The 281,482-nt window shown below is 53.4% G+C and overlaps 7 protein-coding genes and 1 long non-coding RNA gene across 10 annotated transcripts in view; 6 read left to right on the top strand and 2 right to left on the bottom strand.

The window, feature by feature from the left end:
* Positions 1-22,811: 22,811 nt before the first annotated feature.
* On the bottom strand, positions 22,812-44,531 carry RBM28 (RNA binding motif protein 28). Its single transcript, XM_060244652.1, is given in 19 exon segments — positions 22,812-23,104; positions 23,193-23,290; positions 23,507-23,803; positions 24,410-24,485; positions 25,480-25,629; positions 27,202-27,360; positions 29,603-29,667; positions 30,302-30,437; positions 30,761-30,834; positions 31,090-31,199; positions 31,474-31,552; positions 32,030-32,196; positions 35,929-36,070; positions 36,457-36,531; positions 37,987-38,079; positions 38,500-38,575; positions 40,855-40,949; positions 41,885-42,037; positions 44,387-44,531. Coding segments are annotated over 19 exon segments (2,328 nt in total). The 5' UTR covers positions 44,526-44,531; the 3' UTR covers positions 22,812-22,960.
* Positions 44,532-99,477: 54,946 nt separating this feature from the next.
* On the top strand, positions 99,478-100,919 carry LOC132575962 (adenylate kinase 8-like). Its single transcript, XM_060244651.1, has one exon. The coding sequence runs from the start codon at positions 99,480-99,482 to the stop codon at positions 100,917-100,919; it is 1,440 nt and encodes a 479-aa protein (XP_060100634.1). The 5' UTR covers positions 99,478-99,479.
* A 6,957-nt stretch (positions 100,920-107,876) lies between these two features.
* Positions 107,877-114,185, top strand: PRRT4 (proline rich transmembrane protein 4). Its single transcript, XM_060244531.1, has 2 exons — positions 107,877-107,904; positions 112,516-114,185. Exons 1-2 carry the CDS (start codon positions 107,877-107,879, stop codon positions 114,183-114,185), a joined length of 1,698 nt encoding a protein of 565 aa, XP_060100514.1.
* Positions 114,186-119,605: 5,420 nt separating this feature from the next.
* Positions 119,606-189,539, bottom strand: IMPDH1 (inosine monophosphate dehydrogenase 1). Of its 3 annotated transcripts, none has more exons than XM_060246062.1 (16): positions 189,432-189,539; positions 163,150-163,248; positions 154,284-154,332; positions 153,090-153,191; positions 152,586-152,660; positions 150,499-150,705; positions 147,896-147,983; positions 147,504-147,703; positions 143,569-143,659; positions 140,316-140,411; positions 138,993-139,136; positions 136,772-136,916; positions 136,035-136,178; positions 135,379-135,462; positions 125,138-125,154; positions 120,309-120,431 (listed from the first exon to the last, which is right to left on the bottom strand). In XM_060246062.1, exons 2-16 carry the CDS (start codon positions 163,245-163,247, stop codon positions 120,328-120,330), a joined length of 1,644 nt encoding a protein of 547 aa, XP_060102045.1. In that variant the 5' UTR covers position 163,248; positions 189,432-189,539; the 3' UTR covers positions 120,309-120,327. The 3 variants fall into 3 exon arrangements, with proteins under 3 accessions (XP_060102046.1, XP_060102045.1, XP_060102044.1); XM_060246061.1 differs by lacking the exon at positions 189,432-189,539 and adding an exon at positions 163,457-163,508; XM_060246063.1 differs by lacking the exons at positions 125,138-125,154; positions 189,432-189,539 and adding an exon at positions 163,457-163,508 and having other exon boundaries at positions 119,606-120,431.
* Positions 163,478-188,994, top strand: LOC132575844 (basic proline-rich protein-like). The gene is made up of 3 exons (XM_060244530.1): positions 163,478-163,904; positions 170,693-170,847; positions 188,446-188,994. The coding sequence occupies exons 1-3, from the start codon at positions 163,478-163,480 to the stop codon at positions 188,992-188,994; spliced, it is 1,131 nt and encodes a 376-aa protein (XP_060100513.1).
* A 21,559-nt stretch (positions 189,540-211,098) lies between the features above and the next one.
* Positions 211,099-212,570, top strand: LOC132576687 (uncharacterized). Its single transcript, XR_009555766.1, has 2 exons — positions 211,099-211,260; positions 211,689-212,570. It is a non-coding gene; the product is annotated as an uncharacterized LOC132576687 (long non-coding RNA).
* Positions 212,571-213,404: 834 nt separating this feature from the next.
* Positions 213,405-224,688, top strand: LOC132575843 (Golgi-associated RAB2 interactor protein 1B-like). The gene is made up of 4 exons (XM_060244529.1): positions 213,405-213,671; positions 218,464-218,654; positions 223,088-223,343; positions 224,635-224,688. The coding sequence occupies exons 1-4, from the start codon at positions 213,531-213,533 to the stop codon at positions 224,686-224,688; spliced, it is 642 nt and encodes a 213-aa protein (XP_060100512.1). The 5' UTR covers positions 213,405-213,530.
* A 46,959-nt stretch (positions 224,689-271,647) lies between these two features.
* Positions 271,648-281,482, top strand: part of LOC132575964 (struthiocalcin-1-like) — a 10,363-nt gene continuing 528 nt past the window's right edge. Inside the window, exons 1-5 of the mRNA XM_060244653.1 lie at positions 271,648-271,771; positions 273,105-273,178; positions 274,918-275,012; positions 279,585-279,719; positions 280,045-280,159. Coding sequence (XP_060100636.1) covers positions 273,121-273,178; positions 274,918-275,012; positions 279,585-279,719; positions 280,045-280,159 — 403 coding nt within the window. The 5' untranslated portion in view covers positions 271,648-271,771; positions 273,105-273,120. The remainder of the gene's footprint in view (positions 271,772-273,104; positions 273,179-274,917; positions 275,013-279,584; positions 279,720-280,044; positions 280,160-281,482) is intronic.

Raw genomic sequence — 281,482 nt, 5'->3', positions numbered from 1 at the left:
GGTTCTATTTTTATCTTTTGTAAATACTCATCCATCTTTTTTTTCTTTATTTTAACACCTTTAAACAACTTGGCATAATACTTAAACTTGGCTAACTACCTCTCTTCCATCTACCACAATTTTATTAATAATTTTATTTTCTCTCTTTTTCTTCAGTTGCCAAGCTAAATATTTTCCAGGTTTATTTGCTTCCTCAAAATATTTCTGCTGCAATCTTTTCAGATTCCATTCCAATTCTTTATTAACAAATGTCTCATTTGCATTTGTAGTATTATAATTTCCCTTATAATTTTCTTTTTCCCTGGCCTTTTTCTCAACTCCCCTTCTTTTTTCTTTATTTCATTTTGAATGTCCAACAACTGTTTTCCTTTTGCTCTCTTATCTTTATTATTCAAAGTAATCAATATTCCTCTCATTACTGCTTTATAGGCATCCCAGACCATCTGAAATTCCATATCCTCTTTGTCATTCATTTGAAAGAAAACTTTAGTTTCATTTTCTAGGGATGTCACTATTTCTTTATTCTGTAGTAAATCTTCATTCAATCTCTATCTTCTCAACTTCTTAGACAATTCTGAAATCCACATTATTGGGTTATGGTCAGCCCCAATTTTAGGTAAAATTTCTATTTTCCTTGTTATAAGAACTAAATCTTTAGTGCCCCACAACATGTCAATTCTGGAAAAAGTTTTATGTCTTGCTGAAAAAAAGGTGTAGTCCCGCACTTCAGAATTAAATTTCCTCCATATATCCTCCAAATTTTCTTGATTGACCAGTTCAAAAAAAGACTTTGGCAATTTTCCTTCTTTATTATTATTTTCCCCCCAGACCTATCCAGTGTATTCTTAATTGTTCCGTTAAAGTCCCCCATTATCAAAACTTGGTCATAGGTCAGTTCATCAAATTGTTGTATAATGTCTTTTTAAAAAGCATCCTTTGCACCATTAGTTGCATATAGTCCCAATAACAACGGGTTTTTTTGCATTTAATATTATTTCTACTGCTACAAATCTTCCATCTTTATCTTTAAGCACTAATTTTGGCTCCAATTCTTTTTTAATATAAAAAATCACTCCCCTTTTCTTCTGTTCAGCCAATGAATAAAATTCTAGTTCCAATTGTTTATTCCATAAACATCTGTAATCCTTTTGTTTAATATGCACTTCTTGTAAACAAACTATATTACAATTTTGCTTTTTAATCCAATGAAACGTTGCCCTTCTTTTTTTGTGGTGAATTTAGTCCATTTACATTTCAAGACAATAATTTGTAATCCATCATGGTGCAAATTCTTTATGTTGTTCATAAAATCTACGCAGTTCCTGTGCATTTGTAATTGTGATTCTTTTCCCTTGAACTTCAAAGCTCAAACCTTCAGGTATTATCCATCTAAACCTCATTTCATTGTCCCGTAATTTTTCTGTCAGTTTTTAATATATTCTTCTATCATTTATCGCTTGCCTTGGCAACTCCTTCATAATTTTTACTCTGCTGCCTCCCACTATCAATGTCTTTTCAAAGTTTTTGTTCATGATCTTTCCCACCATTTCTTTTGTCATATATCTTATTACAACATCTCTTGGTAATTTTTTTTTTTGCATAGAGTGAGTTCACTCTATACATATAATCATACATATGATTCAGGATCTTCCTCTAAAAATTCTGCAATTATTTTTATTATATATTCTTTCAAGTCACCATCTTCCTTTTAAGGTACTCCTCTCAGACGTATCTGAGTTTCCATCACTTTGCAGTCATGGATTGTCACTTTTTCTTGTATTTTCAACAAGGTGGAGTCATGTACTTTCATTCTTCCTTCTACCTCCTGCACTTTCTTAGATGTTTCCTCTGTCTCATTTCTGAGATCTTCTATATCTTTTTAAATCTCTTCTATAATTTCTTTTTTAGATGCAGTTATCATCTCTTTCTTTTTTTTTTTTTTTTTAAAGTTTTAAAGTTTTATTACTAAAAATCAACTACAAACATAACAAAATGCTAACACACTAATAACGTGAAACATATAACATAAAAAACAACACAATACACAACACAATATACATACTACTCCCTACCACATCATCCCCTACCAACTACCAACCACCCACACTGGAGAGGGATAGGGGGGTTAAACATAAAAGCATTACACAGTTCAATGCTTCATCTATACATTATCCTGATATACTCTGTTTTTATATGTCTTATATCATATAACATATGTCATATATCATATATCAAAACCTATCATATATCATAACCTCTGTTTTTAACCCAGTCATATACAGGGTCCCATTCCTCCCGACATTTCTGCACATTACCACCTCTTAATCGGGTGGTCATCAAATCTGCTTCCGCCGTTTCAAAAAGTTTAGATATAAATTCTTCTCTGTTAGGAGTTCTGTCCTCCTTCCAGTACTTAGCATATAAGATTCTGGCAATTGTAACTATGTACAACACTAATTTCAACTTGGTCGCTGGTAAATTTTGTCTGCAAATGTTTATGAGATACAGTTCCGGAACATGCTTTACTCTCTTTCATGCCTTTCATCATTCTAGCCTCCATTGCTTTTAATTGATCCTGCATTTTCTCCAATGAAGCAGCCCTTGCACAGGTTTGCTTGTGTTCTGACATTTGAAAACACCGAAAATTTTGATCTCACCAATTTCAAATTTGATTATCAAGTTCAAAAGATTAGAGCTTGCTTTTTACAACAAGCCTAATTTTGCTGTCCTCAGAGCTTCCCAAACCAAGATATTAATTTTTAAAGTTTTTAAATCCTTCAAAATGGCGGTCGCAACTTTTTGCTTCTCTCTAAAATTTTTTTCCTTTTTTCTTTTAAAGGCTTCTAAAGTCCATTATAAACAATATGCCCAATAGTATTTATTTTCTTATCACCACCTCAATTATTTCCAACAATTTTTAATGTCCCAAACACTTTAAAAATATTATTTTAATTTTAACCTCCTTGTAATGGCCGCCGATGTTTCTCTATGGTATTATATGGTTTTATTGCTCTATATTGTAATTTTAAGGTTTTACTTGTTATTGTATGATTGTAGAATGTTGTTAGCCGCCCTGAGCCTGCCGTGGTGGGGGAGGGCGGGATATAAATGAAATAAATAAATAAATATAGTCCTAGAGTAGGCTTTTCATCTGCTACTTCCTGCTTTACTTGCCACCAAATCTTGTTTTCGCTGGTAAAGAGATCTCATGATACTTGACGTACTTTCTGTGTTGATTGTATATGCTGCAGGTCTGTGACGATGGTGCTCTTTTTTCAAAACTGCAAGTAGACCAAACAATAAATTCCTTCACACTTTTTAGCACTGTCCTTTACATTTACAAAGTCCAAATTTCACCTCTTCCTCCCTTCTTCTTCCAAGCTTTCTAGATTTCCATTTCCCACCTTCTGAATTTATTCTGATGCCAGATAGATGTTGGAAATGTAAAAAAAAAAATGAAGGTTCTTTCTACCATATGTGGTGGACTTGTGAAAGAGCAAAACAGTATTGGCAGATGATTCAACAAGAAATTTCTAGGATCTTGGGATATGAATGTAAGAAAATTGCAGAGACTTTTCGGCTGGGATTACAAATGGAAACATTTCCAAAAGATAGAACTATAATTGGTACTTGCTTTCAGCTGCTAAAACATTATATGCGCAGTTGCGGAAGCAAGAAAAAATACCAGAGAAATGGGATTGGATTGTTAAAGTTATAACATGGAGTGAAATGGACAAATTAACAAGAACTTTAAGAGACTATGATTTAGAAGTTTTTAAGATAGAGTTGAAAAAGTTCAGAAGATATGTAGAAAAAGAATGGAAAATAAAAGGACATTGGACAATTTTTGATAATGATTAAGTTTTAGAAAAAAGAAGAATATTAATTTTTGTTTTTATTAGTTAAGGGTACCTTTAAATATTAGTATTTTAAGTAAATAACACCGGCGGGGGTCAAGTAACGGAGGGAGGGATGAGTAGAAAGTAATATATGGGATAGATAAAAGAAGTTATTAATGATGCAAGAAATATAATTTGTTACCATACGTTACCAAATAAAAATTTTTAACACAGCACTGCCGATTCTGCTGTTTTTGCCATAGTATTTAGAACTTCTGATAGCTCTTGAAGTTTTTGCATTGTTGGCAGGAGCAGAGTAGCTATTTTGTCCGAGAGGGTTTGAAGAAGCTCATCTTTCATTTCCTTAAATAAGAACTGTAAGGAAGATTGGAGCGAGTCTTGTAAAGAGTCTTGCCATGATTGCAGTGTAGAAGCCTCCCCTGGAATTTCTTCTGAGTTTTCCATCGTTCCCGGCTTTGTGGCGGCCACTTTGAGTGATTTTGGGCCGTTTGAGGGCCAATTGACGTGTCCTGGTTTCGCGCTGACGGAGGAACTTGCGTTTTGCCTTCTAGTTTTTTCTGAAGGATCCCTGGTGTTGCCTGAAGGCATTCTATGTCAGCTGAGCATGCAGGTGGTGAGTTTCGACAGTTTTTGTTGATCTGGCGAGAGAAGGGCTTGGGAGCAGCAGGATCATGCACCTGCCATTTCATGCAGCTATGCTCTGCCCCCCCCCCCCCCATCTTCCAGAATGATGATTGTTTTCCAGTCAATAGAGATCTGACTCCATGGAGAGAATGATAGTTTTGGAGGACTGACTGTACCTGACTGAGACTCCTCCCCTCCCCAAATCCTCCCCCTAAGAAGAACCTCAGAAGAGCCCTGCTGGGTCAGACCAGGGAGGGTCCACCTAGTCCAGCCTCCTGTATCACACAGGGGCCAACCAGTTCCTCTGAAGGGACAACAGGGCAGAGAGGGCAAGGCCCTCATAAGAACATCAGAAGAGCCCTGCTAGATCAGCCCGGGGAGGGTCCACCTAGTCCAACCTCCTGTCTCACACAGTGGCCAGCCAGTTCTTCTGGAGGGCCAACAACAGGGCACAGAGGCTGAGGCCTTCCCCTGAAAAGAACATAAGAAGAGCCTTGCTGGATCAGACCAGGGAGGGTCCATCTAGTCCAGCCCCCTGTCTCACACAGGGGCCAACCAGTTCCTTGGAGGGCCAACAACAGGGCAGAGAGGCCGAGGCCTTCCCCTGAGAAGAACCTCAGAAGAGGCCTGCTGGGTCAGACCAGGGAGGGTCCATCTAGTCCAGCCTCCTGCCTCACACAGGGGCCAGCCAGTTCCTCTGGAGGGACAACAACACGGCAGAGAGGCCGAGGCCTTCATGAAAACATCAGAAGAGCCCTGCTGGATCAGACCAAGGAGGGTCCATCTAGTGCAGCCTCCTGTCTCACACAGGGGCCAGCCAGTTCCTCTGGAGGGCCTATAACAGGGCAGAGAGGCTGAGGCCTTCCCCTGAGAAGAACCTCAGAAGAGGCTGCTGGGTCAGACCAGGGAAGGTCCATCTAGTCCAGCCTCCTGCCTCACACAGTGGCCAGCCAGTTCCTCTGGAGGGACAACAACAGAGCAGAGAGGCCGAGGTCTTCATGAGAACATCAGAAGAGCCCTGCTGGATCAGACCAAGGAGGGTCCATCTAGTCCAGCCTCCTGTCTCACACAGTGGCCAGCCAGTTCCCCTGGAGGGCCAGCAGCAGGGCAGAGAGGCCAAGGCCTTCCCCTGAGAAGAACATCAGAAGAGTCCTGCTGGGTCAGACCAGTGAGGGTCCATCTAGTCCAGCCTCCTGACTCACACAGGGGCCAACCAGTTCCTCTGGAGGGCCTACAACACGGCAGAAAGGCTGAGGCCTTCCCCTGAGAAGAACATCAGAAAAGTCCTGCTGGGTCAGACTAGAGAGGGTCCATCTAGTCCAGCCTCCTGTCTCACACAGTGGCCAGCCAGTTCCTCTGGAGGGCCAACAACAGGGCAGAGAGGCCGAGGCCTTCCCCTGAGAAGAACATCAGAAGAGTCCTGCTGGGTCAGACCAGTGAGGGTCCATCTAGTCCAGCCTTCTGTCTCACATAGGGGCCAGCCAGTTCCTCTGGAGGGACAACAACACGGCAGAGAGGCCAAGGCCTTCCCCTGAGAAGAACATTAGAAGAGTCCTGCTGGGTCAGACCAGTGAGGGTCCATGTAGTCCAGCCTTCTGTCTCACATAGGGGCCAGCCAGTTCCTCTGGAGGGTAGAGAGGCTGAGGCCTTCCCCTGATGTTGCCTCCTGGCTCTGGGTTTCAGAGGTTTAGTGTCTCTGAATGTGGAGCTTCCCTTCAGCCACCATGGCTAGTGACTTATCCTCCATGTTTATCCCTGTTGCCATCCCTCCCCCTCCGGCAGTGAATTCCCCTTTTTCAGTCCCCAGATCTTCTGTAGTTTCCCAGTCTGGGGCTGGTAGCCCTCTCTGAAAGTAGGCTTGGGGTGGGGTTTTGAGGGGAAAGGGTGGTGGTCAGCTCCTTCTACAGTGGAAGAAAAAGCAAAACCTCCCAGTGGGCCCCATTTACTCCCGGCTGCAGGCTGTCTGGCTGCCCCACTCCTGGGTGTCTGAAAGATTGCTGAGCACACAGACCTGACTCAGAAGGGAACGTTTTGCTCCAAGTTCTACCTGATGATGGGCTTAGATCTGTGGAGATGACAGCACATTGCGAGAGCGTGCCAGCACTATGAGGTCAGGAAGAGCAGGTGGGGTCAAAGACACAGATGAGGAGAAACAGGGAGAACTTTCCCCTACATTCACTGTCTCACCCGCAGCCACGCCTGGTAACTGTACAAGCCTGCTTCCTAATACATCCGATCAGGGACTCCCCGGAGGTGCGTGAACATTTGCATGTCGTAATTTCCCAAGCAAGCCTGTCTGTCAGTCAAGTGAATTCAGGCAGCCACTGAAAATGGCCTTGGGGGGAAAGGTGAACAGAGAGCTGCACACTTTCAGAACTTTGAAAAGACAAGGGATGTTCCAGTACAGGGATGGGACACATATTACAATCTGTGAATCTGGATATCAGGCATTCCAGCAGGAAAGCCTGGAGCCTGTTGGAAAAACTACGTGCAAGCCCACCTGTGCTCCAAAGAAATCCAGAGGTAACATCAAACCAGGTAGCTGCTTAACTGGTATCACCGAGTAGAGCTACAAAGGGTCAAGATTTTGCAATCAGGGTTTAAAAAGAGCTCCAGAATTTGAAACACACCTGCCCTGAAGACTGCAGACTCTCAGGGGATTGCAGTGCTGGTGAGATTTCCAAGGCACTGAAGGGCATCAGAAGAGGAAAGGCAACAGGCTTTGGCTGCATCCACAATGAGTTCCTGATCAACAGTGGCACATTCACTAAGAAGCGGCTTGCAAAGTTTCTCACTGACATCATGAGAACAGGAAGACCCCCGGGGGAATTCAAGAAAGCAAAGACAGTTGCTGTTCGGAAACCTGGAAAACCAAAACCTCTGGTGAAAAGTTACAGACCTATTTCCCTTCTGAGCTCCTGTTAGGAACTCAAGGGGCTAATGTATTTTATTTTTATGCTTTGTTTATATTAATACTGGTTTTTACGAACCTTGAATGTGAGCGGGGGAGGGGGGGTAGGATAGAAGTCTAACAGATAAATAAATAAATAATCCTGCACACAATCAGTGATGGAATTAATGAACATGCCCCTATAGAGCAAGCAGATTTAGGCCCCATCATAATCGTATTTATTTATTTATTAGACTTATATCCTGCCCTCCCTGCCGGAGCAGGTTCTCAGCTTACCAACTTTCATTGAGGCAGGGTACCAGAAGGGTCTTTTTTGTCAGCAGTTTTTATAGATCTGGCTGGCACTCTTGGTCTACTGCACAAGTCTTCCTCCTGCTGAACATTATTTTGACTCCTCAATAACATGCTGAGCAAGAGAATGTTCCAAGTAATTATCATTCAGTCAATCAGCAAGGACAGGGCTTGGTCCTTAGAACCACAGAATCCTAGAGCTGGAAGGGACCCCCAGGATCATCTAGTCCAACCCCTGCACAATGCAGGAAACTCACAAACCCCTCCCCCTAAATTTACAGGATCCTCATTGCAGTCAGATGGCCATCTAGCCTCTGTTTCAAAACCTCCAAGGAAGGAGAGCCCACCACCTCCCGAGGAGGAAGCCTGTTCCACTGAGGAACCCCTCTAAACTCACAAACATCTCCCCCTAAATTCACAGGATCTTCATTGCTGTCAGATGGCCATCTAGCCTCTGTTGAAAAACCTCCAAGGAAGGAGAGCCCACAAACTCCCCAGGAGGAAGCCTGTTCCACTAAGGAATCGCTATAAGTCAGGAAGTTCTTCCTCATGTTGAGCCAGAAACTTTTGATTTAGAATCCTAGAATCTTAGAGTTGGAAGGGATCTCCAGGGTCATCTAGTCCAACCCCCTGCACAATGCAGGAAACTCACAAATACCTAAATTCACAGGATCCTCATTGCTGTCAGATGGCCATCTAGCCTCTGTTTAAAAACCTCCAAGGAAGGAGAACCCACCACCTCCCAAGGAGGAAGCCTGTTAGAATCATAGAAAAGTTGGACGGGATCTCCAGGGTCATCTAGTCCAACCCCCAGCACAATGCAGAAAACTCACAAACTCCTCCCCCTAAATTCACAGGATCTTCATCGCTGTCAGATGGCCATCTAGCCTCTGTTGAAAAACCTCCAAGGAAGGAGAGCCCACCACCTCCCGAGGAGGAAGCCTGTTCCACTGAGGAACCGCTCTAAACTCACAAACCCCTCCCCCTAAATTCACAGGATCCTCATTGCTGTCAGGTGGCCATCCAGCCTCTGTTTAGAAACCTCCAAGGAAGGAGAGCCCACCACCTCCCGAGGAGGAAGCCTGTTCCACTGAGGAACCCCTCTAAACTCACAAACCCCTCCCCCTAAATTCACAGGATCCTCATTGCTGTCAGGTGGCCATCCAGCCTCTGTTTAGAAACCTCCAAGGAAGGAGAGCCCACCACCTCCCGAGGAGGAAGCCTGTTCCACTGAGGAACCCCTCTAAACTCACAAATGCCTCCCCCTAAATTCACAGGATCTCCATTGCTGTCGGATGCCCATCCAGCCTCTGTTTCAAAACCTCCAAGGAAGGTATTTAAACAGGCTCCTCTAGCAAGAAAGCTGGATTCAGCCGGGCCCCTGTTCAATGACTGTGAACCAAGTCCAGCTGGGAGCTGCTGGGCCTCTCCTCAGGATTCAGCTCCTGTTTATTCCCCCTTGGCCAGTCAACCAGAGCAGGAAATCCCTGGTCCAGGAGCTCCACAGCATCATGATAACTTCTCAGGTCTCTCCAACCTCGGTTCAGTCTCTTTTCCTGCTTCTATCAATATGAACACAGAGCCTGGTCCTCAGGATCACTTGGGATCCCCATTTGTTTAACACGCCCCTCCCCCGCCTTTCTGGTAACGAAGACCAACTGGCATGAATGTTACTCTTAATCTTAGTCGGGGAAGTGTTGAGGATCCAGAGAACTTTTCCATAGGACTTTTTTTTAAAGCAGGAACACACAGGAACGCAGTTCTGGCTAGCTTGGCATCAGGGGGCATGGCCTAATGTGCAAATGAGTTCCTGCTAGGCCATTTCTACAAAAAACCCCTGTGTGGAACAATGGTGAGGTCAGGGGGTGTGGCCTAGTATGCAAATGAGTCCTGCTGGGCTTTTTCTACAAAGAAAGGCCTGTGTGGAACAATGGTGATATCAGGGGGTTTGGCTTAATGTGCAAATGAGTTCCTGCTGGGCCTTTACAAAAAAGCCCTGTATCTAAAAGTCAGCACAGCCTTGGCAATGGATGCTTAAATGTACAGAGCATGGCCCTGGAGGCAGAAGAAAGATTTCCCAGCCGCCTCAGGGGATCCCAGATTAAATAAATGCCAGAGTCCAAGACTGAACATGTTCAGTTCAAGCTGCTGTAACAGGAGAGTTGACTAGCTAGCTGCAGTAATCCCTGCCAGAAGCTGAGTGTTCACAGATTCTTCCTGTAGCTTCCTGTAACCTGGGACTCTTTGGAAAAGAATTAGGAAATGGTAATAAAATACTGAAGAGGAGCCCATGGTGCAGTGGTAAAGCTGCAGGACTGCAGTCCGAGCTCTCTGCTCATGACCTGAGTTCACTCCTGGCAGAAGCTGGGCTCAGGTAGCTGGCTCAAGGTTGACTCAGCCTTCCATCCTTCTGAGGTCAGTCAAATGAGTCCCCAGCTTGCTGGGGAGAGGGGAGTGTAGATGACTGGGGAAGGCGATGGCAAACCACCCCGTAAAAAGTCTGCCATGAAAACGTCATGATGTGACGTCGCCCAGAGTTGGAAACAACTGGTGCTTGCACAGGGGACTACTTGTAATAAAACACTGAGTGGGAAATGTCTCTGATGGTTTTGGGACTTGGTGAGTAGAAGGGAAGAAAAATGTGGAGTAAATAAGAACAGAATGCTGGAATGCATTTTTTTCTGGTGGAGTCACTTGTCACGACATCATGAGTTGTACAATTCAACACACACAACGAAGAATCTTCAAGGGGGTGGCAATTTCAACACTGACCCCTTGGCTCTCAGAATCTGGACATATGTCAGACTGACTGATCAACTGCCCATGAAAACTTTCAAGTCAAGGGCCAAAGGGAGAGCTACATTTTGGCTCCCAAAGGGGTGATTTCAGTGGATTCAAGGGCTGAGTTATCAGCTATTAGAAATACCTCGTAAATGAGGGGAAATTGGGTCAATCAAATCTGGTTTCTATCTGCTGGAGTCATGGAGTCCACCACACCCAATTTTCCAAGCAGAGGCAGAGACGGAGGGAAATGCAATTCTCGGGAAGCGGCTACTTTGACGCAGAAAGGGCTCCCTGGACCGGCTTTTGGCAGCACCAGGCATCTATGATGATGGCAGCAGGAGCAGAAGCAGGACAGAACCATGGGGAGGGGAGTCCCTCTGGGTCCTGCCTGTTTCGGGGGGGGGGGAGTGAAAGAATGAAGCGGCTTTCTGTGGAGTGTGATGACGACGACTCTGAAGACAAGACTGCAAGGTTTGCATTAAAACTGTCGCCGGGAGGGAGGCTTTGATTATAAAATTGCTGGGCTTGGCGTCCTCGTTTCCCTTTCAAGAGACAAGTCTGCACGAGGGAGAGATGAGGCGGAGGGTTTTCTCAGAGCTGCTGGCCTGAGGGGGCGAAGGCAGGCCCTGGGCTGCCATGTCTCCCCCCACCAGCAGGAGGCAGAGAGGATCCTGAGAGAGCCTCTTTCTACCCTGCCTATCTGTCTTCAATGCTATCCCTTGCACCTTTGAGACTCAGCTGCCTGTTCTTTTTGGGGAGGGAGCGAGGGGACACTAGAAAACTTGCTGTTTTTATCCAGCACTCATATTGCAAACAAAAATCACTTCTTTACAGGGGAGCAGCCAACAAAAGAAGCCCCTCAGCTGGGCTGCTATCTTCCCCCACGGCTTTGCCTGGGTATAGCTAACCCGCTGAGGCTGGCAAAGTGGAAGGGCTTCTAGCCCTCGTGAATCTCCCTTTTTTTTGGCCTCTGTGTGACACAGTGTTGGACTGGATGGGCCACTGGCCTGATCCAACATGGCTTCTCTTATGTTCTTATGTGACACGGAGTGTTGGACTGGATGGGCCATTGGCCTGATCCAACAGGGCTTCTCTTCTGTTCTTATGTCTGGGGCAGGGATGCTCTGTATTCTTGGTGCTTGAAGGGGTCAACAGTGGCAGGGCTTCTAGCCCCACTGGTGGAGCTCCTAATGGCACCTGGTTTTTTTGGCCACTGTGTGACACAGAGTGTTGGACCACTGGCCTGATCCAACACTGGATCAGGAGGGGCCATTGGCCTGATCCAACAGGGCTTCTGTTCTCTCCACTGGCTGAAGCTTCTCCCTTAGAAAGGGGGGGGGGGGGGAGGCAGAGCTTGCTTTGCCAGGCTCTCTCAATTGCACAGCAGATCTACTGAGCCAGGCCTCTCTTCCTTCTATTGGCTGAGGCTCCACCCCAGGAAGGAGCCACAGCATAGGTACTCACATGGCCTGGCCCAACCTGGAATAGCCTGGCCCAACAAGGTCTCATTTATGTCAGATCCAGCCCTCATAACAAATACGTTCGACACCCCTGGTTTAGACTTTGGGACAACTTCCCACTGACACAAATGCATGATGGTTGCTATTCCCAAGTGGTTCAAACAACATCTCCACCTCAGGCCAGGTTTCAAGACCAGCTCTGGCATCAGTCCAGGAGTTGCTACACCTCTGGCTGGCTCCCTCCGTGTCCAGCTGCTCCAAGCCCTGTGACTGCACCGTGACTCAAGCACACAAGTGCCCATCCCTTGGGAGGCTGGGCTTTAGTCACCCGGCAGCACAGCATGTTCCACTGCAGTCATCCCCCTTCCTCCCCTCCCCATTCTGCGATTCTTCCCGGTTCTGACCCGGGGGTGGGGTGGTTCCAGCACAGCACAACTTTTAAGTAACCCCACAGGGGCCGGGGTTTCCCCTCACAGCAATTTCACAGGGGAGTCACTTCCTCACTTTTTTTGGCTCCTTCGACACTATCCTCTCCTTGATATACAAAACCGCACTGCCCCCAACTGCTCCTGCCTACGGAGTTTATATCTAGGGATCACAGCCTCCTGCCGATTTTTCCCAACTAACCAGGCTTCTGAAATGCCCACCATGATATCAAAGTTGCCACTGAGCACCAAGCACCCCAGCTCCCCATCTTGGACTGGAGGAGGAGTGGGGACTCAAACCCGGTTCTCCCAGATAAGTCTGCACATTTAAGAAGAATTGCAGATTTACACCCCGCCCTTCTCTCTGAATCAGAGACTCAAGAGTGGCTTACAATCTCCTATATCTTCTCCCCCCACAACAGACACCCTGTGAGGTGGGTGGGGCTGAGAGGGCTCTCACAGCAGCTGCCCTTTCAAGGACAACCTCGGCGAGAGCTATGGCTGACCCAAGGCCATTCCAGCAACTGCAAGTGGAGGAGTGCCACAGGAGGTGGTGGCAGCCACAAGCATAGCCACCTTCAAGAGGAGGTTAGATAAAAATATGGAGCAGAGGTCCATCAGTGGCTATTAGCCACAGTGTGTGTGTGTGTGTATATAATTTGGCCGCTGTGTGACACAGAATGTTGGACTGGATGGGCCATTGGCCTGATCTAACATGGCTTCTCTTATGTTCTTATGAGTGGGGAATCAAACCCAATTCTCCCAGATAAGAGAGCTCTGGCTGACCCAAGGCCATTCCAGCAGCTGTAAGTGGAAGAGTGAGGAATCAAACCCGGTTCTCCCACATAAGAGAGCTCTGGCTGACCCAAGGCCATTTCAGCAGGTGCAAGTGGAGGGGGGAATCAGACCCGGTTCTCCCAGATAAGAGTCCGCACACTTCACCACTACACCAAACTGGCTCTCTCAATAATAAGATATTGGATTTATATCCCACCCTACATTCTGAATCTCAGAGTGGCTCACAATCTCCGTTACCTTCCTCCCCCACAACAGACACCCCGTGAGGTAGGTGGGACTGAGAGAGCTCAGACAGAAGCTGCCCTTTCAAGGATAGCTATGCGAATGCTATGGCTGACCCAAGGCCATTCCAGCAGCTGCAAGTGGAAGAGTGGGGAATCAAACCCGGTTCTCCCAGATAAGAGTCCGCGCACTTCACCACAACACCAAACTGACTCTCCAACCAGGACACTACACTGGCTCTCCGAAAGGAGTGACTGTTGCTGGGAGAGGGACTCCCTATTGGTTCTCTTGGACCTCTCGCTGCCTTCTGATACCATTAACTAGGGCATCCTTTGGGGTTAGCAGACCTTGTGCCTTGATCCCATTCATCCCTGGCTGACCAATTCCAGAAGGTGATGCTAGAAGACTGCTGCTCAGCACCACAGCATTGGTGATACGGGACCCCACGGGAATGCATCCCGGCCCCCTGCTCTTTGACATCGCCATGACACTGTTGGGACAGACCATCTAGGGCTCGGGAGTGCCCCCAAGATGCAGCCAACATCCAGCTCCATTTCTTCTGCCGATGGAAGTCCTGAACGGGCGCTTGGAGAAAATTTTGGAGCAAATAAAGGCCAATAAACTGAAACTCCATCCAGCCAAGACTGAGGTGCTGCTTGAGCGCTGCATCGGTCAGCCTGTCCTGGAAGGAGCAGGTTCTGAGCTGAGCACTGGGAGGCTCCGTTCTCTTCAGCTTCAGCTGCTATGGCTATGGGTGTCCCTCCTTTGCTTCCACATTTCTGTCACCCTCATCCTTTTGCACTGCTACGGGATGCCTTGTGGCAGCCGCAGTGCCTTCTGCATTGTGTCATCTGCCTTCAGTCTCAGGGAGAAAAGTGGAGTCTAAACAAAGCAGGTAGATCCAAGAGGGCAGCCGGGTTGGTCTGAAGCAGCTGAACAAAGCAGGAGTCCAGTTGCACCTTTAAGACCAACCAAGTTTTATTGAGAATATAAGCTTTTGCGAGAGCACACGAAAGCTTGAGTTCTCAATAAAACTTGGTTGGTCTTAAAGGTGCCACTTGACTCCTGCTTTGTATAAACAAAGTAATAAACAGCATTGCCACTTCGCACTGTTGACAGGGAAAGCCTCACCCCTGATGGCCTTTCCCACTGGGGCGGCCTGGAAGGGGGGGCTCAGGGCCTCAGCAGGGCAGGGGGGAGCCTGCCTTCTGTTCTGTGACTGGTCAGCCCACGGCCAGGCAAAAGGACGATCCCCCTCTTCAGCTGGCAGCTGTCCTTCCTCCTGCCCAGTGGTCACGATCCGGGGTGTGTGTGTGTGCGCCCATGCATTTCCCATAACTGTGGCAGGAAGACCACCAGCCAGTCAGGAAATACACCGGAGTTTATAGAATCTTTGACGGCCAATTAATGAAGAAAAAAAAATTAAAGCATTTTAATTGCTAGTAGGGTGCTAAAATAGTCTTTCCCATTTTGCTTGAGCGTTGTCAGGGATAATCTCAGCTCACATGTGTAGGATCTCATAATCACACTGGGAAGCAATGGCTTCCCCGTGGAATCATCACACGATAGAATTACAGTGGCTGACCCTTTGTCTATTAAAAACGTCACATGGAAGAGTTATTCAGGTTTCCTGAGAACAGTGTCGAAGGACATTGGGGAGATTTCTGTGGGTGCAGGGGGGTTTCCTAAGCTTCTTACAGCATTCTCAGACACTGACTTGAAATTTAATAGCTTTAAAGTTCATTTATTCAAGAATGTTTGGGAAACGTGAGGAGGTACGCTCTTCCTTGCGTGGAGCCTTTCCATATTTTTAAGGTTAACTCATCATTGTTTCTCTTTTATCATCTTGCCTAATAAAAAGAGCTATTTCTTTTTTCAGTGAGGATCATTAACTTGCTGAAAGTTTTTGTCTGGTTTGCCAGTGCAAATTTGAACACAGAATTCATTTATAAGTATTGCCCGGCTGCACACAAACGTGCCCTGTCTGCCTCCCAGACTCTCTCTGAAATCTCTGCAACTGAGGGGGCAGGGGAAAACAATCCCCAAAGGACAGGACAGGCACCCCAGGCTTTTCAGAGGAGAGACGGGAACTCCCTCATTACGAAGCAGCACCTCAAAGACCAACGTTTTCCAGGGCAGAAAGCCCTGAAAAGGTCGGCCAACCTCAAACTGTTGCTCCTCCCAGGAATCAAAAGCTGGCAAGATAGATTTTTGAATTGCTCAACCCCCCCCCCCCCCCGGCCTCCGAATGCCAGTCTATCAGAGAACAAACAGTTCACCTTTATCAATATCTCCCTGCAACGATTATCCCAGCAGAATGGCTGCCACCCCCTCAGGAGGTCCAGTACACCAGGGTCTTTCGTCAGTTTGAATTCACACATTGCCAGCCTGTTCAAGAAGATCTGGGGAGATCTGAGGGTGCAGATTGGCCATTAAGACGACAACCCACCCTCAGTCCGGTGTAGGGGTGAAGACAAGAAGGGACTCTTCTCTGGGAGAACCGGGTTTGATTCCCCACTCCTCCACTTGCACCTGCTGGAATGGCTTTGGGTCAGCCAGAGCTCTCTTATCTGGGAGAACCGGGTCTGATTCCCCACTCCTCCACTTGCAGCTGCTGGAATGTCATTGGGTCAGCCATGGCTCTCTTATCTGCGAGAACCGGGTTTGATTCCCCACTCCTCCACTTGAACCTGCTGGAATGTCATTGGGTCAGCCATGGCTCTCTTATCTGGGAGAACCGGGTTTGATTCCCCACTCCTCCACTTGCAGCTGCTGGAATGACCTTGGGTCAGCCATACATCTCTTATCTGGGAGAACCGGGTTTGATTCCCCACTCCTCCACTTGCAGCTACTGGAATGGCCTTGGGTCAGCCAGAGCTCTCTTATCTGGGAGAACCGGGTTTGATTCCCCACTCCTCCACTTGCACCTGCTGGAATGGCTTTGGGTCAGCCAGAGCTCTCTTATCTGGGAGAACCGGGTTGGATTCCCCACTCCTCCACTTGCACCTGCTGGAATGGCTTTGGGTCAGCCAGAGCTCTCTTATCTGGGAGAACCGGGTTGGATTCCCCACTCCTCCACTTGCAGCTGCTGGAATGGCCTTGGGTCAGCCAGAGCTCTCTTATCTGGGAGAACCGGGTTTCATTCCCGACACCTCCACTTGCACCTGCTGGAATGGCCTTGGGTTAGCCAGAGCTCTCTTATCTGGGAGAACCAGGTTTGATTCCCCATTCCTCCACTTGCACCTGCTAGCATGGCCATGGGTCAGCCATGGCTCTCTTATCTGGGAGAACCGGGTTTGATTCCCCACTCCCCCACTTGCAGCTGCTGGAATGGCCTTGGATCAGCCATGGCTCTTATCTGGGAGAACTGGGTTTGATTCCCCACTCCTCCACTTGCAGCTGCTGAAATGGCCTTGGGTCAGCCATGGCTCTCTTATCTGGGAGAACCGGGTTTGGTTCCCCCCTCCTCCACTTGCAGCTGCTGAAATGGCCTTGGGTCAGCCATGGCTCTCTTATCTGGGAGAACCGGGTCTGATTCCCCCCTCCTCCACTTGCAGCTGCTGGAATGGCCTTGGGTCAGCCAGAGCTCTCTTATCTGGGAGAACCGGGTCTGATTCCCCACTCCTTCACTTGCAGCTGCTGGAATGGCCTTGGGTCAGCCAGAGCTGTCTTATCTGGGAGAACCGGGTTTGATTCCCCACTCCTCCACTTGCAGCTGCTGGAATGGCCTTGGGTCAGCCATAGCTCTCTTATCTGGGAGAACCGGGTTTGATTCCCGACTCCTCCACTTGCACCTGCTGGAATGGCCTTGGGTCAGCCATGGCTCTCTTCTCTGGAGAACCGGGTTTGATTCCACACTCCTCCACTTGCACCTGCTGGAATGGCCGTGGGTCAGCCAGAGCTCTCTTTTCTGGGAGAACCGGGTTTGATTCCCTCCACTCCTTCACTTGCACCTGCTGGAATGGCCTTGGGTCAGCCAGAGCTCACTTATCCGGGAGAACCGGGTTTGATTCCCCCCACACCTCCACTTGCACCTGCTGGAATGGCCTTGGGACAGCCAGTGCTCTCTTATCTGGGAGAACCGGGTTTGATTCCCCACGCCTCCACTTGCAGCTGCTGGAATGGCTTTGGGTCAGCCTGAGCTCTGTTATCTGGGAGAACCGGGTTTGATTCTCCACTCCTCCCCCAGCAGCTGCTGGAATGGCCTTGGGTCAGCCATAGTTCTTGTAGGAGTTGTCCTTGAAAGGGCAGTTTCTGGGAAAGCCCTCTCTGCCCCACACAACTCACAGGGTGTCTGTTGTGGGGGAGGAAGGGAAAGGAGATTGTGAGCTGCTCTGGGAATCTGAGATTTGGAGTGGAGGGTGGGGTAAAAATCTTCTCCTCCTGCTTCAAATACTTTAACCCCTGGCTGTGATTCCACTCCAGGACAAGAGAAAGGGCCAGGGGCAGCTCTCTGGGCCTTTGGAAGCAGTTTGGGTGGCTGGGCGTAGAGCAGGGAGACTTGGGTGCAGACCACCCCCACACCTGTCCTATTTGTAAAGCTGGGGCAGGAAGCTGTTTTCACTTGTCGCCCGGAGGGGGGGGCAAATCCTCAGAGCAGCATCCTTGCAAGTGACAGGAAAGTCTTTGCTTTGGGGAAGAGCTCTCTCATGTGCCCGACGCAGCCCCTTGCCTGCCTGCCATGGCTCAGCACCCCTGGGGAGTCATAGAAGAGTTGAAAGGGGCCTCCAGGGTCATCTAGTCCAACCCCTGCACAATGGAGGAAACTCACAAACCCCTCCCCCTAAATTCACAGGATCTGCATTGCTGTCAGATGGCCATTTAGCCTCTGTTTAAACACCTCCAAGGAAGGAGAGCCCACCACCTCCCCAGGAGGAAGCCTGTTCCACTGAGGAACCGCTCTAAACTCACAAACCCCTCCCCCTAAATTCACAGGATCCTCATTGCTGTCTGATGGCCATCCAGCCTCTGTTGAAAAAACCTCCAAGGAAGGAGAGCCCACCACCTCCTGAGGAGGAAGCCTGTTCCACTGAGGAACCCCTCTAAACTCACAAACCCCTCCCCCTAAATTCACAGGATCTGCATTGCTGTCAGATGGCCATCTAACCTCTGTTGAAGAACCTCCAAGAAAGGAGAGCCCACCACCTCCCGAGGAGGAAGCCTGTTCCACTGAGGAACCGCTCTAAACTCACAAACCCCTCCCCCTAAATTCACAGGATCTGCATTGCTGTCAGATGGCCATCTAACCTCTGTTGAAAAACCTCCAAGGAAGGAGAGCCCACCACCTCCCGAGGAGGAAGCCTGTTCCACTGAGGAACCCCTCTAAACTCACAAACCCCTCCCCCTAAATTCACAGGATCTGCATTGCTTTCAGATGGCCATCTAGACTCTGTTGAAAAACCTCCAAGGAAGGAGAGCCCACCACCTCCCGAGGAGGAAGCCTGTTCCACTGTGGAACCGCTCTAAACTCACAAACCCCTCCCCCTAAATTCACAGGATCCTCATTGCTGTCAGATGGCCCTCTAGCCTCTGTTGAAAAACCTCCAAGGAAGGAGAGCCCACCACCTCCCGAGGAGGAAGCCTGTTCCACTGAGGAACCCCTCTAAACTCACAAACCCCTCCCCCTAAATTCACAGGATCCTCATTGCTGTCAGATGGGCATCTAACCTCTGTTGAAAAACCTCCAAGGAAGGAGAGCCCACCACCTCCCAAGGGGGAAGCCTGTTCCACTGAGGAACCGCTCTAAACTCACAAACCCCTCCCCCTAAATTCACAGGATCCTCATTGCTGTCAGATGGCCCTCTAGCCTCTGTTAAAAACCTCCAAGGAAGGAGAGCCCACCACCTCCCCAAGAGGAAGCCTGTTCCACTGAGGAACCGCTCTCACGGTCAGGAAGTTCTTAGAATCACAGAGTTGGAAGGGACCTCAAGGGTCATCTAGTCCAACCACCTGCACCATGCAAGAAACTCACAAACCCCTCCCCTTAAATTCACAGAATCCTCATTGCTGTCAGATGGCCATCTAGCCTCTGTTGAAAAACCTCCAAGGAAGGAGAGCCCACCACCTCCCGAGGAGGAAGCCTATTCCACTGAGGAACCGCTCTAAACTCACAAACCCCTCCCCTTAAATTCACAGGATCCTCATTGCTGTCAGATGGGCATCTAACCTCTGTTGAAAAACCTCCAAGGAAGGAGAGCCCACCACCTCCCAAGGGGGAAGCCTGTTCCACTGAGGAACCGCTCTAAACTCACAAACCCCTCCCCCTAAATTCACAGGATCCTCATTGCTGTCAGATGGCCCTCTAGCCTCTGTTGAAAAACCTCCAAGGAAGGAGAGCCCACCACCTCCCAAGGGGGAAGCCTGTTCCACTGAGGAACCGCTCTAAACTCACAAACCCCTCCCCCTAAATTCACAGGATCCTCATTGCTGTCAGATGGCCATCTAGCCTCTGTTGAAAAACCTCCAAGGAAGGAGGGCCCACCACCTCCCGAGGAGGAAGCCTGTTCCACTGAGGAACCACTCTAAACTCACAAACCCCTCCCCCTAAATTCACAGGATCTCCATTCCTGTCAGATGGGCATCTAACCTCTGTTGAAAAACCTCCAAGGAAGGAGAGCCCACCACCTCCCAAGGGGGAAGCCTGTTCCACTGAGGAACCGCTCTAAACTCACAAACCCCTCCCCCTAAATTCACAGGATCCTCACTGCTGTCAGATGGGGATCTAACCTCTGTTGAAAAACCTCCAAGGAAGGAGAGCCCACCACCTCCCAAGGGGGAAGCCTGTTCCACTGAGGAACCCCTCTAAACTAACAAACCCCTCCCCCTAAATTCACAGGATCCTCATTGCTGTCAGATGGGCATCTAACCTGTGTTGAAAAACCTCCAAGGAAGGAGAGCCCACCACCTCCCAAGGGGGAAGCCTGTTCCACTGAGGAACCGCTCTAAACTCACAAACCCCTCCCCCTAAATTCACAGGATCCTCATTGCTGTCAGATGGCCCTCTAGCCTCTGTTGAAAAACCTCCAAGGAAGGAGAGCCCACCACCTCCCCAGGAGGAAGCCTGTTCCACTGAGGAACCGCTCTCACGATCAGGAAGTTCTTAGAATCACAGAGTTGGAAGGGACCTCCAGAGTCATCTAGTCCAACCAACTGCACCATGCAAGAAACTCACAAACCCCTCCCCTTAAATTCACAGAATCCTCATTGCTGTCAGATGGCCATCTAGCCTCTGTTGAAAAACCTCCAAGGAAGGAGGGCCCACCACCTCCCGAGGAGGAAGCCTGTTCCACTGAGGAACCGCTCTAAACTCACAAACCCTCCCCCTAAATTCACAGGATCCTCATTGCTGTCAGATGGGCATCTAACCTCTGTTGAAAAACCTCCAAGGAAGGAGAGCCCACCACCTCCCAAGGGGGAAGCCTGTTCCACTGAGGAACCGCTCTAAACTCACAAACCCCTCCCCCTAAATTCACAGGATCCTCACTGCTGTCAGATGGGCATCTAACCTCTGTTGAAAAACCTCCAAGGAAGGAGAGCCCACCACCTCCCAAGGGGGAGCCTGTTCCACTGAGGAACCCCTCTAAACTCACAAACCCCTCCCCCTAAATTCACAGGATCCTCATTGCTGTCAGATGGGCATCTAACCTGTGTTGAAAAACCTCCAAGGAAGGAGAGCCCACCACCTCCCAAGGGGGAAGCCTGTTCCACTGAGGAACCGCTCTAAACTCACAAACCCCTCCCCCTAAATTCACAGGATCCTCATTGCTGTCAGATGGCCCTCTAGCCTCTGTTGAAAAACCTCCAAGGAAGGAGAGCCCACCACCTCCCCAAGAGGAAGCCTGTTCCACTGAGGAACCGCTCTCACGGTCAGGAAATTCTTAGAATCACAGAGTTGGAAGGGACCTCAAGGGTCATCTAGTCCAACCACCTGCACCATGCAAGAAACTCACAAACCCCTCCCCTTAAATTCACAGAATCCTCATTGCTGTCAGATGGCCATCTAGCCTCTGTTGAAAAACCTCCAAGGAAGGAGAGCCCACCACCTCCCGAGGAGGAAGCCTATTCCACTGAGGAACCGCTCTAAACTCACAAACCCCTCCCCTTAAATTCACAGGATCCTCATTGCTGTCAGATGGGCATCTAACCTCTGTTGAAAAACCTCCAAGGAAGGAGAGCCCACCACCTCCCAAGGGGGAAGCCTGTTCCACTGAGGAACCGCTCTAAACTCACAAACCCCTCCCCCTAAATTCACAGGATCCTCACTGCTGTCAGATGGGCATCTAACCTCTGTTGAAAAACCTCCAAGGAAGGAGAGCCCACCACCTCCCAAGGGGGAAGCCTGTTCCACTGAGGAACCGCTCTAAACTCACAAACCCCTCCCCCTAAATTCACAGGATCCTCACTGCTGTCAGATGGGCATCTAACCTCTGTTGAAAAACCTCCAAGGAAGGAGAGCCCACCACCTCCCCAGGAGGAAGCCTGTTCCACTGAGGAACCGCTCTCACTGTCAGGAAGTTCTTAGAATCACAGAGTTGGATGGGACCTCCAGGGTCATCTAGTCCAACCACCTGCACCATGCAAGAAACTCACAAACCCCTCCCCTTAAATTCACAGGATCCTCATTGCTGTCAGATGGCCATCTAGCCTCTGTTGAAAGACCTCCAAGAAAGCAGAGCCCCCCACCTCTCCTTTTCCACTAAGGAATTGCTCTAACAGTCAGGAAGTTCTTCCTTATGTCCCCCCGCAAGGCTTCCTGCGGCCCCAGCAGCCTGGAGAAGAGAAGTGGCAGCATTGCCGGGAGGCCAGGCTTGGGGCCTCGGGGGGGGGGGGGGGTGAGATGCCACATTGGCTGACCCCTCCTCCCCCTTCCTGACATGGAGGAGAGCAGCGGCCAGCAAAGAGCAGGCAGAACTGGGAGCTCCCTCCCGGGTGGCCTTCCACTAAGAAGCCCCCCCTCCCCCCCTACGGGCCAAGCCCGGCCAGCAAAGGGGGGATGACAAGCAGGCAACCCCTGGAGAGAGGCCAGGCTCTGAAGTCCCCCTGGCCACCTTCTGGGGAAGAGCGGGGGGGAGGGAGGCAAGTGGCCACGCTGAGCTGCTGCTCATGTCATGTGCAAAGATGCCCGGAGGCAGGGGGCAGAGGGCACTACAGCCAATGCTCAGTCGGCGCTGCCTTCTGTGGCCCCCATGGGAGAGCCAGGCTTCTGAGGAGGGCACCCCAGGAGAGTCTGACGACGATGCAGCACCCGCCTCCTGCTCACCCATTGGCCTCCCCCGCTTGGGACAGGGCTGTAGCCAGCTGCTGGGGAGAGGGAAGTGACGGCCCCTCCTTGCTGCCTGGGCACCCAAAAAGGCCTTCCTGCCCCCCAAGAGGCGTTGCCATCAGCTGCTGCAGAGCTCCGCCCTCCCCACCCAGAAAACGCCGAGGACAGCCGGCTCTAGCAAAGAGAGATCTATTGAAATACTCCAAGGCTTCTTTCCCACGGCAGGCCCCAGCCCCACAGTCTCTGCCGCTGCTGCTCCCCCCCGAGCAGTTCCAGATGGCCAGGGAGGGGAGGGGGCACCCTGCCCCCTTCTTCGGAGCCCCTCAGCTCTCAAACCACTTGGTGCTCCTCTTGGCGGGCCGCGGGCTCTTGGCGGTGCCCAGGATCTTGCGCTTGTACTGCTCCACCAGCTGCTCAAAGTGGGCCTCGGCTCGGCTGCGTCCCGCCCGCTGCTGCTTCTTGGGTGCCTGCAGTGGAAAGCAGAGCCTCAGGGGTTGCCAAGGGCTCTGCCTGCTGAGCGCGGGGGGGGGGGGGGGCAGAGAGTTGCAAACTCACCTTCTGGGGCGCCTCCCGGAGCTTCTCCTGCCTGGGGGGGTTGCTTGGAGCCGCCAGCTTCTTGGCAGTGGGCAGCTTCCTTTGCCCTTGTCCGCTTTCTGCCGGGGGGGGGAGAGAGAGAGCCCTGCTCAGCCTGCTCCAGAAGGGGGGGGAGCCAGCCGGCCAGCAGGGGCTGAAGCAGGGAGGAGGGGAGCAGGGCTGATGCCGGCCAGGAGGGGCTTCAGCAGAGGCCAGGGAGGGGGAAAGAGAGGCAGAAGGCAGGAGAGGAGAGGACTAAAGGTGGGGGGAGCAGAGAAGCAGGAAGAGCACCCTGCCCTACCTGATCTTGGGGCCGCGGTGGGAGGGAAGGGCCAGGACTTTCCGGCGCTTCTTGCCTCCGGGCAGCTCCACGTGTTCCACCTCGGCCTGAGTCTGGAATCCGGACCAGGGGGTGGAGCCTCCCGCAGGGCCTCTCTGTGGGGCTGGGGCACCCCTGCGCCTCTTGGCCGGCTTTCTGGGCGAGGCCTCGGGTGCCCCACTCCCGGGATCTGAGGCTGGTTTCTGTTCTTTGGCTGCCGGGGCCACCTTGGCAGTACCAGCCCCCGCGGAGGCCTGCGTCTGCCTCAGTTTTTTGCTGCAAAAGAGAGAAGAACGTTGGCCCCCAGGCTGGGAGGGGGGAATTGCCAAGGGGGGAGTAGAGTGGGTAAAATGGGGGCGGGGGAGGAGCCACCTCTCACCCGGAGAGGTTTTGGTCTGGAAAGGGAAGGTCCCCTGTGCAAGCACCAGTCATTTCCGACTCTGGGGTGACGCTGCTTTCACAAGGTTTTCACTGCAGACCTTTTTACAGGGTGCTTTGCCACTGCCTTCCCCGGTCATCACCCCTCCCACCCTGAGAGGTTTTGGTCTGCCAGGACAGCAACTCCCAGGCTCGGTCAGAGGTGGAAGGCCTCCCTGGGGAGAGGGAAAGGAGGTGGCCTCCAAACAGCACGTGACTTGGGCAGGGGAGGGTCTTGGAGCCCACCCCTCTACAGGCACATGGAGCAGAAGGCGGGTGGGAGGAGCCCCAGGCCCAAGGCAGGCTGAGATGGCCAGGAACCAGGATTGCAGGCTTGCATGGCCACACGTGAGACACGGAGAGCCCAGCTCAGCTCTGCTGCGACTCAGACGCTCGTCACGACTCACAAGTGAGAGGGACCTATGCTCATGCTGCCTCCCCTGAGAGGAATGCCCCCCTCTTACCAGGCTGCGCTGAACTCGCTGCTCCTTCAGCCTCAGCTTCCGTCGATCCTCCAAGGAGAACTCCACGATGGGCCTCTGGGGTGGGAACAAGGCCGGGCCTCAGAGCTCTCCTCCCGGCATGGAGGGCCCCCCTCCTCACCAACTTACGGCTCTGGCCACCCCACCAGCCAGAGGGGGCCGCTGCCGGTGAAGGCCCTGCACCCTTGGTAAGTGGGGGGCACGTGCCACAACCCCCAACCTCTCTGGGGCTCAAGGAACTGGCAGAAGGTTTGGGGGAAACCTCTTCTTGCCTCTCCCAAGCAACTAAAGCCGGGGGGCCCCACTCACCCCCAAGGAAACCCATCTCTAGGACAACCCAACCTTCAGCTCTTCATACAAAATACTGATTCACCTACAGGATTCTCTGTCCTGACACCCACTGGGATGAATGAAACACGAAAGGAGAAGAGGGCCTCTAAAGGCTGCTGGCCACAAGCCCCAAACCAAACCTCCGTACTCAGAAGCAGCACACTCCCCTCTGAGCCACAGCTGTTTGGGGCAGTAGCACCAAGAGTTTGTCTGGGAGACTTCTGGGATGCCAGAATGGCCACGACAGGAAACAGGACCCCTCTTGATGATGATAATATTGGATTTATATCCCACCCTCCACTCAGTCTCAGAGCGGCTCACAACCTCCTTTCCTTTCCTCCTCCACAACAGACACCCTGTGAGGTGGGTGGGGCTGAGAGGGCTCTCACAGCAGCTGCCATTTCAAGGACAGAGTCTCAGAACAGCCTACAATCTCCTTCCTCCCCGACAACAGACACCCTGTGAGGTGGGTGGGGCTGAGAGGGCTCTCACAGCTGCTGCCCTTTCAAGGACAGAGTCCCAGAGCGGCCTACAATCTCCTTCCCCTTCCTCCCCGACAACAGACACCCTGTGAGGTGGGTGGGGCTGAGAGGGCTCTCACAGTAGCTGCCCTTTCAAGGACAACCTCATGGAGTCTGGTTCAGAGAGGCTCACATCTCTCCTTCCTATACAAGGCAGACCCACCCTGAAGGAATTCGGGGGGGGGGGGGGTGCACCTCACCTTCTGGTCCCCAAAGAGCTGGGGGTTGTTGTTGACCCGGCGGAGGGCGGCCAGGGCGTGTTCGTGCTCCTGGTATTCCACGAAGGCGTAGCCCAGGGACTGGCCCTTTCCCTTCCCAGCAAGGGCCTTCCGGTCCCGCATCACCCGGCACTGTGGAGAAAGGGGAGAGGAGCTGAGGGAAAGGCCCAGGGAGGCAAAGGCAGGGCAGCCCCTCCTCTCTCACTAACTAGGACTTGCCCTGATCCGCGGCCAGCCTCCCTTTTTCTCTAGAGCAAGCTTAGCGATTTTGCTGCTCCGTTTTTCATCGCGGCAACCCCCCATTTGATGTGCGGCAACATAAGCCTGTTTTTTCAGGTTTACGTTGATGTGTGTCAAATCAGGGGTTGCCGTGCCGAAAAATGGCGGCGTGGAGCAGCTTGTGCGACATTGCTAGAAAAAGGGAAGCCGAATGCGGAGAAAGGTTAGTGGGAAATCAGTCTAGAACTGTCCTGCGGTAAAGGGGGTGCGAAAGCACAGGTGAAGGATAGCTCAGAACGCTCCCATCTCTAGTTCTGCCCCCCTGCGATCACACAGAAGTGCCTGCTGCCCTGGCTAGACACGTGAAGCCCCAGGAAAAATGGGGAGGGGGGGTTCCAATACAAAAACTGGAAATTTGGAGGACTACTAAAAAAAGCTCTATGAAATATTTTCTCTTTCAGAAGGAGTGAAATGCTTTAAAGACAGGGAGGCATCCTGCAGTCCCAGACAGCTCTGATACCCAAGATGCATTTCTGCACCCAGAAGGATTCTTAGGGAAGGGATGGTGGCTCAGTGGTAGAGCATCTTCTTGGTAAGCAGAAGGTCCCAGGTTCAATCCCCGGCATCTCCAACTCAAAAGGGTCCAGGCAAAGAGGCGTGAAAAACCTCAGCTTGAGACCCTGGAGAGCCGCTGCCAGTCTGAGGAGACAAGACTGACTTGGATGGACCCAGGGGGGTCTGATTCAGTGGAAGGCAGCTTCATAGGTTCATCTTCCGGAGGGGAGCACGCTGGCTTCTCAGGTGCTGCCCGCCTTTGGCTGCCCTTCTGACCTGACCGGGGGGGGGGGGGGGGAGGACCTTTTCACCCCTCCCTCAAAATGCTGAGAGAGACTGGATAAAAGGAGCAGCTGCCCTAACTTGCTGAAAGGGGCGGGATCAGAAGGCAGCAGGGCAGAAACTACACCTGAGGAAACTCTTCAAAAGTCACACTGAAAACTGAGCCCTCTAAACAGACAGTAAAAATTAAGATGTACGCGCTAAGGCGGCATAAAGTGCGGCAGTCTGCAGTTTCCTCTCAAGTATTGGGCTCATTTGCAATTTCGCTTGCAAAAAATTAAGTCATTTATAACTCTTCAACCCCACAACCCAGCATTACAAGATAAATATGCTCTAAATGATGCACTTTATATGTTGTTAAAGCAGGAAAACTTGAAAGGACGGCGTCCACTGCATCGATTTCATTTCCCCCAAAGTTTGTCCTTCAAGACAAGAGAGTGGAAAATGCTGCACAAGGAAGAGGAATTGCAGCCAAGATTCTGGCCCCCTTGGCTGCCTCACCTGCAACTCTGCCTGCAGCCAGCAGGTGTCACTGGTGGACCTCACACCAAGAGGCAGCGATTTTGGCTCTCCTTCCCCAGTGGTTGGTTCGGGAGAGGGGGCAGGAGGCTGTGGGGGGCTGGGGTCCCGTAAGGGGCAGGGGCTCACCTCCTTAATCCGCACACCGGGCGTTCCATCGAGGGCCTGCAGCATCAGCTTCCGCAGCCGGGCATCGTCGACGCTCTTGGGAAGATTGTGGACGCAGAGCCGGGTGCGAGAGACAAAGATGTTCTGATCCTTCAGCTTCTGGTGTTTCAGCTCCTCAAACTGGAAAGGGGAGACGGGAGTCACACCTGGGCAAGGCAGAGGTAAGCAGAGGAAGCGCCCCGAGGGGGGGGGGGGAGAAGGTGCTTCTCCAAAAACACCAGTCAGTGCTGAACCCGCTGCACTTAGGGGGCAGAGGAGATGCTGAAAGGGGAGGCCCCAAGGCAAAGGCCCTGCTAAGGCCCAACCTGGGTGCGGACAGCAGCTGCAGTGGGTTTGGAAGGAAATCCAAAGGGAAATTGTGCCTTTCCTCGTGAAAAGTACGTAAATAACTAAATGCACAACTGCAATGGGCCAACCCCCTCATACGAAGGACGCAGAGGGAATCCAGGTGCTCAGCATAACGTCCGTTCCTGGCAAGTGAGTAGAAATGGCTGCTGAAAACAGAACCAGGCATTGCACAGGCAGGGGGGGGGGGGTGGTGGAGCTCGAGGGCTGTTGTTCCAGTTTTTGTTTTTAACTCTTATTGTAAGCTGCCTCGAATGATGAGAAAAAGCAGGATAGAAACACTTCAATAAATATAACTTGAAGCGACTTCTGCAAGGGGAAGTCCTGCCTTGCCCATCTGGAAGCAACCCAAGGCAAGGCAAGGATGAGGCTCTCTCTCCAGGCAGGGCAAGTGAGAAACCCAGTGGCAAATGAGGGACAAGGGGCAGCCAGCAGGGGAAACTGAAACCATTTGGGGGGGGGGGGGTTACAAGTTCCCTCCTTGAAGTCATGAAAGAATTAACTGCTTGTTTATGCATCCTATGTCTTAGCTAGTTTAACTCAGAGACCTATCTGAGTTAAACTATCTGAGTTAATCCCTGCATGTATTTGCCGCCAGAGCCAGGTGACAAAATGCACAATTAGCTAGTATTGGGATGCTCCAACTGGGTAATCAATACATTGGGGGTGGGCCGGGCAGTAAGGTTTGCATTCCAGCTTATGGCCCTTGGTCTAGTCTCTTTAGGCTTTTCCTCACAGAAGGTTTAGAAGTCTCAGAGTACACCTGTAGGTTCACTCAAGACAGGATGCTTTCCCTTGTATTTGATGTCTGTTATTCTCAACTCCCACTAAACCCTCCCTTATTAATCAGTAAAGTTTCTGCTTTAAAGCAAATGCATTTGCCTCACTGTGTTTTTATCCCTGCTACGTCCGCATACTCGTGACCCGCACTCAGAGCAGGAGCTGATGGGGTCTGACCGGAGGGGACTCATCTGAAGGGGCCCATGACTCTGTGGGGTGGCAGCAATGAAGAGCAAATCCCACGCCAGGGAAGGCCCTGAAAACAAGCCAGCTGGCACCCTGGAGTCCATGGCACAACTGCAGTTTGGCATACTGCATGTCATTTGGGTCATCTGGTTCAGGGAGGGCATCCTGATGCCTTCCAGCACCCTTGCAGGGAAATCCAGGCCGGCAGATGGACACAAGGCCTCCCAGATGCTCCTTTAGCTCTTTTGGCCGGACCGTTTTTAGCCTCCACCCTGACGGTGCCTACAGGAGAACTCCAAGCCCCCCTGGGCCTGCTGCGGTGTTAGTTTTGCTGGCCCAGTCAAACAAGCACTGCAAGGAAATCCTCTTCTGAATTTCCCCTGGAGGAAACTCAGGTGTTTGGGACACTTTAGCTTGGAGGGGGGAAAACACGCCTGAGAAGGGACATGACAGACATTTACAAAGTTGTACACAGGTTGGAGAAAGTGGAAAGACATCTTCTCCCTCTCCTGAAATACTGAGTCACATCCCCCCCCCCCCCCCGAATCGATGGGCAGCAGATTCAGGAACAACAAAAAGCAGCAGCTGTGCCCTCAAAGAACACACAGCGTATGGAATTCACTCCCTCAGGATGTAGGGGCAGCCCCTCTCTAGAGCGGCCTTGGAAAGGGGAGTGGATAAATCCCTGGAGGGCAGCGGCCCATCGACGGCTACTCGCTCTCGGGACACCTTGGCCAAGGAGGAGAGGGAGAGGCCTGGCTTCTGGGTTCCTCTCCCAGCATCTGGCCAGCTACCGGGGGAGACAGAAGGGGGGACAGGAAGGCCCAGTGGTCTGATCCAGCAGGATCTCTGGGCCTTCTGAAGGGACAGCTCCCTGATCAGGGTCAAATCCTGGCTCCTCTACAGCGCAGGGGCTGCCCTCTCTTCTCCTCTCCCACACAAACAAAGAGGGCTGGATCTGGCTTGCCTTGGGGCCGGCAGCACCCCCCACCCGCGGAATCCTCTTTGCTGGCCCAGGGAAGCCGGCTGGCCTGCCGTGCCTATGACTCACCCAGGCCCTCTTGGCCAAATCGGCTGCACTCACGCCCTCCGCGGCCTTGGTGCCCGCACGGATCACTGCAGAGGAAAACAAAGACAGCGGACTGTGAGCAGGACATGGCGGCGAGAGCAGATGCTCAGCCCATCACCTTCGGAGCCCCCCCTTGCCTCCCAGTCCTCCCCAGGAGAGCCCTCCACTCCAGAGCCAAGGGAGGGAGCCTGGGCCCATCTCATCACTGGCAGCTCCTGCAGTTCGAAGGAGGCGGCTCTGGAAGCAGGGCGTGGAGGCCCCAGAGACCCCCCTGCAATGCCCAGGAAATGGTGCTGAGCTTGGCAGACCACGGGCCCAACTAGCTGCGACTGGGGCAGGGCTTTCGGTACTGTGAGGGAAGGAGTTCAACTGCGCACACAAGCGGGGGCTGCTCCAGGCTGCCTTCCTCCCCCGCTGTCAGGAGCTCCCTTTTAGCCCGGCTCTGATGCTGGAAGCAGCCTGCCTCCGTGGCCAGGAGGAGGGGAGAGGGTTCGCTTCCCTTGGGTGTGGATTAAAAACGAACCAGGCCGTCTTCCCCTGTGCTTTAGGCACGAGCAGAAGAGCAGAAAGAGAAGCACAAGGGCCTCCCCCTCCTCCCTCCCCTGCTGCCCGCAGCACCCGCCCCGCTTGCCCCGTCCTCAATGCCACGGAGGGGAGCTGGCCCCGGCCCTACCCACTCACAGCCTTCCCGCGCCAGGTAGAGGTTCCGGGTGCCGGTGGGCTTCTTCGCCTTCTTGCTGCGCAGCTGCTGGGCTTCCTCGCGGCTCACAGCCAGATCCACCCAGAGACGGCGGCCCCCCAGATGCAGCCCTGCCCCCTGCTGTGGAAAGAAAGAGCGGGAAGGCCCTGACTGGACACTGGGAAGAACCTCTCAACGGTGGAGTCAGCTCCCCCCATTCCTGGCAGCCTTGAAGCAGCAGCTGCACGAACCCTTGCTGGGGATGCGCCAGGCTGAGCTTGCATTGAGCAGGGGGGTGGGCTAGACAGCCCCTTCCAGCTCTGGCGTTCTGGACACCGTGAGTGAGGAACGCAGCAGAACAAGGCCACAGACCAGAGAGGAAAGGGGAACCCAGTCCCTGAAGGTTCTTTTTGTGTGTGTGTGTGGGGGGGACACATGACTCCCTTTCCCCCTTGCCTTACCTTGCTCTCATCCTTAGCAGCCTGGAGACATTTCTGGGCTGCCTCCTGCAACAGGAACTGGGCAAAGGCACAACCTGGGGGGGCAGGAGGGAGGCAGAGTCAGGAACCCCCCCAGAGCAAGGGGGCAGGCAGCCCAAAAGGGATCTGCCTAGGCCCCTCTGCAGGTTGTTGCAGTCCGCCCCCCCTGGCAGCTGCTGGCTACTCCGACTCAGCCGAGCAGGAGTGAGGAGGGCTCACCTGAACCCTGCCACCAGCCCCAGGCAGCTCTCCCAGAAGACCTGCCAGTGAAGCCCCAAAGGCTCAGCCACAGGCTCCTCGGCCCTCCTCACCTTTGGAGTGCTCCGTGTCCGGGTGCAGGACGATCCGCACGTACTTCAGCTCCCCAAACTGCTCCAGCAGCTCCCCCAGCTCCTCCTCTTCTGTGTCGAAGGAGAGGTTCCTGGAGGTGAGCAGAGCCCCGTCAGCCCCAGCGGCCCCACCGGCAGCCTCATCCGAAGCCCCCTAGCATTCCTGCCCCCCCAGCACCACCTGGGCCTGCTGGCTTGTCCCTCTGGAGCCCCCCAGGCTGACAGCACAACAGCCTCCCTCCCCCCCTCCCCCTGCCACCGGTCCAGCTCCACCCCAGGCAGCCGCCCCCTCTGAGTCCTGCCACGGAGCCCCAGCAGCGTCTCTCTGAGGAAGACCAAGGCAAGCCCCCGCAGCCCAACGCCCACCTGATGAAGACGGTCCTGCCCTCCGAGACGTCTGACTGGTGCTGCTGCCTCCTCTTCTGCTGGGGAGGCTCCTCAGGGTCTGGGGAGGGGGGAAGACAGAGCCCCTTGGAGGGAACTGAAGAGGCCTTCTGGGGCCTCCTCTCCAGGCAGCTGGCTGGCCAGGCACTGAACGAGGGAGCCGCTCCTCCCGCACCCACCAGGCCAGTCCGCACACCAAGGAAGTGCCAGGCAGAGATGCCCCCTTGGCCCAAGGCCAGACCGGAGCCTCCCGCTGCTGCTGCTCCTCCTCTACCAGCCTCCTCCCCCAGCAGCCCTCAGGGCGACCGACAACCTGGAAGAAGCCTCTTCAACCCAGGGCAACGAACGGGGAGGGCAACAGGGACTCTCCGCCTGCTGGGGGGACGGGGGTGGCCTCCCCTCTGCACCCTGCGGACCTGGGGGGGGGGGTTATGCCACTGGACAGGCAGGCCCTCTCTGACCCACCATAGCAACACTCCTCTGTTTCCAGGATTAATTCCAGGGTGCCCAAAGCTCCTCCAAGAACACCAAAACCAACCTCCTCCTCCATCCTCAGAGTCGTCGCCATCTTCCTCCTCTTCTCCATCGGAACTCCCTGCGGGGCCAGACTCCTCCTCCCCCTCCTCTGAGCTCTCCGCCTTGCTTCTCAGCTCCTCCCCCTCCTCCTCCGAGTTCTCTGCTGGGGAGATTCGGCATTCAAAGTACCTGCATGGGGGGGGCCGGGGGGAAGAGAGAGAGAGATAATGTGAGCTGACACCACCGCGGCCACTAGAAGCCTCTAGAAGCCACCATGGCCGCTATAAGTCCACAGGGAGCATCTCCAAAGGGCTCCAGCTCTTCATAGAACCGAAGAGTTGGAAGGAACCTCCAGTCATCTAGCCCAAGCCCCCGCACAACGCAGGAAATCCACAAGTACCTCCCGCCCACCCACACCCCCAGTGACCCCTGCGGGCTCCACGCCCAGAAGAGGGCCCAACCCCCCCCAAACCCCTCCAGGATCCCTGGCCAAACAAGCCTGGAGAAAAATTGCTGCCTGACCCCAAAGTGGTGAACAGCATTCCCTGGGGGTGTATGAAGAAAAAGAAGAGGATATTGGATTTCTCAGAATCCCTGTCTCAGAGCGGCCAGCCTACTATCTCCTTTCCCTTCCTCCCCCACAACAGACACCCTGGGAAGTGGGTGGGGCTGAGAGAGCTCTCCTAGCAGCTGCCCTTTCAAGAACAACCTCTGCCAGAGCTATGGCTGAACCAAGGCCATTTCAGCAGGTGCAAGTGGAGGAGTGGGGAATCAAACCCGGTTCTCCCAGATAAGAGAGCTCTGGCTGACCCAAGGCCATTCCAGCAGCTGCAAGGGGAGGAGGGGGGAATCAAACCCAGTTCTCCCAGATAAGAGAGCTATGGCTGACCCAAGGCCATTCCAGCAGCTGCAAGTGGAGGAGTGGGGAATCAAACCCGGTTCTCCCAGATAAGAGAGCTATGGCTGACCCAAGGCCATTCCATCAGCTGCAAGTGGAGGAGTGGGGAATCCAACCCAGTTCTCCCAGATAAGAGAGCCATGCCTGACCCAAGGCCATTCCATCAGCTGCAAGTGGAGGAGTGGGGAATCAAGCCCGGTTCTCCCAGATAAGAGAGCTCTGGCTGACCCAAGGCCATTCCAGCAGCTGCAAGTGGAGGGGTAGGGAATCAAACCCGGTTCTCCCAGATAAGAGAGCTCTGGCTGACCCAAGGCCATTCCAGCAGCTGCAAGTGGAGGAGTGGGGAATCAAATCCGGTTCTCCCAGATAAGAGCTCTGGTTCACCCAAGGCCATTTCAGCAGCTGCAAGGGGAGGAGTGGGGAATCAAACCCGGTTCTCCCAGATAAGAGAGCTCTGGCTGACCCAAGGCCATTCCAGCAGGTGCAAGTGGAGGAGGGGGAAATCAAATCCGGTTCTCCCAGATAAGAGCTCTGGCTGACCCAAGGCCATTCCAGCAGGTACAAGTGAAGGAGGGGGGAATTAAACCCGGTTCTCCCAGATAAGAGAGCTCTGGCTGACCCAAGGCCCTTCCAGCAGCTGCAAGTGGAGGAGGGGGAAATCAAACCTGGTTCTCCCAGATAAGAGAGTGCTGGCTGACCCAAGGCCATTCCAGCAGGTGCAAGTGGAGGAGTGGGGAATCAAACCCGGTTCTCCCAGATAAGAGAGCTCTGGCTGACCCAAGGCCCTTCCAACAGCTGCAAGTGGAGGAGTGGGGAATCAAACCCGGTTCTCCCAGATAAGAGAGCTCTGGCTGACCCAAGGCCCTTCCAGCAGCTGCATGTGGAGGAGGGGGAAATCAAACCTGGTTCTCCCAGATAAGAGAGCTCTGGCTGACCCAAGGCCATTCCAGCAGCTGCAAGTGGAGGAATGGGGAATCAAGCCCGGTTCTCCCAGATAAGAGAGCTCTGGCTGACCCAAGGCCATTCCAGCAGCTGCAAGTGGAGGAGAGGGGAATCAAACCCGGTTCTCCCAGATAAGAGAGCTCTGGCTGACCCAAGGCCATTCCAGCAGCTGCAAGTGGAGGAGGAGGGGGGGGAATCAAACCTGATTCTGCCAGATAAGAATGTGTACCACCACTACACCAAAGGGGCACATGAATGAAGCACTGATTCAACCCTTCTGCCCTCCTCCTCATAATCTGCCTAAGTTCACAGAGTCAGCCTTGCTGTCAGATGGCCATCTAGTCTCGGCTTAAAAACCTCCACCAAAGAAAGGAGAGCCCAGCACCTCCTGAGGAAGCCTGTTCCACTGAAGAACTGCTCTGTCAGGCAGTTCTTCCTAATGTTGAGCCAAAAACTCTTCTGATTTAGTTTCAACCCATTGTTTTCTGTTATTTCACAAAGTCAGACCAGAATCAACTCCATCCCATCCTCTCTAGGACAGCCCTTCAAGTTCCTGAAGACGGTGATCCTATCACCTCTCAGCCGCCTCTTATCCAGGCTAAACATCCCAGCTCCATCAACCTTTCCTCATAGGACTTGGTCTCCAGACCCTTCACCATCTTCATCACCCTCCTCTGGACAAGTTCCTGGTTTATAGTAAGCTTTTGTGGCAGTAATTTTGGCTTTATGGCTTAGAAGAACTGCAGATTTATACCCCGCCCTTCTCTCTGAATTAGAGACTCAGAGCGGCTTACAATCTCCTCTATCTTCTAGCCCCCCAAAACAGACACCCTGTGAGGTGGGTGGGGCTGAGAGGGCTCTCACAGCAGCTGCCCTTTCAAGGACAGCTCTGCCAGAGCTATGGCTGACCCAAGGCCATTCCAGCAGCTGCAAGTGGAGGAGTGGGGAATCAAACCCGGTTCTCCCAGATAAGAGAGCTATGGCTGACCCAAGGCCATTCCATCAGCTGCAAGTGGAGGAGTGGGGAATCCAACCCAGTTCTCCCAGATAAGAGAGCCATGCCTGACCCAAGGCCATTCCATCAGCTGCAAGTGGAGGAGCGGGGAATCAAGCCCGGTTCTCCCAGATAAGAGAGCTCTGGCTGACCCAAGGCCATTCCAGCAGCTGCAAGTGGAGGAGTGGGGAATCAAACCCGGTTCTCCCAGATAAGAGTCTGCACACTTAAACACTACACCAAACTGGCTCTCTCTAGGCCTGCATTCTATCTCTTGTAAGGAATGTAAGGTGATTATTGCAGTGAGACAACTAAGGCCTTCAAGGCCATTCTCTTATCCTCCCCTCTTTCACTCCCCTTTTCCCCCCAGCCATTTATCAACATATAGTTCTTAGGTATATTATTGTAACCGTCTATATATTGTGTGCCATGCTTTGCCTGTTCCGTTTTCTCAATGAACTGTCTAGGGAGTGCCAGGCTTCAATAAACAATTCATTTGCTTTCAATAAATAGTCTCGTTATTGAAAGACCTGGAACTTGACAATACCCTTCTTAAATGGTGGTGGTGCCCAAAACTGAACACAAGACTCCAGGTGAGGTCTTACCAGAGCAGAGTAAAGCGATACCATCACCACACGTGATCTGGACACTACACTTCTGTAGATACAGCCCCAAATTGCATTTGCCTTTTTAGCCACCGCATCACACTGTTGACTCATGTTCAGCATATGCTCTACTAAGACCCCGAGATCCTTTTCGCACAGACTACTGCTAAGACAAGCCTCCCCCATCCTATAACCATCCGTTGGATTTTTTCCTACCTAAATGCAGAAGTTTACATTCATCCCTGTTAAAATTCATTTTATTGGTCTTAACCCAGTCATGCACATTCGCAGTGCTTGCTTCAGTTTGCACAAAGGGAGAAAGCCAAACACAGCTTTGCAGACACCCCCGGCCCAAACCCAGGCACTGTTCTACCCAGGGCTCATGGCCCCACACAGCGCTGCCCTCCCCCAAAACGAACTCCAATGGGACAGCCAGAACAGCCCACCTGGGGGCCCTCCAGAGCAGGGCTCTGGCTCCTCACCTGCCCCGGCCTGCGGGCTCAGCCACCTCTGCTCTTCCTTTTTCGACTTCTTCCTCCTCTTCCTCCTCCGAGCTGCTGTTGTCATCCTTGTCGCTGACGGTGTCCTCCTGCACGGCCTTGATATTTTTTTTCTGGGGCGTCCCTTGGGGGAGAAGTCACAAGGACACATGATGGGCAAGTGGTCCCTCTGCCTCCTCCTCTAGATCCCCTGGGAAGCTCAGCCCCACCTCCTCCAGAGTCTGGGCATCCCCCACCACAGAGCAGGGGCCCGAGTCCTCTGCCCAGCTGACAGGGCCAGGAGGAAAGGCACAAAGGCGCTGTCTCTGCTCAGAACATCAACACGCAACATTACTGAATCAATGTCATGTGCACAAGATGCTGAAACAAAACAAGACTGGCTCAAACCCACCCTGGATCTGCACAGAGCACTTCCTCATGTGGCTCCCTCCAAGACCCAAGAGGCTGCCTTCTCCATTCCTGGCAGCAGGAGCCCCACCTCCCGTCCCTGCCCTCCCCAGGGCCACTCACCAGGGTGGGAGGCTGCAGCCTGCGCCGCTTGGTACTTCTCCCTGGGCACAGCCCAGTCCACGGCCACGGGGCGATCTGAAGGAGAAGAGGGACACAGTTGGCACCGGGGCAGGGGCCAGAGAGATGCTGAGCCCAGGAGCAGGGGAGAAGGGGCAGGAGGCAGGCCTTTCCTTAGCAACAGCCTCCGGAGAGGCTCAGGGTTCCTGTCCTCTTATGGAGTAAAAGTGGGTTACATGGCAGAAAGCCAAGAGTAGGAATCAATGGACAGTTCTTGCAATGGAGGGAAGCAATAAAAATGTCTACAGGAGCGCTGCTTGGTGCGCAGGTTACATTTCAAAGAACTGAACTCAGCCCCCTTATTGTTTTGAATTATCTGAATCCCCCTTTAATAGATAAATCCTGGAGAACTCTACTGCTCAACAGTTTTGCACAGACAAAGCCTTCAGAAATGTTTAGTCCAGATCCTCTGTTTGGATGTGGGAGGGAATCTCTCATTACACTATGAGGATCTGGTGCGATTTAATCTGTTCATAAGAGATCTGGAGGTGAGCTCTGTAGAGGCCAAGTTTGAAGATGGCACAAAATTATTCACGACAGCGAAAACGAGGGATGACTGGGAAAAGCTCCAAGAGGACTTCCACAAACTGGGTGAGTGGGTGACAATGCGGCAAATGAAGTTCAGTGTTGTGCATTGAGACTGAAAAGGAAACAGATCCTGGGGTTGCAGTGGAAACTGCAAGGAAAATGTCCACTCAGAGTGTGGCAGTCGTGGAAAAGGCAAACTCGATGCTGCTGGGGATTACTAGGAAAAGGACTGAAAACCCAGATGTTCAATATTATATTGTGCTTGCATACAAAATACTATGTGCAGTTCTGGTCACCATAATGCAGAACTAGGAAAAGTAGAGACAAAGGCAGCCAAGATGATTACAGGGCTGGAGCACCTTTTTCATGACAAAAAGAATCTGGGCCTTTTCCATTTAGAAAAGGAGGGTGGGAACATAACAGATTTATTAAATTACACGTGAGATTGAGAAAATAGACATAAAGGTAGAATTTGGGGGCACCCAATGAAATCCATAGGTAATTTATTCAGAACCGACACAAGGTAGTACTTTTTAACTCAAGTAACTCCTTGTTTAATCTGGTGCCATAGGATGCGGGGATGGCCATGAGCAGAGACGGCATTAAAACAGGGTGATATTCCTGGCGAACAAGTCTCTCAATGGCGACTAGCCCTGGTGAGTAAAGAGACTTTCCATCCACAGAAGCAGCAAACCTCTGAATGCCGGTGGGTGCCAGGAGGCAAGACCAGGTCCCCTCTGAGGAAGGAGCACTGGCCTGACACAACAGGGCTCCTCTGGTGTCTTTTCCTGAGGCAGCAATCCCACACTGCTGAGCTGTCGCTCTCCCAACACCACCTCACCCTTCTGCATTCTCCTGCCAGCACAAAGGAGGGGAGCGATTTGGAATCAGAGCATGGGCAGGACTTCCCAAAGCCCACCCCTCCCAGAAGCCATCTGGGCTCACCCTTAATCTCCTTCATGTTCATCCCCTTCAGAGCCTTCCCAGCTTCCAGGACGTTCTTGAACTGTACAAAGGCAAAGCCACGCATTTTCCCGTCTGCAAGAGAGAGAGAGAGAGTGAGAGAGACATCAGGGTCGTGCTCTGGATCTGCCTCAGTCGCCCCTTAGTCAGCACCCGGCCTCTCTGGACTCGTGGCCTCCAGGTGTGCGAGGGGGCTGGGTCAGAGTCTGGAAAGTGCAAAGAGAGAAGCCACCATCTCAGCAGACCAGGCGGTCTCCCTTCCCAAGCAGGAAAGGAGAGTCAGGTTCTTTCCTCCAGTCTGCCACAGAGCAGCTGCCCATGGAGGACTCCAGATCCTCACGAAAGCACTTGTGTGTCTTAAACATGCGGCACTCCTTGCCCAGACCTGAAGGGATTCCCATGTCAAGGGCAGCTTAGGTTTAGCCAAGACAACGGCCATCTTGGGACAGTGCCCCCACCCACCCAAATGAGCCTGCACCTGCTGCGTGACACTACCTGGCTTCCTGGGGAGAGAGGCTTCCAGGACAGTTCCGAACGGAGCAAAAGCTGCCTTCAGGTCCTCTTCTGTGCACTGAGGGGAGCAGAAGTCAGATCAGAAGCAGATCCCACAGCCTCAGACATCCTGTGGGAAATCTCCAAGGGTGCTCCTCTGGCTTCCTTTGGAGCTCACCAGGACCCCTCCAGAAACACCCATCACCTCTGCAGGCACCTGAGTCAAATGCAAGGAATCTCCCACCCCTGTGAGTCTACCACGCCCTGCACATCAGCGCACCAGAAACCCTCGTCTACTGAATCTACTTTGGGCCATCAAAAAGTCAGTATTGTCTACTGAGAACTGGCAGCAGCTCTGCAGGGTCTCCAGCTGAGGTCCTTCCTATCACCTACAACCAGATTCCTTCTTTTGTTTATATTATTTATAGCTTGCCATACTCCCAGGGACTCAAGGCAGAGATGCTGGGGATTGAACCTGGGACCGTCTGCATGTCAAAGAGATGCTGTACTGCTAAGCCATGGCCCCACGCATAAGAACATAAGAGAAGCCCTGTTGGATCAGGCCAGTGGCCCCTCCAGTCCAACATTCTGTGTCACAGAAGAACATAAGAGAAGCCCTGTTGGATCAGGCCAGTGGCCCCTCCAGACCAACACTCTGTGTCACATAAGAACATAAGAGAAGCCATGTTGGATCAGGCCAATGTCCCCTCCAGTCCAACACTCTGTGTCACATAAGAGAAGCTATGTTGCATCAGGCCAATGGCCCCTCCAGTCCAACACTCTGTGTCACAGAAGAACATAAGAGAAACCCTGTTGGATCAGGCCAGTGGCCCCTCCAGTCCAACACTCTGTGTCACAGAAGAACATAAGAGAAGCCATGTTGGACCAGGCCAGTGGCCCCTCCAGTCCAACACTCTGTGTCACAGAAGAACATAAGGGAAGCCATGTTGGACCAGGCCAGTGGCCCCTCCAGTCCAACACTCTGTGTCACATAAGAACATAAGAGGAGCCATGTTGGACCAGGCCAGTGGCCCCTCCAGTCCAACACTCTGTGTCACAGAAGAACATAAGAGAAGCCATGTTGGATCAGGCCAATGGCCCATCCAGTCCAACACTCTGTGTCACAGAAGAACATAAGAGAAGCCCTGTTGGATCAGGCCAATGGCCCCTCCAGTCCAACACTCTGTGTCACAGAAGAACATAAGGGAAGCCCTGTTGGATCAGGCCAATGGCCCCTCCAGTCCAACACTCTGTGTCACAGAAGAACATAAGGGAAGCCATGTTGGATCAGGCCAATGGCCCCTCCAGTCCAACACTCTGTGTCACAGAAGAACATAAGGGAAGCCATGTTGGATCAGGCCAATGGCCCCTCCAGTCCAACACTCTGTGTCACAGAAGAACATAAGGGAAGCCATGTTGGATCAGGCCAATGGCCCCTCCAGTCCAACACTCTGTGTCACATAAGAACATAAGAGAAGCCCTGTTGGATCAGGCCAGTGGCCCCTCCAGTCCAACACTCTGTGTCACGTAAGAACATAAGAGAAGCCATGTTGGATCAGGTCAGTGGCCCCTCCAGTCCAACACTCTGTGTCACAGAAGAACATAAGGGAAGCCATGTTGGATCAAGTCAATGGCTCATCCAGTCCAACACTCTGTGTCACATAAGAACATAAGAGAAGCCATGTTGGATCAGGCCAATGGCCCATCCAGCCCAACGCTCTGTGTCACATAAGAACATAAGAGAAGCCCTGTTGGATCAGGCCAATGGCCCCTCCAGTCCAACACTCTGTGTCACAGAAGAACATAAGGGAAGCCCTGTTGGATCAGGCCAATGGCCCCTCCAGTCCAACACTCTGTGTCACAGAAGAACATAAGGGAAGCCATGTTGGATCAGGCCAATGGCCCCTCCAGTCCAGCACTCTGTGTCACAGAAGAACATAAGGGAAGCCATGTTGGATCAGGCCAATGGCCCCTCCAGTCCAGCACTCTGTGTCACAGAAGAACATAAGGGAAGCCATGTTGGATCAGGCCAGTGGCCCCTCCAGTCCAGCACTCTGTGTCACAGAAGAACATAAGGGAAGCCATGTTGGATCAGGCCAATGGCCCCTCCAGTCCAGCACTCTGTGTCACAGAAGAACATAAGGGAAGCCATGTTGGATCAGGCCAATGGCCCCTCCAGTCCAACACTCTGTGTCACACAGTGGCCAGTATATGACCAATCAGTCACACAGTGGCCAATCACCCACTTCTAATAGGGCTTACAGAAAAAGAAACGGCGCAGTTCAAAGACAGAACCCCATGTCAGTCTGACACGCCCATGAGGAGGACCGCCCCCCCCCCCTCCGCTCAGGGCAATACCTTAAAGCTCAGGTTGCGAATGATCAGCCGGGCCTTTTTGGAGGCTCCTCTCGTCTTCTTTGGCTTCTGCTCTTTCGGGGGGGTCTCTGCAGCATCTGAAACCAAAGTGCTGCATCAGAAAATACAGCAGGGCCACAAGGCACACAAAAAGCACCTCTCCCAGCTGAGCAAGAGTCCAGCAGCACCGTAAAGACAAACACAATTTGAAGCAAGAAGTGAGCAGCAACACACAGAAGCTCCTCCCCTGAGGCCACAAATTTTGTTTGTCTTGAAGGCACTCCTGGACTCTTGCTCGTTTCTGCTGCTACAGACAGCCTAATAACCCGGCTGCCCATCTTGATCCCGTTATGCTTGAGACAGACTCCCAGGAAAAATCTCCAGCAGCCGGCCTGGAATGAGGGAGAACCAGGGGGAGGGCTGGAGCCGTCTCAGCTTGCAAGCACTGCTGGGAGGAGGAACCAGGTGCCCAGAGACAAAGCCAGGGCCAGATTCCATTGGTGTTTATGTAAAAAACCTAGGGGCCATTTGTTGTTTCACCAGCCCTTTCCTCCTTCCCAGGAGACCTGGGACTTTAACAGCACCTCAATGCCCAGGATAGAGCTGAAGCCACAAGGGACATCCCTCCCCTCCGACACATTCCAGACACATGTTCTGGGACAGAACCCTTCCGGTTGGAAGGACATTCCACAGCCTCCCTGGACAGTGGTTACTACCAGGTTCTCCCTGGTTACTACCAGGAAGCCATGACTGACATTTTGTCTAGTGAGCTCCCAGTCCTTCAGCGTCTCTGCTTCCTGTCCTTTCCTCATCACCATCCCAGCAGTAAAATCCACCCAAATATCTTGAAACTGCCTCAAGGAGAATCCAAGTCTGCCTCCTGGGCCGCAAGCAGCAGCCAAAATCTGGCGACACAGAGGCAGCACTGATGTTGGGTGCAGGTGGACTTCCGTATTCCCCACCTCACTGCAGACGGAGAAAGGCACAACCCTGCACCCTCCTTCCCTCCTCAGAGGCAGGCACCTCCACTCACCGCCTTTCTTCTTCTCTTTCTGCCTTGTCTTCGGCTTGGCGAGAATGGCGCTGATCTTGCGTCCTGCAAAGGTGGTGATCTCTCGGAGGGCCCTCTGAGCATCTTCAGCCAAGGAGAAGGTGACAAAGCCAAAGCCACGGCAGGACTCAGCACCTGTGGAGGGCAGCCCCAGTTAGCAGGAGATGCCGAATGAGAGATGGGAGGGGAAACATCAGCAGTGTTCCCCCTAAGCTGAGTTAGCGTGAGCAAGCCCATAGCTTTTTTAGCCTCTGGCTCACGCATTTTTGGCTTAGCTCAGGGAAAATGGCGCCAGAGCAAACTAATTCTTGCAGTAGCTCACAACTTTAATGCCAGTAGCTCACAAAGTAGAATTTTTGCTCACAAGACTCCACAGCTTAAAGGGAGCAGCAGTGAAGGGCACTAAAGGAGCAGTGGGCAACATGGCAGAGGAGGGTCAAAGCCCTCCTCCTCCGCCATGTTATGCCCTGTCCTCCCACTGAGCAAAACCAGCCCTGGAGACAGCTTCAGGAAATAGCCACAAAACAATTAAATCACCAACAGGATACAACTTTGCAGAAGAAAAATCAGCTGAAAAGAGCGGTCTGAAAACAATTTGTTACAGAGACACCAGAGAACGGAACTAAAAACAGCTGCTGGGAAGCAGAAAACACAAGACTGTTCCTGGGAAGGGAGTGCAGCGCTGCCACCGAAAAGGCCCCGCTCTGTGCAACTGGCCCTTTGAAGCCATTCAGACCAAGATGCCACACAACAGCCTGAGCTCATCTAGGCCAAGGACACCTTGCTGGGACTCCAGCCAGAGACTGCTCCTGAGCATGCTTAAGCCCCTGAAACTCCCACTCCCCAAGACAGCCCAGTGCCAAACGTGCGACAGCCGTCTGGTCGCAGTGGAGTTCAGGCAGGCTCTGCTCTGCCCAGATAGCTCAGCCAGCACAGCTATGGCTGATAGATACACTCAAGGAGGCTGACGTTCTCCTTAACACCTTCAGTTTTACTCCAGGTTGGCAGCTGAACTAGATTGGGGCTGTTTGGGCTCTTAGTACAGGGCCTACTGTAAGATCCAGGAGGATTGGCCACATCAGGGGTGTGTGGTCCAAGATGCAAAGGAATTCCTGCTACAAAAAAAGCATCTGCACAGCACTGTCACCCAACTGAATATCTCCCATATTCTGAGATCCACTCCAAATCTGGCTTGGTTCAGTGTGGGAAGATTGTAGCCAAAGTGTGTTCAGATGCCATGTGAATAGCAAAGTGTACATTTTTGAAAATCCCATCCACAATCATTGCCACAGTCCCCCACCTTTAACAAAATCAACAATTGACATATCACCAATGAGTTACCTATTACAAGCAGCCAACTTTAAAATAAGTCAATATCTGGCACTTTTTGTTGTAGACATTATGTCTACACTTTCCACCTCACACCTCTGCACCAAAAAGGGATAAAGACTTCTAAATAAAGAAATAAAAACTGAGCATTCACAAGACCTACAGCTGAAAACATCATCAGTCAACCATTCTTTCAGTTCCAAGAAAACGGATTCATGTCAGCGGGCAGGGGCTGAGGCAAGGGAAAGGCAGTGATGCTCGGCTGTGTTCTGCCTGGCCCCGGGAATGAAAGCCATGTGCAGAATCATGACCATACGGAGCCCGCCTCTGCACCAGCCAGCAATGGCGGGTGGGGGAGGAGAGGCAGGGACTGAGACGTCCCCTCCTGCTCCTAAGGTGACATTTCAATGGGTCCGCTGGAGACACTCCAATAAATGCCATTTCATTTCAGACATGGCTGCCTATCTCCAGGCAGGGCCTGGAGATCTCCCGGAATCAGGGCTAATCTCCAGACTACCAGGGCTTTTTTTTAGTTTAGTTTATTTCAATTTATATCCCACCCTTCCCCCCTGAAGTGGCTCAGGGCGGCTCACAGCACATAAAATCTAACATAAGATTATTGAATTTAAAAACATATTACACAGTTAAAACAGTAAAACGGTAAAAACAGTAAAAAACATATAACAGCGGTCTATTAAAACTACACTCAGTTTCCAACGCCAGTTAGTTATAAGCCAGCCGGAAGAGGGCTGCCTTACAGGCCCTGCGGAACTGACCAAGGCCCCGCAGGGCCCTCACCTCTTCCGGCAGCTGGTTCCACCAGAAAGGGGCCGTTACAGAGAAGGCCCTGTCCCTGGTGGATTTCAGGCTGGCCTCCTTTGGCGAGCAGATTTTGAGACCCCGATCTCAGTACTCTCTGGGGAACATGTGGGGAGAGACGGTCCCTAAGGCAGGCAGGTCCTGGGCCATATAGGGCTTTGTAGCAGGAACTCCTTTGCATATTAGGCCGCACACTGGCCCACTCTTTTGAAACTTGGAGCGTCTTTTTGGGAGAGTCGCCGGATGCGATGCTGAACATTTGGCGTCTCTCTCTCCAAATCAGCCCTCCGAGCCCCAGACGCCCCCCTTCCTGGTGCAAGCCCAGCCCTTCCTCACCGGGCTCCGTGACCGCCACCGCCCTCCGCACCGGCCCTGCCCGCCCGAACTCCCGCTCCAGGTCGGGCCCACGGGCCGAGGCAGGCAGGCCGCGCACCAGCACGGTCCGCGACGAGCCCTTCTCCTCCGCCGCTGCCATGGCGACCGACCGACCGACGGGCCCCCGCTCGGCTCTTCACGCGGCCACGGGCGCCGCCATCTTGGGTCCGCGCGCAAAAGGCCCCGGCCGGAAAAGCCGGCGGCGCTCTCGGGTTCCGCCCTCGGGAATGTCAATCAAGCGCTCGACGCCCCGCCTCTCAGCCGAGCTCCGCCCTCCCACCGGCCCGAGCAGCCCGGGCGGAGTGCGCATGCCCCGAGGCCGCCTAGGGAGAGGGCTGTAGGGGAATCCTGTCGGGCATGCGCGGTGGGTGCTCTGCACGCTCCCCGGGGCAGCTGCGATTGTCACGCCGGGCAAGACCCTCCTGGGCGGGAGGGCGGGAGAGCCGGGCTGGGCTGCAGGAAGTTTTATGGTTTCCCACGCTTAGGCAACCCAGATCAAAGTTTTTCTGAATTTGTTAATTTCACTATTCTGCTATTGGATTTTAACTTTGCACCACTTGGCATTCCAAACCCCGCCAGCTCTATGTGGCCCTGCTTACTGTGAGAAGTGCGCATGCACACGAAAGCTCGCGTTCTGAACAAAACTGAGTTGGTCTTAAAGGTGCAATCGACTCCTATTTTGTTCTACTTCTTCAGACCAACATGGCTGCCTACTTGGGTCTACCTCCCTCCCTGGTCACAGGTGACGGCGGAGGCACGCCCAGTACGTGCACAGGTCTTGTGCGTGTCGCCTTGGGCTTCAGGCGGGGCCCCAGCGCCACTTGTGAAGTGAACACTTCCTTAGCAGCAGGTGGCGGCATGCTGGGGGGGGGGGGGGGGGGCTGCAGCAGTATTCCCTCTCAGCTGAGTCAGCGTGGGCTAGCTCACAGATTCTCAGCCTCCAGTGCACACAGTTTTTGTCTTAGCTCAGGAAGGATGACTCCAGAGCCCACTAATTTCTGCACTTGCTCACGACTTCAGTGCCAGGAGCTCACAAAGCAGAAGTTTTGCTCACAAGACCCTGCAGCTGAGAAGGAACATTGCTGTAGGGGGGGCAGGGGGCATGTATCTCTATGGGCATCATGCCCCCATGTGCACAGCGCTAGGAGAAGGGGGGCAGTTTGAGGTGTCCGAGGGGCTGGGTGCCTAGCAACGAGAGAGACCCCATTTGCCCCTCTGAGTGAGGCTCCCCTGACCCCCCACCCCCTCCCTTGGACCCCTGAGGAGGAGACCCGAGCAGGGCGGGGGAGGCTGAGGTCGAGGGTGGAAGGAGGAGCTGCTGGGAGAGCTCAGGGGGCAGCTTCGGGCCAGCCACACCCTCCCAACCTCACCGGGTGCTTGATTGGTGTCAGGATCCAGGGCGGATGTGTGAGCCCCTTTGGGTCCCCACTGGCAAGAAAGGAGATGCCAGGGAGCCTCCCTCCCCTCCCACCAGAACATTCCCTCCTAACCAAGCAGTTCCAGCACTAGCAGATTTCGTGTCTTTCCACTGTGGCCCCTCCAATCCAACACTTGCAACACAGAGGCCAAAAAACCCAGGTGCCATCAGGAGGTCCACCAGTGGGGCCAGGACACTAGAAGCCTCCCACTGTGCCCCCGCCCAGGCACCAAGAATACAGAGCATCACTGCCCCAGACAGAATAACATAAGAGAAGCCATGTTGGATCAGGCCAATGGCCCATCCAGTCCAACACTCTGTCACACAGAGGCCAAAAACCTCAGGTGCCATCAGGAGGTCCACCAGTGGGGCCAGGACACTAGAAGCCCTCCCACTGTGCCCCCCCCCCCAAGCACCAAGAATACAGAGCATCACTTGCCCCAGACAGAGAGTTCCAATGATAAGCTATGGCTAATAGCCTCTGCTGAACCTCTGCTCCAGATGCTTATCCAACCCCCTCATGGAGCCCTCTATGTTTGTAGCCACCCCCACCTTCTGTGCCTGGCACACACCTGCTTCCTCTGACAAGGAGCTCTTTGCCAGGCGGGAGGCCCCCTTCTCTGCACCACCTCTGCCCAGGAGTGGCTCAAAGGACAGAGCAGACACTTAGGAGACTGCAAGGGGAGGAGATACTCCCCCCCCTCCAGCCTTTCTGTGAGCAAAACAGGCCTGCCAACTTCTAGGCCTGCCTGCTCTCCGTTATGTTGCTTTTCTACTTCTGCTGAGCTTTATTTACAGGAAGGAGCAATCCAGAAATGTGACGCAGCTGTCCTCCTGACGCCTCCTGGCTGCCTGTCTGGCAAGGCTGGTCTGAGGGTGCCCTTGAGGTCAGGGTACGTGGCAAAAAACCCCACAAACTTCGGATGGGAAAGAAATCTCCCAGAAGGCTTGTCAGATTCCTTCCCTCCTGGTGTCCAGAAGAGGGCAGCAGCAACACCGCATCACTCAGTTGCTAGGCAACTGCAGCTCTCTCCTCTCTGTGTGTGCTTGTGTGTACCTTGCCTGCACAAACACACACTAGGATGGAGATGGAGGCTCCACCGTGACTTCTGGGCCCAAAAGGAGATGCCCTTTGCTGCCCTTTGGAGTTGGACTTTTTCTGCAGCTGCTACAACAGAGTGGCTCTTGTTTTGACAGAAAAAGTGTCTCACACCTGTGCTTTCTCATTGCAGACCTGGAAGAGCCCTGCTGCACCAGACCACTGAGGGCCCATCTAGTCCAGCAGCCTCTCCCACACAGGGGCCAGCCAGGTGCTGCTGTTACTAACAAGGCTTTTGCCTAGCCTTTCTGTCCCCCCCTGGTCATCAAGGAGGCTAACAAATGATCTGTGTAGATCAGAGATCCAGGCGGGCAGTCGTGTTGGTCTGAAGCAGCAGAGCAGAGTCTGAGTCCAGACTCGAGGCACCTTGAACACCAACAGGTGTAGCACGCGATACCTTATCCCTTGAATAAAACTTTGATGGCTTCACTGGACTAAAAACCCATCTGTGAATGTGTGAAGTGGATAAAAATATGGAGCAGAGGTCCATCAGTGGCTATTAGCCACAGTGTGTGTGTGTCTGTGTATAGGCCACTGTGTGACACAGAGTGTTGGACTGGATGGGCCATCGGCCTGATCCAACATGGCTTCTCTTATGTTCTTCTGTGACACAGAGTGTTGAACTGGAGGGGCCAGTGGCCTGATCCAACATGGCTTCTCTTATGTTCTTATGTGACACAGAGTGCTGGACTGGATGGGCCACTGGCCTGATCCAACATGGCTTCTCTTATGTTCTTATGTGACACAGAGTTTTGGCCTGGATGGGCCATTGGCCTGAACCAACATGGCTTCTCTTATGTTCTTCTGTGACACAGAGTGTTGGACTGGATGGGCCACTGGCCTGATCCAACATGGCTTCTCTTATGTTCTTATGTGACACAGAGTGTTGGACTGGATGGGCCACTGGCCTGATCCAACATGGCTTCTCTTATGTTCTTATGTGACACAGAGTGTTGGACTGGATGGGCCATTGGCCTGAACCAACATGGCTTCTCTTATGTTCTTATGTGACACAGAGTGTTGGACTGGATGGGCCATTGGCCTGATCCAACAGGGCTTCTCTTATGTTCTTATGTGACACAGAGTGTTGGACTGGATGGGCCACTGGCCTCATCCAACAGGGCTTCTCTTATGTTCTTATGTGACATAGAGTGTTGGACTGGAGGGGCCATTGGCCTGATCCAACAGGGCTTCTCTTCTGTTCTTATGTGACACAGAGTGTTGGATTGGATGGGCCACTGGCCTGATCCAACATGGCTTCTCTAATGTTCTTATGTGACATAGAGTGTTGGACTGGAGGGGCCATTGGCCTGATCCAACAGGGCTTCTCTTCTGTTCTTATGTGACACAGAGTGTTGGACTGGAGTGGCCACTGGCCTGATCCAACAGGGCTTCTCTTCTGTTCTTATGTGACACAGAGTGTTGGACTGGAGTGGCCACTGGCCTGATCCAACAGGGCTTCTCTTATGTTCTTATGTGACACAGAATGTTGGACTGGAGGGGCCACTGGCCTGATCCAACATGGCTTCTCTTATGTTCTTATGAGACACAGAGTGTTGGACTGGAGGGGCCACTGGCCTGATCCAACATGGCTTCTCTTCTGTTCTTATGGGACACAGAGTGTTGGACTGGATGGGCCACTGGCCTGATCCAACAGGGTTTCTCTGATGTTCTTATGTGACACAGAGTGTTGGACTGGAGGGGCCATTGGCCTGATCCAACATGGCTTCTCTCATGTTCTTAAGTGCCGTCAGGTTGTTTCCACCTTAAGGTGACCTCCTCAAACATCCTCCCAGTAACAGACTGAGGGCCTTTGTGGCTTTCTTCCTCCAGTCAACAACTGACCAGTTAAAACATACCACTTAAAACCTTATCTCAAAAGCCAACTACAAGGCCTAAAGGCTGAGGCTAGGTGCAGCACTGACTGACCAGTGTATCTAGCATTGCGAACCCTTTTTTCCTGGACCATGTATTTTTCAAAGTCATAAAGCAACACTTGTGCTCTTGATTGTTAAAGGCCTGCCACTTTCAGTGTTCCAGAGAGTTTTTAGCCTGCCTGAAGCAATGGGGAGGGGCCAGGGAGGCTCAGTAGCTGGCTAATTTCTGTGCCCCCCCCCAGTCAGTATTTCTGGGGAGAAGAGGCAGCATTTGTTCCAGCTGAGAGACTGGGGGAAGGGTCATGCTGTTTGCACCTGAAGTCTCCATCAGGGTTGCCAAGTCCAATTCAAGAAATATTTAGGGACTTTGGGGGTGGAGCCAGGAGACATTAGGGGTGGAGCCAAGATCAAGGCTGTGACAAGCATAATTGAACTCCAAAGGGAGTTCTGGCCATCACATTTAAAGGGACGGCACACCTTTTCAATTCCTTCCTTCCATAGGAAATAATGAAGGATAGGGGCACCTTCTTTTGGAGCTCATAGAATTGAAACCCCTGATCCAATCGTTTTGAAAACTGGAGGGTATTTTGGGGAGAGGCTATACTGAAAATTTGGTGCATCTACCCCAAAAAACAGGCCCCTCCCCCCGAGCCCCAGATACCCGCAGATCAATTCTCCATGATTTTCTATGGGAATAAATCTCCATAGGGAATAATGGGGTGCCCAGCAGACATTTCCCTCCCCTCCCCCTGCTTTCTGACGACCCTGAAGCGGGGGGAGGGCCTCCAAACCGGGGGATCCCCTGCCCCCACCTGGGGATTGGCAACCCTAGTCTCCATTGGGGTGGAAGTGAGACTCCTGCTCCTACAAAGGACCTTCCCAGTCAGCCTCTGAGCCCAGATGAGAGGTGCCCCAGGAGAGACTGGGCTGTGCTCCAGAAGGCAATGCTGGGGGGGGGGGGGAGGGAGATGCTGCCAGGCTTTCTTCTTTACCCCTGCGGTAGAGTTCAGTTTGAGCAGCAGTGTTGGCAACAAACATCCCAGAATTCTCTGCCCTCCAGCTACGGTACCAATTGTCAGAACTGGAAGAACTTCAATCGAGGCCTAGGACTTTGTTACAAAAGTATAGACGTTTATTGAGAACTACAGTACTGAAGGCACAGAATAACACTGATAACGAAGTTAGCATTGGTTACATTTTTATGTGGTTGTGGCAGCAACAATAAAACGATCTTTCACACGGCTAGAGACAACTGTCTGTTTCCCAGGGTCTGTTATCAGCAAGGGAGGATGGAGTCCTGCTGAGATGTCCTGGCCGGCCGGCTTCAAAGGGCACCTGCAGATGTTGGCCAGAGGCTACCTGCCACCCTTCAGTGATCACAGTTTGTTTGAAATGCATAGCGGTCTGGTTAGTGGCCTGGCTGAGAGCACATTGAGTTAGTATCTGGTTACAATATGGAGTCAGTTAGGCTAACAGCATATAGGAGAGTTACAAGTTCTGACACCAATCAGCACCTGTCTGAATTGGCAGAGGGGCCTCCACGTGGACCCGCCTGTGTCTTCACAGTCTGCCATGACACTTCACTCTCCTGAGCTGTGTCTTCTTGGTGTGTGTGTGGGGGAAATGGACAAGATCTACAGTGGCCTGTAGTACCCATGCCTTCTCTGTGGTGGCTCCCGCCTTATGTAATGCCCTGCCAGAGCTGGTCAGGAAGGCTCCCACACTCCGGTCAGTCCAAAAACGATGTACAATGGAGTTGTTCAGCGGAGGGTTTGTATAGAAGCCACGGGGCTATGCCGTAACAGAATCCTTCAGGAAGGTGCTTTATAAAGGGGAAGGGACTACAGATTATGTCATCGTCCACATGGCAAGGGGGATGCACAGGGGCATGGGTGGGGGGATCTATGGGAGTTGGGCTAGATGACCCTGGAGGTCCCGTTGGAAGAGGGGGAGGCATTAGTGAGTTTCTTGCTTTGTACAGGGGGTTGGACTAGATGACCCTGAAAGTTCCTTCCAATTCTAGGATTTTTCAGGAGGTGAAGGGCTCTCCTTCCTTGGAGGTTTTTCAACAGAGGCTGGATGGCCATCTGGCAGCAATGAAGATCCTGTGAATTTAGGGGGAAGTGATTGTGAGTTTCTTGCATTGTACAGGGGGTTGGACTAGATGACCCTGGAGGTCCCTTCCAATTCTAGGATTCTAAGATTCTTCAGGAGGTGGTGGGCTCTCCTTCCTTGGAGGTTTTTCAACAAAGGCTGGATGGCCATCTGACAGCAATGGAGATCCTGTGAATTTAGAGGGAGGGGTTTGTGAGTTTAGAGGGGTTCCTCAGTGGAACAGGCTTCCTCCTCGGGAGGTGGTGGGCTCTCCTTCCTTGGAGGTTTTTCAACAAAGGCTGGATGGCCATTTGACAGCAATGGAGATCCTGTGAATTTAGAGGGAGGGGTTTGTGAGTTTAGAGGGGTTCCTCAGTGGAACAGGCTTCCTCCTCAGGAGGTGGTGGGCTCTCCTTCCTTGGAGGTTTTTCAATAGAGGCTGGATGGCCATCTGACAGCAATGAGGATCCTGTGAATTTAGGGGGAGGGGTTTGTGAGTTTAGAGCGGTTCCTCAGTGGAACAGGCTTCCTCCTCCGGAGGTGGTGGGCTCTCCTTCCTTGGAGGTTTTTCACCAGAGGCTAAATGGCCATCTGACAGGAATGGGGATCCTGTGAATTTAGGGGGAGGTGTTTGTGAGTTTAGAGGGGTTCTTCAGTGGAACAGGCTTCCTCCTCGGGAGCTGGTGGGCTCTCCTTCCTTGGAGGTTTTTCAACAGAGGCTAAATGGCCATCTGACAGGAATGGAGATCCTGTGAATTTAGGGGGAGGGGTTTGTGAGTTTAGAGTGGTTCCTCAGTGGAATAGGCTTCCTCCTTGGGAGGTGGTGGGCTCTCCTTCCTTGGAGGTTTTTCAATAGAGGCTGGATGGCTATCTGACAGCAATGAAGATCCTGTGAATTTAGAGGGAAGTGATTGTGAGTTTCTTGCATTGTGCAGGGGGTTAGACTAGATGACCCTGGAGGTCCCTTCCAACTCTATGATTCTATGACTCTGTTATTCTATCTCTGTGCAGAGGACATATCAGCAGTGTGGCACACATACCACCCTGTTGTTTCGGTATTCTCTACTGATGTAGCCAGTTTGGTGTAGTTGTTTAGTGCACCGACTCTAATCTGGGCGAACCAAGTTTTATTCCCTTCTCCTCCACATGCAGCTGCTGCTGTAGCCAGTCACAACTCTCAGAGCTGTCCTCTCAAGAGCAGTTTCTGTCAGAGCTCTTTCAGCCCACCTACCTCACAGGGTGTCTGTTGCAGGACGGAGGAAAGGAAAGGAGATTGGAAAGCACTCTGAGACGCAAAGTGGAGGGCAAGGTTTACACGCAGTCTCCTTTCTTCCTCTGCTGCAGTTCCATTCTCCTTCATTATATCCACAGTCTGTATTATGCCTCATATGCGCCACTCGTTCAGATTTTGGCTGCCTGAGCCTGAGACATGAGAGACCTCCTCTGATCAATGGCATTGACTAGGCCTGTGCTCTCCTTGCGACCTCTCTTTGGAGGCAACACTGTCGACTGACTTACACTGTGAAACCCACCAAGGGAGGCTATAAATACAGTAGATGCAGCAGTGAAGAAAGAAGTCTTCCAAAGGAGCATGAGGTGGAAGTTTGCTAAAACCCTAGAAGGCATTTTGTGATGCTCTTCCCTTCCCTCTCCTCCCTCCCTGGGGAGATCAGATTTATTTTCTCCCTCCCTCAGGCCGTCTGCTCCACCACAGGAATAGCAGGGCCAGTCCCCTTGTCCTGAGGTGGATCCTGGAAAGTACTGGGTTCGATGCATGAGGATGCTCATGGAAGAAGAAGAAGAATTGCAGATTTATACCATGCCCTTCTCTCTGAATCAGAGTCTCAGAGCAGCTCACAATCTCCTATAGCTTCTCCCCCCACAACAGACACCCTGTGAGGTGGGTGGGGCTGAGAGGGCTCTCACAGCAGCTGCCTTTTCAAGGACAACTCCTGCCAGAGCTCTGGCTGACCCAAGGCCATTTCAGCAGCTGCAAGTGGAGGAGTGGGGAATCAAACCCGGTTCTCCCAGATAAGAGTCTGCACACTTAGAGCTCTGGCTGACCCAAGGCCATTCCAGCAGCTGCAAGGAGAGGAGTGGGGAATGAAACCCGGTTCTCCAAGATAAGAGAGCTCTGGCTGACCCAAGGCCATTCCAGCAGCTGCAAGTGGAGGAGTGGGGAATCAAACCCGGTTCTCCCAGATAAGAGAGCTAGGCTGACCCAAGGCCATTCCAGCAGCTGCAAGTGGAGGAGTAGGGAATCAAACCCGGTGCTCCCAGATAAGAGAGCCATGGCTGACCCAAGGCCATTCCAGCAGCTGCAAGTGGAGGAGGGGGGAATCAAACCCAGTTCTCCCAGATAAGAGAGCTCTGGCTGTTCCAAGGCCATTCCAGCAGGTGCAAGTGGAGGAGGGGGGAATCAAACCCGGTTCTCCCAGATAAGAGAGCTCTGGCTGACTCAAGGCCATTCCAGCAGCTGCAAGTGGAGGAGTGGGGAATCAAAGCCGGTTCTCCCAGATAAGAGAGCTCTGGCTGACCCAAGGCCATTCCAGCAGTTGTATGTGGAGGAGGGGGGAATCCAACCCGGTTCTCCCAGATAAGAGTCAGCACGCTTAACCACTGCACCAAACTGGCTCTCAAAGAAGCACACAGCTCTTTATTTTGTGATTACAGCACTGCAAGGGTAAACTGAACTGGTAAGCAGGGCCAGGCCCTGCTTATGGACATGCAAATGACCTCACCCAAAACCCAGCACACATGACTATAGGCACAAGGGCTGGCCAGATGACTCCAGATTGGCCTCCTCCCAGAGTCCGGGTGGCTGTTCCTCTGGAGCCTCAAACTCAGCAAAGTCTCTGGCAGAACCTCCAGGCAGGTTGCAGTTGCAATACATGCAATCACCAGACCCGAAATGGTGCTTCTTTTAATCTGCTAACAAACATTTCCATGATTTTGCATACTAATTCACTGCCCGCGTTCTCTATATTTAGGACTGCTTGCCATTCCACCCTATTGTCCGACGAAGTGTGCTTCTAGCACGCAAAAGCTTCCATTCTGAATAAAAGTTTGTTGGTCTTAAAGGTGCCACTTGACTCCTGCTTTGTTCTACTGCTTCAGACCCACACGGCTGCCCGCTTGGATCCCTTGCCCAATTGTCCCCTCCCGCAGCCAGACTGCAGAGATGCTTCCTTCCCCCACTGGTGCCCCTCTCTCTCCCTGGCACAAGGGCTGCCAGCTTCTCCCTCCCTGCGCTGCCCAGGCCATGCTCCACGGGCCCCCCTGCCCTTTGCCCTCTCTTCAGTGGGGTGACCTCATTCTGGCCCCTGGCCAGCCAGCCGCCCCCCCCCCCCTTGCTTGCTTAGCAGCCCATTCATGTCCAGGCTGCCTTTGTCTCTTGGGGCCAGCCAGTCTGTTCAGCAGGAAGCCGGGCTTGGAGTTGCCCACAGGAGAGAACCTCTTTGTCTCTGCAGCCTGGCTGGGGGGGGGGGGGGCTGGCCAGCCCTGGACCCTCCCCAAAGGATCCCAGGAAAGGAAGCACAGCTTGGTGGCAAGTGCTGGCAGGGACCACCCTGCTGCTGGGCCACCTGCACAATTCACCATCCCAAGGTGTGGTGAGCAGAGTTCCCTCGAAGCTGAGTCAGTGTGAGCTGGCTCACCGTTTTTTAGCCTCTGGCTCACACATTTTTCTCTCCGCTCGGGAAAAAGGGCCCCCGAGCAAACTAATTAAGCAGCCGCTCACAACCTTCATGCCAGGAGCTCAGGAAGTAGAATTTTTGCACACAGGATTCCGCAGCTTACTGGGAATATTGGCGGTGAGGCCGCCAGGACTGGACCAGCTACACACACACCCTGCTCTGCGCTCAGATCAAGCCCCTTCTGGTTTGCGTGGGGATCTTGCTGCAACTCTGAAGAAGAAGAAGAAGAAGATCGTAGATTTATACCCCACTCTTCTCTCCAAATCAGTCTCAGAGCAGCTTACAATCTCTATCAATTTCCTCCTCCACAACAGACCCCCTATGAGGTGGGTGGAGCTGAGAGAGCTCTGACACAAGTGGCCCTTACAAGAACAACTCCTACAAGAGCTCTGGCTGACCCAAGGCCATTCCAGCAGCTGAAAGGGGGGGAATCAAACCCAGTTCTCCCAGATAAGAGAGCCATAGCTGACCCAAGGCCATCCCAGCAGCTGCAAGTGGAGGAGGGGGGAATCAAACCCGGTTCTCTCAGATATGAGAGCTATGGCTGACCCAAGGCCATTCCAGCAGCTGCAAGTGGAGGAGGGGGGAATCAAACCCGGTTCTCACAGATAAGAGAGCTCTGGCTGACCCAAGGCCATTCCAGCAGCTGCAAATGGAGGACTGAGGAATCAAACCCGGTTCTCACAGATAAGAGAGCTCTGGATGATCCAAGGCCATTCCAGCAGGTGCAAGTGGAGAGTGGGGAATCAAACCCGGTTCTCCCAGATAAGAGAGCTATGGCTGACCCATGGCCATTCCAGCAGCTGCAAGTGGAGGAGTGGGGAATCAAACCCGGTTCTCCCAGATAAGAGAGCTATGGCTGACCCAAGGCCTTTCCAGCAGCTGCAAGGGGGGGGAATCAAACCCGGTTCTTCCAGATAAGAGAGCCATGGCTGACCCAAGGCCATTCCAGCAGGTGCAAGTGGAGGAGGGTGGAATCAAACCTGGTTCTCCCAGATAAGAGCGCTTTGGCTGACCCAAGGCCATTCCAGCAGCTGCAAGTGAAGGAGTGGGGAATCAAACCCACTCCTCCACTTGCACCTGCTGGGATGGTCTTGGGTCAGCCAGAGCTCTCATAGGAGTTGTCCTTGAAAGGGTAGCTGCTGTGAGAGCTCTTTCAGCACTATCCACCACACAGGGTGGATCTGAGAGCCAGTTTGGTGTAGTGGTTACGCGTGCGGATTCTTATCTGGGAGAACCAGGTTGGGTTCCCCACTCCTCCACTTGCACCTGCTGGAATGACCTTGGGTCAGCCAGAGCTCTGGTACAGGTTTTCTTTGAAAGGGCAGCTTCTGGGAGAGCCCTCTCACCCCCACCCACTTCACAGGGTGTCTGTTGTAGGGGAAGAAGATATAGGAGATTGTAAGCTGCTCTGAGATTCCATCTGATTGAAATCTGCCTCCGTTCCTGAGGACTGGAAGGTAGCAAATGTCACCCCCATCTTTAAAAAGGGTTCCAGAGTAGATCCGGGAAATTACAGGCCAGTCAGTCTGACTTCAATGCTGGGAAAGTAGGTAGAAACCATTATCAAGGACAGAATGAGTAGGCACATTGATGAACACGGGTTATTGAGGAAGACTCAGCATGGGTTCTGTAAGGGAAGATCTTGCCTCACTAACCTGTTACATTTCTTTGAGGGGGTGAACAAGCATGTGGACAAAGGGGACCCAAGAGATGTTGTTTACCTTGACTTCCAGAAAGCTTTTGATAAAGTTCCTCATCAAAGGCTCCTTAGCAAGCTCAAGATTCATGGAGTAAAAGGATAAGTACTTTTGTGGATCAAAAACTAGCTAATTAATAGGAAGCAGAGAGTGAGTATAAATGGGCAGTCTTCGCAGTGGAGGACGGTAAGCAGTGGGGTGCCGCAGGGCTCAGTACTGTGTCCCATGCTCTTTAACTTGTTCATTAGTGATTTGGAGTTGAAAGTAAGCAGTGAAGTGACTAAGTTTGCATATGACACTAAATTGTTTAGGGTGGTAAGAACCAGAGAAGATTGTGAGGCACTCCAAAGGGATCTGCTGAGGCTGGGTGAGTGGGCGTCAACGTGGCAGATGAGGTTCAATGTGGACAAGTGCAAAGTAATGCATATTGGAGCCAAGAATCCCAGCTACAAATACAAGTTGATGGGGTGTGAACTGGCAGAGACTGACCAAGAGAGAGATCTTGGGGTCGTGGTAGATAACTCACTGGAAATGTCAAGACAGTGTGCGTTTGCAATAAAAAAGGCCAACGCCATGCTGGGAATTATTAGGAAGGGAGCTGAAAACAAATTAGCCAGTATCATAATGCCCCTGTATAAATCTATAGTGCGGTCTCATTTGGAATACTGTGTGCAGTTCTGGTCACCACACCTCAAGAAGGATATTATAGCATTGGAAAAATTCCAGAAAAGGGCAACTAGAATGATTAAAGGTTTGGAACACTTTCCCTATGAAGGAAGGTTAAAATGCTTGGGGCTCTTTAGTTTGGAGAAACATCGACTGCGGTGTGACATGAGAGAGGTTTACAAGATTATGCATGGGATGGAGAAAGTGGAAAAAGAAGTACTTTTCTCCCTTGCTCACAATACAAGAACTCCTGGGCATTCAATGAAATTGCTGAGCAGTAGGGTTAGAATGGATAAAAGGAAGTCCTTCTTCACCCAAAGGCTGATTAACATGTGGAATTCACTGCCACAGGATGTGGTGGCAGCTACAAGCATAGCCAGCTTCAAGAGGGGATTGGATAAAAATATGGAGCAGAGGTCCATCAGCGGCTATTAGCCACAGCATATTATTGGAACATAAGAGAAGCCATGTTGGATCAGGCCAACGGCGCATCCAGTCCAACACTCTGTGTCACACAGTGGCAAAAAATTTTATATATACACACACACTGTGGCTAATAGCCACTGATGGACCTGTGCTCCATATTTTTATCTAAACCCCTCTTGAAGGTGGCTATACTTGTGGCCGCCACCACCTCCTGTGGCAGTGAATTCCACATGTTAATCACCCTTTGGGTGAAGAAGTACTTCCTTTAATAAAAGTTCCTTTTATTGGAACTTTTGATATTTTTTTATTTTTTATTTTGATTGGTGCTTTTGAGATGTGGTGCTGGAGAAGACTCTTGAGAGTCCCTTGGACTGCAAGAAGATCAAATCAGTCAGTCCTAAAGGAAATCAACCCAGACTGTTCCCTGGAAGGTCAGATGGTGAAGCTGAAGCTCAAATCCTTTGGCCGCCAACATTATTGGAACTGTGTGGGGCAGTGATGCTCTATATTCTTGGTGCTTGGGTGGGGGGGCAAAGTGGAAGAGCTTCTAGCCTCACTTGTGAACCTACTTTTTTTGGCCACTGTGTAACAGAGTGTTGGACTGGATGGACCATTGGCCTGGTCCAACATGGCTTCTCATATGTTCTTATGTTCTGTCCTTGAAAGGGTAGCTTCTGGGAGAGCTCTCTCAGCCTCGCCCACCTCACAGGGTGTCTGATGTGAGGGAGGAAGGTAAAAGAGATTGTAAGCCGCTCTGAGACTCTGATTCAGAGAGTATAAATCTGCAGTCTTCTTCTTCTTCTTCTCTTCCTCCTCCTCTAGAAAACCGATCTAGTCCCCTTTTAAAAGCCACCCAAGCCCTGATTTCAACAGTTGGTACTTCCAGTGGCCCTGGCTATCAGCCAAAGGGCAAAGACCCCTCCTGCTCACACCTCTGGCCGTGCCCAACCACTCCTGGAGCGCCTGAAACAGGAAGGGGGGACGCAGGCCTTCCGCAAGAACACCCCCCTCCTCGTTCTTCCCCTGCAGAGAGCAAAGCGGGGACTCTTTCTCCTGCATGGCCAGAAGGTGGATCCTCAGCCCCCACCCCTGGGCCCTCAGCCCCCCCACCCCCCAGCTCCAAGCAGCAGGAATCAGGGTCTGCCTTCAGCGTGGAGGAGGCCAGCTGCACATTCTCTTCAGGGCAGGGCCGGCTGAAGGCTGGCAGTTGAAAAAGGATCCCAAGGCTGTGCCAGGGGGAAATGTGTCAGCCGGCTGGGCAGTCTCTGGAGGGCATGGCTCATGCTTTCAGCTGCTGCATCCCACCCCAACAGGTGCCACATGCCAGCCAGGGGTGAAGCCATGGAGGGCAGCCTGTGCAGCTCAAGGCTGAGGAGAGGAGAGGCCCCAGAGGGCTCCATCCAAAGAGGCTGGGCCTGACTCCAGATGTGGGGCTGCTCTGCTCCCCCAGTGCCCACCTCCCCTTGCCAGAGGGGCTTGCAGCTTGTGCCCAAGAGGGGACGCCCGTCACTGAGGGGGTGGCAGCTCCCCCTCCCCCGGAGCGGCCGGTCCAGCAGCAAGGCTGCCCCCGCCCCTCCCCAGGACCCCAGGGCTTGAGAGACAGGCTCCGTTGCCATGACTACAAGCCCTTGAGGGGTGGGGCGGCTGATTCCAGGGGGCTGCTCTGAAGCCATTTCTTGGAGGGGCCCTGAGTTCGAGTCTGATGGGCAAGGGGGAAAAGAGCCCCAGCCAGGGGCACCCCGCCCTCTGCCTCCAAGGGCCTGCCCTCCAACTGCAGCCCCAGGCACCTGAGCACTTCTTTCCCCGCCCCGTCCTGCGGCCTCCAAAGCTTGCCCTGCTGGCCCCACAGCCCTGTGGCATTCCGGGAGTGTCTGGGGAAGGCAGGGTGAGTTGCCAACTCCCGCGCGGAAGCTTCCTGGCGGCTGGGGGGCGGCGAAGCTGCTTGGGCCTCAGTCCTCGTCCCAAGGGGATCCCGGGCGGGAGGTTGGCAGCGGGGCGAGGAGGGCGGGGGCGGGGAGGGCTGGAGCCTGCGCGCAATTGGGGCTCCTGGCCCCCTCCCCCCCGCGCCGCTCCGGCCGCCCAGCGAGCAGGGGAGGAGCCGCCGCCGCCGCCGCTTCCCGGGCTCGAGAGGCAGCCAGCCAGCCAGCCAGCCGGGCGGGCAGCCGGAGGAGCGCCACAGCCGGAGGAGCCAGCAGGTGAGCCACCGGGGGGCGGGGGGGGGAGGGCCGCTCTTGCCCGAGGGGGGCGCGGAATCCCCGCTCTGCTGCCCGGCTTCTCTCGGGCTCTCCTCGACCCCCGGCTGGAGCTCCACACGTGCGCCGGCCGGGACCCCCCCCGTCTCTCTCTTGCCCTGGGGGCTCGGCGCCTGAGAGGGGGTCGGGCACTCTGCACATGCGCCGAGGCGCCTTCTCCCCGGGCCCTGCCTGTGGCGCTGCGGGGCTGGAGGGGGCAGCTGTGCGGGCAGGTGTGCGAGAGGCCCGCTGGGCAGAAGCAGCTAAACGGGGGCGGGGGGGGGAGGAAAGGAAGCGGCACACCGGGGGTATCTCCCGGCGGGAGCCGCATAGAGGGTTGGCGCCCCCCTCCCGCTGACTTGCCAGATGCGGCACGCCGGCTGGGAGCCCCTCCGCCCTCCCGCAGGAGGCAGTCGTTCTGGGCCCCCTGCATTCTGCCGCGGGGGGGGGGGCAGGGAGGGGTCAGCAGGAGGCCCGGGGCTTGCCCTGAGGCTCTCTCCTTCCCTGCCCTGCCCGGGGCACTCTCCCGCCGGGGGAAGGGAGACACCCTCTGCCCATGCGCCCCCGGCCCAAGCTGCCTCCCCCCCCCCCCACGACCAGAGCCCGACCTGGCTGCTCTCCGGCCTCGGCTGGCGCTTCCCGGGGGCGGGCGGGAGCTTCTGAGAGAGCCGGGGTCCTCCGCTCCAGGGAGGGAGGGAGGCTCTGGGGGGGACGGGGGGGGGGTCTAGCTCCTCTTGGGGGTGTCTGGGGACGGGGCCGCTGCCTGGTGCTCTGGGCTGCTCGCCTGCTGGTTGAGATCGGGAGCCATGAGCTATGGCGGGGGGGGGCGGGGGCTGTGCTCCCACCGCGGTCTGGAGAGCAGAGAGAGCCTGGCTGCTTCCACCCGGGCCCCTGGCGGGCCCACAGAGCCGCCCACCCCCTGCCCGGCCCACGGCTGCCCAGCCTCATTCTCCCCCTGACTCTCCTCCCTAAATAAGAGAAGCCCTGTTGGGTCAGGCCAGTGGCCCCTCCAGTCCAGCACTCTGTGTCACACAGTGGCCAAAAAACCCAGGTGCCATCAGGAGGTCCATCAGTGGGGCCAGGACACTAGAAGCCCTCCCACTGTGTCCCACCCTCAAGCACCAAAAAGATAGAGAGTCACTGCCACAGACAGAGAGTTCCAACAATACACTGTGGCTAATAGCCACTGATGGACCTCTGCTCCATATTTTTATCTAACCCCCTCTTGAAGCTGGCTATGCTTGTAGCCACCACCACCTCCTGTGGCAGTGAATTCCACATGTTAATCACCCTTTGGGGGAAGATAAAAACATGAGAAGAATGCAGCCTCCCATACACCCCCCACCACCTTCCCTCCCTTGGTGGGCCCGGAAAAGGAGGCCTAGGAGAAGGCCAACCAAGGGGTGGTCCGAATGAGGGGGGAGAGGGGCAGAGGGCTTCAGGGCCAAGGTGCATGGGGAAAGGGGTTTGGGGGGAGGGGTGTCTTTGGCCTCAACCCCTCATAGAATCCTAGAATCCTAGAGTTGGAAGGGACCTCCAGGGTCATCTAGTCCAACCCCCTGCACAATGCAGGAAACTCACAACCCCCTCCCCCTAAATTCACAGAATCCTCATTGCTGTCAGGTGGCCATCCAGCCTCTACTGAAAAACCTCCAAGGAATGAGAGCCCGCCACCTCCCGAGGAAGCCTGTTCCACTGAGGAACCACTCTAACGGTCAGGAAGTTCTTCCTAATGTTGAGCCGGAAACTCTTTTGATTTAATTTCAACCCGCTGGTTCTGGTTCTACCTTCTAGTGCCACAGAAAACAATTCCACACCCTTCTCTAGATGACAGCCCTTCAAGTACCTGAAGATGGTGATCCTATCACCTCTCAGCCGCCTCCTCTCCAGGCTAAACATCCCCAGCTCCTTCAACCTTTCCTCATAGGACTTGGTCTCCAGACCCCTCACCATCTTCGTCTCCCTCCTCTGGACCCGTTCCAGCTTGTCTATATCTTTCTTATCTATATCCTTCTTATCTATATCCTCATTCTCTCTCTCCAACAGCCAAGCTTCAGGGTACCAGAAGCAGCCCTCCTTTGGCGGAGGCAGACGGGGCCCCCATCTAGGTGCTGGTGCTGCCTGGGGGTGGGGGTGGGGTGGGGCTCCGTCTTCTCTTGCTGCAGGCCCTCCCCTCCTTGCTTGATGCTGTGGAAGAGGGCTTGGTCAGAATCTGGTTTATCCCCCCCCCCCCGCCCACAACACAGAACAAGGTTAGACTCTCTGCAGCAAATGGAAGGGGGAGGCAGTGTTGGGGGCAGCTCTGTTTGACGGGATGAGCAACAAGCCCCTTTCTGTGGGGCAGAGTGACCCAGAGCCAGTGGGAGCCCCTCTTCCCCTGAGCCCCTCCCCCCCCCCGCAATAACAGCAACAGGCAGCCCAGAGCAGACTCAAGGCCTGTCCAGGCTGACACCTCCCCCTTGCACTCAGCTTGCACACAGTGCGAGTGATGCCCACAGGCAGAGTGAAATGGCCCAGGCCTTTCTCCAGGCGACAGAGATCAGCTCCCTTGGGGAAAGCAAACACCAAAAGGGAAGAACACGAGGGGGTTACAACCAAGGAGAAAAAAGTGTCCTTTTAAGGAAAAAAATTTTTAGAAAATATTTTTGTTTGTTTTGTTGTTTTTAAAGAAATTTCAAAATTATTTACTGTATTAACAAAATCAATTTGCTTCGATACTTATGGGTGCTCTAGTGCACGCACATTTAAAGCATGAAATATACACATAAGATGAACATTTATCAACAAAAATGAAATAAAATGTAAACCAACGTCGGGTTAGAGAGTCAAACACATTAGATTCCAAGAGGACGCACTACTCATGTGTAGTAATGTTGACACGCAGACCTCTTCATGAAAAGACAAAGTCAATGCCGTATTTAATGTTGTATTCCTTTCAACAGCAAAAATGATGTGGATTCAGATGTTGAACAGAAGTATATTAGAGAACACGTTTCCTAGGTAGAAATTGCGTGTTCATCTCTAAACTCCCTCTGATCGATATACTTCAATAATCTGGAACCAATGCTCAAAAGCAATTTACATGCAGCTAGGCAATTTCTCAACTGGAGAACGCTAATACCATTCAAGAAATTGACTAAATGCATGTAAATTAAATACGGTATTGACTTTGTCTTTTCATGAAGAGGTCTGCGTGTCAACATTACTACACATGAGTAGTGCGTCCTCTTGGACTCTAATGTGTTTGACTCTCTCACCCGGCATTGGTTTACATATTTCATTTTTGTTGATAAATGTTCATCTTATGTGTATATTTCATGCTTTAAATGTGTGTGTACTAGAGTACTCATAAGTATCGAAGTAAATTGATTTTGTTAATACAGTAAATAATTTTGAAATTTCTTTATAAACAACAAAACAAAAAAATCTATTTTTTTTCTTAAAATAACACATTTTTCCCCTTGGGGAAAGTGGCAGCTTTGGAAGGTGGACTCGGGGGCAAGAGACCCCATTGAAGCCCATCTCCTCCCCAAACCACACCTTCCTCAGTTTGGCCCCCCAAATCACCAGATATCTCCCAGCCCGGAGTTGGCAGCCCTGACATCAGAGCCAATGGCCCATCCACTCCAACACTCTGCGTCACACACTGGCCAAAAACCCAGGTGCCATCAGGAGGTCCATCAGTGGGGCCAGGACACTAGAAGCCCTCCCACTGTTCCTCCCCAAGCACCAAGAATACAGAGCATCACTGCCCCAGACATAAGAACAGAAGAGAAGCCCTGTTGGATCAGGCCAATGGCCCCTCCAGTCCAACACTCTGTGTCACACAGTGGCCAAAAACCCAGGTGCCATCAGGAGGTCCACCAGTGGGGCCAGGACACTCGAAGCCCTCCCACTGTGCCCTCCCAAGCACGAAGAATACAGAACATCCCTGCCCCAGACAGAGAGTTCCAACAATACACTGTGGCGAATAGCCACTGATGGACCTCTGCTCCATATTTTTATCCAATCCCCTCTTAAAGCTGGCTATGCTTGTAGTCGCCACCACCTCCTGTGGCAGTGAATTCCATGTGTTAATCCCCCTTTGGGTGAAGAAGGACTTCCTTGTATCCATTCTAACCCGACTGCTCAGCAATTTCACTGAATGCCTACGCGTTCTTGTATTGTGAGAAAGGGAGAAAAGGACTTCTTTCTCTACTTTCTCCATCCCATGCATCATCTTGTAAACCTCTCTCATGTCACCCTGCAGGCGACATTTCTGCTCTGAACCCCAAGCTGCCTGGGAAAGAGGCAGACCCAACTGGCCAGGAGCCAACCCTTTCTGGCTCTTCTCTGCTTCCAAAGGGGGGGGGGATTTGGGGGTGCTCCAGCCACCCCTCCCTCTCTGAGGTCAGCGACAGGTCATGGCAGACTCCAGCCCAGCCCTCTTTGCATACCAGGGATGATAGCCTGGCTTATCTGACCCGAGAGAGCCCCCGGCTGGACTTCTCTCCGGATGAATCAGGAAGCTGGGGGGCTCGGGGCCAGAACAGCTGATTGGGTGAGCCCTTCTGCGGACTCACAGCCCCTCCACACTGAGGGGAACCTCAGGTTCTGAGGCTGGGTCGAACAGCTGGGCAGAAGAGCGGGCATGCAAGCTGGCACACCCTCTTCTGCCGAGGTGCAGGAACACATGGGGTGTTCCTTCTTGGAAGGATGCCTGTGTGGGGTTCACCCCCACCGCTAGCCAGAGAGTAGCCCAGGGCACACAACCGCTGTCTGGGGCAGTGATGCTCTGTATTCTGGGTGCTTGTGGGGGGGGGGCAGTGGAAGGGCTTCTGGTGTCCTGGCCCCACTGGTGCACCTCCTGATGGCACCTGAGTTTTTGGCCACAGAATGTTGGACTGGATGGGCTATTGGCCTGATCCAACAGGGCTTCTCTAATGTTCTTATGTGACACAGAGCGTTGGAATGGATGGGCCACTGGCCTGATCCAATAGGGCTTCTCTTCTGTTCTTATGTGACACAGAGCGTTGGAATGGATGGGCCACTGGCCTGATCCAACAGGGCTTCTCTTATGTTCTTATGTGACACAGAGTGTTGGACTGGAGGGGCCATTGGCCTGATCCAACAGGCCTTCTCTTATGTGACACAGAGTGTTGGACTGGAGGGGCCATTGGCCTGATCCAACAGGGCTTCTCTTATGTTCTTATGTGACACAGAGTGTTGGACTGGAGGGGCCACTGGCCTGATCCAACAGGGCTTCTCTAATGTTCTTATGTGACACAGAGTGTTGGAATGGATGGGCCACTGGCCTGATCCAACAGGGCTTCTCTTCTGTTCTTATGTGACACAGAGTGTTGGACTGGAGGGGCCATTGGCCTGATCCAACAGGCCTTCTCTTATGTGACACAGAGTGTTGGACTGGAGGGGCCATTGGCCTGATCCAACAGGGCTTCTCTTATGTTCTTATGTGACACAGAGTGTTGGACTGGAGGGGCCACTGGCCTGATCCAACAGGGCTTCTCTAATGTTCTTATGTGACATGGAGTGTTGGATTGGATGGGCCACTGGCCTGATCCAACAGGGCTTCTCTTCTGTTCTTATGTGACACAGAGTGTTGGACTAGGTGGGCCATTGGCCTGATCCAACATGGCTTCTCTTATGTTCTTACGTGACACGGAGTGTTGGACTGGATGGGCCATTGGCCTGATCCAACAGGGCTTCTCTTATGTTCTTATGTGACACAGAGTTTTGGACTGGATGGCCCATTGGCCTGATCCAACAGGGCTTCTCTTATGTTCTTATGTGACATAGAGTGTTGGACTGGAGGGGCCATTGGCCTGATCCAACAGGGCTTCTCTTATGTTCTTATGTGACACAGAGTCTTGGACTGGATGGGCCATTGGCCTGATCCAACAGGCCTTCTCTTATGTGACACAGAGTGTTGGACTGGATGGGCCACTGGCCTGATCCAACAGGGCTTCTCTTATGTTCTTATGTGACACAGAGTGTTGGACTGGATGGGTCACTGGCCTGATCCAACAGGGCTTCTCTTATGTTCTTATGTGACACAGAGTGTTGGACTAGGTGGGCCATTGGCCTGATCCAACATGGCTTCTCTTATGTTCTTACGTGATACGGAGTGTTGGATTGGATGGGCCACTGGCCTGATCCAACAGGGCTTCTCTTCTGTTCTTATGTGACACAGAGTGTTGGACTGGATGGGCCATTGGCCTGATCCAGCAGGGTTTCTCTTCTGTTCTTCTGTGACACAGAGTGTTGGGCTGGATGGGCCATTGGCCTGATCCAACATGGCTTCTCTTCTGTTCTTATGTGACACAGAGTTTTGGACTGGATGGCCTATTGGCCTGATCCAACAGGGCTTCTCTTATGTTCTTATGTGACACAGAGTGTTGGATTGGAAAGGCCATTGGCCTGATCCAACAGGGCTTCTCTTATGTTCTTATGTGACACAGAGTGTTGGACTGGATGGGCCATTGGCCTGATCCAACATGGCTTCTCTTCTGTTCTTATGTAACACAGAGTTTTGGACTGGATGGCCCATTGGCCTGATCCAACAGGGCTTCTCTTATGTTCTTATGTGACACAGAGTGTTGGACTGGAGGGGCCATTGGCCTGATCCAACAGGGCTTCTCTTATGTTCTTATGTGACACAGAGTGTTGGACTGGATGGGCCATTGGCCTGAACCAACATGGCTTCTCTTATTTTCTTATGTGACACAGAGTGTTGGACTGGATGGGCCATTGGCCTGATCCAACAGGGCTTCTCTTATGTTCTTATGTGACACAGAGTGTTGGACTGGAGGGGCCATTGGCCTGATCCAAAAGGGCTTCTCTTATGTTCTTATGTGACACAGAGTGTTGGACTGGAGGGGCCATTGGCCTGATCCAACAGGGCTTCTCTTATGTTCTTATGTGACACACAGTGTTGGACTGGATGGGCCACTGGCCTGATCCAACATGGCCTCTCTTATGTTCTTATGTGACACAGAGTGTTGGACTGGATGGGCCACTGGCCTGATCCAACAGGGCTTCTCTTATGTTCTTATGTGACACAGAGTGTTGGACTAGGTGGGCCATTGGCCTGATCCAACATGGCTTCTCTTATGTTCTTACGTGACACGGAGTGTTGGACTGGATGGGCCATTGGCCTGATCCAACAGGGCTTCTCTTATGTTCTTATGTGACACAGAGTTTTGGACTGGATGGCCCATTGGCCTGATCCAACAGGGCTTCTCTTATGTTCTTATGTGACATAGAGTGTTGGACTGGAGGGGCCATTGGCCTGATCCAACAGGGCTTCTCTTATGTTCTTATGTGACACAGAGTCTTGGACTGGATGGGCCATTGGCCTGATCCAACAGGCCTTCTCTTATGTGACACAGAGTGTTGGACTGGATGGGCCACTGGCCTGATCCAACAGGGCTTCTCTTATGTTCTTATGTGACACAGAGTGTTGGACTGGATGGGTCACTGGCCTGATCCAACAGGGCTTCTCTTATGTTCTTATGTGACACAGAGTGTTGGACTAGGTGGGCCATTGGCCTGATCCAACATGGCTTCTCTTATGTTCTTACGTGATACGGAGTGTTGGATTGGATGGGCCACTGGCCTGATCCAACAGGGCTTCTCTTCTGTTCTTATGTGACACAGAGTGTTGGACTGGATGGGCCATTGGCCTGATCCAGCAGGGTTTCTCTTCTGTTCTTCTGTGACACAGAGTGTTGGGCTGGATGGGCCATTGGCCTGATCCAACATGGCTTCTCTTCTGTTCTTATGTGACACAGAGTTTTGGACTGGATGGCCTATTGGCCTGATCCAACAGGGCTTCTCTTATGTTCTTATGTGACACAGAGTGTTGGATTGGAAAGGCCATTGGCCTGATCCAACAGGGCTTCTCTTATGTTCTTATGTGACACAGAGTGTTGGACTGGAGGGGCCATTGGCCTGATCCAAAAGGGCTTCTTTTATGTTCTTATGTGACACAGAGTGTTGGACTGGAGGGGCCATTGGCCTGATCCAACAGGGCTTCTCTAATGTTCTTATGTGACACAGAGTGTTGGACTGGATGGGCCACTGGCCTGATCCAACAGGGCTTCTCTTATGTTCTTATGTGACACAGAGTGTTGGACTGGAGGGGCCATTGACCTTATCCAACAGGGCTTCTCTTATGTTCTTATTTGACACAGAGTGTTGGACTGGATGGGCCAATGGCCTGATCCAACATGGCTTCTCTTTTGTTCTTATGTGACACAGAATGTTGGACTGGATGGGCCACTGGCCTGATCCAACATGGCTTCTCTTATGTTCTTATGTGACACTGAGTGGTGGACAGGAGGGGCCACTGGCCTGATCCAACATGGCTTCTCTTATGTTCTTATGTGACACAGAGTGTTGAACTGGATGGGCTACTGGCCTGATCCAACATGGCTTCTCTTATGTTCTTATGTGACACAGAGTGTTGGACTGGATGGGCCACTGGCCTGATCCAACATGGTGTCATGGGTGCTGGGGACCCTTCAGAGGAAGTTGAGTCTGATGAGGAAACTGTGCCCCTGCCACCTGCACCAGTGCCCCTGCCTCCTGCTGGAGAAGATCCCAGCCCCCCTGCCTCGCCCTCTCGGGTGGCTCGTGTGCGTGACCGCCTCCGGCAGGACCTCAGGGATCGGAGGAGGGCGGCACGCTCACAAGCAAGACGCTCCCTGAGCCCTGAGTTCTGAGAGGATTCTGGCCCTTCTAAGAGCAAGGATGCTTGAGTGGTAACAGGATCCTGGCTGCCTCCCTGAGCCAGCAATTAGCCCAAACGGGCAACAGCCAGCAGAGGGCTATATAGCTGTGGGCTTTGGGAGGAAGCTTTGTGGAAGCAACTAGTCATCTCCCTGACATTCTAGCATCCACTCCGGCTTGACTTTGGTTCCTGACTCCCTGACTTTGGCTTTGGACTTCTGGACTCCCTGACCTCGGCTTCTGGACCTCAGACCCGCGATACTTCTACAGTGATTCGGATTTGGCGCCTCGGACCCTCCTGCTTACTGGCTACAGACCTCGGACTGCCTCTGGACTTTGCCTGACCCGGCCCCAGCCGTGACAGATTGCTTCCACCGACAAACACCCACTCCACAGGATGGATGCTGAAGCAAGTGAAACCACAGAACTACTGGCTGCGCTCCAAGCCCAGGTACAGCAGCTAACACAGGCAGTAGTGCACTTGCAGCAACAACCTGCGGCCAGTGCTCCAGCCAAGTGCCCAGTTCCCCCACCTGACAGATTTGGGGGTGCCGTGGAAGAATTTCCTGCCTTCCTAGCAGAGTGTCGGCTGTACTTTGAACTGAGAGCACGGGACTTCCTCAATGACAAAACCAAGGTGTGTTTCGTCATCAGTCTGTTAAAGGGGCAGGCGGCCAAATGGGCCACACCCTTACTGGTCGCGTCCTCTCCCCTACTGACTGATTACCCGGGGTTTGAGGCCCACCTGTCTGCTGCTTTCTCAAACCCAGTCCAAGCAGCCACAGCCAACCGGAAGATCAGGGCACTGAAACAAGGCAACTCCTCGGTGGCTCAATATGCCACTGAATTCAAGCTCCTGACTTGGCGTGGAATGAGGCTGCCCAGATGGACCAGTTTACTGAGGGGTTGGCAGAGGAGGTCCTGGATGAACTGGCCAGGGTGGAGCAGCCACCCACGCTCCAAGAACTTATCACCCTCTGCCTCCGCATCGATGGCCGCCTGGAAAGTCGCCGCCAAGCCAAGACCAGAGGGCGCCAGCTCCCTGCGCCGTGCTACCTGGCTCCTCGCCCGTCCCCAGCTAGTACCAGCACCAAGGATGAGCCTATGCAGCTTGGAGCTGCTCGACCCCGCCTGACCCCAGAGGAAAAGACCAGATGCCGCACGCAGAATCTGTGCCTCTACTGCGGCACGGCAGGCCACTATGCCTCTGGCTGCCCTGCTAAGCATCGGATACCTGGACCTTCGCTGCCACCGCCGCCAAAAGGGCAGCCCCAGGCGTAAGTGGACCCCCCAGCCTGGGGCGACTAGCTGGGTCCTCCGAACAGCGGGCTGATACCCCAGGGCCATTCCTGCTACCAGTCAAACTCCGTCTGCCTGACGAACGCTGGCTGTTCGTGTATGCCATGCTGGACTCGGGAGCGGCCCACTGTTTTATAGATGCCGCCTTTGTGAAGCAGCACCAGATCCCTGTGCAGACAAAAGGGATTCCATCGCTGGTGGAGGCTATTGACGGGCGCCTCCTCCGTTCTGGCCCCGTCACCCAGGAGACCTGTCCCATCACCTTCCACGTCCAGCAGCACCAAGAACAGCTGCGGTTTGATGTCGCCCGCATGCCTCGCTTCCCGCTGATTCTAGGCCTTTCCTGGCTGAAGCTGCACAACCCCATCGTGGACTGGGCCCAGCAGGAACTACGTTTCCGAGACCCATGCCCCCATCTGACTCCTCCCACCACTCTAGCAGCTGGCATCCCGAGTGGTGGTCCTCAGCTCCCTCAGAAGTATGTGGACTTTGCTGATGTCTTTGAAGAGACAGGAGCTGATCAGCTTCCCCCTCACCGGCCCTACGACTGTGCCATTGATTTGGTACCTGGGGCACCACTCCCGGTGGGGCGTCTGTACCCAATGTCGGAGCCGGAGTTGGCAGCTCTGCGAGACTTCCTGGACAAGAACCTGAAACGCGGATTCATCCGACCCTCAACCTCTCCCCTATCTGCTCCAGTGCTCTTCGTGAAGAAGAAAAGTGGGGAGCTCCGGCTGTGCAATGACTACCGGGCCCTGAACAAGATCACCATCCGCGACCGGTACCCTCTACCACTGATCCCTGAACTCTTGGATCGCCTAAAGGGGGCCCAAATCTACACCAAGCTGGACCTCCGTGGAGCGTACAATTTGGTGCGCATACGGCCCGGAGACGAATGGAAGACCGCGTTTGGGACCCGATACGGGCAGTACGAGCACCTGGTAATGCCCTTCGGACTGACCAATGCCCCCGCTGTCTTCCAGAGGTTCATGAATGACATATTCCGGGACCTGCTCGACCGCTTCGCGATCATATACCTGGATGACATCCTAATTTACTCCCGCAATCCTGCCCAGCACGCCGAGCACGTCCGCCAGGTCCTGCAGCGCCTACGAGCCCATGGTCTCTACGCCAAGCTGGAGAAGTGCGACTTCGACCTGCGCTCCGTCGAGTTCCTTGGGCACATCGTGTCACCGCAGGGGATCCTCATGGACCCGAAAAAAGTAGAAGCGGTCCTGACCTGGCAGGCTCCTCAGAATCGCAAAGACCTGCAGCGGTTCCTCGGTTTTGCCAACTACTATCGGCAATTCATCCCGGCCTACGCATCCCTGACCACACCCCTGACTCAACTACTCCGCCCCAAAGAACCCTTCCACTGGTCCCCAGAGGCCGATAACGCCTTCTCCACCCTGAAGATTCGCTTTGCCACCGGGCCACTCCTGAGATACCCCGACCCCCAGCTTCCCTTTACGGTGGAAGCTGATGCCTCCAACGTGGCCCTGGGAGCAGTGCTGTCCCAGCGCGAGGAGCCGTCCCAGCCACTACAGCCCTGCGCCTATTACTCGCGGCAGCTCACTGCTGCAGAGAGGAACTATACCATCTGGGAGAGGGAGTTGCTCGCGATCAAGGCGGCGTTTGAGGTTTGGCGACATTACCTCGAAGGGGCTCGCCACCCTGTTCAAGTGCTCACCGATCACCGGAACTTGGAACACCTCCAGACCACCCGCCGTCTCAACCAGCGCCAGATCCGGTGGTCCCTATTCTTCTCTCGCTTCGACTTCCGGATCTCCTACATCCCCCATACCCAGAACCGGAAAGCAGACGCGCTCTCCCGGAAACCGGAATACGCCCCTGCCTCAACTGAGACCGCGCCCGCTGCTCCAATCCTGCCGCCCTCAGTATTTGCAGCCACCTCCACTTCACCAGCACTCGTGGAGGACATTCGGGCCAGCCAGGCCAATGATCCCTGGGTCCAGCAACACCTCCAGGCTCTCCAAGATGACCCAACAGGGGAGTTCACGACTCGAGGCGGCCTCTTGCTACACCGCGAACGCCTCTATGTGCCGCCCGGGCCCTTGCGGGCAGAAGTGCTACGCCTGACCCACGACTCGTTACCCGCTGGGCACTTTGGACAGCATAAGACCACCCACTTGCTGACAAGGGAATTCTGGTGGCCACGAGTTCGCGCTGATGTTGCCCGCTATGTCAGCTCCTGTGACGTCTGCCGACGGGCCAAAGACATCCCAGCCAAACCCTCAGGGTTGCTGCAGCCCTTGCCCACATCTTCAGGACCCTGGGATACCATCTCGATGGACTTCATCACGGAACTTCCACGCTCCAAGGGTCAGACTTGTATCTGGGTGGTCGTCGACCTATTTACCAAGATGGCCCACTTTGTTCCGTGCCCGAAACTCCCCACAGCTCAGGAGACGGCCCAGCTTTACCTGCAACACATCTTTCGTCTGCATGGACTCCCAGCCCATCTGATCTCCGATCGGGGCCCTCAGTTCTCCTCTCGGTTCTGGCAAGCCCTCCATTCCAGCCTGGGTACTCGAGTGCACCTGTCCTCGGCCTACCACCCACAGACAGATGGCCAGACAGAGCGCACCAATGCCACGCTAGAGCAATATCTCCGCTGTTACACCTGCTACCAGCAGGATGACTGGACCACTCTATTGCCCCTAGCGGAGTTTGCATACAACAACGCGGTCCATTCATCCACCCAAATGACCCCGTTTGCTGCAACCTACGGGTACCACCCTCGGTTCTTCCCAGCGATCCTACCACCCACGAATGTCCCCGCCGTCGATGCCTACCTGCAAGAACTCCGTGCCAGCCAAGACTTGCTCCGAGAGCAGCTACAGCAAGCCAAGGAGGCATATAAACGGGCTGCGGACCGAAAGAGGCAAGAAGGCCCTCCAGTGTAGCCGGGGGATCGGGTGTGGCTCTCAACTCGCTACCTGCGCCGGCCTGGTCGGTCTCACAAGCTGGATGCACGGTTCATTGGACCCTACCCCGTCGTTGAACAAATAAACCCCGTCGCCTTCAGGCTCCAGTTGCCACCCCACCTCCGCATTCACCCCGTGTTTCATCGCTCCCTCCTTGTTCCGGCTGCACCCCCTGACCCAGCTCGGACTCCTTCCCCACCGCCGCCACCACCAGTGTTGGTGGATGACGAGGAAGAATATGAGGTGCGCCAGATCCTGGACTCCCGGTACCATCGTGGAGGCCTCCAGTACCTGGTGGACTGGGAGGGATACGGCCCAGAAGACCGGTCTTGGGAGCCCGAGGACAATCTTCATGCCCCGGACTTGGTGCACCAGTTCCACAACGACCACCCCGACCTTCCAGGTCCCTCGACGGAGGGGGGCCCTGGGGGGGGGGATAGTGTCATGGGTGCTGGGGACCCTTCAGAGGAAGTTGAGTCTGATGAGGAAACTGTGCCCCTGCCACCTGCACCAGTGCCCCTGCCTCCTGCTGGAGAAGATCCCAGCCCCCCTGCCTTGCCCTCTCGGGTGGCTCGTGTGCGTGACCGCCTCCGGCAGGACCTCAGGGATCGGAGGAGGGCGGCACGCTCACAAGCAAGACGCTCCCTGAGCCCTGAGTTCTGAGAGGATTCTGGCCCTTCTAAGAGCAAGGATGCTTGAGTGGTAACAGGATCCTGGCTGCCTCCCTGAGCCAGCAATTAGCCCAAACGGGCAACAGCCAGCAGAGGGCTATATAGCTGTGGGCTTTGGGAGGAAGCTTTGTGGAAGCAACTAGTCATCTCCCTGACATTCTAGCATCCACTCCGGCTTGACTTTGGTTCCTGACTCCCTGACTTTGGCTTTGGACTTCTGGACTCCCTGACCTCGGCTTCTGGACCTCAGACCCGCGATACTTCTACAGTGATTCGGATTTGGCGCCTCGGACCCTCCTGCTTACTGGCTACAGACCTCGGACTGCCTCTGGACTTTGCCTGACCCGGCCCCAGCCGTGACACATGGCTTCTCTTATGTTCTTATGTGACACTGAGTGGTGGACTGGAGGGGCCACTGGCCTGATCCAACATGGCTTCTCGTATGTTCTTATGTGACACAGAGTGTTGAACTGGATGGGCCACTGGCCTGATCCAACATGGCTTCTCTTATGTTCTTATGTGACACAGAGTGTTGGACTGGATGGGCCAATGGCCTGATCCAACATGGCTTCTCTTATATTCTTATGTGACACAGAGTGTTGAACTGGATGGGCCACTGGCCTGATCCAACATGGCTTCTCTTATGTTCTTATGTGACACAGAGTGTTGGACTGGATGGGCCAATGGCCTGATCCAACATGGCTTCTCTTATGTTCTTATGTGACACAGAGTGTTGAACTGGATGGGCCACTGGCCTGATCCAACATGGCTTCTCTTATGTTCTTATGTGACACAGAGTGTTGGACTGGATGGGCCACTGGCCTGATCCAACATGGCTTCTCTTATGTTCTTATGTGACACAGAGTGTTGAACTGGATGGGCCACTGGCCTGATCCAACATGGCTTCTCTTATGTTCTTATGTGACACAGAGTGTTGGACTGGATGGGCCAATGGCCTGATCCAACATGGCTTCTCTTATGTTCTTCTGTGACACTGAGTGGTGGACTGGAGGGGCCACTGGCTTGATCCAACAGGGCTTCTCTTATGTCCCCCCCACCCTCATATCTTCCCCCTGGGAAGGGAGAGGGGGTGCGAGGGGCCAGGCCCACCCCTACCTCTGCAGACAACGGCCAGGTGATGGGGGTGAGGTGGAGTGAGCCTGCTGGCATCTGCTCTCCCTGCCAGCAGTCGTGGTCGCCAAGCGAGTGTGATCCAGGGCTGCAGGAGCAGCAGCAGCAGCCCTTGTGTCTCTCCAGGCTGGGCCAGGCACGTGAGGCTGCGCTGTCTTCAGCACCCTCCTGTCAGCTCAGCCGACGTCTCATCTCCACACCTGTCTGCTCGCCAGCAGCCGCAGGGGGCAAGTGGCATTGAGATGCCAGGCTGCATTGGGGCCTGTCACTTCACATTCGTCCCCTTCCGCCGGTGACTGGGATGGACATCTTGGCTGCGCTTCTGTGGCACTGTGGAGAGGGAGCTCAGCAGGAGGAAGCCCCAGGCAGGGAGAGACCAGTGGGGGGGGGGGAATGGGTGGCCCAGCACAGCAACGCTTCCCTCCACGAGTGTCCCAGCGTCCCCCCAGCCTGGCCTTTCAACTGGCTCCGGGGACAGCCAGGCCTCCTGCGGAGAAACCACACGGGGTGGCAGAGGCACGAAGGGCAAGAGGGTGGGCATGGAAGCTCCTGTGGAAGTGACTGTGGTCAAAGTGAGCCTTCTTTGGAGGCTGGGAGAGAGAGAGAGGCAGGGCGTCTGTGGCCACATGTGTGTGGGCCAAAGGAGAGGGGTGGGCTCCTGTCTTGCCAGAATCATCATCCGCCAGGGAAGGGGGACGGGTCTGATCCGACATGGCTTCTCTTATGTTCTTATGTGACACAGAATGTTGGACTGGATGGGCCACTGGCCTGATCCAACATGGCTTCTCTTATGTTCTTACGTGACACAGAGTGTTGGACTGGAGGGGCCACTGGCCTGATCCAACAGGGCTTCTCTTATGTTCTTACGTGACACAGAGTGTTGGACTGGATGGGCCACTGGCCTGATCCAACATGGCTTCTCTTATGTTCTTATGTAACACTGAGTGGTGGACTGGAGGGGCCACTGGCCTGATCCAACATGGCTTCTCTTATGTTCTTATGTGACACATAATGCTTTTTCGCACTTACCTTAAGCCGGAGCGACGTCCCTCTTCGCACTAATTGCTGCGGAGCACCTGGAAGAGCCGCAAAGTCCCGCGGCTTTTGCGGTGCAAATGTAAACTGGTTTTTGGCGGTTTACATTTGCGCCGCAAAAGCCGCGGGACTTTGCGTCTCTTCCAGGTGCTCTGCAGCAATTAGTGCGAAAACCGTGCAGACGCTGCGCGGTGAAGAGGGACGTCGCTCTGGCTTAAGGTAAGTGCGAAAACGCCCATAGTGTTGGACTGGATTGGCCATTAGCCTGATCCAACAGGGCTTCTCTTATATTCTTATGTGACACAGAGTGTTGGACTGGAGGGGCCATTGGCCTGATCCAACATGGCTTCTCTTATGTTCTTATGTGACACAGAGTGTTGGACTGGAGGGGCCATTGACCTGATCCAACAGGGCTTCTCTTATGTTCTTATGTGACACAGAGTGTTGGACTGGATGGGCCACTGGCCTGATCCAACAGGGCTTCTCTTCTGTTCTTCTGTGACACAGAGTGTTGGACTGGAGGGGCCATTCGCCTGATCCAACAGGGCTTCTCTTATGTTCTTATGTGACACAGAGTGTTGGACTGGAGGGGCCATTCGCCTGATCCAACAGGGCTTCTCTTATGTTCTTCTGTGACACAGAGTGGATGGGCCATTGGCCTGATCCAACATGGCTTCTCTTATGTTCTTATCCAATTTCCAAAAAAAGGCTTGCGTGTGTCTTGTTCTCAGAGATTAGCCAGCAGCTTGGGAGGGGAGTCTTTGGGATACTTGTGCTGCAGTGTGCAGGGACAGAAAGCTCCAGGCTTCCCCCTCCCCTCTGTCCCAAGCACACGCTGCCAAGCATGGCAGGGTGGAATCCTTGGGCAGACTAGGCAGGCTCTGATGGCAGCCCTCCAGAAGGATTCGGCTTCCAAGGCCCCCAATCCCCGAGACCACGCTGCACACCTGACCCCAGCCGAGTGCGTGAATGAGCGTCTCCTTGTCGCCACGCAATGTGAACTCGTGCATGCGCCCCAGTTGCTGCAGGAATGGCCTGCTAGGCACTTAGTGCAATGGGGAGGCTGGAGCAGAAATTGTCACCTGGCAACTCCTCTCTCCCTTCTTGTCACATTGATCCTACAGCATCTCCTTTCTGACAGAGCTGAATGTGAGGTTTGCGCCTTCCTGCAGGAATGCTCTGCACCCTCGCTGGGGAAGCCAAAGCCCTCTGTGGAGCTGAGGGCTGCCCCTCCTGCCCCGTCTGGGGGGGGGGGTCACAGCACCGGGATGGCCAATCCCCAGGTGGGGGCAGGGGATCCCCTGGTTTGGAGGCCCTCCCCCTGCTTCAGGGTCATCAGGGGGTGGGGGTGGGGAATGTCTGCTGAGCACTCTGTTATTCCCTATAGAGACCAATTCCCATAGCATATAATGGAGAATTGACCATGGGCATTTGGGGCTCTAAGGGGCTGGTTTTTGAGGTAGAGGCACCAAATTTGCATGATAGCATCCGATGCCTCTCCTCAAAACATCCTCCAAGTTTCAAAAAGATTGGACCAGGGGTTCCAATTCTGTGGGCCCCCAAAGAAGGTGCTCCTATCTTTCATTATTTCCTGTGGAAGGAAGGCATTTAAAAGGTGTGCGGTCCCTTTAAATGTGATGGCCAGAACTTCCTTTGGAGTTCAATTATGCTTGTTGCAACTTTGCTCCGGGCTTTGCCCCCAGCATCTGCTGGTTCCACCCCCAATGTCTCCTGGTACCACCCCCAATGTCTCCCAGCTCCACCCACAATGTCTCCCAGCTCCACCCCCAATGTCTCCTGGCTCCACCCCCAATGTCTCCAGGCTCCACCCCAATGTCTCCCAGCTCCACCCACAATGTCTCCCAGCTCCACCCACAATGTCTCCCAGCTCCACCCACAATGTCTCCTGGCTCCACCCCCTACAAAGCGCTGGGAGGGAAGACATTTGTCAATATTTTTGAAAAAGGAAACAGCACATTTTGGGTCCAATTTTTAAACTCTGAAAGCAGCAAACAAGCCGAGCCCCAGCTCCTTCACCGTGTAAGGTTATGCCAGCCAGAGATCACTGGGGCTATGAATGGATTCTGCAGCTTCATTTCATCTCTTTACTGTGCTTGGGGGGTGGGATACAGCAAGAGAAAGTGTTGTGTCGCATGGCGGTATCACAGATATAAAAGTTCCAATGCGTAGAGGAGAGGGCTTCTTTGCAGCAGAGTCCAAAACCTTTCAGAGCTGATGCTCTGTCTTTCTGAGGTGCCACACTTGGGGAGGCCATGCTGGTGACCCTGGGCAGCGGGATTATTAGGGAAGCTCTTGTGGGGCTTGTCTGTCACCCAGGATGCCATTTCAAATGCCAGTTTGGTGCAGATTCGATTCTCTACTCCTCCACTTGCAGCTGCTGGAGTGACCTTGGGTCAGCCACAAGTCCTCTCAAGGCTGTTCTGCTCAAGAGCAGTTCTGGGAGAGCTCTCTCAGCCCCACCTACCTCACAGGGTGCCTGTTGTGGGGAGAGGAAGGGAAAGGAGATTTGTAAGCTGCTCTGAGACTCCTTTAGCTAGCGAAGGGAGGGGCATAAATCCAATCTCTTCTTTCTTTCTTTCTTTCTTTCTTTCTTTCTTTCTTTCTTTCTTTCTTTCTTTCTTTCTTTCTTTCTTTCTTTCTTTCTTTCTTTCTTTCTTTCTTTCTTTCTTTCTTTCTTTCTTTCTTTCTTTCTTTCTTTCTTTCTTTCTTTCTTTCTTTCTTTCTTTCTTTCTTTCTTTCTTTCTGGCACAGGCAGAAGGAGATGCCCAAACATGGCAGCCCCAACGTTCATGGGAGTTGCCAGAGATCCTGGCAGAGAAGTGCAGAGTTGTGGGGTGGGTGGGAGGGGTCCCATCTGCACATCGCAGCCCATGGTGCTGGTGAGCCTCTGAGGCCAGTGGGTAGCCCTTCTGGTTTAGGCTGATCCTGCATTGTGCTGGGGGCTGGACCAGGGCCGTAGCCAGAAGGGCCCCCCAGGGGGCAGTGTCCCCTATAGACGCTGAAAGGGAAGAAACTGCAGATTCTAGGGGGGGGGCACAGCTCCCAGTGCTCCATGCTGGCTACAGCCCTGGATTGGACCAGATGGCCTTCCTGGCCCCTCCATGCTTCCGTGGTTCTCTTCTTCCTCAAGGAGCGCTTTAACATTCTGGAAATGCAGACCAGGAGAAAAGACCCTTCTGCCTTTGCCGGTCTGTCCTTTGGGGAATCAGCTGGTCAGCACAGTTGCTCTTTGCTCTCTCTTGGCATGATGGTCACTATTCTCAGCCCAGCTTGGCCAGTTTGGTGTAGTGGTTAAGCGGGCAGATTTTTGTCTGGGAGAACCGGAATTGATTCTCCACTCCTCCACTTGCAGCTGCTGGAAGGGCCTAGGGTGAGCCATAGCTCTTGCACAACTATCTTTGAAAGAGCAGCTTCTGTCAGAGCTCTCTCAGCCCCACTCATCTCACAGGGTGTCTGCTGTGGGGAGAGAAGATATAGGAGATTGTGAGCCGCTCTGAGACTCTGAGATTTGGAGTGGAGGGTGAGATATAAATCCAGTATCTTCATCTTCTTCTTCCCTCCAGGGCCGGCAAGGCTCTTTCCAGCTTCTTCCCAGTTGAAGTGATTCTTGGTGATCCTCAGGTTATCTTGCCCTAAGACTGATGGTGGCACGTGGGGGTGGGCCGGGCTTTGTTTCTGACCCTGATCGGGAGATCTCTCAGAGCAGACCCATTGGACTTATTGTGTGAAAGAGCCACACAGATCAGACCCAAAGGATGAGAGCCAGTTTGGTGTAGGGATTAAGTGCACAGACTCTTATCTGGGAGAACCGGGTTAGATTCCCCACTCCTCCACTTGCAGTTGCTGGAATGGCCTTGGGTCAGCCAGAGCTGTCTTATCTGGGAGAACCGGGTTTGATTCCCCACTCCTCCACTTGCACCTGCTAGAATGTCCTTGGGTCAGCCAGAGCTCTCTTATCTGGGAGAACCGGGTTTGATTCCCCACTCCTCCACCTGCACCTGCTGGAATGGCCTTTGGTCAGCCATAGCTCTCTTCTCTGGGAGAACCGGGTTTGATTCCCCACTCCTCCACTTGCAGCTGCTGGAATGGGCTTGGGTCAGACACAGCTCTCTTATCTGAGAGAACCGGGTTGGATTTTTCACTTCTCCACTTGAACCTGCTGGAATGGCCTTGGGTCAGCCAGAGCTCTCTTATCTGGGAGAAACGGGTTTGATTCCCCACTCCTCCACTCGCACCTGCTGGAATGGCCTTGGGTCAGCCAGAGCTCTCTTATCTGGGAGAACCGGGTTTGATTCCCCACTCCTCCACTTGCACCTGCTAGCATGGCCTTGGGTCAGCCAGAGCTCTCATAGGAGTTGTCCTTGAAAGGGCAGCTGCTGTGAGAGCTCTCTCAGCCCCACCCACCTCACAGGATGTCTGTTGTGGTGGAGGGAAGGTAGAGGAGATTGTAAGCCACTCTGAGATTCAGAGTATAGGGTGGGATATAAATCCAATATCTTCTTCTTCTCTTCTGCTTTCTGTATCATCTCCGCCCCCCCCAAACCCCTCAGCCCCACCCCACTTGGAACTGCTGTGCTACAGACTGTCAGGGCGGGTTCTCTAGGCCATGGGCAAAACCCCTTTGCCCCACCCTTCAGACCCCCTGTGAGGCTTTGTGCTCTGTTGACTGCCCAGCGTCCCTTCCTCCACTAGCCCCCAGGGTTTCATTTGGCCAGGCCATTGCAGCAAGCTGTGTGTTGAGGGAGGGGTGGCCCAGAGGAAAACAGAACACCCCCCCTCAGAGATGCTGTGGTCTGGTTGCTTTGAACTCTGGAAGCCCCGCTTGGGGGTCAGATCTCCCTAGAGACAAGATACACAGTCTCGCCCTGCTGGGCAGAGGACTTGCGCAAACATTGCTCAGGCCTTGCATGCCGAGGCCTCGGGGCTCTTGAAAGGTGCTCTGCAACCCCCTGCTCCATTCCCAGGGCCCTCCTTTCTACCCCTCCCCCCACGCTGGGGAAGCCAGAAGCCCTGACCTGCCAGACGCCTGCCCTCCGGTCGCTGGGCAGGCACTATCCCCTCTGGAGGCCCTCGACCAAAGAGCCAGCCGTCTCCTGCAATTGACAATGCAAGAAGAGAGGCTCACTGGAGAGAGAGAGAGCAGTAGTACAAAAAAGACTGTAAACAAATTTACGAATAAACTGCAATCAATATTTCATATATCAGGTTCCAGTATTACATCTAGATATACAGAAGAACACACATCAATTCTATAACCGCAATTAATTACACATGAAAAACAGTGAGCGTGATACACGATTGTTCCATCCAATCGAATCATCCACAGGGCTCACTCAAAGAGTCCCAATATGATTAAACATCATTTCATAGAGTCCTAATTGTAGAATCATAGACTCATAGAGTTGGAAGGGACCTCCAAGGTCATCTAGTCCAACCCCCTGCACAATGCAGGAAGCTCGCAAACACCTCCCCCTAAATTCACAGGATCTCCATTGCTGTCAGATGGCCATCTAGCCTCTGTTTAGAAACCTCCAAGGAAGGAGAGCCCACCACCTCCCTAGGAGGAAGCCTGTTCCACTGAGGAATTGCTCTAAACTCACAAACACCTCCCCTTAAATTCACAGGATCTTCCTTGCTGTCAGATGGCCATCTAGCCTCTGTTGAAAAACCTCCAAGGAAGGAGAGCCCACCACCTCCCTAGGAGGAAGCCTGTTCCACTGAGGAATTGCTCTAAACTCACAAAGGCCTCCCCCTAAACTCACAGGATCTCCATTGCTGTAATGAATGCTCCCTCTAAGCTGTGAAGTCTTGTGAGCAAAAATTCTACTTTGTGACTGAGCTGCTGCATAAATTAAATTTGCTCTAGGGCCATTTTTCCTGAGCTAAGACAAAAATATGTGAGCTGGAGACTAAACAATGGTGAGCTAGCTCACACTAACGCAGCTTGGAGGGAACTCTGGTCCTAATGCAACGTCTTCCAGAGTCCCATCAAAAGTGCTTCACAGTAGCAGCAGCAAGGGATAAAGTGCTAAGAAACGTGCTTTGGCCATCCGCTCTTCATGTCGTTTTTTAAGAACTTCTTAAAGCCACCACTGACGGGGCCTGTGGCTGGTGTTTTTGACTCACATCTATCTCATCTTTAGCCACACTTATTAAATAGTCACCTTGGATGAGCACATGTATCAGCTTATCAGTGCGGTGATATGCTTTGAGATATGGGTAATTAATCAGTGTGGTATCATTGATGTGTATTTGTCTGTATATCTGGATGTAATATTGGAAACTTAGATATGAAATATTGATGACAGTTTATTCGTAGATTTGTCTGAACATATGAAGCTGCCTTATACTGAATCAGACCCTTGGTCCATCAAAGTCTTCTCAGACGGGCAGCGGGTCTCCAGGGTCTCAAGCTGAGGTTTTTCACACCTATTTGCCTGGACCCTTTTTCGGAGATGCCGGGGATTGAACCTGGGACCTTCTGCTTCCCAAGCAGATGCTCTACCACTGAGCCACCGTCCCTCTCTTGCAATCGGCCTACTGTAGCGTTCCTTGAGCACCCGAGAGGTGAAAGGAGGCATGTCTCAAGAGACCCTCACAGAGCCAGAGGGCTCCTTCCAGAATCCTGGGGCAGACAAGTCTTAAGACCTCCGTGGCCCCTGCTGCATGGAAGCACCAAGGAACTTATCGCTTGCACTAATGTTGGTGAGTCTGAAATTGGCACTGCCACGGCATATCCACACGAACATCAGAAGAGCCCTGCTGGATCAGACCAAAGGCCTGTCAAGTCCAGCATCTAATTCACCCATCAGCCAACCAGCTGTCTCCAGAAAGCACCCCCCTCCCACCCTGTGTGCTCCCCCCCATCGACCGGTTGTGGCTCTGTGCTGCTGCTGACAATGAAGCGTTAACACTTCTGGCAAGTATGGAAAGTGCATTTAATAGTGGCCAGTGGTGTGGAGGGTTATTGGGAGGATAAAAAGGAGGAGAGGAGAAAGGCGTAGGGTTCCCCCTTGGGAAGAGAGGTGGGACAGAGAGGGGGTAAATGACTACACTGGACTCTGGTGTTATTTGGAGACGCAGGACGAAGATTGCCACCGCGGGTGTCTGGCCATGGGCACAAGGGCTGGGACTCCAATGCCTGGGGGGAGCAGGGGATTCTTTGGTTTGGTTGTCACTTTTGTTTCCCCTTTTCCCATCAGCTCTTCATTCATCTGTCACTTCCCCTCCGTCCTCCTGCTGCTCCCTCCACTCGCTGAGAGGGGCAGGGCTGGCGTTACGGCTGGCAGAGGGACAGCAGGGCCAGGGCCGGTGCCCCAGGAGGCCCCTGTCAGCTGAGAATCTCCCCCCCCCCCCTCTCTTCCAATGCCTCTCCTGGCACTATCCTCTTTCTGATGTAGCTGGGAAGCTGTGCCTCTGTGCAGCCTGGGAAATGTAGTCCTGGCTAGGGCACCTGACAGGTTGCTGGGACCACATTGCCAGGGCAAGGCGCCTCAGCACACAGCTGCAAGCAGAAGGGAAGAGATACTCGGCATCCATGCTGTCTGCTGGCTGGCTGGATCAGCTGTGGCCCCAGCCCACACAATACTGGCAGCCGGGTTATTGCGGGGGCGGGGGGGGGGGGAGAAAGTTCCGCCCCCACATCCTACCCTTGCCTTCCTTTCCCTCTCTGACTTTTGTGGCAAAACTCCAGAATAGCACCAAGGCATAAATGTTAGCAGTTTTCTTAGATACCAGCCTGAACAACAATGGCTTTGGGGTTTGTTGTTGCCCAAGGAATGTCTGGGGTGGCTTGAGTGGTGCTCAATGGCAGTAGCACGATTGAAGGTTGCTGCACACTGAAAAGACCAGGCTCTGCCTTCAAGACATGCTTGGAGAACCCGACTGTGGGATTATTTCCTACGAAGTCAAATCTCAATTGATAGTGTTGATGCTCTGACAGAACGTACTCAAGAAAAATTTACTGTGTTCTGGCTCCAAATTGTGGAATATCTTATCAAATATAATATTCTCCCCAAAAAACGTTTCTATCATGATATGCTCTATTTCTAATATGTTCTGGGCTCCCTTTCTCTCCTCTGGTCTGGATACAAAAACTGTAAGCTCTAATTAGTTGAGTTTGATTAACTGGATTTCTTAACAGAATATCGGGACAGTTGTTGGTACATTCCTACAGTAGAATCAGTCAATAGAATATATTTTCACTGGATGCTCTTCAGTATAATTGTACGGCTGCTCCTTGGCTCTCTGTTTTATGGATGACTCTTTCTTTTTCTTGCTTTTTTAAACATTTGTTTATTATACCCTCACTAAGGCTGCATTACAGTGTTCTTTATTGTAAACTGAAAATCTGTTAATAAAAATCTGATTAATTAAAAAAAAAAGAAGTGGCCGCGCTAAAGGGCGTTCCCCGGTAGGGTTGCCAGATCCAGGGTGAGGCCTCCTGGAGATCTGGGGATGGAAAGGACAAGGCCCTCAGCAGGGGACGATGTCACAGAATCCCGCCCTCCAAAGCAGCCATCTTCTGGTCTCCGGAGTCTGGAGTTGAGCTGTAATTCCAGGGGGTCCCCAGGCCCCACCTGGAGGGTGGCATCCCTCTTTCCTGGCAAAAGCCCAGGACTTTATTGGCAGCAGCAGACCTCTTGAAAGTCCTCCCTCAGAATGGGGCTTTTGGGGCGAGTCCCCACTAGGTGGTTTTATTTCTTTTTTATGCTTCACCTGAGCCCCATCTTTCTTCCCAGCGGAGGGCCCAAGCCCCTCGCATTGGTCTGCTGCCCCCCCCCCCCGGCCCGGCTGCTGTTTGTATAATATAGTGCAGGGGAGGCCAAGGGTGGCTCTCCAGGTATTTTTGCCTACAACTCCCATCAGCCCCAGCCAGCATGGCCAATGACTGGGGCTGATGGGAGCTGTAGGCAAAAAACATCTGGAGAGCTACCCTTGGCCTCCCCTGCTCTAGTGTGTTCCATGCAATGAAGAAGAAGAAGAAGATGATGAAGATGTTGGATTTATATCCCGCCCTCCACTCCGAAGAGTCTCAGAGCGGCTCACAATCTCCTTTCCCTTCCTCCCCCACAACAAACACGCTGTGAGGTGGGTGGGGCTGAAGAGGGCTCTCACAGCAGCTGCCCTTTCAAGGACAACCTCTGCCAGAGCTACAGCTGACACAAGGCCATTCCAGCAGGTGCAAGTGGAGGAGTGGGGAATCCAACTCGGTTCTCCCAGATAAGAGAGCTCTGGCTGACCCAAGGCCATTCCAGCAGCTGCAAGTGGAGGAGGGGGGAATCAAACCCGGTTCTCCCAGATAAGAGAGCTATGGCTGACCCAAGGCCATTCCAGCAGCTGCAAGTGGAGGAGGGGGGAATCAAAGCCGGTTCTCCCAGATAAGAGAGCTCTGGCTGACTCAAGGCCATTCCAGCAGGTGCAAGTGGAGGAGTGGGGAATCAAACCCGGTTCTCCCAGATAAGAGTCCGCACACTTAACCACTACACCGCACACTTAACCACTACACCAAACTTGCTCTCCAATGAGGAGGCGAGATGGTAGTGAACAGAGCTCTTTATTCAATACAGCGTCATATAGGGCTGAACTCAAAGACTAACTCCTGGGCCAACATTCCAGGGTCCTGCGCTAGCGTCCTATTGGTCCATTCAAACCAGCGGGGGTCAGGAGAGATTTGGATCCTGCTGCTCGGTCCTACAGAGGTGGGAGGCTGGCTGGCATCTTTTGTGGGAGGGGGACTTGGGTTTTTCAAATACTTGAAGAAGAAGAAAAAGATATTGGATTTATAACCTGCCCTTCACTCTGAGTCCCAGATTCTCAGAGCGGCTCACAAGCTCGTTTACCTTCCTCCCTCACAACAGACACCCTGTGAGGTGGGTGGGGCTGAGAGAGCTCTTACGGCAGCTGCCCTTTCAAGGACAACTCCTGCAATAGCTCTGGCTGACCCAAAGCCATTCCAGCAAGTGCAAGTGGAGGAGTGAGGAATCAAGCCTGGTTCTCCCAGACAGAGTCCTTGCACTTCACCACTACACCAAAATTGGTTTCAATTTGTAATGTTTCAATGATTCTGCCTAAGCTGTTTGAGCCAAGAGGGCATGTGGGGGTCTCAGTCTTTTAACTCAGGCAGCCCACGAGAGATGCTTTCCTGGCCCTCTGGGGACAGACCCCCTGGGTGTCTCAGGGCAGAACCTTCTGTGCTCACCTGCTCCCGGGAGACCCCACCAACAGCCCTCCAGTCTTTTTTCTAGTCCATGACTTCTCCCACCTCTTCTAGAACAGTAGAGGTGCCAAGAAGATTCAACCCCCCCCCCCCAACTTCACCCACCCACCACTTGCAGTCCTGCACAAGACGCGGGGGAGGGGGGAGCAATTCTCAGACAGTGGAGAGCCAGGATCCTCCTTTCTGACTGAGCTGTGGGGGGGGGGGGCTGGAATGCCTTACATCAAACTAGACTGCTGGGGCTCCAAATAGACCAGCCCCTCTGCCCCCCCCCCCAAAAAAAGATCCCAGATGCTTCTGTTGTCAGAGGAAAAGCTTTCTGCACCTACTCGTGGGCTTCCCTTCTTTGGGTGGGAAGGGCCATCCCGTCGCAGCTGACAAGAGATAAACAGAGGTGTTTTGCCCTTATCTGCCTCTGCACAGCAGCCCGGGACTTCCTTGGTGGTCTGTCTCCCATCCAAAGACTCATCAGGGTTCAGCCCTACTGAGCTGGCAAGATCAGGTTAGCTGGGGCCATCTTGGTGAGGGCACAGATCAACAGAGGGGGTTTCCCATTGCCTGCCTCTGCGTAACAATCGTTGTTTTCTTTGTTGTCCTTGGTGGTCTCCCATCCAAATGCTGACCAGGGGTGACCCTGCTTAGCTCCTGAGAATGGGCTGGCCTGGGCCCTCCAGCCAGGGCAGGGGTCATAGAATCACAGAGTTGGAAGGGACCTCCAGGGTCATCTAGTCCAACCCCCTGCACAGTGTTGGAAACTCACAAACTCCTCCCCCTAAATTCACAGGATCCTCATTGCTGTCAGGTGGCCATCTAGCCTCTGTTTCAAAACCTCCTCTCCTCCCTCTCACCTCCAGCTCCTTTGGCTGGTCAAAGAGGCTCCAGGGCCGGGGTGGGGGGTGGGGCTGTGCTCTTGGGCTTCACACCATCCCCCAGGAAAAGCCTTCTGGGGGGACCTGTTCCTTCTCCTTTGTCTTCCTCTCACCCTCTTCCTCTTGCCTCCCCAGGTGCTCCCCGATTGCAGCTGCCGGACCGATGTGGGTTTTCCTTCTCGTCCTCCTGGGCCTGCCCTCTCTGGGGTCCGGGACGCCCCTCACTGTGCTCCATCTCCCGGCTGTGCCCAGGAATGGCTCCAACTTTGAGCTCCGGAGGGCCAGCACCTCGCCAGCCCCACTGGTGACCCCCACAGCCCTGCCCCCCCACAGCGAAGCCCCCGCTCTGTCCCTCAACCTGGGGCTCAACTTCAAGATCAAGGTGCGGAGTCAGGGCAAGGCCCCGGCGGGCGAGGGGGGGCTGAGGGGGGCCACCGCACACCCCGGGCTGCCCCTCCCCCCCTCCCAGGCCCCCCCTGGCAGTCGCTTCTGGCCAGAGGCCCTGGGGGGGTCTGGCTGGTTGGGCCCCGGCCTAGCCGAGGAGCAGCCTTCTGGCCCAGGGGGGTGGGCTGAGCCCCACCGCCTGGCCTCCAGCCCCACCCCCCAGCTGCCCCTGGCCCTCTGGCCCAGCCTTGCCGGGAAGGGACTGGCAGCGCCCCCTGCAGGGGACGACAGCCCAGAGTTGGAGTTCAAGATCGACATCGACCTGACGGCTGGCATGGGCAAGGAAGCCGGACTGGCACCCAACGGCACCACCAGTCCTGGCTGGCAACTCCCTCTCCTGCCCGGCCTCCGGGTCGGCATCTCCCAGATTGCCAGCAAACTGCGGGAGACTCCCGGTGAGTGTTTCTGACATATATTTTATTAGAGTTTTAAGAAATAGGACAAAGAAATACAAAAAGGGGAAAGGGAAATAACGTTATTTCGATATAAACTCTGCATCATTCATTTACAAATGTTTCTCATAGTCTATAAAGGTTTTACATTCTTTACCTTATAACTAATCGTTTGCTAGTATAAGCATTAAGATTTGAGGAACGTACAAGTATGGGCCATATAGAAATCAAATTTGTGCCTTCAGCCATTCATAAAAAGGTTTCCAAGGGTTTTCTTCATCTCGTGTTCGTCTGCCCTTAAGACGAAGTGCCAGGGCGTCTGCTTCAGCTGTCTCGAGTGTTTTATCCACCAAGTCCTGCTTCTTCAGAGTTTCATGATGTTTCCAGTTTTGTGCTATCAAAAGTCTTGCTGCAGTAATAATACGTCTCATCAAGTGCTTCTTCTATCTCGAAAGATCCATCAGTAGAATGTTCAGTAAAAAAAAGTTCTGGTTTAAAGTGTATATGAATTTCCAATATCTTTTGTAACATATCATGTAATCCAATACTTTTTCATCACCCCACATGTCCACCACACATGATAAAATGTGCCAACATGGGAAATACATTTCCAGCACTTGTTAGGTACTGTAGAATACATTTTAGACAGTTTATCAGGCGTTATATACCATCTATAAAACATTTTATAAATATTTTCTTTAAAGATAATAGCTCTGGTAAGTTTTATATGTGATTTCCACAATGTTTCCCACACCCCTATTTCAATATTATGGCCCAAATTTTGTGCCCACTTTATCATGGTATCTTTCACTTCTTCATCTTGTAGCTTCATTTGAAGAAGCATTGAATAAATTCTCTTTATTAGATGTTGGTGTGGACCCAAAATAATTTTATCAAAACCTTGTTGATCAGTAATAAATCCAAATCCTGTTACTTTGTCTCTAGCATATCTTTACTCTAGTTGAAGCCTGGTCCACCAGTTGAGAGTAACATTGTAGGTCAATAACCCTTCTTGTGTTTTCAGTTCGTCATTAGTCTTTAACCGTTCTTCATATGTAAGTATCATATTTGATGACAATAGTGTTGGTTGAATAAAAGTTGGTGAGACCCACTTAGGGACCTTGGTGTAAATTTTTGGTTTAACCAGGACCACACCTGACTAAGAGACTTTCTAATTAAATGAGTGTTGAAACATTTTTGAGTATCTGTTTTCTGGTACTACAGGTACAAATGCCATTCCTTAACAAGATCATGACCCTCTAATGTTAACAATCTCCTATTTTTTAATAGTATCCAGTCTGTCACCCATGTTAGTGCACAGGCTTTATAGTATAATTGCCAGTCAGGAAGGGCAAATCCTGCCCTTTCTTTGGAGTCCTGAAGCGTTTTTAACTTGATTCTTAGTTTTTTATTCTGCCAAATAAAACTAATAGTTAGTTTATTTAGCTCTTGAAAGAACACCTTTGGTAACACTATAGGAATAGTTTGGAAAAGAAAAAGCATCCTTGGCAGTACGTTCATTTTAATTGTTGCTATTCTTCCCATCAACAAAATACTTGTCTTTCCATGTTTCCAAATCTTTTTTTATTTCCTTAATTAGTTTTCCATAGTTCTCTTTATATAAGGTACTTACTTTATTAGTAAGTTGAATTCCCAAATATTTGACATCCTTTTCATATGCAAATCCTGATTCTTGTTGAAAGCTCTTAATTTGATCAATGGTCATATTTTTTGATAGAAAGTTTGTTTTCTGGTAATTAATCTTCATACCTGCCACTTCTCCAAATTGCTTAAGATTCGACACCAGATGTTTAACGGAGTCAGCTGGTTGTTCTAAGACGAAGACCATATAATCTGCAAATGCTCTCAATTTAAAATGTTCACCTCTAAATGAAAGTCCCTTAATATTAGAGTCTTCTCTGATATGATTGTTCAGTGTTTCCAGCATAAGAATAAATAGTAAAGGGGACAAAGGACAGCCTTGTCTTGTACCTTTCTGAATCTCAATAGAATTAGTTAAATCTCCATTTATTCCAACTTTTGCTTTTTGCTGGGAATAGATAGCTTGAATATTCTTAAGGAAATCAGTTCCACAGTTCATAAACTCTAATTGTTGCAGCATAAACTGCCAATTAGTATTATCAAAGTCCTTCTCCGCATTTAAGAAAATTAATGCCATTTGTTTATCAGGGTGGGCATCATAGTACTCCAAGATGTTGCATATAACTCTCACATTATCGCTCAGATGTCTTTTGGGAAGGAAACCTGCTTGATCTGGATGGATAATTTCCACAAATACCCTCTTAAGGCGTTGAGCTACTATAAATGCAAAAATCTTATAGTCCATGTTTAACAAAGAAATTGGTTTGTAATTTTTAATCTCTTTTAAGTCGTTTGCCTCTTTAGGAATCAGCAAAATGCAGGCTTCTTGCCGGGAAGGTGGCATCTTACCTTCATCTCCTATTTTGTCTAACAGCAGCTTGTAGGGGAGAGTTAAACAATCTTCAAAAGTTTTGTAATATTCTGCTGGCAGACAATCAGGACCCGGTGCTTTACCATCTTTTTGTAATCTTATAGCCTCCACCAATTCATTCATTGTTATAGGATCATTCAAAAATTTTTGCTGTTCTTTAGAAGGGTTGAGGACAGTGTTGAACCAGGTATTCTTTCACAGCTTCCTTGTCTACTTTTACGCCTTTGTAAAAATGTTTGTAAAAATTCCCTATTATCTTTGCCATTTCCTTGTTTGTGAATCTTTCTATGTTATCGCTTCCTCTGAGGGATAGGATAGTTCTTTTCGCCTGCTCTTTTTTCAGTTTGTACGCCAACCATCTACCTGGTTTGTTAGCATTTTCAAAATAATTCTGTTTAGCAAACTTCAATTTTTTTGTACTTCGTCCATCAGTAAGAGATTAAGTTGATGTTGCAGGAATTTAATAGTTAGCAGTTCTGTTCTAACTGATTCTTGTTTAAGTTCTTTTTCTACTTTGCTCGATTTCAGATTTAAATCTTGAATTCAGTTTATTCTCTCTTTCTTACGTTTAGCTGCAAACCTAATAGCTAGTCCTCTAAAAAAAGCTTTACTTATATCCCAGACTGTTTGAATGGCTACTTCATGATCTATATTTTGTTTAAAGAAGAAGTCGAATTCTTTTTTTGTTTCCGGTACAAAGTCTTTGTCCTTCAACAGCTTTGTATTTAAATTCCATCTTCCTCTCCTTCTTACATCATTTAAGTTGATAGTTAAGGTGCTATGATCTGATCTTACTCATGGGTGAATATCCGCCTGGTCAAAGTCTTTCATCAAACCTGTTGACAGCCAACACATATTGATTCTAGACCAGGACATGTCTGTGGGAAAAATAAGTATAATCTCTTGATGAAGGAAATCTTGTTCTGGTGAGTGTTTCTGCAAGGGGGGGACAGAGATGGGGCATGTGGGGGGAGGTCAGGATGGGAATTCCAGCAGGGATGGTCTTTGCAAATGTGGGGTCTTGGGCAGAAATCCAGGGTGGGGCCCCGGAGTCTCACGACCTCCCTACTGCTGGCTGCCTTGGCTGAAGCCAAATGAGGGATGGCCCTTTGTTTGAGCGAGGTGGGGGGGAGACCCTGCTCCGGACAGAAGCTGCTGCCCCGGGACTGGGACAGACCTGCTGCCCTTTTGTTCTGGCCGCCTTCTCTCTCACAGAACTCAGTGACAGAAACCACATTACAACAATGTACATAAAACAACAATTATAAAGCCACATAAAGTAGGGGTGGCCAACGGTATCTCTCCAGATGTTCTTTGCCTACAACTCCCATCAGCTCCAGCCAGCATGGCCAATGGCTGTGGCTGATGGGAGTTGTAGGCAAAAAACATTTGGAGAGCTACCCTTGGCCACCCCTGACATAAAGGATCACAATTTATATTTAAAAACTCCACAGGATTAAATCAGTCAAATGCAACAACCCTAAATAAAATTTTCTTCAGCAACAGGAATGAGGGAGACTGATGTGCCTCCCTGGGGAGGTTGTTCCACAATTGTGGGGCTGCCACCAAAAAGGCCCTGCCTCATGGAGGCACCTAATGAGCTTCTTTGAGTGGTGGGGCAGGCAGGGGGACTTCTCCCTGTGATCTTAATTCCCAGGCAGGAATGTGGAGGAGTTCTCCAAGCCTGCATGGCTTTAAGGGACAAAAATGACTCCTTGAATTGGGCTTGGGAGAAGATCGGTAGCCAGTGTAATTGCTGTAGTTTCGGGGGCCATAAATTAATGCGCCTGGTAGCAGTCTAGCCACTGTAGAAAAAGAGGGGGCTCCCTGAGTTTAAGCAAAGCTATAATAGAAGAAACATCAGGGTGAAACAATAAACACTGTACTATCAATCCTGGCTTTATGTGGATGAACTTATGCTTTATCCCAACCCCTCATTGAAACGATAGTGGACTGAGAGTGCATGACTGTGAAGTGGGATAATTTGTTTGATAAAGTGCCTGTGTGCACTCTGGATGAAATAATCCATTACAGACTAATGCTTTGGTATATGAGTCACATGCAGACTCTTGACCTTTAAAAAAGTGCCTGCATGCCCTCTAAAAGTGGCTATGTGCACTTTGATTTATTCTACTGCAGACTATTTGGATTCATTTAAGTGCAGACTGTTTGGGAAAAGAGGTTATGCTAAAGTGCCTGCGTGCACTCCTGTGTATTTTATTACAGTCTGTTCAAAGGTAGAGGCTTTGAAATGTGCACACTTCTGTTTCTCATTATAGACTGTTTAGAAGTAGAGGCTACTTAGAAGCAGAGACCACTGGCTTTTCTCATCACCCCATTATTTTCTTGTAATAAATGTTTTGATAGTAGTGTTTATTGGTTCACCCTGATGTTTCTTCTATTATAGCAGTCTAGACACAGCATTCTGTACTAGCAACAGCTTCTGAACATTCTTCAAGGGCAGCCCCAACAACAGTGCATAGCAGTAGTCCAGTCTAGGTGTCACTGAGGCTAGATCTGACTGAGCCCGGAACAGAGGCAGAAGGAGAGCTGCCCTCTTGCTTTGGGGCTCCCAAAGGCTGACGTCAGGTGGGAGACCTTCCCTGAAGCCCTTTCCATCCCCCTGTTCTCTTCTCAGGCCTCTTAGGATCCAGGATTCCTCCAGTGACCTGGGAGCCACCGGACGGGAATGCCACGGAGAGCACCTGGGAGCTGCCGGGGGACTCCTCCCTGATCCCTGAGGGTGCCTTGGAGCCAGGTGAGCTGCCCAGAGGAGCCTCTCCTTCTGTTTTTTTTTTGCGGGGGGGGGGGAGATCTTGCCTGTCCTTTGCAGCAGCAGGAGGAAGGAGAGAGGCTGAGCCCCCGGCGGGGTGGGTGGGTGGGCTAGGCCCCTCTCAGCGGGTCAGGCAGCAGTCAGGAATAATAATAATAATAATAATAATAATAATAATAATAATAATAATAATAATAATAATAATAATAATAATAATAATAATAATAATAATAATAATATTTTATTTATATCCCGCCCTCCCTGCTGCAGCAGGCTCAGGGCGGCTCACAACATATAATAGATACATGATTACTATAGAAAACATTACATCAATACAATATATAATTCATAAAGGTTGCTATTTAAAACCATTGTAATTAAAACCATCAAAGTTAAAAACTAACATTTACAGGTGCTATGTTCTAGATGTTCTCTGAATGTGGCTGGCTGGACTGCTGTGCAAGCTGGGGGTGTATTTGGGGGTGGGGGGGGTTCTGCTTTCCCAAGCCTCTGCCCCTTTGGCCTGAGTTGTGGAAGGGCCCACCCCAACGGTGCCACAAAGGGGAAACTGAGGCCCAGCACAGGGCAGCAGGAAGAGGGGCACCAACATTCCTGATGGGGTGGGACTGGGGGAGGCTCCCCTGACTTGCAGGGGTCTTGGGGCTTCCTTCTTGGAGCCTAGCAAGGGGTGCAATCCGTGTGCTTGGGGTGGGGGAGGTTCTTGAGGGTGCCTTTGGCCCATTTGTCTGAGGGGGGGCTCACCAAAGCTTCCCCCACCTAGAGATGTAAAATTTCCGGAAATTCTGAAGCTTGGGAAAAAATGGAAATTTTTGGAAAAATTGAAAAAAAAACCCGCTACATTAGCACTTCTTTTTTCTTTTTCAGATTGAAAGTCATTCTTTTTCTTTAGGAACATAAAATATGTCTATGGACAATTTTACTTGGCATGAAATTATCACAACTAGCATATTAAAAATACAGTGTATCCAAACAATTATTGCAAACAGAATTTACTTTTAAAATAATATTTGTTTGTCATTGTAACAAATGGAGCAACACTCTCCTGAACTGTTTACTAGTTTATGTGGAACAGACAACAACAAAAAAACCCTCCACAAAGCAATTTTTAAAAATCCAGAAGTAACAATTATTCATATTTCCTCTCCGCAGTATTAAATAAAAATAAAAAACTCATTCTCATAAAAAGAATTGAAGAGGGGGAAGTGTATAGAAGGGAGTGCAGGACTAAGTTTCCACGAATGGGCATGAACTAGGACTTGCTCGTCCTCCATGCACAGAAATTAGAATAATCTGATACCAGACATATTTTTTAGAAATGATTTGGAAAATATTTGAATACCTTGTCTTAAAATATTTTATTCATCCTGTAAAAATAAAACATTCCATAATCAATTTCTTTTCTTTTTTTTACAATTTTTCCAATTTTTTTTTGGGGGGGGGGAAGGCTTCAGGAAAAAAACGGGAGCAAAACCGGTTTTTCCCCCCAAATTTTTCCATTTTTTTTCTGGGCTTTCACATCTCTACCCCCACCCCTCCATGTCTCAACCAAGCAGCCACTGGGAATCTCCTGTCCAGGGGTGGAATTCTAGCAGGAGCTCCTTTGCATATTAGGCCACACCCCCTGATGTAGCCAATCCTCCGGGAGCATCCAGTAGACCCTGCAAGAAGAGCCCTGTAAGCTCTTGGAGGACTGGCTAAATCAGGGGTGTGTGGCCTAATATGCAAAGGAGCTCCTGCTAGAACTCCACCTCTGCTCTTGTCATTTGGGGGGGGGGCGGGGTGCCTCCTGCCAAGTAATTCTGTGTTCCTTCCCCCCACCCCAGCATAAAGTACAAGACTCTCACATCGGTTAACTCTAAGAAAGTTTATATTTTAATATTTTTAGTCTCTATAAATGCATAATATTCCTGAACCAGATGCCCTTTAGCAACTTCTGGGCAGGAGGGTTGCCAGTCTCCAGGGTGGGCCTGGAGATTCCCTGGAAGTACAGCTGATCCCCAGCTGATTGAGAGCAACTCCCCTGGAGAAGATGGCTGCCTTGGAGGGTGGGTCCCAGGGGAGCTGGAAGGGACCTCCAGAGTCATCTAGTCCAACCCCCTGCACAGTACAGGAAACTCACAAATAAAAAGGTAAAGCTGTGCAAGCACCAGTCGTTTTCGACTCTGGGGTGACGTTGCTTTCACATTTTCATGGCAGACTTTTTTTTTACGGGGTGATTTGCCATTGCCTTCCCCAGTCATCTACACTTTCCCCCCAGCAAGCTGGGGACTCAGTTCACTGACCTCAGAAGGATGGAAGGCTGAGTCAACCTGGAGCCAGCTACCTGAACCCAGCTTCTGCTGGGATTGAACTCAAGTCGTGACTGGGGAAGGCAATGGCAAACCACCCCGTAAAAAAGTCTGCCGTGAAAACGTTGTGAAAGCAACGTCACCCCAGAGTCGAAAACTCACAAATACCTCCCCTAAATTCGCAGGATCTTCATTGCTGTCAGATGGCCATCTAGACTCTGTTTAAAAACCTCCAAGGAAGGAGAGCCCACCACCTCCCGAGGAAGAAGCCTGTTCCACTGAGGAACCCCTCTAACAGTCAGGAAGTTCTTCCTAATGTTGTACCAGAAACTCTTTTGATTTAATTTCAACCCACTAGTTCTGGTCCTACCTTCTGGGGCCACAGAAAACAATTCCACACCCTCCTCTAGATGACAGCCCTTCAAGGACTTGAAGATGGTGATCCTATCACCTCTCAACTGCCTCCTCTCCAGGCTAAACATGCCCAGCTCCTTCAGCCTTTCCTCATAGGACTTGGTCTCCTCCATAGGATTCACCATCTTCGTCGCCCTCCTCTGGACCTGTTCCAGCTGGTCTAGATCCTTCTTAAAATGTGGTGCCCAAAACTTAACACAAGACTCCAGGTGAGATCTTACCAGAGCAGAGTAAAGCGATACCATCACATCACGTGATCTGGACACTACACTTCTGTTGATACAGCCCAAAATTGCATTTGCCTTTTTAGCCGCCGCATCACACTGTTGACTCAGAAGCTACTGGTAGAGAAGGTGCTCCTGGCCACTAGGACAGCCAGGCCCTCATCCTCTTGACCAGTCCTGAAAAAGCCAACATCTCCATCTAGGACAACTGGACTCGGTCCCTTAGCCTTCCCAGCTGGCATCACCTCTGTCTTGTCTGAACTCAGCTTCCATTTGTTCTGCCTTGGCTACCTGACCAGTGCAGTTTCTGCAAAGCGAAGTTCTGCCTCATCACTAACCTTTAGGTATCAGGTTTTGCCCAGAATCCGTCACAAGACTTCTTGAGTCAATGCAGGGGAGCTTTTAATGAAGAATCAGGTAGCAGACTCTTGTAGCACCTGCAAGCAAGACTACGTGTCTTGCCAGACTGACAAAAAGTGAAAGGTACAGTCCAAATATAGGTTACAGTTTAACGGCTCATCATTTCTCCCACCTAAAAGCCTCCTGCTCAAAAGTCTTTGAATTAGTTTCCGGACCCTGGTGTTGCTTTTCTCCAAGGTCGCATTCCAGCTTTGTAGACATCTTCCGTTGGTGACCTCTCTTCTGTTACCAGGGAGACAAGATTAGGCCCTGGCTGTCCACCGTGATTGACACTCTACTGTGGCCTCATTTGTTAACAACACTATTCTACCTAAATCCCTAAAAGAATATAGATGCAGGTTAGTAAATATTGATATTATAATACATAGATTAATACAGGCATGAATACATATGTATAAATACATATATGAACACACAAAACAATCAGTCTTCCCTCTAAGCTGAGTTAGTGTGAGCTCATTCACAGCTTTTTAGCCTCCGGCTCACACATTTTTGTCCTCGCTCAGGAAAAATGGCCCCAGAGCACACTAATGGACGCAGCAGCTCACAGCTTTAATGCCAGGAACTCACAAAGCAGAATTTTTGCTCACAAGACTCCACAACTTAGATGGAATATTGAAAACAATATATAAATGGATATGTGAATATGTTTTAGATAATTGACCACTCATCGGCAATGATTATACTATTAGGAAAATCAACAAACTGTTTCTGGACCACAAAATTTAAAAGAAATCCTTTTTAGGGACTTGTTCTTGACATTTGGGGTTGTTTCAGAAAGTGAACGAGCTGGTGGGTGAGGGTGATGGGGGGGGGGCGGGAATCTGAACTTTCACAGGCTTCTGACAAGGCAACTCCCCAATGACTCTTGAGAACACTTAGCAGTCCAAGCATAAAAGGAATCCGGCCTCATCAGTCTTCTGCAGTTCTTTGGAAAGTGAACCAATCTGCTGATAACAGGCCTGGTTGACATCACCTCTCCAAAGATGCCCGAATAAACTCCAAAGTCATGGGATACGAGGGCGGGTTCTTTTGTGGATTAAAAAATGGCTAAATGAGAGGAAGCAAATGGCAAAATGTATGGGCAGTTCTCCCAATGTAGGGAAGTATGCAGCGGGGTCCCAAAAGGATCGGTATTGGGGCTGGTGTTATTTCATTTGTTCATAAACGATCCGGAATTTAGGGTGAGCAGCCAAGTTTGCAGGTGACAAAGAATTCTGCACATTGATGAAAATCAAGCTGCAGCCTTTGGAGCATCAAAATCAGAGTCTCTTTGGTGCGCCTGGACTCAGATCGTGCTCTGGTACTGCAGACCAAGCCAGGTGCCCACCTGAAATTATTTCTACGTTTAAAGGCAGTCAGTGCCAAGAAGAAAAGGCCTTTGTCTCTGTGACTGGTTTGCTGGCCCTCTACGGATACCGGTTGAGCAATGCATGAGACAGGATGCTGGACTAGAAGACCTTCGCTGGTCTGATCCTGCTAGGCTCTTCTGATGTTCTTCTAGGGGAAGGCCTCAGCCTCTCTGCTCTGTTGCTTGCCCTCCAGAGGAACTGGTTGGCCACTGTGTGAGACAGGAGGCTGGACTAGATGGACCCTCCCTGGTCTGACCCAGCAGGGCTCTTCTGATGTTCTTCTAGGGGAAGGCTTCAGCCTCTCTGCTCTGTTGCTTGCCCTCCAGAGGAACTGGTTGGCCACTGTGTGAGACAGGAGGTTGGACTAGATGGACCCTCCCTGGTCTGACCCAGCAGGGCTCTTCTGATGTTCTTCTCGGGGAAGGCCTCAGCCTCCATGCCCTGTTGCTTGCCCTCCAGAGGAACTGGTTGTCCACTGTGTGAGACAGGAGGCTGGACTAGATGGACCCTCCCTGGTCTGACCCAGCAGGGCTCTTCTGAGGTTCTTCTCAGGGGAAAGCCTCAGCCTCTGTGCCGTGTTGAAGAAGAAGTCTGAAGGGTGTCCAGACTGTCTCAAACTGAAGGATGTCTAGGCTGCCTGAGCTACATGGGACTCCCCTTGCTGTTCAGGCCTTCCATGGTGGTGTCAGGTGTCCAGCTTCCTCTTGAGCGTCTTCATCTGACAAGGAGGAGGAGGAGGCGGTCTGCACAACACACAGGAAGGCTGTACTTGAAGCTGCCTTCATCTGAACCAGACCCTCTGGGTCCACCAAGGTCAGCCTTGTCTAGGCTTGCCAATCCCCAGTTCCCAGCGGGAGTTCTTCCGCTTTCCCAGGCTCCTTCCCGCCCCCAGTCACCTGGTCGGTGGGTGGGAAGCCCCGCCCCCAAAGCCACCATGTGATTTTTTTCCCCACCGCAGGCTCCAGCCTCCAATTGGAAAGGCTTCCTCTTGGGATGGTGTGTCTGTGTTGCTGTGAAGAAGTTGGCAGCAACTCATGAGTAGAGAGGCCAATCCCCTGCTTCAGACTCGCCAGAAACGGGGGGCGAGGCCGGGGGGAGGGAAACGTCTGCTGAGCATTTCATTATTTTCTATGTGGAGATCAATTCTCATAGGGTATAATGGGAAATTGATCTGGAGGTTGCGGAGGCTCTGGGGGAGCTGTTGTTTGAGGTAGAGGCACCAAATTTTCAGTATAGCATCTAGTGCCTCTCCCCAAAGTACCTGCCAAGTTTCAAAACAATTGGACCAGGGGGTCCAATTCTATGAGCCCCAAAAGAAGGTGCCCCTATCCTTCATTATTTCCTGTAGAAGGAAGACATTTAAAAAGGTGTGCAGTCCCTTTAAATGTGATGGCCAGAACTCTCTTGGAGTTCAATTATGCTTGTCACACCCTTGTTCCTGGCTCCGCCCCAATGTCTCCTGGCTCCACCCCCAAAGTCCCCAGATATTTCTTGAATTGGACTTGGCAACCCTCGCCTTGTCTCCTCAGAGTGGCAGTGTCTCTCCTGGACCTCAGGCAGAGGTCTTTCCCCCTCACCTCCTGCCTGGTCCTTTTTAACTGGAGATTCTGGGGATTGAACCTGGGACTTCCTGCAGGCCAAGCTGAGGTTCTTCCACTGAGCCACAGTCCCTCTCTTGCACGGTGGCCCGTGGCCCTGTGTGAAACAATGGTGATGTTAGGAGTGTGTGGTCTAATATACAGATGAGTTCCTGCTGGGCCTTTTCTCCCCAAAAAGCCCTGTGTGAAACAATGGCAATGTTAGGAGTGCGTGGTCTAATATGCACATGAGGTCCTGCTGGGCTTTTTCTCCCCAAAAAAGCCCTGGTTAGCAGAATTTGGGAGCCAAATTGTTCAGCTGTCAGCCACCTCTGCTGGGGCCTTCAGCATTCTGCTAATGGACTGACCATTCTATGATAAGAGGTTAGAGCTCTGGATGAGGCTAGTGGTGTGTGTGTGTGTGTGTGTGTGCATTGATTCCGCAAGCTGCTTCCAAGGACTGTGACATCACCATGAGCTGCTCGGGAACCTTGGAATGTGAGTTCCAGTTCAGGGTCTGGCTCCGGCGGGCAGAGGGTTAGGGAGAGATGGATGCCACCAACAAGCCCCACCAGATCCCTCCGGAGATGGCGCTGTATGCCGAGAAGCACCGGATCTTTGAGCTCATGCAGAGCCTCATGGAAGCTCTCCTCATCTACCGCCCTGAGGACCCCGTGGACTTCATGATTGGGCACCTGCGGAAGAACAATGCCGACGTGCCCAGGGTCTTTGTGGTGGGGCCCCCGGCTTCCGGCAAGACCACCATCTCCCGCTGGATCTGCAAGCACCTGAGCGCCACCTACGTTTGCCCCCAGGATCTCGTCCACAACCAGAAGCTCAAGAAGTCCCAGGAGGTGCTCTCCTGCCTGGCCCAGCAGGAGGCGATCCCGGATGAGCTGTGGGTCTCCCTCCTGGAGGAGCGCCTGTCTGACGAGGAGTGCATGAGCCTGGGCTGGGTGGTGGACGGCTTCCCCGAGACGAGGGACCAGGCCCTGCAGCTGCAGGAGAAGGGCATCGCCCCACGACACGTCATTGTGCTCCATGCGCCAGACACCGTCCTGGTGGAAAGGAACCTGGGCAAGCTCCTGGACCCCTTCACGAAGGAAGTCTACCACTCTACTTTCGACTGGCCAGTCGACTTCATGGTGCAGAGGCGCCTGGTGGTCCCGGAAGGCATCTCGGAGCAAGTCACCGCCAGTCGGCTTCTGGAGAGTCACCGCAACATCCCCGGCGTCATCCAGGCTTACGCAAAGAACCACAAGGCCATCAATGCTGACCAGCCCTGCGTGGACGTCTTTGCCCAGGCCCTGAGCTTTGTGCAGAGCCGCCCGGCCTCCAAGGCCCCCTTTCTGCCCCGCGTCCTTCTCCTGGGCCCGCCCGGCAGCGGCAAGCACCTCCAGGCGGCTCTGCTGGCCCAGAAATATGGGCTGGTCAACCTCCGCCTGGGGGACCTGCTGCGGGAGAAGGTGGTCGAGCGCACCCCGCTGAGCGAGCTCATCAAGCCCTTCTTCAACAGCAGCTACCCGGTGAGTGACAACATCGTCCTGAGTGTGCTGAAGGAGCGGCTGAACCGGCAGGACTGCCTGAGCTGCGGCTGGGTGCTCCATGGCTTCCCCCGCGACGTCGACCAGGCCTCCCTCATGAAGCACACCGGCTTCGAGCCCAACCGGGTCTTCTTCCTCAACTTGCCCACGGAGGTGGCCCTGCAGCGCCTCTGCCAGTGGGCCACAGACCCGGTCGCGGGGGAGAGGTACCACAGCATCTTCAAGCCACCCATCAACGCCGAGGTGAACCAGCGCCTCCGCCAGAACCCAAAGAACCGGCCCGAGAAGGTGGAGGTGAAGGCAGACTATTACCACCAGCAAGCGAGGGAGCTGGAGGACTTCTACGAAGACGGCATCGCCCTCAACGCTGACCAAGACCCCTACACCATCTTTGAGCACATCGAGAGCTACCTGGTCAAGCCCTTGCCAGTCACCAGGCGGTGAGCCTGCCTGGGCCCCGCAAGCTGGTCCTGCTGCGTGATCAGAGGACGCCCGGAAGGAAGGAGCGTGGGGAGGGTGTGTGTGGGGGGGGGTGCAGAGCTTTTGCAGAGTTGAGAGAATAATAAAAGGCTGGGTTTCCACCTGGGGTCTGCTGCTGCCTTCCTTCTTTCCTTCCATCACTAGGGATTCCTGTCCAGGGGCTAACTCCCCCCCCCACCAAGAGATCGCATTCCGGCCCCAAGGCTGCCTCAAAGTGGTTCTCCCTACTGGAGAAGCCCAAGTACCGCAGAACTAGAGAAGCCATGTTGGATCAGGCCAGTGATCCATCCAGTCCAACACTCTGTGCCCCCCTCTCGGCTTGGCTTCGCGAACGAAGATTTAAGAAGGGTGCAATAGTCCACGTTTGCTGCAGGCTCGCTGGTGGCTGACAAGACCAATGTGGGACAGGCAGGTCCGGCCACAGCGGCTGCAGGGACTGTGCACTGTGCAGCGGCCACAGTGCCACACAGTGGCCAAACCCCCCCCAGGTGCCTTCAGGAGGTCCATCAGTGGGGCCAGGACACTAGCAGCCCTCCCACTGTTGCCCCCCCGCAAGCACCAAGAATACAGAGCCTCACTGCCCCAGACATAAGAACATAAGAGAAGCCATGTTGGATCAGGCCAACGGCCCATCCAGTGCAACACTGTGTCACATAAGAACATAAGAGAAGCCATGATGGATCGGGCCAGTGGCCCATCCAGTCCAACACTCTGTGTCACATAAGAGAAGCCATGTTGGATCAGGCCAACGGCCCATCCAATGCAACACTCTGTGTCACATAAGAACATAAGAGAAGCCCTGTTGGGTCAGGCCAGTGGCCCATCCAGTCCAACACTCTGTGTCACATAAGAGAAGCCCTGTTGGATCAGGCCAATGGCCCATCCAGTCCAACTCTCTGTATCATATAAGAACATAAGAGAAGCCATGTTGGATCAGGCCAACGGCCCATCCAGTCCAATACTCTGCGTCACACAGTGGCCAAAACAACCCCAGGTGCCATCAGTGGGGCCATGACACCATAAGCCCTCCCACTGTTGCCCCTCCCAAGCACCAAGAATACAGAGCATCGCTTGCCCCAGACAGAGTTCCAACAATACGCTGTGGCTAAGAGCCACTGATGGACCTCTGCTCCATATGTTGATCCAATCCCCTCTTGAAGCTGGCTATGCTTGCAGCTACTACTACCTCCTGTGGCAGTGAATTCCATCTATGCACTGAGCGTGAAAGCTGGAAGGGATCTTGAAGGAGATTTTTAAATCCTTGGAGATTTTTCAACAGAGGCTAGATGGCCCATCTGACAGTAATGAGGATCCTGTGAATTTAGGGGGAGGTATTTGTGAGTTTCTTGCATTGTGCAGGGGGTTGGACTAGAGGTCCCTTCTAAAGACAGGTTGCTTACCTGTAACTGTAGATCTTCGAGTGGTCATCTGTGCAGTCACACTTGTGGGATACTGCGCCTGCGCGGGTCCCCGATCGGTATCTGTAAGAAAGCCCGGGAAAGATTTCCGCGGACGGCGCCACTGGGCATGCGCCAGCGCCCCACTGCGCACGCCCAACGGCGCCACCGCGGCAATCCCACCAGTTCCTTCTTGACCGCTGAAAGCCCCTAAGGAAGGGAGACCGTCAGCAGTGGGGAAGGAGGGTGGGTAGTGTGACTGCACAGATGACCACTCGAAGATCTACAGTTACAGGTAAGCAACCTGTCTATCTTCTTCGTGGTCTCTGTGCATCACACTTGTGGGAGATTAGCAAGCAAGGCATACCTGGAGGTGGGAAGACGGTCAACCGGAGATGACAGATTGTAGCACCGCCGTCCCCAACCGGGTTCTCTGCTGAGCATGCACGTCCAACGCATAGTGCTTCATGAAAGCATGCGGGGAAGACCAGGTAGCAGCTTTGCAGACATCAGCCAAAGACACGCCCTTCAGGAACGCCACCGATGTCGCCATCGCTCGTGTGGAGTGGCCACGCACGGGACCAGGCAGTGGCCTCTTTGCTAGGAGGTAGCAGAGCTTGATGGTCTCGGTCAACCACTTCGAGAATCTCTGTGAAGAAATCCTGTCGCCCAGTCTGGGCGCAGTGTATGAAACGAATAACTGCTGGTCCCTGCGAAAGGACTTGGATCGGCTTAGGTAAAAAAGCAGGGCACGCCTAACGTCCAGGGAGTGCAGCCTCCGCTCCTCGTCCGAGGAGGGGTTCGGGAAGAAGGCGGGTAGCCACACTTCCAGATTGAGGTGGAATTGGGAGGGCACCTTAGGGAGGAAGTTGATATCAGGGGCCAGGGAGACGCCAGACTCTCTAAAGGCTAGGTAGGGGTAGTCACAACGCATCGCCGTGAGTTCCCCTACACGGCGCATGGAGGTGATGGCCACTAAGAAAGCAGTCTTCCAGGACAGAAGCTGCAGGGAACATGAGGCCATGGGTTCGAAGGGACGCCTGGTTAGTCTATCTAGGACTAGCGACAGGTCCCACGGAGAGGTGGGGAGCTTGGATGGTGGATGCAGCCTGAATAGTCCCTTCATGAACTTCTTGGACTGGGGGTGGGCGAAGACAGAGTACCCGCCCACAGGTTCGTGAAAAGCAGAAATGGCTGCCAGGTAGACCTTAATGGAGGAAAACACTAAGCCTGCGTCTACTAGGGACAGCAGAAAGTCAAAGACTGCCGGCAGGCCTGCCTCCCTAGGTGCGACTGGCCGATCAGCCATGAAGTCCGAGAACCTCTTCCACTTCCTGTCATAGGATGCTCTGGTGGAGGGCTTCCTACTGTTTAACAGGACCTCCTGGACCCTGCCCGAGAACTCTAAGGATCTATGTGCCACGCTGTCAGTTTCAGGTGTGGCACGTTGTGGTGTAGCACCAGCCCCCGTTGGGACGACAGGAGGTCTGGTTCCGCTGGGAAGTGGTAGAAGTTCCCCCCCGACAGGGTCAGTAGGGAGGCGAACCAGTTTTGGCGGGGCCACCAAGGTGTCACCAGTATGCAGCGTGGCTTCTCCCCCGCTAACTTGTTTATTACCCTGGTCAGCAGAGGGAGGGGAGGGAACAGATAGAGGAAACGGCCCTCCCACGGGATGAGGAGCCCGTCCCCCAGGGATGCGGGGTCCGCACCCCCTCTGGAGCAGAACATGGGGCACTTCTTGTTGTCTGCCGTGGCAAAGGCATCCAGCTGTGGGTATCCCCAGAGCTGGAAGACTGGCTGTAGGAATCGCCACTGAAGTTCCCACTCGTGTGGGGAGGCTCCCCCCCTGCTCAAGGAGTCCGCTTGAATGTTGAGGACCCCTGGAAGGTGTGCGGCCTTCACGAAGACGTCGTGCTGGATGCATTCCGTCCACAAGTCTATCGCCAAAGCACAGAGGCGGCGGGACACTGTCCCACCCTGCCTGTTGATGTACGCCAGAGCGGTGGTGTTGTCTGTGAGTAGTGCCACCGTCCTCCCTATCAGCTTTGGGCGGAAGGAACGAAGGGCAAAGTGAACCGCTAGCAGTTCTAGGTAGTTTATATGGTGCACTGCCAGCTTGGGAGGCCACGGGCCCCCCACACACAGGCCTTCCATGTGGGCGCCCCAGCCCCACTGGGAGGCATCCGTGGTGATGGTCACTGAGGGCGGTGGGAGGTGGAAAGGAGCTCCCTGGCAGATATTGTCTCTGGACTCCCACCACTGGAGCGATTGGAGCGTCGTAGGAGGAATAGTGAACCTCTTTCGAGGTGAGTCTTTGTCGGGGCGAAACTGACGAAGAAACCATAGCTGTAAGTCTCTCATCCTCAGTTTCGCGTAAAGAAGCACGCTTGTCGTTGCCGCCATCAGCCCCAGCATCCGCTGAAGCTGCTTTGCTGTGCCCCAGCCCTGGCTCCGGAGCAGCTGCACTGAATTGGTGATGTCCTCTGCCCTCTGGGCGGGGAGAAATGCTCGATGGAGGTTTGTGTCCAGCACCGCCCCTATGAACTGCACTGTCCTTGATGGAGTGAGCTTTGATTTTTCCCGATTGACCTGCAGACCCAGGGCATCGAGGAGTTGCAGTGTGGTTGCGATGTGGGTGGATAGACTTTCCCTTGAATTGGCTACCAGGAGCCAGTCGTCTATGTATGGGAAGACTATCACCCCCTGCAGCCGCAGGTAGGCGGCCACGACACTCATCATCTTTGTGAACACCCTGGGTGCCGTGGAGAGCCCGAAGGGTAGTGCTGTGAACTGGAAGTGTTGTGGGCCTATGGCAAACCTGAGGAACCTTCTGAACTCCGGGTGGATGCTGATGTGAAAGTAAGCGTCCTTTAGGTCTAGGGTGGCCATCCAATCCCCTTGGTTGATGAGGGGCAAGATGGACTGCAGTGTGGACATTCTGAATTTTCGATACAGGATGAACTTGTTCAGGCTCCGGAGGTCCATGATGGGTCTTAGTCCCCCATCCCTCTTTGGGACTAGGAAGTAGCGGGAATAGAACCCACCTGTTCTGTCCTCCGAAGGTATTTCCTCTATGGCTTGTTTCTGTAGGAGGGTATCCACCTCCGCCAGCAGAGGTGGGGATGGGGGGGTGGTGATCACCACTGACCGGGTTGGGATTTGAGCAAAGTCTATTTTGTAGCCCTCTTGAATGATGGAAAGGACCCACCTGTCTGAGGAGACCAGCTCCCAGGCAGGCAGGAAAGGGCGCAGACGGGTAGTGGGCTGGGTGGTGGCAACGAAGCGTGGTGCAGGAAAGTCAAAGCCCCTGCTTGGGGGGGCGGGTGCCCTTGGGCTTGCCTGATGGCTGGGCAGTGTAGCGGCCTCTGTTGTTCCCCGAGTAAGCCTGCTTGTCGGGCTGTGGAGGGCGTGGTCGCCACTGTTGGTCCGAGGATGGCTTATGTGAGGTTTTTCTCGACCAGGACCTGCTCCACTGTCGGGCTCTGGGTTGTCTGGGAAGTGGCTGCACCCCAAGGCTCCTGGAGATCTTGAGGTTCTTGTCCAGTTCCTGCAGTGCGTTATCAGTGGTGGAACTAAAGAGTCCGTCCCCTTCGAATGGCAGATCTTCGATGAGCGCCCTGGTGTCTTGTTGTAGGGCGGTCGATCTCAGCCAGGAGTGCCTGCGGATGGAAACGGCCGACATGATTGCCGAGGCCGAGACGTCCACTAGATGCTTGGCCGCCGTTAGTTGTTGCTTTGCGACCTTCTGGCCCTCGTGCAGCAGTGCCTTGGCAGTGGTCTTCTTGTCATCCGGTAGGAAAGACAGGAGGGGTGACAGTTGCTCCCACAAGGCGTATTGGTACCTGGCCATACAAGCCGTATAGTTCGATACCTTGGCACCGAGGGACCCCGCCGAATAGATCTTCCTCCCCATGGCATCGAGTTTCTTCCCCTCCTTGTCGGGGGGGGGGGTAGAGTGCACCTTGCGTGACCTGGAGGAGGAGGAGACGATGGCCGAGTTTGGTTTAGGGTGTGTGAACAAAAATTCTGCCCCCGCCTCCTGGACCTTGTACATGTGGTCCAGTTTCCTTGAGGACACCGGTGCCGAAGACGGTTTCTTCCACGGGTCCTTGAGCGCTTGGAGCATGACTTTGGTCATAGGGAGAGAGACGGCTGGAGACGTGTCCCGCTGGACGATGTCAAAAACGCTATCATCCACTGTTGGCTTGGGTTGAGAGATGGGCAGGGAGATGGCCGCTGCCATTCTCTTGACCATTTCCGCATAGGAACGTAGGTCCTCAGAGGGCGAGACCGGGAGATCTTCCGACGTGTTGGGATCCGGTGAGGGCTCCCAGGATCTCTCCTCGTCACTCTCCGACCCCGACGGCGAGGACTCTCCTCGGCCCGAGCGCTCCGATAGGCGCGGTGATGGCTCCCTTCGCGGCGACCGCGTCGGTGTCGGTGTTCGGCGCGGGGGCTCCGTCGGTGTGACTCGTTTGTCGTGGGGAATCGGGGCCGATCCCTGAGGTTGCTTGGACCGGTGCGATGTCCTGGAGAACGAGGATAGCTCAGATCGATGCTCCCAGTCCGGGTGGTCGAGTGGCTGGTGCCAGTGATACTGGGGGCAGCAGGAGTACGTCGATTGCCACCGATGGTGATCCCAGTGCGGCATCGTTGGGTAATGGCGTGGCTCGGCTGGAGGCTCCCTTGGTCTCACTCGCTTGGGGGCCGCAGGCGTTGTCACGTCGACCGGTGGTAGTGACTCGACGTCCAATGCCGAATCGAAACTCCGCCGGCGAGATGCCACCGATGGAGACCGACAGGTTAGGTCGATCTCCGCGTCGTGTGTTGAGGTCTGTAGCCGACGGTCGCTGGGCCCAGGCGTCGGTGAGTTGCGATGCCGATGCGCGCTAGCCCGTGGAGTTGGGGGACTGCGCGGTCGATGGCCGCTAGCCCTTGGCGTTGGAGGGCTGCGTTGCCTTCTCGCGCTAACCCCTGGAGTGGCGGGGGTGCGGAGAGGAGAGGGAGGAACCTTTTTCAGTGGTTCGGTGCCGCTCAGAGCCGACACGTCGGGGGAAGGCAGAGGAGAGCGTGGTCGTTTTCGCTTCTCCTTGCTCTTCGCCTTCTTGGAGGATTCACGTCCCGGATCCTCTCTTCGTTTCTTCTGAGGCCGCTCGACCGACTCGTCGGGGGCCCGTTTTGCCGACTGTTGCTCCTTCTGTGGGGCATCGACCTGGGCCGCGTCGGCCGATGGGGCCTTCGGAGTTTGGGCGGTAGCCATTTTCGGTACCGATGCCGAGGACGACGCCGATTGAATCGGAGGACGAAGTGCCGAGGCCGTTAGCGCGGCCGAGAGTCTAGCCGCCCTGTTCTTTCTGGTCTGCTTCGAAAAGCGGAGGCAGTGCGGGCAGGCTTCCACGCTGTGTCCCTCGCCGAGGCAGAGCAGACACAGAGAATGGCCGTCGGGGGGGGCGATTTTCTTCCCGCAGGCCTGGCACCTCTTAAAGAACCCCCAACGGCTGTCCATAGACAGCGGTCACTGGGGATGAGCTCTCAGAGTCCTCTGAGAGGAGGTAAGAAGAAAACTAGGGGCGAGAGGGGGGGGAAGTCCCGGAGGACAAAACGACCCCGCCGCGGCCCGCACCCAAACAACAACGCACTTTTTTTTTTTTTTTTTTACTAACTAACTACAGAACTAACTAACTACTACACTACAGAAAACAATAAACAGGCTAATATTTACAGGAGGCTCAGGGAAAAAGGGTAGAAAAAAACCCAAAGCTCACCGACCGGGAACACGAGGAAAAACGAAGCTCTTCGCGCAGCGGTCAGAAAGGAACTGGTGGGATTGCCGCGGTGGCGCCGTTGGGCGTGCGCAGTGGGGCGCTGGCGCATGCCCAGTGGCGCCGTCCGCGGAAATCTTTCCCGGGCTTTCTTACAGATACCGATCGGGGACCCGCGCAGGCGCAGTATCCCACAAGTGTGATGCACAGAGACCATGAAGAAGATCTCTATGATTCTATGACCTGACCAGAGGCACACCGGCCTTGGTCCTGCAGACTCTCTAGTCCCGAAGGCTCATGCCACTGAGGGATTCATCTGCCATGAATGTGTCTAATTCCCCCCTTAAGTGGCCATCATCACTGTGTCACATGGCAGTGAGTTCCACAGGCTACTGACAAATGTGTGCAGAAGAGCTTCTTTTTTTCTCCCTCTGGACCATCACCCAGTTTGGAGGATCCTCCGGGAGCCCACATCCCCTGGGGCTCTCTCCATCTGGTGGAATCCTGAGTAGATGGATTGAGAAGGGCTTAGCCCCGCTTAGGGTTATGCCAATGGTGTCCTCTGCGTGCTCAGCCACATCGCCGCCCACTCTCCGATTCCAGATACTTCATGAACAAAATAAATAGCATCAGTCCCAATGCTTATCCACTGCTTACTCCCCCCACGACACAGAATCAGAGAATCATAGAGTTGGAAGGGACCTCCATCCAATTGCAGAGCAACAAATCCTCAGTCCTCAAAATAGAGAAACTTCTCAATTCATTAATCCAAAACTTGGGTTCACTCCCTAAGTTTTGGATTTGTAAACTGAGAAGTTTTTCTGTTTTAAGGGCTGAGAATCTGTCGCTCCACAATTGGACAACATTTTGTATTTACTAAATTGTGAGAATTTATTTCCAATGTACTGACATTGTGCTTTCTTTGGAGCCCAGTTGCTGTTTTCTGGTTAACCCTTACTGTGCTGCCACTTTAATTGTCAACCTTTCCCTGTCTGCAGCTTCTTTAGGGGAAGGTGAGAGCCAGTTTGGTGTAGTAGTTAAGTGCGCGGACTCTTATCTGGGAGAACCGGGTTTGATTCCCCACTCCCCCACTTGCACCTGCTGGAATGGCCTTGGGGCAGCCATAGCTCTGGCAGAGGTTGTCCTTGAAAGGGCAGCTGCTGGGTGAGCCCTCTCCAGCCCCACCCACCTCACAGGGTGTCTGTTGTGGGGGAGGAAGGGAAAGGAGATTGTGAGCCGCTCTGAGACTCTTCGGAGTGGAGGGAGGGATATAAATCCAATATCTTCATCTACCTCGCAGGGTGTCTGTTGTGGGGGAGGAAGGGAAAGGAGATTGTGAGCTGCTCTGAGACTCTTCGGAGTGGAAGGCGGGATATAAATCCAATATCTTCATCTACCTCGCAGGGTGTCTGTTGTGGGGGAGGAAGGGAAAGAAGATTGTGAGCCGCTCTGAGACTCTTTGGAGTGGAGGGCGGGATATAAACCCAATATTTTCATCTTCACTTTCTCATTCCAGCTACTCAGCAATCCGGTAGCAAAATGCTGTCTACCTGGTTAGATCCAGCCTAAGGTCTCCTAATGCCCCGCTAGGGTTGCCAACTCCACCTTGGGAAGTTCCTGGAGATTTGGGGGCGCAGCCCAAGGGATGCTGGGTTTGGGGAATCTCAGCAGGGGGCGCAGTGCCTTTGGCTGGAGAGCAGTGGGGATTCGGGGGGATCTCTAGGCCCCACCAGAAGACGGGTGGCCCTAAATGGCCCAGCCGGAAGAGGCAGGAGAGAACGAGGCAGTCAGAGTGGCGCGCCGTGCCTGGTCTGCTCTGTGTGTGTGTGTGGGGGGGGGGGAGTCTGACCCTTTGCCGACCTTGACCCCATTCGAGTTGGGGATCGTTATCCATGATCAGTTGAAGCAAAATGGGAAGGGGACACTCCTCGCCAGACTGATTTGCCGCAGGAATCCAGATGGAGGCGCATCAGTTCAGTTGCCTTGGCAACAGTTCAGGCATCCTCCCCTCCCCTCCTCAACCAATGAGGGGTCGTTGCTGGAGCACCAGCCAGTTCCGCTCAGTTCTGCTCACCAGCTGCAAGCAGGAAAGGCGGCTTTTGACAGGCTGCTTTGGTTTTTTGCAAGCAGAAAGTCTAGTCTAGAGAAATGGCCAGCATTGCTTGCATGAATGCCTGCTCTCCCACAGCCCCATGGGAGTCCCCGCTCCCCCCTTCCCCCAATGGACTGGCCCTCTCTGCGGAATACTCAGCTGCCCATCGCTCCCCCCACGGTCAGTGAGGTCACTGATTGCAAACAGCTGGAAAAACCCCAACCCCCTGAGAGCCAGATTGGTGTAGTGGTGAAGTGCACAGACTCTTATCTGGAAGAACTGGGTTTGATTCCCCACTCCTCCACCTGCACCTACTGGAATGGCCTTGGGTCAGCCGTGGCTCTCGTATCTGGGAAAACTCGGTTTGATTCCCCACTCCTCCACTTGCAGCTGCTGGAATGGCCTTGGGTCAGCCAGAGCTCTCTTATCTGGGAGAACCGGCTTTGATTCTCCGCTTCTCCACCTGCAGCTGCTGGAATGGCCTTGGGTCAGCCAGAGCTCTCTTATCTGGGAGAACCGGGTTTGATTCCCCCCTCCTTCACTTGCACCTGATGGAATGGCCTTGGGTCAGCCAGAGCTCTCTTATCTGGGAGAACCGGGTTTCATTCCCCCCTCCTCCACTTGCACCTGCTGGAATGGCCTTGGGTCAGCCAGAGGTCTCTTATCTGGGAGAACTGGGTTTGATTCACCTCTCCTTCACTTCCAGCTGCTGGAATGGCCTTGGGTCAGCCAGAGGTCTCTTTTCTGGGAGAACTGGGTTTGATTCCCCCCTCCTCCACTTGCAGCTGCTGGAATGGCCTTGGGTCAGCCAGAGCTCTCTTATCTGGGAGAACCAGGTTTGATTTCCCACTCCTCCACTTGCACCTGCTGGAATGGCCTTGGGTCAGTCATGGCTCTGTTATCTGGGAGAACTGGGTTTGATTTCCCCCCTCCTAAACTTGCAGCTGCTGGAATGGCCTTGGGTCAGCCAGAGATCTCTTATCTGGGAGAACCGGGTTTGATTCCCCCCTCCTTCACTTGCAGCTGCTGGAATGGCCTTGGGTCAGCCAGAGCTCTCTTATCTGGGAGAACCGGGTTTGATTCCCCACTCCTCCACTTGCACCTGCTGGAATGGCCTTGGGTCAGCCATGGCTCTGTTATCTGGGAGAACTGGGTTTGGTTCCCCCCTCCTCCACTTGCAGCTGCTGGAATGGCCTTAGGTTAGCCAGAGCTCCCTTATCTGGTAAAATCGGGTTTGATTCCCCACTCCTCTACTTGCACCTGCTGGAATGGCCTTGGGTCAGCCAGAGCTCTCTTATCTAGCAGAACTGGATTTGATTCCCCACTCCTCCGCTTGCAGCTGCTGGAATGGCCTTGGGTCAGCCATAGTCGTTAAGTGTGCGGACTCTTATCTTGGAGAACCGGGGTTGATTCCCCCATCCTTCACTTGCACCTGCTGGAATGGCCTTGGGTCAGCCAGAGCTCTCTTATCTGGGAGCTTCCTATAAAACATCAGGAAAGGTACTTGGGATAAAGGAAAGCAAAGTTAGCTTTTTAGCGTGGCTGTCTCCCTCTTATCTGCTGCGTGGCGACTTTGCAAGTCTTTCTTGGCTGGCTTCTTGTTCTCCGAGAACTTTGAGACAGGCGGACAGGCGAAGAAATCTCCTTGCATAGGAGATCCAAGGAGTTTCACACGAAGGCGCCAACTGACCAAAGCGCCTTTACATTTTCCCCTGGGCTTCAAAGAGGCAGAACCTAATTGGGTTTTTAAGCTGCAATAGCTCTTTTAGGTAAACAACAACAGCTACCTCTATAGTGTCTGAAATGTAATTAACTTGAATTCCAACACGAGGTCTTCCCCATCCCCTCCTGCCTGGTCCTGATCACTGGAGATGCTGGCAGGGACCGAACCCGGGACCTTCTGCACGCCCCGGCAGATATTCTGTCGCAGAGCCGAGGCCCCTCCCCCAAGGGAGCTGCCTTCCGCTGCATGAACCTCGCGGTCGGTTAAGGTCAGCCTGGCGGCGGCTCTCAAATGTCCCAGGCAGAAAAGGGTCTTCCCCACGATCACCTGGTGCCTTCTGCACTGGACGTCTCAGTGCCGCCTGGGGGCATGCAAATGCATCGTGTAAAAAAAACAAACCCCAGAAGGAGGCAAATGGGGTGACTTTTCCAGAAAGGAGACTGGAGCAGGTTCTTGGAATGAGCTCCCCAAAGGCGCATCGCAAAGGGGAGGGGGCGGCGGGGGGGGGGGGAGAGCCAGGAGCGGTGCAGGCCGGACGGAGCTAACGGAAGGTTTCCTCCCCCCCTCCCCTCTTGTCTCCCTGCAGGCCCGGAGTCCAGCAGCCCGGCAGCCTCGCCCGGCAGCGGGGGTGCCTTCGTGGCCCTGCCCGGCTGCCCGCCCGACCGCCCCGAGGAGGAGTGCGCCTCCCCGCTGCCTGCGCCCGGCGCCCCCGGCCTCTCCTCGCTGCTCGTGCCCGGCCTGCCCCTCCCGGTGCCGCTGCAGGCGGACTGGCACGGCGCGCGGGCGGCCTGGGGCCCGGCCTGGGAAGCGCACGTCTACGGGGCCGGCGCCCTCTTCGCGCTGCAAGCCCTCCTCGCCCTGCTGGGCCTCGCCGCCCTGCCCTGCCGCTGCCCGCCCGACGGCCGCCTCTTGGCGCCGCTGCAGCTCCTGCTGGCCGGGGCCGGCGCGGCGAGGGCCCTGCCGCTGCTTGTGCTGGGCGAGGAGGTCTGCGGGCGCCCGGGCCCTTGGCCCCCCCTGGCCGCGTGGCTGCTCCACGAACTGCCGCTGCCCTGCCTGACGTCGGCGCTGGCCCTGGCCTGGCTCCTGCTGCTGCCGCGCCGCCCTCCCGCCGCCTGGCTGGCCGCTCTGCTGCCCGCCTTGCACTTCGCCGCCGCCGCGGGCGCCGTCCTGGCCGCCCAGCGGCTCCCCCAACTCGCCCCCTTCCTGCTACTGGCCGCGCGGGGCCTCTTCGCCCTCCTGGCCGCCCCCCTCGCCGCCGCCCTCCTGGCCCGGGCCTCCTGCTGCTGCCGCTGCCCCCGCCGGGCCAAGGGCGCCACCGCCACCTGCCCTCCCCGCCCGGCCGCCCGCTGGCGCCGCGCCGCCGCCCTCCCCGCAGCCCTCGCCGGCCTCCTGAGCGCCGCGCTGCACGGCTACGGCCTCCTGCACGCCTTGGGCTACGGCCTGCGCGCCCCGCTCCTCGGGCCCTGGGCCTGGTGGGCGCTGCAGCTGGCCGGGCGGCTGGGCGAGGCGGGCGTGGGCCTCCCCCTGGCCGCCGTGGGCCTCCCCCTCCCCGCCGCGCCCTCCTCCTCCTCCTGCCGCTGCTGCGCCGAGCGGGTGGCCGCCAAGGCCCAGCAGAGCCTGCCCCGCCACTGCCCCTGGGCCCTGGCACAAGCCCCCGACGGCAAGCCCCCCCCCGGCGAGGAGGCCCGCGGCCCCGCCCACCACCTGCCCCTCGGCGCCCTCCGCGCCCCCTCCCTCCTCGACGCCGACCCCACCGCCGACTTCCGGCCGCCCTCGCCCATCGACTTGCGGCGCAGCATAGACGAGGCGCTCTGCAGCTGCGAGGGCCTCTTCCTCGCCGACGCCCCGACGGGGCCCCCCTCCTCGGCCGCCAGCACCCTCTCGCTACGCCTCGCCCCCGCGCCCTCCGACGACGACGGGGACAGCCCCCTCTGCCGCGCCGCCTCCTGCGTCCAGCTGCTGCCCTCCGTGCCCACCGCCCCCGCCTCGCCCCAGCCCTGCGCCGCCAGCAGCGGCTCCACCGACGCCTCCTCCCTGGCGCTCACCCCCAGCCCCACCCGGGCCCGCTCCCCGCCGCCCCCCGGCCGGCAGTACTGGGCCCGGCCCCCCGCCTCCCTGGAGTCTCTGGCCTCGCTCGGGGGGCGGCAGCGCGGCGGCGGCGGGGGGACAGAGGCCGCGCTCCTGCAGCAGGAGTTCCTCGACGTCTGCCGCCAGATCGACGCGCTCAGTCTCGCCAGCGACACCATCGACTTGTAGCCCGGCGGCTCTGCGAGGCGGGGGACGCGATCCCGGTGGGGCGCCTAGAGGGCCTCTCCTCGCAGCCCTATAGGGCAGCTACCCCCCAAACTGCAACAGGGTCTTGGGGGGGAGGGGTGTGTGGCTTTTTTTGTCCTGCCCCAGCGGCACCACTGTGGCCATGCACCAAGGACTCCCCGCCTCCCCCCGCCCCTCCAGCAGAGTGGCTCCCGCAACCCCCATCCCGCTGGGGAGAGGGGGTCTTCATGCTGCCCCATACCTCCCCCCCCATTCCCCTCCTGGACTTCTCCGCCTCGGGACTTGCGTGTCTCTCCCTTCCTGCCCCCGGACTGCCCGAAGGAGAATTTCCCTTGGTGTCGTGGAATGGACTGCAAACGCGGGGGGGGGGGGAGGGAGGGGGCGTGTGTGCGTGTGTGTCCTCCCCCCCCCCAGCCGCGCCAAGCCCCGGGGGGGGCAAGGCGAGGTGCAGAGTTTTAACCCTTAACTTATCAATAAAGAGACTTTTCCGTAGCGCCCGTTGTGGCCTCCCTCCGGCGGGGGGTGGGGGTGGGGGGTGCTCTGGGACGCGCCTCTTTGCCTTCCGCGGGGGGCTCCCGGGTGGGGCGCGTCAACTTCGCCGGGGAGGGATGGAAGCGAGCAAGCGCGAGAACCTTTGGCCTGGGCGCCCCCAACCCTCCAGCGCTGCCGGAGCTGCAGGCCAGGTGCCGGCCACACCCGGCCTGGGGGGTCGCTGACGCAGAGGACAGGTGGGCAGTCCTTGAGCGGCCTCCCTCCCCAGGGTAGCGGGGGGGTGGGAGGGCCCTGGGGGCCAGCCACGCCCTCTCCTCCGCCCCCCCCGGTCGCCAGCCAAAGCGGGGAGTCCAGCCGGGCCTCTCTGAGCCCACGGTCAATTCTGGAGCGGAGCTTTGGCCGGGCGGCGGCGGCGGGACTCCGGCTGCTTCCTGTTGCTTCGGGCCGGCAGGGCTGTGGTGCGGGGCCAATGGGAGGGATGGAAGCCGCTGTGGGCGAAAGGTGGGGAGGGGAGGCTGTAAAGGGGGAGGGCCGGAGGAGGGGAAGCCCCGCCCAGCAGCGCATCTGCTGGAAGGGGCTCTCCCGGGACGCCGGCCCCGAGGGCTCCGCGGTGCAGCCAGCCCGCGCCCGCACTGGGTCCCGGAAAGAGGAGGCCGCCTGCCTGGCCAGCCCCGGCCAGCCCCCACCCGCCGCGGCCTCCCTCCCTCCCTTCTGCCCCTGCCCGGTGCGCTGCGGGCAACGACGGTGCTGCTGGGCTGGCAACTGGGCGCGGAGCGGGCGCAGCAGGTGAGCCCGGGCGGGGCAGGGCGGGGGGCCTCTCCAGCAGTCCCGGGCTGGCCCGCTGCCCCCGCCGCACGCCCTGGCGGAGATGCCCTCCACAGCCCAGCCTGCCACTGGCTCCACTCGCCTTCCGCTCCAGCTGGAGCAAGCAGAGGGGGAGGGGGGCGATCCGAGGGGAGGGGAGCAGGGCAGAGGGTGTGTGTGTGTGTGTGGGGGGTCTCTGGAGGGCGGGAGGAAGCCGGGAGGAGGCTCTCGCATCTTCAAGCGACTGTCTGGGGAACGGGAGCAGATTGAGGGGAGGGGGAACTCCGGAGGAAGCCCACCTGGGGGCAAAAGAGGGGACGGGCCTCTGCCACCCCGGGCTCCTCGAGAACTCAGCAGCCCACTGGCGACCCACCGCCAAGATGCCAGCCAGGGGGCGAAGGTCACGCCCAGGGGACCGAACGATCTGCAGGGGGGCGGGGGCGGGGCAGAAACTCCTCTCTTGTGCTCTCGGGCTGCCCGTCCGCCTTGAGTCTCAGCCGGAAAGGGAGCGGGCAAGAAACCAAATCAATATAGACTCGATTGGCACACCGAGGCCGAGCCAAACCGGCAGAGGGGAAAGCAGCACAGCGGCTGCAAGCAAAGGCCTGCCCCCCTCCACCACTTGAAAGCGAAGCCCTGTGGCCAAAACCCCCACCCCACCCCACCCCGGTGTCACCAGGAAGTCCACCAGCAGGGCCGGAGCTCTAGAAAGCCTCCCGTTATTGCCCTGCACGCGTCCAGAAGACAGAGCCTGTAGCCACTGAAGGACCTCTGCTGCAGGTGTGGATCCCGCCCCCTCTTGAAGCTGCCTATGGTCAGAGCTGCCTGTAGCAGCGAATCCCACGTGTGAAGCACCCAAGAAGGACCTCCTTTGACCTGTTCTAAACTTTGTTGTTGTTCAGCCGCCCAGTCGAGTCCGACTCTTTGCGACCCCCTGGACCAAGTCAGGCCAGGCCCTCCCGTCTTCCACCATCCTCCGAAGTCTGCTCAAATTTGTGTTTGTGACATCAGGAATGCTGTCCAGCCATCTTATCTTCCGCCGTCCCCTTCTGCTTTTGCCTTGTCTTTCCCAGCATCAGGGTCTTCTCCAGCGAGTGCTCCCTTCTCATTGGGTGGCCAAAGGATTGGAGCTTCACCTGCCGCTCATTCATTTCATGGAGTGCCCACAAGTTTTGTTTTAATTATGTGCATGAGCAGGTGAGTGTCCCCCTGGAAGTCAGGGCAGCTGCTGGTGCCTGAGCCCTACTGGGGGCCTGGAGCGGATTCAGAGAGGTGCCCGAGTAAAGCCTGCCTGTTCCTCTGGTATTCCCAGGAGGTCTCCCAGCCAGGTACTTTGCCAGTCAGCCCTGCTTGGCTTGCCTGGGCTGGGCTATAGTCCACACGCTGTCCTCTTGTGAGGAAGGGAGGGAAGTCCTGCTTCCTTTAGCTTCTCCATCCCGTGCATGATTTTGTAAGCCTCTCTCATGTCACCCCGCAGTCATCGTTTCTCCAAGCTAAAGAGCCCCAAACGGTTTAACCTTTCTTCCTAGGGAAAGTGTTCCAAACCTTTAATCATTCCAGTTGCCCTTTTTGCACTTTTCCCAATGCTATAATATCCTTTTTGAGGTGCGGTGACCAGAATTGCACACAGTATTCCAAATGAGACCGCACCATCGATTTATACAGGGGCATTATGATATTGATTTATTTTCAATTCCCTTCCTTCCTAATGAGTCCGCTTGCAGAGAGGGCGGGATATAAGCTTAATGTAATAAATAAATAATTCCCAGCATGGCATTGGCCTTTTTTATTGCAATCGCACACTGTCTTGACATTTTCAGTGAGTTATCTACCACGACCCCAAGATCTCTCTCTTGGTCAGTCTCTGGCAGTTCACACCCCATCAACTTGTATTTGTAGCTGGGATTCTTGGCCCCAGTGTGCATTACTTTGCACTTGGCCACATTGAACCGCATCTGCCACGTTGACGCCCACTCACCCAGCCTCAACAGATCCCCTTGGAGTTCCTCACAATCCTCTCTGGTTCTCACCACTCTGAACAATTTAGTGTCATCTGTAAACTTGGCCGCTTCACTGCTTACTCCCAACTCCAAATCATTAATGAACAAGTTAAAGAGCATGGGACCCAGTACTGAACCCTGCATCACCCCACTGCTTACCACCCTCCATTCCGAAAATTGCCCATTTATACTCACTCTCTGCTTCCTATTAATTAGCCAGTTTTTGATCCACAAGAGGACCTGTCCTACTTAGGAACCTTTGATGAGGAACTTTATCCAAAGCTTTCTGGAAGTCAAGGTAAACAACATCTATTGGGTCCCCTTTGTCCACCCCCTCAAAGAACAGGTTAGTGAGACAAGATCTTCTCTTACAGAACCCTTGCTGAGTCTTCAATAGCTTTTGTCCATCGATGTGCCTACTAAATTCTCTCCAATAATGGTTTCCAGCAGGGCCTTTTTTGTAGTAAAAGCCCAGCAGAAACTCATTGGCATAGGTCAGGAGTGGCCAACGGTAGCTCTCCAGTTGTTTTTGGCCTACAACTCCCATCAGCCCCAGCCATTGGTCATGCTGGATGAGGCTGATGGGAGTTGTAGGCAAAAAAACATCTGGAGAGCTACCGTTGGCCACCCCTGGCATAGGTCATACTGGCAGACATCACCATTGTTTCACACAGGGCTTTTTTGTAGAAAAAGCCCAGCAGGAACCTATTCGCATATTAGGCCATACCTCCTGACACCAAGCCAGGTGAAACTGTGTCCTTGCTAAAAGAGAAAGCCCTTGTTTCCTCCAACTTTCCCAGTATTGAAGTCAGGCTGATTGGTCTGTAATTTCCTGGATCTCCTCTGGAACTTTTTAAAGATGGGGGTGACATTAGCTACCTTCCAGTCCTCAGGAACCTAAGCAGATTTTAATGAAAGATTACATATTTTTGTCAGGAGACCCACAAGTTCACCTTTGAGTTCTTTCAGAACTCTTGGATGTATGCCATCTGGGTCTGACTTATCAGTTTTTAAATTGTCTATCAGTTGCAGGACCTCCTCTCTCGTTACCTCAATCTGACTCAGGTCTTTCAACACCCCTCCCGAAATCAACGGTTCTGGTGCGGGCAAATACTTCTCATCATCCACAGTGAAGATGGAAGCAAAAAAGGCATTCAGCTTCTCACCCATTTCCCTATCCTCCTTCAGTAATCCTTTTACCCCTTGGTCATCCAAGGGCTCCACTGCATCTCTGCCCCGTTTCCTGCTTCTAATGTATTTGAAGAATTTTTTGTTAATCTTTGTTTTTTGCAATGTGCTCCTCATAGTCCTTTTTTGCCTGCCTGATCACAGACTTGCGTTTTATTTGCCACAGCCTGTGTTCCCTTTTATTAACCTCACTTGTACTAGCTTTCCACTGTTTAAAGGAATTGTTCTTACCTTTTACAGCTTCCTTTACTTTGTTTGTAACCCTGCAGGCCTTTTTCTATATCTATTTGTGCCTTTCCTGACTTGTGGTATATATATTTTATCTGCGCTTCTAGGATTGTAGTTTTAAATAGTTTCCAAGCTTCCCCAAGGGGTTTCATCCTATTTGCCTCTCTTTTCAGTTTCCTCTTCACAGTTCTCAGAAAGTTGAAAGAGTATTCAGGAAGCGGGGACCCCTAGCCCCTCCTCTTGTGCTGATGTCCCCTCCCCACCCAAAACAAAAGGACAGTGATCTTGGTGTGCTGCAGGGAGGGGCTTTGGAAGCCAATGCCCTTCCCCAGCATAGAGGAAGTGCCCTGGCAGCTGAAGAGGGCAACTGAGGAGGCCGAGTTTGGGCCAGAAGAAAGGAGCAAGTGGTCCACCAGGGCCCCCACTTCATGGTTCTTCCTTGCCTCCAATTTTAATCAAGAACATGATTCAGGGGGAGGGGGCTGCAGCTTCCAGCTCTGCTCCTGGCACTGTTGGGAGCTCACTTTGGCCTTTGCCCTGCCCCATTTCTGCCATCCCAGGATGGAAGATGGAGGGTGCCCTTGCCTCCTGGTGCTGGCAGGGAGAGGGGGTCACAGTGCTTTTTTTGGGGGGGGGGGCTGCCCTGACCCTTAGCCAGCAGCAACAGAAGGGGATCTACTCCAAGCCAGGTAGAGATGCTCTGGATCTTTATTCTGTAATAATAATACACAGGGACACGACATTGGATCCCGTCATGCGCAGAAAGTGCAGCCCTGGAGGCGGGGGCGGGAGGGAGATGCTGACCCGACACCAGAAAAACACGGCACAGCCCTGGCAGTTTGCAGCAAGAGTTTGGGCTCCCCCCCCCCCAAATCCCAAATGGCGTGTGTGTGTGTGTGTGTGTGGCAGCTGCTGCTGGAGGGCAGGAATGGTGTCCAGAAGGAGTCTGACTTGGGGGGCGGGGAACCACCCAGCATCCAAGGCTGCTTTGCCAGGGGAAGGAGAGACCCCCCCCCCCATTGCAGCAGCCCAGCACCAGAAGCCAAGAGCCCAGCTGATTTGGAGGCCCCCCCGCCCCCCTCTCTCACATTGCTAGGAAGTGAAAAGGGAGCCCCCCCAATCCACCACAGGATCCAGCCCTCTTCCACGCCCACCCAGGGGGCCTCAGGAGAGGCGTGAGGGCTGGGGGGGGGCTAGGATGATGAGCCCACCTGGCTGCCCCCCTCCCCAAGGGAAAGCAGGGGGGCTGGGTTCACACTACGCCTCCCCAACCCCCCCCCCAGACACCCAGGCAAGGTCCGAGTGGGTGGTGTCCGTGAGAGAGAGCGAGGGGGGCCACGCCGTAGTGCAAGTCTGTTCTCACAGCAGGGCCCAGCCGGACCTCCACGCTGGGGCGGGGGGGGGCAGGGAGCTCAGCTGCGGGGGCAACCGGCAGCGGCGAGAGGGGCAGGGACGTTGGGCGTAGCTCGCTGGCTGCTGCTCCGGGGGGCCTCTTCAGTACAGCCGCTTCTCATATCTGGGGAGGGGGAGAAGGAGAGAGAGGAGAGCAGGGTCAGAGCAGGGGGCGAGTTCAAGCCAGCCCCTCCAGCGAACTCCCTGGCAAACGTCCATCCTTCTCTCCAGCCCCTGAGCCAGGCTGGCTCTGCTCCTGGCACTGTGGGGAGCTCCCTTTGGCCTTTGCCCTGCCCCATTTCTGCCATTAAACCCAGGCTTCCAAAATGGCCGCTGGAGATCTCTCGGCCCGCTGGCCCCACATTCCACACCAGGGAAGCTAAACCTGCCTTCAGCAAGACCTCCCTTTGCTAATCCCCGGTCCCCTCCCCGGCCTTAAACACTGGCAAAGGCTAATTCCCCCCCCAGGTCCTGTCTTGGAGGAGAACTCTGGCATTGGGGCAGCTCTGGACCCAGAAAGCATGGCCCCGCCCTCCCTGTGGCCTTCTCTGGGCCAGAACAGGAACCAGAGAACCAGCAGCAGGCCAAGAGCAATCCCTCAGTCCCACCCTCAGAAGGAAAAGAAGCCAAGGAGGGTGTTGGGCAGCCAGGACCCTGGAGCCCCCTCCCCTGCTCCCGCACTTCTCATCCCCCTTCCCCTCCCGTCTACTGCCCTCGCCAGGGTAGAAGGGCTGAGGAGATCTGCACCTAGAGCTACAAGTGCTCCCGTCCCACCCAGCTCCTGTACACCCACCTGGGTTCTTTGGGCCAAAGGCCCCAGTGCCACCATCTCCTCCCCCCAGAAACAGAGTCCGTGCTAGAAGGACACAGAGACGCCTCCGCTCCCCCCTCCCCCCCCCCCACAGAGGCTCATGCCAGAGAGTTCCAGTGGCCCCAAACAGGCTCCCTCTGGACCGAGAAGCCCCGGTTACGAAACGGAGTCTTATCAATACAAACACAAATGCGGAAATCCCATGCTGAGAAGTAGAAGGTTCCATTTCCACAGCCAATCCCAGATTTCTTCGTGGGGCTTTGGCAGCTATGGGTATTGTAGGGAGAGACAACTTTGCCACCAAAATCATAAAATCCACCCTCAGATTCTTACTTCCTCACACAGAGTGCGATTAAAATGGGGACGCCACTGCCAAAGGATGCCTCGATGGCCAGAATCAAGGAGGAAGAGATCTCTCAGGGGCCACTAGCCAGGGTGACTGGGGGGGACCTCCACATTCAGAGGCAGTCAACAGCAAGGGAAGGCCTCGGCCTCTCTCTGCCCTGTTGCTGGCCCTCCAGAGGAACTGGGTGGCCCCTGTGTGAGGCAGGAGGCTGGACTACATGGACCCTCACTGGTCTGATCCAGCAGGGCTCTTCTGATGTCCTTCTCAGGGGAAGGCCTCGGCCTCTCTGGCCTGTTGCTGGCCCTCCAGAGGAACTGGGTGGCCCCTGTGTGAGGCAGGAGGCTGGACTACATGGACCCTCACTGGTCTGACCCAGCAGGGCTCTTCTGATCTTCGCAGGGAAAGGCCTCAGCCTCTCTGGCCTGTTGCTGGCCCTCCAGAGGAACTGGGTGGCCACTGTGTGAGGCAGGAGGCTGGGCTACATGGACCCTCACTGGTCTGATCCAGCAGGGCTCTTCTGATGTCCTTCTCAGGGGAAGGCCTCGGCCTCTCTGCCCTGTTGCTGGCCCTCCAGAGGAACTGGCTGGCCAGTGTGTGAGACAGGAGGCTGGACTAGAGGGACCCTTCCTGGTCTGACCCAGCAGGGCTCTTATGAAGTTCTTCTCAGGGGAAGGCCTCGGCCTCTCTGCCCTGTTGTTGGCCCTCCAGAGGAACTGGCTGGCCACTGTGTGAGACAGAAGGCTGGACTAGATGGACCCTCCCTGGTCTGACCCAGCAGGGCTCTTCTGATGTTCATCTCAGGGGAAGGCCTCGGCCTCTCTGCCCTGTTGTTGGCCCTCCAGAGGAACTGGCTGGCCACTGTGTGAGACAGAAGGCTGGACTAGAGGGACCCTCCCTGGTCTGACCCAGCAGGGCTCTTCTGATGTTCTTATGAAGGCCTTGGCCTCTCTGCCCTGTTGTTGGCCCTCCAGAGGAACTGGCTGGCTCCTGTGTGAGACAGGAGGCTGGACTAGATGGACCCTCCCTGGTCTGACCCAGCAGGGCTCTTCTGATGTTGTTCTCAGGGGAAGGCCTCGGCCTCTCTGCCCTGTTGCTGGCCCTCCAGAGGAACTGCCTGGCCCCTGTGTGAGACAGGAGGCTGGACTAGATGGACCCTCCCTGGTCTGACCCAGCAGGGCTCTTCTGATGTTCTTCTCAGGGGAAGGCCTCGGCCTCTCTGCCCTGTTGCTGGCCCTGCAGAGGAACTGGGTGGCCACTGTGTGAGACAGGAGGTTGGACTAGATGGACTCTCACTGGTCTGACCCAGCAGGGCTCTTCTGATCTTCGCAGGGAAAGGCCTCAGCCTCTCTGCCCTGTTGCTGGCCCTGCAGAGGAACTGGGTGGCCACTGTGTGAGACAGGAGGCTGGACTCTCCCTGGTCTGACCCAGCAGGGTTCTTCTGATGTTCTTCTCAGGGGAAGGCCTCGGCCTCTCTGCCCTGTTGTTGGCCCTGCAGAGGAACTGGCTGGCCTCTGAGTGAGACAGAAGGTTGAACTAGATGGACCCTCACTGGTCTGACCCAGCAGGGCTCTTCTCATGTTCTTAGGAAGGCCTCGCCCTCTCTGCCCTGTTGTTGGCCCTCCAGAGGAACTGGGTGGCCAGTGTGTGAGACAGGAGGCTGGACTAGATGGACCCTCCCTGGTCTGACCCAGCAGGGCTCTTCTGAAGTTCTTCTCAGGGGAAGGCCTCGGCCTCTCTGCCCTGTTGTTGGCCCTCCAGAGGAACTGGCTGGCCAGTGTGTGAGACAGGAGGCTGGACTAGATGGACTCTCCCTGGTCTGATCCAGCAGGGCTCTTCTGATGTTCTGATGAAGGCGTTGGCCTCTTTGCCCTGTTGTTGGCCCTGCAGAGGAACTGGCTGGCCAGTGTGTGAGACAGGAGGCTGGACTAGAGGGATCTCCCTGGTCTGATCCAGCAGGGCTCTTCTGATGTTCATCTCAGGGGAAGGCCTCGGCCTCTCTGCCCTGTTGTTGGCCCTCCAGAGGAACTGGCTGGCCAGTGTGTGAGACAGGAGGCTGGACTAGATGGACTCTCCCTGGTCTGATCCAGCAGGGCTCTTCTGATGTTCTGATGAAGGCCTTGGCCTCTCTGCCCTGTTGTTGGCCCTCCAGAGGAACTGGCTGGCCAGTGTGTGAGACAGGAGGCTGGACTAGAGGGATCTCCCTGGTCTGATCCAGCAGGGCTCTTCTGATGTTCATCTCAGGGGAAGGCCTCGGCCTCTCTGCCTGTTGTTGGCCCTCCAGAGGAACTGGCTGGCCACTGTGTGAGACAGGAGGCTGGACTAGATGGACCCTCCCTGGTCTGACCCAGCAGGGCTCTTCTGAGGTTCTTATGAAGGCCTCGGCCTCTCTGCCCTGTTGTCGGCCCTCCAGAGGAACTGGCTGGCTCCTGTATGAGACAGGAGGCTGGACTAGATGGACTCTCACTGGTCTGACCCAGCAGGGCTCTTCTGATGTTCTTCTCAGGGGAAGTCCTCAGCCTCTCTGCCCTGTTGTTGGCCCTCCAGAGAAACTGGCTGGCCTCTGTGTGAGACAGGATGCTGGACTAGATGGACCCTCCCTGGTCTGATCCAGCAGGGCTCTTCTGATGTTCTTCTCAGGGGAAGGCCTCGGCCTCTCTGCCATGCTGTTGGCTCTCCAGAGGAACTCTGCTGGACGGGACAGACTGGGGTTGTTTCAGCAGGTCTGTTACATTCTTACCAGAAGCCATCTGGCTTCAACTCTGGTTATAGGGCTGTAGAGTCAAAGTGGGTGGGCAACACACTGCAGCAGGGCTCACAGCAAAGATGCCAGCCTGTTGTGGGGCACTCCTACCCTCCTCCACAGACCAGAGGGACCGTGGCTCAGTGGAAGAGGCTCTGCTTGCCATGAGAAGGTGCTGTGGAAGACCCTTTCCTGCCTGAGACCCTGGGCAGCCGCTTCCCGTCTGACCTTGATGGACCGGGGAGGGGTCTGGTTCAGGGCGAGGCTGCTTTCTGTGTGTGCTTGGACATCCAACCCAGGGTCCTTAAAGGCGGGGGGGAGGGGGGGAGATATCTCTTCCGCTGTTGTGGCAGCTGAGTAGGATGAGACTTCCAGCCTACCCCCACAAAGCTTTGGAATCACTTTTCCCCAGCTAAACTTCAAAAAATTGGGGGTGGTGGTGGAGAAAGAGTTCCATCATTGGTGGGTTTGATGGGGGAAAGCCCCTCCCCCACAAGTTGCCACCCACTACCCCTTTCTTATCTCTGGAAATGCAGGATTGGGACCTTGGAAGGGTGGGTCAGCCTAGCAGGAAGGGGGGCTGTTGGAGGAAGCAGCCAGACCCCTGTGGGTTCCACCCTGGGGTGGTCTGAGAAACCCAGCTTCAGAGAACACTCAGGTGTGATCTTCCCTGCTCCTGATCCACACGTGGCTCACTGCAGATCCAGGGTGGAAATCTGGGAAGACGGGGGCAAGAAGAGCTTGCAAAAGCAGGGTGGGGGGGCAGAGGAGAAGCGTGGGTGGGGGGAGCTACACTGCACCCAGTCCACAGTCCCAGCTGTCATCCTAAAGTGAGGGGAAAGTGTCCAAAGGGAAGAATGCAGCAGCTGCCCCCCTACAACACAAGCAAGTGTGGAGCGGGGCGGGACAGATCCGTGGGTTCCAGTTACTTACATGGCAGAAATGTAAAGCTACAGGAGAGCCGCGGCGTGGGCAAGAGAAAGAGAGAAGGTTACAAGGTCAGCACCAGCCTGTCAGCAAGGCACGTGGCACCCCCCTGCCTCCAGCAACGCTTCCACCTGCAAGCCAAGCCCCCCATCACCACACAGAGAGGAAGAGAGGCCTCAAGGGGCCCTGGCTCCCCCCCAAAAAAGCGGCCAGGGAGGGGCCCTTCCAGCTAAACTACCAGCAAAGCTCACAACTCTACCTGCTAGCAAAGCTCCCTCCCCCCCGGAACAAAAAAAGCAGTCACTGACCCCTGCCCAACACAGAAGAAACCCACCAAGCTGCCCTCCCCACGGTGACTCCATTGCAAGCTCTACATGGAGCAACTTCTCTAAGAAGCCCCCCTCCCGCAATGCCCAGGTGGGAAACAAGAAATAACACTCTTTGTGCAGTGAACTTATGTTTATGCACATTCATTTACATACATTCATAATACATTTTTCAGACAATTCACACAACGATTTCTTCACATTAATAGTCCCAATTCTGATATAGTTCATACAAATAAAAAAAATAACCCAATCCTGGATGCTTGAAATAAATGGTACCAGTCCTTGTCGAATCGATGATTTCCAGATGCAGGTAATAACCGTGTAACTACTGTATAACGATATTCTTATGAACTCTATCAGAATTGGGACTATTAATGTGAAGAAATCGTTGTGTGAATTGTCTGAAAAATGTATTATGAATGTATGTAAATGAATGTGCATAAGCAAAAGTTCACTGCACACAGAGTGTTATTTCTTGTTTCCTGTTATCTGCCGCTGTGGTTTCCTGTGTGTGTTTAAATCCCCAGGTGGGGGCAGGGGATCCCCTGGTTTGGAGGCCCCCCCTCGCTTCAGGGTCATCAGAAAGCGGATGGGAGGGGGGGATGTCTGCTGGGCACTCCATTATTCCCTATGGAGACCAATTCCAATAGATATAAATGGAGAATTGATCCGAGGGTATCTGGGATTATGGGGGGGGGCCCTGTTTTCTGAGGTAGAGGCACCAAATTAGCAGCATAGCATCCAGTGCCTCTCCCCAAAACACCCTCCAAATTCCAAAAAGGTTGGATCAGGGGGTCTAATTCTAAGAACCCCCAGAGAAGGTGGCCCTATCCTTCATGATTTCCAATGGAGGGAAGGCATTTAAAAGGTGTGCGGTCCCTTTAAATGTGATGGCCAGAACTCCCTTTGGAGTTCACTGATGCTTGTCCCACCCTTGCTCCTGGCTCCACCCCCAAAGTCTCCTGGCTCCACCCCCAAAGTCCCCAGATCTTTCTTGAATTGGACCTGGTAACCCTATTTGTGCTCACCACCACCCCAGGTGAGGTCAGGGAGGTCCCCAGGTGAAAAGCTGCCAAGTGGGGTCCTTGAGGGGCTGCAAAGACCTGAGGCTCCAGGCAGCAACTCTAAGGTCCCCAAAAGGGAACCCCCCCGCCCCCTCAGCAACTGGAGGGGGCGGGGTCACCGCCTGGCTTTGATCGTGCCCCAACTGTCCTTTCTTCACCCTCACCTTCACTTCCACAAACTGGGTTTTTGGAAACAGCACAGCACAGGCCCGTGGCCTACATAGGAAGAAGAAGCAACTTTGCAACTGCCTCCTGCCCCCACCAGTGCCGTGGGGTCTATTTCCCTGCTGACCCACCAGTAGGCTTTCTGGAGGCCGAAAGAATGGAAACCAGTCACTCGTTCAGTGTGAAGTATCACTACCAAGGCTTATTTGGGTAGGAAAAGCTCAGCAGGGGCTCATTTGCATATTAGGCCACACCCCCTGGCATCACCATGGTTGCACACAGGGGTTTTTTTTGTAGAAAACCCCCCAGCAGGGAGTCATTTGATTACTAGGCCACACCCCCTGATGCCAAGCCAGCTGGAATTACGTTCCTGTGCCTTCCAGCTCAAAAAAAGCTCTGCCACTAACCAAGCCCCCTCCCCCAGCACACATTTGAGGCACCTGAATAACCATAGAGTCACAGTTGGAAGGACCTCTAGGGTCGTCTAGTCCAACCCCCTGCACCATGCAGGAAACGCACAAACACCTCCCCCTAAATTCACAGGATCTCCATTGCTGTCACATGGCCATCTAGCCTCTGTTCAAAAACCTCCAAGGAAGGAGAGCCCACCACCTCCCGAGGAGGAAGCCTGTTCCACTGAGGAACCCCTCTAAACTCACAAACCCCTCCCCCTAAATTCACAGGATCCTCATTGCTGTCAGATGGCCACCTAGCCTCTGTTCAAAAACCTCCAAGGAAGGAGAGCCCACCACCTCCCCAGGAGGAAGCCTGTTCCACTGAGGAACCGCTCTAAACTCACAAACACCTCCCCCTAAATTCACAGGATTCTCATTGCTGTCAGGTGGCCATCCAGCCTCTGTTGAAAAACCTCCAAGGAAGGAGAACCCACCACCTCCCAACGAGGAAGCCTGTTCCACCGAGGAACCGCTCTAAACTTACAAACCCCTCCCCCTAAATCCACAGGATCCTCATTGCAGTCAGATGGCCCTCTAGCCTCTGTTGAAAAACCTCCAAGGAAGGAGAGCCCACCACCTCCCCAGTTGGAAGCCTGTTCCACTGAGGAACTGCTCTAAACTCACAAACGCCTCCCCCTAAATTCACAGGATCCTCATTGCTGTCAGATGGCCCTCTAGCCTCTGTTGAAAAACCTCCAAGGAAGGAGAGCCCACCACCTCCCCAGGAGGAAGCCTGTTCCACTGAGCAACCGCTCTAAACTCACAAACACCTTCCCCTAAATTCACAGGATCTTCATTGCTGTCAGATGGCCATCTAGCCTATGTTTAAAAACCTCCAAGGAAGGAGAGCCCACCACCTCTCGAGGAGGAAGCCTGTTCCACTGAGGAACCGTTCTCACTGTCAGGAAATTCTTAGAATCATAGAATCACAGAGTTGGAAGGGATCTCTAGGGTGTCTAGTCCAACCTCCTACACCATGCAGGAAATGCACCCCCCCCCCTAAATTCACAGGATCCTCATTGCTGTCAGGAGGCCATCAGGCCTCTGTTTAAAAACCTCCAAGGAGAGCCCACCACTCCTTAGGAGGAAACCTGTTCCACTGAGGAATTTCTCTAACGGTCAGGAAGTTCTTCCATATGTTGAGCTGGAAACTCTTTTGATTTAGAATCCTATAGTTGGAAGGGACCTCCAGGGTCATCTAGTCCATCCCCCGCACAATGCAGGAAACTCACAAACACCTCCCCCCAAATTCACAGGATCTTCACCGCTGTCAGATGGCCATCTAGCCTCTGTTTCAAAACCTCCAAGGAAAGAGAGCCCACCACCTCCTGAGGAAGCCTGTTCCACTGAGGAATCGCTCTAACGGTCAGGAAGTTCTTCCTAATGTTGAGCCGGAAACTCTTTGGATTTAATTTAACTGGCGAGCCAGTTCGGTGTAGTGGTGAAGTGTGCGGACTCTTATCTGGGAGAACCGGGTTCGATTCCCCACTCCTCCACTTGCACCTGCTGGCATGGCCTTGGGTCAGCCATAGCTCTCGCAGAGGTTGTCCTTGAAAGGGCAGCTGCTGTGAGAGCCCTCTCTAGCCCCACCCACCTCACAGGGTGTTTGTTGTGGGGGAGGAAGGTAAAGGAGATTGTGAGCCACTCTGAGACTCTTTGGAGTAGAGGGCGGGATATAAATCCAATATCTTTATCTTTAATTTCAACCCACTGGTTCTGGTCCTACCTTCCAAAGCCATAGAAAACAATTCCACACCATCCTCTATAGGACAGCCCTTCAAGTACCTTCAATCAATTTGGAGGCAACCAGGCAGGAACGCTTTACAAGGGAAAGTGGTGGATTTGTCCCCTGATGCTGGAGAGAGGAGAGTCCCCCTATGTCCTTCCAAGCTAGCAACTTAAAATCCTATCGCCCACCCCCTCCCCAGCTCAGTCACCAGCCCCTCCCACTCAAGAGGGTGAGGAGAGACCCAGCAGAGAGCGTCCCCCCCCACTGGACTCCTTAGCCGGCTGCTTTCTGCTCCCCACTCAGAGGAAATAAATAAACAGATCATCCACCAAGTTCAGTAGAAAAGAAGATCAGGCACTTTCTTACTTTCTATATAATTGACTCTGTGTAAGAGACTCTGGAATCCAAGTTGTGATATATGTGATTGGTGATGTGTCTATGATACGGAGTTCTTGCCTGGCTCACTGGAGCCTGTAGGACCGATCTTGGGGACTCCGGAACGATGGAGAGTAGTATCCAAATTCCTCCTGCCCTGCTCCAATCACGGACCCCCTGCTGGTTTGAATAGACCAATACATGCTAGCATGGGAACCCTGAGTGTATATCTAGTTGGCCCCGTTTTCAGTCTTGACGAGCATCCCTATATGATGCTGTATCTAATAAAAGAGCTGTGTTCCGTACCACCTCGCCTCATCATTTCGTGGAACACACTATATTATACAACTCATCTTTGACAAGGTGTGGGGGGCTGAGAAAGGGAGGAAAAAACTCCCAACCTGAACGGGGTCCATAGAGGTGACTGCGCTGCTATTTAAGACTTCCCCCATAGAAGAAAAAAAGAGAGCCCCGTGGCGCAGAGTGGTAAAGCTGCAGTCCTGCAGCCGGAGCCCTCTGCTCACAACCTGAGTTCAATCCCAGCGGAAGCTGGTTCAGGTAGCTGGCTCGAGGTTGACTTAGCCTTCCATCCTTCCGAGGTTGGTCAAATGAGTACCCAGCTTGCTGGGAGGAAAGTGGAGATGACCGGGGAAGGTAATGGCAAACCACCTCGTAAAAAGTCTGCTGTGAAAACGTGAAAGCAACGTCACCCCAGAGTCAGAAACGATTGGTGTTTGCACAGGGGACCTTTCCTTTTAAGAGCCCTGTGGCGCAGAGTGTTAAAGCTGCAGTTCTGCAGTCCTAAGCTCTGCTCATGGCTTGAGTTCGATCCCCAGTGGAAGCTGGGTTTTCAGGTAGCCGGCTCAGGGCTGACTCAGCCTTCCATCCTTCCGAGGTCAGTCAAAGGAGTACCCAGTTTGCTGGGGGGAAAGTGTAGAGGACTGGGGAAGGCAATGGCAAACCACCCTGTAAAAAGTCTGCTGTGAAAACGTTGTGAAAGCAAAGCCACCCCAGAGTCGAAAAAAACCCGACTGGTGCTTGCACAGGGGACTACCTTGACCTTTTACCATATAAGAAAAGCCATTTCAGTGGCCCGCCACACCTCCCCCCCCTTGATAAATGCTGCATCTGCTGTGGGGAGTGGCACAACCCCCAAACCCAGGCTGACCCTTTTTGCAGGCTTCTCACCCCACCAGAAGAAAAAGCCTGCTTATTCGGATAGGGCTGAGGTGGGGTGGGGAGTGCGGGGCAGAGAATCCCAAAGGCACCTGCTACTGAGCCAGCAAAAATCCACGCCTGGGTGGGGGCGGGGGGAAGCAGCTCTGTCAGAAAGGGGAGAAGAGCCTCTGCACATCTTGCCCCCCCCCCAGGAGATTCACGAGCCAGGAACAACCGCTGGAATCCACGCCAGCCTCGCCACTGCTGTGCCAGGCCCATGTGAGGCCTTCTTGCACACATCCTGGAGAAACAGTCCCCCCCTCCAGCTGAGTCTCCCTGCGGACGCTGCCCCCTTGTGCGAAAGGGGTGGGCAACTGTGCAGGCACCAACGTGGCTGTGGGTTGCCGCCTTCTCCTCTCTTTTGCCAGACGCTTTCCTTGGCATGACGGGCACTGCAGAGGCAAGTGGATGGAAATATACTCACCCCAAAAGTAGGGGTGGAGCCTCACTGAAGTAGGGGCTTTATTTGGCTAAAATGTACTGGACTGTTCTTTTTTAAGTTGGCCTTCGGGGGGGATGGCTGCATTCCCTTCCTGAGCACAAATCTGGCATTCCAGAGCAGTCGATGCCACCAGGCACAGGGGCCTGTCTCATTTGCACGAAGTCATGTCCGGGACCAGCAGGAAGGAGTGGGGGAAACGGAGATTTCCCAATCAAGCCCACCAAGGCAGGCCACACAACCAGCTCTGGGCCATCTTTAGTGCTGCAAAAAACATGCACAAGAGAAGGCAAGAAGCAGAGAAAAACCCAAGAGACCCTCAGGGGTCTACAGAGCTCCGCTGAAACGACGGGGAACCTTCCTTTGCCTGTCCCCTGGCCTAGCTGGGTGCTTTGCTCCTGCACGGTCCCGCCCCTCTCTGGGTTACCCGCCACATTATGAAGAGAAGCTGTCCTCATCCGGCTTCCACTCAGATGAGCCCCCCTGCTGGGGGACCCTTTGCTGCCTCCCCCTCTCCCGCCTCAGATCAGGCTGCCTGTCAAGTGCTTCTAGAAAGTGGGTGGGGCTGGGTGGCTTTTAAGAACATAAGAGAAGCCATGTTGGATCAGGCCAACGGCCCATCCAGTCCAACACCCTGTGTCACACAGTGGCAAAAAATTTTATATACACACATACACTGTGGCTAATAGCTCCATATTTTTATCTAAACCCCGCTTGAAGGTGGCTATGCTTGTGGCCGCCACCACCTCCTGTGGCAGTGAATTCCACATGTTAATCACCCTTTGGGTGAAGAAGTACTTCCTTTGATCCATTTTAGCCTGTCTGCTCAGCAATTTCATCGAATGCCCATGAGTTCTTGTATTGTGAGAAAGGGAGAAAAGTACTTCTTTCTCTACTTTCTCCATCCCATGCATTATCTTGTAAACCTCTATCATGTCACCCTGCAGTCGACGTTTCTCCAAGCTAAAGAGTCCCAAGCGTTTCAACCTTTCTTCATAGGGAAAGTGCTCCAGCCCTTTAATCATTCTAGTTGCCCTTCTCTGGACTTTCTCCAATGCTATAATATCCTTTTTGAGGTGCGGCGACCAGAACTGCACACAGTACTCCAAATGAGACCACACCATCGATTAATACAGGGGCATTATGATACTGGCTGATTTGTTTTCAATTCCCTTCCTAATAATTCCCAGCATGGCGTTGGCCTTTTTTATTGCAGTCGCACACTGTCTTGACATTTTCAGTGAGTTATCTACCATGACCCCAAGATCTCTCTCTTGGTCAGTCTCTGCCAGTTCACACCGCATCAACTTGTATTTGTAGCTGGGATTCTTGGCCCCAATGTGCATTACTTTGCACTTGGCCACACTGAACCGCATCTGCCACGTTGACGCCCACTCACCCAGCCTCAACAGATCCCTTTGGAGTTCCTCACAATCCTCTCTGGTTCTCACCACCCTGAACAATTTAGTGTCATCCGCAAACTTGGCCACTACACTGCTCACTCCCAACTCTAAATTATTTATGAACAAGTTAAAGAGCATGGGACCCAGTACCGAGCCCTGCGGCACCCCACTGCTTACCGTCCTCCACTGCGAAGACTGCCCATTTATACTCACTTTCTGCTTCCTATTACTCAGCCAGTTTTTGATGCACAAGAGGACCTGTCCTTTTACTCCATGACTCTCAAGCTTTCTAAGGAGCCTTTGATGAGGAACTTTATCAAAAGCTTTCTGGAAGTCAAGGTAAACAACATCTCTTGGGTCTCCTTTGTCCACATGTTTGTTCACCCCCTCAAAGAAATGTAACAGGTTAGTGAGGCAAGATCTTCCCTTGCAGAACCCATGCTGAGTCTTCCTCAATAACCCGTGTTCATCAATGTGCCTACTCATTCTGTCCTTGATAATGATTTCTACCAACTTTCCCGGTATTGAAGTCAGACTGACTGGCCTGTAATTTCCCGGATCTCCTCTGGAACCCTTTTTAAAGATGGGGGTGACATTTGCTACCTTCCAGTCCTCAGGAACGGAGGCAGATTTCAATGAAAGATTACAGATTTTTGTTAGAAGATCCACAAGTTCAACTTTGAGTTCTTTCAGAACTCTCGGATGTATGCCATCTGGACCCGGTGACTTATTCGTTTTTAATTTGTCTATCAGTTGTAGGACCTCCTCTTTTGTCACCTCAATCTGACTCAGGTCTTTCAACACCCCTTCCAAAATTAGTGGTTCTGGGGCAGGCAAAAAGTTCTCATCTTCCACAGTGAAGACGGAGGCAAAAAATGCATTCAGCTTCTCAGCCATTTCCCTATCCTCCTTCAGTAATCCTTTTACCCCATGGTCATCCAAGGGCCCCACTGCCTCCCTGGCTGGTTTCCTACTTCTAATATATTTGAATAAAGTTTTATTGTTGTTCTTTATGTTTTTTGCAATATGCTCCTCATAGTCCCTTTTTGCCTGCCTGATCACAGTCTTGCATTTGATTTGCCACAGCCTGTGTTCCCTTTTACTAATCTCACTTGGACTGGTTTTCCACCGCTTAAAGGAGTCCTTCTTACCTTTTACAGCTTCCATTACTTTGTTTGTTAACCACGCAGGCCTTTTCTTATGCCTGTTTGTGCCTTTCCTAACTTGTGGTATGTTTTATCCGGCAGGGCTGCTAACTGGGCACATTAAAAGGCATCCTGTTAAACGCAGCTTCTGCCAGAAATGCAGAAGAGGGGCTAGGAAATATCAGCTCACAACCTGACATTTCATAGTTGTCAGGGTGTCCATTATGTGGTCATGCCCACCACTAGGTGCCAGAATTCCACAGGCGCCCACAAGCTCAAAAACGCTGGGGAGCCCCCGCCCAGGAAAAGTCTTTTGGGGTCATCTTTAATTAATAGCACCCAAAGAGTGCTTGTGAATGGTTCCTCATCCTCTTGGAGAGGAGTGACAAGTCGAGGGCCTCAGGGATCTGTCCTGGGATTTGTTTTGTTCAACATCTTTGTAAACTATTTGGATGAAGGAATAGAGCAGGAGTGGCCAACGGTAGCTCTCCAGATGTTTTTTCCTACAACTCCCATCAGCCCCAGCCATTGGCCATGCTGGCTGGGGCTGATGGGAGTTGTAGGCAAAAAAACATCTGGAGAGCTGCCCTTGGCCACCCCTGGAATAAAGGGGATGCTTATTTAATTTGTAGATGATACAAAATTGGGAAGGGTTGCAGACACAGAAGAAGACAGAAACAGGATGACCTTGACAGGCTGGAAAACTGGGCGAAAACCAATAAAATGAATTTCTACAGGGATAAATGTAAAGTTCTGCATTTAGGTAGGAAAAATCCAATGCAGGGTTATAGGATGGGGGAGACTTGTCTTAGCAGTAGTATGTGCGAAAAGGATCTAGGCACAGGTAAGTCAGGCTGGGGGAGGGAGATGTGTTTTTACCATAATCAGCTTTTAAAATTATGTTTCAAAACACTGTTACTTGCCCACTAGTCCTAAGCACCACTCTCTCTCTCACACTCTCACGCAAACACACACACTCTCTCACACCCACACTCTTTCTCTCTCTCCTAAACTTGAGCTGGGTCCGGCCCTGCCACCCTGCCCTTGCAAACAAAGGAAAGGTCCTTCCTGCCCCCTTTCAGCACCGTCAAGGGACAAAGCCCATCCAGGATCCCGTTAGCCTTCCCACCTCCGCAAATCCTTGCAGGACAGACCCCGCCCCCCCTTTTCCAGAAGAGCAGAGGCCTCTGGGAAGAGCCAGGCCAGCAGACGCTGACGGCCACTTCTGGCTGCTGCGATGGCAGAACTGAGAAGTCCCCCGCCTGCCTGCCTGCCAAGAGCACTGACGGGAAGAGAGCTAGTGCCAGACTCAAGCAGAGGGGCGGGCCCACAGAACCCCATCGGAAGCCGGGGCAAGAACAAGAAAGAGCAGAGCAAGACGGCCGCCCTCACCAGTGTCTCTCAGGCAGGGGAGCAACATTGGTGTATCCTTTGCCTTCGGGCAGATGGCAAGGCTGTTTGGCTGGCAGAAAGGGCAGGCCCACCTAGGGCGGGTGTCTCAGTCCAAGCCCAGAGGAGGTGTGGGGGGCATGGACACAGCAGCCGGGCTACAAAGCACTGCCAGCCTTTGAGGGGCCGGCACAGCTCCCCCCCCCCACCAACGCCCTAGGAGAGCTTGCAGAGAATTCCTGCAACCCCTCCCCCCTTCACCCAAAATGTATCTCCTGGGGGTCTGTTGGGGGGCAGGAGCCAGGAAAGAGGCCAGAGATTGGCTGAAAGAATCCAGATGCAGAGAAGGCCCCAAAGGAGCTCAGACCGCAGAGCCACTGCCCCCCAGACGCCAGCAGAGAGGCAAGAGGGAGGCCCACAACCCCCTCCCCACACACACAGGGCAGCTCCAGCCTCTGGGGAGGAGCTCCAGCCAGCCGGACTGTGGGAGGAGAGGGAGGAAGACTCAGGCTGGCAGCCGCAATGGGGACACTTACGAGTGGAGACCGTGGACGCCTCCCTCGATCTGGGCCGACATCGTCCGCTTCTCAAACTTCAGTTCTCCGGAGTACATCATGGACCTGGCAAGAGAACACCACAGGGGAGATCGCTCCGCTGCCCCCCTCCCCCACTGCCGCCCCCCCAGCCCCCTTGCTCTCTTCAGCCGCTCCAGGAGCAGATGGGTGTGGGACGGAAGCCTAATACAACTTTTAAAGGAGTGGGGTGGTCAAGTGCCTCTCAACGACCGCTCCCCGTGAGAGCCCAGAGTGAAACTTCCATTTCCCAAGGCAGTCTACCCCCTCTGAATGCTAGAGAACGGCTGCCTCCCCTGGGGGCTGGAGCAGAGAGACCACTTTTGCCAACCCACAGTAGAAAAGGGCACAGCACAGTGCCCCTCGCCATCCAGAGGTCATGGGGCTGTGCTTTTGGGGGCACCTACATTTTTATTCACTCCTCCCTAAGAAGAGACGTTACCGCAAAACACACCCAGGGCCTCAGTGCCAGGCCAGAGAAAGCCAGAGGGATGAAAATGCTGGGTGCCAACTCATGGGATGGGGGGAGACACGACGGGCCACACCAGCAAGCCCCCCCCCCACAGCCCCTCTAAAGCCGGCCACGGGGCACACCAATCGCTTGGGAGGGGCTTCCTCACCGCAGAACAGAGAGGCTTTTTGCTCCGATGTCCTGGCAGCCGTGCTGGATGCCCGCTATTAGGTAGGGCACGAACTTCTGGATGGACCCCTTGTCCTGGATGGAGCCCGAGACGCCCTGCGCCACCTTCACTTTGTCCCCCTCGCTGTGGGGCAGGGAGAGACGTCGCAGAATCAAGCACCAGGCGACAGGAGCCCCACCCCACCGAAGCCCCTCCTGGAGTAGAGCTGGCCAGCCCTTCAAACACACCAAAACCTCCCCACCACCTGCGGGCAGAGGGGGGCTCGGAATCCCCCTGGTGCCAACTGGGCAGGCCTTCTGGACAGACGCTGCAGCTAAGCAAGTGCCCAACCTGCCCAGCTGCGAAGCAGACTTCCGGGAGAGGAGGCGAAGAGAGGGGAGGGGATTCCTGCCCCAACCACCCCAGTAAGCCCCGCCCCCACTGACTGGGGGCCTGCTCCTCCACCTTCCCAACATGAGCGAGAGAGCGCTGAATTCAGCCCCGCTGGTTGTCCTCATGGCTAGCCCCAGGCCCTGCCCTCTTTGGGGGCTTTGGACAAGCAGCCTGCAGAAAGGAGGGGCCCTGTGCTTCCGGAAACCACCTGGAAGGAGCTTCAGGCGGGTTCTGCTGCAGGGGGAGACCCACACATGCCCTGCACCCAGCTTCGTGAGGGGCCTGCCCCAACCGCTGATTGCCTGTGCTTCTCCCTCCAACCTCCTCCGCCTAAGGGCACGCACCTGAAATAGCGCTTCTGGCTGCTGCTGTTCTTCTCCATGGCATCCAGGGACCCCATCCCTCGGTACTTCTTCAGCCGCACCCCGTCTGAAAAGAAGTATTCCCCCGGAGCCTCCGTTGTGGCCGCCAGCAAAGAGCCCATCATTACTAGCAGGGAAGGAAGAAGAGGCTTTCAGGGGCAGGGTCACGCCAAGTGGCTGTCTCACCCTCTGCAACTCGGGCTTGGGTCCTCCAGGGGCTTCCTACCCCACCCCCCAGCCCTCCTCTACATCCCTCCCCCTCTGCCCTGCATTATGTGTGTGTGTGTGTGGGGGTGGCAAGGAGGGACAGGGCCTGCTCGGTGGCTGCCCCTCCCCTGCTGAGGCAAAGCCCTTCCTTTTACTTGCATTTGGTGCCCCTGGACCTAGTTAAAAAAATTTCTGCTGGGTTTCTTTTAGCTGATGGTGGTTGGATAGGTTCTGCAGCTTTTGGCTCTGCCTTTGGTTTTCTTTCAAATTTAAGAGCCCCCTGAGAGTTTCATTGCGATTGCAGCTTGTTTTGTCTCTGTTGTACATTACTTATCGCTGGCTGCGCCCTTTTATGTTTGTAGGAATTGACGGACTGTGTTTTATGCCTTGACCCACCCTCAAGCACACAGGTGGAAGAAAATTAAAAACATCTAATAAAACATCTAATTAAAAGAATTTATTCAATGCTTCTTCAAATGAAGTTACAAGATGAGGAAGTGAAAGACACCATGATAAGATGGCCGCAGAATCTGGGTTACAATATTGAAATAGGGGTGTGGGAAACATTGTGGAAGTCACATATAAAACTTACTAGAGCCATTACTTTTAAGAAAAATATTTATAAAATGTTCTACGGATGGTATATATAACACCTGATGAACTAAAATGTACTCTACTGTCTCTAACAAGTGTTGGAAATATATTTCTCCTGTGGGCACGTTTTATCACATGTGGTGGTCTTGTGAGGTGATGAAAAAGTATTGGATGATGGTGCATGAGATGTCACAAAAGATACTGAAAACTCATCTTGTGTTTTAAACCAGAACTTTTTTTACTGAACATTCTACCGATGGATCTTTCGAGACAGAAAAAGCACTTGATGAGACATATTATTACTGCAGCGAGACATTTGATAGCACAAAACTGGAAACATCATGAAACTACGAAGAAGCAGGACTTGGTGGATAAAACACTCGAGACAGCTGAAGCAGACGCCCTGGCACTTGGTCTTAAGGGCAGATGAACACGAGATTAAAAGAACTCTTGGAAACCTTTTTATGAACGGCTGAAGGAACAAATTTGATTTCTGTATGGCTTGTGGCACATACTTGTAAGTTTCTCAATTCTGATATCTTAATGTTTAGCAAACTATTAGTTATAACTTAAAGACTGTAAACCTTTATAGACTATGAGTAACATCTGTAAGCTAACGATGCAGAGTTTATGTTGACATAATGCTATTTCCCTTTCTCTCCCCACTTTGTACTTCCTTACCTTGTTTCCTTAAAAAATTCCAATAAAATATATATAACAAAAACAAATCAGAAGAACAAATATACGAAGAAGTGTGCACGCATACGCATATTTAATGCACTGAATTAAACTTGTTGATCTAGACTCCCATTTTGTTCTGCTGCTTCAGACCAACACAGAATATGGACATATGAAGCTGCCTTCTACTGAATCAGACCCTCGGTCCATCCAAGTCAGTATTGTCTACTCAGACTGGCAGTGGCTCTCCAGGGTCTCAAGCTAAGGTTTTTCACGCCTCTTTGTCTGGACCCTTTTGAGTTGGAGATGCCGGGGATTGAACCTGGGACCTTCTGCTTACCAAGCAGAGGCTCTACCACTGAGCCACCCTCCCTCCCCAAACCACCTAAATAGGAAGGCAGCAACCTCTGGCAATCCCCCCCCCCACCACCTTAGGCTGCCTCCCTACAAGAGTGCCAGATGTTTTTTTTGGGGAAAGAAGGGCCCCAGCCACGAGCAGCAGATGCAAAATGCTGAAAGTTTGATTTATTCTGCAAAGAACACACCAAATATATAATCAAGGAACCTCAAAAGGGCTGTAGGAAAATAGGCTTGCAGCTTGTCAAAAGGAAATTGGCGCTGATAAAGAATATTTCAGTCTGTGAATCTGAACCTGAGTCTCTCTGGCGTGCCCCCCCCCCCCCCAGGGACTGCAGCTTCCCGCATACTGACAAGCTATGCTCACCTGTGGACGCCCCGAGCGACAGTGCCTTCACCACATGCCCCACAGTCTGGATGCCACCATCCGCGATCACGGGCACGCCGAACCTGCGGGCGTACTCGGCGACTTTGTAGACAGCTGTGCCTTGAGGCCGGCCACACGCCATCACTGCAGCGCAGAGCGAGAAAGAGAAGGGGCAGCCTGGAGTCAGGCGCAATCCCACCCCCGTCTCTGACGCTTTGCGCGAGCCACCTCCGTGGACATCTCCCCCCCCCCAAGCTGGAAGGGCTAGCATAGCTGGGAGAGCAGAGATCAAAGAGGAAGAGGGGGTGTCCCTGACCAGAACTGCTGCTCTCTGGGTAGGAATGGGAAAGCATCCAAACAACACAGGTCTCTGCAGCAGGCTTTTCAAAACGTTTGCTCACTGTTAGGAGAAGCAAAGGGTTTGCTGGCCCCCAGGAGGGGTCAGTTCACTCGGCTGCACAGAAACAGCAGCTCTGCAGGCCGAAGAGCAAATGGACATATGAAGCTGCCTTGTACTGAATCGGACCCCCTCAGTCCATCAAAGTCAGTATTGTCTACTCAGACTGGAAGCAGCTCTCCAAGGTCTCAGGCTAAGGTTATTCACGCCTACTTGCCTGGACCGTTTTGAGTTGGAGATGCCGGGGATTGAACCTGGGACCTTATGCTTACCAAGCAGAGGCTCTACCACTGAGCCACCGTCCCTCCCCTTTAGTGGCTCTCCAGGGTCTCCAGCTGAGGCTTTTCACCCCTTTTTGCCTGGACCCTTTTGAGTTGGAGATGCTGGGGATTGAACCTGGGACCTTCTGCTTACCAAGCAGGTGCTGTACCATCCCTCCCCAAATGCTGCCCTAACCCTTGAATGCTTTCACCCATCACAGAGGGGCATCCGTGTCAGCTCACTTTTACGCACCAGGGTTTCAAGCTGCATTGGAAAGACGCTTACTGAGAATGCAGAACGTGAGTATTTCAAATCATTTCCATACCCTGATGCAACCTGCCTTCCAAGACACAGAAAGGCAGCCATGGTCTTCTCCCGCCCAACTGGAGCCGCAGGACAGTCTCACTCTGGGATTTGCAGAGCTGCACCCACACAGAAGGTGGTGCCTGCCACTCCCTGGCCCAGACTGCTGGGCATTCTCCCTCCCCCGCTGGGGATGGCTTTCCCTCAGACCAGCAGGACCAAAGGAGCACCAGAGCAGTTCTGTTTCTCTTGCTCAGCCATAGGAAGATGCAGGCAGCACAAACACACAGCCCCACCCCAACACACATGGTGAAAACCAGCCCCAGCCCCACTCCTGGCCTCCACAGCCCCCCGGGACTAACCTTCCTGGGTGATGCAGATGGAGCCGCAGCCCATGCCCACCCGCAAGGCATCCACCCCAGCGTCTATGAGGTTCTTCGCCTGGGCGGCTGTCACAACTGTGCATCCAATAGGAGAGAAAGCAGAAGGGCCTATGAAATACCTGGCCTCTGGGCTCGCTCCAGGCTGAGTGCAAACGCTGCAGAGGCTGGGAGGGGGAAGGGCGGCCATCTCCCCAGCACAGCAACTGAGACCTTGGTGGTGATGATGAAGGACCTTGAGGACCACCCCCATCCTGCCCCTCCCCAGAATTCTGCTACTGCGCCACAAAGACCAGGCCTCGGCCCACCGCCCCGGATTAGGTGTGGAAGACACAGGCCACTGCCCAGAAACAAAAGACGCGTGCAAAAGGCAAGCGGCTGGATGCGTTCCCTCTTTGCGTGTGCAGCTCCTGCGTTCAGAAAGAAGGAACCAGAGGGTGGATCCTTCAGACACAGCTTTGGGCTGAGAAGAAAAACCTTGAGCCATATGGGCCTTTTCAACCATCCATAGTCATGCTGCTAACAGGCTGCTGCCCTAGAGGGCCAGTGGGTCAGGGTCCAGCAATGCGTGGTCAATGGCGGTGGGTGCTATCCCTGGTCATTCTCCTCCAGCATTCTTTGTAATCTCAGGGGCTTACTCGCAAGCAAAAATGCACTTTGCAGCCCTCCCTCTATCAACACCAGCTACATCAAACACCCTCTTAATTGAGCCCAGAACCTGCTCTTTGCCGTGCAAGCAAAATCCTGCAGGTGGATGGCTTTCACTCCCTCCCAGCCCCTGATTTCTGCATTCTCTGCAAGGGGGGGGGCTCTCTGTGGCTCCAGGGACACCGTACCTTCCGCTGCCCAGGGTGTGCAGAAGGAGAGCAAGGCACTTTCCTCCACCCGGAGTCATCTCAAAGCTGCTCCAATGGCGTTTCCCTTCCTCTCCCTACAACAGGCACCCTGTGAGGCTGAGAGAGTTCTGAGAGATCCCCAGCAGGCTTCATACAGAGGAGGAGTGCGGAAGAAGACGACTGCAGATTTATACCCCGCCCTTCTCTCTGAATCAGAGTCTCAGAGAGGCTCACAACCTCCTTTATCTTCCTCCCTTCACAACAGAAACCCTGTGAGGTGGGTGGGGCTGAGAGAGCTCTCCCAGAAGCTGCCCTTTCCAGGATAACCTCTGTCAGAGCTACAGCTGACCCAAGGCCATTCCAGCAGCTACAAGTAGAGGAGTGGAGAATCAAACCCAGTTCTCCCAGAGAAGAGAGCTCTGGCTGACCCAAGGCCATTCCAGCAGCTGCAAGTGGAGGAGTGGGGAATCAAACCCGGTTCTCCCAGATAAGAGAGCTCTGGCTGACCCAAGGCCATTCCAGCAGCTGCGAGTGGAGGAGTGGGGAATCAATCCCGGTTCTCCCAGATAAACGAGCTCTGGCTGACCCAAGGCCATTCCAGCAGCTGCGAGTGGAGGAGTGGGGAATCAAACCCAGTTCTCCCAGAAAAGAGAGCTCCGGCTGACCCAAGGCCATTCCAGCAGCTGCAAGTGGAGGAGGGGGGAATCAAACCCAGTCCTCCCAGATAAGAGAGCTATGGCTGACCCAAGGCCATTCCAGCAGCTGCGAGTGGAGGAGTGGGGAATCAAACCCAGTTCTCCCAGATAAGAGAGCTCTGGCTGACCCAAGGCCATTCCAGCAGCTGCAAGTGGAGGAGGGGGGAATCAAACCCAGTCCTCCCAGATAAGAGAGCTATGGCTGACCCAAGGCCATTCCAGCAGCTGCGAGTGGAGGAGGGGGGAATCAAACCCAGTCCTCCCAGATAAGAGAGCTCTGGCTGACCCAAGGCCATTCCAGCAGCTGCAGGTGGAGGAGTGGGGAATCAAACCCAGTTCTCCCAGATAAGAGAGCTCTGGCTGACCCAAGGCCATTCCAGCAGCTGCAGGTGGAGGAGTGGGGAATCAAACCCAGTTCTCCCAGATAAGAGAGCTCTGGCTGACCCAAGGCCATTCCAGCAGCTGCAGGTGAGGAGTGGGGAATCAAACCCGGTTCTCCCAGATAAGAGAGCTCTGGCTGACTCAAGGCCATTCCAGCAGGTGCAAGTGGAGGAGGGGGGAATCAAACCCGGTTCTCCCAGATAAGAGAGCTCTGGCTGACCCAAGGCCATTCCAGCAGCTGCAGGTGGAGGAGTGGGGAATCAAACCCAGTTCTCCCAGATAAGAGAGCTCTGGCTGACTCAAGGCCATTCCAGCAGGTGCAAGTGGAGGAGTGGGGAATCAAACCCGGTTCTCCCAGAGAAGAGAGCTCTGGCTGACCCAAGGCCATTCTAGCAGCTGCAGGTGGAGGAGTGGGGAATCAAACCCGGTTCTCCCAGATAAGAGAGCTCTGGCTGACCCAAGGCCATTCCAGCAGCTGCAGGTGGAGGAGTGGGGAATCAAACCCGGTTCTCCCAGATAAGAGAGCTCTGGCTGACTCAAGGCCATTCCAGCAGGTGCAAGTGGAGGAGGGGGGAATCAGGCCATTCCAGCAGGTGCAAGTGGAGGAGGGGGGAATCAAACCCGGTTCTCCCAGATAAGAGAGCTCTGGCTGACCCAAGGCCATTCCAGCAGCTGCAGGTGGAGGAGTGGGGAATCAAACCCAGTTCTCCCAGATAAGAGAGCTCTGGCTGACTCAAGGCCATTCCAGCAGGTGCAAGTGGAGGAGTGGGGAATCAAACCCGGTTCTCCCAGAGAAGAGAGCTCTGGCTGACCCAAGGCCATTCTAGCAGCTGCAGGTGGAGGAGTGGGGAATCAAACCCGGTTCTCCCAGATAAGAGAGCCATGGCTGACCCAAGGCCATTCCAGCAAGTAGGAGTCCACGCACTTCGCCACGACACAAGACTGGCTCTCCACATTAGAGTCCCTTGTGCTGAAGCCCGACACCCTGGTGACTTGTCTCCAGGACATTCCTGGACTCCCTATGGCATCAACCCAGCAGGTGCAGAAGTGCCACCTGGACGACCTTCTGCAATGGGCATGGCTGTTTGCATCGAACTCCCCACCAGCCTGGCAGAATGGCCCAGACAGATCTGGCTGCTGTCCTCAAGCGCTGACTCCAGAGCCGAGCGAGACCCCCCTGGAGGGGGGCGGGGGGAGCACAGTTGCCAACAGGCCCCCAGCAAAGCGCCCTGCCTCCCAGCTCCCCCTGGCAGAAGGCCCCTTGGCGGAGGGACTGGGCTGCCACGGACCCCGCCCCACCCCCCACGACCCCCCAATGCTCACCATTGCCACCAATGACCTGCAGCTCCGGGTACTTGTGCTTGATGTAGTGGATCATGTTGATCTGGTAGACCGAGTTTCCCTGAGAGGAGTCCTGGGGCGGGGGAAGGAGGAGGAGGAAGCAGAAGAGACCGACCCATGAGAGCAGAAGAGGAGGGGGGGAGCAGGCCTTTCAAGGCTCTCAGAGAAGACAGGGCTCAGGAGGGTGAGCCTGGCCACCCGCTCAGCTTTGCGGGGATTCTTGGAGCAAGACAAAAGCAGCCCCAAATCAGCACTCTCTCTCTGGCTCTTTCCAGGGCAGTTCTGGGTTCCTGCAGCCAAACCAGCACAGGCCCTGGGCCACACGGAAGAGCCAATTTGGTGTCGTGGTTAAGTGTGCGGACTCTTATCTGGGAGAACCGGGTTTGATTCCCCACTCCTCCACTTGCAGCTGCTGGGATGGCCTTGGGTCAGCCAGAGCTCTCTTATCTCGGAGAACCAGGTTTGATTCCCCACTCCTCCACTTGCACCTGCTGGAATGGCCTTGGGTCAGCCAGAGCTCTCTTATCTCGGAGAACCAGGTTTGATTCCCCACTCCTCCACTTGCAGCTGCTGGAATGGCCTTGGGTCAGCCATGGCTCTCTTATCTGGGAGAACCGGGTTTGATTCCCCACTCCTCCACTTGCAGCTGCTGGAATGGCCTTGGGTCAGCCAGAGCTCTCTTATCTGGGAGAACTGGGTTTGATTCCCCACTCCTCCACTCACACCTGTTGGGATGGCCGTGGATCAGCCAGAGCTCTCTTATCTGGGAGAACCGGGTTTGATTCCCCACTCCTCCACTTGCACCTGCTGGAATGGCCTTGGGTCAGCCAGAGCTCTCTTAACTGGGAGAACTGGGTTTGATTCCCCACTCCTCCACTTGCACCTGCTGGAATGGCCTTGGGTCAGCCAGAGCTATCTTATATGGGAGAACCGGGTTGGATTCCCCACTCCTCCACTTGCAGCTGCTGGAATGGCCTTGGGTCAGCCATAGCTCTCTTATCTGGGAGAATCGGGTTTGATTCCCCGCTCCTCCCCTTGCAGCTGCTGGAATGGCCTTGGGTCAGCCATAGCTCTCTTATCTGGGAGAACCGGGTTTGATTCCCCACTCCTCCACCTGCACCTGCTGGAATGGCCTTGGGTCAGCCATAGCTCTCTTATATGAGAGAAACGGGATGGATTCCCCCCTCCTCCACTTGCAGCTGCTGGAATGGCCTTGGGTCAGCCAGAGCTCTCTTATCTGGGACAACCGGGTTTGATTCCCCACTCCTCCACTTGCAGCTGCTGGAATGGCCTTGGGTCAGCCAGAGCTCTCTTATCAGGAAGAACCAGGTTTGATTCCCCACTCCTCCACTTGCAGCTGCTGGAATGGCCTTAGGTCAGCCAGAGCTCTCTTATCTGGGAGAACTGGGTTTGATTCCCCCCTCCACTTGCAGCTGCTGGGATGGCCTTGGGTCAGCCAGAGCTCTCTTATCTGGGAGAACCGGGTTTGATTCCCCACTCCTCCACTTGCACCTGCTAGAATGGCCTTGGGTCAGCCAGAGCTCTTATCTGGGAGAACCGGGTTTGATTCCCCACTCCTCCACTTGCAGCTGCTGGAATGGCCTGGGGTCAGCCAGAGCTCTTGCAGGAGTTGTCTTTGAAAGGACATCTTCTATTAGAGCTTTCTCAGCCCCACCTACCTCGCAGGGTGTCTGTTGTGAGAGGAGAAGATATAGGAGATTGTAAGCCGCTTTGAGTGGATGGTGGGATATAAATTCAATATCATCTTGTAAAGGAGGGAAACCCCCCCCACCTCTGGGCACATTTGGAACTTTCACATGGCATGCATGTGGGGAGGAGGGGGGGTGAAGCAGCAAAATGGCCAGTACCATCAAACGATGGCCGCAGATTAACTTTAGTAACTCAGTGAAAATACTCGTGCTCGGGTAGTGGCTGCCGACAAAGCAACGTTTTGAAAAATCTGCACAGCCCATCAAATCTCCAATACCAATTAGAAGCCGTGCTGAGCAAAAGACTCCCCCCCAGCCCCACTCACTTCCAGAAAAGACATGAGGTGGGAGCCAGAAAAGGGGCCAGCGGGGGCCAGGGGGTCTACATGCAGCGGGTGGGGCATCCTAGATGAAACCATTTCCTTCCCCACCATGTGCAATTTTCAAGAAATGCCTGAAACAGGCAAAGAAACACTTGGAGACAGGAAGGCGGGGGAGGCGGGATTTCCAATCTTGGGAGCTTCTGTGCTCTTTACCCCCCCCCCCCCCTCACCCTCCTCCAGTGGTTTTGCTCTTCTATGCAAGTCAAACGGACATTAGTCAGAGATGCTCCAGGCTGATCCTGCATTGAGCAGGGAGTTAACATAAGAACAGAAGAGAAGCCATGTTGGATCAGGCCAATGGCCCCTCCAGCCCAACACTCTGTGTCACAGAAGAACTTAAGAGAAGAAGAAGACACTGGATTTATATTTCGCCCTCCACTCAAGAGTCTTAGAGCGGCTCACAATCTCATTTATCTCCCTCCCCCACAACAGACACCCTGTGAGGTGGATGGGGCTGAGAGGACTCTCACAGCAGCTGCCCTTTTAAGGACAACCTCTGCCAGAGTTATGGCTGACCCAAGGCCATTCCAGCAGGTGCAAGTGGAGGAGTGGGGAATCAAACCTGGTTCTCCCAGATAAGAGTCCGCACACTTAACCACTACACCAAGCCATGTTGGGTCAGGCCAATGGCCCATCGAGTCCAACACTCTGTGTCACATAAGAACCTAAGAGAAGCCATGTTAGATCAGGCCAATGGCCCATCCAGTCCATCACTCTGTGGCACAGAAGAACATAAGAGAAGCCATGTTAGATCAGGCCAATGGCCCATCCAGTCCAACACTGGGTCACAGAAGAACATAAGAGAAGCCATGTTGGATCAGGCCAGTGGTCCATCCAGTTCAACACTCTGTGTCACATAAGAACCTAAGAGAAGCCATGTTGGATCAGGCCAGTGGCCCATCCAGTTCAACACTGTGTCACATAAGAACATAAGAGAAGCCATGTTGGATCAGGCCAATGGCCCATCCAGTCCAGCACTCTGTGTCACAGAAGAACATAAGAGAAGCCCTGTTGGATCAGGCCAGTGGCCCCTCCAGTCCAACACTCTGTGTCACATAAGAACATAAGAGAAGTCATGTTGGATCAGGCCAATGGCCCATCCAGTCCAACACTCTGTGTCACATAAGAACATAAGAGAAGCCATGCTGGATCAGGCCAATGGCCCCTCCAGTCCAACACTCTGTGTCACATAAGAACATAAGAGAAGTCATGTTGAATCAGGCCAATGGCCCCTCCAGTCCAACACTCTGTGTCACATAAGAACATAAGAGAAGTCATGTTGGATCAGGCCAATGGCCCCTCCAGTCCAACACTCTGCACCACACAGTGGCCAAAAAACCCAGGTGCCATCAGGAGGACCATCAACAGAGGCAGGACACTAGAAGCCCTCCCACTGTGCCCCCCCAAGCACCAAGAGTACAGAGCATCACTGCCCCAGACAGAGAGTTCCAACAACACGCTGTGGCTAATAGCTCTGCTTCAGATGTTGATCCAATCCCCTCTTGAAGCTGGACTAGATGGCCTCTAGGGCCCCTCCAACCCTATTCATTCTATGAAATGATATTTTGGGAAGTGGGACAAATATATTTAAAATATATGCGTACGAAGCAAGTTGCACAAAGATGCAGACCCTGGAGAATGAGAAGCTGACTAAGATGGCTTTATGTCGATGACCCCTGCAGGTCTTCAGCTGCCTGCAAGCGTCACAGCCTCTGCCCCCAGTTGCTCCCGCCTCGCCCCCCAGTGCCTCAGGAAGCCCCCAGCCCCACGCAGGGCCCCCCGAGAAAGGCCAGCCCAGCCTCCCCCAGGCCCTCTGGGGACCCACCAGCACGACCACGTCCACACCCGCCTGCATGAGGAGGTCGAGGCGATACTTGTCGTCCTCGCGAGTGCCGATGGCCGCCCCGCAGAGCAGCTGCTTGCGCGAGTCCTTGGAGGCCAGCGGGTAGTCCCGGTTCTTCTTCAGGTCCGTGCGGGCGATGATGGCCACCAACTCATCCACGTCATTCACGATGGGGAGCTTCCCTGAGGAGGGAGAGAAGGGAGGGGCCAGTGGGGGGCAGAACGTGTGGGCAAGAGAGTGACCCTCCCTGCCACAGAACCAGGGCGATGTCCCCCTCCCCAGGGCCCTGGCGCTTGGGGGTCGACCACACACCTCCCCAGCCAAGCCCTGGAACCGACTCGGAGCCCCTTCTGACCTCCCCACCCCAACGGTACCTTTCTTGCTCCGCTGCAGAATCTCATTGGCCTCCTTTAAGGTGACGCCCGCTGGAGCCACCACAAGGTCGTTGCGCCTGGTCATGACCTGCACGGGAAGCCAGGAAGGGGGGGCGGGAGGACACCAGTAGCAACTTAATTAGCTTGATTTTTAGATTTATATTCCACCCTTTCCCGCAAGCAGCCTCAGGGCGGCTTACAACAGAAATTTAATACAATTAAAAATACATATTTAGAAGATTGGATTTATACCCCGCCCTGCACTCCAAAGAGTCTCAGAGCGGCTCACAATCTCCTTTACCTTCCTCCCCCACAACAGACACCCTGTGAGGTAGATGAAGATATTGGATTTATATCCTGCCCTCTACTCCGAAGAGTCTCAGAGCGGCTCACAATCTCCTTTCCCTTCCTCCCCCACAACAGACACCCTGTGAGGCAGAAGAAGATATTGGATTTATATCCCACCCTCCACTCCAAAGAGTCTCAGAGCGGCTCACAATCTCCTTTACCTTCCTGCCCCACAACAGACACCCTGTGAGGTAGATGAAGATACTGGATTTATATCCCGCCCTCCACTCCAAAGAGTCTCAGAGCGGCTCACAATCTCCTTTCCCTTCCTCCCCTACAACAGACACCCTGTGAGGTAGATGAAGATACTGGATTTATATCCCGCCCTCCACTCCGAAGAGTCTCAGAGCGGCTCCCAATCTCCTTTCCCTTCCTCCCCTACAACAGACACCCTGTGAGGTAGATGAAGATACTGGATTTATATCCCGCCCTCCACTCCGAAGAGTCTCAGAGCGGCTCACAATCTCCTTTACCTTCCTCCCCCACAACAGACACCCTGTGAGGTGGGTGGGGCTGAGAGGGCTCTCACAGCAGCTGCCCTTTCAAGGACAGACTCTCAGAGCAGCCTACAATCTCCTTTCCCTTCCTCCCCCACAACAGACACCCTGTAAGGTGGGTGGGGCTAAGAGGGCTCTCACAGCAGCTGCCCTTTCAAGGACAACCTCTGCCAGAGCTATGGGTGACCCAAGGCCATTCCAGCAGGTGTAAGTGGAGGTGTGGTGAATCAAACCCGATTCTCCCAGATAAGAGAGCCATGGCTGACCCAAGGCCATTCCAGCAGGTGCAAGTGGAGGAGGGGGGAATCAAACCCGGTTCTCACAGATAAGAGAGCTATGGCTGACCCAAGGCCATGCCAGCAAGTGCAAGTGGAGGAGGGGGGAATCAAACCCGGTTCTCCCAGATAAGAGAGCCATGGCTGACCCAAGGACATGCTAGCAGGTGCAAGTGGAGGAGTGGGGAATCAAACCCGGTTCTCCCAGATAAGCGTCCGCACACTTAACCACTACACCAAACTGCCTCTCCAGACCACCTCCCCCCACAGACCATTTACCAGACCACCTGCCTCCACATTTGCCCCAAAGATCACTAAGATCTAGCTCACAACACCCACTGACTGTATCTGGTCCGAAGACATCCGACTTTCCTCGACCGGGGCCAGGGCCTTTTCGGCCTTGGCCCCAGCCTGGTGGAATCAGCTCCCTGTAGAAATCCAGGCCCTCACTGCATGACTATTTTTTCGCAGGGCCTGCAAAACGGAGCTGTTCCACCAGGCCTTTGCTTGAGGCAGTGAGTGTCCGGCCCCATCACCCGGCCTCTGTGCTAAGACACTATCTCTGCTGCATTACAGCTGTTTATTAAGCACAAACGTTAGCATGTGCAAATGTACTAACTATGCCACCATCTACAATTTGGTTTATAACTTGTGCGTTGCTTGATCTACTGCTACTTTTATTTGTTTTAACTGTATAATTTAAATTGTTAATTTAAAATGACGTTATCCACCCTGAGTCCACTCTTGGGAAAGGGTGGAATACAAATTGACTAAATAAAAAAAATATAAATCATCATAAGAACATACAACATAAAAGTCTGAGGGCAGTGCAACATAACAACTGGCTTAAGAAGGCAGGGCCACGCAGCAGTGTACAGGCAAACATCTGGAAGCATAACATAGTCACAGTGATGGTAAAAAGATTGGGGAGGTTAGCTGGTAACAAGAGGATCAATTAAAAGCTTGGGGGAAAACTCTGATAAGTCCCGCAGGGCCCGGATAAGTCCCGCAGGAAAACTTTGATAAGTCCCGCAGGGCCCGGATCTCTAGCGGAGCTCATTCCACCAGGAAGGGGCCCACACCGAGAAGGCCTTGGCGCTCATTGAAGCCAACTGGAAAGCCTCAGGACCAATGACCAGAAGAAGATGTTGCACAGATGTTGATCAGAATCCAGGGGGGCTCAGATGGGGAGAGGCGGCCCCGGCTGTATAGGCTCTCTATAGGATGCTGCCTGCACTTGGAGTTTATTTATTTATTTGATTTTTAGCCCACCCTTCCCGTAGAACAGGTTACACCACACACAGCCCCCTCCCACCGCCTGCCCCGCCCCCCCCCCCTGGTGCACAGCCCCACTAGCCCCCCCTCCCCAGTTGCTCTTCCAGGGAAGGAGGGCTTGTCTAGGAGATGCTGCAGGGCTGAGAAGGGGAATTTTTGCCCTGGGGAAAGGCGTTTCCTCCCTCCCCCGGAGGCTCCCATCGCCTACCTCGCTGAGGGGGGTGCCGTAGTCCTTCTCAGAAAGGAAATCAATGTCTCGCGAGGTGACGATGCCCACCAGCTTGCTGCCCATCTTGCCCGTCTCTGTGACCGGGATGCCCGAGAAGCCGTGCCGGATCTTGGCCTCGAAGACGTCGCCCACTGTGTGGGTGGGGCTGAGCACCACCGGGTCCGTGATGAAGCCCTGCTCAAATTTCTGCAGGGAGGGGGGAGAGGCCAGGAATTGCTCAAGCTCTCCTCTGCCTTCTCCACAGGGCACAATCCTGTCCCACGCACAGACCCCACCCCCCCACCGCAGCACCAGGAACACAGAGCATCACTGCGCCAGACAGAATGTTCCATCTAGACCAGGAGTGTCAAACTCAGGTACTATGAGGGCCAGACCTGACATAAATGAGACCATGTCGGGCCGGGCCATGTGGGTACCTCTTTAAGATTAGGTAGTAGAGATATAAACTTTAGAAGGGACGCAGACAAACACAATGAAAAGATTTTTTGCAAAAAACTTAAAACATTAGCATTCATTGGTCTTAAAGGTGCTTTCTTTGTATTTCTCCCATGGGATCCAGGGAACTGGGCAAAGGAAGCTCTGGCTCTTTCCTTCCTTCCCCAAGGGACCAGGGGGGGAGCCTCAGCCAATAGAAGGCTTGGCTCATTAGCTGTGCTATGCAATTGTGATAGCCTGACAAAGCAAGCTCTTCCTTCCCCTCTTTCCTCCCAAAGGGAGGAGCCTCAGCCAGTGAAGAAAACAGAGGTTTTGCCCTGTAGCTCCTGTGCAATTGAGCAAGCTTTGCAAAACAAGCTGTTACAAAGAAGGAAGCAAGAGAGAGGGAGAAGGACACAGATGAGTCACTTGCTTGGGGGCCTGATAGGAGCCCTCTGAGGGTCTGATTCAGCCCCTGGGCCAGATATTTGACACCCCTGATCTAGACCTTGCAGCTAATAGCCACTGAGGGACCCCTGCTCTAGATGTTTATCCAGTCTCCTGTTGGAGCTGTCTATGCTTCTTGTAGCTGCCACCACCTCCTGTGGTACTGATTTCCATGGATTAATGATGCTTTGGGTGAAGAACTACTTCCTTTTTTCCTGTTCTAACCTGGCTGCTCAGCAATTTCACTGAATGCCCACAAGTTCTCATATTGTGAGAAAGGGAGAAAAGGACTTCTCTCTCACCTTCTCCCTCTCATGCATAATTTGTAAATCTCTATCATGTCACCCCCTCAGTTGTCTTTCTCCACAGTAAAAAGCCGTAACCTCTTCATAGGGAAAGTGTTCCATCCCCTTAATCATTTTAGTCTCCCTTTTATTCTCTTTTCTTCTATAATATCTTTTTTAAGGTGCAGTGACCAGAATTGCGCACAGTACTCCAAATAAGGCCACACCATCAATTTATACAGGGGCATTATGATACTGGCTGATTTGTTTCCAGTTCCCTTCCTAATAATTCCCAGCATGGCACTGGCCTTTTTAAATTGCAGTCGTACACTGGGTTGATTTTTTTTTGTTTGCATTTTTATGACCGACCCCTTCTGAGAGCATGGGCGATATTCAGTGAGGTGGCTAAATCAAGCCTAACCCTGCCTCCCAACTGCTAGTATTCCTTGGAGGTCTCCCATCCCAGCACAAGCCAGGGTTGATCCTGCTTTGCGTTCAAGATCTGATGAGATCGGGCTTGCCTGGCTATAATCCAGGTCGGCACGGGGTCAGCATTTTCAGTGAGTTACCCACCTCAACTCCAAGATCTCTCTCCTAGTTGGGTACCGCCAGTTCTGACCCCACTAACATGGATTTATTGTTAGGATTTTTGGCTCCAGCGTGCATGGCTTTGCACTTGCCCATGTTGAACCTCATTTGCCCTGTCGACGCCCACTCACCCAGCCATGTGCGAGGCCAGGGAGAGAGGACGGCCAGTCCCCACCCCCATCCCCACACAGACCTCTCCACAGTCCCGCAGCCCATGACGCCTGTAGGGACACAGCACTTCTCTTCCAGCTCAAGGGAAATGACCCTCCACGGCAAGAGGGCCCCACATCCCACGACTCCAGCCAGCCGTGGACGTACACAAAAGGCACCCACCTTGACCTTGCGCACCTCGTTGGCCTGGAATTCCGGGGTGCAGTTGTGATGGACGATCCCAATCCCGCCCATCAGCTGCAGGAGAAAAGCACAGAGGAAACCTTGAAGCTGCAGGGACCAGGAGAGAGCCCCACCCAGGCCCAGACTGTGACACGGGGCGGGGCGGGGCATCACTTCCCGCCCCCCAGAGCTTAGAGGACCACAGGCAGACAGCAACCAAGTACCAAGGGAAACACCTCCAGGGGGTCAGCGGCCCCTCAGACCTGGGGAAAGGCCAGAGAAACCCTTCTGCTTTCAGGCCAGGAGAACAAGCTTCAGCCACCCACCCTCTGGGATCTATGCTGTCAGTCCAGTCCTTTTTTGGGGGGAGAAGGGGACACTTCCTGCCCCCATGGGCCCGAAAGTCACCTCTGACTCCTCCTCCCAAGGGAGGAGCAGGAGAGCAGCAGGAGACCAGGCAGATTTCATGCACGCCCCCCTCCCCCCAACCCTAAAGCCACTCACCGCCATGGCGATGGCCATGTCGGATTCGGTGACGGTGTCCATAGGGGAGGAAATGAGTGGGGTCTTCAGGGTGATTTTGCGGGTCAGCGCTGAGGTCAAGTCCTGCAAAGAAGAGAGGGGGTGTTGGGGGAGGAGGTACTTGCAAATTTCCTGCATTGTGCAGAGGGTTGGACTAGAACACAGGAGAACACGTATGAACATATGAAGCTGCCTTCTACTGAATCAGACCCTCGGTCCATCAAAGTCAGTATTGTCTTCTCAGACTGGCAGCGGCTCTCCAGGGTCTCAAGCTGAGGTTTTTCACACCTATTTGCCTGGACCCTTTTCTGGAGATGCCAGGGATTGAACCTGGGACCTTCTGCTTCCCGAGCAGATGCTCTACCACTGAGCCACTGTCCCTCCCCTAATAACAGAACATATGAAGCTGCCTTATACTGAATCAGACCGTCGGTCCATCAAAGTCAGTATTGTATTCTCAGACCGGCAGCGGCTCTCCAGGGTCTCAAGCTGAGGTTTTTCACACCTATTTGCCTGGACCCATTTTAGTTGGAGATGCCGGGGATTGAACCTGGGACCTTCTGCTTCCCAAGCAGATGCTCTACCACTGAGCCACCGTCCCTTCTCTGCTCTCCAGGGTCTCAAGCTGAGGTTTTTCACACCTATTTGCCTGGACCCTTTTTAGTTGGAGATGCCGGGGATTGAACCTGGGACTTTCTGCTTGCCAAGCAGATGCTCTACCACTGAGTCACTGTCCCTCCCAAAGTTTGGGTGGCCAAACTTGCTTAATGTAAGAGCCACGTAGAATAAATGTCAGATGTTTGAGAGCCTCAAGACATGAGGGAGGGAGGAAAATTGATGCGAGGAGGGAGGACGAGTTGGAAAGAAAGCAACTTTAACTCTAAACGCCTTCTCCAAGCCAGCCAATGGTGTGGTGGAGGCTTTGATGTTTGTTGTAGGGGAGGAAGGGAAAGGAGATTGTGAGCCGCTCTGAGACTCTTGAGTGGAGGGCGGGATATAAATCTAATGTCGTCATCGTCTTCTTCTTCGAGAGCCACACAATATGTGTGAAAGAGCCACACTTTGGCCATTCCTGGACTAGAAGATGCCGGAGATCTCTTATAACTCTACGATTCAAATGACGTACAGATAAGATGCCACAGTTCAGCACAGGCAGCTGAGCACATTCGAACTCACCACCTCATCTGCTGTGAAGTCGATGAAGCCTGGGAGAATCAAGAAGTCACTGTGGAAAGAGAAAAGAGCAGCCGTCAGCCCCACTTTCCAGCCATAGGGGCAGGAGGGCTTGCAGGGGGAGCCAGGGATAGGCCCACTAAGAGCTCTGCAGAGGGAAGCTCTGCTTCTAAGTCTTCCTCTGCTGGAGGGGAAAAAAGAATGCTGAAGCCTCAAGCACAAGGCCTGTGCAGGGAAGGTGGGCAGTGGGCAGCAGATTCAAGGCCAGGAGACCCTTGGAGACCAAGAAGACTCTCGCGGAACGTCATCTCCACAGTCAAAGCTCCCCTGACTTTCAAGAGAGCCAGACTCTTATCTGGGAGAACCGGGTTTGATTCCCCCTCCTCCACCTGCAGCTGCTGGAATGGCCTTGGGTCAGCCAGAGCTCTCTTATCTGGGAGAACCGGGTTTGATTCCCCCCTCCTCCACCTGCAGCTGCTGGAATGGCCTTGGGTGAGCCAGAGCTCTCTTATCTGGGAGAACCGGGTTTGATTCCCCCCTCCGCCACCTGCAGCTGCTGGAATGGCCTTGGGTGAGCCAGAGCTCTGTTATCTGGGAGAACCGGGTTTGATTCCGCCCTCCTCCACCTGCAGCTGCTGGAATGGCCTTGGGTGAGCCAGAGCTCTCTTATCTGGGAGAGCCGGGTTTGATTCCGCCCTCCTCCACCTGCAGCTGCTGGAATGGCCTTGGGTCAGCCAGAGCTCTCTTATCTGGGAGAACCGGGTTTGATTCCCCCCTCCTCCACTTGCACCTGCTGGAATGGCCTTGGGTCAGCCAGAGCTCTCTTATCTGGGAGAACCAGGTTTGATTCCCCACTCCTCCACTTGCAGCTGCTGGAATGGCCTTGGGTCAGCCAGAGCTCTCTTATCTGGGAGAACCGGGTTTGATTCCCCCCTCCTCCACTTGCAGCTGCTGGAATGGCCTTGGGTGAGCCAGAGCTCTGTTATCTGGGAGAACCGGGTTTGATTCCCCCCTCCTCCACCTGCAGCTGCTGGAATGGCCTTGGGTCAGCCAGAGCTCTCTTATCTGGGAGAACCGGGTTTGATTCCCCCCTCCTCCACCTGCAGCTGCTGGAATGGCCTTGGGTGAGCCAGAGCTCTCTTATCTGGGAGAACCGGGTTTGATTCCCCCCTCCGCCACCTGCAGCTGCTGGAATGGCCTTGGGTGAGCCAGAGCTCTGTTATCTGGGAGAACCGGGTTTGATTCCGCCCTCCTCCACCTGCAGCTGCTGGAATGGCCTTGGGTGAGCCAGAGCTCTGTTATCTGGGAGAACCGGGTTTGATTCCGCCCTCCTCCACCTGCAGCTGCTGGAATGGCCTTGGGTCAGCCAGAGCTCTCTTATCTGGGAGAACCGGGTTTGATTCCCCCCTCCTCCACTTGCACCTGCTGGAATGGCCTTGGGTCAGCCAGAGCTCTCTTATCTGGGAGAACCGGGTTTGATTCCCCACTCCTCCACTTGCAGCTGCTGGAATGGCCTTGGGTCAGCCATAGCACTCTTATCTGGGAGAACCGGGTTGGATTCCCCACTCCATAAGTAGACAATAGAAATATCCATAAGTAGACAATAGAAAAATCTATTGTCCATCCCTGGACCAAAAGTAGCCAGGTTGCGTACGACACGAGCCAGGGCCTTCTCGGTGGCAGCACCAGAACTCTGGAACGCTCTCCGGGAGGCCATAAGGGCCCTGCGGGATTTGTCTACATTCCGCAGGGCCTGTAAGACCGAAATGTTCCAACAGGCCTTCGACATTTAACTGAGAGGGAGCTGCCACTGGACATCATATAGAGCACCATGCAGAGCACCGATGGTCACCATCAAACTTTCAGAACCGCTATACTGTACTGTATTAATGCAGCACCATGAAATGTTTTAAATAATTTAAATATGTAATTATGTTTTATATGTTTTATTGGTTTTTAATGGAAGTAATGTGATGTTGTGAGCTGCCCTGAGACCGCTTGCGGAGAGGGCGGAATAGAAGCTTAACGTAATAAATAAACAATAATAAACCCGGTTCTTCCAGATAAGAGTCCGCGCACTGAACCAGTACACCAAACTGGCTCTCAGAGAACACTGACTCAAAAGTTTACACCCCAAGAATGTTGCTGGCCTCACAGATGCAGGTGGACTCTTCTAATACAAATCAACGTAAAGTCCCTGGCCTCAGCCTGTCCCCAGTACTAATCCTTTACTTTCCTCCACTGCAACGGTTCATTTCCCCACTCCCTGATTTCTGCCAACTTCTAATCCATAAACAGACCTGTTCTTTTATCCTCAGCTGCTCAAGAGCTTTTGGAGAGGGACCCAGTCAAAAGCCTTTGGGAAATCCAAGCACGAAACGTCCCTCTGCCAGATCTCCCTTGCCCACATGCCCGTTGTTTCCCTGGGCATGGAAACCCCGCTGATTCCTCCGGGACAGGGGGGGGGCTGCACCCCTAGATGCTTATTCGTTCGCTCATCAAGGAGAGTCCCCCCCCCCCCCCCGCATTTACAAGGAGCAGACTTTGGGCCAGCTAATCTACACATTCCTCTTAGCCGCCCTGAGTCCGTTTTGGAATGGGTGGGATAGAGATCCAGGCAGCCCAAGCAGGCCTCGCTCACCTGGGGCTCTCTTGAGCTGCCCCCTTCCTAGTCAAAAGGCCAGCCAGCCACCCGCCACTCAAAATCACATAAGAACTGGAGAAAGGGTGGGGTGGGCTTCTCCAGGGGTTAATGAGGGCTGCTCGGGGCATGGCAAAGCCCCTGGGGGCTGGCTGGCTGCCCGCTGTCCTCATCCAGGGATTGTTATGCAGCTGCACCTCCTATTCAATGGACAAGGTAGGTGGGGAGGAGGGGGAACCCTCAGAGAGGTTCAGGAGCTGTGCTCCTGTGAGCTCCTGCTGAATCTGAGGCCTGGGTGTTACACTTGCTGTTACACAGGAGTAGCAGTGAGAAATCAGCAGGTGCCTGAGCTGCAGGGCCTGGAGAGGGGCAGAAGAGCACTCCGGCACCCAGTCTGGCCTCCAGGCCCTCCCCATCGAACGTCGGTGGCCTCCATAAAATAAAACGGACTGCCACAGAAACAGCATAAGCAGCTTATTTCAAAAGGCGATGCACGCGGCAGACGGGCCTTTTCTGCGGAGCCAGGCTGTTCCCATCAGAGCTGCCTAGTGGTCCCCTGGAGGGCCAATCTTGCCCAAAGGCATTTCTGGTGGTTGGTAAGGTTGCCAAACTCCAGGTAGGGGCTGGAGACTCCCAGACTACATGTCACTTATTTATTCATTCCATCTCCTGGAGGGAGGGGCAGAAGGGCCTTATACCCTGCCGGTCTCTCCCCTCCCTCAACCTTGCCCTCCCCGATGTCACTCTCAAATCTCCAGGGGTTTCCCAAACCAGAACTGGCAACCCAGGGCCAGTCAAGGCAGGCTGTTAATGGGATCCACACACCCTTGCCCGCCCTTGATAGTCTGCTAAAGCATGTGCAGAAAACTCAGGGCAGCAACTGCATTAGGCCTCACATAGGGGCCAACCAGTTCCTCTGGAGGGCCAACAAGAGGGCAGAGAGGCCGAGGCCTTCCCCTGAAAAGAACCTCAGAAGAGCCCCGCTGGGTCCATCCAGTCCAGTCTCCTGTCTCACACAGTGGCCAGCCAGTTCCTCTGGAGAGCCAACAAAACGGCAGAGAGGCCGAGGCCTTCCCCTGAGAAGAACATCAGAAGAGCCCTGCTGGGTCAGACCAGGGAGGGTCCATCTAGTCCAGCCTCCTGCCTCACACAGGGGCCAGCCAGTTCCTCTGGAGGGCCAAGAACAGGGCAGAGAGGCCAAGGCCTTCGTAAGAACCTCAGAAGAGCCCTGCTGGGTCAGACCAGGGAGGGTCCCTCTAGTCCAGCCTCCTGCCTCACACAGGGGCCAGTCAGGTCCTCTGGAGGGCCAAAAACAGGGCAGAGAGGTCAAGGCCTTCATAAGAACCTCAGAAGAGCCCTGCTGGGTCAGACCAGGGAGGGTCCCTCTAGTCCAGCCTCCTTCCTCACACAGGGGCCAGCCAGTTCCTCTGGAGGGCCAACAAAACCGCAGAGAGGCCGAGGCTTTCCCCTGAGAAGAACATCAGAAGAGCCCAGCTGGGTCAGACCAGGGAGGGTCCATCTAGTCCAGCATCCTGTCTCACACAGGGGCCAACCAGTTCCTCTGGAAGGCCAACAACAGAGCAGAGAGGCTGAGGCCTTCATAAGAACCTCAGAAGAGCCCTACTAGGTCAGACCAGTGAGGGTCCACCTAGTTCAGCCTCCTGCCTCACACAGGGGTCAACCAGTTCCTCCAGAGGGCCAACAACAGGGCAGAGAGGCTGAGGCCTTCCCCTGAGAAGAACATCAGAAGAGCCCTGCTGGGTCAGACCAGTGAGGGTCCACCTAGTTCAGCCTCCTGCCTCACACAGGGGTCAACCAGTTCCTCCAGAGGGCCAACAACAGGGCAGAGAGGCTGAGGCCTTCCCCTGAGAAGAACATCAGAAGAGCCCTGCTGGGTCAGACCAGTGAGGGTCCACCTAGTTCAGCCTCCTGCCTCACACAGGGGTCAACCAGTTCCTCCAGAGGGCCAACAACAGGGCAGAGAGGCTGAGGCCTTCCCCTGAGAAGAACATCAGAAGAGCCCTGCTGGGTCAGACCAGGGAGGGTCCACCTAGTTCAGCCTCCTGACTCACACAGGGGTCAACCAGTTCCTCTGGAGGGCCAACAACAGGGCAGAGAGGCTGAGGCCTTCATAAGACCATCAGAAGAGCCCTGCTGGGTCAGACCAGGGAGTGTCCATCTAGGAAGTTCTGAGACATTTTCAGGTGAGAAAAATCTTGTCTTAGAAAGCATTTCTCTCATTCTAAAAAAGAATATATTTTCATAGGAGTTCCTCCCTTCCCCATTTACCTTTGGGGAAAAAAGTCCAGGGGGGGCGGAGCTTCACCTCTCTTAGGTGCCACACAGCCAGCTTTGATATGCACCTGGCTGTATTTTGGGGCTTGCAGCTGTCTGAATGCTGCCCCCCCCCCCAGGAGAGAGTGTGGCCCAGAAGCAGGCTCTGTGCTTGGGCTGCGAAGGTCTCAGGTTCAGTCCCCAGCAGCATCTCCAGTTTAAAGAATCAGGCAGCAGGTCATGTGACACTTACCACTGGCACCCATTTCAGAGCCCCCCCCCCTTCCCCTCCCATCTGCCACTAAACATACTAGTTTCTGAGCAGACCTCCCCCGCTTCTCTGCAGGGGTGCACATAAGGGGTGCGCAGCCCAGGCTACCCAAACCAAAAACATACCCCAAAACACCACATTGATATTTCTTAGGTATATTTGAGCATCCCAAATGTATCTGGATTTTTTGGGGAGAACCAGGAAAAACTCCTGGCTCTATTACAGAAGTCACAGCAAACTGCTCATCTGTTTCTGGACTTCCTTCTGCAGTCCCTTTAAACGGGCTGTTTAAAGAGACTATCGATAAAGGGCCCAAAAACAGCCAAGAGGGGGACTTTTCCTACCGGCTCAGCTGGGGCTCTTCTGGCCTGTTTGACTGGACTGCTGAAGAGAGGTCCAGTCGACACTAAAATCAGAGAATCAGAGAGACATAGGGTTGGATTCTCTGATTCTAGTGTAGAATGCCAGTTTGGAAACAGGGCTAAACCAGGATTAAAGGTCCAGTGCACAACTGGTCTAGAACTTGAGGGCAACCAATATGAAAATATGAACATATGAAGCTGCCTTATACTGAATCAGACCCCCCGGGGTCCATCAAAGCCAGTCTTGTCTACTCAGACTGGCAGCAGCTCTCCAAGGTCTCAAGCTGAGCTTTTTCACGATTATTTGCCTGGACCTTTTTTTAGTTGGAAATGCCAGGGATTGAACCTGGGACCTTCTGCTTACCAAGCAGATGCTCTACCACTGAGGCACTGTCCCTCCCCAAAGAGCTGTAAACATATGAACATATATGAAGCTGCCTTCTACTGAATCAGACCACCCTGGGTCCAACCAAGTCAGTCTTGTCTACTCCAGGGTCTCCAGCTGAGGTTTTTCACACCTCTTTGCCTGGACCCTTTTGAGTTGGAGATGCCGGGGATTGAACCTGGGACCTCCTGCTTACCAAGCAGATGCTCTACCACTGAGCCACAGCCCCATTCATGGCTCTCCAGCTGATTAGGGATTGCATCAAGCAGATGCTCTACCACTGAGCCACTGTCCCTCCCCTAATAAATCTGCCTTATACTGAATCAGACCCTCTTTGGTCCATCCAAGTCAGTCTTAGATGGACCAAAGAGGGTCTGAATCAGTATAAATCTTGTCTACTCAGACTGGCAGCAACTCTCCAGGGTCTCAGGCTGAGGTTTTTCACATCTACTTGCCTGGACCCTTTTTAGTTGGAGATGCCGGGGATTGAACCTGGGACCTCCTGCTTACCAAGCAGATGCTCTACCACTGAGCCATCCTCCCTCCCCTAATAATAGAACATATGAAGCTGCCTTCTACTGAATCAGACCCCCCTGGGTCCATCATGTCTCCTCAGCCTGGCAGCAGCTCTTCAGAGTCTCAAGCTGAGGTTTTTAATGCCTCTTTGCCCGGACCCTTTTGAGTTGGAGATGCCGGGGATTGAACCTGGGACCTCCTGCTTACCAAGCAGATGCTCCTCCACTGAGCCACCGTCCCAGCAGATTCAGAACAGACAAAAGGATTTTTTTTTTTACACAGCAAGAGATTAAAATGTGGAATTTGCTGCCAAATGTGCAGTGACAGCCACAAGCAGAGCTGGGTTTAAAGGGGGATTAGACAGATCCAGGGGGGAGAGGTCTCTCAGTGGCTCCGTGTCAGGGTGACTGAGGAGAACCTCCATGTTCAGAGGCAGGTAACCTTTAAATCCCAGTGCCAGGAAGCAACATGTGTTCGATTAGATGGACCACTGGTCCAATGCAGCAGAGCTCTTCCTATGTTCTTATGGTTTCAGTACTAGGCCCCAAATATTATCCTATAGGGAAAAGCTACTGTATAAATTGCTGGCAGTGAACGGAGAGAACACGTACAACCTAGAACACGCTTTGAAAGGATTTCCAAGAGCAGCCGCAAGAAGGCAGGGCCTCTGGACCTGGAATTCTCACTGGGTTTATTCTTACAACAGATGTCCTCTTAAAGGCCTGGCAAGCGCATAGCCCGCCTGTCTCCAAACACCCCAAACACATCGCTGAGTCAGAATGTCCGTGCAGGTTTGCCCAGACCCATCGCTGAAGGCAAAGCCCCCCACAAGAGCAATCAAGGTCATTTCAGAAAGCAGAGCTCAGCACCTCACTCAGCACTGGTGGAATTCACCGGAGACCACCCGGCACTGGTGCTCTTCACGCACTTGGACCCCATGTTTCCTTTAGTATTTGAAAAACATCTGAAACTCTAAGCTCCAAAAACAGGACACAAGGCAGTTCAACTGAATAAGACAAACTAACAACACCTTTCTAAAAAAAAATACGCACACTTGAACATACTGACATTATATACACTGAGAAGAACTTTGCATATACTCTGTTTGGCACCTGAAAGGGGCAGGATCCTTTTAGATGGAGATGCCGGGGACTGAACCTGAGACCCTTCTGCAGGCCAAGCGGATGCTCCACCGCTGAGCCACCGTCCCCCCCACCCAACACACCTGAAGCCGCCTTCTACTGAATCAGACCCTCAATGCATCAAAGTCAGAATTGCCTACTCAGCCGCTCTCCAGGGTCTCAGGCAGAGAGAGATCTTTCCTGTCGCATCCCATCCTACTCGATACCTTCAACTGGCGATGCTGGGGATTGAGCCTGGGACCTCCTGCGTGGCAGGCAGATGCTCTGCCACTGAGCCACAGCCCTTCCCCAACAGCACCCACATCCACAAAGCCGCCTTTTAGCAAGCCCAGACAGCTCAGCTCAGCACCACCGCTCTGCCTAGCAGCAATTCCTGAGGGCATCTGGGAGAGAAAGGCCTTCCAGAGAGGGGCTTCCAGCCAGAGATGCACCAAGGGGTGAGCCTGGGGCTCCCCCCCCCCCCAGCAGTGGCCCCTTCCCAGCATTTCAACAGCAGCTCCAGAGTCCGGCCCTTTCACCACCACACTGGCTATCAGACGCTCTGGGCTGCCACGCAAACAAGGGCCTGGGAGAGGCAGTGTGGGACCCCCCAAGCTCCCCCCGCCCCCAGTTGCTGCATCAGGAGCCTCTTGGGTCTGCCAGGCCTGCTAAGACTTGGGACGGGGCTGGGGCAGAAAACAGCTGCTGCAGCCGAGTCAGGCCTGGTGCATCCAGTTCCCCGGCTGCGGGGCTGTGCAGGGGCGCAGAAAGGCCACGTGGGCAGAACAAACAGTAGAAAAGAGCGCAAGAGGAAAGGCTCAGAGCCCAGGGAATTCCTTTGCCCATTAGGCCACACCCCCCCTGAGGTAGCCAATCCTCCTGGAGCTTACAGGACGCCCTGCATGAAGAACCCTGCAAGCTCCTGGGGGATTGGCGACATCAGGGGTGTGCGACCTAATGGGCAGAGGAGTCCCTGCGCCAGCACAGGAGCCTCACACCTTGCACCCCGGAGGGAGAGAGCCCTCTCTGTTTTCCTGCCTCCCTTCCCACGTGGAACCACCCGGGATGGCCCAGCAGGCGGCGGGAGGAGAAGCGCGCTCCTGGGAACTCCCTGCCACCGGATGGCGGGGCAGAAAGCGGCTAAGGAGGCAATCTCAGGGCAGGCCTGCGTTGGGGCGCACACACGGGGGGCGCCGCCTGCCCCTCCAACCCCGCTGCAGCCAGAGAGGAGAAGCCGCCGCCCCGCCGCGCCTCTCTGTCGCCCCCCTCCCCAACCCCCCCGGGGCCGGCGCGGCTTACTTGTAGGTGAGGCCGTCGGCGATGGCGAAGAGCTGCTGGGCCGTCAGGCCGTCCTCGGGCACGTAGCCGGTGCCGCCGCTGATCAGGTAGTCCGCCATGCTGCAAGCGGGGAAAGCAGAGGAGAGAGCCCCGCTCAGCACCCGCAGGCAGCCAGGCAGGCCCGCAGCCCGACCGACAGCCCACCCGGGCGCCCGCCCGCCCGCCCGCCTTGCAGCCAGCCGCCTCCGCCGCCCGGCTCCTCCTCCTCCTCCTCCCCGCTGGGCTGGGCGCTCCTCCGGCCCTTCCCGCCCGCCCCGGTTCGGCCTACCTGAGCGGCTCCCCCTCGCCCATGGCGCCGGCGGCACCGCACCGCCCGGCCCGGCCCAGGCTCCCTGCCTCGCGCGCCCTGCTGGACGCCTCCTGCCTCCCGCGCCACGCAGCCGAAGGGGGTCGAGCAGCGCAGCCTCCGCGCCTCCCTCCCCTCTGCTCTGCTCTGCTCTCCCTGCAGCAGGCCCGGGAAGGGCGGTCTCTGCGTGCTGCCGCCGCCAGGCGCGCCCCCGAGCGCCCCGCCGCCGCCTCGCAGCAGGAGCAGCAGGAGGGCCGCGCTTGGGCCGCTTCCAGCCGGGGAGGAGGACGGCCGGCCGGCCGCGGCAGCCCCGCTCTGCTGACTCCGAGGCGCGGCGAGGACGGGAGCTGCCCCAGGGGGCCACTGGCTTCCCCCGCCCCGCCAGCCAGCCAAAGGCCCAGGCGCCTTGCAAGAGGCCCGCCGCCACCCGGCAGGACGCAGCAAGCAGCTGCAAGCGCCTCCCCCCCCTCCCCTCCCCTGCCGGGATGCGGCCGCTCTGGCCCGCCGAGCGGAAACCCCCCCCCCCTCCTCCTGAGCAGGTCTCTTCGGTCCCTCACTTGCCAGATCTGGGGAATCCCCCCCCCCCGCCATGCACAGAGACAAAAGGAAAGGAGAGGTCCCCTGTGCAAGCACCAGTCGCTTCCCACTCTGGGGTGACGCTGCTTTCACGTTTTCACGGCAGACTTTTGACGGGGTGGTTTGCCATTGCCTTCCCCAGTCATCCACACTTCCCCCCCAGCAAGCTGGGGACTTCTTTTACCGACCTCGGAAGGATGGAAGGCAGAGTCAACCTCGAGCCGGCTACCTGAAAACCCAGCTTCCACCGGGATTGAACTCAGGTCCTGAGCAGAAGTACTGCTGAAGTACTGCTGCTTTAGCACTCTGCGCCACGGGGGCAAAACCAGATGGCAAACGACAGCAGTGGCCCCCTCTCTCCCACCTCTTTTCCTCCAAAGCTGCAAGCCGCCCCCCCCCCCCCCGTAACAAAATCACCCTGCCCAGCATTTGAGCCACACACCTCTGCTCCCCCCCCCCAAGCCAAAGACAGCAATATCCCCATTTCACTGAGCCACAGGTTGAGGGTGGGGGCTTCAGGCAGAGCTTCCAAAACCCCCATGCGGAAAACAAGGCCGGCCAGCTTCAAGAGGGGATTGGGAAAACGTGTGGAGCAGAGGTCCAGCAGGGGATCTTACTCACAGCATATTGTTGGAACTCTCTGTCTGGGGCAAGTGAAGCTCTGTATTCTAGGTGCTTGTGGGGGCAACAAGGCGAGAGCTTCTCCTGTCCTGACCCTACTGGTGAACCTCCTGATGGCACCTGGGTTTTTTGGCCACTGTGTGACACAGAGTGTTGGACTGGATGGGCCACTGGCCTGATCCAACATGGCTTCTCTTATGTTCTTATGTGACACAGAGTGTTGGACTGGATGGGCCACTGGCCTGATCCAACAGGGCTTCTCAGATGTTCTTCTGTGACACAGTGTTGGACTGGATGGGCCACTGGCCTGATCCAACATGGCTTCTCTTATGTTCTTATGTGACACAGAGTGTTGGACTGGATGGGCCACTGGCCTGATCCAACAGGGCTTCTCAGATGTTCTTCTGTGACACAGAGTGTTGGACTGGATGGGCCACTGGCCTGATCCAACATGGCTTCTCTTATGTTCTTATGTGACACAGAGTGTTGGACTGGATGGTCCACTGGCCTGATCCAACAGGGCTTCTCTTATGTTCTTATGTGACACAGAGTGTTGGACTGGATGGGCCATTGACCTGATCCAACAGGGCTTCTCTTATGTTCTTATGTGACACAGAGTGTTGGACTGGAGGGGCCACTGGCCTGATCCAACATGGCTTCTCTTATATTCTTCTGTGACACAGAGTGTTGGACTGGAGGGGCCACTGGCCTGATCCAACAGGGCTTCTCTTATGTTCTTCTGTGACACAGAGTGTTGGACTGGAGGGGCCACTGGCCTGATCCAACAGGGCTTCTCTTATGTTCTTCTGTGACACAGAGTGTTGGACTGGAGGGGCCACTGGCCTGATCAAACAGGGCTTCTCTTATGTTCTTATGTGACACAGAGTGTTGGACTGGATGGGCCACTGGCCTGATCCAACAGGGCTTCTCTTATGTTCTTATGTGACACAGAGTGTTGGACTGGAGGGGCCACTGGCCTGATCCAACAGGGCTTCTCTTATGTTCTTCTGTGACACAGAGTGTTGGACTGGAGGGGCCACTGGCCTGATCCAACAGGGCTTCTCTTATGTTCTTATGTGACACAGAGTGTTGGACTGGATGGGCCACTGGCCTGATCCAACAGGGCTTCTCTTATGTTCTTATGTGACACAGAGTGTTGGACTGGAGGGGCCACTGGCCTGATCCAACAGGGCTTCTCTTATGTTCTTATGTGACACAGAGTGTTGGACTGGAGGGGCCACTGGCCTGATCCAACAGGGCTTCTCTTATGTTCTTATGTGACACAGAGTGTTGGACTGGAGGGGCCACTGGCCTGATCCAACAGGGCTTCTCTTATATTCTTATGTGACACAGAGTGTTGGACTGGATGGGCCACTGGCCTGATTCAACAGGGCTTCTCTTATGTTCTTATGTGACACAGAGTGTTGGACTGGAGGGGCCACTGGCCTGATTCAACAGGGCTTCTCTTATGTTCTTATGTGACACAGAGTGTTGGACTGGAGGGGCCACTGGCCTGATCCAACAGGGCTTCTCTTATGTTCTTATGTGACACAGAGTGTTGGACTGGAGGGGCCACTGGCCTGATTCAACAGGGCTTCTCTTATGTTCTTATGTGACACAGAGTGTTGGACTGGAGGGGCCACTGGCCTGATTCAACAGGGCTTCTCTTTTGTCCTTATGTGACACAAAGTGTTGGACTGGATGGCCCTTTGGCCTGATCCAACAGGGCTTCTCTTATGTTCTTATGTGACACAGAGTGTTGGACTGGAGGGGCCACTGGCCTGATCCAACACGGCTTCTCTTGTGTTCTTATGTGACACAGAGTGTTGGACTGGAGGGGCCACTGGCCTGATCCAACAGGGCTTCTCTTATGTTCTTATGTGACACAAAGTGTTGGACTGGATGGGCCTTTGGCCTGATCCAACAGGGCTTCTCTTATGTTCTTATGTGACACAGAGTGTTGGACTGGATGGGCCTTTGGCCTGATCTAATATGGCTTCTCTTATGTTCTTATGTGTCACAGAGTGTTGGACTGGAGGGGCCACTGGCCTGATCCAACATGGCTTCTCTTATGTTCTTCTGTGACACAGAGTGTTGGACTGGATGGGCCACTGGCCTGATCCAACATGGCTTCTCTTCTGTTCTTATGTGACACAGAGAGTTGGACTGGAGGGGCCACTGGCCTGATTCAACATGGCTTCTCTTGTGTTCTTAAGGTGGGGCTTCTGGGTGGCAAGTCAATGTCCCAAAGTCTCCAGGAAAGACAAGTAGAGCTGGCTGCCCCCCAGGCAGCGGAGAGGATGAGACTGCGCACTTTTGGCTGGCAGAGCAGCAAGAGTTAGAGGAGCCACCGGCAGCACAGAAGACTTTCAAAGACATCAAGGCCAGGAATTCAGGCTGAGTCCTGGACAAGAAGAACCCGCAGATTTCCTGCCTCTGACTGATTTCTGGAGGAAAAGGCTTCCCAGAAACTGGCAAAGGCAGCTGGCATCCAGGCAGGAGAGCTGGCAGGGCGGAGGTTTCCCCCAGGCTCTAGGGCAGACTGATTGCCTGGGAGACATTCAGGAAAGGTCAGCAGAAGGTAATTGGCTCACCTGGCTGCTTGAAAGTAATTAGATTTTGCACTCAGAAAGACCTGCCTGTTTTACTGGAATTGCCTTGAGGGGGCAAGATGGGCACCCTCTGGCAATGGGTCACCAGGCAGACGCCTCATCAGGGAATTGGTCTCCCCCTGAAGGTTTTGGCCACTCATTAGCACAGCCTGAGGAGGGCCTTGGCCTCACCTGCTCCAAAGCAGGGCACTGCTCAGAGACAAATTTAGGCAGGGTGGAATCAGGGCACACAGCACACTTCCAGGTAGGAAGGGGGTCCTTAGTAACTCCCCCCCCCCCACACCCATCACTAAAGATGAAATAGATATGGGACTATTTTTTTCTCTAATGCAGTCCTACGAGGACATGCATTGTCCGTTCATACACACTAAGCACACTTTCCATGCACTTTGCAGCTGGTCTTTACAGTGAAATGGCAAAATCTACTTGCAAACAGTTGCTGAAGTGGATTGAAACTGCGTTATTTAGCATGTGTGAAAGCACTCATAGTACAACAATAATGTAATTTTTACCCTAATTGTCTTGATTCACTATGTACAGCAGACAGTTTCAGAGGGGCAGCCATGTTGGCCTATAGGAGAAGAGCCAGATTCGACTCCAGGAGTTCCTCAGAGACCAACGAGATTCTGGTGTGAGTGTGTGAACTTTTGATAGTTGATGATCCAATCATTAGATACCAACAAAGGGAGTGGAAAGTAGTCACTATAGTGCCATAGTTATTCCAGCATAGCTCTTTTGTTAGTGAAAACCCAACTGAAAACACACGTGGCTAGCCCCAACTATATACACAGAAACTCCACCCAAAACACACCTCCAGCAATAAACAACCCAATAGAAAAACAGACTCTTGGAACCATCGTTTGCATGGGCTTCATACAAATGGATATTACCTGATTGGCTGGCTCAGCAAGGGCAGCCACTCTGAGGGTAGCCACAAGGACTCTATCAAACAATGAGCATTCAAATAGATATTACCTGACTGGCTGGCTCAGCAAGGGTAGCCACAAGGACTCTTATCAAACAATGGGCTTCATTCAAATGGATATTACCTGACTGGCTGGCTCAGCAAGGGCGGCCACTCTGAGGGTAGCCACAAGGACTCCATCAAACAATGGGCTTCATGCAAATAGATAGTACCTGATTGGCTGGCTCAGCAAGGGCAGCCACTGAGGGTAGCCACAAGGACTCCATCAAACAATGGGCTTCATGCAAATGGATATTACCTGACTGGCTGGCTCAACAAGAGCAGCCACTCTGAGGGTAGCCGCAAGGACTCTCTCAAACAAAGAGTCCCAGTACACTACAGGGAGCTTTGATTCTTGAAAGCTAATCCCACTTAGATTGTGTTTAAGGTGCTAATCAACTTGAATCTGGCTGTTCTTACACCAGAGTTACACCAGGAGATACATTTTTCAGTCAACTATTGAGGCCTGCTGATGGCTAGATGGATTGATCTTTCTGTTCCCCCTTCCATTCTCCCTCCCTCCCCCCTGTTTCTTCACCCTGACCTGAACGGCCCAGCCTAGCCTAATCTCGCCAGATCTCGGAAGCTAAGCAGGGTTGGCCCTTGCCAGTAGTGGGATGATAGCCCTCCAAGGAATACCAGGGCTGTGACACAGAGGCAGGCAATAGCAAACCACCTCGGAGTGCCTCTTGCCTTGAAAATCCCATGTGGGGTCAGTGGCAACTTGATGGGGCCCTTCCTACCACCATCCTGTTTCTTCACAGACAATAGGATCAAGGGAAGGACCCCTTGGCAAAAACAAAGACAGCTAACTCTGTGTGGCTCCCAAGCCAAGCAGGACGGACTGAACTTCACAGCCTGTGCTGCTTCATGATGCTAGCTGGAAGGGTGGGGCGGGAGGGGGCTCGAATCCTGCTGCCTTCCTGGAGTTTACACCCCTGGCCCTGAGTGCCGCAGAGATGGCACCAAACTGTCTGAAGCCGAAAGCGGACAGTCTCACAAATTTATTATTGGATCCAAGCGGGCAGCCGTGTTGGTCTGAAGCAGTTGAACAAAGCAGGACTCAAGCGGCACCTTTAAGACCAACCCATTTTTATTTCGAACGTAAGCTTTTGTGTGCTCTTCAGCACACTTCATCAGACGAGGAATCCAGCAGTGAGCAAAGCCACACATAGCTGAGCAGAGCCACACAAAGCTGGTAGGCAGTGGCCCAGAATGCAACATGGTACAACGACAGAAAAGTAAAATTAACAAATTGAGCAAACCTTTGATTTTTGCATGCTCATACTACTCCGATCAAAGGTTTGCTCAATTTGTTAATTTTACTATTCTGTCATTGTACCATGTTGCATTCTGGGCCACTGCCTACCAGCTATGTGTGGCTTTGCTCACTGCTGGATTCCTCGTCTGATGAAGTGGGCTTAAGAGCACACAAAAGCTTACGTTCGAAATAAAAATGGGTTGGTCTTAAAGGTGCAACTTGACTCCTGCTTTGTTCAAATTTATTATTGTTTAGCACCCCCTCCTGGTGGGGGGCCTTGCGGGACCTCACTCGGTTCTGCAAGGCCTGCGAGACCAGACTCTTCCAGCTTGCTTTCAGCTGACCCTTGAGACTTATAACAGCAGGAGGAATCCAGGAAATATTGACGCCAGGGAAACCGGATAGTACCAAATGTTATTAGCGCCAACTGTTTTTAAATTCTTTTATTAACTGACTGATTTTATTACTAATGTGAGATTAGATTTTGTTGCTATTGTTATTTGACCAATGTTGTAAGCCGCCCTGAGCCTGCCCTGGCAGGGGGAGGGGTATAAATTTAATAAACTGAACTAAACTAAACTATTACGTTAGATTTATATCCTGCCCATTCTACAAAGACTCCAGGTGACTAACTACATAAATGACCGCCATGCTGACTTAAGGGCCCAGCGGAGAATTCGCCCTCTTTCCACACCGCCCATCCTGGTTTGGGGCTGAGCACAGATGCTGGTGTGATTTGGCTGCCTGAACCCTTGTGCCCTCTGGGCAACTCTCAGCACCATCCCCCCATGCCAATCTCAGGCCTGGAACTTCTGATGGACTTTTTGGACCAGGGGGCCTGAGGGGATCCCAAGGTGGAAAAGAAGCCTGGAATTGCTCCTCCAGACAGGAACTAAAATGGGCGCCCACACTCTTTCTGGAAGAGGGCCTCCATACTGAATGTGAAAGAGAACAGTGGCAGCACAATATATGAAATACAAAAATACAAAATATTGTGCACAAACAAACACTCTTGACTGGTGTATACATTCTGTGTCGCTTACAGACTACATAAAGGCCAAACGTATTCCAAGAGGTTTGCGTATTCAGAAACCTCCTGCTATGTTTAGTGAAGATGTGGCCTTTAAAAACAGGTGGATAGCGATACAATAAATGCTCCCTAGACCTTATGGTTCTAATTCTAGAGAAATCTTTGGAGGAGGGTAAGAAAGTGAAAGAGGAAATACTAACACTGAAGGAATCCTTAAAGAGCAAGGTTTCTAATAATACGTGGGAGCTGTACATGAAAGAGTTAGAAGGGAAAGTTAAGGCTTTTGAGAAGAAATTAAGAGAAGTTAAAGTGAGAAAATTTGCAAGGGACCAGAAGGATTATAGTGAGTCGAAGGTTTATAACTGGTGGCAAACTAATACTACTCTAAAGAAAAAAGTTTCTTGGGCAGACCAGGCAGGACGTTTCTCTGATTTAGAATCAGAGGCTGATGATTCTACCTATACTTCTGGAGAGGAGGATGATACTGATCGTTATAGACCATACAGGAACACAAGAAGCAGAAGGCTAGAATTTGTCCTTCAGAAGTCAACAAACAACGGAGGGACTCCTGTGGATCTTTATTATTGAGTCTTTGTACTCATTTTGGAAAACTCAGTGACTGTGTGGGGTCCTCCTTGGAATATTGTTTTGAGACTGTTGTTTTCTATTTATACTGTATGAATGTATGCCCACTGTTGTAGGCTGTTCATTTCATTATAATAGAACTTTGTATACACCAGTCAAGAGTGTTTGTTTGTGCACAATATTTTGTATTTTTGTATTCCATACTGAATGTGGGCTGCTGCCAAATTCACCTGCGTTTGGCAGGGGATGGTTTTTTGGGGGGTTGGTGCTTGGCCCATCCATGCATACAATTCCCTTCACCCTGGCTGGGCGCAAGTTCCAAGAGATACGCGGGGAATCACTGTCTCTTTCCTAAGGCACCTGGCAGGGTACCGCTTCCTCACTGTCCCCTTCTCTCTGATCTGGCTGACTGTCTCTGGGCCTTGAAACCACCCTGGCAGCCCTCTTTTGACACATGCCTTAGCCAAGGAATCAAAGTTTCCCAGGCTTCTGTCTGGATGCACCTGTTGCGCTTCCTGCCCTGGTTCTGCACCAGTTACACAACAGCCTGAGAACCAGAGCTGGAGAGCAGGTGTGTGGCTGCAAGCAAGGAAGTCAGAACACCTGTCTCTCCCCCCCCCCCACACCTGCCACACACACAGAGTACAGAGCTTTGAGACGCAGAGATGCTCTGCTGTGATCCATACACCCCACCTGTGGGTCATTGTGCCCCTCTCTTGCCCCCTTCTGGAGGTGGCCTGCTGGTCACTGAAGTTCAGTGGGGAAAGCGGCAATGCTGCCCCCCCTCCCCCAATCTCTGGGATAGGAAAAACCTCCCTTGCTTCTTGTCTTTCTCAGGGCTGCCAAGAGCCACGAGGGGCCACTGGGCAGCAATTCTGGGCATGACTGGGATGCGACCCCAAATAAAACAAATCCGTTGGCTTACTATTACTATGCATGCATCTAGATTGAATCACAAAATAACCCACATGTCCATCTGACTGTCCATTTATGGAAGGCATAACTCATCAGAAAATAAAACTAGGAATCTCAAAATTGGCCACCAGCTTCAGGGTGATCATGGAAGTTCCAGGGCCAAAAATGAAAGGGATCGAAAGGCCCAAATTACCTCCAGACAGCAAGCACCTTTCCCCCCTCCCCTAGCTATCTGCAATGGCATTGGAAGTTCTATTCCCACCCCCACATGTAACTGCTAAGTCAAACATTCTATTACTATGCATTTGAAGGCAAGGGCAAACCACCCTGAAAAAAGTCTGCTGTGAAAACGTGAAAGCAACGTCACCCCAAAGTTGGAAATGACTGGTGTGTGCACAGGGGGGGAAAGACTGTGGGGGGAGCATCATTTTACTACTTTGATAGACCTTGGGGAAATATTAACTTCTCCATTCTGTTCATGCTATTAACAAAGGTTATACTAGCATTAAATACATTTGAAGTCGTCCACCGGGATGGAAGAGGAGGAGCTGTGACCAAGACAGAAAAATGGGGGGGGGGGGGGTGGGTTTAGAAGTGGGGATAGATAGAGGAATGCAGATCATGGGGGGCGGGGAGCAAAAGGAATGAAAAAGTGAGGAAAAGACAACGAAGTTTTAAAAAAATTGCTCCCACTTACTAAGAGGGCTGTCCCTTTTGCAAGATCTGGCGGCACAAACAAAAACTATGGAGCTGGGGGGAACGAAAAGAAGTGGGAAATGATTGACTGGCTGATGATGAAGAAGAACACTGAACACCGAAATACTGAATCTGAAATCGAACTTGAATCGAGTGTAGCTTTAAGACCGCTGTATGATTTTAATGTTTATGTATATAATAATTGTTTAGATTTTTAACTATGAATTATGAAATGTTAATTTTAATGCTTAATTTTATATTTTATGTTAGTTTTACATGTTGTAAGCCGCCCTGAGCCACCTAGTGGGAAGGGCGGGATATAAATCTTAGATAAATAAATAAAATAAATAAAATAAAAGAAGAAGAAGATGATATTATTGGATTTATATCCCGCCCTGTACTCTGAATCCCAGAGTCTCCTCTATCTTTCCCACACAGTCTCCTCTATCTTTCCCACACACACCCAACAGACACCCTGTGAGGCGGTTGGGGCTGAGAGAGCTCTTACAGCAGCTGCCCTTTCAGGGACAACAACTTCAGGAGCTATGGCCTTGACTGTCATTTGCCCTGCCTGGTCTTGCCTGTCCCCACTGCTGGCTTGGCTGGCAGGCTGAGGAGGGTCTGGTAAGCCATCCATTTCCCTCAGCCTCCTAATAAACTTTGCAGAAGGGCCTAGCAGGCAGGATTAGAAAGACCTGCGCTCTATTGGGGCTGCAGTGCAGACCTACATTTCAACTTTAAAAAAACAACCAGAAGTGAATGTTTTCCCTGACTGGCTTCAGGGGCCCATCAGCCAATTTTTGGCCCAGGGATTTGGCCCTCCCCCTGCTGCAGCCCTGCTCTTTGGTCAGAGGGCTCTTAAGACAAAGAGGTCCAGAGCTGATCTATACGAACATCTGAAATTGCCTTCTACTGAATCAGACCCCGCTGGGTCCATCCAAGTCAGTCTTGTCTACTCAGACTGGCAGCAGCTCTCCATGGTCTCCAGCTGAGGTTTTTCACGCCTCTTTGCCTGGACCCTTTTGAGTTGGAGATGCCAGGGACTGAACCTGGGACCTTCTGCTTACCAAGCAGATGCTCTGCCACTGAGCCACACAGCCCTTTCCCATGAAGCTGCCTTGTACTGTATCAGACCCCCCTTGGTCCATCCAAAGTCTTGTCTACTCAGACTGGCAGCAGCTCTCCAGGGTCTCAAGCTGAGGTTTTTCACACCTCTTTGCCTGGACCCTTTTGAGTTGGAGATGCAGGGGATTGAACCTGGCACCTTCTGCTGCCTCTGAGCCACTGTCCCTCCCTGTCATTTCACGGTGCCAAAAAAGGCAGCCCTGGCAGCTGGCAGAGAAGGTGGCAATGGAGGGGTGGGGAGACTGCTGAAACAGCCTTGCTGTAAAAACCTCTCACTACCTGCAGTTCTAGACCACTGCAGTTTTCATAGAGGACAGAACAAGGCAACCCCCAGTTGGATCACTGCGAACTCATCCGACTCTGTGCCTCCACACCCCAAGGACCACTTTTGGGTTGGGTTCTCCGGGGGGGGGGTCAGGTCAAGCTCTCGTGCCCTCCTGGCCCAGTGACGGCAGGTGCTGCATCTTCCTTCTGCAACCCAGTTGCTGTGAGCAGCTGCAAGAAGGCCGCAGGGCTCCCAAAGGCCCGGAACAACCAGAACAGGTTTAATGACTCCCCAGGAGAGGGAACCAGCAAAACAGCCCCAGTGGCTGCCTTTGTTTTTCTGTGGGGGGTGGGGGGGAGAGGGAGAGAATGAAATTGCCGTGACCGCACCTGGGGCAGGTGGATCCGCAGAGTTCTTTTGCATCCCGCTCAGGGGTGGGGGGAGGGGGGCCAGAGGCTACTAGTAGGGTTGCCAATCCCCAGGTGAGGGCAGGAGATCTCCTGGTTTGGAGGCCCTCCCCCCGCTGCAGGGTCATCACAAGGTGGGAGGGGGGAAGGGAATGTCTGCTGGGCATGCTATTATTCCCTATGGAGACCCATTCCCATAGGGTATAATGGAGAATTGATCCGTGGGTATCGGGCTCTGTGGAGGATGGGTTTTTTTTAGGTAGAGGCACCAAATTCTCAGTATAGCATCCAGCACCTTTCACCAAAATACCCTCCAAGTTTCAAAGAGTTTGCACCAGGGGGGCCAATTCTATGAGCCCCCAAAGAAGGTGCCCCTATCTTTCATTATTTCCAATTGAGGGAAGGCATTTAAAAGGTGTGTGGACCCTTAGTGTAGGGGCCAGTTTGGTGTAGCAGTTAAGTTTGCAGACTCTTATCTGGGAGAATCAGGTTTGATTCCCCATTCCTCCACTTGCAGCTGCAGGAATGGCCTTGGGTCAGCCATAGCTCTCTTATCTGGGAGAATCAGGTTTGATTCCCCATTCCTCCACTTGCACCTGCTGGAATGGCCTTGGGTCAGCCATGGCTCTCTTATCTGGGAGAACCAGGTTTGATTCCCCACTCCTCCACTTGCAGCTGCTGGAATGGCCTTGGGTCAGCCAGAGCTCTCTTATCTGGGAGAACCGGGTTTGATTCCCCACTCCTCCACTTGCAGCTGCTGGAATGGCCTTGGCTCAGCCAGAGCTCTGTTATCTGGGAGAACTGGGTTGGATTCCCCACTCCTGCACTTGCAGCTGCTGGAATGGCCTTGGCTCAGCCAGAGCTCTGTTATCTGGGAGAACCGGGTTGGATTCCCCACTCCTCCACTTGCAGCTGCTGGAATGGCCTTGGGTCAGCCATGGCTCTCTTATCTGGGAGAATCAGGTTTGATTCCCCACTCCTCCACTTGCTCCTGCTGGAATGGCCTTGGATCAGCCACAGCTCTTGCAGGAGTTGTCCTTGAAAGGGCAGCTGCTGTGAGAGCCCTTTCACCTCACAGGGTTGTTGTGGGGGGAGAAGACATAGGAGATTGAAAGCAGCTCTGAGTCTCTGATTCAGGGAGAAGGGCGGGGTATAAATCTGCAATTCTTCTTCTTCTTAAATGTGATGGCCAGAACTCCCTTTGGAGTTCAATTCTGCTTGTGACACCCTTGCTTCTGGCTGCACCCCCAAAGTCTCCTGGCTCCACCCCCAAAGTCCCCAGACATTTCTAGAATCGGACTTGGCAACCCTGGCTACTAGCTGCAGCAGTTGGGGTGGGGTGGGGGGTGAAGAAATGCAGTTGCCTGAGACCATCTGCTGCCCAGCCAAGGAAAGGAAAGGAAAGGAAAGGCTGGGCCAGGCCAGGGGCAACGAAGGCAGAGCAGACTGGCTACATCTGGGTTGAAAGTGATCAGGAAGTGCCGGGGGAAAGTGGCGAGGCGGCAGCACTCTTGTGCACTGCTCGTCGCTCTCTTCCCCCACACTGCCCTGCATGATGATGTCCCTGGGGAGGGAGCAGCACAGGGGACTGCCGAGAGTTCCTGCTGCAAAAAACCTCCTGCATGCAAGTCTTTTTGAGTGCAAAATCTAATTGCCACCAAACAGCTCCGCTTCAAGCGAACCAGTGCTCCTGTATTTTCAGGTCAGGGTATCACTGACTCTACCTGAGAAGTCATCTTTTACTTGATTGTCTGAGATGCATTTGGAGATTCGTACTGAGTATAGTCCGTATAGTCAAAGCGACGGTATTCCCAGTAGTCATGTATGGCTGCGAGAGCTGGACCATACAGAAGGCCGAGCGCAGAAGAATAGATGCTTTCGAGCTGTGGTGCTGGAGAAGACTCCTGAGAGTCCCTTGGACTGCAAGAAGATCCAACCGGTCAGTCCTAAGGGAAATCAACCCAGACTGTTCCCTGGAAGGTCAGATGCTGAAGCTGAAGCTCAAATACTTTGCCCACCAAATGAGAAGGGAGCAGTCATTGGAGAAGCCCCTGATGCTGGGAAAGACAGAAGGCCAAAGAAGAAGGGGAGGGCAAAAGATGAGATGGCTGGACAGCATTACGGATGTCACTAACACGAATTTGAGCAGACTTCGGAGGGTGGTGGAAGACAGGAGGGCCTGGTGTGACTTGGTCCAGGGGGTCGCAAAGAGTCGGACTCGACTGTATGACTGAACAACAACAAACTGTGTATCAGTCTGTGAGTGGAGGAGTTGTTGGGAGTGCTGCTCTAAGATTGGGGAGCCCAGAGTTCAAATGTCCACTTAGCTACAAGTAGCTTGGGCCAGCCACACCTCAGCCTCAGCTTTCAGGAAAAGGGACGGAGGAGTATTCCTTTCATAGCAAATGACATGGTTACTCTGATTGTCTCTGTGAAGGAGTTCAGGAGAGGTTTTTCCTCTCCTCTAACAAAGTCCTCTTTCTTTGCCAGGCTTGCCCAATCGCACAGGTGCCCCAGAGCAAAACCTCTATTTTCTCCATTGGCTGAAGCTCCTCCCTTTGAGTAGACGTGAGATGCCACCATGCTCCCCCCCCCCCTGACATTTGCCAGACATGTGTCTGAAGTGGCTCAAAGTCCAAAGTGAAGAAGTCTGAAAGGAAAATGAGTCCCCAGCTTGCTGGGGGGAAAGTGTAGGTGACTGGGGAAGGCAATGGCAAACCACCCTGTAAAAAGTCTGCCGTGAAAACGTGAAAGCAACGTCACCCCAGAGTCAGAAAGCACTGGGGTTTGCAAAGGGGACCTTTCCTTTTCCTTGGGGACCAGCAGGCTTTGAATTCAGCAGGAGCTCACAGAAGCACAGGTCCCCCTCAGCCCTTTCCCCCCCTCCTCCTCCCCACCTCGTCCATTGAATAGGAGGTGCAGCTGCATAATAATGTCTGCATGAGCTCCACCACCTATTTTTCTACCAAAACAGCCCCTGGGGACCAGGGCCACTTCCCACAGGCAAGCAGCAGAACGGAACATCTGGGCAGATTCCAAAGCGCTCCCTTTGATCGCTCCCCCAGGACTCCTTCAGAGGGCTCAGGCGCCTTGTTCCATGGTGACCTCCTCTGGCCTGCTACTGGGGCCAGCCTGCCTTGCCAGTCTGCTTGCCCCCCCCCAACAGATCTTCTTCAGTGGCCAGAACTTGGCCCAACCCCCCTGCCTGGCAGCCCACAGATTCAGCACTGATTGGCCAAGGCACCTGAAGGGGCTGCTGTGGAAATGGGTGACAGGGGCACACACACACCCCTTGGGGAATGGGCAGCCTGAGGAGGTCTGGAAGGCCCTGGTAGTTCTGGCCTGCTACAACACGCACAAAGCAAACTTGCTCAGGAGAGCATTTCCATAAATGGGACAGGGCTGTAGCATAAGATGCTTTTATAACAGGATCGCAGATGGTTCCACTGTTTAGTGTATGCATGATCTTGCTCTTGCCACATTCTTTTCTACTTTATAGTGCCATATTTGCAAGGTTTATCACCCATATGTGTTTTTAATTGTCTGCATATTGCATTCTATTACAAACAGTATTCCATTATTCAAAAGAGAGGGAAAGGAGAGAAAATAGAGAAAAGAGAGAGGGTGAGAAAAAAGACAATGAGATATTCATAAAAATGCAAAGGTTGCAAGTTCTTACAGAGGATGTGTACTCCTGCCTGGTGAGAATGGGTTCAGCATATGTAATGAGATAAGAAAGCAATATCCCTGTTAAGTCCTGGATGTATGTTTGTTCCAAGTTTTGTAATAACTTGTAATTTAGCTATTTCCCTTTGTGCTCTGTTCCTGAAGTTCCTTTGCAATAAAACAGCTACTTTGAGGTCACTCATTGTATGTAGTCCACATACACCCAGACAACATGGAATGCTGTTTGTAATAGAATGTAATATATAGAAATAGATTTTTTCAGACCCAGCACCTCTAAGAACAACATATCGGTATGGTATTTAGAGCAACATATAGTGATTGTCATCTCCACACTTGAGGGGAGGAAGAGGGGCATCATAAAATAAACTTTCCCACAATTAGAAAATATTCTCTTACACACTTATCTCCTATTTTGACATATTTATTGCTTCAACTGTTGTTTCCCCTGAATTGGATCCATAGAGCTGTTGACGTTGCACACTTGGCTTGTTGTCCCTCCTTTGTCTTAGAATGTTTACATCATGTTATATGCTAATTCATTCCCCCCCCAGGTCTGCCTATAAATCCAGATGCTTTTCTCCCATTTCATTGTATCTGAAGAAGTGTGTAAGTTACACACATCTGCCTCCCCTCAAGCATGAAGGTGACAATCACTATATGTTGTTCTTGTAACACACGAAAGCTCTTATATTGAATAAAACTTTGTTGGTCTTAAAGGTGCAGCTGGACTCTTGCTTCGTTCTACAGTGAGAGCTACTCAGCAGTGGAATCTGCTATGGAGGGAGGTGGTGAGCTCCCCCTCACTGAAGCAGCAGCTGGACAAACCCTTGTCAGGCATGCTCTAGGCCAGGGGTGTTCAAATTTGCTTAATGTAAGAGCACATAGAATAAACATCAGGTATTTGAGAGCCACAAGACATGAATGCAGCTGGACTTGCTCTGGCCCACCAGGTTCCAAGATGCTGACCACACCCCCATCTGATTCACTGTGCAATTATGTATTACTGCATGTACAGAGAGGGGGGAGAGAGAGCATCAGGCAAGAATAAAAGCAGCCTTGAGCTGCTGGCACAACATCTTATTTATTTCAATTTCTAATTGATCTTTGAAAGTAATAAAGTGAACTACTCGATCGCAAAGCATGGAGGCACACCATCCACCAGGCTGTCTCTTCCTTTGAGAACACACGCATAGCTGGTCTTGAGGACAAAAGGAGATTGAGGAAGAATCGCACTGCTACAGCACCAACCCCAAATCAGACTTTTCCCTGCAGCCGCTGTGGCCGGACCTGCCTGTCCCACATTGGTCTTGTCAGCCACCAGCGAGCCTGCAGCAAACGTGGACTATTGCACCCTTCTTAAATCTTCGTTCGCGAAGCCAAGCCGAGAGAGAGAGAGAGAGAGAGAGGTAACTAGAATTATTTGTTTCCTGATTTTTTTCTTGAAAGTGATATATATGATATATTGAAAGTGATATATATGAAGAAAGTACTTCTTCACGCAAAGGGTGATTAACACATGGAATTCACTGCCACAGGAGGTGGTGGCGGTTACAAGCATAGCCAGCTTTAAGCCAGTTTGGAGAGCCAGTTTGGTGTAGTGGTTAAGTGTGCGGACTCTTATCTGGGAGAACCGGGTTTGATTCCCCACTCCTCCACTTGCACCTGCTGGAATGGCCTTGGGTCAGCCATAGTTATCACAGAGGTTGTCCTTGAAAGGGCAGCTGATGTGAGAGCCCTCTCCAGCCCCACCCACCTCACAGGGTGTTTGTTGTGGGGGAGGAAGGTAAAGGAGATTGTGAGCCGCTCTGAGACTCTTCGGAGTGGAGGGCGGGATATAAATCCAATATCTTCTTCTTCATCTTAAGAAGGGATTAGATAAAAATATGGAGCAGAGGTCCATCAGTGGCTATTAGTCACAGTATATATGTATGTGTGTGTGTATGTATGTATGTATGTATGTATGTATATGTGCATGTATACACACACACACACACATATATTGGCCACTGTGTGACACAGAGTATTGGACTGGATGGGCCATTGGCCTGATTCAACATGGCTTCTCTTATGTTCTTATAGCTCCCTCAATTGGAAACAAATGAAAAATAGAGAGAAAGAGGAAGGAAGGAAGGAAGGAAGGAAGGAAGGAAGGAAGGAAGGAAGGAAGGAAGGAAGGAAGGAAGGAAGGAAGGAAGGAAGGAAGGAAGGAAGGAAGGAAGGAACTTTAACTGTAAATGCATTCTTCAAGGTGCTGGCTGGCTTGATTTGGAGAAGGGATTTAAAGAGACAAATGCTGGCTGACAGTGTGATGGGGGCTTCAAGAGACGCACAATAAGTGTGAAAGGGCCACATGCGGCTCCCGAGCTGTAGTTTGGCCCCCCCTGCTGTAGGAAGATCCTGCATTGAGCAGGGGGTTGGACTAGATGATCTGTATGGCCCCTTCCAGCTCTGGGCTTGCAGCATTCTATGCTCTGCATTCCGTCTGCCTACGGTCTCTGTGCTGAAGCATAATGGGTAGTGAAAGGGGGGGGGCATCAGGGGAGAAACTGGAAGGAAATACTGCCGGAGTGTTACTGTTGTAAACATGTTTGTATTTTGAGCAAAGAATAATATCATTTATTGGCTTTGCCCATGTCCTTGATAACGTGTACAGTTCCTGGCAGTATGGCATTCATGGCCCAGCCAGACAAAGCGAAGTTTATGTCAGATGGGGCCCCCGTAACCAGTGAGTGCTGCTCTAGGGAGCCTTTGGGGCTGCCCAGGGAAGGTGCTGAGACACCTGGACGGTGTCACCTGCCAGGCCGGTGTCCCTCGCTGACCCTTCTGTTGTTGCTGCCGCTGCATATCAGAGTCTGACTGTTCTCCAGCTTTAGGTTTTATGGGCTGACAGAATGGAGTGTTGATTGAATTTTGAACTCATGCGTTGCATTGGGGAGCTGAGAGAAGCAGAGAGGAAATCCTCCCCACCCAGGGAAAAGGGCTGAGGCCAGGATGCCCCGGTGGGCTGGGGCCCTTTCGCTGATACTTCCTGAACCAGAACTCCTCCTCCCAAATTCTGATCTGTTTCTGACCAGGGCTGGCACAGACACTCCATGAAATTGCTGAGCAGTCGGGTTAGAATGGATAAAAGGAAGTCCTTCTTCACCCAAAGGGGGATTAACACGTGGAATTCACTGCCGCAGGAGATGGCGGCGGCTGCACAGCTTCAGGAGGGGATTGGATAAGCATACGGAGCAGAGATCCATCAGTGGCTCTTAGCCACAGTGTATTGCTGGAATACTCAGTCTGGGGCAGGGATGCTCTGTATTCTTGGTGCTTGGGGGGGGGGGATAGTGGGAGGGCTTCTAGTATGCTGGCCCCACTGGTGGACCTCCCGATGGCCCCTGAGTTTTGCCTATTGTGTGACACAGAGTGTTGGACTGGATGGATCATTGACCTCATCCAAGATGGCTTCTCTTATGTTCTTATAGAATCATAGAGTTGGAAGGGACCTCCAGGGTCATCTAGTCCAACCTCCTGCACAATGCAGGAAACTCACAAACCCCTCCCCCTAAATTCACAGGATCCTCATTGCTGTCAGCTGGCCATCTAGCCTCTGTTGAAAAACCTCCAAGGAAGGAGAGCCCACCACCTCCCCAGGAGGGAGCCTGTTCCACTGAGGAATCGCTCTAACGGTCAGGAAGTTCTTCCTCATGTTGAGCCGGAAACTCTTTTGATTTAATTTCAACCCAATGTCTGGGGCAGTGATGCTTTGTCTTCTTTGTGCTTGGGGGGGACAGTGGGAGGGCTTCTGGTGTCCTGGCCCCACTGATGGACCTCCTGATGGCACCTGGGTTTTTTGGCCACTGTATGACACAGCGCGTTGGACTGGAGGGGCCATTGGCCTGATCCAAAAGGGCTTCTCTTATGTTCTTTCATCATAGAATCATAGTGTTGGAAGGGACCTCTAGGGTCATCTAGTCCAACCCCCTGCACAATGCAGGAAACTCACAAACCCCTCCCCCTAAATTCACAGGATCCTCATTGCTGTCAGATGGCCATCTAGCTTCTGTTGAAAAACCTCCAAAAAAGGAGAGTCCACCACCTCCCGAGGAGGAAGCCTGTTCCACTGAGGAATTGCTCTAACGGTCAGGAAGTTCTTCCTAATGTTGAGTCGGAAACTCTTTTGATTCAATTTCAACCCATTGGTTCTGGTCCTACCTTCCGGGGCCACAGGAAACAATTCCACACCATCCTCTGTATGACAGCCCTTCAAGGACTTGAAGATGGTGATCCTATCCCCTCTCAGCTGCCTCCTCTCCAGGCTAAACATTCCCAGCTCCTTTAACCTTTCCTCACAGGACTTGGACTCCAGACCCCTCACTGTCTTTGCTGCCCTCCTCTGGACCCGTTCCAGCTTGTCTATGTCCTTCTTAAAATGTGGTGCCCAAAACTGAACACAAGGCTCCAGGTGAGTATTCATGTCACACCTGGAGCAAGGCAGAGTGGTCTCACCTCAGCTCTCTTCTGTCTCAGAATAACTGGCAGGGGTGAGCCCACCCACCCCTCTCCAAGCAGCCCCACGGCAGGAGGTTTTGAGGGAGGGGCTGAGCCCTGTTGCGAGTGTGCTGGCAGCCCCACCCCTGCGCTGGCCAAGCGGGATCAGCCCCGTCTCCAGGAGAGCCCAATTAGCAGGGACTGGCGGAGCTTAGCGGTCCCACGTCACCGCTGCTGTATATCCGGCTGGTGCAGCAGAAATAGCCCAGCGAGACTAGGCAGCTTTGGTGACCCAGGAGGTGTGCTAAGCAGGGACTTGCTCCGCACACGCAGCCCTTCCTTCTGCAGGGGGGGGTGGGTGGCGTGAGAAGGGCAGCCTCTGGAAAGACACACCGTTGCAAAAAGGCAGAGCCCAGCAACACCTGCCAGGCCAAGTGAATTGGAGGCCGCAGGGGAACAGCTTCCCTCAGTCACTGCTCAGGTACCTCTGAAGAAGCGACAGCAGCCACTTGGTGGGCGTGGGGAAGCTCCTGCCCCATCACAAATTTGGTTCGTCTTGCAGTTGCTCCTGGACTCTGGCTCTTTTCTGGTGCTGCAGACAGACTCACTTGCCACCAGGGCTTCTTTTGTAGCAGGAGCTCCTTTGCCTATTAGGTCACACCCCCTTGATGTAGCCAATCCTGAAGCTGACAGCAGGCCCTGCACTAAGAGCCCTCTAAGCTCTTGGAGGATTGCCTACATCAGGGGGGTGTGGCCTAATAGGCAAAGGCGCTCCTGCTACAGAAGAAGCCCTGCGTGCAACCTAGGCAGGACCACACTGCTGCTATGGGCAGGGGGTGGGTGGGTGGGCTGGTGTGATGACCTGGGGAGGGGGAGGGAAAATTCAGGGGGTAATTGGTTTTCTTGTTCTTTTTTCCCCCTGAAGATTTCCCTCCCACCAAACTGGGGAAATTGGGAGTCTACTGGGCAAAAAAGTCCTGTGATTCCCCTTCTTTCTTCCCTCTCTCTCCTTCATTTTCTCTTCACCACAGGAACCCCTGCAGGGCTGGGTGTGTGTACCTGGCTCCAGTTCCCCCAGAGAGCTTCCCTCATGCAAGTGGGGATTCGAACCTGGCTCTCCCAGATCCCCACCTGACACTTTAAGCACTGCACCAACATGCAAGGTTTTACTCAAAATATGTAGATTATCTTGCAAAAAAAATTATTAACGATACAGTGGTAGACAATGAAAATCCCTATGTATAGGGGAGACAACGCACAACATTTCCAAGGTTTTAAAAATTTAAATATAACTCTCAGCAACAGTTAATATGTTATAATATGGCTCAATAAAAAATGGTAAAGGTAGTCCCCTGTGCAAGCCTCAGTCATTTCTGACTCTGGAGTGACGGCGCATCATGATCTTTTCATGGCAGACTTTTTACAGGGTGGTTTGCCTTTGCCTTCCCCAGTCCTCTACACTTCCCCCACAGTAGCTGGGGACTCATTTTACTGACCTCGGAAGGATGGAAGGCTGAGTCAACCTGGAGCCAGCTACCTGAACCAGCTTCCGCCGGGATCGAACTCAGGTCATGAGCAGAGAGTTCAGACTGCAGTACTGCAGCTTTGCCATTCTGCGCCACGGGGCTGCTCATATGGCTCAATGGGAACATATTATTAAAGAGTTCAGTGTTTTTGATATTATAAATTATAAATATTCGCCATATATGCTGGTAGGTCTACAATACTCTTTCTATTGTTTACCGCAGAATTTGTTTTCTCTGCCTTTGTCTTCTATTTTTTCCTACCTCTCAGATGGCAGAAATGTAAGATCCACATCCTAGCCTGGAATCCTTCAGTTTGCAACTTGCATTGGATGCACTTGCGATTGGGGGGGTGGGGAGATATTCATACTTGAATTCCATATATACATATTAAATAGTACCATGTTATAAGCTAAAATAATTTGATGCATTTTATGTTTGGTGTAGTGGTTAAGACTCTTATCTGGGAGAACCGGGTTTGATTCCCCACTCCTCCACTTGCACCTGCTAGCATGGACTTGGGTCAGCCAGAGCTCTGGAAGAGGTTGTCCTTGAAAGGGCAGCTGCTGTGAGAGCCCTCTCAGCCCCACCCACCTCACAGGGGGGGTCTGTTGTGGGGGGGAAGGGAAAGGAGATTGTAGGCCACTCTGAGACTCTGTCCTTGAAAACGCAGCTTCTGGGAGAGCCCTCTAAGCCCCACCCACCTCACAGGGTGTCTGTTGTGGCGGTGGGGGGGGGGGGAGATAAAGGAGATTGTGAGCTGCTCTGAGACTCTTCGGAGTGGAGGGCAGGATATAAATCCAATATCTTCTTCTTCTAAAAACGGTGGATTAGACAGGGAAGTAAGTATTGCATTTATTTCTATTCTCCCCCAAATTTCCATTCCTTCCCAAAGGGGGTGGGTGGGTTCCAGTGGCTTCCAGATTCCCCATGGTTTCCCCTCTCTACTCTGTCCATGTGCAGCTCTTGAAACTGTTCTCTTTCCTTACGCATGCATGTTCCTGATTTCTTTGTGCATTGCACTATCTGGACTTGCTCACGTTGTACATCTGACTTATTTGGAAACTGCATCTTGTAAATCTGGTACTTTGAAAGGGACATTCAAACTCTGGAGGTTCCTGGGATGTGCTCAGCAATGAAGCAGAGACTCTGAAACCACATCCACAGTGAGGCTTTTCTCTGCCTTGTGGGAAAACTTCTCCACAAGAACACCTCCCCCCTTACTGGTCTTTTCCCAGGGTTCCTCCTCCCCCAAGCTCTTTCTGCAAACTGCTTCAGTCAATCTTTTTCATTTTTTTTTTTGGAGGAGGGACACCATCCAAGTGCATTCTGACACCATCTGAAAGAAATTGTGTGCATTTTCACATCATGGCCCCACTCACATTGGGGCCGTTTCCATGGGCTTGGGCCCTCTTGGGCGGCCTTTCCCCACCAGCTGTTTTCTAACATGCCGCCAAAGGGCTTAAAGATGGTCATTGTTACCGCACTATAATGATCTATCACAGCATAGCGATTTCCATGTAACATTTTGGTTCCTCTGAATTCCTATTTTTCTAAAATGAAGTCTCTAGCCTAGTCCTTTTGGTTGTGACAATAAAAGGGAGAAAGTGCTGACTGATTTTGTTTCAATTGCTTGGAAAGGAAAAGGGTCTGCAGAAGGGATAGAAAGAAACTCGGTGTTGATACTAACACACTCCAGTGACCTCCAACCTGTCTCAGATTATACAACCATTCCTTCCTGGGTACAGAGAAAATGGGGTGGGGGGGAAGGATAGAGGTTTACAAGATTATGCATGGTATGGAGAAAGTAGAGAAAGAAGGAAGTCCTTCTTCACCCAAAGGGTGATTAACATGTGGAATTCACTGCCACAGGAGGTGGTGGTGGCTACAAGCATGGCCAGCTTCAAGAGGGGATTGGATAAAAATATGGAGCACAGGTCCATCAGTGGCTGTTAGCCACAGCATATTATTGGAACTGTCTGGGGCAGTGATGTTCTGTATTCTTATGTTTGGTGGAGGGCACAGTGGAAGGGCTTCTAGCCTCACTGGTGGACTTCCTGATTGCACTTGGGTTGGGGTTTTTTTGGCCACAGTGTGACACAGAGTGTTGGTCTGGATGGGCCATTGGCCTGGTCCAACATGGCTTCTCTTCTGTTCTTATGTGACACAGAGTGTTGGACTGGATGGGCCATTGGCCTGATCCAACAGAGCTTCTCTTATGTTCTTATGTGACACAGAGTGTTGGACTGGATGCGCCATTGGCCTGATGCAACATGGCTTCTCTTCTGTTCTTATGTGACACAGAGTGTTGGACTGGATGGGCCATTGGCCTGATCCAACATGGCTTCTCTTATGTTCCTATGTGACACAGAGTGTTGGACTGGATGTGCCATTGGCCTGATCCAACATGGCTTCCCTTATGTTCTTATGTGACACAGAGTGTTGGACTGGATGGGCCATTGGCCTGATCCAACAGGGCTTCTCTTATGTGACACAGAGTGTTGGAGTGGATGGGCCATTGGCCTGATCCAACATGGCTTCTCTTCTAAAGGAAGCCTTTTTGGATCAGGCCAATGGCCCATCCAGTCCAACACTCTGTGTCACATAAGAACATAAGAGAAGCCCTGTTGGATCAGGCCAATGGCCCCTCCAGTCCAACACTCTGTGTCACACAAGAACTGAAGAGAAGCCATGTTGCATCAGGCCAGTGGCCCATCCAGTCCAACACTCTGTGTCACATAAGAACAGAAGAGAAGCCATGTTGGACCACACACACAGTGTGGCTAATAGCCCCTGATGGACCTCTGCTCCATATTTTTATCCAATCCCCTCTTGAAGCTGGCTATTCTTGTAGACTCCACCACGTCCTGTGTCTGTGAATTCCACGTGTTAATCCCCCTTTGGGTGAAGAAGGCCTTCCTTTTATCCTTTCTGACTCGACTGCTCAGCAATTTCATGGAGTGCTCAGGAGGACTCGATTTCCGAGGCGCCCCCGGGTGTGCTCCTGCGTTGAGCCTCAGCAGGGCGGATTGGGCCCGGGCGTGACCCGGATGAGAGGGCCCCTTCCTCCCTCCCTCCCTCTCTGCCTGCAGCTGCTCTGCCCGTCGGGGGAGCGGCTGCCAAAATCATATTAAGCTTTTAAAAGGCCTTACGTAAGAGCTCAGTCACTTAGCCAGCGGAGGCGGCTCACCAGCCTTTGCCCGCCGGCACGCTCTAGCCAGGCCAGCAGCCCCCTCGGCAGCATCCCCCGTTCCAGCTGAGCCTCAGCCTCGCCGGGGGAGCCAGCTTGGTGGGGCGGAGCCAGGTTCGAATCCCGCCTCTGCCACGGAAGGCGGCTGGGTGACCTCGGGCCCGTCCCGCCCCTCCGTCTCCCCTGCCTCGCAGGCTTGCGGGGAGGAGGAACTGGAGGAGAGGAGAAAAGGCTGCCGGTTGCCCACACCCGGGTCCCCGCGGCCGCGTGGGGAGGAAGGTGGGGGAGAAACACACCCACGACCCAGCCCTCCATCTCCTGGCGGTGTCCCAGCCCGGCCCTGCAGCCCCGCCCCCCAGCCAGGCCGCCTCCTCCTCCAGAAGAAGAACCTCGGAGAGGCCTGCTGCGGCTGCCCCCTCCCCACCATCACCCCCGCCGGCGAGATCTCGTCCCTGCCGGCAGCTAACGGAGGGGGGCCAAGGGCAGCCCCGTCGTCTCTGCTAGTCAGAGGGGAAAGTCCCTTCTTGCCTCTGCCCGGGGGGGGGGGGCTGTGCCCTGAAGAAAGCAAGGGGCCCCCGCCTGCGCCCCCACTGGGCCCAAGGGACCCCCCTTCTGCCCGCCCCCGCCTGCTTTGGGAAATTGAGCCCTCGGCTCCCTCGAGTAACCGACTGTGGGTGTCTCTCCCCCCCCCCCCACGCCCTCCCGGGTGGCTTCTCCTCACACAGCTGGGGCGGGGGGGGGCGGGTTGTGTGTGGCTTTTCTGGCCCCAGCCAAGGTTCTGGGCAGGAGGCATTTGTGAAGGGGAGGGATTGGTGAATTCCCTGCACTGTGCAGGGGGTGGACTAGATGACCCTGGGGGGTGCCTTCCAACTCTAGGATTCCAGAGCTGAGCAGCTGGGGCTGTGCCAGGCGGCCGCCGCCTCCCCTCCCCTCCCTCTCCAGGCGGCTGACGAGAGCGACAACAGGAGGCTCCAAAGCGCAGCCCCAGAAGCGCATCTTCCCGCCCCCAGCCTTCCCTTTCCTTCCCGCCCCCTTTAGCAAACCCAGAAGAAGAGTCCCAACCGGCCAAGGAGCCCGCCCAGGCAGCCCCCAGGACGCCGCCCCCACCCCGCTCCTGAGACCTCCCGCAGCAGCCCCGGCGAGGGGGGAGAAGGAAACCTGAGGCAGGCCTGTCCCGCCCGCTCCCGCTCCCACCCCCGGCCTCTGCTCTCGTCCGCCCGGCCTGCCTGCCAAGGCGGCGGCGCACCTGGCCCAGCCCTGCCCTGCCCAGTGCCCGCGGGACCTGCTCGCCTCTCCCCTGCCTGCGCCAGCCTCCCCCGGGAGGAGAAGCTGCGATGGAAACTGCCGAGCAGGCAGAAGCCGCTCCGAGCGCCTCCTGGCAACTGGGCTGGCCCCCCCTCGGCCAGAGACCCCTCCCCCGGGAAGCCCGCCCGGCCTCCCCGACCTTGCGGCCCCTGCTGCTGCGCCTGGCCAGGGGGGCTCCAAGCCTCCCCCCCCCCGCAGTGCAGAGCGCACAGCCCTCCACGGGAGCGGCCCCAGCGGCGCCAGAGAACGGCCCTCTCTCTAAACCACTTGCGAGTCTTCTGATGCATCCGAAAGAGATTCTAAATAGGTTTTTTCATTGGGGGGGAAAAGAGAGCAGCGACCTGCAGAGAGAGAGAACCGCCCCCGCCTGGCCAGTTGGGGCCCCCCCAGCCGTGAAGAGGGCGGAGAGGCGGCTCCTGAGATGCGGGGACTGGGGGGCGCGGAGTGGATGGATCCCTTCGGCCCCTGCTCTCTCTCAGGCCCGGCAGTGCCCTTCTGGGGTCCGGGGCGCTCCCCTGGGCTGCTGCTGGGGGCCGGCCGGGGAAGCTGCGGGACCCGCGGGCAGATTGGAGCGCGGACTTGGCCAGGCCAGCAGCCGGGGTTTCCTGGAGCGCGCAGCCTGCGGCCGGGCAGGTGGTCCGAGCCGACAACCTCCGGCGGGGTGGGTGGGGGGGGGGCGGGGAGCAGAAGGACCCTTGCCTGGGACGGACCCGCCTCACCTCTCGGCCTCGAAGCCGGCCTGCAGGAGCCGCGCGTTGTACCGCTGAGCCGCCGTCTCGTGGCCCGGGTGGGTGGAGGAGGCGCAGCCGTTGGGGGGCCCGCCGAGGCGCAGCCGCGTCCGGGGCTCTCGCAGCGGCCCCACGATCCGGCTGTAGTCGTAGGTCGCTCCGCAGCCCGGCCCCACCGGCCCGTCCGCGTCCATCGCCCGGCCCGGCCTGGAGGGGAGGCGAAGCGAAGCGAAGACAGGGGCGCGCCTGGACGGGGCGCACGCGGAGCCGGGAATCCGGCGGCGGACTCGGGGCAGGCCGGCCGGCCTCTGGGAGGAGGCGGCGACTCCGGCCCGCTGCAGTCGGTGGGGATTTGCAGGTCCCTCCTTCGCCTCCTCCTGCTGGCGCTTGGCACACCCGGCCCGCCCGGGCTCCACCCCGCCGCCCCACCCGCAGCCGCCGCCGCCGCCGCGCAGAGGGCAGCCGCGCTCCTACCCGCCTGCCGTCCTCCTGCCTCCACTCTCTGGGACCCAGACCCCCCCCCCCGCGCTTGGGGGCAGGAGAACCGCTCCCCCCCTCCAACTAGGCGTTCTGCGCCAAGGGTAGACGCTCTCCCGACACGGAGGTTCCTTCGGTTCTCCTGGCTGACTGATCGCGCCTTTGTCCGGTTCCCCGCCCCCCCTTTTTTCCACAAGTTTTATTAAGTTTTACAGGGGAAATTGGGGAATTGGGGAAAGGATCCGGGGTAGGGCACAGAAAAGAAAAGAGTAGACGACAGTTATCGCTACCTTTAAAAAGACAACGAGAAAAGTATAATTCATTACACCTGCAAGTATTCAAAATTAGTACATCGATATTACCTTTAAATTCTACAAGTCTTTTATGACCTTTTGATATTATTATGAAATCTGAAATCTCTTGGTAAATGAGCTTGTATCGAAGACCAGAATCTGAACTCTTTTTCCCCTCTTCCCTTTTTTCTTTCGTTGGTTGTTCTGTGTAGATTAAAGATACACGGATTTGGTTTTGTATGATTATAGACATGATAGACAAGAATCTGGAACTTGCCATTAAATCGTTTGTGAAACGGTCCCCCTTTGCAGACACCACCCTCCTACCCCTGCCCTCCGGAGTCCCACCAGGTAGGGGAAAGAGGAGGAAGGCGAATAAGGATACTTCCTCTGCACATGTGCAGAGAGCTCTTTCTCCTTCTGCCAAAGACTCAGCAGGGCTTCCAAGGACGGCCCTGTGCAGAACTAACGGGCAGACGGAGAGTGTGTCTCGGCGCACGTGGCCAGCGCGCTTCCCTCCTGGTCCCGGGGAGGCGGCCTTGCAAAGTCCCGGAAGGGGGGCTGAAGGCTGGGGAGAGGCGGGGGGGGGGGGGCCTGCAGCAGCCCTTTCCCCAGCCTGCTCCCCTCCCTTGCGGAATGTCCCCTCCTCTGCCAGCAGAAGAGAGCCGGAGTGAGTCCCGCCGGGAGGCGCCCCTGAGAGATGAACCGGGGTGGGATTCCCCGGAGCCGCCAGTTGCCGTGCGAGTCTCCCGAGGGGGGGGGGGGGCTCTTCTCTCCGACTGCAGGCAGATCCACGGGCCGGCCGGCCACCTCCCCTCTGGCTCCTGAGGAGAACTGGGCGGGGGTCGTCTCCACCTGGCAGGGCCCTGCGGGGCGGCCGCTCCTCGCCCCGAGCTCGGAGGGCTGAGCCCTCCGGAGAAGCTTCTGCGGGGAGACTTGGGGGGGGGCAGCGACGCCCACCCCTCCCTGCAGCCAGGAGTTGCCCCCTGCCTGGAGAGGCGCCACAGGAGCGGGGGGGGCCGTGGTCCCTGGGGTGTTTCTTGCCCTGGCCCCAAGGAGCCTCCCCGCCCCCCCCCCCGCGAGGCCAGACCCTGGAAGGGGGCCATGCCTGGCTCTGCCCCATCATGGGACGGGTGTGAGGCCCCGCGCGTCCCCTCCCTAGATTCGCTCGCCCGGTGCTTGCCGCGGGGGGAGGGAGGGAGGGGTCCCGCTGGCTGCTCCTGCCACTCGCACGGGGCCCACCCCCACCTCCGCCTCTTGGTTCCCACCCCACCCCCAGCGACCTCCCGCTGGGTCAAAGAGCAGCTGGGGCCGGTCCGGTCCCGGCTCCCCTCCCCGTCTGGGTCACAGCGCGCCTCTGTCCGGGCAAAGAGAGCAAAACACGCTCCCTCCCCCTCGCCCCCCCCCTCCGCAGCGGAGGGCCAAGCCGAGCCTCGTGCGTGGCCGAGCCAAGGGACTCCTGCGCCCACCTGGGGGAGGGAAGACCCCGCCACGGATCCGTCCCCCCCCCCCCGCAACAACGTGGATCGAGCTGCCTCTCCCAGCGCCCCTGCCTCTCCCAGCCCTGCTCTAAAAAAGCAGGGAAGAAATGGCGAGGTGTGGGGGTGGGGTGGGGTGGCTGGAGCGCTGGCCTGGGGGTGCAGTTAGCCCTGGGGATGTGCCCCAGGAGACTGGCAAACTTACATCCAGCCCAAACCCTTTCATTTTATAGCTACAGATTCTGGGAGTTGGTGATCCCCAGAAACCTTCAGAAATGTCCTGGGCTGGGTATCTTGCTGATGCTTTTCACACACACCCCCTTTCTATATGTAACAGCTGAGGAAATTCTGTTTCCCTGTATCTGAGGAAGGAGCAGGCATGCACAAGGAAGCTATGCCCACAATAACACTTCGGTGGTCTTCGTGGTCCCCTGGACTCAACCGTGGTTCTGCTGCTTCAGACCAACACAGCTGCCCCAGAATTGGTTCCAGGCCTTGTATGTGGGAAGGAAAAGGAAGCCGAAAGGGACGCTGTGGGGAAGGGAGAGTTGGGAGTAGGTTTGTATATTTTTGTGCTGTGCAGTTTGTAATTATACTATTGAAAGTTCATTGCTTACTGTGTGTTTTGATATTGTCGAGAGGTGTCTGTTTGATATTATATACTATTGCAAGGTACATTATTAGTGAAAACTGCAATGTACTATTTACTGGGGGTTTCCTTTGCTTGAGCTTCTGCAAGCCCTGGCCGGCTTCTCTCCCTCTTCAGGCAGGCCCGAGACCTCCTCCTCCTCCTCCTCCTCACAGAAGAGCTCCCCCCACCATTTGGGGAGGGAAGGTGGTTCAGTGGTAGAGCTTCTGCTTGGTAAGCAGAAGGTCCCAGGTTCAATCCCCGGCATCTCCAACTCAAAAGGGTCCAGGCAAGTAGGCGTGAAGAACCTCAGCTTGAGACCCTGGAGAGCCATGAATGGGGTTGTGGCTCAGTGGTAGAGCATCTGCTTGGTAAGCAAAGGTCCCAGGTTCAATCCCCGGCATCTCCAACTCAAAAGGGTTCAGGCAAGTAGGTGTGAAAAACCTCAGCTGGAGACCCTGGAGAGCAGGGGAGGGATGGTGGCTCAGTGGTAGAGCATCTGCTTGGTAAGCAGAAGGTCCCAGGTTCAATCCCCGGCATCTCCAACTCAAAAGGGTTCAGGCAAGTAGGTGTGAAAAACCTCAGATTGAGACCCTGGAGAGCCGCTGCCAGTCTGAGGAGACAATACTGACTTGGATGGACCCCGGGGGGGGGTCTGATTCAGTACAAAGCAGCTTCATGGGGAGGGATGGTGGCTCAGTGGTAGAGCATCTGCTTGGTAAGCAGAAGGTCCAGGTTCAATCCCCGGCATCTCCAACTCAAAAGGGTCCAAGCAAGTAGGTGTGAAAAACCTCAGCTGGAGACCCTGGAGAGCAGGGGAGGGATGGTGGCTCAGTGGTAGAGCATCTGCTTGGTAAGCAGAAGGTCCCAGGTTCAATCCCCGGCATCTCCAACTCAAAAGGGTCCAGGCAAAGCATCTCCAACTCAAAAGGGTCCAGGCAAAGAGGCGTGAAAATCCTCAGCTGGAGACCCTGGAGAGCGGCTGCCAGTCTGAGTAGACAAGACTGACTTGGATGGACCAAGGGTCTGATTCAGTAGGAGGCAGCTTCATATGTTCATGGAGGGAGGGTAGCTCAGTGGTAGAGCATCTGCTTGGTAAGCGGAAGTTCCCAGGTTCAGTCTCTGGCATCGGCAACTCAGAAGGGTCCAGGCAAAGAGGCATGAAAAACTTCAGCTTGAGACCCTGGAGAGCGGCTGCCAGTCTGAGTAGACAAGATTGACTTGGATGGACCCAGGGGGGTCTGATGCAGTAGAAGGCAGCTTCATAGGCTCATATGTTCATACCTCCCTGAGCAGGGGCAGGTTCAGAGCCAGGATGTTAGAAGTTGAAGGGCATTTTAAAAAGCCAGGGGGGACTTAGCGGCCACTGCTGCTGTGACTCAGGGTGCCCAAGCCAGGATGCTGGAGCTTCCCACCCCCCACCCCCGCTTGAGGAGCCACAGGGGCAAAAGCTGAGAGGCTGGGGGTTGCTCCCTTCCTCCTTCAGTGGGCCCTTTAGATGGCTGCTCCTGGGGACCCCTCCCATGCAATTGAAATTGGAGGGGAGGGGGTTGTCCCCAGCCTCTCAGCTTTCACCCCCACAGCGGTGGCAGGGGCACCCCACAGGAAGTCAGGGGGCAGGGCCTCCACAGCCCCCCTGTGGCTACAGGGGCCTCCTGCAAGCAAGACCACCTTCCAGCTTCTGCCCCCCTCGGGGGGGGGCTCTGCTTAGCTGTGGCTCCTCCTGCCTGCGTTGTCCAGAACCATCCGCAGAAGGAAGAGCCACGATGGCCAGCCGGGCACACCAGGAGGAGAGGCTGCAGCCTGGGCTGGCTGAGCTTCTCTGGGTCAAAGGTGCTGTCCCTCCTTTCCTGACACGTGGAGTTCCCCACTGCTTGCCAGATGACCCATGGCTGGGAAAGGGCCAGTAAATATTTGCCCACCGACCTTGTCAAAACTATCGGGGCAGAAGGCAAGCCAAAAGGCTTCACAACACCACAAGAGTCACGTCTGGCATGTCTTTTCTTATTCTATTAAATGCCCCAAAGATTCAGGGCCAGTGCAGGGTGGGGGGAGGGAGAAGAAGAAGAAGAAGAAACTGGATTTATATCCCACCCTTCACTACCTGAAGGAGTTTCAGAGCGGCCTACAATCTCCTTTCCCTTTCCTTCCCCACAACAGGCAGGTGGGACTCAGAGAGAACTGCTCAGAGAGAACTGCTCTAGCCCAAGGTCACTCCAACAGCTGCATGTGGAGGAGGAGTGAGGAATCAAACCCAGTCCTTACACTTTAACCATTGCACCAAGCTGGTTCTCAGAAAAGATGCACAAGACATTCTGCGCTGAACAGGAATCTCACACAAAAGGCAGGTCCCAGAAACTCCACCTTCCCCCTGAGGGCAGGGCCACAAACCAGCTAGACAGTGGGGTGGGGGGGCTGCCTGCCCCACAGGAACACGCAGGAAGCTGCCTTTGGCTGAACCAGTGTGCTGGCTCCATCCCAGCCAGGCCTGTCCGCTTGGACTGGCAGCCGTCCTCCAGAGAAAGGGCCCCTCCTGCCTGAGCTCTGGGGACTGAACACGGGGCCTTCTGCATGCCAAGCAGGTGCTCCCCCACTGAGCTTCTCCCCATAAACATGGACACAGAGCCAGACCCCCCTGGGCCCATCCAAGTCAGCTTCGTCTACTCAGACTGGCAGTGGCTTTCCAGGGGCTCAGGCAGAAAAGGGTCTTCCCCATCTCACCTCCTGTCTCCTGGTCCTTCCAACTGGCTGAGGACAGAACCTGGGGCCTTCTGCCTGCCACGCAGGTGCTCCACCACTGAGCCTCTCCCCATAAACATGGACACAGGACTGAACCAGACCCCGCCTGGGCCCATCCGAGTCAGCCTGGTCTACTCAGACCGGCAGTGGCTCTCCAGGGGTTCCGGCAGAGAGGTCTCCCCCATCCCCTCCTGCCTGGTCCTTTCCACTGCAGCTGCTACTGCTGCTGGGACTTTCAGCCTGCCAAGGAGAGGCTGTGCCACGGAGCCTCAGCCCCGCACGTTCCAGATTCCTGGCTGCCTACTCCAGCAAGAGGCTGGGCGCTTGGAGCTGCAAGAGGGAAGAGAGGAGATCTCCCCACAGTGGGCTGCTGGGCCTCCAACATCCTCGTAAGATAAGATAAGATCATTTATTTATTTATAAGGGTCCTAGACCAGCAAACAATTCATAAGAGCCCAATTCATTACCAATAAAAGGTGATATAAATATACAATAATTATTATACAATACTAAAATATACCACCTAAAATGTACGTAAAATACGAATACAGAGTTTAAGACACCGACACTGAAGATGTAAAATTAGTGTTTTTAAAAAAAGGGATAAACTAAAAACACTGCCTAGACCTCTTTGTTTCTTCCCTTAATAAATAAATGGGTTATTCACTGCCTAAGCTAGCATTTAAAGCGATAGAATCATACAAAATTAAAACTGATTGACCATAAAAATCATGCATAAAATACTGCTATAGAACTACAAATATAACAAAACATGGCAGTTACAGCCAATAGATTGGCAAAGGTGTTTAGCCATTTCCTGACTAAACTATCAGAGTTTTCGAACAAAGCAGGAGTCGAGTCGCACATTTAAGACCAACCAATTTTTATTTAGAACGTAAGAGCACACGAAAGCTGACGTTCTAAATAAAACTTGGCTTGTCTTAAAGGTGACCCTTGACTCCTGCTTTGTTCGACTGCTTCAGACCAACCCGGCTGCCCGCCTGGATCTATTTCAGTTTTCCTTATTCTTGTGGCAAGCCAGCCACATTTTGCTAATTTGTATTTAACCTCAGGGTTCCTATCGCTAAGAAGATTCTTAAGGAGTTGCAGTTTTTGACCATGGAAAATGGAAGTGGGCTTCTGGTTTCCTCAGAAGCCCCCAAAGCCCAGGCCAGAACCAGGCTGTGTGGACTGACCCACGTCTTGCTCTGCCAGCACCTACCTCCCTCCCTCCCTCCCGCATGCTGCTTCTGGGCTTATTAGTTCTAAGCAGATTACGACAACATAGGAAAAGCTGGACCCCGCTGGAAGGGCTGCAAAAATCTATCACAGGTGCTGCATAACATTTCACAGCTCAAAGAGCAGCAGAGGCCCTCTTGTTATCTTCTAACAAAAAGGTAACATCTCCCATCTGATTTGTATTTTGGAGCAAAGGAAGAATCCAAAGATCTCCAGGCTCAGGAAAATGATTGCATGCAAAGGCCATGTGACACAGGGTGCCGATTCTGCCGGCACTCCTCTAGCAGAGGGTGGCCTCTTAAGGTACCTTGCAAAAGTCTAGAGAGGAAGGCATTAGTTGTTGTTCATTCACACAGTTGAGTCTGGCTCTTTGCGACCCCCTGGACCAAGTCACGCCAGGCCCTCTCGTCTTCCACCATCCTCTGAAGTCTACTCAAATTCGTGTTAGTTACAATTGTAACGCTGTCCAGCCATCTTATCGTTTGCCGTCCCCTTCTTCTTTTGCCTTCTGTCTTTCCCAGCATCAGGGTCTTCTCCAGTGAGTGCTCCCTTCTCCTTGGGTGGCCAAAGGATTTGAGCTTCAGCAGCATCTGACCTTCCAGGGAACAGTCTGGGTTGATTTCCCTTAGGACTGACTGATTGGATCTTCTTGCAGTTCAAGAGTCTTCTCCAGCACTACAGCTCGAAAGCATCTATTCTTCTGCACTCGGCCTTCCTTATGGTCTAGCTCTCACAGCCATACATGGGGGGCATTCAGGCAGTCAGACCTGAGCAGTAAATCTTGGTAGTGTTCACTGACCTGTGCAGAGGATGTGAGTTCTTTGCCCTCAGGCGAGTGCTGTTGGGAAGTTGTGAAATTTTGGAAAGATCCCAACTATGGTTGCCAGCCTCCAGGTGAGGCCTGGAGATCTCCCATTTTGATCTTCAGCCGGCAGAGATCAGCTCCCCTGGAGAAAAGTACAACCAAGAGAGATTCACGGTATGCAAAATACAACGCAAAACATAAAACCATGAATTTAAATAACTATTGTACTTTATATTGATTTCAAAATAGAATTCTAAGGAAACTATTACAGCATCCAGTCAAGACTATATAAAGTGCAATGTGTGTGCAGTTCTTCCCACATAGAGCCGTTAGAGTGGTTCCTCAGTGGAACAGGCTTCCTCTTCGGGAGGTGGTGGGCTCGCCTTCCTTGGAGGGTTTTAAGCAGAGGCTAGGTGGCCATCTGACAGCAAGGAGGATCCTGTGAATTTAGGGGGAGGGGTTTGTGAGTTTAGAGGGGTTCCTCAGTGGAACAGGCTTCCTCCTGGGGAGGTGGTGGGCTCTCCTTCCTTGGAGGTTTTTCAACAGAGGCTAGACGGCCATCTGACAGCAATGAGGATCCTGTGAATTTAGGGGGAGGGGTTTGTGAGTTTAGAGGGGTTCCTCAGTGGAACAGGCTTCCTCCTCGGGAGGTGGTGGGCTCTCCTTCCTTGGAGGTTTTTCAACAGAGGCTAGACGGCCATCTGACAGCAATGAGGATCCTGTGAATTTAGGGGGAGGGGTTTGTGAGTTTAGAGGGGTTCCTCAGTGGAACAGGCTTCCTCCCTGGGAGGTGGTGGGCTCTCCTTCCTTGGAGGTTTTTAAACAGAGGCTAGATGGCCATCTGACAGCAATGAGGATCCTGTGAATTTAGGGGGAGGGGTTTGTGAGTTTAGAGCGGTTCCTCAGTGGAACAGGCTTCCTTGGGAGGTGGTGGGCTCTCCTTCCTCGGAGGTTTTTCAACAGAGGCTAGATGTCCACCTGACAGCAATGAGGATCCTGTGAATTTAGGGGGAGGTGTTTGTGAGTTTCCTGCATTGTGCAGGGGGTTGGACTAGATGACCCTGGAGATCCCTTCCAGCTCTAGGATTCTATGAATACAATAAATGGCCATCCTTTAAATACATTCCAAATTCCAAACTCTTGCTCAGTAGGTACAGAAAGTGCTCGTGCTACTGATCCTCTGAAGTTCCAATAAAGTTCTTCCAACTAAGTCCTGTTGCTTTCAATTTATTCCTGTATTTGAATCCGACAAAGACGGAGGTTCTCTATCTGAGCCAGGCTGGTCCAAGGGGACAGGTCTAGCTGCCGGCTCTAGACTGATAACGGCCACTGATACTGGCCCCTAAGGTCAAGAGCTTGGGCTTGCTCCTTGAGTCCTCCCTTACAATGGAGGTCCAGGTAGCAGCCACTATTAGATCCACCTTTTTTCATCTTCGGCGGGTGCGGCAGCTGGCTCCTTTTCTGGAGCACAATGACTTAGCAATGGTGATCCATGCTACAGGCACCTCAAGAATAGATCACTGTAATGTTCCCTACATGGGGCTACCCTTGACGCTGACTCAGAAACTACAGTTAGTGCAGAATGCTGCGGCACGGTTGTTAATGAGGCTCCCCCAGTGGGAGCACATTTGGCCAGTGCTGAAACAGCTGCACTGGCTACCTATTGTGTTCCGAGTCCATTTCAAGGTGTTGGTATTGACCTTTAAAGCCCTTTATGGTCAGGGACCTGTTTATCTTTCCCCATATATCCCCAGAGAGCACTGCGTTCAGGGACAAAAAAACCGGCTGTCCACCCCTGGACCAAAGGAGGCCAGGTTGCGTTTGACACGAGCCAGGGCCTTCTCGGTGGCAGCACCAGAGTTATGGAATGCTCTCCCGGAGGCCATAAGGGCCCTGTGGGACCTTCCTACATTCCGCAGGGCCTGTAAGACCGAATTGTTTCGACAGGCCTTCGATGCTTAAACGGAGAGAGAGCTGCCACCCGACATCAGCTAGAGCTCCCGGTGACCAACCGCCTGAAAAGCAGAACCGCCAACATAGTAATGGCATAGCAGCGTGGAATAGTTTTTAAATTTTAATTGTATTAATGTTTTATAGATTTTATTGACTTATTGTTTTAAACCGTGTTGTTTAAACGACTGTTGTAAGCCCCCTGAGTCTGCTTGCGGAGAGGGTGGAAGAACAGTCTAATGTAAATAAATAAATATTTTCTTAAAAAAAAGGTTTCCCCCAATGGAACGGACATTTCCGAGGGATACTGTTGACTTGTGGGGTATTTCCCAACTGATTCTTCCTCAGAGAGGCATAATTGCAGTCCATATCCCTCAGCAGTACACACAGCAAGATTTCAAGCCCTTTCTGTACCTCCTCATATGAAGATGTTGGAATTTGGAAAGTATTTAAAGTGCATTACTCACATTCACAGCTTGATGGTTTTGGCCATGCCCCTGGAGAAAATGGCTGCTTGGAAGGGTGGGCTCTAGGGCATTGTACCCTGCTGAAGCCCCTCCCCAAACCCCGCCCTCTGCTGGGCACAGGCGGTCTCAGCACTGGCCCTCTGCCAGGGGGGCTGCGATGTCAGAGACAGATGGTGCAAATTCTCCCCCACCAGCAAGCCTGAATACAGCTCAGTGGGTGAGCTGCACTCTGCACATGCTCTCGGGGCACTTGATGGCTCTCAGGGCTCTGCCCAGCCCCTGCCTCCAGCTGAGCCTTCGGCCGCCCTCGCCCCTTCCCAGCTGCCTGCCTCAGGAGAGAGCACGGCCGGCCCGGAGCTCTCAGGGGAAGCAGCTGCCTCAGCCACCCTTCTGGGCCAGCAGGATTAGAGGGACAGAGAGAGGCCAGCCAGCCTCCCCAGGCAAAGTGGGCTAGGAGCCCAAGCCTCTTAGCAGCAATCTGGGCTCAGCGGCCCCTTGGAGGCCAAGGACACTCGCAGGGATTATGGGCTGGTGCCTGGCCACAGAGGGCAGAGATGGGCGGCTTGGTTTGCCCCCCTGCCAAGATTTGCCACCTGGGCAGCCAGAGGCAGAGCCAGGAAATGTGGGGGGCAGCTCCCCCCCTCCCCAGGGGCCACCTGAGGTGCAGCAGTGAGGAAGAAAGGGCCATTGGGGAGTGTGGCCTGGTGGCCCCTTCCTTCGTGGAGAGAAACGCAACGCCTGGGTTGCAGAGAGGCTGAAGAACCAGCCTGCTTGGGATGCTGTGAGCCTGGGACTCGGGGGAGGAAAGACACTGCATAGCTGTGGGGTTGGGGGGCTCCATTTGGTGTGGGCAGCTTGCTGGAGAGTTCTCTTGGGGTGGCACTGCTTTGGCCAACGTCCTCCAGACCCGTCCTTGGGGGAGACTGCCGATGCTGGCCAGACCTGGCCCTGAGATGGCGGCTTCAGGTAGGGGGGAGCCGATGATGGGCCCAGGGCTGTGTCTGGATTGGGCCCAGGGTCTCAGAGCCCCCCTCCCCCCGCAAACAGAAGCAGAGCCGGGGCTATTTTTGAGCAGGAAGGCACAGGAATGCAGTTCCTGCTGGCTTAGCATCAGGCTGTGGCCTAAGATGCAAATGAGTTCCTGCTGGACTTTCCCACAAAAAAGCCCTGCGTGAAACAATGGTGTCACCAGGGGGTGTGGCCTAAGATGCAAATGAGTTCCTGCTGGACTTTCTCTACCAACAAAGCCCTGTGGGAAACAATAGTGACATCAGGGGGTGTGGCCTAAGATGCAAATGAGTTCCTGCTGGACTTTTTTGTAGAAAAAGCAGGACCACCCTGGTCTTTGGGTGATGCTGCCCTCCAGTGGACACAAGTGGTATTGTGACTTTGAAACCCAACTTGCTCAAGAACAGAAATTAGGAATTGGAAGACCAACAAAAAACGGCTGCAATTTAAGCAAGCCAAATAAATAGGCATTGAACTAAAACGCTGGGAGACTGTCGAGATTCCCCGTGTGGGCTGTGGCCCCCTCCTCACGGCAAGACACGTCTGTCTCCAGTCCAGCCCAGGCCGCAGAGGGAGGAGGGGCTGAAAGGGGCAGCAGCAGCCATCTCTCCCCCATCCCCTGCCTTTGTGGCAAGCCAGGCAGGGCCTCCTGAAAGACTAACAAAATACACACAAAGAGAAGCAGAGATGTCTGCCAATTCCAGCCTGGGAAATCCCTGGAGATTACTGGGGGGCGGTTCCTGGGAGAGGGAGGATTTGAGATGGGGAGGGAGCTCAGCCGGGTGGTGGGACGGTGGCTCAGTGGTAGAGCATCTGCTTGGGAAGCAGAAGGTCCCAGGTTCAATCCCTGGCATCTCCAAAAAAGGGTCCAGGCAAATAGGTGTGAAAAACCTCAGCTTGAGACCCTGGAGAGCCGCTGCCAGTCTGAGAAGACAATGCTGACTTTGATGGACCAAAGGTCTGATGCAGTAGAAGGCAGCTTCATATGTCCATATGTGGTGTTGCCATGGAGTCTGCCCCCCCCCCCCCCAACTCCAAAAGTGCCATTTTCTCCAAGGCAACTGACGCAATCCCGGGATAACTCCAGGCCCCAGGAGAACATCAGCAGAGCTCTTCTGCCCCTAACCTGGATAGCCCAGCAGGTCAGAGAGCCCAGTCATCTCGTCGGATCTCAGAATCTCAGCAGGACCAACTCTGGCAACTCCTTGGACGGGAGACCTCCTCGGAATGCCAGCAGTCGGGAAGCAGAGACAGACTTCATTCAGCCACCTCCCTGAATATCCTCCTGGCAAGCTTCAGTGGCAGAGCAGGGACTTGAACCCGGATCTCTCAGATCCTAGCAGGACTCTGTGAACACGGCAGCATCTCATGCTGGTCCTACCACAGCAGCAGTCAGGGCCGGATTACCAATTAGGCCAAGTGGGCCCCCATGCCTTTAAGGGCCCCGAGCAGCCTTTCCCCCCAGTTTCCCCCTGCTTGCAGCCCCCCCAGCCTGCACGCGCAGCCAGCCACCGAGCCCCTCTTGGCTTGACTTGCCTCGTGCGGCTGCTGCTGGTGTCGTCGCCAAATTTGCCTCTCTCTGCCTCTCCCCCACAGCTTTGTCAAAGGGGCTTTTGAGAAGGGGCCTGCAGGCTGCAGTGGGGGCGGGGGCAGGTGCTCTGACTCTGAGATCATTTGCAAAGGGCCCCATGAGATTCTGACTGCCCCCTAGGGGCCTCCACAGGGTTTTATCTGGCGCTGGTGGCAGTGGAGAGACAAGGGACTTGCGAGGAAAAGGGTTGCAGTGAGCAGAAGAAGAAGAATTGCAGATTTATACCCCGCCCTTCTCTCTGAATCAGAGACTCAGAGCGGCTTACAATCTCTAATGTCTTCTCCTCCCACAACAGACACCCTGTGAGGTGGGTGGGGCTGAAAGGGCTCTCACAGCAGCTGCCCTTTCAAGGACAACCTCTGCCAAAGCTCTGGCTGACCCAAGGCCATTCCAGCAGCTGCAAGTGGAGGAGGGGGGAATCAAACCCGGTTCTCCCAGATAAGAGAGCTCTGGCTGACCCAAGACCATTCCAGCAGGTGCAAGTGGAGGAGAGGGGAATCAAGCCTGGTTCTCCCAGATAAGAGAGCTCTGGCTGACCCAAGGCCATTCCAGCAGCTGCAAGTGGAGGAGTGGGGAATCAAACCCTGTTCTCCCAGATAAGAGAGCTATGGCTGACCCAAGACCATTCCAGCAGCTGCAACTGGAGGAGGGGGGAACCAAACCCGGTTCTCCCAGATAAGAGAGCTCTGGCTGACCCAAGGCCATTCCAGCAGCTGCAAGTGGAGGAGTGGGGAACCAAACCCGGTTCTCCCAGATAAGAGAGCTATGGCTGACCCAAGGCCATTCCAGCAGCTGCAACTGGAGGAGGGGGGAACCAAACCCGGTTCTCCCAGATAAGAGTCCGCGCACTTAACCACTACACCAAACTGGCTCTCTCTTGCAGGCTGCAACCACGCTGCGCTAAAAAAGGGAGAGGTGGTCGCAGGGATCCCACCCTGTCTTCCTTGCCAAGCCCTGTGTGAAGAATATCAGGCCAAGCAAAAGAGGAAAAATGCCGGGGGATGGGGGCGCCTTTCTTACTGGTAGCTTTGGCACTGGATTGTCTTTGCCTGGGTTTGGTCAGTAAACTCACTCCAATCTGTATTTTTTAAAAAACAAAAAAATTTTTTACTAAAGAGAAAAAGACAAATGATACATAAGGAGCGGGAAAAGGTGTACAGTTCAGCAAGAAATGCAAACGAAGCCAAAAACCTCGCTGGCTTCACTACTTCCTCACAGTGTTCCTATCAGGCTCAGACTCCTCAGTGGGCGCTCCGGATTACCCCTCTCTGGCAGCAGAACGGCAAGAGGGAAGTTGAAGAGAGGAGCAGTTCTTGTGGCCTCTCTTGCTGCAGACTCTCCAACCTGCTAAGCATTCCATATGCTTGTACGAGCCATTAACCGTCTGACAGATTGGAATCATAGAGCTGGAAAGGACCCCCAGGGTCATCCAGTCCAACCCGCTGCACAATGCAGGATACTCACAAACCCCTCCCCCTAAATTCACAGGATCCACATTGCTGTCAGATGGCCCTCTAGCCTCTGTTCAAAAACCTCCAAGGAAGGAGAGCCCACCACCTCCCAAGGAGGAAGCCTGTTCCACTGAGGAACCGCTCTAAATTCACAAACCCCTCCCCCTAAACTCACAGGATCCTCATTGCTGTCAGATGGCCATCTAGCCTCTGTAGAAAAATCTCCAAGGAAGGAGAGCCCACCACCTCCCAAGGAAGCCTGTTCCACTGAGGAACCGCTCTAAACTCACAAACCCCTCCCCCTAAATTCACAGGATCCTCATTGCTGTCAGATGGCCATCTAGCCTCTGTAGAAAAACCTCCAAGGAAGGAGAGCCCACCACCTCCCAAGGAGGAAGCCTGTTCCACTGAGGAACCGCTCTAAACCCACAAACCCCTCCCCCTAAATTCACAGGATCCTCATTGCTGTCAGATGGCCATCTAGCCTCTGTTGAAAAACCTCCAAGGAAGGAGAGCCCACCACCTCCTGAGGAAGCCTGTTTCACTGAGGAACCCCTCTAAACTCACAAACCCCTCCCCTAAATTCACAGGATCCTCATTGCTGTCAGATGGCCACCTAGCCTCTGTTCAGAAACCTCCAAGGAAGGAGAGCCCACCACCTCCCGAGGAGGAAGCCTGTTCCACTGAGGAACCCCTCTAAACTCACAAACCCCTCCCCCTAAATTCACAGGATCTTCATCACTGTCAGATGGCCATCTAGCCTCTGTTTAAAAACCTCCAAGGAAGGAGAGCCCACCACCTCCTGAGAAGGAAGCCTGTTCCACTGAGGAACTGCTCTAAACTCACAAACCCCTCCCCCTAAATTCACAGGATCCTCATTGCTGTCAGATGGCCATCTAGCCTCTGTTCAAAAACCTCCAAGGAAGGAGAGCCCACCACCTCCCCAGGAGGAAGCCTGTTCCACTGAGGAACTGCTCTAAACTCACAAACCCCTCCCCCTAAATTCACAGGATCCTCATTGCTGTCAGATGGCCATCTAGCCTCTGTTCAAAAACCTCCAAGGAAGGAGAGCCCACCACCTCCCGAGGAGGAAGCATGTTCCACTGAGGAACTGCTCTAAACTCACAAACCCCTCCCCCTAAATTCACAGGATCCTCATTGCTGTCAGATGGCCATCTACCCTCTGTTGAAAAACCTCCAAGGAAGGAGAGCCCACCACCTCCTGAGGAGGAACCCTGTTCCACTGAGGAACCGCTCTAAACTCACAAACCCCTCCCCCTAAATTCACAGGATCCTCATTGCTGTCAGATGGCCATCTAGCCTCTGTTCAAAAACCTCCAAGGAAGGAGAGCCCACCACCTCCCCAGGAGGAAGCATGTTCCACTGAGGAAGCGCTCTAAACTCACAAACCCCTCCCCCTAAATTCACAGGATCCTCATTGCTGTCAGATGGCCATCTAGCCTCTGTTGAAAAACCTCCAAGGAAGGAGAGCCCACCACCTCCCCAGGAGGAAGACTGTTCCACTGAGGAACTGCTCTAAACTCACAAACCCCTTCCCCTAAATTCACAGGATCCTCATTGCTGTCAGATGGCCATCCAGCCTCTGTTGAAAAATCTCCAAGGAAGGAGAGCCCACCACCTCCCCAGGAGGAAGCCTGTTCCACTGAGGAAGCGCTCTAAACTCACAAACCCCTCCCCCTAAATTCACAGGACCTTCAGTGCTGTCAGGTGGCCATCCAGCCTCTGTTTAGAAACCTCCAAGGAAGGAGAGCCCACCACCTCCCCAGGAGGAAGCCTGTTCCACTGAGGAAGCACTCTAAACTCACAAACCCCTCCCCCTAAATTCAAAGGATCCTCATTGCTGTCAGATGGCCATCCAGCCTCTGTTGAAAAACCTCCAAGGAAGGAGAGCCCACCACCTCCTGAGGAGGAAGCCTGTTCCACTGAGGAACCGCTCTAAACTCACAAACCCCTTCCCCTAAATTCACAGGATCCTCATTGCTGTCAGATGGCCCAATACCCTCTGTTGAAAAACCTCCAAGGAAGGAGAGCCCACCACCTCCCCAGGAGGAAGCCTGTTCCACTGAGGAAGCGCTCTAAACTCACAAACCCCTCCCCCTAAATTCACAGGACCTTCATTGCTGTCAGGTGGCCATCCAGCCTCTGTTTAGAAACCTCCAAGGAAGGAGAGCCCACCACCTCCCCAGGAGGAAGCCTGTTCCACTGAGGAAGCGCTCTAAACTCACAAACCCCTCCCCCTAAATTCACAGGACCTTCATTGCTGTCAGGTGGCCATCCAGCCTCTGTTTAGAAACCTCCAAGGAAGGAGAGCCCACCACCTCCCCAGGAGGAAGCCTGTTCCACTGAGGAACCCCTCTAAACTCACAAACCCCTCCCCCTAAATTCACAGGACCTTCATTGCTGTCAGGTGGCCATCCAGCCTCTGTTTAGAAACCTCCAAGGAAGGAGAGCCCACCACCTCCCCAGGAGGAAGCCTGTTCCACTGAGGAAGCGCTCTAAACTCACAAACCCCTCCCCCTAAATTCACAGGACCTTCATTGCTGTCAGGTGGCCATCCAGCCTCTGTTTAGAAACCTCCAAGGAAGGAGAGCCCACCACCTCCCCAGGAGGAAGCCTGTTCCACTGAGGAAGCACTCTAAACTCACAAACCCCTCCCCCTAAATTCACAGGATACTCATTGCTGTCAGATGGCCATCTAGCCTCTGTTGAAAAACCTCCCAGGAAGGAGAGCCCACCACCTCCGGAGGAGGAAGCCTGCTCCACTGAGGAACCGCTCTAAACTCACAAACCCCTCCCCCTAAATTCACAGGATCCTCATTGCTGTCAGATGGCCATCCAGCCTCTGTTGAAAAACCTCCAAGGAAGGAGAGCCCACCACCTCCCGAGGAGGAAGCCTGTTCCACTGAGGAACCCCTCTAAACTCACAAACCCCTCCCCCTAAATTCACAGGATCCTCATTGCTGTCAGATGGCCCTCTACCCTCTGTTGAAAAACCTCCAAGGAAGGAGAGCCCACCACCTCCCCAGGAGGAAGCCTGTTCCACTGAGGAACTGCTCTAAACTCACAAACCCCTCCCCCTAAATTCACAGGATCCTCATTGCTGTCAGATGGCCATCTAGCCTCTGTTCAAAAACCTCCAAGGAAGGAGAGCCCACCACCTCCCCAGGAGGAAGCCTGTTCCACTGAGGAAGCGCTCTAAACTCACAAACCCCTCCCCCTAAATTCACAGGACCTTCAGTGCTGTCAGGTGGCCATCCAGCCTCTGTTTAGAAACCTCCAAGGAAGGAGAGCCCACCACCTCCCCAGGAGGAAGCCTGTTCCACTGAGGAAGCACTCTAAACTCACAAACCCCTCCCCCTAAATTCACAGGATCCTCATTGCTGTCAGATGGCCATCCAGCCTCTGTTGAAAAACCTCCAAGGAAGGAGAGCCCACCACCTCCCAAGGAGGAAGCCTGTTCCACTGAGGAACCGCTCTAAACTCACAAACCCCTCCCCCTAAATTCACAGGACCTTCATTGCTGTCAGGTGGCCATCCAGCCTCTGTTTAGAAACCTCCAAGGAAGGAGAGCCCACCACCTCCCCAGGAGGAAGCCTGTTCCACTGAGGAAGCGCTCTAAACTCACAAACCCCTCCCCCTAAATTCACAGGACCTTCATTGCTGTCAGGTGGCCATCCAGCCTCTGTTTAGAAACCTCCAAGGAAGGAGAGCCCACCACCTCCCCAGGAGGAAGCCTGTTCCACTGAGGAAGCACTCTAAACTCACAAACCCCTCCCCCTAAATTCACAGGATACTCATTGCTGTCAGATGGCCATCTAGCCTCTGTTGAAAAACCTCCCAGGAAGGAGAGCCCACCACCTCCCGAGGAGGAAGCCTGCTCCACTGAGGAACCGCTCTAAACTCACAAACCCCTCCCCCTAAATTCACAGGATCCTCATTGCTGTCAGATGGCCATCCAGCCTCTGTTGAAAAACCTCCAAGGAAGGAGAGCCCACCACCTCCCGAGGAGGAAGCCTGTTCCACTGAGGAACCCCTCTAAACTCACAAACCCCTCCCCCTAAATTCACAGGATCCTCATTGCTGTCAGATGGCCCTCTACCCTCTGTTGAAAAACCTCCAAGGAAGGAGAGCCCACCACCTCCCGAGGAGGAAGCCTGTTCCACTGAGGAACCCCTCTAAACTCACAAACACCTCCCCCTAAATTCACAGGATCCTCATTGCTGTCAGATGGCCATCCAGCCTCTGTTGAAAAACCTCCAAGGAAGGAGAGCCCACCACCTCCCAAGGAGGAAGCCTGTTCCATTGAGGAATTGCTCTAACAGTCAGAAAGTTCTTCCTAATGTTGAGCCGGGAACTCTTTTGATTTAATTTCATAGAATCATAGAGTTGGAAGAGACCTTCAGGGTCATCTAGTCCAACCCCCTGTACAATGCAGGATAATCACAAATACCTCCCCCTAAATTCACAGGATCTTCATTGCTGTCAGATGGCCATCTAGCCTCTGTTGAAAAACCTCCAAGGAAGGAGAGCCCACCACCTCCCCAGGAGGAAGCCTGTTCCACTGAGGAATCGCTTTAACAGTCAGGAAGTTCTTCCTAATGTTGTGCCGGGAACTCTTTTGATTCAATTTCAACCCATTGGTTCTGGTTCTACCTTCTGGGGCCACAGAAAACAATTCCACACCCTCCTCTATAGGACAGCCCTTCAAATACTTGAAGATGGTGAGTCATAATATCACCTCTCAGCCACCTCCTCTCCAGGCTAAACAGACCCAGCTCCTTCAACTTTTCCTTGTAGGACTTGGTCTCCAGACCCCTCCCCATTTTTGTTTAGGAAGATGTTTCACCAATTAGGAGGCTGTTACTAGGGTGGCTCCATAGATTGTGAGCTGTCAGACCCTTCAGACCGGCTGCCAAACACTTTAGCTGACAGTTCCCAGGTGATGTTAGTTACTGGCGTTAATGACAGTTCCCAGGTGCTGCCCATCACTTCCTTGGCCCAGCCTCGACCCCATGTCTGACCTGGGGGGTGGGGAATGACTTGTACAAGCAAGAGGGTTAACACTTAGGGAGAAGCTTTCTTAAAGGAGAGTGGTTTCTGAGCCCCCTGTTTCTTGGCAACTCTGGCCTCATGCGGGATGCAGACAGAAGCGGAGGGAGTCCAGCCCAGGCCACCACCGGTGCTTGTGCAAAAGAGGGGCACTTGCTTGAGCTGCAGACATCGTGGGCAGCCGTCCCTCTTCCCCTATTCAAGCAGCCTCATCAGTGGTCCTGCCCTGGTTGGCAAGGCTTGTCTTAGAAATATTTGCCTTTGGAATCAGCCAGAGTGCCTCGTCTAAAACAATTACGTGAAAACTTGGACTTAATCATGTAATTAATTAATTGGACCCACGAAATATACAGGGTGGACAGAAAACCACTCTGATGGCATAGTTTGGTACATGCCTTCGCTATCTGGGGTTCACTGAGGGAGAAGTCATCTAGAATCCTCGTGTGGACGAGGACTTCAGACCAGACTTCTCATGGACTTGATGGTCTCCATTGAAGAAACAATGTGTGACCTTATAAATGGACTTTGTGAATTAATTTCTTTGTTTATTGGACTTTATGTACTCTTGCCTGTTGCTTTATTGCTCCATGTTGAGGCAATAGTATTGTGTAAAAATACAATAAGATTTTGTCATCATTGACACTTTTGAAAATTGTTCTTTATTTGTGTGCTACTGCAGCTAAAAGTGTGTTAGTTTTATTTTGGCAAAAGAAACAGCCAGCTGGCCTGTGCCAGCTCTGGCTGCCAGGGCCAAAGGGCTTTCTTGGGCTCAGAAAATACAAGCGAGGCCTCAAAGGGTGGAGTGGCCTGGCACAGGTGAGGGGGGGGGCTGATTCAGTGTAAGGCAGCTGCCTGTATTTCAAGAGATTTGGGTAGGGTTGCCAAGTCCAATTCAAGAAATATCTGGGGACTTTGGGGTGGAGCCAGGAGACTTTGGGGGTGCAGCCAGGAGCAAGGGTGTGACAAGCATCATTGAACTCCAAAGGGAGTTTTGGCCATCACATAGAAAGGGACCGCACACCTTTTAAATGCCTTCTCTTCATTGGGAATAATGAAGCATAGGGGCACCTTCTTTTGGGAGCTCATAGCATTGGACCCCCTGGTCCAATACTTTTGAAACTTGGACGGTGTTTTTGGGAGAGGCACTGGATGCTATGCTACAAATTTGGTGCCTCTGCCTCAAAAAACAGCCCCCCCCAAAGCCCCAGATACCTGCGGATCAATTCTCCATTATATCCTAAGGGAACAGGTCTCCATAGGGAATAATGGAGCACCCAGCAAACATCCCCCCACTTTCTGATGACCCTGAAGCGGGGGGGGGGAGGGCCTCCAAACCAGGGGTCCCCTGCCCCCACCTGGGGATTGGCAACCCTAGATTGGTCTGCCAGGGCTCCTTCCCCCAATTCGGGGCTGGTGGTGGTCAGAGAAGGGCTGCCTGGCAGATCACGGAGCAGGGAGGGCCCTGGAGAGGGATTGGTGGGACGGAAGGGGCAGGCAAAGCACGTGGGCTTCGCTCCCTGGGAGCAAGGGGGCACTACTGGCTTTGGGGGGAGGGCTCCAGAAGGAACGAGCCTCCTTTGCAGCAGGGAGGTCAAGCCCAGCTCAGCCCAGCCCAAGGGCTTCGGTGCAAAGAAGTAAAGGTCAAGATAGTCGCCTGTGCAAGCACCAGTCACTTCCCACTCTGGGGTGGGGTTGCATTACAACATTTTCTTGGCAGACTTTTGAATGTTGCCCCTGCCTTCCCCAGTCATCTCCACCACCCCCCCCCAGCAAGCTGCGGACTCCTTTGACCGACCTCGGAAGGCTGGAAGGCTGGGTCAACCTCGGGCTGGCTACCTGAACCCAGCTTCCGCCGGGATCGAACTCAGGTCATGAGCAGAGCTTGGAGTGCAAGCGAATGGCTGAGTGGTTTCTGGGCCAGTTGCGGTGGGCAAGGCCATCCTGGCTTCTGTTGCCACCAATGCACAGCTGCCCCCCATTGGATGCCCATGGGGGGGAGGGGAGCACACTGGGGCTGCCTCCCTTGCAGGGCACATTGCTGGGCAGGGGTTGCCAGCTCCGGAGACTTTGGGGGCGGAGGGGCCTCAGCATGATGCAATGCAAGAGAGTCCACCCTTAAAGGCAGCCATTTTCTCCAGGGGAGCTGATCCCTGCCACCTGGAGATCTCCAGGTCCCACCTGGAGGCTGGCAACCCTATCACTGGAGAGTGGGAAGGCTCCTGGCGGGGTCTGAGCACTTCTGGGCCAGCAGCTGCCCCCCCCCCATCGCCCAGCACGCTCCTCCTCCTGCCCCCCCCCTCGGGGATCCCGCTGCTGTCGAAGGCGCGCGCGCGAGAGAGACCCCCGCCTTTCCTTTCCGCCAAGCGCGTCCCGGGCTCAGGGGAGGGGCTTGCCCGAGGTGGCCCCGCCCCTCGCCCCCCAGAGCCGTTGAGGGCGGGGCTATAAAAGTAGGCGGGGCGGTCGCTTGGGGAGTGAGAGGAGAGGGCGTCGGTGATTCAAGGTCTTTGGGGCATCTGCCGCTGCCTGCCGGGGGAGGGGCTCGGCGTCTTCGGCCCGTGGAGCGCCCCAGCAGCGGAGGGGGGATTTGAACTCGGCACTTCCAGTCTCTTGGTCTTCCTGCCGGGGTGGGTGGATGTGTGAAGCGCCTTTGGGGCTTTTTTCTTTTTCTCCCGTCTGAGCAAAGGTTCTCCCAGGGAGGCCGGGGGCTGGCCCTACGACCTGGGGCTCTGGAGCTGCCACTGCCTGTGGAGGGGGGGGGGCGAAGCTTGTGTCTGAGCATGCACAGAGTGCGCCTTCTCCCCTGCCAGGCGCTGCCTTGAAGGGCTCGGGAAGAGGCTCTCCTATCCCCAGCTTCCAGGTAGGGCCTAGAGCTCTCCCGGACTTACACAGAAGCCCCTCCTGCCCCCAAACCCTGCCTTCTTCTTGAAGCCTCTCCCGGAATTTTCCAGCCTGAGTTGGCAACCCCTTGTAACTCTGCCCTGGGACCCTTCCTCCCTGGCTCTCCCACCCAAGAGGGCCTGTCTCAGAGGCTCCTCTGTTTTCTCCTTCTCAGGAGCAGCTGCACCTGCCAATGGAGGCTCCCGCTGGCGAAAGGCGCAGGATGTGGGCCCGTGTCTCAAGGCAGGTGGTGAAGCTCTACGCCCTGGGCCTGCTGCTCTCCCTTCTCTCCGCCCTCTTTGGGCTCATGGACTTCCTTGGGGAGTGGGTGTCCCGCCCACGCCTGGCGCCCCCCCTCCCTGGCCGGCGGGAGCAGCCCGAAGGGGGCCCGCTGGTGGACGCCCCCCGGCACCACCTTGGCCGCAGGGGAGGCCGGACAGCAGCCTTGAATGGCCGGCCAAGGCTTTGAGGGGCTGGCTGCGACCTGCTCCTCTGTGTGGGTGGGTGTGTCCTGGGGGGTGGGGGGTGTTCTGAACTGGGAGGGGGTCCACATCTGTGCTGTGCTCCAAGCCATGCCCGCCTTGCAAGAATGTCTCCAGTCTGCTGCCAGCCGTGAAGGAAACTGAGGCCCACTCGGAGGACTTGAGGCCGCCCCCTTGCGTCACAGGGCACTTCTCTGCCTCCTCCGGACGACTGGCCAGGCTTCCATCTGCAGTGGACGGTCCTCCCTATAAGCAGGCCCGCCAGGACTCTGCCCCAGCTCTTGGTGCCAGCCTCAGGGCTGCCCGTCCCTTGAGGGCTTTCCAGCAGGACAGGCTGGGCATCAGCAGAAGGAAGGCGTGGTGGGGGGCGGAGGCAAGTTGGGCCTCCAGACTGTTAGGCCGCCTTTCTGTGGGTCTCTGTCTGGGGCAGGGCAGGGCACAAGGACTGCGTTTCATACGCTCTTCTCTCTGTTGGCTTCCTAAGGAAGAAAGTGGCCCCTCCCCCCATTCCCCCAGCAACGTCTGCAGTGTCCTTGGTGCTATTGAAATAAATGCTTGTTGTTTTCTTTTTAAAAGGAGCTCTCGATTTGCTTGGCGGGTGGGAGGGGGAGCGCTGGGTTGGGAGAGTGGGGCCCGGCCTTGACTGCAACTTGGTCTCGGGTCTGGGCACCCCTTGATGCCCAAAAAGGTGGTGTTGTGCGGAGACTGCCGCTCTCCCCCCTCCATTCTGCCTGCCTTTGTGGCTCGAGTAGCTGGGCACGTTGGCCCTGGTTAATCCTGGGGGGTGGGAGGGAAGACCCCCACAAGGGGAAACCACGCCCTGAAAGCCCCTGGGGAGGGGGGAGTTGCCTGCTGCCAGCTGCAGCGTGACCACTCTTGGCCACAGCCCCAGACAGCCCCGCCCTCTCCTGCTGCTCCTTTGGGGCAGGGAAGGAGGCCGGGAGAAGCGGCGGAAAGGGGGAGGAAGGCAGCAGCAGTCTGGGGAGGGGGGGAGGGAGGGGGAGGAGACGGGGAGAAGCGACTTGGGGAGGGAGAGGAAGGAATTTTTTAAAAGCAAAAAGTGGGCCTAATTTGGTGTCCCTCCAGAACAGCGCCCTAGGCAAGCGCCTAGTTTGTCTAGTGGGAGAGCTGGCCCTGTTCTTTGACCACAGCCAACCAGGCCAGCTTCTTCTTTCATTCGGAAGGCTTTTTGTCCAAGACCTCTGCCTAATCCCCGCCCCCCTCAGCTGCCTTCCAGCTTTTGGAACCAGGCAGCTGCTCCTTTCCCTTTGCCTCCCCAGCCCTGCCGCTGCGGGTTGCCATCTCCACGGAGAAGTGGGCAGGCAGTGTGATGTCACAGTCCCAGCCGGGAAGCCCCGCCCCCTTGGCCAGGCCACTGTGATGCAGGCCCCCCCCCCAAGCTTCCCCGCCGGTCCCTTTGGATCAGCCCTTGCTGGCCGGCCAGCTCAGCCGGAGAGGACCAGGGCTGGAGCCTTGCCTTCCGTGGAGGGCCGTGAGGCATGCTTCCCTCTTGACTTCCGCTCCCAGGCGCCCCCATGGCCACTGGGCCCTTGGCCTGCACCCCAGCGGCTGGCCAGAGATCGGCCTGGGAGGAAGGGCGACTCCACCAGCTGCTGCATTCCCCTGATTACAACCTTTTCCCCAACTCGGCTGTCTTCGAGAGCGACTTTGTGCAGGTATCTCCCTTCTGGGACTGCAGAGCAGACTTTCCAGATGCACTCACCTGTGGGGGAGAACACAAGAGGTATTCAGGACATCCAAAAGAGCGGCAGGTTCTCTGGCAGCCAGTGCCCAGTTCAGATTGTGACTCTGGCATGTGAAGAAAGGGCACTTCAGCCTCCCCTTCCCATTATCCGAACCTGAAAGAGAGCCAGTTTGGTGTAGTGGTGAAGTGTGTGGACTCTTACCTGGGAGAACCGGGTTTGACTACCTCCTCCTCCACTTGCAGCTGCTGGAATGGCCTTGGGTCAGCCAGAGCTCTCTTATCTGGGAGAACCGAGTTTGATTCCCCACTCCTCCACTTGCAGCTGCTGGAATGGCCTTGGGTCAGGCAGAGCTCTCTTATCTGGGAGAACCGGGTTTGATTCCCCATTCCTCTGCTTGCAGCTGCTGGAATGGCCTTGGGTCAGCCAGAGCTCTCTTATCTGGGAGAACCGGGTTTGATTCCCCACTCCTCCACTTGCAGCTGCTGGAATGGCCTTGGGTGAGCCATAGCTCTCTTATCTGGGAGAACCGGGTTTGATTCCCCACTCCTCCACTTGCAGCTGCTGGAATGGCCTTGGGTCAGCCATGGCTCTCTTATCTGGGAGAACGGGGTTTGATTCCCCACTCCTCCACTTGCACCTGCTGGAATGGCCTTCTGTCAGCCATAGCTCTGCGGAGGTTGTCTTTGAAATGGCAGCTTCTGGGAGAGCTCTCTCAGCCCCACCCACCTCACAGGGTGTCTGCTGTAGGGGGAGAAGATATAGGAGATTGTAAGCTGCTCTGAGTCTCAGATTCAGCGAGAAGGGCGGGGTATAAATCTGCACCTCTTCCTTTTTTGGGGGAGCCTATACATTCCCCACTGGGTCAAATAACACCACACCAGGGCCTCAACTGGTTGGGGAGATGGTTGAAGGAAGAAGGCAGAGGCCCCCTGCCCTACACGTGCTGCAGGTAGGATCCCGGTTGGGCCCCACATCGAGTGACAGAGGTTTTGCAGCAGCCTTGCTGTGGCTAATGCAGAAGGTTGGGAGGGTCCTGGGTCCAGCCCCTGTCGGGTGAATCTGCTCTCCCTGTCAAGCTGATGGGCAGGTGGTTGGGGGGGAAGACAAGGCTAGTGGTGGCAGAAGTTAACCAAGAATAACTTTGCATAGCCTGCCTAGGTAGAGCTCCCGTTATTTGATGATGATATTGGATTTATATCCCACCCTAGACACAGAATCTCAGAGCCTCAGAGAGACTCACAATCTCCTTTACCTTCCCTCCCCCTACAACAGATACCCTGTGAGGTGAGTGGGGCTGAGAGAGCTCTGACAGAAACTGCCCTTTCAAGGAAAACTGCAAGAGCTATGACTGACCCAAGGCCATTCCAGCAGCTGCAAGTGGAGAGCGGGGAATCAAACCTGGTTCTCCCAGATAAGAGCTCTGGTTGACCCAAGGCCATTCCAGTAGGTGCAAGTGGAGGAGTGGGGAATCAAACTCGGTTCGCCCAGATAAGAGAGCTCTGGCTGACCCAAGGCCATTCCAGCAGCTGCAAGTGGAGGAGGGGGGAATCCAACCCGGTTCTCCCAAATAAGAGAACTATGGCTGACCCAAGGCCATTCCAGCAGGTGCAGGTGGAGGAGTGAGGAATCACACTCGGTTCTCCCAGATAAGAGTCTGCACACTTCATCACTACACCAAACGGACTATTTCTAATTCATACCTAACATCAGAAAGAGCCCTGCTGGATCAGAGCAGTGGTCTATCTGGAGAGCCAACAGCAGGGCATAAGAGACCGAGGCCTTTCCCCGGTATTGCCTCCTGGCTCTGGGATTCAGGGCTTGACTGCCTCTGAACATGGAGGTTCTCTTTAGTCACCATGGCTGGGAGTCACTGATGGAGGGTTATCCTCCATGAATCTCTCGAAGGGCTTTTTAAAACCCTCTAGGCCAGTGGCCATCACTGCGTCCTCTAGCAATGAACTTCGCATTTTTATCACTCTCTAGGTAAAGAAGTATTTTCTCTTGCCTATCCTGAATCTACCACCCACCAGCTTCTCTAGATGCCCCTGGATTTCCCTCCAGTCTTGCCGCCCTGTGCAGTTTTCTTAAAAACCCTCTCTCACATGCCCCTCCCCCCAGCCGTCTCTCTTTTTGAACAGCAAAGTCCCCGACTCTTCAGCCCCAGCGCCTGAATCCTCTTGTCTGCTATCTTCCAGACTTCTTCCAGGCTGCATCCCCTGTGCCTGTTCTGCAGGTGCTGGATATTCTTAGAGAAAAATATTATTTAGCAGAGTTAGAAATTAGCAGCGCAGCAAAGAATATGCAGAGAACATGTGTGTGTTTAAAAGAATAGGATTGCCTTACTTAGAACTACAAAGGAGGGGTAAAACTGGGAAGAAAATAACAGACACTCACTTCCTACATCTTTACAGTTCGGGAACAAACGTAGCTCTGTGCCCATCCTTGGCAGAGAGGGCGGCCACTCTAGAATAGGTACCAGTGGGCTACATGGACAACCTTGGCATTTGAGGGAGGGGGTCTTTCTCCAGCCGAACGGCCCCGTGGCACAGAGTGGGAAAGCAGCAGTACTGTGGTCTGAACTCTCTGCTCATGACCTGAGTTCGATCCCAGCGGAAGCTGGTGCAGGTAGCCAGCCCAAGGCTGACTCAGCCTTCCATCCTTCCAAGGTCGGTCAAATGAGTCCCCAGCTTGCTGGGGGGGAAGTGTAGATGACCGGGGAAGGCAATGGCAAACCACCCCGTCAAAAGTCTGCCGTGAAAATGTTGTGAAAGCAGCGTCACCCCAGAGTCGGAAACGACTGGTGTTTGCACAGGGGACCTTTCCTTTCCTTTCCTTTCTCCAGCCACCCATAACTCACTGCACACCAGAGGCTTCTTGGCCTTCATTCCTACTTTCCCAAGTGCTTCATAAGAACATCAGAAGAGCCCTTCTGGATCAGACCAGTGAGGGTCCATTTAGTCATAGAATCACAGAGTTGGAAGGGAGCTCCAGGGTCATCTAGTCCAACCCCCTGCACAATGCAGGAAACTCACAATGGCTTCTCTTCTCCAAACTTAGGCAAAGGGAGGAAGAGAAACCATGAAATGCAGAAGAGCCAATGCATTGATTTCCAATCACGGCACTTAATTGCAGGTCCTTTCACTTTCTCTTTAGCTAACAGAGAGGCTGCAGTGAACACATGTGACTTTCTGTTGACTAACAAAAACAAGGTTAACTCTCTAATTACTGCAGTGTTGCAAACTCGCTAATCCCCAACAGCAGGGCTCTGCATTCTCAGTGCCCAGTTATGCCACTCAAATGGGAAGGGCAGGGGCTGCCCTCCGGGCTCCCCTCGCACAGCAGACCGGCTGCTTCCCCTCTCAGCTCTGCCCCTTCTCCCCATCTCCCTTTCCAATCCATGGATGCAGAGAGCAAGCTGAGAATGGCTCAAGGACTGAGTTCAATCCCCGGTGGAAGCTGGTTCAGGTAGCCGGCTCCAGGTTGACTCAGCCTTCCATCGTTCCGAGGTCAGTAAAAGGAGTCCCCAGCTTGCCAGGGGGGGGGGGGGTGGTGGAAGTGTAGATGACTGGGGAAGGCAATGGCAAGGAACAGGAAAGGTCCCCTGTGCAAGCACCAGTCGTTTCCCACTCTGGGGTGATGCTGCTTTCACGTTTTCACGGTAGACTTTTTAACAGGGTGGTTTGCCATTGCCTTCCCCAGTCATCTACACTTTCCTACCCAGTAAGCTGGGGACTCCTTTTACCGACCTTGGAAAGATGGAAGTCTGAGTCAACCCTGAGCCGGCTACCTGAAAACCCAGCTTCCACCAGCGATCAAACTCAGGTCGTGAGCAGAGCTTAGGACTGCAGGACTGCAGCTTTAACACTCTGTGCCATGGGGCTCTTAAAAGGAAAGGTCCTCTGTGCAAGCACCAGTCGTTTCCCACTCTGGGGTGACGCTGCTTTCAAGTTTTCACGGCAGACTTTTTAACAGGGTAGTTTGCCATTGCCTTCCCCCGTCATCTACACTCCCCCCCCCCCGCAAGCTGGAGACTCATTTGACTGACCTCGGAAGGCTGGAAGGCTGAGTCAACCTCGAGCCGGCTACCTGAACCAGCTTCCACTGGGATCGGACTCAGGTCATAAGCAGAGCTCAGGACTGCAGTGCTGCAGCTCTAACCCTCTGCGCCACAGGGCTCTGAGGCAATGGCAAACCACCGCGTGAAAAGTCTGCTGTGAAAACGTCATGAAAGCAATGTCACCCCAGAGTCGGAAACGACTGGTGCTTGCACAGGGGACTGCCTTTACCTTAGGAGCCCTGTGGCACAGAGTGGTAAAGCTGCAGTTCTGCAGTCCTAAGCTCTGCTCACGACCTGAGTTTGATCCTGGTGGAAGCTGGGTTCAGGTAGCCGGCTCTAGGTCGACTCAGCCTTCCATCTTTCCGAAGTCGGTAAAATGAGTAGAAGAAGAAGATGAGTCCCCAGCTTGCTGTGGCAGGAGGGGGAAGTGTAGATGACTGGGGAAGGCAATGGCAAACCACCCCGTAAAAAGTCTGCCGTGAAAACGTCGTGAAAGCAACGTCACCCCAGAGTGGGAAACGACTGGTGCTTGCACGGGGGACTACTTTTACCATTAGACCAGCCAAAGGGAGCACAGGATGGTCTCCATGGTGGGGGGAGCCCTGACGCCAGCGAGGGTGGGGGGCAAGCTGCTGCCCCAAAGACCAGCCCCTCCCTGCTGGGAAGTATTAATTTCCGGGGGGGGGGGATCGTCCTTTTCCACAGGTCACAAAGAAGGGGAAATGGGTGGACTTCACAAATATGCCCTCCGTAGTCTCCGTGGGGGTGACCTCCTCTGACCCCTGCCTCCCCCTCCCCAATGTGCTGCTGATGGCCCGGCGGAAGACGCTCGACAAAGGCTTTGCGGCCGGGGACAGCCAGACCCCCACGGAGCAGCCCACCATGGAGCTGAGCAGGTGAGACGGGGAGGGGGCATCCTCTGGGAGAGGTCTCTGGGACAGATACAGGGGTGCAGCCATGTCCCTTGAAGCAGCCTCCCACTCTGGGGTGCTCTTCCGTGGGGACTGCTTGGGTTGGGCTGCTCTGGTTAGGGTTGCCAATCCCCAGGTGGGGGCAGGGGATCCCCCAGTTTGGAGTCCCTCCCCCCGCTTCAGGGTCATTGGAAAGCAGGGGGAGGGGAGGGAAATGTCTGCTGGGAACTCTATTATTCCCTATGGAGATTTATTCCCATAGAAAATCATGGCGAATTGATCTGCGGGTATCTGGGGCTCTGGGGGGGGGCTGTTTTTTTGGGGTAGAGGCACCAAATTTTCAGTATAGCATCTAGTGCCTCTCCCCAAAATACCCCCCAAGTTTCAAAAAGATTGGACCAGGGGGTCCAATTCTATGAGCCCCGAAAGAAGGTGCCCCTATCTTTCATTATTTCCTATGAAAGGAAGGAATTGGAAGTGTGCTGTCCCTTTAAATGTGATGGCCAGAACTCCCTTTGGAGTTCAATTATGCTTGTCACAGCCTTGATCTTGGCCCCACCCCCAAAGTCTCCTGGCTCCACCCCCAAAGTCCCCAGATATTTCTTGAATTGGACTTGGCAACCCTAGCTCTGGTGGGGAATTCAGCGGCTGCGGCGGTTGGTGTAAAACGCTGCCCCCCCCCCTTCTGTGCCTCTGGCCAAGAAACCCTGAAAGGCCTGGCCCCAGAGCAGGCCTGCAGCAGCCCTCTCTTCAAGAGGCAGCAGTGTGGCAGGTCAGGAGAGGACGGATGCACAAAAAGGTCTTCTTGGTGGCTGCCCCAAGGAGCTTGTCCCTGCAGAGACTGACCTGTGGTTCCAGCGGCTGCCACAGCCAGGCTCCCTGCTGTGACCAAGGGCTCCCTCTGCTGGCACTGGAGGTCTTTGCAGCCTCACCATCATCCTGGGACTGATGAGGCCAGTGGGCATCTCTGTGAGCCCCTGGGGTGCAGTGGGCAACCTCTTTCTCCAGCCACCCACAACTCACTGCACACCGGAGGCTTCTTGGCCTTCACTCCTGCTCTCCCAAGTGCTCCATAAGAACGTCAGAAGAGCCCTGCTGGGTCCGACCAGGGAGGGGCCATCCAGTCCAGCCTCCTGCCTCACACAGTGGCCAGCCAATTCCTCTGGAGGGCCAACAACAGGGCAGAGAGGCCAAGGCCTTCATAAGAACATCAGAAGAGCCCTGCTGGGTCAAACCAGTGAGGGTCTATCTAGTCCAGCCTCCTGTCTCACACAGTGGCCAGCCAGTTCCTCTGGAGGGCCGACAACAGGGCAGAGAGGCCAAGGCCTTCATAAGAACATCAGAAGAGCCCTGCTGGGTCAGACCAGGGAGGGTCCATCTAGTCCAGCCTCCTGTCTCACACAGTGGCCAGCCAGTTCCTCTGGAGGGCCAACAACAGGGCAGAGAGGCCGAGGCCTTCATAAGAACATCAGAAGAGCCCTGCTGGGTCAGACCAGGGAGGGTCTATCTAGTCCGGTCTCCTGTCTCACACAGTGGCCAGCCAGTTCCTCTGGAGGGCCAACAACAGAACAGAGAGGCTGAGGCCTTCATAAGAACATCAGACGAGCCCTGCTGGGTCCGACCAGTGAGGGTCTATCTAGTCCAGCCTCCAGTCTCACACATTGACCAGTCAGTTCCTCTGGAGGGCCAACAACAGGGCAGAGAGGCCGAGGCCTTCATAAGAACATCAGAAGAGCCCTGCTGGGTCAAACCAGTGAGGGTCCATCTAGTCCAGCCTCCTGTCTCACACAGTGGCCAGCCAGCTCCTCTGGAGGGCCAACAACAGAACAGAGAGGCTGAGGCCTTCATAAGAACATCAGACGAGCCCTGCTGGGTCCGACCAGTGAGGGTCTATCTAGTCCAGCCTCCAGTCTCACACATTGAGCAGTCAGTTCCTCTGGAGGGCCAACAACAGGGCAGAGAGGCCGAGGCCTTCATAAGAACATCAGAAGAGCCCTGCTGGGTCTGACCAGGGAGGGTCCATCTAGTCTAGCCTCTTGTCTCACACATTGACCAGTCAGTTCCTCTGGAGGGCCAACAACAGGGCAGAGAGGCTGAGTCCTTCATAAGAACATCAGAAGAGCCCTGCTGGGTCAGACCAGGGAGGGTCTATCTAGTCCAGTCTCCTGTCTCACACAGTGGCCAGCCAGTTCCTCTGGAGGGCCAACAACAGGGCATAGAGGCCAAGGCCTTCATAAGAACATCAGAAGAGCCCTGCTGGGTCAGACCAGGGAGGGTCCATCTAGTCCAGCCTCCTGTCTCACACAGTGGCCAGCCAGTTCCTCTGGAGGGCCAACAACAGGGCAGAGAGGCCGAGGCCTTCATAAGAACATCAGAAGAGCCCTGCTGGGTCAGACCAGGGAGGGTCTATCTAGTCCAGTCTCCTGTCTCACACAGTGGCCAGCCAGTTCCTCTGGAGGGCCAACAACAGGGCATAGAGGCCAAGGCCTTCATAAGAACATCAGAAGAGCCCTGCTGGGTCAGACCAGGGAGGGTCTATCTAGTCCGGTCTCCTGTCTCACACAGTGGCCAGCCAGTTCCTCTGGAGGGCCAACAACAGAACAGAGAGGCTGAGGCCTTCATAAGAACATCAGACGAGCCCTGCTGGGTCCGACCAGTGAGGGTCTATCTAGTCCAGCCTCCAGTCTCACACATTGACCAGTCAGTTCCTCTGGAGGGCCAACAACAGGGCAGAGAGGCCGAGGCCTTCATAAGAACATCAGAAGAGCCCTGCTGGGTCAAACCAGTGAGGGTCCATCTAGTCCAGCCTCCTGTCTCACACAGTGGCCAGCCAGCTCCTCTGGAGGGCCAACAACAGAACAGAGAGGCTGAGGCCTTCATAAGAACATCAGACGAGCCCTGCTGGGTCCGACCAGTGAGGGTCTATCTAGTCCAGCCTCCAGTCTCACACATTGAGCAGTCAGTTCCTCTGGAGGGCCAACAACAGGGCAGAGAGGCCGAGGCCTTCATAAGAACATCAGAAGAGCCCTGCTGGGTCTGACCAGGGAGGGTCCATCTAGTCTAGCCTCTTGTCTCACACATTGACCAGTCAGTTCCTCTGGAGGGCCAACAACAGGGCAGAGAGGCTGAGTCCTTCATAAGAACATCAGAAGAGCCCTGCTGGGTCAGACCAGGGAGGGTCTATCTAGTCCAGTCTCCTGTCTCACACAGTGGCCAGCCAGTTCCTCTGGAGGGCCAACAACAGGGCATAGAGGCCAAGGCCTTCATAAGAACATCAGAAGAGCCCTGCTGGGTCAAACCAGTGAGGGTCCATCTAGTCCAGCCTCCTGTCTCACACAGTGGCCAGCCAGTTCCTCTGGAGGGCCAACAACAGGGCAGAGAGGCCGAGGCCTTCATAAGAACATCAGAAGAGCCCTGCTGGGTCAGACCAGGGAGGGTCTATCTAGTCCAGTCTCCTGTCTCACACAGTGGCCAGCCAGTTCCTCTGGAGGGCCAACAACAGGGCATAGAGGCCAAGGCCTTCATAAGAACATCAGAAGAGCCCTGCTGGGTCAAACCAGTGAGGGTCCATCTAGTCCAGCCTCCTGTCTCACACAGTGGCCAGCCAGTTCCTCTGGAGGGCCAACAACAGGGCAGAGAGGCCGAGGCCTTCATAAGAACATCAGAAGAGCCCTGCTGGGTCAGACCAGGGAGGGTCCATCTAGCCCAGCCTCCTGTCTCACACAGTGGCCAGCCAGTTCCTCTGGAGGGCCAACAACAGGGCAGAGAGGCCGAGGCCTTCCCCAATGTTACCTCCTGGGTCTGGGATGCAGAGGCTGAGGGCCTCTGAATGTGAAGCCTTCCTTTAGAAACCAGGGCTAGCAGTCCTCCCCTCCATCTGTTGCTCTCCTTTTAAAAGTGTTCCAAGATATCCCGGGTGGTTTTCCTTCTCTCTGGGCAGGAGACCAGGCCCCTGTGCAAAGGGCGTTCTTTTCAGTTACCAACCAGTGCTCTTCCAGCAGACAAACAGATGTGGCCAACTTCTCTGTCGCCTTTCACCCATTTTGTGTTTGGCCGATGAGATCTGGACTGGGGGCCCTCCAGTTAGAGGGTGCAGTGTTCTTCTGTACAGCCCCTGGCATGTCTGCGAGGTGAACTGTGGCAGCAGCAAGAGGCCTTGGGGTGCTGCTGAGGAGAAAGCCTACCCATCACCCCCTCATGTACCTGTCGGACCACGTCAGGAATGGCTGCCAGGAGCACACACAGACTCCACCCCCCCCCCGGTGGCTTTCCTGTTGGGTGTCCCCAAGAATGGCGAGAGAGCCTGGGTCTGGGCTGCCTCCCGGATGGGCTGCGGGGCTGAGACCCCGGGCGCAAGGGATCATGGGCCCTTCTCCTGCTCCACCAGACTCCTGACCCCCCACCTTGTTTTGCCCCAGGCTGCTCCCCCTCCGCTACGTCCGGCTGTCCGTCCACCGCTCTGCCCAGCGGATCCTGCGCCTCCAAACGGTGACCCGGAAAGTGTACTACCTGCAGCTGCACCGGGATTACCCCAAGGCCGTCTTTCGGCTGTGGAGCCACTTGGCCGACATCCTGAAGAGGGGCCTCTCCACCACCCCCAAGGACCCCGCCCTCCACATCGCGCACAGCCTGGTGCCCAGCGGCAGCAGCCCCTCCGGCAGCTCCTCCGGTGAGGTAGGCACACTCTGCCACCCCTGCCCCCTTCTCTCGCCAAGCCGGGCGGCTCTACAGGGACTGGAGGGCATTTCTATGCAGGATGACATTTCGCATTGAAGGAGGCAGCCCCTCCGAAGGGCCGAGGCTGACTAGAGCTCTCCTGCAATGGCCAAGGAAAGCAGGCAGCCACGGAATGCTCAGGCTCGTCTACTGGTGCGAGTGAAAGTGAAAGGTCAGAGAGCTCTTAAGGGGAGGCCCTGCCCTGGAGCCTGATCTCCTCAGATCTTGGAAGCCAAGCAGGGCAGCATTTGGAAGGGAGAGAATCCAGAAAGCCCAAGGTTATTAGGCAAAGGAAGGCAATGGCAAGCCACTGCCCTAAATTGAGAGCCAGTTTGGTGTAGTGGTGAAGTGCGTGGACTCTTATCTGGGAGAACCGGGTTTGATTCCCCACTCCTCCACTTGCAGCTGCTGGAATGGCCTTGGGTCAGCCAGAGCTCTCTTATCTGGGAGAACCGGGTTTGATTCCCCACTCCTCCACTTGCACCTGCTGGAATGGCCTTGGGTCAGCCAGAGCTCTCTTATCTGGGAGAACAGGGTTTGATTCCCCACTCCTCCACTTGCACCTGCTAGCATGGCCTTGGGTCAGCCATAGCTCTGGCAGAAGCTGTCCTTGATAGGGCAGCTTTTGTGAGAACTCTCTCAGCCTCACCCACCTCACAGGATGTCTGTTGTGGGGGGGGGGGGAAGGGAAAGGAGATTGTGAGCTGCTCTTAGACTCTGCCCTTGAAAGGGCAGCTGCTGTGAGAGCCCTCTCAGCCCCACCCACCTCACAGGGTGTCTGTTGTGGGGGAGGAAGAGAAAAGAAAATTGTGAGCTGCTCTGAGACTCTGTCCTTGAAAGGGCAGCTGCTGTGAGAGCCCTCTCAGCCCCACCCACCTCACATGGTGTCTGTTGTGGGGGAGGGAGATAAAGGAGATTGTGAGCCGCTCTGAGACTCCAATGTCGTCTTCTAAATTGGCTGCAATTCCCACCACCACCACCCCCCCCGGGAAAAGGAGGAATGTAGTGGGCAGGTGTGGCGTCAGGGGTTCTCACGGTCCAGGCTGAACCCCCCCCCCCAAAGTGACATCATCGGGGGGCGCAAAGCTCGACCGCTTGGCCCGCCCCGTGCCCGGCCCTCTCGTGCTTCAGAGGGAGTTGGCAAGACCTCTTCTCAGTTCCCTCTGAAGCGGGCCAGGCAGGGAGGCAGCGGGCGCACCCAGAGCCAGGCTCTGGCACACTCACTGCTATGCCCCCCTGACTTCACCAGGGCTTCCGGAGCCTCGGGAAGCCTCGGCAAAGTCAGGAAGGCAGCGGGACGTGAGGAGAGGGGGCACCCCTAGGCCAGGTGGCACCCTAGAGGGCGGCCTACTTGGCCTACTCCCCACGCTCCGCCCTGGTAGTGGGCAAGGGAAGGGCCTCAAAGCGGGGAGAGCTCTAGTAGGACATACTGGTCAAGGGAAAGCAGGACAGGCTGTCCAGAGGGTGATGGCCAATGGAGCAGGGAAGAGGCACCCTGCGGGGAGGGCAAACACCGGAGAAGAAGGCAGGGGCTTGCTGGCTGGGGGATCTGGACTCTACACTGTTGGTGGAAGGGGGCAGGGCTGAACAGGCAAAGATGCTGGCGGAGAGTCAAGGGGGCAAAAGGGGGGGCAGGTGCTGCTTAGCCAGGAAAAGCTCACAGGACCCTGGCATGGGCTGGATCCAGCTGAGAGGGCTCTGAGCCTTCATTCTGGAGAAACAGGCAGGGACACCATTGATGCCCCCAGTCAAGCAGGGACCTAGAAGCAGCTGGTGGCAAGGGGTGCCCTGTGAGGGCTGCCAGGGAGCCCCCTTTCTCTGTTGCATTGGCCAAGGCCTGGAGAGCCGCTTCCCACTTCTGCAGGGCGGTGGCTCAGTGGCAGAGCATCTGCTTGGGAAGCAGGAGGTCCCAGGTTCAATCCCCGGCGTCTCCAACTCAAAAGGGTCCAGGCAAAGAGGCGTGAAAAACCTCAGCTTGAGACCTGGAGAGCCACTGCCAGGCTGAGGAGACAAGACTGACTTGGATGGACCAAGGAGGGGGGTCTGATTCAGTAGAAGGCAGCTTCATAGGTTCATATGAACAATGGATCTCCCAAAACCTTTAGGGCAGGGAGGGTGGCTCAGGGGTAGAGCATCTGCTTGGTAAGCAGAAGGTCCCAGGTTCAATCCCCGGCGTCTCCAACTCAAAAGGGTCCAGGCAAAGAGGCGTGAAAAACCTCAGCTGGAGACCTGGAGAGCTGCTGCCAGTCTGAGGAGATAAGACTGACTTTGATGGACTGAGGGGGGTCTGATTCAGTAGAAGGCAGCTTCATATGTTCATATATATGGGGAGGGACGGTGGCTCAGTGAAGGAGCATCTGCTTGGGAAGCAGAAGGTCCCAGGTTCAATCCCCAGCATTTCCAACTAAAAAGGGTCCAGGCAAGTAGGCGTGAAAATCTTCAGCTTGAGACCCTGGAGAGCCGCTGCCAGTCTGAGTAGACAAGACTGACTTGGATGGACCCAGGGGGTCTGATTCAGTAGAAGGCAGCTTCATATGTCCAGGGCGAGGGGAGTACTGGGGGGTGGATTGTGGGTGGGGGGTTGCTCAACAAGGCCAGGGTCATCACACCATCTCCTTGGGGGGCCGCATGGCACAGAGGACAGCTGCCTAGCGGGGTCTTTCAGTGCTCTCTCTCTCTCCTGTCAGCCATTCTCGGACGCAGCAAACAAGCAGTGGCGGAAGGCGCCTTCGGGAGACTCCTCACAGCAGCAACCCCTCTCCAGCAAGGCAGCCAGCAGGGGCGGGAGGAGGGAGAGCTGGCCCGGCCCCAAGAGGTGAGTTGTTCCTTCCTCCCGGCGGGGCCTGGGCTTCTCCTCCCCGGAGGAGGGCAGAGATCAGCTCCCCTGGACAGCTTTCAGGGCAAACCCTGGGAGGAGACCCACGCCCAGTCTAGGAGAACTCCCCCCCCCCCAGCTTTTCCCTCTGCAGGCTGCTCCACCAAATCTCCTGGAATCCTCCCAGCCAGAGTTGGCAAGCCCCAAGCCTGCCTGGGCCCTGAATGGAGCAGGGAACAAGCCAGCCTCAAAAACATATAGATAACAGATGATAGAAATGTTTATAAATATAGACACCAAGCATATGAAGTGAAATTAATTGTGAAATAGACAACGTTCACACTTGAGAAGAGCAGTCCAAGTCGTGGCAAAGGGATGTTCTTCTAGGGAGTCCGATGCTCCAGGACGTCTTCCCGAATTTTAAAGGAAACCATCCAGTGCAGCAAGAAATGCAACAGGGCCATACTTGATCCCGTTTCACTAACAAGCTTCTATGAGCTTTGGAAAACCATCATACATTTTACAACAGAGCCAGCTTCAAAGATCTTAGCAACAACAGGTGTATGCCTAGTTCCCTGCTCCATTTTTCCACGAGTCTCTGTTGGGCCCTGAATGGGGCAGCCCCTGTTCAGCACATAGCCGGGCTTTTTCCCCCAGTGGCAGGGTTGCCAGCCTCCAGGCATGGCCTGGAGATCTCCTGAGATCCTGACAGGTCTCCAGACGGCAGAGTCCCCCTTTCCCTGGGAGGAAGTGACTGCTTTGAAGAGCTCCCTTCCCGCCAAAAAGCCCATCCTCCCAGATCACACTCCTAAATACTCAGGGATTTCCCATCCTGGAGCTGGCAACCCCAGCGTGGCTGAGGACCCCTCTCCCCAAGAGCTGCTGCCAGTCAGAAGGGGGGGTGGGGTCCTGCCTAACTGAGATCTCCACAGGGCAGGGGGCAATCCTCTTTCTCTGCTCCTCAAGTAAAGGAGGAAAAGGGAAGGCTCCAGTAGAAGCGACGGTTAGGATTACAACCACTGGTAATGGGAGAAATGTCTCCTACCCTGTTAAGAAGCCCACAGCAATTAGGGGGTAGGAAAGCTGTTTCCTTTAGCTAAGTGGCAGCAGAGACTTCAAAATGATCTACACAGATAGGACCGGCTAAGAGGGCAACTTTATCTGCAATCGTACTACTTGTATAAGTGAGTTCTGTGCAGGGACTCACACTGGGCAAAGCAGGCATTCGGCTAGGGCACCAGCCCTGGAGGGTGCTGAATTGGGCGCCCTCGTGTGGCTTGCAGAGGTCTTTGCTGCTCTCACACTGGCTTTCTCACGCTTGCACTGCCTTCCCTGCTCTCGCGCCAGCTTTCTCGCTCTCCCGCCTCCCTCCCCGCTCTCGCACTGGCTTTCTCGCTCTCGCACCTCTTTTCCCGCTCTCCTGCTGCCTTCCCCACTTCCACCTCTCCTCCCTCCCTCGCTGTGTGGGCAGAGGAGGGCAGCAAGGGGAAGCGGGTGGCAAGGGGAAGTGTGTGCCCTGGTTCTGTGCTCAGCCTTATGCCAGCACACCAGATGGAAACTTTCAGCCAGTGAATGAACTTGTATTAAAAAAGACACAGTTCTTTTTATTAGTCAAGATAATGAAGAACAGAGACGAGAACGAATTAACTCCAGAGTTGCTGAAGGGTTAGAGTAGAGGCCAACAGTAGTACTTTCAGGGGAGAAGCCTCCAAGAGTCCCGTCTCCCTTCCTCAGAAACACATGCAAGGAAGATCAGATCACCTAACATCTCTCAAACACAGTGGAATATATGAGCATGAAAGCAGAGCAAATTTTGCTATCTCAGGATGCTTTAAATCCAGGTGGGCGGCCGCGTTGGCCTGAAACAACGGAACAAAGCTGGGTGGGCACCTTTAAGACCAACAAAGTTTAATTCTGGGTAGAAGCTATCATATGAATAGAAACGTCATTGGTCTAAAAGGTGCCACAGGACTCAACCATTGCTCAGAACGCTTTGGAAGCCCAACACACACACACCCAAACCTCACTGCCCTTGGGACAGTCCTTTCACAGAAGCCTGATCAACTCAGCGTGATGCTTTTTACAGATAAGGTGACAGCCACTAACTCCAGATAAATCATCATAAGAACCTAAGAGAAGCCCTGTTGGATCAGGCCAATGGCCCATCCAGCCCAACACTCTGTGTCCCATAAGAACATAAGAGAAGCCCTGTTGGATCAGGCCAGTGGCCCCTCCAGTCCAACACTCTGTGTCCCATAAGAACATAAGAGAAGCCCTGTTGGATCAGGCCAATGGCCCCTCCAGTCCAACACTCTGTGTCCCATAAGAACCTAAGAGAAGCCCTGTTGGATCAGGCCAATGGCCCATCCAACCCAACACTCTGTGTCCCATAAGAACAGAAGAGAAGCCCTGTTGGATCAGGCCAGTGGCCCCTCCAGTCCAACACTCTGTGTCCCATAAGAACATAAGAGAAGCCCTGTTGGATCAGGCCAATGGCCCCTCCAGTCCAACACTCTGTGTCCCATAAGAACATAAGAGAAGCCCTGTTGGATCAGGCCAACGGCCCATCCAGTCCACCACTCTGTGTCACATAAGAACAGAAGAGAAGCCCTGTTGGATCAGGCCAATGGCCCCTCCAGTCCAACACGCTGTGTCACATAAGAACATAAGAGAAGCCAGGTTGGATCAGGCCAATGGCCCATCCAGCCCAACGCTCTGTGTCACAGAAGAACATAAGAGAAGCCATGTTGTATCAGGACAATGGCCCATCCAGTCCAACACTCTGTGTCACAGAAGAACATAAGAGAAGCCAGGTTGGATCAGGCCAATGGCCCATCCAGCCCAACGCTCTGCTTCACATAAGAACATAAGAGAAGCCAGGTTGGATCAGGCCAATGGCCCATCCAGTCCAACACTCTGTGTCACATAAGAATATAAGAGAAGCCATGTTGTATCAGGCCAATGGCCCATCTAGTCCAACACTCTGTGTCACATAAGAACAGAAGAGAAGCCATGTTGGATCAGGCCAATGGCCCATCCAGCCCAACACTCTGTGTCACAGAAGAATATAAGAGAAGCCATGTTGGATCAGGCCAATGGCCCATCCAGTTCAACACTCTGTGTCATAAAGTGACCAAAAAACCCAGGTGTCATCAAGAGGTCCATCAGTGGGGCCAGGACACTAGAAGCCCTTCCACTGACCTCCTCAAGCACCAAGAATACAGAGCATCACTCCCCAGACATAAGAACAGAAGAGAAGCCTTGTTGGATCAGGCCAATGGCCCCTCCATTCCAACACTCTGTGTCACACAGTAGCAAAAAAACCCAGGTGCCATCAGGAGGTCCATCAGTGGGGCCAGGACACCAGAGGCCCTCCCACTGTGCCCCTCGCCAAGCACCAAGAATACAGAGCATCACTCCCCAGACAGAGTTCCAACGATATTCTGTAGCTAATAGCCACAGCATATTGGGATGATGCTGTAGACAAGTGACTGACTTTATGAGATCATTTGCAGGTGTGTTGAGATGTATCCAATAATGCTCAGGTGCTCAAGCAAGATCAAAAGGGCTGCATTTAGCACTTTACTAGTAATTAAAAAGCAATGACTCAACTTTTTGCTTCAGCTACAATGATTGTCTGTCAAAGATAAACGATATCCCGTACTTTTCCTGACTGGCTAATGAACTTTCTACAAGCCCTGTGGTGCAGAGTGGTAAAGCTGCAGTACTGTAGTCGGAGCCCTCTGCTCATGACCTGAGTTCGATCCCAGCAGAAGCTGGTTCAGGTAGCCGGCTCAAGGTTGACTCTGCCTTCCATCCTTCTGAGGTCAGTAAAAGGAGTCCCCAGCTTGCTGTGGGGAAAGTGTAGATGACTGGGGAAGGCAATGGCAAACCACCCCGTAAAAAGTCTGCTGTGAAAACGTGAAAGCAATGTCACCCCAGAGTCGGAAACGACTGGTGCTTGTACAGGGGACTACCTTGACCTTTTTAGTGAACTTTCTACAAAGGTCATGAAAAGTACATAAGATCTCAAACGTTTTAGCCTGTAAATCATAACACATCTAATGTTGAGAGTAGCTCAGAGAAAAACGAGAGGCTGACCAGTGGAATCTGTGAGGGATGGAATGGATGATCCCCTGGTGTCCCAAAATAATTCCAGAAACTGGATGGTTTGGAGAGAGAAAGTGAGTGGCTGTGCTGTTTGGTTGGAGCTACCCCATTCCACCCAGCACATCAGAAGGAGCCCTCCTGCCTTAGCAAAGCAAGAGGCAATTGCTAGTAAGGCCTTTTAACCCCTTTGACCCTGAGGACCAGTTTGGTGTAGACTGCAATCCAGGAGAACCAGGTTTGATTCCCCACTCCTCCACCTACACCTGCTGGAGTAACCTTGGGTCAGTCATGACTCTGCCAGAGCTATTGTCTCAAGAGCAGTTCCTTGAGAGCTCTCTCAGCCCCACCTACCTCACAGGCAATGGTCTCTCTAAGCTGCGGAGTCTTGTGAGCAAAAATTCTACTTTGTGAGCTCCTTCCTGGCATGAAAGTGGGGAGCTGCTGCATCCATTAGTTCCCTCTGGGGCCATTTTTCCTGAGCGGAGACAAAAATGTGTGAGCTGGAAGCTAAAAAGCAGTGAGCTAGCTCACACCAGCTTCTCGCAGGGTGTGTGTTGTGGGGAGAGGAAGGGAAGGAGATTGGAAGCTGCTCTGAGACTCCTTCTCCTCTGACCCACAAGGGACCTCTTTGGACCATCCAGAGCTCCCTATTGGCTTTATAGTTCCAAGGGGAGGGGCCTTAATTGCCTTCTTCTCGTTTCCCTCTGTGTAGCTTCAAGGCACAGCTATTTAGATGGCTACAGCCAAGTCCCCCATACTCCCCAAAGCAGGCGCTCCCTGGGGAATAGGACCTTTTGGAACTCATTAAAATTTACTTCCAAGTAAACATAATTTGTTGTAGGCTGGATCTCTGTGGGCCTCCACAGTGCCAAGGAGCCAGGGATCTTGCCCTCTGAAGAACCTCTTTTTTGTTCCTTTAAAAACGGGAAAGCAAAACCAACAAGGAACCACAGTTTAAAGTTGTTGGTAATGGAAAACAGTGTAGCACAATAATACTAATCAATAAGGAACAACTGTGACAACAATTGCTGTATCCAACCTCTGGTGTATTATTGTGGGAGAGCCAGAGAGCCAGTTTGGTGTCGTGGTTAAGTGTGTGGACTCTTATCTGGGAGAACCGGGTTTGATTCCTCACTCCTCCACTTGCAGCTGCTGGAATGGCCTTGGGTCCGCCAGAGCTCTCTTACCTGGGAGAACCGGGTTTGATTCCCCACTCCTCCACTTGCACCTGCTGGAATGGCCTTGGGTCAGCCAGAGATCACTTATCTGGGAGAACTGGGTTTGATTCCCCCCTCCTCCACTAGCACCTGCTGGAATGGCCTTGGGTCAGCCATAGCTCTCTTATCTGGGAGAACCAGGTTTGATTCCCCACTCCTCCACTAGCAGGTGCTGGAATGGCCTTGGGTCAGCCAGAGCTCTCTTAACTGGGAGAACCGGGTTTGATTCCCCACTCCTCTACTTGCAGCTGCTAGGATGGCCTTGGGTCAGCCATAGCTCTCTTATCTGGGAGAACCAGGTTTGATTCCCCACTCCTCCACTTGCAGCTGCTGGAATGACCTTGGGTCAGCCAGAGCTCTCTTATCTGGGAGAACCGGGTTTGATTCCCCACTCCTCCACTTTCAGCTGCTGGGATGGCCTTGGGTCAGCCAGAGCTCTCTTATCTGGGAGAACCGGGTTTGATTCCCCACTCCTCCACTTGCAGCTGCTGGAATGACCTTGGGTCAGCCAGAGCTCTCTTATCTGGGAGAACTGGGTTTGATTCCCCACTCCTCCACTTGCAGCTGCTGGAATGACCTTGGGTCACCCAGAGCTCTCTTATCTGGGAGAACTGGGTTTGATTCCCCACTCCTCCACTTGCAGCTGCTGGGATGGCCTTGGGTCAGCCAGAGCTCTCTTATTTGGGAGAACCAGGTTTGATTCCGCACTTCTCCACTTGCAGCTGCTGGAATGGCCTTGGGTCAGCCATAGCTCTTGCAGCAGTTGTCCTTGAAAGGGCAGCTTCTGGGAGAGCTCTCTCAGCTCCACCCAGCTCACAGGGTGTCTGTTGTGAGGGGAAAAGATAAAGGAGATTGTAATCCGCTTTGAGTCTCTGATTCAGAGAGAATGGTGGGGTATAAATCTGCAATTCTTCTTTCTTCTTATAATAAAGAAAACAAATGTAGCTGACAAATAGGCCCTGTCCATAAATAATATCCATAAACCATATCAGAGCACTGTCCAAGTTCTATTCCAAAATTATCCAATGAACGCTGCAGCTCAGGACCAGTTTCAGTGAAGATGCCTTCTTCAGCTTTTAGACTCCACCTGCAGCCATTACAGTCACGGCCCTCTGTTGGCTTTTGAAGCTCCAGTCTATGTTCATTCAAGCAGACTTAGAGCAAACTCTTTGCAGCTGGAATTGCATCTCCCTCAAGAAGACTGCTGTGCCACTCGAAAGCCAGAATATGGTACTGGTGGTAATTCCCAAGAAAGATACCATTTTACTTGTCATTTCTGAGTGTCCTTGAAAAGATGCACGGAGCATCCTGAGTTCAGGGAGCAGGCAGCGTTCCTCAATTGTGGCGTGCTCCTCCCTCTGCAGGGTGTCCTTCCAGCAGCTTCCGGCAAAACACAGAGCGGCAGATGCCCGGAGAGGAGACGTTTCTGCTGTCCACAGGAGCATCCAAGGTAAGGAGTTTCCCTCCCAGGAGCAGACTTGGGGGGGGGGGTGCTCTGGGGCCAGAGGCTGGTTTTGCCTGCAGAAGAGCTAAGGTTGCCAGGTCCCCTGGTCCAGGCGGGCGTTCTCTTGCCTGGGAAGTTCCCAACCCACCAGCCCACGCTGGGCCAGTAGGGGGAACCTACCTGACATCACCTGTGAGTGGATGCTCTAGGCGTTTTTGAGAAAACTATGGTTTTCCTGGATGCTCTGGCGTTTGGGAGGGAAAACTCTATGGTACCTATCTGGGAGAACCAGGTTTGATTCCCCACTCCTCCACTTGCACCTGCCATAGGTACCATAGAGTTTTCCCCTCCCAAAATGCTAAAGCGTCCAGGGAAACCATAGAGTTTTCCTGGAAATGCCTAGAGTGGCCAGCATGCGACGTTGCCGGTGCAATGACGTCACTCATGGAGGCTGGGGGGGTGGGACTTGGCCTGCAGTTTTTCTGGGCCCCAGAACAAGGGGGCGGGGTGGGGCAGGGCTCCTTTCCCAGTGGGAAGCCTTCAAGCAGGTCAGGCTGGCCTGGAGGGGACCAGGGTCTTGCTCCGTGTAAAGCAAGGTGTCTCCTCCCCCTCACTGTCATGGAAGAGGCAATGAAGGTGTGGCCATCACTGTTGCTAGGGTGACCCATTTAGTTTTGGTTCTCTTCTTCACAGGTGTGCTATAGCACTGTAATGACTCCATCAAAGTTAAATAGGTCAGTGGCAGTAAGCAGTCATAATGCTATAGCAAATACCTGCCAAGTCCTCCGTGGCTTGGGGTGGTCTTTTCCCCATATGCCCCAGCCTGGGAATGCGTACCACTGGGAGGGGGAGGCCCTCCTGATGCCCCATCAACCAGACGCTCATCTGGTGAGCACACAAGAGGGAGCCTTTTCGGTGGCAGCCCCACCGCAATTACGGGACAGCCTCTCCAGGGAGATGTGCCTGGCCCCTCCCTTGCTGTCTTGAGGAGGCAGCTGAAGACGGCTTTGTTGAGGACTGCGTTTGGTCACCCTCCCCAGCAGTCCTGGGCGGTGGTCTTAAATTATGGCGTTATGTTTTTTTAATGCATTTTATTTGAAGTGTTTCATCTGCGTTGTAAGCTGCTTTGAGCCCCATAAGGAAGAAAAGCGGGTAATAAATATTTTAAAAAAAGAAGCAAAACGCTTGTTTTTAAAGAAGTCTTCCGGTCATGTGGCTGGGGAGGAGGGGGGGGGAGATGCTGCAAAACGGTGCTGACACGGACAGGGAAATGCTTCTGCCCCCTGCTGCCGGACCCCTGAATTTGGGGAGGCCTTTTTTCCCAGGTGATCAGAGGAAAGCAGGTTTAGGACGGAGGTCCAGGAAAGAGTGACAAGCCGGCAACAGGACCAAGGTGAAGTGACAGTGTGGGGCATCTCCAGTGGGAAGCAGAGCACCTTTGGGTGGGTGGAAGCGGCTTGAAGCGATCCCAGCATAAATGGTGAGATGGCAGCAGAGGGCTGGGCCAGACGCCACCCTGGAAGGCTCCTCTTTTGTGCTTCCAGAGCAGGAGCTGTGACCGGACTGTGAGGCATGAAAAGAAAGAGGTGCCTTAACATGTGGAACTCACTGCCACAGGAGGTGATGGCAACTGCAAGCAGAGACAGCTTTAAGAGGGGACTGGATAAATATATGGAACAGAGGTCCATCAGTGGCTATTAGCCATAGCATTTTATTGGAACTGTCTGGGGCAGTGATGCTCTGTATTCTTGGTGCTTGGGGGGGGGCAAAGTGGAAGGGCTTCTAGACCCACTTGTAAACCTTCTGATGGCACTTGGGGGCGGTTTTTAGCCACTGTGTGACACAGAGTGTTGGACTGGATGGGCGATTGGCCTGATCCAACAGGGCTTCTCTTATGTTCTTACGCCTTAAAGCACTTTGAAAGGCAAGGAAACTTGGATTCCAGCAGAAGGTTTTGTGCAGCAGAGCTTGCTGCTGCTGCATCCACTTTGCCCTCATTTCTGCGGGGGTTCACTGAAGAAGGGGCCGTGCAAGCAGCCGCAGGGATCAAACGCAGCTCCCTTTTCAGTGGCCCTTCCGGAAGGCAGCAGGGACTGGTTCACTGGGGGTGATCCCAAGAGTGTGTCCACCCCAGCAGTCTAGACCCACCTTCACTCTGTCACCTTGTTCCACAGGCCTGCTCCGCAACGCGTCTCCGCTTCCGGTGTGCACCCGGTGCGAAAGGCGTCTGCCACGATGCAGCGGGGAGCCCCAGTCCGCCGGGCAGCCTGTGGGTGTCGGCCGGCTCCAGCAACAAGAGCCAAAGTCCTGGCTGCAGCCACTGAGCCGGCTCTGGCGTGGCTCCTGGGACGCTGCTGGGAGGAAGTAGCCCCCTTCGTCCTCACCTCTCAGGCCGGGTGCCCAAGCCTCAGGCTGTGCCAAGCCCGGAGAAGAAGGCACAAAAGACTACAGTGAAAAATGCAAAGAGGAATAAATCCGTCCTGCTGGACATGAGCCTTGGGCTCCGGCGGGTGGGTCCAATGCCACCTCTGGGGGAGAGTCGCATTCTTCTGCCCTTCCCCTCCTCGGCCGGAGGTGCCTGGGGCAGAGGGGCGGCTGGCAGCGGAGGGCGGGGCTCTCCTATTTTCCCTCCTGTTGTCTCAGGCTGGGCAGTGGTAGTGCAGCCTCCTTCCCTCAGTGCCCGTGGCACTGGTAAGCCGGGAAAGGAAGGAAAGAAGAAGGGAGGGAGGGAACCAGGCTGGCGTCCTGCCTTCCAGAAGAATCATGGCCATCCAGCATCTGGGTGAATAAGGAGATGTTTAAAAAAAAAGAATACACAAAAGTGATCTAATTAAAAGATCCGTGAAATATAAATTATTTTGATTTTAAAGATTGCTTGTTCTTTCTGGGAAAGCTTGGGGGTGGGTGGGGTCCAAGGTAACCAGGCAGCAGCTTTTCTCCAGGCCAGTTTTGCAGAGTTGAGCAGGTGGCAAGGAGGGGTGTGTGTGAATTTCCTGCAGTGCAGGGGGTTGGACTGGATGACCCTGGAGGTCCCTTCCAGCTCTATGATTCTAGGGACTGTGTGAGTCTGAGAACAGCCAGTGCCCCCCTGGCCCTTTCTGGGTACGTACGTGCGTGCGTAGTGGTGGTGGGGACGTGCCAGAGACCCTGCTTAGAGTTTCCAAGATCGGAGGAGACTGGGCATATCCTGAGAAGAGAATGAAGATTCAGCAATGAGGATCCTGTGAATTTAGGGGGAGGTGTTTGTGAGCTTCCTGCATTGTGCAGGGGGTTGGACTAGATGGCCCCAGAGGTCCCTTCCAACTCTAGGATTCTAGAATTCTAAGCCCTCCCTCCTGGCTTGCTTGCTTGCTTCCTTCCTTCCTTCCTTCCTTCCTGACAGAACTTCCTGATAATGAGAACAGTTCCTTCAGTGGAATAGGCTTCCTCCTCGGGAGGTGGTGGGCTCTCCTGCCATGGAGGTTTTTCAACAGAGGCTAGATGGCCATCTGACAGCAATGAGGATCCTGTGTATTTAGGGGGAGGTGTTTGTGAGTTTAGAGGGGTTCCTCAGTGGAACAGGCTTCCTCCTGGGGAGGTGGTGGGCTCTCCTTCCTTGGAGGTTTCTAAACAGAGGCTAGATGGCCATCTGACAGCAATGCAGCTCCTGTGAATTTAAGGGGAGGTGTTTGTGAGTTTTCTGAATTGTTCAGTGGGTTGGACTAGATGACCCTGGAGGTCCCTTCCAGCTCTAGGATTCTCTGTCTGGGCTATCCAGGGCAGGACAATGGTGCCCCTGGCCTCTTGCTCTTTCCTCTGGCTCCAGACAGACCACCCATCTTGCTGAAATGACTCCTGAGAGGGCTTTGCCGTCATTGCACAAAGACATCTAACCGGATAATAAAAGTGCTTTGCAGAGTGCAGCCCCCCTCCCCCCGCCCAGTCCTGGGAGAGCCATGGTGGAGAAGGAAGGGCCAGCAAGAGTCAAGAGGGGGGACTTCCTCTGTGTCGGCTGCAGCCCTGGTCTGCTTTTGCTCTCTGCTGGGTGGGCCTCCTCGGGACGGGATTCTCCCCAGCCTCCTTTCCTTCCAGTCACCACAGGGTGGCAGTCCCGAACTCTCCCGGAGGCAAGTGAGCCTCTGAGCCCAGGCGGGCTCCAGCCAGAAGGGGAAAGGAGGGCATCCCACTCTCACCCTCCTCATCCTGCTGCCCCTCCGGAGTCTCCCCAGCAAGGAAGCATCAGGGGGTCTGGAGGACTTGTGACAGGCACACTTCTTTCCCTTCGAAGCCCCACCCCAAGGAGGGTCTCCGTTTCCCTGGACAACTGGCCCGTTTCCTTCAGCCAGAGTCCACCCCTCTGCCCCTGGCCTGAGAGCCCAAAAGAGATGCTGCTGCCAGGAGTTGCCAACCTCCAGGCAAGGGAAAGAGAAAACAAGCCTGAAGGCATCCGCGAAAAACCAGCCTCAGTTATGAAAATATAAAGTTTATCCAAGCACAGCCAGGTGCAAAACATCACCCTGAAACCCAAAGTCCTTTCAATTCATAAGAGAAGTTCATAGTCTTTACGGTGGAGATTCGGGAAAGAAGTTGGCAAAGCCGTGAATGGAGAGTCCGACGCTCCAGAGGTTTCTTTCGACACGTGCCGGTGGAGGGACAATTGGCAGCCCAGCACGAGAACGCAACAGGGAGGCGCGTATTGCCCTGTTTCGCCGAAGGCTTTTACAAGCTGCAAAATACATTCACAATTTCACAAGAGGCACCAGGCTCAAACACTGCAGAGTACAAAGGGCAACACCACACGATGATATGCTGGGGAGCTCCTGGAAGTCCAACTGGCCACCACCAGGCTACAGAGATCTGTTCCCCTGGGAGAAACGGCTGCTTTGGAGGGGGGTGCACTCCATGGCCCTGAGCTCCCTCCCACCCCCAAGCGTCACCTCCAACTTCCAGGAATTCTCCAGCCTGGAGCTGGCAACCAAGCCTCACAGCAGGGGCTTGCAATTGTTCTGAGCAAGACTGCCTGAGGTTGCAGACAGGCCCTCCTTGGTCTTCTGCGGGGCTGCTGGGGGGAGAGATGCCAGAAGCAGCTGGCCTCCTCTTGTCTCGAGTGAAAGAGGGGCACCAAAGCCAAATCTGGGGCCGAAGAAAGCAAAATGGGCCTGCCCGTCCAGACAGAGGCTAGTGGGGGGGGGGTGTTGGTGCTTGGAAGGAGGAACACGGCCTTGTCCCCTTTCCAGTTTGGTGTAGTGGTTAAGTGCGGGGACTCTTTCCCTTCCCTGGAGGTTGGCAACTCTGTCATATGGACAGCCCATCTCTTTTGGGCTCTCAGGCCAGGGGCAGAGGGCTGGACACTGGCTGAAGGAAACGGGCCAGTTGTCCAGGGAAACGGAGACCATCCTTGGTGTGGGGCTTTGAAGGTTAAGAAGTGTGCCTGTCACAAGTCCTCCAGACCCCCTGATTCCCCCCTCCTCCACCTGCAGCTGCTGGAATGCCCTTGGGTCAGCCATAGCTCTTATCTGGGAGAACCGTGTTTGATGCCCCCCTCCTCCACTTGCAGCTGCTGGAATGGCCTTGGGTCAGCCATAGCTCTCTTATCTGGGAGAACCGGGTTTGATTCCCCACTCCTCCACTTGCACCTGCTGGAATGGCCTTGGGTCAGCCAGAGCTCTCTTATCTGGGAGAACCGGGTTTGATTCCCCACTCCTCCACTTGCAGCTGCTGGGATGGCCTTGGGTCAGCCATATCTCTCTTATCTGGGAGAACCAGGTTTGATTCCCCACTCCTCCACTTGCAGCTGCTGGAATGGCCTTGGGTCAACCATAGCTCTCTTATCTGGGAGAACCGGGTTTGATTCCCCCCTCCTCCACTTGCACCTGCTGGAATGGCCTTGGGTCAGCCAGAGCTCTCTTATCTGGGAGAACCGGGTTTGATTCCCCACTCCTCTTGCAGCTGCTGGAATGGCCTTGGGTCAGCCAGAGCTCTCTTATCTGGGAGAACCGGGTTTGATTTCCCACTCCTCCACTTGCAGCTGCTGGAATGGCCTTGGGTCAGCCAGAGCTCTTATCTGGGAGAACTGGGTTTGATTCCCCACTCCTCCACTTGCACCTGCTGGAATGGCCTTGGGTCAGCCAGAGCTCTCTTATCTGGGAGAACCGGGTTTGATTCCCCACTCCTCCACTTGCAGCTGCTGGAATGGCTTTGGGTCAGCCAGAGCTCTCTTATCTGGGAGAACCAGGTTTGATTCCCCCGTCCTCCACTTGCACTTTGAGCCAGTCTGGTGTCATGATGAAGTGCATGGACTCTAATCTGGCAGAACCGGGTTCGATTCCCCACTCCTCTTCCACATGCAACTGCTGGAGTGACCTTAGCCATAACTCTCTCAGAGCTGTTCTGCTCAGGAGCAGTTTCTGTCAGAGCTCTTTCAGCCCCACCGCCTCCCAGGGTGTCTGTTGTAGGGAGAGGAAGGGAAAGGAGATTGTAAACGGCTCTGAGGCTTCAGTCCACATGGGCAGCCGTGTCGGTTTGAAGCAATAGAACAACGTTGGAGTCCAGTAGCATGATTAAGACACAAAAACTTACTTTCTCAATAAAACTTTGTTGGTCTTAAAGGGTGGGGTATAAATCCAATCTCCCTCCTCCTCCACTGTGGCTAGTGCCACCCATGGCCAGCCCCGGCAAACTAGGTGATAGTGTAGGGCATTGGTCTTCTGGGGGCGCCAAACCGGGCAGTCACCATTTGACTCAGTGACATCCTCAGTTGGGGGAAGTGCCTAGGGAACTAGACAGTCTAGGTTGCCACCGTGGCCACCATAAGCACTGGCACACTCTGTGTGCTGTGCAGGGCCGGAGCGAGGGTTTTTGGTGCCCACTAGCACCCCCCCTCCCCCCGAAATTAAAAACCCCCAGAATTGTAGAAGGTGCCTGGGGCAGGACCTTCACATGACCATTTCTGCTTGATTCTTTTAGTTGGAGGTGCCATGGACAAGACCTTGTGCATGTGAGAAAAATGCTCTACCACTGAGCTGCGGCTCCCACCCCAGGGCTCTGTTCCGTTAGAGCAGGGAGGACGAGTGGCAGCAGACAACTTCAACAGAAGTCAATTTTTAGAAACTATCACTGGCTCTTCTTCAGCTTTTCCTGGGTCTGTAACAGGCCTGGCGAACACAAAACCGTCCCCTGGAGAAGGGAGGCTCCAAGGAGCATGCACACCGCGTGGGGAGGGGCACCCCCTCGACCAGTTGGTGCCCTAGATGGCCACTTACTTGGCCTGCTCCCACGCACCGGTCATGGTTCTGTGCTTGCTGGGCCACCCCCGGGCCCCCTTCCTTTCCTGCTGTCTGCTCAGAGCTGGCGGTGGAGTTCCAACTCAGACTCGGAATGCCGTCCCCATGGCTGGACCCCTGGCCTGCCCTCTCAGGCGGAAGGTTTGAGCTGCAGGACAGTGGCTGAGGAGGGCTCATGCATGCAGTGGCCAGCCCTCCCGTGCAGAGGAGTGAGTTGTTGTGGCCACAAGCAGGCCAAAACTGTTTGGTGTGGAGCCTGGTGGAGGACTCAGATGGCAAGGGAAGAGGCTGGGAGAGGAAGGTGGTGGGGGAAGAACCCAGTGGAGAAGGAGGAAGTGACCCCGTTGCCTGTTTCCTGCTTTCCTGTTGCCCCTCCCTCCTTCTTGCCCTCCTTGGTGGGGTTGGAGAAGCGAGATTTCTTCCTCCAAAAGCAAAAGATTGATGTTTGAGTTCCTTCTCAAGGCATTTTTCACAAACTAAGCTGCTACCTTTTCCATCAGCTCTTGACAATTTGCCTTTAAAAGAAGCTCCCTTTTATTTCCACCTTGTAAAAAGAGGTTCTCCCTGCTTTCTGCAGCTCAGCACAGCTACCGTAGTTTCTGGGGGAACCGGGTTCGATTCCCAACTCCTCCAGTGGTAGCTGCTGGAATGGTTTTGTGTCAGCCATAGATCTCACAAAGTCCTTGCAAGATCAGCTTCTGGGAGAGCCTTCTCAGCCCCACACACCTCAAAGGTTGTTTTGTGGGGAGAGGGGGGAGGAAGAAAAGTAAAGGAGATTGTAAAGCCAGTTTGGTGTCCTGGTGAAGTGCACGGACTCTCATCTGGGGGAACTGGGTTCGATTCCCCACTCCTCCACTGGCAGCTGCTGGAATGGCCTTGGGTCAGCCAGAGCTCTGGCAGAGGTTGTCCTTGAAAGGGCAGCTGCTGGGAGAGCTCTTTCAACCCCACCCACCTCACATGGTATCTGTTGTCGGTAGGGTTGCCAAGTCCGAATCAAGAACTATCTGGGGACTTTGGGGGTGCAGCCAGGAGACATTGGGGGTGGAGCAAGGAGAAAGGGTGTGGCAAACATGATTGGACTCCAAAAGGAGTTCCGGCTATCACATTTAAAGGGACCACACACCTTTCAAATGCCTTCCCTCCATTTGGAAATAATGAAGGATAGGGGCACCTTCTTTGGGGGCTCATAGAATTGGACCCCCTGGTTCAATCTTTTTGAAACTTGGAGGGTGTTTTAAGGAGAGGGACTAGATGCTGAGAATTCCTCTACCGCAAAAAACAGCCCCCCTAGAGCCCCAGGTACCCATGGATAATTCTCCATTATACCCTATGGGAATCAGTCTCTATAGGGAATAATGGAGTGCCCAGCAGAAATTTCCCTCCTCCCCCCCCCTGCTTTCTGCTGAGCCTGAAGTGAAGGTAGAATCTCTAAACTAAGGGATCCCCTGCCCCCACCTGGGGATTGGCAACCCTAGTTGTGGAGGAGGAAGATAAAGGAGATTGTGAGCTGCTCTGAGACTGAGATTCAGGGTGGAGGCCAGCTGATAAATTTAAAAAAAAGATATACATCCAATATCTAATCAATCCAGTATAAAAACTATAGTAGCAATCCTAATCATTACTTGGACTGTTTAACATATAAGTTCCAAGGTGAAATTATATCTAAACGAGCTAATTAAAACCTTCAAATTAACTAAATAGTTCAAAGCATCTTATCACCATTTCAAGGCAATTTTTCCTGTTGTAGTCCCCACTGGCCTCTTCCTTTCTTCCTGAGCTCGCCTGTTTCTGCCTCTTCATCTGCTTCCAGAGAGATAAGCTGGAGGAGTTTTGCTCCTGAGGCTTCATCCCACGCTGATGATAAAGCTCAAGTCTTCCAGTGGATGTCCATCTATAGCGAATGTTCAGACTATGAAGAGATGACACCGTCTCTTTAAGAGATCTTCTCCTCTGTAATGCTTCAGCCGGGATATCTGGGAAGACTAACTTCTCCAATTCCTGCAGCTGCAGATGTCCCTTTTTTCTTGCCAAGTGCAATATTTTATCTTTAATATTAAACTGAACAATTCTATCCCTTGGGTTCCTCCGTTTGAGGTTGTTGTTGAACCCAACCCGGAAGGCTGAATCAATTAGCTGAGAAGATTCACTTCCCAGCTGAGGTAGGGATGTTAACTATTTGTTTAAAAAGGTGAGTAAACTTTCAGGAAGAAGAAGAATGCTGCAGATTTATACCCCACCCTTCTCTCTGAATCAGAGACTCAGAGCAGCTCACAATCTCCTATCTTCTCCCCCTACAACAGGCATCCTGTGAGGTGGGTGGGGCTGAGAGAACTCTGACAGAAGCTGCTCTTTCAAGGACATCTCTGTGAGAGCTATGGCTGACCCGAGGCCATTCCAGCAGGTGCAAGTGGAGGAGGAATGGGGAATCAAGCCCGGTTCTCCCAGATAAGAGTCCACACACTTAACCACCATACCAAACTGGAGTAATATCCTTTTCTGGCAGCCCATGAAATTTCAGGTTTCCAGAACGTAATTGGGTCTCTCAACCTGAATTAACCTATCCTGATGTTGCTGGGCTGTCTCTTTTAAAGTTATAATTTCCTCTGAATTGTGCTTTACAGTCTCCTTGGCTATCTCAGCATTAGAGGCTATTGTTTCCATTCTTGATTTGATTTCTTGTAATTGGTTGTTTACAGAGGCAAACATAGAAGCAAGAGTATCAGTGAGATGCTTAATGGCATCATGGAAAGTTTTCTTCCAGACACGGGGCCTTGTTCCAAGGAGTCCTCGGTGTAATCCCACTCCCGGCTGCTTTATCTTTCAACTTGGTTGAAAATAAGAGTGCACTGACCTGAAATTTCCCTTTTTGCTTATCTGTTTCTTCTTCTTTGCTTTTGAGCTCTCCTTGGAACCCAAAGTCATATTTTCAATAGTATATTTGCTTATGTTCAGGGAGAGGGAGTAGAGCTCAAGCCTTACGTTGCCACCATCTTCCCCTGCCTCATGTAGTTTGATATAGTGGTTAAGTGCATGGACTGTTAATTGGGAGAATTCCCCACTTTTCCACTTGCAGCTGCTGGAATGGCCTTGGGTCAGCCAGAGCTCTGGCAGAGTTGTCCTTGAAAGGGCAGTTTCTGTCAGAGCCCTCTCAGCCCCACCCACCTCACAGGGTGACTGTTGTAGGGGAAGAAGATAAAGAAGATTGTGACCGCTGGAGGACAGGATATAAATCCAAAATCATCATCATCAATCAAGTGTTGTAGCAATGCTGGATTAAACCCTATGGAGGCCCCTAGGCAGTCAAAATGTCGGGGGGCCCCTTGCAAATTATCTCAGAGTTGGAGTGCCCACTCCACCGCCTGTGACCCCCACTGCAGCCTGCAGGAAAGGAAAGGAAAGGTCCCCTGTGCAAGCACCAGTCATTTCCGACTCTGGGGTGACGTTGCTTTCACAATGTTTTCACGGCAGACTTTTTACGGGGTGGTTTGCCATTGCCTTCACCAGCCTTCTACACTTTTCCCCCAGCAAGCTTGGTACTCATTTGACCGACCTCGGAAGGATGGAAGGCTGAGTCAACCTCGAGCCAGCTACCTGAAAACCCAGCTTCCGCCGGGGATTGAACTCAGGTCGTGAGCAGAGCTTAGGACTGCAGTACTGCAGCTTTAACACTTTGCTCTATGGGGCTCTGCAGCCTGCAGGCCCCTTCTCCAAAGCCCCTTTGACAAAGCTGTGGGGGAGAGGCAGAGAGACGCAAACTTGGCGACAACACCAGCAGCAGCCGCAGCAGGCAAATTGGGCAAAGTGCGGCTCAGTTGCTGGCTGGGGGGGCTGCAAGCAGGGCAAAAACGGGTGGGGGCGGGGAGATGGCCCAGGGCCCCTAAAGGCATGGGGGCCCATTGGCAAGTGCCTATTTGCCTAATTCTTAATCCGGCCCTGGTTGTTAGCATCTCTCCCAGGCTGCTGCATACTGTCTTGGCTCCATGGAGAACGCCTTGTAGACTGAGTAGCTTAGTTATAGTATTGCATTGTCTGCATTGTCTACAGCAGGGGTTCCTGAAGCAGTTTGGGCCTGTGGGGGTTGAGGGGGCACAAGTAGGTAGCCTCCCCTGGGATGCCAAAAACTCTGGCTCCGGCCCTGCATGCCCACCCAAACACACCACCGTTCTTAGCCAAGCTGGAGGAGTTTGGTTTGGGCAGGAACCGGCCTTGTACTTGAGCTGTTCTGTGGAGAACACACCCTCACCAGAATGGTGACATCTTTCCCTCAAGGGAGAGGGGGCAGGTCACAAAATTGCCTCAACGACCAATCAGAGGGAAGAGGTCCTCCAACTAGGAGAAGAAAGGACAAAGGAGGGCCTCGACATAGAAGCAAGCAAGCAGCCACGGGGTAGACGTTTCCTTACTGAAAATATTTGTGAGCGGCCTTTCTTCCTTATGGAGCTCAAGCTGGCTTGCAATATTAAAAGCAACACATAAAGTAGGCTACATAAAAGCATAAACCCCACATTTAAAATCACAACTTAGGGCTGCTTGAATTAACCACAGTCCTCCTGAATAAGACCATCTTCAGCTGCCTCCCTAATGGTCGCCTCGAGGTAGGACTATTGTAATGCCCTCTACTTGGGGCTGCCCCTGTGTCCAACCTGGAAACTGCAGCTGGTGCAGAACGTGGCAGCCAGGCTGCTATTGGGGCTTCCCAGGTGGGAGCACATACAGCCGGGACTGCGGGGACTGCACTGGCTGCCAGTAGTATACTGCAGGGGTGGCCAACAGTAGCTCTCCAGATGTTTTTGCCTACAACTCCCATCAGCCCCAGTCATTGGCCATGCTTGCTGGGGCTGATGGGAGTTGTAGACAAAAAACATCTGGAGAGATACCCTTGGCCACCCCTGGTATACTGGATTCGGTACAAGGTGCTGGTTATTACCTTTAAAGGCCTGTATGGCCGAGGACCTTCCTACCTTAGGGACCGTCTCTCCCCACATGTTCCCCAGAGGGTACTTCGATCTGGTTCTCAAAATCTTTTGGTGATTCCCTGGCCGAAGGAGGCCAAATTAAAGACCACCAGAGACAGGGCCTTCTCGATCGCAGCACCCCACTGGTGGAACCAACTATCAGAGGAAGTGAGGGCCTTGCGGAATCTTAAGACTGCTCTCTTCCAGATGGCTTTCAGTTTACATTGAGCCTGTATCGTAGGGAAGCTGAGGAAATACCGTCGCCACTAAAAACGTATAAGATCAAACAGATTAGCACCGAATTACTCTGCTTGTTTTAACTACTGAATGTGTAATTTATAATATGTATTGATTTTAACTGGTTGTTTTTATATTTTTATATTGGGAGCTGCCCTGAGCCTGCTTTGGCGGGGAGGGTGGGATAGAAATCAAAACAAACAAACAAATAAATAAGAGCGGAAGTGAGGGGGCCAGGTGCACCTCTCTGGGGAGGCTGCTCCATGATTTGGGGGCTGCCACTGAAAAGGCCACGTCTCATGGCCCCACCAGACAAGCGCCTTTGATTGACAGGACGTTCAAGGGAACCTCTCCCTGCAGTGTTAATTCCCAGGCAGGAACAGTTTGGAAGAAGACAGTTCTTCCGATATTCTGGTCCCTGACTTTAACATTAGTTATGCAGTTGATAGACAGATAGATGGATCACAATCAAAAGCATATCCACCACCTATCCATCTATCTGCCTTTCTATCTAACACAATCAAAAGCATATCATTTTTTCCATGTTCCCTAAGATTAGCTAACAAATACTTCTGTCTCGTGAAGGACTAATCAGAGCAATAAAACCATAAACGTATACTTCAAAACTATCGCGTGAGGAAATGACCCCTCTTTCCCCAATATTATAGTCACAGACATGGTTGCCAGGGCGCCTGGAGAAGTGAGCCTGCACCCGTCTGGCCAGAGAGTGCACGCAAAACCATCCAGGAACGATATGGGACTCATGTGTACCAACAGCATAAGTGTATAAGTGTTCTAAACAGGCACAGAGTGCTTGCCGACACGCACGGATGTTTCCTCGCTACTGCGTGGAGTCCGCCATGGTGAGGAGGAGGCTGCGCCGCCACGGAGCTGTCCAGGCGACCGGTGTTGAAGCGCTAAGCATGGAAGCCACTGTGTTTCGCTAACACCACTTGTAGCCATCTTCCTGCCTGGTTGGGCTTCATTCCTTCCTAGTGGGAACCTCACGTACACACCTTGAGTCATTCCTAGCCCGCAAGCAACCCATCCGTTTTATGAATGGATTAATAGCTCGACTGTTGATCCTGATTGCTCAGTAATATCCTGAACAGCAGCTCTGATCTAGGAGCTGATGAGAAAAGAGGAAGGATTTCTCCTGTCACATCCAAGCCTTTTGTCTACACCGGGGATACCTAGGTCCATATCTGATTCCCTATTGTCACATTCCCAGATAATCCCATCTTATCCCAAGCACCCAGCCATCTCCATATTGATATCACCGGAGCCGCCCCAGGCCCTGTCGCAACCTGGAAGTTTCCAGGATGCCCAGGATGAAGGTTAAGTTCATTGGCTAAAGCATACACCCAATCAGGTGTCACCAAAGACTCACCATTGGTCCAGCCGATGTCCAGCCTTCTTGGTCATCAGCAGAACCTCCCATCTCCCCTCCCAGTCACCTCCCATCCCCTCGGGACGTAGGTGACTCTTTATAACCTGTGGACTAGCTACCCACAGGTGTGTTCTCTATTCAGCAACCCCCATATCCCGCTGTATAGATACATCCCCGATTCCTGATCAGTTTCGGGTCCTCCCCCATCCCCTCATTCATCGCCATCGGAGTCTTCCTTGGAGTCTGCGAGAGGTAGTATCACCCTGTATGTTTATCCTTATATGTACCCCTATCAATCTATCTATATTTCTTTAGACCTGTGTGAATGTGTGATTGTTTTGTACTTTTACCTTGTATGAAAGAACTATTATTCTAAATAAATTACAATTGGTTTTTATTAAATTAGAGTCCATTTTATTGAGCATTCACTCTCTGAATGGTTGAGCCTGGTATACATTGGTAAAAAGATTCCTATTTAAGCCAGGTGTCCATCAAACTAATTCCCCAACCTCGTTTTGAGGGCATTTTGGCTTACAATCGTCTTGTACCATAATAAGCAATAGATATTATTCTCCAAAAGACAACAAACATAGCATAAAGGCAGATTCTAATCTCTATTGCAACAACTGGAGGTGGGGGAAGGACATTTCCTGTAACCTCCCAGGTAAGGTTCATCAACTATGCTGGGCTTGTCCCTAGATAAAGGGATGCAGAGTTAATAAGCTTCAGGTGTTCACTTTGAGAACAGAAACCAATCAAAAGGGACAAGTATATCCTGTTAGTAAGTTGAAAAGAGTACAATAAACAAGAATCCTTAGCATTTTGAAAAGCTGACAAATCTAATATATCATTGAATGGATGAGGAAATGTCTTGAGAATCTAAATTCAATCCGGTCCTCGCCTTAGGAGAGTCTGCTCCATAAGCACAAATTTGCAAAAGCCACCCCTTGTATTTCCTCTAACGGCAACAAAATCAGCAGCCTTGAAGGAGTGTGCGAACTAGGCTGAAAATGTTCAGTTAAAGGTTACCTCTATGGATTTTATTGTTATTTTCTGATATTCTCATTCTTAAATGTCTACTATAAAGGTGTCAAATTCATTTGTACAAGGGACAGATCTGACATAAACGTCACTTTGTTGGAGCGAGCCATGCGTGCGATAAAATGTAACATGAAGTACCAGAGATATGGATTAGATGCGGTATAAAAAAAGGGTAGTAGGTGTGGAGATCTATCAGTGTTGGTAACGAGACAGGAAACCTAGATCTCAGTTCCGCAGGGCCTGTAAAACTGAACTGTCTCGACAGGCCTTTAACGTCTAAACCAGGAGGGAACTGCCACTCCACAATGTAAAAGAGCTACGATTACTCTATGATCACTATCAGGAAAGAAGCGCCCGCCTATACCAAAGTTGTACAGCACCGTGGAATGTTTTAATTGTAATTGTATTTTATTGGTTTTAGCTGTAAATATAAACACGTGAACTGACCGTTAGCTGCCCTGAGTCCGCTTGCGGAGAGGGGAGGAAAGAAATTTAAAGTAATAAATAATAATAAATAAATCAGTTCTGTCTGGGAGGATGCAAAGAATAAGTGGGAATAAGCCTGAAGAAGCGAGTGGTGACTCACGAAAGCACATATCCTACCACCAATATTGTTAGCCTTTAAGGGTAACTTACTCTTTCTACCACTATTAGAAACCACAACATTCAAAAACCAGTAGTGCAGGGGTGGCCAACGGTTGCTCTCCAGATGTTTTTTGCCTACAACTCCCATCAGCTCCAGTCATTGGCCATGCTGGCTGGGGCTGATGGGAGTTGTAGGCAAAAAACATCTGGAGAGCTAGCGCTGGCCACCTCTGCAGTAGGGGAATGCTTTAAGCCTTCAGTTGCTGCACTATTGGTAGCAGTGCTCTTATGAAGGATTTTAAAAGGGAGACGAGAAAGAGAGACTGCTGAATTGCAACGGATCATGAAGCTCGAGACCCCGCAGTCTGGGAAATCAGCTGCAATCTTGGGAGATCTCCAGCCCTCACCTGGAGGGCAACCGGAACCATCTCTGTCCCAGGACCTGGACGAAAACCAGATTGAGGTGAGTTAAGCACGGAAGCATCATCAGAAAACTCTGAAGCTGCACTGCCGCAGCCCTTTCAATAATCTTGCCTAAAAATGGCAAGTTAGACACCGGCTGGTAATTAGCCAATTCAGCCGGGTCCAGAGATGGCTTTTTAAAAAGGGGGCGAACCACTGCCTCTTTAAAAAGGTGTGCGGTCCCTTTAAACATTGTGGCCAGAACTCCCTTTGGAGGTCAATGATGCTTGTCACACCCTTGCTCCTGGCTCCACCCCCAAAGCCCCCAGATATTTCTTGAATCGGACTTGGCAACCCTGTTTAATGTTTATGTTTAATTCGGTTTATACCCCGCCCTCCCTGCCGAGGCGGACTCAGGGCAGCTGCTGGGCGGCCCCCCCATGGGGATCGGAGTGAGGCGGTGGCACCTCTGTCATCCACCTGGCGGGCTGCTGGGCAGGTAAAAGCAGCCATGGGGCTGCCGTGCCCCACTATGAGGCTGTTTCTGGAGGCAGTTGGGATCGAGGCTGTGGGAGAGGAGAGATATGATGAGGCAAATGAAAGGACAAAGGAGGAAGAGAAGGATAAGCAAATGAGGAAGAGCCCAGGTGAACAAACTTCCCAGGGATTCTGTAGAAAGACATCATCAAGACACTGATAAAGGGGCAATACCCCCGCAGCTGCCGGCTGTGCCTTTCCAGGATGCTGCAGGAAGGATGCTCCAGGATGTGGCCAGGTGTGCTTCACAATGGCTGATTGACGAAGGCTCCTTCCCAGGCAGCTCCAAGGGTTTGTGTAGCCCAGCGAACGGCAGCTCTCCCTTGCCCACCCTGCAGCTAGTCTCCAAGTTCTGTGTCTCCCCTGAATCTTTATCCATCACGTAGTTGCCTTCTCTGGCCCAATCAGTGAGCTTTGCCAGGAGGGTGAAGGAATTCAAAATGCAACAGGCTAGGCTGACGGGAGAGGTCTCTGAAACCGGAGATCCAAAACCTTCTTAGCCTCTGGGCACCTTTGCACTTGTGATACAGTGTAGCGGGCGCAGTTGTAAAATGGCAGCCCCAAGAGTTGGGGCCAGCCGCAAAATGTCAGGGAGTGAGGTGGTATATAACTCAAATAGTAACTCTTCGGCCTTTTATATATATAGAGAGAGAGAAAGCCCAGCGGGAGTTCATTCGTATGTTAGGCCTCGCCTGGGAGCAAGTGGCTGCCACATGTGGTTCATCCCCCACAACAAACATGAGGTGGGTGGGGCTGAGAGAGCTCTGACAGAAGCTGCCCTTTCAAGGACAGCTCTGCGAGAGCTACGGCTGACCCAAGGCCATTCCAGCAGCTGCAAGTGGAAGAAGAAAAAGAAGAAGATGATGATGAAGAAGATGATTATATCGGATTTATATCCAACCCTATACTTTGAATCTCAGAGTCTCAGAGCAGCTTACAATCTCCTTTTACCTTCCCCCTCCCCAACAGACACCCTGTGAGGTAGGTGGGGCTGAGAGACCTCTGACAGAAGCTGCCCTTTCAAGGACAACTCTGGGAGAGCTCTGGCTGACCCAAGACCATTCTAGCAGCTGCAAGTGGAGGAGTGGGGAATCAAACCCAGTTCTTCCAGATAAGTTACACCTGCTTCTCCATAGCTGCCATGTCTGTGTTGGAAAATACCTGAAGAATTTGGGGGTGGGGCCAGGAGAGGGTGGGGTTTGAGAAGGGGAGGGGCCTCTGCAGGGTGCAATGCCCTAGACTCCACCCTTCCAAGCAGCCATTTTCTCCAGGGGAGCTGATCTCTGCCAGCTGGAGATCCGTTGTAAAAGCAGGAGATCTCCAGGCTCCACTTGGAGGCTGGCAACCCCATGACTCCACCCACACCCTCCTTGACCAGAGTGGGTCATCTAGACCCAAGCTCGGCATCCCCTTCCGGAAAGACTAGGCTCTGTGCGGTTGTGGCCAAATGTCAGGTAGCCAGAGAGAAAGTTCTAGAGGTCGTCGCTAATGCAGCACACCCTGAATTATAGGCTTGCCAGCCTCCAGGGGACAACTGGAGATCTCCGGGGATTACAACTGATCTCCAGGCAACAGAGATGAGTTTACCTGGAGAAAATGGCTGCTTTGGAAGGTGGATTCTATTGTACCCCATTGAAGTTATTTTCCTCCCAAAACCCCTCCTGCCTTAGGCTGCCTCAGATCCAGCAGAAGCTCACAGGAGAGCAGCTCCTGAACCTCTCTGAGGGTTCCCCCTCCTCCTCCCCACCTACCTACCTTGTCCCTTGAATAGGAGGTGCAACTGCATAACAATCCCTGGATGAGGAGAGCGGGCAGCCAGCCAGCCCCCAGCAGCCCTCATTAACCCCTGGAGAAGCCCATGCCACCCTTTCTCCACTTCTTCTGTGATTTTGGGCGGTGGGTGGCTGGCTGTCCTTTTGACTAGGGGGAGGGCAGTCCAAGAGAGCCCCAGGTGAGCGAGGCCTGCTTGGGCTACTGGATCTCTAGCCAGCCCAAGCAGGCCTTGCTCGCCCGGGGCTCTCTTTTCTTGCATTGGGTTGATTTGGCTGGGGGGGGGGGGATGGCAGCATGTGCTAATGAGTTATGCTAATGACTCCACCACCTATTTTTCTACAAAACGATCTCTGCTTAGGCTCTTCCCCCAAAATCTCCAGGGATGTCCTAACCCAGAGCTGGCAACCTTACACTGAAGGCACTCACAGCATAGAGGATTTACCTTTCAGGCAGGGCCAGGGGAGGCCACAATGCCCTTGGGAGGAGGCGGGAGATCTGAGGGTTTGGCCTTTCCACACCCTCTCTGAATCACCAGCCCTTGGGGCAGAGTAGAGGGGCCTGTCTTCTTCTCAGGAGGAAGAGCCTCATCAGAGGGTCAACCCTGTGGATGACTCCGCAACCCGCCAGGCTCCCTTTTGCACAAACAAGGAGCAAGTGCTGAGTCAACAGGAGGTGGTTCACCTCTGGAAGTGCTTCTGGGGTCTGCAGCTGGGGCCCAGATGTGGGGTGGGAAACAGGCAAGGGGCCTCAAGATCCAAGGAGAGATGGCAAGGCCATCAGGGCCATGACTAGGATCTAGGGTTGCCAGTCCCCAGGTGGGGGCAGGGGATCCCCCGGTTTGGAGGCCCCTCCCCCCGCTTCAGGGTCATCAGAAAGCAGGGTGGGGGGAGGGAAATGTGTAGGGTATAATGGAGAATTGATCCGCGGGTTGTTAGGGAATTCTGTTTGAAATTCTGTTTCTTTGTCTCAAACAGTGCGATGGATCACTGGATCAAATAATCATTGAGAGGCATTTAACATGAAAAAGCAAACACATATTTATTACTACAGGGAAAGGGTACTGGGAGGTGAAAATAAGAAACACTAAAGAACTACATCTTTACACTAGAAGATCATGTGCTTAATGGAAGACCACTTCCTCCTTTTTGACCTCTCTGCCTGAACAAAGGAAGTCACCTGACTAACTGACCAAACAGAAAAAAGAGGTTTTCCCACTTCTAGACCTTGATTGACAGCAGTCAGTATCTTCTTCCCAGGTCATGCAGACAACAGGGAATCAGGCACAGTGTTAACCCTATAATGACTGGAACTTTAGAACATTGCAAAGGACATACAAAACAGATACATATTTCCAACACCCCTTCTCAATGCCTAATGCGCAAGTCATTATACATTCAATAGTCATTACTCATTATTCACTGTAACAATCACATCAACTAGATTCATCATTTCACATAAACATTCAAATCTAGCACAAGGTAATGGCTTTGTAAGTATATCAGCTACAATAGCTTCTGTACAACAATATTCTATTTTAATCAGCCCCTTCTGGTGTAGATCTTTCACTAGCTCACGTTTAATACCAATAGATCTACTTTTGGCTGTTCTACTTTCCCCTTTACATATAGCAATACATGCTTGGTTATCTTCAAACCAAGAAGGTCCCAGGTTCAATCCCTGGCATCTCCAACTAAAAAGGGTCCAGGCAAATAGGTGTGAAAAACCTCAGCTTGAGACCCTGGAGAGCCACTGCCAGTCTGAGTAGACAAGACTGACTTTGATGGACCAAGGGTCTGATTCAGTATAAGGCAGCTTCATATGTTCATATGTTCAAACATTGCAATAGGTACAGGTTCTTTTATCTTGAAGTCTTTCAGCAGATGAAAAATCCATTCAAGTTCACTGCAGGCACTGGCTGCTGACATCTTTACACTAGAAGATCATGTGCTTAATGGAAGACCACTTCCTCCTCCTTTTTGACCTCTCTGCCTGAACAGCTTCTGCCGTAGATTGTGTCACTATAGTCTGTTTTCTGCTAGTCCATTCTACAAGTCCATTTCCATAGAAGAGCACTGGTTGATCTGTAATTGCACGATTCTTCTGCATAGTTGGCATCCATGTATCCAACTAGTCTGGGATTCTCAGAAGGTTCAATGATCAGTCTTAAGTCCATAGTCCCTTTTAAGTAACTGGCAGGTTTCTTTACTGCATTCCAATCATGGTGATTAGGTGAACTTACTTTTCTGCTCAGTATTCCAACAGCAGCTGTTATATCAGGTCTGGTAGTTTTACTCAGGTACAGGAGTTTTCCTATAGCTTCTCTGTACTCTCCAATGTCTTTGAATGGTTGACCACTCTGAGCTTTCAGGTATGCAGGTTCAAGAGGTATTTTAGATTCTTTACAGTCTCTCATGCCAAGAGATTCTATAAAGTCCATAATCTTTCATCTTTGGCACAGTTGAAAGGTTCCATCCTCAAGTCTCTCAATCTGTATTCCTAGATAGTGCTTAATATCTTCAAGTCTTTTGACTTCAACCTCTTTGTTCAGCTTTTCAACAATGTCTTTAATGTCCTCTTTGTTCTTGCAGCTCACGACCAAATCATCAACGTAAACCAGAATGTATTGATATTCTCCATCTTTGAGTCTAGTGTACATGCAGGGCTCAGCTTTCCCTTGCTCAAATCCTTGTTGCTGTAGTAGTCCAGTTATTTTGTCATACCAGCTTTTTGCGGCTTGTTTCAAACCATACATTCCTTTGTTGCATTTGAAAACGCAGTTCTCTTTGCCAGGGACTTGAAAACCTTCCGGTATTTCCATATAGATTTCCTCTGATAGCTCACCATTAAGAAACGCTGTCTACGAGCATCTTTCTAGATGATGCGGCACTCAGTAGCGTTTTAAGTGTAGCACTATTGGTAACTGGTGCAAAAGTCTCTGAATAATCAGTTCCAAATCCTTGTGCATAACCTTTGGCTACTAGCCTTGCTTTGTACAAGTCTATAGTTCCATCATCTTTGTACTTTATTTTGTAGACCCATTTGCATCCAACAGGCTTTCTTCCTGCAGGTAGCTTTGTAAGAGTCCATACATCTTTTTCATAAATGGATAGTATCTCTTGTTCCATTGCTTGAATCCATTTCTCCTTTTCTTCATTAGGTAAATCACACACTTGTTTCCAGCTCTTGGGTTCCTCTTTAGGTTTCACAGTCTCTATAGATCTCACAGTGTCACAGTATCCATATTTCTGTGGTGGTTGCCCTTTTGTGCTCCTTTCTGATCGTCTTAAAATAAGTGGAGGTTCTGTCGCTCCCTGCGGTGCAGTCCCCATTTCCCCTTCTGGTTCAGTAGAGTCTTCAGAAGGTAGACCTGCCGGTTCACCGGTGGTCACTACAGGTAACCAGGTACACCAATCTTCAGAAGCATCATCATTAACCTCAGGATCAGATTCAGGTACACAGGGTGCTCTAGCCAAATTACTGTCATCCACAAACACAACATTACAATGTTTGGTCTTATTCAGCTTTGGATCATAGACTCTGTAACCTTTTCCCACTGAGGGATATCCTACTATGAATCCTTTCTCAGTCCTTGCATCAAGCTTCCCTCTATTTTCTCTAGGAACATATGCATAGGCTTTTGCTCCAAAAGTTTTGATATGCTTAAGTCCTGGCTTCTTGCCAAACCAAGCCTGGAACAGAGTAATTCCTGTTACTTTTGAAGGTATTCTATTGTGGATATACACTGCTGTATTTACTGCTTCAGCCCACAGCCCTTTAGGTAATCCAGAATGCATGAGCATTGCTCTGGTCATTTGCTGTAACACACAATTAAGTCTCTCTGCACTCCCATTCTGCTGTGGAGTGTATGGGACAGTCACTTTGTGTTCAATCCCTTCTGCTGTCAGAAATTTCTTGAACTCATTGTTGCAATATTCACCACCTCCATCTGTCAGCAAGCTTTGAGGTGCACACCCAAATCTGTTTTTAACCATGGCAACATATTCTTTAAATTTATCAAGAGTCTCATCTTTTGATTTGAGCATATAGATAGTGCTATATTTTGTCTTTGCCTCTGAATACTGAGCAAAATTTATTTCTCCCAATCGAAGCTTTTATAGGCCCAACAACATCACTGAATATTGTCTCCAAAAACCTTTCATTATCCACACTGCTTTTTCCACTGAAGCGAGGTGCGGTTCCTTTTGCTCTCAGACAAACATCACATCTTTCCTTGGATTTATCACAATGCACAACATCAAGTCCACAATCCTTTAGCAACTTCTCAACACTCTGCACGCTTCTGTGTGCTAACTTTACATGCCAAGCATAAACACATCTCCTATAGAATCATAGAGTTGGAAGGGACCTCTAAGATCATCTAGTCCAACCCCCTTCACAATGCAGGAAACTCACAAACTCCTCCCCCTAAATTCACAGGATCTTCATTGCTGTCAGATGGCCATCTAGCCCCTGTTTCAAAACCGCCAAGGAAGGAGAGCCCACCATCTCCCAAGGACGAAGCCTGTTTCCACTGAGGAATCGCTCTAACAATCAGGAAGTTCTTCCTAATGTTGAGCCGGAAACTCTTTTGATTTAATTTCAACCCATTGGTTCTGGTCCTACCTTCCAGGGCCAAAGAAAACAATTCCACACCCTCCTCTATATGACAGCCCTTCAAGTACTTGAAGATGGTGATCCTATCACCTCTCAGCTGCCTCCTCTCCAGGCTAAACATCCCCAATTCCTTCAGCCTTTCCTCATAGGACTTGGTTTCCAGACCCCTCACCATCTTCATCACCCTCTTCTGGACCCATTCCAGCTTGTCTATATCCTTCTTAAAATGTGGTGCCCAAAACTGAACACAATACTCCAGATGAGGTCTTAACCAGAGCGAAGTAAAGCGATACCATCACATCACGTGATCTGGACACTAGACTTCTGTTGATACAGCCCCAAATTGCATTTGCCTTTTTAGCCACCGCATCACACTGTTGACTCACGTTCAGCGTATGATCCACTAAGACCCCTAGATCCTTTTCCCACATACTACTGCTAAGACAAGTCTCCCCCATCCTATAACCATCCATTGGATTTTTCCTACCTAAATGCAGAATTTTACATTTATCCCTGTTGAAATTCATTTTATTGGTTTTCGCCCAGTTTTCCAGCCTGTCAAGATCATCCTGAATCCTGTTTCTGTCTTCTTCTGTGCTTGCAACCCCTCCCAATTTAGTATCACCTGCAAATTTAATAAGCATTCCCTCTATTCCTCCATCCAAATCATTTATAAAGATGTTGAACCAAACAGCTGTGACTTGAGCACCAGAATCTCTGCCCCACCCATACCTAAACAGCAGGGAGAGGGTCCCAAGACTGGAGACCTGGGTGCAAAGTCGTTCATGTGTGCTCAAAAAGGTCAGAACTATCATCTCTAGCTTTGTTTTGCAGAAGAGAGCTGCTTTTGTGGTCTACTGTTAAAGCTGTCAGCAGTGTGGCTGCAAAGCCGCACCCGTATTGGAATGCATATATAAGATACGGTAAGTTTGTCAGCATTTGAACCACTTGTTTGCCTTGCTTGGTTCCACTTTCTTGCAATCAACATTTGGCTTCAAGTCCCCTTTGTGTGTTTTATTGGCCTGGAACACACAAAGAACTCCCTTTGTGGACAACAGATCTCCTGGCAACAGGTGGGACACAATTCCAGCCACTGTAAGCAGAAGGTCCCAGGTTCAATCCCTGGCATCTCCAACACAAAAGAAACCAGGCAAGTAGGCATGAAAAATCTCAACTTGAGACCCTGGAGAGCCACTGCCAGTCTGTGTAGACAATACTGACTTGATGGACACAGAAGGGTCTGATTCAGGATAAGGCAGCTTCATATGTTCACAATAGTCTGTTTTGAATAGTTTTCAGGGTTAGGCGTGTGGGTAATTCCAGGTATAAGCCCTTGTTAAGCCAACTGAAGGTCGGGGGAAGAGGCAGAGACTGATTTCATACTGGGTTTGTTCTGGGTGAAGAGCCCTTTTGCTCCCGGCACTTCTCTCCGTTTTTGCACAAGATGCCGCAGAGCTGTGAGTTGGCACACCGCTTTCCCATGGCAAGCAAGATCCTCCTACGAGCGGTTTCTGCTTGCTTGCGGGAAAGCGGCACACCAACTCACAGCTCCACGGCAGCTTGTGTAAAAACTGAAAGGAGCACCAGGGGCAAAAGGGCTTCTACCTGGAACAAGCCCTAGTGCGAAATCTGCCAGTGGCGCCGAGTTGACACATCGTGACTTGGGGGACATCAAAGGGCAGTCCCCTGATCTCACTGGGTTGTATGGTAAAAAACTGGGCTAGGATCACCCAGGATTCAGAGGAGGCCCCAGTGGAAAAGCTCGTTCATTATGACACTACCCAATGGCCATTTTACTCCTTAGACAATGGAGAAAGGGGGCAGGGCCAGGGAGCTTTTGATTGGAGATTTGTTGAATTTATATTCAAGGGAAGAAAATGTGAGGAACGTGATTATGTGAGGTTTTGGATGTACGCTGTGACCACCCCCTGGATGATAGAAAAGTGTGGTCCTCTGTCAAAAATAATGATTCAAATGTTGATTAAAAATGCACATGAAATGCCTATAATGGTCTCCTCTTGGGTCAAAGGGAAAAGGGGAGGGGAAGCAATGAAACAGAGAAGTCCATCCAAAAGGTGTGGAGGGGGAGGAACAACCTAGATCCCCTAGGTGGTTTATGTGGGGCTGCTACATCAAGACTGTACCCCAGATTGCCTCCCACAGATGATCCACGGCTGCCAAGGCTGGTCCCATGGGGATAGTTAGAGATCTCACCTTTTGAACTGGCCCATTGGCATCCCATGCTTTTGAGCTGTGGTGCTGGAGAAGACTCTTGAGAGTCCCTTAGACTGCAAGAAGATCCAATCAGTCAGTCCTAAGGGAAATCAACCCAGACTGTTCCCTGGAAGGTCAGATGCTGAAGCTGAAGCTCAAATCCTTTGGCCACCAAATGGGAAGGGAGCACTCCCTGGAGAAGACCCTGATGCTGGGAAAGACAAGGCAAAAGAAGAAGGGAACGGCAAAAGAGGAGATGGCTGGACAGCGTTACTGATGTAACAAACACGAATTTGAGCAGACTTCAGAGGATGGTGGAAGACAGGAGGGCCTGGCGTGACTTGGTCCAGGGGTTGCAAAGAGTTGGACTCGACTGTGCGACTGAACAACAACAAAATGGGCATCCCAGTCCCAGAATGAAACCTGAAGGGGGGGGGGGTGACATTGGATGTTGGAGATGCTATGATAGAAGAATACGTCATCACCTTGCGGTCTTCTCTGTCTTCTCTCCACAGATTTGCTATTGCCCAGCAGCCTTTGCCACTCGATGTGCCCATTCTCTCAAGCATGCGGTTTCAATTACGAATCAGGTTTGATACAAAACTACATTTATTGATAGACTGATACTTTCTGTGTAACAGATTCTTGAGAGTGATGCTGCAAATGCATTGATACAATACTTTTAAGGCTTACTTCAAAAGGATTCCAAAAGGTGGGGGCGAGGGATAGCTCTCACACATAAACTATCATAAATGTCTACATTCCCAAAGTGTTATCAGGACTCTGTCCTTGCTTTCCCCAGATGTGCCACACTCCCTAACAGGAATGTATGGGAAGGTACTGGTTACTCTTTCTCAAGTTAGTTTCGTTTCTCTCTACTTCTAATTCGCAAGCAATAAAGCAAGAAGGGGGAGGGGGAAAGAATAACAGAGTTAATAGACCTTGGTCCTCCATGACATTTCACAGGCCAGCTTTATGGAGGACCCTAAAACAATCAATAACCAGTGGAATTCTACCATGCTTGACACATTCATCCTTTCCAGACTGGACTGGGTCTCCATCAAGGTGTGGAAACACGAGCCTCTTCAGCCAGAGTGGAAGCGTCCAGCCCAGGACAAGCTGACACCCCCCATCGTGGTCAAGGTCAAGGGCCAATCCAACTGGACCTGTCACATCAGAGTGAAGAAGGGGGCCTGAGTGGAAGACCCATCCTTGGCCAGCCCAACTGAAGTAGAGGACATGAGGGCAGCCAGCACTGCGAGCCCCCTAACCACTGGGGAGAGGTGACGCAAGAGCCCTGAAGCAGACGCAACCTAGCAGGCAGAAGAGATTCCCGTTCAGAAAACAAGTTCGGGACTAGAACAGCAGCAGCTGTTCTGCCAGTCCTTTGGTCCATGGCCAATGGCTGGGGCTGATGGGAGTTGTAGGCAAAAACATCTGGAGAGCTACCGTTGGCCACCCCTGTAGTAGAGGGATGGGCACATTACTGAGAAAGGTTTCCAGAAGCTAAGAATTAAAGAGAAGGGCACACCTGCCCCATAACTTGGTTTAAGAGCCCACAAGATTTCAATCTCCCGGGGACCTGGTTCTTCCAAATTGTCTCCAGTTGGGGCTGTAAAGGGAGATATTGTTTGTTAAATGGACAGTGGGAGACGGTCAATACTTAGCTCATCCCCACGGCTGTATGAAATCTGGCTGTCCCCTTTTACGTGGCACCAGAAACAGTGGATCTCGTCTAAGGTATAACTAAACCACCCAGCTAGGAGACAAGGATTACAGGTATGGGGCAGTAGCCCACCTAAAACACCGCCATGCTGACCTGACCATCACCACTGAAACCACTGGGACCCTGGTGAACATCATAGGGGCTGATATCCGGAGTCTGACCCAATTATGCCCACCTCAGGGTTCTGGTTTCTCACAGCAGGAGGGGCATTCTCTAATTACCATGAGGGAAACACAAATGTGGCCCGAGGGTTTGTCCTGCCCTTGTCCCACCCATGCCTCTCAGCTGGACCCACCAGGTTTAGGAAGGGGAGTTCTGGACTGAATTCTGCAGACTTGGGGGCCCTCTGCAGTCCCCTGATCATTCTGTATCAACTTGGGCCCAATCCACAGTGGTGGGATTTCTCTCACAAGGAGGAGCAGGAACCCTGAAAGCAGACAGCTGTGCTCAACAGCTGGGATGTGCTCTGACCGTCGTAGGTAGCAAGACTATTTGAGCTGCACTAGCAAAGCTCGCTGGAGAATTTGTTCGGGATGTATTCCCAGCAATATCACCCTGCCTTAGACTATGTGTTGGCCAAGTGAGGGGGAGTTTGTGGTATTATCAAAGGGACATGTGTGATGTGATGGGTGTCCTCAACCCTCATAGTCTCCCATGAGATTGGAGTGATGTAGAATAAGCATTTTGACATCCAGCTTCACAAGTCAGGTGCACCATTTTTAAGTTTTAAATTTACAAATCGTTTATGTGTGTCTCTGCTTTTAAAATCATAAGGTACTGTTATTGTTGTGTTATGATTGTGAGCCACCCAGAGTCCATGTGTGGAGTGGGCGGCATACAAATTTAAGGTAAATAAAAATAAATAATAAATATTTTTAGTAATTACAGTGTACATGATGTATTGTACATATTACTGGCAGTCTACAGTAGCTACTAAATGTAAATCCAGATTGCATTTTCTCCAGGGGAGCTGGTATCTCTGCCAGCTGGAGATCAGTTGTAAAAGCGGGAGATCTCCAGGCCCCTCTGGAGGCTGGCAAACCTATGTAAATTTTAGTTTCGTTACAGTAATGATACTGGAACTTCTAATATATTTTCAAGCTACTAAAAGGTCATTAAACATTTTTAACATATTGCCTAATGCTTAAGGGGGCCCACTTGCCATCGGGCAAGCAGATACACTGGCGAGTTCGCCACTGGGTGCAGGGAAAAGGTTAACTGACCGAATACCAAGAGGGATAAAGCAAATGTTTATCTACATCCTAATTTGGGGGCTTTCACTAAGGTTGGCCTGTGGACTTTTCCAAGGTCTCCGTAGCGAGGAATGTCGGTAAAGGTGGACCCACAGCTACACAATACTATGTGGCTTTGCAGATGCAAAACAGTGCGAGGGTTGCAGTAGGATCTTCACCCTGCCCTCGGTTACCTAGGGACGATACAGTGGACAGACGTTATCAGAAGGTAGGATATGGCACAATCTTCAGGCCCTTGAAGGATCTGGGAAGTGCCAAAGGGCAGACTTGTCGGAAGCCTGACCCAGTAACCCGAGCCCCAGAACCTCTGCCCCACCAATGCCCTAAACAGCAAGTAGATGTCCTAAGAGTGGAAACCTAGGTGCAAAGTTGTTCCCGTAGGCTTTAAAAGGTCAGATCTATCATGTCTAGCTTTGTTTTGCAGAAAAGAACTGTTTCTGTGGTCTAGAGCAAAGCTGCACCCATATTAGAAAGAATATATAAGAGATTTTAAGTGCGTCGCAATTTGATCCACTTGTTTGCTTTGCTTGGTTCCGCTTTATTGCAATAAATGCTTGGCTTCAACTTCAAGTCCTCTTTGTCTGTTCTGTTGACCCAGAGCACACAAAGAACCCCCTTTGTAGGCAACCGAAGAGTCTGGTGCCAACTTCCCCATATCTTTCTTCGGTTATTTACACCTGTTTTCCGGGACTCTCCAAAACCACCTAACAGCTGCAGAGAATTCCTTGGAGGAAAAATTAAAAAGTAAAAAGGACCCAAACAGGCTTAGATCAACACTTGGGGGGGGGGGGGGCTCCTGCCTCCCACCCTCTGCAGTCTTTTTGGTGTGAAAACTGCCCTGGTGGAGTTAGTTTGCTGAAAATGTTCCCTGCCACTTTGGGCATAAGAACATAAGAGAAGCCATGTTGAATCGGGCCAGTGGACCATCCAGTCCAACACTCTGTGTCACATAAGAACATAAGAGAAGCCATGTTGGATCAGGCCAATGGCCCATCCATTCCAACACTCTGTGTCACATAAGAACATAAGAGAAGCTATGTTGTATCAGGCCAATGGCCCATCCATTCCAATACTCTGTGTCACATAAGAACATAAGAGAAGCCCTGTTGGATCAGGCCAATGGACCCCCCAGTCCAACTCTCTGTGTCACATAAGAACATAAGAGAAGCCATGTTGGATCAGGCCAATGGCCCATCCAGTCCAATACTCTGTGTCACATAAGAACATAAGAGAAGCCATGTTGGATCAGGCCAATGGCCCATCCAGTCCAACACTGTCACATAAGAACATAAGAGAAGCCCTGTTCGATCAGGCCAATGGCCCCTCCAGTCCAACACTCTGTGTCACATAAGAGAAGCCATGTTGGATCAGGCCAATGCTCCATCCAGTAAAATACTATGTGTCACATAAGAACATAAGAGAAGCCATGTTGGATCAGGCCAATGGCCCATCCAGTCCAACACTGTCACATAAGAACATAAGAGAAGCCATGTTGGATCAGGCCAACGGCCCCTCCAGTCCAACACTCTGGGTCACAGAAGAACATAAGAGAAGCCATGTTGGATCAGGCCAATGGCCTATCCAGTCCAACACTCTGTGTCACATAAGAACATAAGAGAAGCCCAGTTGGATCAGGCCAATGGCCCCTCCAGTCCAACACTCTGTGTCACAGAAGAACATAAGAGAAGCCATGTTGGATCAGGCCAATGGCCCATCCAGTCCAACCCTGTCACATAAGAACATAAGGGAAGAAATGTTGGAGCAGGCCAATGGCCCCTCCAGTCCAACACTCTGTGTCACATAAGAACATAAGAGAAGCCCTGTTGGATCAGGCCAATGGCCCCTCCAGTCCAACACTCTGTGTCACATAAGAACAGAAGAGAAGCCCTGTTGGATCAGGCCAGTGGCCCCTCCAGTCCAACACTCTGTGTCACAGAAGAATATAAGAGAAGCCATGTTGGATCAGGGCAATGGCCTATCCAGTTAAACACTCTGTGTCACATAAGAACATAAGAGAAGCCCTGTTGGATCAGGCCAATGGCCCCTCCAGTCCAACACTCTGTGTCACATAAGAACATAAGAGAAGCCCTGTTGGATCAGGCCAACGGCCCCTCCAGTCCAACACTCTGCATCATATAAGAGAAGCCATGTTGGATCAGGCCAATGCCCCATCCAGTAAAATACTATGTGTCACATAAGAACATAAGAGAAGCCATGTTGGATCAGGCCAATGGCCCATCCAGTCCAACACTGTCACATAAGAACATAAGAGAAGCCATGTTGGATCAGGCCAACGGCCCCTCCAGTCCAACACTCTGTGTCACAGAAGAACATAAGAGAAGCCATGTTGGATCAGGCCAATGGCCTATCCAGTCCAACACTCTGTGTCACATAAGAACATAAGAGAAGCCCAGTTGGATCAGGCCAACGGCCCCTCCAGTCCAACACTCTGTGTCACAGAAGAACATAAGAGAAGCCCAGTTGGATCAGGCCAATGGCCCCTCCAGTCCAACACTCTGTGTCACAGAAGAACATAAGAGAAGCCATGTTGGATCAGGCCAATGGCCCATCCAGTCCAACACTGTCACATAAGAACATAAGGGAAGCAATGTTGGAGCAGGCCAATGGCCCCTCCAGTCCAACACTCTGTGTCACATAAGAACATAAGAGAAGCCCTGTTGGATCAGGCCAATGGCCCCTCCAGTCCAACACTCTGTGTCACATAAGAACAGAAGAGAAGCCCTGTTGGATCAGGCCAATGGCCCCTCCAGTCCAACACTCTGTGTCACATAAGAACAGAAGAGAAGCCCTGTTGGATCAGGCCAGTGGCCCCTCCAGCCCAACACTCTGTGTCACAGAAGAATATAAGAGAAGCCATGTTGGATCAGGGCAATGGCCTATCCAGTTAAACACTCTGTGTCACATAAGAACATAAGAGAAGCCCTGTTGGATCAGGCCAATGGCCCCTCCAGTCCAACACTCTGTGTCACATAAGAACAGAAGAGAAGCCCTGTTGGATCAGGCCAACGGCCCCTCCAGTCCAACACTCTGTGTCACATAAGAACAGAAGAGAAGCCCTGTTGGATCAGGCCAATGGCCCCTCCAGTCCAACACTCTGTGTCACATAAGAACATAAGAGAAGCCCAGTTGGATCAGGCCAATGGCCCCTCCAGTCCAACACTCTGTGTCACAGAAGAACATAAGAGAAGCCATGTTGGATCAGGCCAATGGCCCATCCAGTCCAACCCTGTCACATAAGAACATAAGGGAAGAAATGTTGGAGCAGGCCAATGGCCCCTCCAGTCCAACACTCTGTGTCACATAAGAACATAAGAGAAGCCCTGTTGGATCAGGCCAATGGCCCCTCCAGTCCAACACTCTGTGTCACATAAGAACAGAAGAGAAGCCCTGTTGGATCAGGCCAGTGGCCCCTCCAGTCCAACACTCTGTGTCACAGAAGAATATAAGAGAAGCCATGTTGGATCAGGGCAATGGCCTATCCAGTTAAACACTCTGTGTCACATAAGAACATAAGAGAAGCCCTGTTGGATCAGGCCAATGGCCCCTCCAGTCCAACACTCTGTGTCACATAAGAACATAAGAGAAGCCCTGTTGGATCAGGCCAACGGCCCCTCCAGTCCAACACTCTGCATCATATAAGAGAAGCCATGTTGGATCAGGCCAATGCCCCATCCAGTAAAATACTATGTGTCACATAAGAACATAAGAGAAGCCATGTTGGATCAGGCCAATGGCCCATCCAGTCCAACACTGTCACATAAGAACATAAGAGAAGCCATGTTGGATCAGGCCAACGGCCCCTCCAGTCCAACACTCTGTGTCACAGAAGAACATAAGAGAAGCCATGTTGGATCAGGCCAATGGCCTATCCAGTCCAACACTCTGTGTCACATAAGAACATAAGAGAAGCCCAGTTGGATCAGGCCAACGGCCCCTCCAGTCCAACACTCTGTGTCACAGAAGAACATAAGAGAAGCCCAGTTGGATCAGGCCAATGGCCCCTCCAGTCCAACACTCTGTGTCACAGAAGAACATAAGAGAAGCCATGTTGGATCAGGCCAATGGCCCATCCAGTCCAACACTGTCACATAAGAACATAAGGGAAGCAATGTTGGAGCAGGCCAATGGCCCCTCCAGTCCAACACTCTGTGTCACATAAGAACATAAGAGAAGCCCTGTTGGATCAGGCCAATGGCCCCTCCAGTCCAACACTCTGTGTCACATAAGAACAGAAGAGAAGCCCTGTTGGATCAGGCCAATGGCCCCTCCAGTCCAACACTCTGTGTCACATAAGAACAGAAGAGAAGCCCTGTTGGATCAGGCCAGTGGCCCCTCCAGCCCAACACTCTGTGTCACAGAAGAATATAAGAGAAGCCATGTTGGATCAGGGCAATAGCCTATCCAGTTAAACACTCTGTGTCACATAAGAACATAAGAGAAGCCCTGTTGGATCAGGCCAATGGCCCCTCCAGTCCAACACTCTGTGTCACATAAGAACAGAAGAGAAGCCCTGTTGGATCAGGCCAACGGCCCCTCCAGTCCAACACTCTGTGTCACATAAGAACAGAAGAGAAGCCCTGTTGGATCAGGCCAATGGCCCCTCCAGTCCAACACTCTGTGTCACAGAAGAACATAAGAGAAGCCATGTTGGATCAGGCCAATGGCCCATCCAGTCCAACACTCTGTATCACATAAGAACATAAGAGAAGCCCTGTTGGATCAGGCCAGTGGCCCCTCCAGTCCAACACTCTGTGTCACATAAGAACATAAGAGAAGCCCTGTTGGATCAGGCCAATGGCCCCTCCAGTCCAACACTCTGTGTCACATAAGAACATAAGAGAAGCCCTGTTGGATCAGGCCAATTGCCCATCCAGTCCAACACCCTGCGTCACATAAGAACATAAGAGAAGCCCTGTTGGATCAGGCCAATGGCTCATCCAGTCCAACACTCTGTGTCACAGAAGAACATAAAAGAAGCCATGTTGGATCAGGCCAATGGCCCCTCCAGTCCAACACTCTGTGTCACATAAGAACATAAGAGAAGCCCTGTTGGATCAGGCCAATGGCCCCTCCAGTCCAACACGCTGTGTCACATAAGAACCTAAGAGAAGCCATGTTGGATCAGGCCAGTGGCCCATCCAGTCCAACACTCTGTGTCACATAAGAACACAAAAGAAGCCATGTTGGATCAGGCCAGTGGCCCACCCCGTCCAACACTCTGTGTCACAGAAGAACATAAGAGAAGCCATGCTGGATCAGGCCAATGGCCCCTCCAGTCCAACACTCTGTGTCACATAAGAACCTAAGAGAAGCCATGTTGGATCAGGCCAGTGGCCCCTCCAGTCCAACACTCTGTGTCACACAGTGGCCAAAAAACCAGGTGCCATCAGGAGGTACCTCACTGGGGCCAGGACAATAGAAGTCCTCCTACTGTTGCCCCCCCCCCTCAAACACCAAGAAGACAGAGCATCACTGCCCCAGACACATAAGAACATAAGAGAAGCCATGTTGGATCAGGCCAGTGGCCCATCCAGTCCAGCACTCTGTGTCACATAAGAACATAAGAGAAGCCATGTTGGATCAGGCCACTGGCCCCTCCAGTCCAACACTCTGTGTCACACAGTGGCCAAAGAATCAGGTGCCATCAGGAGGTCCATCACTGGGGCCAGGACACTAGAAGTCCTCCTACTGGTGCCCCCCCTCAAGCACCAAGAAGACAGAGCATCACTGTCCCAGACACATAAGAACATAAGAGAAGCCATGTTGGATCAGGCCAGTGGCCCCTCCAGTCCAACACTCTGTGTCACACAGTGGCCAAAAATCCAGGTGCCATCAGGAGGTCTATCACTGGGGCCAGGACACTAGAAGTCCTCCTACTGGTGCCCCCCCTCAAGCACCAAGAAGACAGAGCATCACTGCCCCAGACACATAAGAACATAAGAGAAGCCATGTTGGATCAGGCCAATGGCCCATCCAGTCCAGCACTCTGTGTCACATAAGAACACAAGAGAAGCCATGTTGGATCAGGCCAATGACCCCTCCAGTCCAACACTGTGTCACACAGTGGCCAAAAAGCCAGGTGCCATCAGGAGGTCCATCAGTGGGGCCAGGACACTAGAAGCTCCCCCAAGCACCCAGAATACAGAGCATCACTGCCGCAGACAGAAAGTTCCAACAATACCCTATGGCTAATATCCACTGATGGACCTCTGCTCCAGATGTTGATCCAACCCCTCTTGAAGCTGTCTATGCTTGTAGCCGCCGCCACCTCATGTGGCTGTGAATTCCACATGTTTATCACCTTTGGGTGAAGAAGTAATTCCTTTTATCCATTCTAACCCGACTGCTCAGTATTGTAATGAAGTGCTCACAAGCTCTTGTATTGTGAGAAAGGGAGAAAAGTACTTCTTTCTCTACCTTCTCCCTCCCATGCATAATCTTGTAAACCTCTATCGTGTCACCCCGCAGTCAACGTTTCTCCAAGCTACAGAGCCCCAAGCGTTTTAACCTTTCTTCATAGGGAAAGTGTTCCAAGCCTGTAATCATTTTAGTTGCCTTTTTCTGTACTTTTCCCAATGTCTTTTTTGAGGTGTGGTGACCAGAATTGTATCCAGTATTCCAAATGAGACCACACCATCGATTATGATACTGGCTGATTTGTTTTCAGCCTCCAGTCATTGCCTCCAAATCTCCAGGAACACCCCAACCCAGAGTTGGCAACTCTCCCCTCCCCTCTGAGTCCCAGGCTGTTCCCTGGGGCTGCCCCCTAGTTCTGGGTCCAGAGGTCTGCTGCCTGTGCAGAGGCTCCCTTCAATCACCCTGGCTCAGAGGTCCAGAAGCCCTCTCAAGGGGCTTTCCAGGCAAGCAAGAAGCAGAGGTGGTGGGCTGTGGCCCTGGGGGGCTGACTTCCCCTGCTTAGCTTCCCAGTTTGGATGAGATCCTCACTGCTGCCTCCCCCCCCCGCCCGTGGTCAGCAGCCCCCACTCATCATCTTGGTTGCACCCACTGTATTTCTCCACAGGGCTTTTTTTTGAGCAGGTATGCACAGGAACGCAGGTCCACCTGGCTTGGTGGCAGGGGGTGTGGCCTAATATGTAAATAAGTGCCTACTGGGCTTTCTCTATCAAACAAGAGCCCTGTGTCTTCCAGTTCCGCTTGCTGCGATGCAGGGGCCAGGACTTCACATACGGTCCTCCAAACGAGGTCGCGCTGTTGATCTTGGCAGAGGCCTGAGAATATTGGCCATTTTCTGGATCAACATGAGGAAGAACTTCCTGACCGTTAGAGCGATTCCTCAGTGGAATAGGCTTCCTCCTGAGGAGGTGGTGGGCTCTCCTTCCTGGGAGGTTTTGAAACAGAGGCTAGATGGCCATCTGACAGCAATGGAGATCCTGCGAATTTAAGGGGAGGGGATTGTGAGTTTTGAGTGGTTCCTCAGTGGAACAGGCTTCCTCCTGGGGAGGTGGTGGGCTCTCCTTCCTTGGAGGTTTTGAAATAGAGGCTGGATGGGCATCCGACAGCAATGAGGATCCTGTGAATTTAGGGGGAGGGGTTTGTGAGTTTAGAGCGGTTCCTCAGTGGAACAGGCGTTCTCCTCGGGAGGTGGTGGGCTCTCCTTCCTTGGAAACAGAGGCTGGATGGCCACCTGACAGCAATGAGGATCCTGTGAATTTAGGGGGAGGGGTTTGTGCATTTAGAGCGGTTCCTCAGTGGAACAGGCGTCCTCCTCGGGAGGTGGTGGGCTCTCCTTCCTTGGAGGGTTTTCAACAGAGGCTGGAAGGCCATCTGACAGCAATGGAGATCCTGTGAATTTAGGGGGAGGGGTTTGTGAGTTTAGAGCGGTTCCTCAGTGGAACAGGCTTCCTCCTGGGGAATTGGTGGGCTCTCCTTCCTTGGAGGTTTTGAAACAGAGGCTGGATGGGCATCCGACAGCAATGAGGATCCTGTGAATTTACGGGGAGGGGTTTGTGAGTTTAGAGGGGTTCCTCAGTGGAACATGCGTCCTTCTGGGGAGGTGGTGGGCTCTCCTTCCTTGGAGGGTTTTCAACAGAGGCTGGATGGCCATCTGACAGCAATGAGGATCCTGTAGATTTAGGGGGAGGGGTCTGTGAGTTTAGAGCGGTTCCTCAGTGGAATAGGCTTCCTCCTGGGGAGGTGGTGGGCTCTCCTTCCGTGGAGGTTTTTAAACAGAGGCCATCTGGCCATCTGAAAGCAATGAAGATCCTGTGAATTTAGGGGGAGGGGTTTGCGAGTTTCCTGCATTGTGCAGGGGGTTGGACTAGATGACCCTGGAGGTCCCTTCCAACTCTATGATTCTTCAGGAGGTGGTGGGCTCTCCTTCCTTGGAGGCAGAGGCTAGATGGCCAGCTCTAGGATCCTATGGTTCTATTTTCAGTCCCTTTCCTAATAATTCTCACTGTGGCATTTGCCTTTTTTGCCACTGCAGCACTCTCAGTTCAGAAGTGGGTCAAAGACTGACTGGGAGATTATTTTCTGCACTCAGTTTCCAAAAATCCAGGACTTGTTTCCAGGTGATTATAGTGGCTGCGTGGTGCAGAGTGGTAAAGCAGCAGTGCTGCAGTACTGTGATCTGAACTCTCTGCTCACGACCTGAGTTCTATCCCAGCGAAAGCTGGTTCAAGTAGCTGGCCCGAGGTTGACTCAGCCTTCCATCCTTCCGAGGTCGGTAAAAGGAGTCCCCAGCTTGCTGCGGGGGAAGTGTAGATGACTGGGGAAGGCCAGGGCAAACCACCCTGTAAAAAGTCTGCCATGAAAACGTGAAAGCAGCGTCACCCCAGAGTCGGGAACAACTGGTGCTTCCACAGGGGACCTTTCCTTTCCTTCCCTTCCAGGTGGTTCCATTTCCCCCTCCAAAGAAAGCATTTGCTGGCTGAATGAACCCCCCCTCCTGAAACCTGCTCACATCTTTATGGGTGGGGGCTGCTTAGGGTCTGGTTGCTGGGGCTGCCCCATCCACTGCAGGGTGGCCTCGGATAAAGCGCTCTTGGGATTTTCCGTTGGCCTTCACTGATATGCCAGATGAAGGATGAGAATATTTGTTACCAGGACTTACAAAAGGGCACCTTTTCCAGCCAGTGCCTAGCAGGCAGGAGGGAGGGAGTCCTGCCTGGGCTGTTCTTCCCCTCAGAATGACAGATGCCCATCTGTTGATTAACAATTAGGCCAAGGAGGCACTGGCCTATGGGCCCCAGGCTTTTAGGGACCCCGGGCTGGCTTCTTCCCACCCACCCCCAGTTTCCCCCCTGCTTGCAACCCTCCCAGCCTGCACACACTGCCAGCAACTGAGCCGCTCTTTGCCCCACCTGCCTGATGCGGCTGCTGCTGGTGTCGCCTCCAAGTCTGCCCCTCCATCACCAAGAGAGCCAGTCTGGTGTAGTGGTGAAGTGTGCGGACTTTTATCTGGGAGAACCGGGTTTGATTCCCCACTCCTCCACTTGCACCTGCTGGAATGGCCTTGGGTCAGCCAGAGCTCTCTTATCTGGGAGAACCAGGTTTGATTCCCCACTCCTCCACTTGCAGCTGCTGGAATGGCCTTGGGTCAGCCAGAGCTCTCTTATCTGGGAGAACCGGGCTGGATTCCCCACTCCTCCACTTGCAGCTGCTGGAATGGCCGTGGGTCAGCCAGAGCTCTCTTATCTGGGAGAACCGGGTTTGATTCCCCACTCCTCCACCTGCAGCTGCTGGAATGGCCTTGAGTCAGCCATAACTCTCTTATCTGGGAGAACCAGGTTTGATTCCCCACTCCTCCACTTGCAGCTGCTGGAATGGCCTTGGGTCAGCCAGAGCTCTCTTATCTGGGAGAACCTGGTTTGATTCCCCACTCCTCCACTTGCAGCTGCTGGAATGGCCTTGGGTCAGCCATAGCTCTGGCAGAGATTGTCCTTGAAAGGGCAACTTCCGTGAGAGCTCTCTCAGCCCCACCCACCTCAGAGGGTGTCTGTTGTGAGGGGAGAAGATATAGGCAAGTGTGAGCTGCTCAGAGTCTCTGATTCAGAAAGAAGGGCGGGGTATAAATCTGCAATTCTTCTTCTTCTGCGTCTGTCCGAGGGGCTTTTGGGAAGGGGCCTGCAGGCTGCAGCAGGGGCTGCGGGAGGGGGGGGGGGGGCGAGGGAGGCTCTCAGACTCTGAGATAATTTGCGAGGGGACCCCCGAGATTTTGACCGCCTCCTCGGGGCCTCCACAGGGTTGAATCTGGCCCTGTTGCAAGGCACCCTTCCACCTCCTGTTTAATCTGTTTCCTTTCTGTCTGTTTCTCCTTGAGACCTTCCCCTTGCAGGAATGAGGCGATAAGGGCCGCTCCTCCTCGCATTCCTTCCCTGGACGGTGGGTCCTCCCCCCCCCCCCCCCCAGCATCTTTGATCCTATCAGCAGCCCGGGAAAGAGTTGCGGCAGCCCCTGCTGGGAAGCAGCGCCCTGAATCTCTTGGCCCCAGCAGCGTTTTGCAGGCACCTTCAGTCTTTCGCTGCTCAGGGCGGCTGCCCCTTAGAAGCCAGTGGGCAGGGAGCCCGTGGGCGGGGGGGGGGGTGCTCTGCCCTTGATCCCGCGCCTAGGAGGGCAGCCCGGGCCAGACAGACCCCCCAGCTGGGAGGCGGGGCGGCGGCTGCCTGCTGGCCTCACTTTGCCTACCCCCCAGCCCAGCCGGCCCGCCTCCTCCTCCTGGCCAGGCCTCGCCCCGGGCGGCCGCTCTATAAAGACCCCGGGACTGGCTGGCCTCTGGCACGGCCTCCCCGGGACCTCCCTCGCTCCGGACCAGCCAGCCAGCCCGACAGGTAAGTCTCACCTGCCGCGCCTCCCTCCCTCCCGAGATGCGCAGTCTTCGCTCCCTCCCCTCTCCACGACGGGCCCCCCAAAGCTCGTGCTGCCATGGGCGGCCCCCCCACTCCCTGGGGACCCCTTTCCCAGAGGAGCAGCCGCAGGGTGGGTCTGTCCAGCTCTCCCGGGTCGCTTAGAATCCTAGAGTTGGAAGGGACCTCTAGAGCACGGGTGGCCAACGGTAGCTCTCCAGATGTTTTTGCCTACAACTCCCGTCAGCCCCAGGCATTAGCCATTTTCCTAGCACCATGTCACAAAATAAAAGAAAGCTTTCAAAACTGTCTAATTACTTTGACCCTCAGGCCAATCGTAGAGAGCTAAAAAAGCAGCCCCGTGGTGCAGAGTGGTAAAGCTGCCCACGACCTGAGTTCGATCCCTGGCGGAAGCTGGGTTTTCAGGTAGCTGGCTCGAGGTTGACACAGCCTTCCATCCTTCCGAGGTCGGGCAAAGGAGTACCCATCTTGCTGGGGGGAAAGCGTAGATGACTGGGGAAGGCAATGGCAAACCACCCTGTAAAAAGTCTGCCGTGAAAACATTGTGAAAGCAGCGTCACCCCAGAATCGGAAACGACTGGTGCTTGCACGGGGGACTACCTTGACCTAGGAGCCCCGTGGCGCAGAATGGCAAAGCTGCAGTACTGCAGCCGGAGCCCTCTGCTCACGACCTGAGTTCGATCCTGGCGGAAGCTGGATTCAGGTAGCCGGCTCTAGGTTGACTCCGCCTTCCATCCTTCCGAGGTCAGTCAAATGAGTCCCCAGCTTGCTGTGGGGGGGAGCGTAGATGACTGGGGAAGGCAGTGGCAAACCACCCTGTAAAAGGTCTGCCGTGAAAACGCTGTGAAAGCGACGTCACCCCAGAGTCGGAAACTGCCTTGACCTTTCTAAAAAAGGTTCAGAGTTCCTCAGGCACTCTCTTCTGGGACAGTCCAGTCAAACCCACCAGGGTTCCAACAACTGACCCTCAGGTCACCCCAGCTCCTGGCCTCAGCCAGCAGCCAGAAGACTGAGAGGAGGAGGAGGGAAAACCTCCGCTTTGACTAGTCCACCAGCCTCTAAGTGCCTTGCAGCCGGTGGCCCCGCCCTGGGGTTTGCAACAGCTGGTGAGAAATCCTGCAGAACTTAGTCACATAAAACTTACCCCTGGCACCCTGTAGGGCCTGCCCCGGGAGCCTCCCTTGCACAAGAGCCAGGATGGGCAGGGCTGAGTGGGGCGAGCAAACCTGGATTTGACTGCTGCCCTCCTCCTCCTAAGGACAGCCAGGAGCTCTTCCTTCTTTCCTTCCTCCTCCAGGTGAAGAACCAGGAAGATGGTCCCACCTGCCTACTTCAGCCTGGGCCTCCTCGTCTGCCTGGCGATTGTGACCAGTGAGTACCCCAATCTGGAGACCCGACTCTCTTCCCCATCCCTCCCCTCCCCTCCAGCCCTGTAGCCAGAAATTTGGGGGAGAGCAGCAGTGGCAAAAACAGGGCCATGGGGAGAGTGGGAGAGACAGGGAAGAGCCTAGGGAGAGGAGCAGCGGTGAAAAGGGGGGCATGGGGAGAGTGGGAGAGGCAGTGAAGAGCCTGGGGAGAGGGGCAGCGGTGAAAAGGGGGCCGTGGGGAGAGTGGGAGAGGCAGGGAAGAGCGGCAGCTGGCAAAAGGGGGCCGTGGGGAGAGTGGGAGAGGCAGGGAAGAGCCCGGAGAGAGGGGCAGCGGTGAAAAGGGGGCTGTGGGGAGAGTGGGAGAGACAGGGAAGAGCCTGGGGAGAGGGGCAGCGGTGAAAAGGGGGCTGCGGGGAGAGCAGGGGAGGCAGGAATGAGGTGGGAAGAGCCTGAGGAGAGCAGCAGTGGTGAAAAGGGGGCTGTGGGGAGAGTGGGAGAGACAGGGAAGAGCCTGGGGAGAGGGGCAGCGGTGAAAAGGGGGCTGTGGGGAGAGTGGGAGAGGCAGGGAAGAGCCCGGGGAGAGCAGCAGCAGTGAAAAAGGGACTGCGGGGAGAGCAGGGGAGGCAGGAATGAGGTGGGAAGAGCCTGAGGAGAGCAGCAGCGGTGAAAAGGGGGCTGTGGGGAGAGTGGGAGAGACAGGGAAGAGCCTGGGGAGAGGGGCAGCGGTGAAAAGGGGGCTGTGGGGAGAGTGGGAGAGACAGGGAAGAGCCCGGAGAGAGGGGCAGCGGTGAAAAGGGGGCTGTGGGGAGAGTGGGAGAGGCAGGGAAGAGCCCGGGGAGAGCAGCAGCAGTAAAAAGGGACTGCGGGGAGAGCAGGGGAGGCAGGAATGAGGTGGGAAGAGCCTGAGGAGAGCAGCAGTGGTGAAAACGGGGGCTGTGGGGAGAGTGGAAGAGACAGGGAAGAGCCTGGGGAGAGGGGCAGCGGTGAAAAGGGGGCTGTGGGGAGAGTGGGAGAGACAGGGAAGAGCCCGGGGAGAGGGGCAGCGGTGAAAAGGGGGCTGTGGGGAGAGTGGGAGAGACAGGGAAGAGCCCGGAGAGAGGGGCAGCGGTGAAAAGGGGGCTGTGGGGAGAGTGGGAGAGGCAGGGAAGAGCCCGGGGAGAGCAGCAGCAGTGAAAAAGGGACTGCGGGGAGAGCAGGGGAGGCAGGAATGAGGTGGGAAGAGCCTGAGGAGAGCAGCAGTGGTGAAAACGGGGGCTGTGGGGAGAGTGGGAGAGACAGGGAAGAGCCTGGGGAGAGGGGCAGCGGTGAAAAGGGGGCTGTGGGGAGAGTGGGAGAGACAGGGAAGAGCCTGGGGAGAGGGGCAGCGGTGAAAAGGGGGCTGTGGGGAGAGTGGGAGAGGCAGGGAAGAACCTGGAGAGAGCGGCAGCGGTGAAAAGGAGGCTGTGGGGAGAGCAGGGGAAGCAGGAAAAGGGTGGGAAGAGCCCAGGGAGAGCAGTGGCATGAAAATGGGGGAATGAGTGGCGAGGAAAGGAGGGGTCATGCAGGAGGAAGGGGGCCTGGGTGGAGGGGCTGTGGCGAAGGGCCTGCTTCCCTCTCTCCTTGGGCTTCCTACACAGAAGGGAGCATCTGGAGGGCTCTCTCCCGAGGGAGAGGATGGGTGTGAGCGTGGCCAGCCCCTCCTGCCCTTTACCTGCACGTGCCAGTAGAGGCTTTCCCTCTCACCCCCCCCTTCTATCCACGCAGGCGGCCAGGCGGCCGAATGCCCCCGGGGCTGGCTCTCCTACAACGGCCACTGCTATGGCTACTTCCACCAGGAGCTGACCTGGAGTCGGGCACAGGTGAGGGGCGGCGGGCAGAGTCCTGGGCAGTGGGCCGGGGGCATTCCACTCTGGGTTGGGGAATCCCTGGCGATTTGGGGGTGGAGTCTGGGCAGGGCGGAGTTTGGAAAGGGGAGGGAACCCCGTGGGGATGGGGTGCTCAGGACCCCTCGCCGCCTCCTGCAGGGGAACAGGCTTCTGTCGTCTGGGGAACCGTTCTAATTCCAGGAGAACTCCTGGCCTCCCCTGGAGCTTGGCAACCACAGGATAGCACTGGAAGGCTTAAGAAGCAAAAATGCTCTGCCAGCCCTGCTTGACCGGAAGCCAGGGCCGGCCCCACCATTAGGCAAACTAGGCAGTTGCCTAGAGCGCTGGCTTTCCTGGGGCACCACATATGACTCTGTGAAGTTATCATCAGTGCGGGGAGGGGGGACACCCTGCCAGAAGCCACAGGGAAGCTGCTACTGGGCTCCCCACATAAGCACCCCCTCCTTGGCTGCGGCCTCCCTGCCTGCCCCTCAGGATGTGGGGAAGTGGGGGGCAGTTGCCTGAGATTCCCAGAATCCTCCCTGTAGCTGTTTGCAGAAGGGAGCTGGACCAGGCTCCCAAATCAAGGGGAATTGCCAACCTCCACGTGGTGCCTTGAGATCTCCTGCTATGGCAGTTGATCACCAGACCACGGAGACGAGTTCTCTGGCACAAAGGACTGCTTGGGAGGGGGGGCCCGGTGCCATTATAATCCACTGAGCCCCCCCCCCTTCCCCAAACCTCGCCCTCCACGGGGTTCACACCTAAAGCTTCAGGAATTTCTCAAGCCAGAGTTGGAACCTCATACAGTCTACACTGTACTCTTGCTACGTTCGAAGCTTGTACAGCTGAGTCTGCAATTTGAATCCTGCCTTTATCTAGCTCAGGGGTGTCAAACTTCTGGACTGGGGCCGAATCAGGCCCTCGGAGGGCTCCTATCAGGCCCCTGAGCAACTGGCTGTGATCTGCTTCCTTCTCCCTCTCCCTTGCTTCCTTCTACACCACAACTTGCTTTGCTAGGCTTGCTCCATCGCACAGGAGCCCCAGAGCAAAACCTCTATTTTCTCAATTGGCTGAGGCTCCTCCCTTGGGAAGGAAGAGCTTGCTATCACAATTGCACAGCAGAGCTACTGAGCAAAGCCTCTCTTCCTTCTGTTGGCTGAGGCTCCTCCCCCTCTTGGTCCCCTGAGAAAGGCAGGAAAGAGCTTCCAGTTTCCAAGATCCCTTGGGAGAGATGCAAAGAAAGCACCTTTAAAACCAATGAGTTTTGAGCATGTTTTAAGGGTTTTTTTAAAAATCTTTAATTGTGTTTTTCTGTGTCTTTTATAAAGTTTATATTTCTGCTATCTAATCTTAAATAGGTACACACACAGCCCAGCCCAACAAGGTCTCATTTATGTCAGATCTGGCTCTCATAACAAATGAGTTTGATACCCCTGATTTGGGTATTCATCCCTAATTTCATATAGGAGGTGTTTGCTCTTTCTTTACCAGCAGGGGCATGCGGTAGAAAAGATGGTCCAATTTTGCACTAGAGCTTTAATCCTTGTTTAGCTCTGTCTCCAAACTGACTTTCTACACCAAAACCATAGAATTATAGAGTCATAAAGTTGGTTTCTCTGATTCTATTATTCTAGTGTAGAAAGCCAGTTTGGAGACAGAGTTAAACCAGGATTAAAGCGCTAGAGCAGGGGTGGCCAACGGTAGCTGTCCAGATGTTTTTTGCCTACAACTTCCATCAGCCCCAGCCAGCATGGCCAATGGCTGGGGCTGATGGGAGTTGTAGGCAAAAAACATCTGGACAGCTACCGTTGGCCACCCCAGCTCTAGTGCCTCTATCTCAAAAAACAGGGGAGGGGGCTTTTGGGAGCTGCTGCTTTCTCAGGCATTCACTGTAACTTCTGAAAAGGCGACTGGTCCCAACCTCAAAGCTTGAGAAGTTCTGGATGCCCCACCTAGGGCTGCCCAATAGAGATAAAGCACCTTGCAGCATAAGCGGTCAAACTGGTAGAGTCTGCTGTGGGTGGGCAGCCTGGCGGAAACAAGAACCAGTTTGGTGTCGTGGTGAAATGTGCAGACTCTTAGCTGGGAGAACCGGGTTTGATTCCCCACTCCTCCACTTGCAGCTGCTGGAATGGCCTTGGGTCAGCCAGAGCTCTCTTATCTGGGAGAACCGGGTTTGATTCCCCGCTCCTCCACTTGCAGCTGCTGGAATGGCCTTGGGTCAGCCAGAGCTCTCTTATCTGGGAGAACCGGGTTTGATTCCCCACTCCTCCACTTGCAGCTGCTGGAATGGCCTTGGGTCAGCCAGAGCTCTCTTATCTGGGAAAACCGGGTTTGATTCCCCACTCCTCCACTTGCAGCTGCTGGAATGGCCTTGGGTCAGCCAGAGCTCTCTTATCTGGGAGAACCGGGTTTGATTCCCCACTCCTCCACTTGCAGCTGCTGGAATGGCCTTGGGTCAGCCAGAGCTCTCTTATCTGGGAAAACCGGGTTTGATTCCCCACTCCTCCACTTGCAGCTGCTGGAATGGCCTTGGGTCAGCCAGAGCTCTCTTATCTGGGAAAACCGGGTTTGATTCCCCACTCCTCCACTTGCAGCTGCTGGAATGGCCTTGGGTCAGCCAGAGCTCTCTTATCTGGGAAAACCGGGTTTGATTCCCCACTCCTCCACTTGCAGCTGCTGGAATGGCCTTGGGTCAGCCAGAGCTCTCTTATCTGGGAAAACCGGGTTTGATTCCCCACTCCTCCACTTGCAGCTGCTGGAATGGCCTTGGGTCAGCCAGAGCTCTCTTATCTGGGAGAACTGGGTTTGATTCCCCACTCCTCCACTTGTAGCTGCTGGAATGGCCTTGGGTCAGCCAGCCCCCCCCCCCCCCCCCTCACCCCCCCCCCCCCCTGGTCCCCCCCCGACCTCCCCCCCCCCTTCTCCACTTGCAGCTGCTGGAATGGCCTTGGGTCAACCAGAGCTCTCTTATCTGGAGAACCAGCTTTGATTCCCCACTCCTCACTTGCAGCGGCTGAATGGCCCTTAGATCAACCAGAGCTCTCTTATCTGGAAGAACCCGGGTCTGATTCCCCATTCTTCCACTTGCAGCTGCTGGAATGGCCTTGGGTCAACCAGAGCTCTCTTATCTGGAAGAACCGGGTTTGATTCCCCACTTCTCCACTAGCACCTGCTGGAATGGCCTTGGGTCAGCCAGAGCTCTCTTATCTGGAAGAACCGGGTTTGATTCCCCACTCCTCCACTTGCAGCTGCCGGAATGTCCTTGGGTCAGCCAGAGCTCTCTTATCTGGAAGAACCGGGTCTGATTCCCCATTCCTCCACTTGCAGCTGCTGGAATGGCCTTGGGTCAGCCAGAGCTCTCTTATCTGGGAGAACTGGGTTTGATTCCCCACTCCTCCACTTGCAGCTGCTGGAATGGCCTTGGGTCAGCCAGAGCTCTCTTATCTGGGAGAACCAGGTTTGATTCCCCCCTCCTCCACTTGCAGCTGCTGGAATGGCCTCGGGTCAGCCAGAGCTCTCTTATCTGGGAGAACCGGGTTTGATTCCCCACTCATCCACCTGCAGCTGCTGGAATGGCCTTGGGTCAGCCAGAGCTCTCTTATCTGGGAGAATCGGGTTTGATTCCCCGCTCCTCCACTTGGAGTTGCTGGAATGGCCTTGGGTCAGCCAGAGCTCTCACAGAGTTGTCCTTCAAAGTGTCAAGCATCGGTATTTCGAATAAACAAGCTATTGTTTAAATCAAAGACTCATTTTATTGATAATCCCATACTTGTCCAAGGTAAGATACCTTGGAAGTAATACAGTTTGAAACATAGCATGCCATCTTAAAGGCTACATCAAAGGGACAGTTCAGATAGTTTCAAAACATAACATACAGATGTGAAATGCTTAAAAGTTCAAAGTGTGCTATCTGCTAACTATTGGGTTCATGAACATATGAAGCTGCCTTATACTGAATCAGACCCTCAGTCCATCAAAGTCAGTGTTGTCTCCTCAGACTGGCAGCAGCTCTCCAGGGTCTCAAGCTGAGGTTTTTCACACCTTTTTGCCTGGACCCTTTTTTTTTGGAGATGCCAGGGATTGAACCTGGGACCTTCTGCTTCCCAAGCAGATGCTCTACCACTGAGCCACCGTCCCTCCCCTAACATCCCTCAGTTCCCACACATTCCTAGTTTGCAGTTATGTATGTGAATACGAGGGAGGTGCTTTCTACTTTGCATTAGAAGATTCCTGGCACCTACTGCATCCTTGAGGATCCGCAGAAGGGGGAACTTTGGAAAAGAATCTTTATACAGACAGAGAAGAGAAAAGAAAGAAGGGAGGGGGGAGCATAGATTGTAAATTGAACTTCAGAAATATCATGCTTGTCACAAAGGGCAGTTTCTGTCAGAGCTCTCTCAGCCCCAACCCCCTCACAGAGTGTCTATTGTGGCAGTGGTGGGGAAGGGAAAGGAGATTGTGAGCCACTCTGAGATTCGGAGCGGAGGGCAGGATAGAAATCCAGTATCTTCTTCATCTTCTTCTTTTCTGCTCTTTCTTTTCTCTCCCTCTCCTCCCCAGGCTTCCTGTCAACGCTACAAGGCTGACCTGGCCACCATTCTGGACGCTGACGAACACCGTGCCATCGCAGACTACCTGCACCGAGTCCAATGGGATGACGAGGATGTGTGGATTGGGCTCTCTGTCGCTGGCAGGGTGAGTGTGGGCCCCTTCCTGGCTCCAGATGCTGCTTGGCCCCCTGTAGATGTGGCGTGCGTGGCGGTGCCGCACAAGCAAGCAGCAGAGAACAGCACAAGAGACCCACCAGGGAAGAGCCAAGGGGCTCCCTCCCTCCCTCCCCTTTCCTGCCAGGGCCAAAATCTCTCTTCCTCTCTGCTGTGAGAGCTCTCTCAGTCCCACCCACCTCACAGGGTGTCTGTTGTGGGGGAGGAAGGGAAAGGAGGTTGTGAGCCGCTCTGAGACTTTTGAGTGGAGGGCGGGATATAAATCCAATGTCTTCTTTGTCTTCTTTCCTCTGCAGAACCAGGAGTGGCTTTGGCCTGACGGCAGCAACACAGGCTACACCGCCTGGAAAAGGTTCAAGCCCCCTCCTTTTGTGAAAAACGAGCCCTGTGCCCTTCTGGATGAGGACTCTGGTGAGAGGGGAGGGGAGGGGCTGGCAGACAGGCAGCCTGGGCAGGTTTGCTACACTGTGGAACTCACTGCCACTGGATCAGGAGAGGGCGGCTCACACCAATAACATGACCAGACAAGCCCCCCCCCCTTTAATTGCCTTGTACTGTTCACAGCTGCCCTGAGCCTGCCTCGGTGGGGAGGGTGGGATAGAAATCGAATAAATAAATAAGGATGCTGGGGGGAGGAGAGGACGTTATGTGAGAGGTAGGAGGAGCAGGGCCGGCAGGGGGGCACCCAGGTTGCTGGAGGGGGTGCAGAGGGCCTGTCTCTCAGGCTCCCAAAACCTCCTGTGGCACTCTTCTTGTCCCTTTGCATAATGTCAAGAGAGGCAGAAATCTGAGCTGTAAGGAGATGGACGACTGAATTTCTGCCTCCCAGTCTGCTCCTCTTGGGACAGAAAGAAAGGGGGCAGAAAGCTGCCTCTCCCCCCGCCCCCAACACCACATCAAACTTCTCCTGCCTGCAGTCGTGGGGGCCAGGCCTCTGCACAGAAATAGGAAGCGGAGCCCCTTTGGCTTCATGGAACGGCCGGTCCAGCCCCCTTCCCTCTCCTCTCTGGATTCCGGCTGCCACCTGGGACAGATCACTCCCTCTTACCCACAATTCTCCATCAGGACAGCCAGAGCCACCAAAGAGATGGGGCGCACCTGGGCTAAACGGGAGCCACTTTGTAGGGTTGCCAGCCTCCAGTTGGGGGCTGGAGATCTCCTGGAATTAAAATGGACTCCCAGAGCAGTTCCTCTAGAGAAAACGGCTGCTTTGAGGGGATGGGGCTCTGTGCCATTATAACCCAATGGGGTCACTCCCATTCTCAAGCTCCACCCCTTTCAAATCTCCAGGGATTTCTGAGCTCAGAGCTGGGCCCCCTCCCCACCACCCAAAGGAGGAGGCCACAGGAAGTCTTGCCCCCGGCTGGGTTTGGAAGGCATCGTTTGGGCAGGGAGAGGAGGGCCTGGGAAGTAGGGCTCCCAATCCCCAGGTGGGGACAGGGGATCCCCCAGTTTGGAGGCCCTCCCCCCACTTCAGGATCTTCAGAAAGCGAGGCTGGGGGCGGGGAGGAGGGAAATGTCTGCTGGCACTCCATTATTCCCTAAGGAGCCCAATTCCCATAGGGTTTAATGGAGAACTGATCCCTGGGTGTTTGGAGGGGGGCTGTTTTTGGAGGGAGAGGCACCACATTTTCAGCAGAGCATCCAGTTCTTTTCTTCAAAACACCCTCCACGTTTCAAAAAAGATTGGACCAGGGGTTCCAATTCTGTGAGCCCCCAAAGAAGATGCCCCTA

This window comes from Heteronotia binoei, chromosome 8 (genome assembly GCF_032191835.1).
Source record: "Heteronotia binoei isolate CCM8104 ecotype False Entrance Well chromosome 8, APGP_CSIRO_Hbin_v1, whole genome shotgun sequence".
Taxonomy (NCBI): Eukaryota; Metazoa; Chordata; class Lepidosauria; order Squamata; family Gekkonidae; genus Heteronotia; species Heteronotia binoei.
Note: the sequence above shows the minus strand (reverse complement) of the source record. Positions and strands in the feature narration are given on the sequence as shown.

What these genes read in the sequence shown, in the direction of transcription:
- LOC132575844 (XM_060244530.1), top strand. Translation starts at nt 163,478, where the DNA reads ATGGCGCCGGCGGCACCGCACCGCCCGGCCCGGCCCAGGCTCCCTGCC. An exon ending in AAGAGGCCCGCCGCCACCCG is followed by an intron (nt 163,905 to 170,692) that starts GCAGGACGCAGC and finishes TTCTAATTCTAG; the next exon opens with AGAAATCTTTGGAGGAGGGT. An exon ending in AGAAATTAAGAGAAGTTAAA is followed by an intron (nt 170,848 to 188,445) that starts GTGAGAAAATTT and finishes CGCCCCCTTTAG; the next exon opens with CAAACCCAGAAGAAGAGTCC.
- LOC132575843 (XM_060244529.1), top strand. Translation starts at nt 213,531, where the DNA reads ATGGCCACTGGGCCCTTGGCCTGCACCCCAGCGGCTGGCCAGAGATCG. An exon ending in TCGAGAGCGACTTTGTGCAG is followed by an intron (nt 213,672 to 218,463) that starts GTATCTCCCTTC and finishes CCTTTTCCACAG; the next exon opens with GTCACAAAGAAGGGGAAATG. An exon ending in CCGGCAGCTCCTCCGGTGAG is followed by an intron (nt 223,344 to 224,634) that starts GTAGGCACACTC and finishes TGACTTCACCAG; the next exon opens with GGCTTCCGGAGCCTCGGGAA.
- LOC132575962 (XM_060244651.1), top strand. Translation starts at nt 99,480, where the DNA reads ATGGATGCCACCAACAAGCCCCACCAGATCCCTCCGGAGATGGCGCTG.
- IMPDH1 (XM_060246061.1), bottom strand. Translation starts at nt 163,479, where the DNA reads ATGGGCGAGGGGGAGCCGCTCAG. An exon ending in ACGGCACCCCCCTCAGCGAG is followed by an intron (nt 147,984 to 150,498) that starts GTAGGCGATGGG and finishes CTTCCCGTGCAG; the next exon opens with GTCATGACCAGGCGCAACGA. An exon ending in TCTGCAGCGGAGCAAGAAAG is followed by an intron (nt 147,704 to 147,895) that starts GTACCGTTGGGG and finishes CTCCCTCCTCAG; the next exon opens with GGAAGCTCCCCATCGTGAAT.
- PRRT4 (XM_060244531.1), top strand. Translation starts at nt 107,877, where the DNA reads ATGAGCTCTCAGAGTCCTCTGAGAGGAG. An exon ending in TCAGAGTCCTCTGAGAGGAG is followed by an intron (nt 107,905 to 112,515) that starts GTAAGAAGAAAA and finishes GTCTCCCTGCAG; the next exon opens with GCCCGGAGTCCAGCAGCCCG.